This window comes from Haliotis cracherodii, unplaced genomic scaffold, assembly GCF_022045235.1.
Source record: "Haliotis cracherodii isolate W230 unplaced genomic scaffold, xgHalCrac1.p SCAF_2, whole genome shotgun sequence".
Lineage (NCBI taxonomy): Eukaryota > Metazoa > Mollusca > Gastropoda > Lepetellida > Haliotidae > Haliotis > Haliotis cracherodii.
Window position 1 is genome coordinate 55,378,385 of NW_027266275.1, and position 288,358 is coordinate 55,666,742.

General features: G+C 40.2%; 12 protein-coding genes and 1 pseudogene across 17 annotated transcripts; 6 read left to right on the top strand and 7 right to left on the bottom strand.

Moving 5' to 3' along the window:
• The first annotated feature begins 6,294 nt into the window (after positions 1-6,294).
• Positions 6,295-10,428, top strand: LOC139469293 (glutathione S-transferase D2-like). Its single transcript, XM_071251432.1, has 4 exons — positions 6,295-6,424; positions 8,355-8,577; positions 9,000-9,176; positions 9,547-10,428. The coding sequence occupies exons 1-4, from the start codon at positions 6,346-6,348 to the stop codon at positions 9,698-9,700; spliced, it is 633 nt and encodes a 210-aa protein (XP_071107533.1). The 5' UTR covers positions 6,295-6,345; the 3' UTR covers positions 9,701-10,428.
• A 15,661-nt stretch (positions 10,429-26,089) lies between these two features.
• LOC139469295 (glutathione S-transferase D7-like) lies at positions 26,090-32,900 on the top strand. The gene is made up of 4 exons (XM_071251433.1): positions 26,090-26,313; positions 28,210-28,438; positions 31,117-31,293; positions 32,650-32,900. Exons 1-4 carry the CDS (start codon positions 26,232-26,234, stop codon positions 32,804-32,806), a joined length of 645 nt encoding a protein of 214 aa, XP_071107534.1. The 5' UTR covers positions 26,090-26,231; the 3' UTR covers positions 32,807-32,900.
• A 3,367-nt stretch (positions 32,901-36,267) lies between these two features.
• LOC139467694 (glutathione S-transferase 1-1-like) lies at positions 36,268-45,210 on the top strand. The gene is made up of 4 exons (XM_071249211.1): positions 36,268-36,440; positions 40,484-40,712; positions 44,408-44,583; positions 44,954-45,210. Exons 2-4 carry the CDS (start codon positions 40,486-40,488, stop codon positions 45,208-45,210), a joined length of 660 nt encoding a protein of 219 aa, XP_071105312.1. The 5' UTR covers positions 36,268-36,440; positions 40,484-40,485.
• A 4,580-nt stretch (positions 45,211-49,790) lies between these two features.
• LOC139469296 (glutathione S-transferase 1-like) lies at positions 49,791-53,100 on the top strand. Its single transcript, XM_071251434.1, has 4 exons — positions 49,791-49,967; positions 51,325-51,547; positions 51,903-52,079; positions 52,834-53,100. Exons 1-4 carry the CDS (start codon positions 49,898-49,900, stop codon positions 53,012-53,014), a joined length of 651 nt encoding a protein of 216 aa, XP_071107535.1. The 5' UTR covers positions 49,791-49,897; the 3' UTR covers positions 53,015-53,100.
• A 15,085-nt stretch (positions 53,101-68,185) lies between these two features.
• Positions 68,186-91,475, bottom strand: LOC139468259 (ras-related C3 botulinum toxin substrate 1). The gene is made up of 5 exons (XM_071250105.1): positions 91,324-91,475; positions 86,966-87,037; positions 74,368-74,485; positions 73,903-73,965; positions 68,186-71,268 (listed from the first exon to the last, which is right to left on the bottom strand). The coding sequence occupies exons 1-5, from the start codon at positions 91,356-91,358 to the stop codon at positions 70,978-70,980; spliced, it is 579 nt and encodes a 192-aa protein (XP_071106206.1). The 5' UTR covers positions 91,359-91,475; the 3' UTR covers positions 68,186-70,977.
• Positions 91,476-91,737: 262 nt separating this feature from the next.
• Positions 91,738-111,577, top strand: LOC139468260 (WD repeat-containing protein 13-like). Of its 2 annotated transcripts, none has more exons than XM_071250107.1 (14): positions 91,738-91,825; positions 96,403-96,458; positions 97,103-97,191; positions 98,277-98,331; positions 99,727-99,843; positions 99,900-99,931; positions 101,099-101,181; positions 101,613-101,753; positions 104,318-104,484; positions 104,807-104,866; positions 105,194-105,336; positions 105,889-106,008; positions 107,004-107,122; positions 107,554-111,577. In XM_071250107.1, the coding sequence occupies exons 1-14, from the start codon at positions 91,747-91,749 to the stop codon at positions 107,748-107,750; spliced, it is 1,458 nt and encodes a 485-aa protein (XP_071106208.1). In that variant the 5' UTR covers positions 91,738-91,746; the 3' UTR covers positions 107,751-111,577. The 2 variants fall into 2 exon arrangements, with proteins under 2 accessions (XP_071106208.1, XP_071106207.1); XM_071250106.1 differs by lacking the exon at positions 99,900-99,931 and adding an exon at positions 100,516-100,547.
• A 950-nt stretch (positions 111,578-112,527) lies between these two features.
• LOC139467695 (uncharacterized) lies at positions 112,528-113,592 on the bottom strand. Its single transcript, XM_071249212.1, has one exon. It carries the CDS (start codon positions 113,590-113,592, stop codon positions 112,528-112,530), a length of 1,065 nt encoding a protein of 354 aa, XP_071105313.1.
• Positions 113,593-114,416: 824 nt separating this feature from the next.
• On the bottom strand, positions 114,417-149,454 carry LOC139468262 (uncharacterized). The gene is made up of 16 exons (XM_071250108.1): positions 149,350-149,454; positions 145,796-145,909; positions 143,877-144,081; positions 143,343-143,419; positions 142,860-142,987; positions 142,488-142,575; positions 141,137-141,270; positions 140,806-140,890; positions 140,237-140,355; positions 138,261-138,410; positions 135,031-137,392; positions 126,001-130,097; positions 122,815-125,304; positions 120,165-122,508; positions 119,238-119,966; positions 114,417-118,835 (listed from the first exon to the last, which is right to left on the bottom strand). Exons 2-16 carry the CDS (start codon positions 145,895-145,897, stop codon positions 118,128-118,130), a joined length of 13,818 nt encoding a protein of 4,605 aa, XP_071106209.1. The 5' UTR covers positions 145,898-145,909; positions 149,350-149,454; the 3' UTR covers positions 114,417-118,127.
• Positions 149,455-151,536: 2,082 nt separating this feature from the next.
• On the top strand, positions 151,537-223,972 carry LOC139468263 (cytohesin-1-like). 5 transcript variants are annotated; one of them, XM_071250109.1, is made up of 14 exons: positions 151,537-151,715; positions 155,893-155,966; positions 159,743-159,807; positions 176,751-176,817; positions 199,046-199,164; positions 204,141-204,221; positions 206,801-206,913; positions 207,917-208,065; positions 210,023-210,134; positions 213,687-213,701; positions 216,169-216,245; positions 216,427-216,583; positions 217,011-217,080; positions 217,862-223,972. In XM_071250109.1, the coding sequence occupies exons 1-14, from the start codon at positions 151,664-151,666 to the stop codon at positions 217,944-217,946; spliced, it is 1,236 nt and encodes a 411-aa protein (XP_071106210.1). In that variant the 5' UTR covers positions 151,537-151,663; the 3' UTR covers positions 217,947-223,972. The 5 variants fall into 5 exon arrangements, with proteins under 5 accessions (XP_071106210.1, XP_071106211.1, XP_071106213.1 ...); XM_071250110.1 differs by lacking the exon at positions 213,687-213,701; XM_071250112.1 differs by lacking the exons at positions 213,687-213,701; positions 217,862-223,972 and having other exon boundaries at positions 217,011-217,084.
• Positions 223,973-231,352: 7,380 nt separating this feature from the next.
• On the bottom strand, positions 231,353-235,307 carry LOC139468264 (protein toll-like). The gene has a single exon (XM_071250115.1). It carries the CDS (start codon positions 233,682-233,684, stop codon positions 231,423-231,425), a length of 2,262 nt encoding a protein of 753 aa, XP_071106216.1. The 5' UTR covers positions 233,685-235,307; the 3' UTR covers positions 231,353-231,422.
• A 2,773-nt stretch (positions 235,308-238,080) lies between these two features.
• On the bottom strand, positions 238,081-243,386 carry LOC139467696 (protein toll-like; annotated as a pseudogene).
• A 7,394-nt stretch (positions 243,387-250,780) lies between these two features.
• Positions 250,781-253,756, bottom strand: LOC139469298 (protein toll-like). The gene has a single exon (XM_071251437.1). It carries the CDS (start codon positions 253,273-253,275, stop codon positions 251,143-251,145), a length of 2,133 nt encoding a protein of 710 aa, XP_071107538.1. The 5' UTR covers positions 253,276-253,756; the 3' UTR covers positions 250,781-251,142.
• Positions 253,757-270,086: 16,330 nt separating this feature from the next.
• On the bottom strand, positions 270,087-274,794 carry LOC139469301 (protein toll-like). Its single transcript, XM_071251440.1, has one exon. The coding sequence runs from the start codon at positions 273,234-273,236 to the stop codon at positions 271,065-271,067; it is 2,172 nt and encodes a 723-aa protein (XP_071107541.1). The 5' UTR covers positions 273,237-274,794; the 3' UTR covers positions 270,087-271,064.
• Positions 274,795-288,358: the final 13,564 nt, after the last annotated feature.

The window sequence follows — 288,358 nt, forward strand, 5'->3', positions numbered from 1 at the left end:
CACTGCCTTAGGGCAAGCTCGTGATACTGCTGCAGGTGATGATAATATCTAGTATCAGTTACTTAAACATTTACCTGGACTCTGTTCAGAAACATTATAAAATATGTTTGATAATATCTGGACAACAAGTAATTTGTTTTTGTCATGGCGGAATGCTGTTATCATTCAAATTCCACAACCTGGTCGGGATCACACTTATCCTTCAAATTATAGGCCAATATCGCTTACTAGCTGTGTATGTAAGACCATGGAAAGAATGGTCAATAATAGATTAATATGGTACTTAGAAACAAATAATCTAATAACAAATATTGAATGTGGTTTAAGAAAAAATAGAAGTACTATTGACCATTTAGTTAGATTAGAATCATTTGTTAAAAATGCTATCATCAATAAACAACACAACGTATCTATATTTTTCGATTTAGAAAAAGCATACGATATGACCTAGAAACATGGAATTTGAAAGGATCTTCATGCGATGGGGTTGAGAAGCCGTTTGCCTTCTTTGATATCTCAGTTTTTAACAGATAGAAATTTCCAGGTACGTGTGGGATCCACTTTGTCTGATTTTTACGATCAAGATCAAGGCGTCCCCCAAGGTAACATCTTATCAGTAACGTTGTTTAGTATAAAGATTGATAGCTTAGCTAAGGTTTTGAATGACTCTGTTGATGTGTCGTTATTTGTTGACGATTTTAATATATAATGTCGAGGTAGAAATATGCACACGATTGAAAGACAATGCAACTTTGTCTAAATAAAATCAATGTTTGGGCAGAGCAGAACGGCTGTAAGTTTTCTAAATCTAAAACTAATTGTATCCATTTCTGTCGTAAATATAAACCACATGGGGATCCAGAATTACATCCAGCTGGAACTCCAATTAAAGTCGCAAAAGAAGCTAAATTTTTAGGAATACTTTTTTATTATCACCTTACTTTCTTACCACATATTAAATATTTGAAAGCTAAATGTCTGAAGGCACTAGATTTATTAAAGGTCGTTTCTAATTCCAAGTGGGTAGGAGATCAGACGACCCTCCTTTACTTATATAGATCACTTGTTCGTTCTATTCCCTTATTCCACCATTGAACTCGAAAATATATCTCCTTTCCGCCTGCTTTCTTCTCCTCCTTGGCAGCTGGTTAAGCCACAGGTGGATCTTACATTAACTAAACTAAAGAAATCTTACACTAATCAACTACAATATCAACAAGAATATAATCAGTTAAGGTGTGAATATAATACTTACAAATCAATATTTACAGATGGATCCAAGGATGGAGGTGCTGTTGCCAGCGCAACCATCATTGGATCCAGAAAAATATCAACTAGATTACCAGATGACTCTCCAATTTTTACAGCAGAATCAAAGGCCATATTAACTGCTCTAAACTTTATAAATAGCCAGTCTAAACATAAGGAATTTGTTATTTTTTCAGACTCTTTGTCCTGTCTTCAAGCAAGAAAAAATATGTCATATCAACATCCAATTTTACTCGAAATTATCGAATTACACAATAATCTTGCAACTGGCCAATACGACATCATCTTGTGTTGGTTACCCAGCCATGTTGGTATCGTTGGTAACACTTTGGCGGATGCTGCTGCTAAGGCAGCACTCAACAATTCTGCGACACCACTTCTTATACCCCACAGTGATTGATTATAAACCTGTCATTAGATGTTACATCAGAGATCTAATGCAGAAGAAGTGGGACACCCAAGTGGGTATAAATAATTTACATGCAATAAAAGCAAATATCAGATATACCTACTTGTATTGTCAGTCCAGATTTGAAGAGGTCGTATTAAGACGATGTATTGGCCTTTCTAGATACACTCGTGAATATTTACTAAAAGGTGAGGATCTTCCATTCTGCATCCCTTGTGATGAAAGAATCACGGTCAAGCATGTATTGCTTGGCTGTATTGATTTTTCCATCACAAGGGATCAATATTTCAAAGTTTCAGCCATCAAGGATCTTTTTAATCAGATAAGTTCTCATTTTTTTAAATGATATTGAATTGTTTCATAAATTCTGATTGCTGTATTTTGTAAATAGATAAATAAACTTTTACAATTGGTAGTATAAATCAGTAGCTGAGATTGTTAGTGACTATATCCTTGAAGGGGATTAAAGTGGTGTAAAATTATTGTCCCCCTGAGAGGGTATGTAAGACCACATCTTTCAAAGTATAATTATTTCTGCCACGTTTTTATTCGTAGTATATATGTTCATTTAACTTTGGCTAAATTTGTCAATAATCGCCAACAGCTGAAGGGAGGATCTAAATCCGGCTGGGATCCATACAGGTAGCAAAAGTAATGTAAGTCCCCATGGACCCTAGCAGGGTGATCTACCTTCAGATGTTGGCGAGCTATAGCCCTGTTTTACATTGTACTGTTTCATATAGCGATATCTTTTTATGGTTGTATGCTAGTTTTAAATATTTATCTGTGATATTCTAGTAATTTTACTGTCCATCGATGACAGGTTATTATTTAATTAAAATATATATCTAAATAATGTACAATTTCTCGTCACGATATGGCTGAAATATTGCCGATGTGACGAAAAGCACAAACTCACTCACTCACTCACTCACTCACTCACTCACTCACTCCATTATCTGACATAGGGGTTGTGGTATCTTGTGGCTACAGAGGTTGGCGTCAGAGTTGGTGGCTCACATGTGGCAGGTTCTTCGTCACTTGTGCCTTAAGCTATCCAGTCCTTCCTCCTTACATCCACCATAAAGACACAAGTTATTGTTCGTCAGTTTTGTATGTACAGAACTGCACCCGGATCTATCCAGTTTGCCATCTAGATGGGCAATAAAGTGCTGTTTGTTTTTTGCGTTGTTCAAGAATACTTCCTTCTTTGATCGAATGACCATTTCCCCGTGAAATAAACTGTCACACCAGCAAAGTACAAGATCTATCTACCTGCACTGTTCATGTATGAACCCACCAGCATTGTTTGAATTATCTTCAGGCCAGGAAGGCAACCCTTTCTAGTGCTATCTAGAACACCCTCCAAATGAAACAACAAGAACCTGGAAATGTCCAGTGCATTCTGGATGGTAGTGCTGTACTTCACTGTCTACCCTGACCAAGCGGTTCTACGTTATATCACGTATTTGAACTATATACCATCTATATGTTGCGCAGAAATATGCTGCAAGCTGACATTGTCTTTAATGGCCAAAATGATGATGCATCAACGAAAGATGCCACACACATGAAAAGAACAGGGGTCTGTTCTGGTGTGACAGATTATTTCACGGGGGAAATCGTCATTCAAATTGTAGAAGGAAGAATCCTTGAACAATGCAAAAAACAACAGTGCTTTATTGCCTATCTGGGGGCAAACTGCTGTCACATCTGCAAGAAAAACAAACCCTGTTGTGGTGTTAGATGACACGGATTTGCTTACCCTCCTTCCTCATCATGTTGAAAAGGAAGCACATGACTTGTTCCTGGCACCAGAACCCAAGCAAGCTTCAAAAAGGAACAGGATTTGGTGCATAAAGCAATCAATGCGGCTACTGGGCAGTGATGGATGTGAGCGTGTGCTCATTTTACATGGAATTCTTGGCTGTGACACCTCTTTCTACCTATTTGGTCAGGGAAAGGGTTTAGCATTGAAGAGGATCATGAATGATGCCAAACAGAAGAAGTGGGGGTGATAAAGTCATCAACGAAGCAGGTGAACATATGTCTTAATATGGTGAATGTAAGGTGGATGGACTGCATAGCTTATGATACAAGCGATTTTGAGGAGACAGTGACGAATAATTGATCACACGCAGAGCCATGAACATTGTCACCAACCTCTGTAGCCGCAGATACCACAGCCCCCATGTCAACTACCAGATAAGAGGTGGAAAGGGTTCAATTCAATCCATTAGAGTGGGGATGGCACATCACAGATACAGTCAGATCAGACTGCAGCACCTTCAGCACTCCTTGACATCATCTGCTGTAATTTCAAAAAAGTCTGTAACACACAAAGATGCACTTGCCGGAAATATGTTCTCACTTGCAGTGTTGTGTGCAGGGAATACCATGGTACAATCTGTACCAATAAATACTTACCAGACTTCTCAGGGGATGACAAACCTGTTGAGACCTGTACATGTATATAATGACCTTGCAACGACAAGCTACAGCATTCATTGTGACATTTGTTCCACTGTTCAACGAATAATGTTCACGAATGACACAATCATGTAACAGAATGAGCAGTGGATAAAAAGTGACAGATTTATGTCAAAATATTTGTATTCGGTGGTGATATTGAATTTCCGCAAATAACTACAAGGGAGATAACTCATCGACTCCTTGTGAAACAACTGGTTTGGGTTAGTTCTGAGAGGACCTCATATAGGTCATACTTGTTTCAAACAAGTATTCCAACAAGTTTTTAATTGCCGTAAAAGGCGAGTAGGCTTGTCGTAAGAGACGACTAACGGGATCGGGTGGTTAGGCTCGATTACTTGGTTTATGCATGTCATCATATCCCAGTTGCGTGGGTCGATGCTCAAGATATCAATCACTGGATTGTCTGGCCCAGACTCGATTATTTATAGACCGCCGTCATATAGCTGGCATATTGCTGAGTGAGGCGTTAAACAACAAACAAACAAACAAATCCAACAAGTATTTACATGAATGAAAAGGAAACTTGTTATAGCGTTTATTGTCATGTTGATAAGTAGATTCAGACAATAACAATCAACATTGATATCTAAACTTGCCGACACATGTCATTTGAGAGATAAATATTGCTGTTTGGTGGTCATATGGTATTTATGCAAATGATTGAGTATTCTATATGCAACCTTGGGTCTGTTTACCCCAATGTAGAAGTTCAAATCACTCAAATATGTCATCAGAGACCAACAGTGTATGGATATTCTACGTTTAGCCATCAATCTTTGAATTATGGGCCACCAGGGGGCTCTGGTGACGGAGTTCCTATCTAAAAGCGTTAACTATACTTCAGTGAGTTGGTGTGCCAAGTTATATGCATATAAGTCCAAGCACACTTAGAGTTAAAAGATTCAACAGTGTAAAGACACATTTAGGAAACTTGTCAGCCATCTTGAAATTGGCGGCCATCTTATTTTTTTGCAGATTAGTCGAAAACGTTCAGTAGTTGTGAATATCTTTTTAGAAACACAATATGGCTATTTCGCAACACAACACATGCTTTTTTCATCAAAACATTGAACCTCATCTGAAATATGGAACCTAAATTGATAATTGGTGGCCATATTGGACTATGCAAATTAGGCATATTTCCTAGTATGTTGTTTACGGGACCTTGTAGAAATGCATCGTGGTGAAATAAATTCTGTTGCAATTTGTTCCAAGTTGAGTGAAAAATGGCCTAGATTGCCTGGACTACAACTCGTGTTATTCCGGGACAAGCCGAATAGCGCCTCGTGCCCCTCTCATGGCAATTTTTGCGACATTGAGATTTTCGTAAGAAAATACAGTAAAAGTGCCTGACTTTTACGGACAAGATTTCATTCAATCCGATGTACTGTGACATTATAAAGTAGTATATAGGTATATATTATTGTATCTTATATAACATGACACGTCAGATTAACCCTGATATTCTCATTTACGCAACTGACATGATGGCCTCGAAAATAAAGTTTTTATTCTGTCTGACGTTTGGATAATATCTGAAATGATTCATAATTTACCATAGCGCTATTTTTGACGACAACAAAATGCGAATTTATACTCAGTTAAAATTAAAATATCGGAGATGTGATTGTTTAAATCAATTTGCACAAGTTTAACGATTTAAGCTGGTTCCTAATTTAAAATGCATCTCACCTTAAATAACGTAATTCAGGTACGTTCAAGAAAATTTACAAATTTATGTCTGTTTTTTCTTAACCTCTGTTGGTTTGAAAATGTCAGGATATTTTTATATGACAATGTGTAATTTTCTCTCAGGTATTAATATTTGTTCAAATGTCCCTTGTTTAATGAAGCACCGACCGTTTGAAATCACCCACCCTCTTTACAGTGCCTTATGCTTAAATTAATCCAGCAGCCCATAGTTCACGACCAAAAGGTAAAAACCGCACAACTGACGATACATGAATTTTCCTTTCACAATGCACTGGTGAGAGTCATTCATCAAACTCTCCCCTTTCCGTAACCTATTCGGCTTGTCCAGGAATACCACGAGTTGGTCACGAATCGATGAGAGTGAGGAGTTTCCTCCCCTGACTACCACCTTCTATTCAGTCAGACGCAAGGCGACCTTCTCCTCGGCGTGTACTCCTAACAGCTATTTTTCAACGACAAACATGGCGGGAGACTCGGGAAAGATGAAAATGTACTGGTATCCCACCTACCGGTCTGTGCGAACAATATGGCTTATCAAAGGTAAGTGCTTGTACGTTAAAGAACGATATCTCCAAATAATGACAAGGTACAACCTCCTTTCAAAACGGCACAAGTTTCCAAACTGTTATTATCAGCAACTTGCCAGGACGGGCTACACTGGAAAGCTGATAGCTTACTGATAGCATATGCAACTCTTTTTTCAAAATCCTTGATCCGCGCCTGTCAGGGGTGTATATGAAGATACGATGCTTCAATTAGTCTTCTGTATACTGCCGCATCCATGGTTTAGTGGATACATCGTCGTCCCAGACAGCGGAAGTACCTTGGTTCGATGCCCTGTCCTCCTAAAAAGAGCCTTACTTGAACGTCAAGGTCAAGTTTAGTGACAAAGAGGCAGAGACTTATGGACTTTCTTGTTTCATCTGTGTGAACACTTAGGAACGTGACAATGAATACCTGGGCACGTGCAGCTTGTATTGTAAGACACATGATTCACGGATTATATAACACCTGTGACAAACAATAAACCTTGTAAGTAAGTGTTGTTTCCCTGCCTGCTGCTCGGCTTAAGGGACCGTTCAGCGTGTCAGCAATCTTCAGTAATTTTCCCAACCCTGCGCGAGGTGGGTGGTTATCAACTGTACGATATTGATTTGGTGCGTCAAACACATCCAGCATACTAAGTGGGGATGTTCAAGTCACACTGCGGCATGGTATCTCAGTGGGCTAGCTAGCACTATAAAATCGTCTAGAACAAGCAAGCAAGCAAGCAAGCAAGCAAGCACGCACGCACGCACGCACGCACACACACACACACACACACACACACACACACACACACATAAACACATATATGCATGCACGTTGTTATATAATGTTGGACTTTACACCCATTAGATGTCACCACACTTTCAAAACTGATAACGGTTCGCGTTTCAAAACAAACCACCAATCGTGCTGAATCATGCTGTGCACGGAACAAGAGCAAATATGCGAGTCGTGTTTGTATTGGTTCGGCTTTGATTCATGCGGATTCCGTACTCGTGCGTGTTATTTCCACTGCACTTATTCCGCACACGGAGTAGTGCATAGTACAAATACACCTCAGCCGCCAGCTTAAAAAAATCACATGAAACTATCTGGCCTTTTAAATTGCGAAACACGGGTGTCGGATGTGAGATCTTGACTGGTATTGCACTATAGTCTATGCACTCTATCCATAGAGTAAATACCACCACGGTCAACGCCCTGACACGCAACGGGCACTCTCAACGGTATGCGTTGAATTAAACATATACTCTTAAAATGGCTTGGTCTGTGTACATTCATAAAGAAGAGGATCGACTTATTCCTTAGGCGCTTGACTTCAAGAGCAACCAGCAGGAAGGGAGCACATTGCACAATTTTGGCGGATTTCACCAGGCTTACAAATGCGACCTGTGGTTGCTTCATGCCCTGAACTTTACATGACTCGACCAATAACTACCATTTTACATCCTTTCAATATTTGTTCGGGAAACTTGTTCCGTGAGTACAAAAGTACGCGTTTTGGTATTACACAAAGTGTAATACAGCTGTATGTATATTAATATTAAACGGGTGATCTCTTCCCGGGCAAGTAATAAAATATATTTTCGGTACTGTTTGTTCATCTAGCCAAATAAGGAAAAAGTCGGTAAGATGTCGGTGATTCATTAAAGGTGTGGTCGTACTTTCATCATTTTACTCTTATTTATTTGAACGAGAAGATGGAAGAATTGCTTTAGCCAAATTAAGGCGACCTTGGCCATCACTCACATCCTCGATTGTCCAGTGTATCTTATTTCCATTCCATTGTGAGAAATAGCCTGGATCTATTTGTCAGGTAATTTAATACTCTGATATGCTGTATATTCGAGAATGTAACGACAGATGCCGAGACTACTATCGTGTTTGTCACATACAAAATATGAATCTTTATTAATTGTAGAATTGAACGCAGAGAAAGACTTTGATTTGGTCCGCTTCAGTCCCGGGGACGATGCGGCTGCTGATGTCGCCTACCGCAGGGACGTCCACCCCCACTGCACCATCCCTGCTCTAGTTGGTGCAGGAAATATGCCCATCCTGGAGTCTGGAGCCATCTGCTTGTACCTGGCCGACAGATACGGCAAACTCGTGCCTGACCCCAAGGACAGGGCAGATTACTACAGGTACTTGTCATACTGCATCAAGTGAGTGAGTGTCATCATATTGCTGGGAAATTGCTACATGAGGCGTAAATCTCAACAGACTCACTCACGCCGTTACACTGCCCCACAAGGATGCCCCATGGTCATAAAAATGTTTTAAACTCTCCGATACGATACCTCTGAGAGTGTAAATCTGTCGACACCTATACTTGAGGTCGCGTCAAGTGAACTTTCAGCTCAGTCAGTCATCGTCGAGGTTTCAAGATTATGAGCGAGTCTATCTGATAACTCTTTCACGAAAACGGACCAGTTCCAGATGTAAATAATTAAGGCCAAGCCATTATAATGTATGGAGGTGTCGTCAAATCTTCACACAGAGAGGTATCGAATCGGAGTAAAACATCTGATTTTAGTGACGCCCCTGTATGCCCGTTGTGTTTCAGCTTCATCCTCTACGTCACGTCCACCATCGACGGGATCCTGGACTTCTTCTACGAACTGTGGGACCTTAACATGACGTTCACCGAGGACAAGGTCAAGAAGATGAGAGATAGGTTCAACGCCTGCCTAGACTTTATCACCAGGAGGTTGGAGGGCAGGCAATTCATCTGTGGAGACAGGTAATACTAATAGTCCTTTTGTATGTAAGGTGAGGTGAGAGTTTCACGTCGCTTTCAAGGTCATTGTACTTATATAGCGACGTGCATGCACGTGTGTGTGTGTGTGTGTGTGTGTGTGTGTGTGTGTGTGTGTGTGTGTGTGTGTGTGTGTGTGTGTGTGTGTGTGTGTGTGTGTGTGTGTCGCAGTTTAACATAAATACCCCACTCAGACACAGTATACTGACTCCAGGCCGGTTAGTCCTTGTTTTAGCTCCTTAATGCTGAGCGCCGGGCAGGGTAACATCAAGTACCATCTTTTTAACGTCTTTTGGTATGACGCGGCGCATTCACTCACTTCACACTCGTATTTTAATTGGATTATTTATCCCAGGTTCACAGCAGCTGACTGCGTCCTTGGCTACGTCACCTATTACGCAACGGTATTGAAAGACGGAGAGTTGCTTGCCAACCATCCCACCATCCGGGAGTACCGCGACCGTCTCCAAGCGATGCCACACTACCAAGCCACTGTCAATATGAAGTAGTCCATCAAGCCACCCATGCCTTGTGACCAACCATTTTAGTTTTACAGTAAACTACGGTTATAACGAACTTAAAGGGACTACTAATTTTTGTTCGTTATAACCGTAGTTCGTTATAATTATAGTTTACTACATTAGACACAACAACAAAATTCAGTCACTTTGTCAAGTCATACAATATGTTTCTCTAAACACAGAAACCAAACAATGTTTAGAAGACACTTCTGTGCATACAATATCCACAATGTAAAGTCTAGGCCTTAATTATTTACATCCGGAACTGGTCCGTTTTCGTGATAGTGTATACATGTATTTTGATTCCCGTGATTAATATATGTGATATAGATTTAGTGGATAATGTAGACAAAAAACTTAACTCTTGTTTTGTGTTGTGTGTGACTGGAAAAATACGAGTTGGGGGATCTTTTTATTGTGACTGAACACAACGTTTCTCGGTGTGATTAACTTCTTCCCCAGTTCATTGACATAAAACATGAAGGGAGAATATAGACACATATACGAGTGGGAGAATGGTCTTTGACGTCCCACTGAGCAATGTCGACAGTACCAGCTATATCACAGCAGCCTGTAAGTAATCAAGTCTGGAACAGAGAAACCCGTGGCACATAATCAGTCAGGTCAGACATTGTAACCATCCGATCTCCGTCCGTTTTCGTGATAGTGTTACATACATTTTACTTATGAATTGATTCCCGTGATTTATATGATATTTTGACCTGATATTTTATTTTTATTGTAAAGTTTCGAAACTCTAGGTAAGAGAATTCGGCGTTGTTTCTTTCGCCTATCTTCCTTCTCTCGTGGGGGGGTGGGGGTGATGGGGGCTCGGATGGACCATTTGGCGCAAATGGCACCGCAATTCTCTGTGGAGAGTTGCGTCCCTTGGATGTGCCAGACAGTGTGCTTGAATCCCTGTTCACACTCATTATGTTTCTTGGTTCTCCAGCACCATACCAGTGCTCGTGGGTTTTACGAAAGTGGTGTGCGCGGACGACTTGCATTACCTCGGTTTTATCCCACGTCAAGCTGAAACGCCGTGATGTAACTGACATTTTGTCCAAGCGGTGTTAAACCCACTCATACTTTCCCTCGGAAAACCTAACTCCGGAGCATGCCATATTCTATTCACACACCCAACACAAAGTGACTATCTGATGTTTGTCGAACTTAAAGTCATGTATTTCAACCTACCGAGGGACATCAACAACAATAGTAAATATTTTGCCGAAAATTGTCCAACATTCTTGTCTCTACATCCTAGAATCTATTGTGACTGGTCCATCCACTACACCACGGTGGCGGTCATGGGGATGTAACCTTGAACACAACAGCACTGATTATCTATAAACGTTTTTGTTTGTTTGTTTGTTGTTTAACGCCACACTCAGCAATATTCCATCTGTATGTCGGCGGTCTGATAATAATCGAGCTTGGACCAGACAATCCAGTCATTGATATCATGAGCATCCATCTACGCAACTGGGATACGAGCCTATCCACCCGATCCAGTTAGTCGCCTAGCTCTTACGACAAGCATATATAATTATAGTCGCCTTTTAAGGCAAGCATGGCCAGGCTATATGGAAGTATAGCGTATTTGACAGTGCGATGTCACTGTGCAATGTCGAGCAACGATTCTTCTAGTTTCTGTTCTACTACATCGGAGAACCATGCAGCGTGAGTAGGTAGATAGCTCACTGACCACTGTCTATAGTGTTGACTGAGAGAGGCATATTAAATTTCCCTTGACTTTGTTCAGTTTCAGCAGATGATAATCCAGTGGTATTTTACTTGCATGTTGGTCTGGATTGCCAATGTGTTATCCCACCTCTAGTGCCTCAACTGAGCTATACTAAAGGCGACCCTGTGTGGGTACACTCTGCACAAACAGTGTTGTTATACGGAATACTTTTGTATTTACAATGCAATTGGTTTACGGCCACTTGAACTGTATACCTATGGTCAGCTACTCGGTTGCTGGTAGCGTTTCGTATTTAAGGAAATCACTGCAGTTTAATATACACGCGAAAAACTGATCGTGGCACTCGTCTTTTTCCGCTGCCTGCCGTTGATACAGGCAAGTGCATGTCGTTGAATTAATGCCTGAACAGGATTCTTGAGCCGAGCAACTTCCGATATCAAATGGATTGAGCCGAGCCGAGTGATGATCAGATGGATACAGGGAGGTAACTCCTGTCACTTTGTCGTATATTTAAAGACTATGCATGGTATGGGATTCTAGAGCCGAGCGAGTGGATGATGCTTTCTCGCCATCGTATTCGACAGTTGATATTGTATACAATGTGGTACATAATGATACGTGGGAAATGGCCCACTGTTTAGTTAGTATGCAGATAATATACATAAAACAGCGAGATTTGAATTGCGGATAGCTTCGGCAGTTTCCGCTGTCACAACCCGGTGATGAGCTGCAGTTGTTACCGCATGAAAAAAGATCCGACAACATTGTCCACGCGCGAACTTATTTCCTATTTCGCATTTATAATTGGTATAATCACTACTTTGCGAGATGCGATTTGAAATTTGTAACTTGCAAATTGTGACAAATAGTTTGATGATTTCATTTTGTGTATTGTACTGAGACTGCACATGCATCGTATACATGAATATATGCACAAAGAAAAAAGTTAAGCACATCCCTCTTTCTGAACCATGACACATGGCAAAAATCATGGCATGGGATTACTGGCCACGGGAGCTGGGTGATACCAATGGCATCGGATAGCACAAACATTTGATAACAAATTAAGAAGATTCTGGTGGCTTGTGATTGAAATATACTGACAAAAACATCATGGTAACACGGGTACTGTTTTAGACCTTAGACAATACCTAAATAAAGTATGGAGCTGCAGGATTAAGAAAACGAGTTACGTTTGATGTTTCATGTGAAAATATTCCTTGAAGTCTCTACTTGACATGACACGTGAAACAGATCAGTAGCGGGTATAACCGCCACGTGCCCGGGTGACGCATTCCACCCTGTCTCATGCCTCCAGTCAGACGTTGGGTTGACATTTACAAGACTATCCTGCGTTATACTTGCCGATTATTTGCCATCTTGTGGCGCTTGAAAATCGCCTTCGTGCCATGGTCACACAACGTCAAAGAATAACTGTTTAAAATCGAGCTTAAGAAAGTAATTTTAACGGTTGGATTTACTGCTTTTAGAGATACCCGAGGGTACCATGCTGCGCGCGCATACCATGCATGGCACGTGAGCTTTCGTCATGCATGACTGATTACATCGTCTCGAGAAAACATTATTCTTACAGTAATTATATATTTCATGACTGTTACAAATATTGGGACCAAACAATAACTAAATATATTAGGGTGTGCTTAACTTCTTTTTTTTGTGTATATATGATACTTGAGAAGAGACATGTTTTATCAAGATAACAAGACTGCACAGTTGGGGAGCCAAAACGACAGGGATCTTAACCCATATGTCCTCTGTGAAATACAATGTGTGTACATGTATACATGTATATACAATTTGCATTTTTGGACTTCAGTTTTATGAATATTATTTGGTTTTAGATAGACCATGTATATTGAATAGTATATCATATATTAAATGTTGTCAGATTCTGAAAACTTTAAAATTCGATCCCGTATAGAGATTAATAAAAATAAAAACCACTATAATATATTCACGTACATTAGCCACAGTGAAAGTACCTCGCCTCCCGCAGGGTGTAAACGGGCACGAACGCTATTGTGAGTTACCTGTACTCGATCAAAGGTTTTAGTCCCTGGGTCTCTCCCCACTGTGAATGGTATCCTCAGTAAGTATACACTCACATTACTACACTAGCATATGTGACAATTATGGGTTCATTCGAGCATACATACGTTTTATCAGCCAGACATTTCTGACGGCGGTTACGCACACATGTGCGTCTCTATTGAGTGTGGCCATGACTACCGCTGCCTGACTATCAGCTCCTTTAAAGGGGAACACGGCTCTTGCAAAATGGCTTTCATGACCTTTAAGCACCAATTTCTTTGCTGTTAGCTATAATTGTATGACGCATATTAATAAAACTATCAATCAGTACCCAAATAAATGAGATTTGTGTGTTGTTTTGTTGTCTAAGGCCACACTCAGCAATAGTTCAGCTATATGTAAATACTCGAGTCTGGACCAAACAATCCAGTGACATCACAAGTGCTATCGTGTCCCACGGAAATAAGTGAGCATGGCCGCCCGATCATGTTAGCATACAAGCATAGTCACCTCTTTCAGCAAGCATGTGTCGCTGAAGACCTATTATAACTCGGATGGTGTAGATACGAGTGAAAATATCTCCAATTACCCCGTCACGAGATGAGAGAAACATGATATTTCACGAGACATATGGAATATCCTATTTACTGTGAAATACTTTTTGAGTATGTGTCTACCGGAAAATTAAATTATTTCATTACAAATGTAAAACCTTGAAACGTAAATTCTCCCTACCTAACACACATCTTCACCACCCCTTGTATTTGCGACTTAAAAAGTAGTTTCGTGTTTGCAAAAACTTAAACAATATAAACAAAAGTTTCAAAAAATATTTAGATTCACGAAAATTCTTTATGGTATATTTAGATATGATTACATGCATATACAAAAGCAGCTTTAACAAAAAATATTCTTGAACTAGGAGACGGCTGTTGGAAGAATACACGCTGGTCAAGTAACAAAAATGGCGCTATGCGAAATGAATGGTCTCGTTTAAAGAGTTTAGTGAGAAATGTACAGTTTATAAAGTAACATTTCTAAGAGAATAACAAACGCCATGAAGCGATATTAGCTCCATGAATTAGTCTGTCTTGTCAATGTGGAACTAACGTTAAAAGGAAGTCACCAGTTTGTGAACGGGCCAGACACTTACGATAAAGGGAAACAATTTGAGGGGAGGTCACTCTTGTGTTTCAGTGAAATATCAAGTGTTATGTTAACTGCAATGATATCAAGTGTTGTGCTCACTGCAATGCAAAATATCACGTTTCTCAACTACAGACACTCAGTCTTGCACACTTAAGTATATAGTAAAAGGTTGTTTGAAGCCATTGTCGGATACATTCCAGATATAAAGTAACGACCTGTAAATGATCGAGCCAGGACCTGGATAGGTGGCGGAGTAACGATCTTCGCCAATGACACACAATCAGACAATAAATAGAACATTTACCACCCAATCCTCTAGAGATATTTAGTCAGTTCATGCAACAAGCGTGGGATACTATAGGGACCTATTCTTCCCCAGAATCTCCTTATGTAGACTGACGCACAGTCTCTGAAAATTAGATAGTTTTCATAGAAACAAACAACTCCATTTGTATTGAAAAGGAGATTCAGAACCTGGGGAAAATCTAGACTTGCTCCATTATTTAGCATGGCAGTAAGGACTGGGTGGAAAGAAAAATAATATGGTTCAGGGATCGTGAGACAGATTTAACCTTAAGGGTATGTATAAACCCATTGGTATGAAACATCTTCGGAGTGGCCTCCATGCCCATGATGTGGGTACCCCAGTCTCAGTGTTTGGAAATTGCCGATATGCTGACGATGCGGGCGTCACAGAGGTATTATATTAAAACCACAATGTTAATGTATACTGAACTAACATTCCCATTTATCTTCCTTTCATTTATGTAACGGGGTATAATTTATACAGACATTCAATACAAAGACACCAGCCTGGAAGGCGGATAAGAATACGGCGGTTTATATAGGCAAGTGAGTCCTTCACTGTCGGAGCGTGTGTCTGGTTGACACTTCTGAACATTGACCGTTTGGTATACGTTCTATAAGCGTGGGGCTCCCGATACCTGGCGCTCGGTGGAGTTCCGTTCAAAATTGGCCTCGCTGTAAAGCGCAGCGCCGTAGGGTTTACCGGTCCACTCTGGCTTCTGAATTTCTAAAATGGGAAGTTGGGGGTTTTCAACACTGATTTGTGACGCTCCAATACGGCACTGCAGGTGGCAGTCTGCCAGATGTTTGCCAAAATAGCTCTGTTATTTCATATTTTTTTTATTTCTACGTTTTAAACTTCTGTCGTTGAGTTGAAGCACCAAAAACTATTTCTACCATGGACAGCTTTCGAAGAATCATAAATTAGATTTTCCATTGTTGAACTTCTTGTATTCATTGAATATAACCGATCGGTGTGGGATGCAGTTTGCCCCATCATCTTTTATGGTGATTAATGCTTCCATTTGTTGGTCACGTAGCAAATCACTTGGACACATACTTCTTGTCGCATTGAATGGTACTTCAGTTACCGTATGATTCGGCGAGTAAGTGGGAGGAAAGCCTGAAGTGATGCAGGTCTTAGACGTTTACCACTTTGGTGAAACCCCAAAACACAGTCTGACAACTTGAGAATCACAGTCAAACAAGTGTATGTCATAAGCACGATTCACACTGTCATGGTAGCTAATTACACAACCAGTCATGTCACATTTTCTAACTATCCGACGCCCCTTTGTCATGTCTCACAACGATGTTCTCATATGTCTCAAGTTGGTCGACGCACCACACCCAGCAATATTCCAACTGTATGACGGCGGCATGGAAATAATCGAATATGGACCAGACAATCCAGTGATCAATAATGTGAGCAACGATCGACGCAATCGGCGTGCGTTGACAAGCAATCAACAAAAATCACCGAGCCTTTCCAACCTGTCCATTTGTCCGCCTCTTACGAACAGCTAAGGATGCTGGGGACCAATTCTAACCCTGACGGTATACCGTGTCTCATGCGATGGGATTTTACCTCACTGTGTTTATTTTGTGATAATACACGTGTATCTCTTTTTCAACGTGCATTTTGAAAAAGTTATCGTTATCAGTAGCCGATTTGCTCAAACCGAGTCTTTAATATAAATCACCCATGACTCGTGGCGGAGTATTTCCTGAAGGGACAGGCTGTTTTCTCGACTGTTTATTTGCGAGCTAGTTTAATAAAAGTGCTGCTGAAAATTCCATCATGACGTATTTATGTCCAGTGTTACTTCAGGTTTTCCAGCCATTTGGTATGACTTGATGAGTATCTTTAAGGGAATTATTAGCACACACCTCTTGGTTCATCTCTGGAATGTGTTGAGATAGCTCGTGTCATCCCTAGTAGTTTCTTGGAAAGCAGATGTTGACTTGAGACGGTCATAATATTCCCTGATTTTTGTGATGGTTTTGGAAAAGTCCCCCGCCTCTTAGTTGGGAGAAGACGTAGATGTCGTAACCCACTGCACTGTCGGTGGCGGTTGTTCTGAAACACGTGATTAAATGTGTGGGTGGATGGGTCAGCTGGAGAGTGAGTGAGTGAGTGAGTAGGTGGGTTAACTGATGAGTGAGTTGGTGGATGGGTGAGTGAGTGAATGAGTGGAATTGAAAAACCGTTATCAGGCGTACAACGAAATGGAGAATGTCGAAAGCGACGCCTTGAAACTAGATTACGATCTTTGGCATGGTGTCGACAGACAGTCGGCGAGAATTTGGGAATCACGCCGATGATTAACGGATCCATCTTGGGCTGTGTAGAGTGTAAAACGCGGTACATGTCTAATAAGACGCGTCTCTGGACTTTTGCCCCACGTTAAGATGTCACGCCGTGGTAGTACACTAGAGTTTTCTCCCTTGGGGATGATGCATGGTAGATGTGGATGGGGATGATAGTATAGTGTCATCTTCACTGCCATGTCAATCTCATTAAAATCATATCTTAGTTTTCGCTATCGCGAAACAAAGATCTGAGGACATCCCATTAAGGGTCACGTCAGAACGACCTTTCATCCAACCAATCAGAGTGTCGCTTACCAGATCATGAAAGTGACTGTCGGAATGTGTTTTCTAATCATGCAACCACGAAATATTTAACACGGGGTATTCCGAACGCCGGTTACGGATTTTATGATTATATCCATACAATTTAGGCCATCTATAAGCCATTCCAGAATGTTCTTCTTATCAGTTTTAAAATTTTTAATCGAGATTACGTCAAAATATGTTTCGAAGCGTAGTCGCCAGTTTGAAACTAGTGTCGTAAAGCTCGAGAAAGCTGTCTTCTGATCCGCCAGTGTCGATTTCTTGTCAGTCATTTCATTGGTCGGTAAAAATTCGCGAAAGGTCGTTCTGACATGACCCGTTATGGGATGTCCTCAGATCTTTGTTTAGCGGTAGCGAGAACTAAGATCTGATTTTAATGAGATTGCTGCCATGTTGAAGTGTGCACACAGGAACGTGTAATCGGAAAGGGTGCGTTTTCACGATTGAGGTAGACTTATATGTTATCTGGAAGTTTATGTTCTTTCGATTCGAGTAACGTATGGAATCCTAGATGGGACATTGCCGCATTGCCGGCATTACATAAAACAATCAAAATGTGTCAAAATTATCATGTAATTTTGGCCACGCGTTGTCGCATTGTCGCAGTTTGAATAATAGTTTTTATTTTACCAAAGGCCGACAATGGGACATTTTTCAAGGTAAAAAATACATGTATCTGGCATTGTCGCATTGTCACCCAATTAAACATGTGTAAAAAACCTACAATGCGTCAACGCGACGTATTGATAATGTCGCATTGTCGCATTGTCGCATTGCCGCGTTAAATTTGACACTTATTTCTTTCTTCATTTTTTTGTGAGGTCGACAATGCGACAGTCCGACAACGCGACAATGTCCCTTCTAGGATTCAATAGTAACGGCCTCTCATTTGAATAGTGAGGTACATTACAACGGCTGACATGAAGCAATACACGAGAAGGGAGCGTGACCTACATCTACACTATTTGATTAAAGGGACACGGTGGGGGAGGAGGGGTGGGGTTGCACTTTGGGGCTGCGTTAGTTCTGATGGGTAAATTATAAAAGACACTAATAACTAATTCAAACAAACTTATATTCTCAACTACAGCTCTGCATATTTGGACAGACCTTAGATTTGATTGTTTGCTGTATACTCAACAGCAAAAGTTCCTGACACCAATATTTTAGTGTATCTTTCAAACAAGTAAAGTTTGGTTTTCAATATTGTAGTACATGTATGGAACCAAGTCACAAAAACGCAAGTACTACATAAAAGCATGCATTCCATGCATAAGTTGACTTTTATGCAAGCCCCATGCATTTCACTACCCAAGAATGGGTATAAAAACATGTGCGTTAACGGGATTCCATATGCATTGTTTAGCATCGTTCTGACAACAACCACTAAGATTACGCAATTATTCAATATTACGAAATGCCATGTCTGTCCGAAAATGAGCGTCTGCGAGCCATTGGTATGCTTCAAGAAGGATCGAGTCAACGTTATGTTGCAAAACAATTGAACGTCCACAGAAACACCATTTGGTGTTTAAAGCAACGTTGGCAACAGACGAATGCAGTCAGAGACCATCCTCGGAGTGAGAGGCCACGCGTAACCAATAATCGACAAGACAACTGGATTCGAACAACACACCTACGAAATCAATTCCAGCCAGCAACAGTGACTGCACTAAGCACCCCTAGCCTTCGACGAATATCTTCACAAACCGTACGTCGTCGCCTCAGATGTGCAGGGATTGTCGCCAGAAGACCCGACAAACGTCCCATTTTGACAGGAAACCACCGCCAAGCACGTCTACAGTGGTGCCGACAGCGTCTACGCTGGACGGCCATGCAGTGGGGACAAGTTCTATTCACTGACGAGTTTCGTTTTCACCTCAGCCATAGCGATGGACGGATTCGAATGTACCGACGTAAAGGTGAACGTTACGTCAATCATTGTAGTCATGGAAGAAGATCGGTTCGGGGGCGGCAGCGTTATGGTATGGGGTGGGATTACAGCAAGACAGAGGACCCGTTTGATAGTGGTAGAGGGAAATCTCAAAGGACAGCGCTACCGCGACGAGATCATCGGCCCTGTTGTTCTACCGTTTTTGCGTCGTCATGGCCAAGGCATTACCTTTCAACATGGCAACGCCCGGCCTCATATTGCTCGACTTGTTCAGGATTCTCTTCAACAAAACAACGTGAATGTCATCCCCTGGCCGGCTCGCCCCCCTGATCTCTCACTAATCGAGCACATGTGGGATGAGATAGATCGGCGCCTTCGACGTCAACCACATGTTCCATAGATACTCCAGGAACTTCGAAACACGAAACAGCAGATATGGACAGATATCCTACAGGACTTTGTGCGACGCCTGGTCCATTCCATGAGACGAAGATGTGTTGCTTGCATCGCAACCAGAGGTGGACACACACGCTATTGATTTGTAAATTGACATTTTGGCATGTTCATGGGTTTTTTTATGAAATCACGCATTTTCTGAAGTCAGTGTGGCAAATTAAACCATTTGAACACTTACAGGAGTCTTTTATCTGTTGCAAACCGAAATTGTTTCAGATTTGGTTAAAAACATAACTTTGCATTAAATCTTTTTCAATATCACAGGAACTTTTGTTGTTCAGTATTTAACACAACAATATTCCAGCTATATGACGGCGGTCTGTAAATAGTCGAGTCTGGTCCAGATAATCAAGTGATTGATATCGTGAGCATCGATCCACGATGACATGCATCAACCAAGTCAGCGAGCCTGACCATCCGATCCCGTTTGTCGCCTCTTACGACAAGCATAGTCGCCTTTTATGGCAAGAATGGGTTGCTGGAGACCTATTCTCTACCCGGATCTTCACGGGTCGACAGACCCAAGATCTGAGAAGGGGAAGAGCACGTGATTCAATAATCAGTCAGTGATTTGTCTTAAGTTTATTTAATAGTACGTGGGTATTGTTTTGTTTGTTGCTTTAATTTACATCGCAGTTAACAATATTTCAACTTTTAGATGGCATCCTGTAAATATACTATTCTAGGCCAGACAAACCAGTGGTTGGCCTTTTGAAAAACGTTCCTAACGTCGGGGTACAATGAAACGCAATCAACCAAGCATGGCTACCCGGCCCATAAGCCACCTCTTGCGACAAGCATAGGTTGCTGGGGACCAATCCCAACCAGAAATGTCCTCATGTCACAAAACAACGTAGTGACCCGTTACAGCATCAGACGATTGCAACACACTGTTGTCTTCTTCGAGTTAAAAGAAGTTCGGTACATTCTGATGTTTTCAACAGATGACTGTGAACATACAACGCTCTGTCTTTATGGCACTAACGAGTTCAGTACATATTACATGAACAGTAAGAAAAAACAAACAGTCTCGAGAGAAACATTAAAATTTTAATAATGTTTCGTCCAATTTTATTCATACACAACACGTTATAACTCTTGGTCCTTCACAACTACCTGGATCTAACAAAGCGAGCGTTTAAGCCATGGTGATTGCTGCTTGAAAGGCCGGTCTTTTCTCAAGCCGAGCGTAATATCCCTCTCTGATCTTGGGGTGGTTCTTGAGTAATTCCCTATCATTTCTTTGAAAATATGTTCATTTCAAAGACCAGATGTTATTCCACTGACTTGGTTGATTGCGTTTCATCGTACTGCGACTGCGTGGATCTTCGCTCACAATATTATTCACTAGTTTGTCTGGTCCAAATTCGGTTATTTTCAGACCGCCGTTAAATAGCTGGAATAATGCGGAGTGTGGCGTTAAACAGCACGCAGAGAAGGGGAGTTGGAATCTTCGAGATTTGGGGACGTGAACGGATCCACAGTCAACACGCGTGCATTATAATATAATTGGGAGTCACGTCAGGCTTGCCTCAATCCACATGATCTACAGTCAAGTACTGTTTGTTTGTTGTTTAACGCCAACGTCAGCAACACTCTAGCTATAAGACGGAAGCCTATAAATGGTCGAGTCTGGACTCCAACGATCCACGCTGTCAGGGTACGATGCCACGCCATCAAATGTGACCACTCGATCCAATCATAGTAGTTGCCTCTTGTGGTTGTTGGGGACCAATTCTAACTCGGAATCCCCATGGTGTGTCAAGTATTCAGTACACAATTGTCTCATCATCCCTCGTCGAGACTGAAACCAGTCTGCACTGAGTCGTTGACAGTTAACGTGGGGAGATTGTCCGACCTTATAATCTTTACACATTGTAATGTAATTTGCAAACAATTTTACTGTATTTATGCCGATATTTTAACCTTCAGCCGAGTGACACTGCCCACTTAAGTAGCATTGTGTGTGAGTCTGGCCCATGCGGATGTCGGAGACGAATAGGTCCCCAGCATCCCATGCTTGTCCTGACAGGCGTCTGATGGGGTTCAGCCTTGGTGGCCGAATTTTTTGTTTGTCATTGAACCTCCATGTCTCTCCTCACTGCTTTGCCTGTTCCAGACTCGGCTATTTGTAGTCGGCCGATATATGGATTGAATAATAACATTCCAACAGCCCGATGCTGGTCCAAGATGTTTATAACTTCGGTGAAACCGACGAGCACGGATATGGTGCTGACGAACCGGGATGCGAACCCAAGATCATAGGATCCTTGCGTGTCTTACGGCTTGACTACCCGTCTGTTGTACTGAATGTGAGGCGAGAATACATCATGAGTAGGCATGGGCAATGTATACATATACATTATTGTAATCGTACCCGTGAAGATCCGGGTTAGAATAGGTCTTCAGCAACCCATGCTTGCAGTAAAAGGCGACTAACGGGATCGGGTGGTCAGGCTCGCTGACTTGGTTGATGCATGTCATCGATCCCAATTGCGTGGATCGATGCTCATGATATTAATCACTGGATTGTCTGGTCCAGACTCGATTATTTACAGATCGACGTCATGTAGCTGGAATATTGCTGAATACGGCGTTAAACAACAAACCAACCAACCAACATTATTGTAATCGCGAAATGTCACAACAAATAACCCATTCCAGGAGTGCTGGCATCTTCTTATATTCCATCAACTTGGAAATACGAAATCAGCGAACTGCCATTTATAACCCGGGTTTACGTCCCCTCTGTTTTAACAGATTCACTATCGCTCTTGTTCGCTTCCTCTCTGCATTCCGTTCACTACAGCATCATTTCAAAGTTTCCCGCTGACAATATGTTTAAAAGGCTGCATACTCAAGGTATTTAAAGTGTTTAGTACTTAGATCAGCCGTCAGAATGGCTGTTGTGGGACAGCAGTTTGGGTGTTCATGACATCGTCCGCCATTTGCAATCGTTTTGAATTAAAAATGTGAGTCTATCAAAATTCTTTTCTGGCGCTGAAATGACGGCCGTTAATGTATAAATATGATGTGTGATTTTGTTAAATCATTCAAAACGTACGTCCTAGAATGGAGCTTGTACAAGATGAAGTTTACGACAACGTTGCTGACTTTAATTTCTCTAACACCTTCTGGTGGTCTTTTCGTCTTATCCATCCAGTGAGTATCGTCCCTCCGTCATCCATCCTTCGAAAAGTTAAGGAATTAATAAGAGCTGTATAACTTTCCATACAGATATGATACGTATAAAATACACCAAATATTTGTAGGCTATAGGCTCCATGTTGTTTTCTTGATGCATTAGGTGAAATCGTGTTAACTCGAACACTTTAACTTGATAAATCGCATTATAGTAGGTAACTTTGCAGTCCCAGAGGAGGTCTAATATCCGGAAGATATGATCCCGTATCATGTCGAAGTTATGGCTGTCACTGGTTGAGGAATCCGACTATGGATGTGTATTTTATCTAAATTCTCCTTCAGCTTCGGGGAAATAGCTTGCTTCTTTCGCTCATGTGTCAATGCCAATCTTTCACATACTACAAACAATTAACGTTATTTCTTCTCTGCTATTGTGTACTGAAAATCAGCCCAATGATAGTACACCAGCTCTTCAATCTCTTTAAAATCATATCTAAGTTCTCGGTGCCGCTAGACAAAGATCTGAGGACATCCCATTACGGGTCACGTCAGAACGACCTTTTGCGTTCTTTGACCGACCACTGAAATGACTAACAAGAAGTCGACATCGGCCGATTCGAAAACAGCTTTCTCGAGTTTACGTCACTTGTTTTAACCTGGCGACTTCCATTTGAGACTACGCCTGAAAATAAGTTGACACAGTTCTCGATTAAAATTTTGAAAACTGAACAAACGAACATTCTGGAATGTCTAATATATTGTTGAGATTGTATGGCAGTGCTTCCCGAGTATTGTGCACGCCTGCTCCGTTCAAATGTTTAGCGAGAGATAGACGATACTTTTGACGGAATCAGTCGTACGGGCCGTAACTGTCGTTCGGAATAACCCGTGTAAACGTTTTCGAGGTTGCATGATTAGAAAACACACTCCGACTGTCACTTTCATGATCTGGAAAGCGACACTTTGATTGGTCGGATGAAAGGTCGTTCTGGCGTGACCAATACTGGGATGCCCTCAGATCTTTGTTTAGCGATAGCGAGAACTACGATATGATTTTAATGAGATTGACTAGCCCTTACCCATTTACACATTAACATTGCTTTCTAACTATCGACCAGCATTTTGTCGTGCTGTTCCTTCTCGTGTAACATGTAACATCTAACCTATGTTTATAACTCTGACTTTATTGTGCACACTTTAGGTGAAAGCATGACAAAAACCGCGTCCACTGACCCTCCTTTCCCCATCCCTCCCTGCCCATCACCGATGTAGTGTCCCCAGGTTGTGTCCCAAACCTCCTCTCCCGACCCTCAGTATGTGTTCACCCCCTTCTAGGCCCGCCCTGACCACGGTGAGACGCTCCCCACCCAAGTGACCATCACCCTCGTCGACCAGTACTCTGCACTATAGCGACGACGACAGTGACTACTGGGTCTACGAGGACGTGGAGGACCGAGATATTCATCCTCTGAGGAAGGCGCTGATGAGAGGGGCTGCCTTATGTATACAATTCTATATACGTCTTTGTGGGGGCGAATCTTCTCATAGATTTTTCATCCATTGTGTACATGGGTACGTAAAGACTTATGTTTTGTATCAGGATGGAGTGGTATTTGCCCAAACCCACCATCACAAGTACACTTACAATTTTGGCATGGCTGTTGTCAACGGCATCAGCGACATCTTCAAAACGTGGTAGAGAGAAGAATATAGCATTGGTAACGGCATTGAGGCGTCTTTAATCTACGGCAAAGGGGTAACAGCAATTACGCTCTTTAACAATGACAACGGGAGACTGTCTTTCGGAAGAACTTGGCTGAATGATTTTGGCTTCTACCATTTCTTGCACCTGTCTGGAATATTCGTTCCTTGTGGCTGCATTTGCTTATAAATAGGGAGTCTGATGGGTCTGGCGTCACCTGTTTCGATTTTGTGATGATGTTAGCGAGTATGTGAGTGAACAGTACATCGTTCCTTTAATACTAGTATCGTTGTAAGTTGACACGCTGCAAGCGCAGCAATAGTCTCACTTCAAACTCAAGTTCCACTGATCTGGGAACCGTAGCGCGTGCATTACTAATGTTGTTTTGGATTCTCAACCTTTTTGTAACGTTGGTAACGTTTCCTTTGTTTGTCAGTTGACATCAAAAGGCATGCTATTTATGTCCATCATCCACAATCTTAGTTATTGAAGAGACATTCCTCCAGTAGCTATGAGTATAAACATGTCAAGTTGACACGTTTTCTGTCAATTTGAAGAAAACATCAAACAGGAATTTTTATCATATCAAAATGCTCTATAATTTGTTTGATAGGCATTACTTAGAATTATAGAATATATCCTCCATATACAGAATATATCCTCCACCTACAATATATATTCTGCACTATGTCCCTCATTTAGTCTTGCTTGAGAACGGTATAAGGATCTATAACGAAACGTCGCTTTTTACAGTTTTAAAGAAGTTGTTATCCAGAAAAATGTTCTATAATACTGCTATTTTCATTGCTCTGTCTTAAAATCACCTACATCTTTACAGTTATGATGTATTACAGAACATTGGTTGAATTTGAAATGTGACCTTAAAAAATCTTTCAAGAAGAAAAAAATGTTTGAATGTCAGATGCTCTCTCTCTCTCTCTCTCTCTCTCTCTCTCTCTCTCTCTCTCTCTCTCTCTCTCTCTCTCTCTCTCTCTCTCACCCCCACCCCTACCCACCCCGGTGACTAGACACAAAACAGGGGTGACCTGCCTTTGTGATACAACGAACCCACATCCGACAATTGAGAGTCCACTATCTCTGTTAGATCCTAGCATCTGTACAAAAAAACATCGCTTTGAAAGAATAAAGAAGTGAAATCTTGTAGCATTAGGTACACTCTTTGATCATTGAGACAAAAGGGTAAAGATATTGCTCGGTTGATGGTACGCCTTTACCGGTCAATATTCCCCAAACAGACCTGACACCCCTTAGACGGAAAAATAGGGTAATCCCAAGCAGTTTGAAATAGGGCACCTGTGCGTCATTCGCTGTATATTGACCTACATCCGTCGAGTCAGCATATTATCCCTCTCTCAGAACCCAGTTTTGTCGGTTATTCTGTGGCAAGGGACGCGACTCTTGACAACTGGTACCCGGACACTGACTCGACTGTCCTGCAACCCATCTTACAATGGCAGATACAGGGGCCCCGAAAATGAAGCTGTACTGGTTTCCTCAATACCGCTCCGTACGAAATATATGGCTTATCAAAGGTGAGGTGAATATTTTATCGTAAAGATCTGCTTGTAGCGTTCATTGTGACAGCTGATCATCACATTATTTATCTGTGATGTTTCAAATGACATCAAACAGTGAGAACTACAGCCATCACATGTATGTTTGCTGCGCTGATTTAACCCAGAAAGCAATGCAGAATTGGAAAACTATTGATTGAATCGCTGGCGTTGTCCTTCAGCGCAGAAATGTGAGGCGGTTATCGCTCCGTCCGAAAGGCATGGGAGAAGGTTGTCGGAGATCGGAGATTTTGCGTTCGTTCTAAGTGTTTACAATGGGGCATTACTAAGGGAGATTGGAAAAATTGTCTGTTTACATAGGGGCATGGCAAAGGGAGATTGGAAAAACTGTCTGTTTACAAAGGTGCATACCAAAGGGAGATTGGAAAACTGTCTGTTTACAAAGGGGCATAATTATATAGTAAACTCATTACAGTTCTCAGGGTTTACACGTTGTTGAACTGAATACTGTTGGTGGACCTACACCTTGTGGACACGATTAGAATAGAGTAAGTGGGTGTGGTTTAACGCCGCTTTTAACAATATTTAACAGTATTATCACTGCGGGCGACGCCAGTAATGGGCTTCACACATTGTACCCACGTGGGGAATCGAACCTGGGCCTTCGGCGTGACGAGAGAACGCTTTAACCGCTAGGCTACCCCATCGACCAGTTAGAATAGATATATTGCTGGCTGTTACTTTAAACATCCCCCACTATAACTGGAGTTATGCTGACTGTACAGCTATACTCACTCACTCACTCACTCACTTACACTTCCACCCACTCACTCACTCACTCACTCACTCGTTATTAAGCACCCATTTACCACTCCATCCCAAGCCTCTTGCTGTATGTAAGGTGCATTATCCACCCATTCACTCCACCCTAAACAGTATTTTAGTCATTACACCAACGGCGTTTCAGTTTGATGTGGAAGTAAATCCCGAGGTGATGCAGGTTTAGTCATTTACATGGTACAGACCAAGAGTCAACGTAGAGATAAATCTGGGATTAGAATCCACGGTCAGCAGGTCCTGACATGGACAAGGGACACCACTCTGCATTGTGGTCCAAATTTAAACCATCTGTATTCTATGGAGCCTGTTCGAGCAATCTACAAGTTGACCCACCATTAGGTGTTCATGTGTTGGTGGTGGGACCTCTGACAAAATTCTGGGGTGTATATCTTAGTTGAACCCCTGGAGTTGAACTCCGAGTTAAAACAGGTTCCCTGTAATCTACGTTTCTTGTACGAGGTAACCTAATGGATAGGCGGGTTAGAATAGGTCTTTCAGCAACCTATGCTTGCTGTAAAAGGCGACCATGCTTGTCTTAAGAGGCAACTTAGAGGATCGGGTGGTCAGGCTCGCTGACTTGGTTGATGCATGTCATTGAATCCCAGTTATGTAGATCAATGCTCATGATGTCAACTACCGGATTGCCTGGTCAATAATCGAAGATTTACAGACCGCTGTCATATAAATGGAATATTGCTGAGTGCGGCGTTAAACAACAAACACACAAACAAACAAACAAACTACTGGGTCTGGTGCGCAGGTTCGGGAACATGGTTGGTTGCATGTGATCGTACCCCTAGACCGATTGGCGCTGCACATTATATTAATCACTGGTTTGTCTCATACAAACTTTATTATGAAAAGGTCACTGTCATATAGCTGGGATATTTGTGAGTGCAGCGGTAAATACAACCTCACAGTTTGCGGTATGTTTAATACTGGATAATGAGACGTTAAGTTTTGTTGGTACAGGACACAGAACAACGATAACAAGATGGAGCGTCTGTCCAACCTTTCCCAAAAGAAAGTATTGAGACTCTTTTTATGAGTTAAATATACTTTTTCTTTGACCAGAAATGGGTGTCGAGAAAGACTTTGAGTTTATCCGCTACAAGCCTAATGACGAAAACGAACCCGACGCCGTCGCCGCCTACCGCAGGGACGTCCACCCCCACGGAACTATCCCCGCCCTGGTCATACCCGGGGAGGGGACCATATTAGAGTCAGGGGCCATCAATATGTACCTGGCAGACAGATACGGGAAACTCGTGCCGGACCCCAAGGACAGGAAGGACTATTACGAGTAAGTGAAATGCGCCAGGTTATATAACTTCATTGTAATATGAAGGTAGTACGTGACCCGCGATTGGTAACGTAACGTCACAGTAATGTGTGGCGGATACGTGACATGCGTCTAGCCATGTAACGTAACAGTTATGTTAATGGTTGTGTGACGTCATGCACGGCGTTTGTTCGCCAACAATGTGATTTTCTACCCACACGATTTAGATTTGAGTAGAAAAACCTCTGTGTGTGTTAGGATGAAGGCCCTTAAGACCCACAAGAAATGTCAACTTTCCAAATAAGTATGAGTATGGCTAAAAGTGAAAAGGCTGGGATGTTTAAGCTTGAGCAAGCCAGTGACCTAAAAAAAAAAAAAAGTACTCACGGAAATGAAAAAAACCTGTTTTTCTCAATTTAAAAATCGACACAAAGTGTTACATAGCTGTAAATACGAAATACCAAAACAACTCGAAAAGTGCTAGTCTGGATTTGCTAGTTTGATCTCAGTGAACAATACAAAATGTACTTTACAGGAGATAATTTGTCGGCACTTTCAACATTCAAAAAAAAAAAGTCCAAATTGACATTGCAGAAACAGACTATAGGCAATATGCATCTGTTCTCACCTGTCGTCAAGGTGTCATAGGTCACCTTGATCTATTTACACCTGGTTATGCCCTGTTTCACAATAGTCTGTTTTAGTCACATTTATACACACTTTTACGTGTGAAAAGGCATAAAAACATTTGATACGCTGTATTTGTGCCACGGCCCAATTAGTACTAATTAAGTTGTTTGAATATTTACATATTTTGTATATTAACTGCATTTATTTAAGATCTGAGGTCGAAAAAACACGTTTTTTTCATTTCCGTGAGTACTTTAGTAACCTTGGGTCAAAGATTTGCTCATATTCAAATGTTGAAGACATGCTAACCAAACACCTTTAAATCACCCGTTGGGACATATTATAGCACTACTTCGTCATCCACAGGGACGTGTTGTAATCTTCCCAAATCTAGGCAATTTACATAAATTGCCGTTACATATGAACCTTTGGCTAGTTAGATGTGACCATGCAATGGTATCTGGCCCTACAAAACCACTTACGAAAGTCTTAGGAGGAAACCGAGAACTTACCTATTATTTGTGTTTGTCTTATCACCATTATTTAGATAATCGTCTCTGTCATCTAGGGGCACGGGGGCCCAGTCGTCTAAGGCGCCGCGATTCGCTGTGCAGAGTTGCGTCCCTTGGGCACGCCAGAAACCTATGATTGTGGGTTCGAATACCGGTTTGCCCCGATTATGTTTCTAAGTTTGTCAGCACCATGCCCGTGCTCGTGGGTTTCACCGAAGTGGTAAACGTCTGAGACCTGCATCACTTCGGGCTTTCCCCTTACACTAAGCTGGAATACTGTTAAAAGCGACGTTAAACCCAACTCACTCACCCACCCTCTGCCATCGTGTTAAGAAAACCATGTCCTCTTTTTTTAATCCCCTCCCCATGGGACTTATTGCATTCCCACAACTCATTTCACCTTCAGACCTGGTTTCACTATTAGGAGAGGTTGCCCTGTGAGGACTTATTTCACTATCAGGACTTATTTACCTAGCGGGATATTGTACTATCAGAACGTATTTCACTATCAGGACTTATTTACCTAGCGGGATATTGTACTGTCAGAACGTATTTCACTATCAGGACTTATTTACCTAGCGGTATATTGTACTGTCAGAAGGTATTTCACTATCAGGACTTATTTACCTAGCGGGATATTGTACTGTCAGAACGTATTTCACTATCAGGACTTATTTACCTAGCGGGATATTGTACTGTCAGAACGTATTTCACTATCAGGACTTATTTACCTAGCGGGATATTGTACTGTCAGAACGTATTTCACTATCAGGACTTATTTACCTAGCGGGATATTGTACAGTCAGAACGTATTTCACTATCAGGACTTATTTACCTAGCGGGATATTGTACTGTCAGAACGTATTTCACTATCAGGACTAATACACTCTCACAACGTAGAACAGTCCAGAACAGTCTATTGAGTGATAACAGCTTATTGTGCAATCAGGATTTAACACAATTCACTATCAGGACTTATTTAATTGTCGGAGCCTTTGCACGATCACAGTTGAGTGCACTGGCATAGCTTATTGCACTATCAAGACGGATTGCACGAGCGTGGCCCATTACACTACGACTACACGACTTGTTGTTAGAGCATGGCTTATTGCACGATTACAGCATGTAGTGCCACATTGTATTGCACGATCACTGGCTATTGTATTACCATGTTTATTGCACTATCATGGCTTACTGGACTATCAAGGCTTATTGCACGAGCGTGGACTATTACACTATCATGACTTATTATTTTATCATGGCTTATTGCACGATTACAGCATATAGTACCCCACGTGGTAGTGCACGGTCACTTGCTATTGCATAAGTTTATTGCTATATCATTGCTTATTGGACTATGAAGGCTTATTACACGAGCGTGGCTTATTGCGCGATTACAGCGTATTGTTCCCCTCAGAGTAATACACGATCACTGGCTTTTGTATTACCATGGTTTATGGCACTATCATAGCTTATTGGACTATCAGTTCTTATTGTTCGACCATGGTTTATTGCACTACAAGGACTTATTGCACTATGTTGACTTTTGTGTTTCAGCTTCATCATGTATGGCAACGCCACTCTGGATGAGCTCATAGAGTTCTTCTACGAGCTGTGGTTCGAGAAGGCGCCCTTCAGTGAAGAGAAAGTGAAGAAGATGAGAGACAAGTTTGACGCGTGTATGGACTACCTAGCCAAGAGGCTGGAGAACAGGGCATTTCTCTGCGGGGACAAGTACGTCAAACATTACCTCATTAAATAACATCACATTTATTATCATTTGCAATTATCATTACCACTTTTATTGCTGAATAGTGATTCCATTATGCATATGCATGCATTACCCATGATGTATTTTCCTCTCGCATTCAGTACGATATTACAGGTCTGGTAGACAAGCTGTAAGACACGAGAAAAAGCTATGACAGTGGGTTTGAATACCAGATTCGCTCTGGTTATGTTTCGAGGTTCGTCATCACCATACCCGTGCTCGTGGGTTTCACCGAAGTGATACACATCTGAGACCAGTATCACATCGGGCTGCCATCCCGCATCAAGCTGACACGCTGCGATACAGACAATTGTGCAGTTTTATGGGGTGGTTCACGCCTGGCTGTTTGCAGGGATTGAGTGAATGTTATTATTCAATCCATATAACGGCCGACTACAAATAGTCGAGTCTGTACTCGCAAAGCAGTGAGGAGAGACATGGAGGTTCGATGACAAACAAACATTTCGGCCACCAGGGCTGAACCCCTCAGACGTATGTCAGGACAAACATGGAATGCTGGGGACCTATTCGTCTCCGACATCCGCATGAGCCAGACTCACACACAATGCTACTTAAGTGGGCAGTGTCACTCGGCTAAAGGTTAAAATATCGGCATAAATACACTAAAATTATTTGCAAATTACATTACAATGTGTAAAAATTAAAAGGTCGGACAATCTCCCCACGTTAACTGTCAACGACTCAGTGCAGACTGGTTTCAGTCTCGACGAGGGATGATGAGACAATTGTGTACTGAATACTTGACACACCATGGGGATTCCGAGTTAGAATTGGTCCCCAACACCCTATGCTGGTCACAGGAGGGGACTTGTTCCAGTGGTCACACTCAGTGACTTGGTTGATTGCGTGGCCACAATGTCGCGGTACGATGGCACATAATCAACCAAGTCACTACACAAACGTCTTGTTTCTGAAAGGAACATTTCTACAGTTGTTAAATTATCTAACTAAAATATGATATAAAGGAGACTAGAGAATTGTTGAAATTGCAGTAATCTAGACTTGCTCAGTATAATATACATGCGTGAGCTGTATTGGATATACTTCTCTCAGGGTCTGTATGACAGACTATCAAGTCACGCCCAATCCATTTAGTCCCGTCTTATGACCAGCAAAGGATGCTGAGAACCTATTCTAACCAATAATATTCACGCGGTAAACATTGACTAAAGAGTTGTATGACGAAGAGATGTGTACCCCAACTGGAGTTACTATTAAACTATAAACAATCATCCTATACTGACCTGAATTACTACCAATGCATTGTTAAATTCAACCCACTCTCCATCCTCCTCCAGGTTTACTGCGGCTGACACAGTGCTGGGCTATGACCTGTTCTCCGCAATGTTGTTCAATGATGGTGAACTACTCAAGAACCACCCCAAGATCAGAGAGGGATATTACGCTCGACTTGAGAAAAGACCGGCCTTTCAAGCAGCAATCACCATGGCTTAAACGGTCGCTTTGTTTCAGCCAGATAGTTATGAAGGACCAAGAGTTATTACTTGTTGTGTATGACGTGCCCTTGAATAAAATTGGACGAATCATTACTTAAGTATTCTCTCAAGAATGTTTGTTTTTTCTTACTGTTCATGTAATATGTACTGAACTCGTTAGTGCGAAAAAGACAGAGCGTTGTATGTTCACAGTAATCTGTTGAAAACATCAGGATGTACCGAACTTCCTTTAACTCGAAGAAGACAACAGTGTGTTGCAATCGTCTGATGCTGTTATAGTGTGAGTGAGTGAGTGAGTTTGGTTTTACGCCGCTTTTAGCAATATTCCAGCAATATCACGGCGGGGGACACAAGAAATGGGCTTCACACATTGTACCCATGTCGGGAATCGAACCCGGGTCTTCGGCGTGACGAGCGAACGCTTTAACCACTAGGCTACCCGACCGTCCCTCTGATGCTGTAACGAGTCACTGTGTTGTTAATTTGTGACATGTGGTCATTCCTGGTTGGACTTGGTCCGTCCGCTTGACGCAAGTCATGCGTTGAGTGACTTGGTTGATTAACAAATAAACTTGGAAACTTTAGACTGATGTAAAGAAAAGTTTCGAATTATTGTTAGCCCTTCAGAACTGGTTGTATTTTGTCTGGTGTTTAATGTTAAAATTTAAAAGAAATTAGGTCCCCCCCTAGTTCTTCAGATATTGACCCCTTGTAATGAAGTCGACAGAATGTTGATAAATGTAATTATCAAGTCACAACTAGTTGTGACGCAAGGTTTAGCTATGACGTCACGATGATTTTTGGCATGTTGCCACCATTTGGGGAAATCGAGTTCATCACTGACGCGGATCTGATCATCATTACTTATTATGTCAACTTCCTCCGTTGCTGTGGTGTAACACCAGGTTAATACTAGCTTTACTGTAATGAGAGATGTATTGCAACCTGAATAACTAGACAACTGTATTTAGAAGAAAAACTGATAAACTGAAGTACAATTAAGAATGGACTTGCTGTTTGTGTGAGTTCATTGGAGTATGAGCCTTCACAGAGCGGGGGCCAAACTGTATGAAAGTCGGAGATTGCGAAACATTAACAAAACGGGTGTAAATATAATATACAGCCTCAATGTACTCAATGTGGTGACCAACATCGCCTACCACAGGGACGTCCACCCCCAAGGAACTATCCCCGCCCTGGTCATCCCCGGGGAGGGGACCATATTAGTGTCAGGGGCCATCAACATGTACCTGGCAGACAGATACGGGAAACTCGTGCCGGACCCCAAGGACAGGAAGGACTATTACGAGTAGGTCACTGATATGTGAAGCGAGTACGTGACATGTCAAATTATGTACCGTCAGTTATGTGTAGAGGGTACGTGACGTGCTTCTGGTTACGTAACACCACAGTGATGGGTAGATGGTACGTGACGTGCATATCCAACATAGTGTTTTTATCAATGCAAAGTTCTATTTTATCCAGAGGGAGGCAAAGGGGATGGAAACGGGGGATATAGTGTGTCGTGTGTACTGACGTAACCTCGTAAAAAACAATGGTTATTTCCTAGGGGATACCGTGCATGTTCTACCGGTGTTTCTCGATCTTACTCGGTTTTATTCTGGGTTACTCGGTGTAATTCGGTTTTACATAGTGCTGATACTTTTCACTCTGTAACTCGGTATTACTCGGTATGACCTGGTGTTTTTCAGCGCATCTCAATGTGACTCGATGTAACTCGGTACATTACTTTATATCATTCTATATAATTCGTTTTTACTCGGTGTCACTCTGTGTACCTCGGTGTTACTCGGTGTCACTCCGTGTACCTCGGTGTTACTCGGTGTTACTCGGTGTCACTCTATGTTACTCGGTGTGACTCCATATGTTACTCGATGTTACTTGGTGTGACTCAATGTTTCTCGGTGTGACTCAGTGTGATTCATGTTTTGATGTTTTCCGTTCGGATCACTCACTCTCGGCTGCATGCGTGTGGTGGAAGGATCGAGAGTAATCTCCCTTTGTTCCCTGCGCATCCCTTTTCATCGATTCTTACGGTAGATATATTCGAAAGGTATAGGTAACTGGTTGGGAAAAATATATATATATATATATCCCCAGGACGGCCGGGGATTACAACAAACACCTTTTGGGATTAGATATTTTTCACCTACAGCTTCATAACCAGATATAATTATTATTTAAAAATATGACCCTGATTGTATTTAAAAGAAAGATACCTTGCAACAATGAAATTTTCGTGGCAGGTGCCTGCATTCAACAGTCTGAAGCATAATCAAGTTTTTTTCAAGAATTTTCGGGAACAATTCTTTTTTCGATAAAATCAAATGGTCGATCACTTTGGGGCTTTCGCCATTGGTTTTGAAGTATAAGGGGTCACCGATAGTTAAATATCACCGATTCATTACTTTGTGGTTTTGATATAGCTCAGTGATACTGTCGAATGCACATTTCCAAGGGCTTCCCATATATCTGGTATGGTTTCCAAAATTTGTCACGTGACCAGCCCCAATGTTTTATGGTCCGACATTACATTTGAACCCGGTTAGGGCATGCAGGGGATGTATTATACCTACAACACGTGACCCTGATAAATACACTTACTGAAAATGCCTGTATGACCGGGGCTACCCCTTCATATCTTTGTCGTGAGGGGGCACGGGTTGCCCAGTCGTCTAAGGCGCCGCGATTCGCTGTGCAGAGTTGCGTCCCTTGCGCACGCCAGAAACCTATGATTGTAGGTTCGAACCCCGGTTCTCCCAAATTATGTTTCTAGGTTTGTCAGCACCATACCCGTGCTCGTGGGTTTCATCGTAGTGGTAAACGTCTGAGACCTGCATCACTTGGGGCTTTCCTTACACATTAAGCTGACACAACGCGATATAAGTGGAATAGTGTTAAAAGCGGCGTTAAACCCAACTCACTCACTCTTTGTCGTGAAGATGATGTCTGCGGTGCCTGGGGTTATTGCCACCGTTATTAACCTCCGATCAAGTATATATAAAGTTTAAGGTTACTAGAGAATTCTACCAGAGAGTTCGCGTTCTATTTTGTCATGGTAATATGGAGATAAGCATACTGTATTTTCAATGTAGAGGTATGTGTTACCTTACGTAGATTTAACCGATTTAACAATAATAATAGTATTAAGTACAATCTGTGTACACGCAACTGCGGAAAAATATTGCACTGTGTTTTCAATGTAGAGATAATATATGTTACCTGTACGTAGATTCAACCGCGCTAGATTTAACAATTAAAATAGTATTAAGTATACTCTGTGTACACGCAACTGCGGAGAGATATTGCACAATCGAGTCACTACTTGAGGGTACGTCTTCACTGGCCAATATTCCCCAAACTCACCTGACACCCCTAATACGGAGAAATAGGATAATCCCGTGCTGCTAAAAAATAGAGCAGGTGCATCATTTGCTGTATATTGACCCACATCCCACACCCGTCGAGTCTAGCGCATTATCCCTCTCTCAGAACCCAGTCCTACGACCCAGCTTCAGCTTACAATGGCAGATACAGGGGCCCCGAAAATGAAGCTGTACTGGTTTCCTCAATAACGCTCCGTCCGAAATATCTGGCTTATCAAAGGTGAGGTGAATATTTTAAACTGTTATACCTCTATCAAGAACCTTGCAAATCCATTGGTTAATTCATACAACGTGACGAAGCAATACATTTCGATGTAGACCCCCAATTCAAGTGACTGACACTGACCTCAAATATTTGCTCGTCACGTGATCATTATTTACCTGTCACGTGATATGTTGACTCTCGTCTGCTAGAATACGAAATGGCGTCCCGTTACATTTCACGGTTCAGGTGTAGGCGTGTCTCATCTCTCTGTTTTGCTCTAGTGAGGATTCCATGTCAGCTGGTGTGTACAACCTGTCAATGCGGGCCACCATGCAACATCTGGCTCCACAAATAGTTCGTTCTACAGTTCAAATTCACCATAACTTAACAAAGACAACCTAGTTAGTGTATTACTCACGTTGGCTGACCAGCAGTGTATTGCTGTAATGAAACAGAGGAGACTCCATAAACCTTAAACAGAGAGCTATTATATGGTCTCTGCCGTGAAATTCGGTATAACAAAAGAATGATTACTGTTGGAGAGGTCAACATGGGAAGAGTATTTATTTGTATGATGCAGATCTGCTTGTAGCGTTCATCGCGACAGTTGATTATCACAATAGTGATCAGTCGTTGATGCATATTACATCAAACAGCAAGAACAACATCCATTACATGTATATTTGCTGCGCTGATTTAAAATAGCAAGCTATGGAGAATTGGAGACTGTTTACATAACTGGCGCTGTCCTTGAAAGCAGAAACGTGAGGCGTTTATCACTCCGTCCGAAATGTCTGCGAGGTGGTCATCGGGGATCTTGCGTTCGTTCTGTTGCACCTCGTCTTATATCATCAGTCAATAATGACAACAAGGTTGACTGTTGTTCCAAAACTTGGTATCTTTACTAAATCCTAAGCCTAACTGGCATCACCATGACAACATTAAACACATGACATTCCAATCAAGAAGACCATATATACATACCGTAACTAAGGATACGTGATAATACATACTACACTGTGTGAGATTGGAAAAACTGTCTGTTTACAAAGGGGAATACCAAAGGGAGATTGGAAAACTGTCTGTTTACAAAGGGGCATACCAAAGGGAGATTGGAAAACTGTCTGTTTACAAAGGGGCATAACAAAGGGAGATTGGAAAACTGTCTGTTTACAAAGGGGCATACCAAAGGGAGATTGGAAAACTGTCTGTTTACAAAGGGGCATAACAAAGGGAGATTGGAAAACTGTCTGTTTACAAAGGGGAATACCAAAGGGAGATTGGAAAACTGTCTGTTTACAAAGGGGAATACCAAAGGGAGATTGGAAAACTGTCTGTTTACAAAGGGGCATAATAATATAGTAAACTCATTACAGTTCTAAGGGTTTACACATTGTTGAGCTGAATACTGTTGGTGGACCTACACCTTGTGGACACGATTAGAATAGAATGACTGCATGTGATTTTACCCCGCTTTTAACAATATTCCGGCAATATCACGGCGGGGGAACACCAGACATGAGCTCCCACGTGGGGAATCGAACCCGGGCCTTCGGTGTGACGAGAGAACGCTTTATCCACTAGGCTACCCCGCGCCCAATTAGAACAGATATATTGCTGGCTAAATTGTTTGATAGGCATTACATAGAAGTTGACGGATGACTAGGTAGACACAATTTTATGGATAACAACTTCTTTAATACGGTAAAGAGCGACCTAGTACAGAATATATATAGTAGGTGGGGGAACTTAGTACAGAATATATATAGTAGGTGGAGGAACTTAGTACAGAATATATATAGTAGGTGGGGGAACTTAGTACAGAATATATATAGTAGGTGGAGGAACTTAGTACAGAATATATATAGTAGGTGGAGGAACTTAGTACAGAATGTATATAGTAGGTGGAGGAACTTAGTACAGAATATATATAATAGGTGGAGGAACTTAGTACATGATATATATAGTAGGTGGAGGAACTCACTCACTCACTCACTCACTCACTCACTCATCCACTCACTCACCCACACACTCGTTCACTTCCTCGCTCACTCACTTCCTCATTCACTCACTCACTTCCTCACTCACTCACTTCCTCATTCACTCACTCACTTCCTCATTCACTCACTCACTTCCTCACTCACTCACTTCCTCATTCACTCACTTCCTCATTCACTCACTCACTTCCTCATTCACTCACTTCCTCACTCACTCACTCACTTCCTCATTCACTCACTTCCTCATTCACTCACTCACTTCCTCATTCACTCACTTCCTCACTCACTCACTCACTTCCTCATTCACTCACTCACTTCCTCATTCACTCACTCACTTCCTCATTCACTAACTCACTTCCTCACTCACTCACTTCCTCATTCACTCACTCACTCACTCACTCAGTACCGATGTCGTGCTGCCGTGATATAGCTCGAATAATATTAACAACCTCTTAACACTGCTCATTTATTCTTTGCTTGGAGTGACAGCTAGACTATTTAGTACCCGACTGCAGTGTTAAGCTATATACACTCACACTTTGCTGGTCGTTAGAGGCTACTAAATAGTATCGAGTTGTCAGGCATGTGACTTAACTGATACCTAGTCATCCTTACTCAAAGGCTTTGGTCGTTGCTCATACTTTCAGTCACTGGTTTGTCTGGGCTGGTTACTTGCCGTCGTTATATAGCTGAAGGATATCTTGCTGTGGCTTTAAACAACAGTCACTCACTCACTCACTCACTCACTCACTCGTTATGAAGCTAGCTATTACACTCATTTACCACTCCCTCCCAAGCCTCTTGCTGTATGTAAGGTGCATTATCCTCCCATTCACGCCACCCTGAACAGTATTTTTGTCATTTCACCAAGGGCGTTTCAGTTTCATGTGGAAGTAAATCCCGAGGTGATGCAGGTTTAGTCATTTACATGGTACAGACCAAGAGTCAACGTAGAGATAAATCTGGGATTAGAATCCACGGTCAGCAGGTCCTGACATGGACAAGGGACACAACTCGGAATTGTGGTCCTAAATTTAAACCATCTGTGTTCTATGGAGCCTGTTGGAGCAATCTACAAGTTGACCCACCATTAGATATTCTTGGGTTGGTGGGGCGGTCGGGTAGTCTAGTGGTTAAAGCGTTCGATCGTCACGCCTAAGACCCGGGTTCGATTCCCGACATGGGTACAATGAGTGAAGCCCATTTCTGGTGTCTGCCCCCGTGATATTGCTGGAATAATGCTAAAAGCGGCGTAAAACCATACTCACTCTTGTGTTGATGGGTTGGAATCACACACACCTCAACACCAGGGGGCACTAGTGGCCCAGTCGTCTAACGCGCCGCAACTCGCTGTGCAGTGTTGCGTCCCTTGGGCACGCCAGAAACCTATGATTGTGGGTTCAAATCCCGGTTCGCCCCGATTATGTTTCTAGGTTTGTCAGCACCATACCCGTGCTTGTGGGTATCACCGAAGTGGTAAACGTCTGAGACCTGCATCACTTTGGGCTTTCCTCCCACATTTAGCTGACACACCGCGATATAAGTGGAATACTGTTAAAAGCGTGTTAAACACAACTCACTCACTCACTCACTCACTCACCTCAACACCAAAGAATAAAGGCGTTTGGACCCTAACAGGACTAGGTTGGACGGAGTTTATTTCAGTAGAATCCCAGGAGTCCAACTCAGAGTTAAAAGAGGTTCCCTGTAATCTATGCTTGTTGTACGAGGCGACCTAATGGATCGGGTGGTCAGGTTCGGGGTCATGGTTGATGACATGTCGTTGTATCCCAAGAGCGGTGGGCGATGCTCATTATACGTATTGATCACTAGTTTGTCTCATACATTCTTTTATATGTAAAGGTCGCTGTCATATCGCTAAAATACTTGTGAATGCAGCGTTAAACACAAACCGCACAGTTTGTGGTATGTTTATTACTGAATGATGAGACGTTAGGTTTTGTCGTTACAGGACACAGATCAATGATGGAGCGTCTGTCCGACCTTTTTTCAAAAGAAAGTATCGAAACTTTTCTATAAGTTGAATATTCCCTTTCTTTGACCAGAAATGGATGTTGAGCAAGACTTTGAGTTTATCCGCTACGAGCCTAATGACGAAAACGAACCCGACGTCGTTGCCGCCTACCGAAAGGACGTCAACCCTCACGGAACTATCCCCGCCCTGGTCATCCCCGGGGAGGGGACCATATTAGAGTCAGGGGCCATCAACATGTACCTGGCAGACAGATACGGGAAACTCGTGCCGGACCCCAAGGACAGGAAGGACTATTACGAGTAGGTCACTGTTATGTGAAGCGAGTACGTGACATGTCAAATTATGTACCGTCGGTTATGTGTAGAGGGTACGTGACGTGCTTCTGGTTACGTAACACCACAGTGATGGGTAGATGGTACGTGACGTGCGTCTAGCCATGTAACGTCAGTTTATATGTGTAGCGGGTACGTGACGTGCGTCTGGGTACGCAACGTCACAGTTATATGTAGGAGTAGGTGACATGTGTCAGGTTACGTAACATCAGTAATGTGTAGCGGGTTGGATGGTTGGTTGATTTGTTGTTTAACGCCGAACTCAGCAGTGTTCCAGCTATATGACGGCGGTCTGTAAATAATCGAGTCTTGATCAAACAACCCCTTGATTAATATCGTGAGCATCGATCCACGCAATTGGGATCGATTATATGCATCAACCAAGTCAGCGAGCCTGATCACCCGATCCCGTTAGTCGCCTCCTACGACAAGCATAGTCGCCTATTACGGCAAGTATGGGTTACTGAAGATCTATTCTACCCCGGATGTTCACGGGTCGTGCAGCGGGTACACGACATGGGTCGGGTGATGTAACGTCATACACGGCGTTCGTTTCCCATCAATATGTTGTTGTTTTTTAGCACGATTTAGATTTGAGTAGACGAACCTCTGTGGGAATAGCTTGTTCCAAACTACGAGGTAGGACAAAAGCCCTTTTGTTCCACTAGAGATGTCAAATTTCCAGATTACGGATATTTTTTAAAAATCGGTATGAAGTTTATTAAAAAATGTTATGATGTTGTAACATACGATTTGGGGGGGAAAGAAATTGGTTTCTAATGCCAATTTGCCGTAATTTAATATGAAGGTCGTGATTGGTCAAATTCAAGAACATGACCTAAGGCAGCCAATCAAATTATAACAATGGATACCATCCTCCTGAATGATATATTTCAGATTTACTAAAATCCTTCGTTAAATCGTGTTATTTTGACCGTTTGACCAGGGAATCACGACATATGTTTAAAATAGGGAACTTCGTTTACATATCGTGCAAGGCTACGACCTGTGACAAATATCATGCAAACGTTTTGGCATTAAACATCGTGTCCGAGCCTAAAATTGATTCGACAAATGCCGAGATGTCATTTGACTTACATTACACGATCGCAAGAAAAGATAGTTATAGTAACTTAGATGTAAGTTTGCCAATTTTTAGAAAAATATGTTTGTTGATTTTCTTTATTACTTTATTTAAATTATTTTGCTTGAAATGTCTTTATATTGCTCTTTGACATGTTCGATATGGACCCGTTGTCCAAGCAGGTGTCCCAGTTTCTTTTTTCAATAACATTGTGGGAAAAAGTTAATAATTTTAAATCTATTAAAAAAATGTCATAAATTGAAATTAAATACGCATTTTCATGCATTGTGAAAAGTAATAGATTTAATAAATTACAATATGACAGGTAGGTTCACGAAACCATATATTATTTTGACGTGGCTAGGATGTGGCCGGTAAACCGGCCAGCGGTGTTGAAAGAGTGAACTAGTGGAGTACCCTGAAGCTGGACGCTGTTTAAAAAAATGTTTCATTTACCATGTTCAGCTTAAAATAAACTGCTGGCCGTAAGGGCCTGCTGAAATTTAAAACTATCAGACCGAGAACAAATCTGTCGGCTTCGGCCCTACTGGCCTATGTCTATTTCGAACACTGACCGTTGGCTAGTTATTGATGTGGCCATGCAGTGGTGTCTGTCCCTACAAAACCACTTTCGAAAGTCTCTGGAGGAAATCGAGAACTTACCTGTTATTTGTGTTTGATTAATCACCATTATTTAAATTCTTTTCTGTCATCTTGAGATGCGCATTTCCTCTTTTTTCTTATCCCCTTTCTATGGGGACGTATTGCATTCCTACGACTCTTTTCACCGCCAGAACTTGTTTCACCATTAGGAGTTGTTGCCCTGTGACATCTGTCCGAGGCACTGGAGTTAACTGACTATATATGTCCAGTTTCCACCCTTGCCGAACTGGGCTGGAATTATGGAGTTATATTTTGGATGGACTAACGAGTCTATGCATAGTCCAATCAAAATCGCGTAACGAAATCCACATTCGGTTCGTAAACTGCCGTGCAGATTTCAATCGATTGTAGGATTTCAAAGCATGTGTACTGCCAACTCGGCGTCAACAGATACTTTCCAAATCTTTTCACGTTTTTAATCGAGGTGCTCACGTGATTTCATCAAGTCATTTACTTCGCGAAGTAAGATCCGTTTTATCACAATATAGATTTTGCTTATCGATCAGATCGTCTTGACTGGGCGCCGCTGTTTTGTTTGAAGCAAATGCAAGTGATATGAGAGATGGAATATGATTGGTCAATAGGAGGGACACTTAACTCGTAATAGCCACTGGTGGCGCTACGATCGTGCACAGAAGTTCCGGCTGATTCCAGGGTGGAAACTGGACTTCCTCGGGAAGATGCCCTATGAGGACTTATTGTACTCTCAGGACTTATTTACCTCGCGGGATATTGTACTGTCAGAACGTATTTCACTATCGGGACTTATTTACCTAGCGGGATATTGTACTGTCAGAACGTATTTCACTATCAGGACTTATTTACCTAGCGGGATATTGTACTGTCACAACGTATTTCACTATCGGGACTTATTTACCTAGCGGGATATTGTACTGTCAGAACGTATTTCACTATCAGGACTTATTTACCTAGCGGGATACTGTACTGTCAGAACGTATTTCACTATCAGGACTTATTTACCGATCGTGATATTGTACAGTTAGAACGTATTTCACTATCAGGACTTATTTACCTAGCGGGATATTGTACTGTCAGAACGTATTTCACTATCAGGACTTAGTTACCGATCGGGATATTGTACTGTCAGAACGTATTTCACTATCAGGACTTATTTACCTAGCGGGATATTGTACTGTCAGAACGTATTTCACTATCGGGACTTATTTACCCAGCGGTATATTGTACTGTCAGAACGTATTTTACTATCAGGACTAATATACTCTCACAACGTAGAACAGTCCAGAACAGTCTATTGCGTGATAACAGCTTATTGCACAATCAGGATTTAACACAATTTACTATCAGAACTTATTTAATTATCGGAGCTTTTGCACGATCACAGTTTATTGGACTATCATAGCTTACTTGACTATCATGGCTTATTGGACTATGAAGGCTTTTTGCACGCGTGTGGCCTATTACACTACGACTATACGACTTCTTATGTTATCATGGCTTCTTGCACGAATATAGCATATAATACCCCACACCATATTGGACGATCACTGACTATTGTATTACCATGTTTATTGCAGTATCATGGCTTATTGGACTATCAAGACTTATTGCACGAGCGTAGCTTATATACGACTATCAAGGCCTATTGCACGAGCGTGGCTTATTGGACTATCAAGGCTTATTACACGAACGTGGCTTATTGCGCTATCACGGCTTTTTGCACGATTACGGCATATTATTTTATCTTGGCTTATTACACGAGCGTGGCTTATTGCGCGTTTACAGCTTATTTTTCCCACGTAATACACAATCACTGGTTTTTGTATTTCCATGGTTTATGGCACTATACAGCTTATTGCACAATCAAGGCTTATTGTTCGATCATGGTTTATTGTTCAGAAGGACTTATTGCACTATGTCGACTTGTGTGCTACAGCTCAATCATGTACGGCAACGCCAGCCTGGATGGGCTCATAGACTTCTTCTACGAGCTGTGGTACAAGAAGGCGCCCTTCAGTGCCGAGAAGGTGAAGAAGATGAGAGACAAGTTTGACGCGTGTATGGACTACCTAGCCAAGAGGCTGGAGAACAGGGCATTTCTCTGCGGGTCAAGTACGTCAAACATTACTTCATGAAATACCACTTTAATAACATCACATTTATTATCATTTGCATGATCAAACCTCCATATCAGAATGATGAGATCTGATTGCTTCATGCGTGATCTTTGTAGATACGATGTATCCCGTTTTCGAGGGAAATAAATTTGTCTCAGTGGGAGAATAAATCGCTAACATGGTGATCAAGTGATTCTGATTAAGTATATGTTTGTTGTTTCAATACAGATTTACTGAAGAGTTGTATGATGAAGAGATGTGTACCTCAACTGTAGTAACTATCAAACAATTACAACAATTACATAATGTAATAATAATATGCTCAATGCAGCATTAAACTCAACCCTTTCTCCCTCGTCCTCCAGGTTTACTGCGGCTGACACAGTGCTGGGCTATGACCTGTTCGTCTTCACGCTGTTCAATGATGGTGAACTACTCAAGAACCACCCCAAGATCAGAGAGGGATATTACGCTCGGCTTGACAAAAGACCGGCCTTTCAAGCAGCAATCACCATGGCTTAAACGGTCGCTTTGTTTGAGCCAGATAGTTATGAAGGACCAAGAGTTATCACTTGTTGTGTATGACGTGTCCTTGAATAAAATTGGACGAAGCATTCTTTAAGGTTTCTCTTAAAACTGTTTGATATTTCTTACTTATCATGTAATATGTACTGAACTCGTTAGTGCGAAAAAGACAGAGCGTTGTATGTCATCTGTTGAAAACATCAGGATGTACCGAACTTCCTTTAACTCGAAGAAGACAACAGTGTGTTGCAATCGTCTGATGCTGTAACGGGTCACTACGTTGTTAATTTGTGACATGTTGGCATTCCTGGTTTGGATTGGTCCCCAGCAGCATATAGCACTTGTCGCAAGAGGTGGCTTATGGGTCGGGTAGTCATACTTGGTTGATTGCGTTTCATTGTACCCCGACGTTAGGAACGTTTTTCAAAAGGCCAACCACTGGTTTGCCTAGCCCAGACATATTTACAGGAGGCCGCATAATGTTGGAATATTGTCAACTACGATGTAAAGCGACAAACAAAACAATATCCACGTACTGTTAAACAAACGCAATACAAATCACTGACTGTCTATTGTATCCTCGGGTCTCCATAATCCATGCAGACGACAATCACGTGCTCTTCCCCTTTTCAGCTCTTGGGTCTGTCCACACATGCAGAGCTAAGTTGAAAATATGGGTTTGTTTATATTAGTCGATCTTGTTCCTGTCCAGTATAATGTACCCATTAGGACTAACGCAACCCCCAAAGTAACACACACACACCCCACACATCCCACACCCCACACCCCAGCCGGGATCTCAATGCTCCCCTCTCTCAAGACACCTTGTGCAGACAGAGACCACAATGTAGTCTATGTCTATTAATGTCTATTATATACACTCAGGTGCAGATCACACGTGTGGCTGTTACCTTTAATAAAAGTGTAGGTCCATGCTCTTAACAATGAAACTTGGAAACTTTAGACTGATGTAAAGATAAGCTTTAGAATCAGTGTTAGCCCTTCAGAACTGGTAGTATTTTGTCTGTTTTTTTATGCTAAAGTTTAAAAAGAATTTAGGTCCCCTTATTTTATCAAATATTGTCCACGTGTAATGATGACAACAGACGGTTGGTAAGAGTCAGTATCAAGTTGTGGCGCAATGTTTAGCGTTTGTCGTCACGATGATTCCTTCATGTAGACGCCATTTGGGCAAATCGAATAAATCAATGACACGGATCTGATCATCATTAGTTATTGTATCAACCTCCTCCGTTGCGGTGGTGTAACACCAGGTTAATAATAGCTTTACTGTAATGAGAGATGTATTGTAACCCGAAATACTGGACAACTGCATTTAGATAAAAAAAAACTGATAAACTGAAGTACAAATGAATGTTCTTCTCGGGAAGCATCTGGGGAGACAACTCCGACGTCGACCAAAAGAGCCTGCCAATGTCCAGCAGCTGAATCAGGCTCTACAGGACGAGCGGAGACGACCCTCACTGATGTCATGACATCATGATGTCAATTTATCACTGGATTGTCTGGTCCAGACTCGATAACTTACAGACCGCCGTCATATAGCTGGAATATTGCTTAGTGCGGCGTTAAACAACAAACAAACAAAAATCACCATTTAGGAGATTTTCCTATTTTATTTAAATATTGGTGAGCTTACAAAATTACTCTATTGTTGTTTTGCACAACTGTTTTTATTGTGTATTTGAAGTTTTAAAGTGCTCACACCAGTTCTCTCCATCGTTACCCCTAACTACCAGGGCCCCCTGTCACAAAGCGATTGAAATGTTACTCCGACTTGGAGACCTTAGGAGCCCCAGGAGCTAGCGGGGAGACCTTAACAGTTTCAGGAGCCCGACACTCACACACACACACACACACACACACACACCCCACCAAGTCATAGTGGCCTTTAAACAGTAATAAGTAACTGTTCCCACAAATGTTGTCATCTAAATCAATGCAATATGTCTTCAGCAACCCATGCTTGCCGTAAAAGGTGACTATGCTTGTCGTAAAAGGCGACTAACGGGATCGGGTGGTCAGGCTCGCTGACTTGGTTGATGCATGTCATCGATCCCAATTGCTCATTAATCACTTGATTGTCTGGTCCAGACTGGACATGAGGATAAAAGTCCCTTTAAAGAGTTATGTTTATTTAACCTCATACATAACTTTATAGACTATATATAAGTCTACCAAAACGGTCAACGTTAATCCAGCACTATGACTGTGGAATATGTGTATTTTATTAAAACAAACCGATCTAGATTATATGAAAGCAAGTCTATCCAATTCCACATTCGAAATCACTAGGAAAACAAGTTTGGAGGAGAGATTTCATAGACTATATCTTTGTCTAAGTAAACGTGTCACCTGACACGACCACTGATCGGAAGCAGGCCAAGGCTGCCGGTACAATCATTCACCCCTCGAATAACAAACTCCTTGTGCACAAGATAAATGAATGAACTGTCGGGTCAGCTCAACAAGGTCTTGCTTCGTGATGGTGGAGATCAATATTCCGTGGTATCCACGGTATCGTTCCGTTCGAAATATCTGGCTTAATAAGGGTTGAGTGGGCGTAGATCACCTGATCACATAGTGTTGAATCACTTGTGCAGCTGACCGAGGTAACAGTGATGTAGACATAGAAAACACGGCATTTCAGTAGCCTTGCTCCACGGCTCAACTTAAAGACAAGTCCATAGATATGTGGACGGTCTCTTATCGGGTCAACATGTTCCAATTTTTTACATATGTGTGCGTGCGTGCGTGTGTGAATAAGGCACATGCAAATAAAAATGTAGGACGTGTTAATAGGTGATTGTTTGCTCAGAATATTTTCACGGATGACCCATTAGATTCAAGCGCCTGTACTTGCTTTGCAGAGTTGCTTCCCTTAACGTCCAACATCCGATCCTGGGTTCGAAAAACTATTATGGTTCTTGGTACACGCAGCACGTGTTTTACAAATCGTCATGAATTATGCATGCACTGTTCTGACAATTATGAAGGCAGATCTAATAATTCAATGCATTTTTTTTTAACACTGATAGTTCTTCCCTTAAAACATCGGTATTCCTAGAGCTAACGGCCTGGTTCTCAAGAAGCGTCTACAGTTGTGGCCGGGTCCTTAGCGCCTGAGTATTGACCCAGTTAAAACAAGCCCGGCGACACGGGTTGATGTTTGCACTGTCTAACATTTGTTCGCCTGTACCAGATTCGAATACTGGTATCAAACTGGCAGAATGGTATGCGAATGCGAAGTCCTAAGGAGAAACCCCATGTAACCCGTGTTTTAGTGTGGGGCAGGACCGAAGCCCTTGTTTTTACTTTATATTTTGTAGATACATATTTTCAAATACGATGACTGTATTTCTGGGACTACATTTTAAACAACAGTAAAGTACGGTTATAACGAACTCAAAGGGACTACTAATTTTAGTTCGTTATAACCGTAGTTCGTTATAAGCATATAAACAGCATAACTACAGCAAATAGTCGGGACCAAAAAGTAAGTTCGTTATATCCGTCAGTTCGTTATAAGCGTGTTCGTTATAACCGTAGTTTACTGTAGTCTCGTACGACAAGCATGGGGTAATGGGGACCTATTCCGACCTGAAATCTCCACGGGGATTATCTTAGTACGCGTATTCCAAAAACAAAATGTCAATTCGGGGTGCATCTGAGTTGTCAGGAACCGATCGATGTCTACATGTTGATTAGAATCCAAATTCACGAGTAATGGTTTGGCAGCCCATTATGTCAACGCCTAACAGCTGGTGGCCGCAGAAACTTACCTGACTACGGTGGCCCATAAGGGACATGGAGTCTGTTTTTCAATATTTTGATATTTCACTTACTTTTATCGTAACCTTTTGCAATTTAACACAGATATCACCGCGGTGGGAATATGATCAGAGCGGTGGAATTAGTTTTCTGTATTTTCATATTAGTTTTTGACATTTTCGCTTTTGTTTTTGACATTTTCGTTTTTGTTTTTGACATTTTCATTTTAGTTTTTGAAAGTTTCGTTTTTGTTTTAGACATTTTCATTTTAGTTTTTGAAAGTTTCGCTTCACTTTTCAGCGATTCAATATCTTCTTTATACATGATTTATCACATATTTGTATGACAAATTGTGTTAATTTGCAAAAGGTTACGATAACAGTAAGTGAAATATCAAAATATTGAAAAACAGACTCCATATGTCCCTTATGAGCCACCGTACCTGACACATGAACTGAACGTTGAGCGCAAACCCGGTCCCTTTTATACACTGGTGTCGCAATGTAGGTCGCGCTACCCTCCGTGTATTGATTCATCGCAGCCTTTGTAGACTTGCACAAGTCTCTAAGGCAATTATTGTTAATTAAACAAATTGTCCCCAAAGAGACTGGAGTAATGTCCGCTTATCCAGACTTTCCTATTAGGAGGATAGAATTTCTACCCTTCCACGACTTATCTTTCAGTACAGCCTTGGAGTAAGCTGCAGCCGTTGTATCAAGCCTCGCTATGCAAATGTGCGGCCATCACTGCAGCCGTTGTAACAGGCCTCGCTATGCAAATGTGCGGCCATCACTGCAGCCGTTGTAACACGCCTTGCTATGCAAATGTGCGGTCGTCACTGCAGCCGCTGTAACAAGCCTCGCTATGCAAATGTGCGGCCATCACTGCATCCGAAAGGTCACCAGCTTCCAGGCAACAAGTGGGTCGAGATCAGCTCCGAAACTTTAGTCTTCCTCCAGCGCGAAAACATATTCCTCTCGACACACTTCAACATGGCAGAGAAGATGACACTATATTATCATCCCCTGTACCGATCTGTGAGGAATATCTGGCTCATTAAAGGTAAATAGTCACATGTCAGTCCTGGTGGTCACTCGGGTAAGTATAGAGATACAACACGCTTTTAAACATCCTATGTGTGTGTGTTACCCCGTGAGGGGGTTTTCAAATGGTTGAATTCCCCTATAGAGCGCAATAGTTTAAATGTAGTCCCTTGTAGTCTGGTTTATAATGATTGTAAAACCTTCTGTGGGGGCTTACATGGTTTGTTTGTAAACACTCCTTCTAATACTTCTATACTTATAAATTTGTACTTGGTGTTTCAAACGTCCAATGTTCTAAAATCGAAGACAAGGATAGTCTTATGGATGACGGGAATCGAACCTCCAACCTCACATATCATGTTTAGATTTTTAACTCACTCTTTTCCCATGAGTCCAGTTAGTCCATTCTGCATGTGATCGAATTCCTTTTATACCAGATACTGTATTGTATCACTATAAGGTATCTTGATGTTTTCTTACTGTCTATGTGATGCGTTTTTTTACAACTTGGACAAACCACTTCTCCTCGGGATTACTTTAGATTGTAAGCCCTGACATTTGGGAATATACCGAGGGGCCGTAGTTTCTCCTTTACATAACGTCAAAAAAAAAACAGTATTACATTATTTACGTTTTGTGTAAAAAAAATATGGATATATTAATCATTAACATTAACTCCCCATGACTGCCTTCACGTTGACACCTGACTCCATGAGATATGTGATTCCACGTGACACCTGACTCCATATCACATCTGACTCCATGAGATATGTGATTCCACGTGACACCTGACTCCATATCACACCTGACTCCATGAGATATGTGATTCCACGTGACACCTGACTCTATGTGACAACTGCCTCCACGCGACACCTGACTCCATATCACACCTGACTCCATGAGATATGTGATTCCACGTGACATCTGACTCCATATCACATCTGACTCCATGAGATATGTGATTCCACGTGACACCTGACTCTATGTGACAACTGCCTCCACGTGACATCTGACTCCATATCACACCTGACGCCATGAGATATGATTCCACGTGACACCTGACTCTATGTGACAACTGCCTCCACGTGACATCTGACCCCATATCACACCTGACGCCATGAGATATATGACTCAACGTGACATCTGACTCCAAGTAAGTAAGTCTGACTCCATGTGCTGCCTGACTCCATATCACATCTGACTCCACATCCAATTAATGCGGTCTTTGGTAACTTCTCTATGTGTTGTAGCAACACATTGATAAGGTCCTTTTAACATGGCAATATAATATAATTATAACCTTGTGACATTTTGACAAATATTTGATTTCAAGCCACGTCACGTATAAACCAATTATACACTCTCAATATACACAGAAATGGGTGTTGAAGAGGACTTCAAACTAATCCACTACAAGCCAAACATGGATGAGGCGGCCAGCATCGCCTACCGCAGGGACGTCCACCCCCACGGAACTATCCCCGCCCTGGTCATCCCCGGGGAGGGGACCATGCTAGAGTCAGGGGCCATCAACATGTACCTGGCAGACAGATACGGGAAACTCGTGCCGGACCCCAAGGACAGGAAGGACTATTACGAGTACGTTGACCCTAAATATCCGACTAGTGATTATATCCTAGGTGGTTCTATCGCTGTTTCTCGGTGTTACTCAGTTTTATTCCGTGTCACTCGGCTTTACTTCGGTTTTACTCAGTGGTACTAGGTTTTACTCTGTAACTTGGTGTCAGTGTACCTCAATGTGACTATATAACTCGGGGTTACTCGGTGTTACCCGGTGTTACTTGTTGATTCTCGTCGTTACTCGGTGTGAATCGGCGATACTCGTTGTTACTCGGTGTGACTCGGTGTTACACGGTGTTACTCCATGTGACTCAGTGAGACTCGGTGTTACTCGGTGTTGATCGGTTTTACTTGGTGTGACTCGGTGTTTCAGCTTCATCATGTACGCCAACTCCACCCTGGACGAACTATTGGAGTTCTTCTGCGACATGTGGTTGTTGAAGGTTGCGGAGACAGAGGAGAGACAGGCGAGGATGAGAGACAAGCTGAACACCTGCCTGGACCATCTCTCCAACAGACTGGAGGGGAGAGACTTCCTCTGTGGAGACAAGTGCGTCTGTCATAAACTATAGTTTACTTAAGTTATATTTCAAAGCATTAATATTCAGTACTTTTATTCACGCGAGTCGTATGACAGATGTGACGAGAGGGATACTATACGATTTGTTTCAACAGTATATATTCTGTTATGTCTTGAGTGAAGAGGTGAGTGAGTGAGTGAGTTTTAATTCTGCTTTGAACAGTATCCTCTCCGGCAGACATAACACAATATTTTAAATTTAATTCCGCAACAGTAACTCGACTATAATAGTAATTGTTGGGACGTATTGAACATATAACTTGAGGTTTTACCAAGCAAAGACACAAGGCGACATCTACCATGGATCATCCCCAGGGGAGATAACTCCAGTCTACCATCACGTCGTGACATCTTAACGTGGGGCAAAAGTCCAGAGACGCGTCTTTATTAGACATGTACCGCGTTTTACACTCTACTGGGGTGGAGGGGCACGGAAGTCCAGTGGTCTACGCCACAGCCCAAAATGAATCCGTTAATCATCGGCGTGATATCAATTCCCAAATTCGCGCCGACTGTCTGTCGACACAATACCCATGATCGTGATATACGTTCAAGACGTCGCTTTCGACATTTCTCAAACCGTAAGAGACATTTCGTTGTACGCCCGATATGTTCATATCGTTTTTAAATTCCACTCACTCGCTCATATACTCTGTCGCCAGTTTGCCCCTCTACTCACTCACTCACTGGCCAGCTCACCCATCCCGTCAATCACGTGTTTCAGAATCACCGCTGCCGACTGTGTACTGGGGTACGACATCTACGTCTGCTCCCTACTAAAAGACGGGGAACTTTTCCAAAACCATCCAAAGATCAGGGAATATTTAGACCGTCTCAAGTCAAGATCTGCTTTCCAAGAAACTACCAAGGATGACCAAAGCTATCTCCAGTCATTACACAAATAAACCAAGAGGGCTGTGCTAAGAAGTCCCTTAAAGATAATCATCGAGTCATACTAAAAGGCTGGAAGTCCTGAAGTAACACGTGACAAAGATACGTCGCAATGGAATCTTCAGCAGCACTTGATTTAACGTAACTCGCAAATAAACTGTAGAGTAAACATCGTATTGTGTCAGTCCGTTTGTTAAATGGCCTCCACCTTCAGGAAATGTGCCGCCACTTAATATGGGTGATAAATATCTGAAACTCGGCTTGAGTAAATCGGCTACTGATAAGGATAACTTTTACAAATATGTCAAAATGCACGTCGAAAAACAGATCTTATCACAAAATAAAAACAGTGAGATTATATCCCATTGCATGAGACACGGTACACCGTCGGGTTTGGAATTGGTCCCCACCAACTATAGCTGTTCGTAAGAGGCGGGCAAATGGATAGGGTGGTCAGGCTCGGCGATTCAGTTGATTGCGTGTCATCGTACCCCGATTGTGCCGATCGTTGCTCACAATATATTGATCATTGGATTGTCTGGTCCAAGATTCGATTATTTCCATGCCGCCATCATACAGCTGGAATATTGCGGAGTGTGGCGTTAAACAACAAACAAACAAACAAAAACACTTCGGGCCTTCCTTTCACGCCAAGCTTCCTCGCCCTGACATACGGTAACTGAAATACCGTTCAAAGGGAAGAGAAGCATGTGTCCAAGTGATATGCTATGTGACCAATAAATGGAAGCATTACTCACCATGAAATGTGATGTGGATAAACGCATCCAACACTGAGTGGGTTTTTTCACCATCTTTTGTAATATATTTATATTTAATGAAAACAAGAAGTTCACTACATTATTATATAAAACGTTGAAATAATAGGCCTAATTTGGCCAAAAAAATCTGGCAGACTGCCACTTGCAGTGCCGTATTGGAGCGTCACAAATCAGTGTTGAGAACCCCCAACTTCCCATTTTAGAAATTCAGAAGCCAGAGTGGACCGGTAAACCCTACGGCGCTGCGCTTTACAGCGAGGCCAATTTTGAACGGAACTCCACCGAGCGCCAGGCATCGGGAGCCCCACGCTTATAGAACGTGTACCAAACGGGACAGCTTGACTGGACAGATCAGCCGGAATTTATCAGCGATCAATGTTCAGAAGTGTCAACCAGACACACGCTCCGATAGTGGTGGTCTCACTCGCCTATATAAACCGCCGGATTCTTATCCGCCTTCCAGACTGGTATCTTTGAATTGAATGTCAGTATAAATTAAACCCCGTTACATAAATGAAAGGAAGATAAATGAGAATGTTGGTTCAATATACATTAACGTTGTGGTTTTAAATATAATACCTCTGTGACGCCAGCATCGTCAGCAATCGGCAATTTCCAAACACTGAGACTGGGGTATCCACATCATCATCTTCCCGAGGCAAGTGAGTTAACTGACTATAAAAGTCCAGTTTCCACCCTTGCTGAACTAGGCTGGAACATTCCTGGGCTCGATCGTAGCGCCACCAGTGGCTACTACGAGTTATGTCCTTTCTATGCCTCTCCTATTGACCAATCAGATTCAACCTCTCGTATAACTTGCATTTGCTTCAAACAAAACGGTGGCGCCCAGTCAAGACGGTCTGATCGATAATGAAGATCTATATAGTGATGAAACGAGTCTTACAACGCGAAGTGCATCAAATCACGTGAGCACCTTGATTAAAAACATGAAAAGATTTAGAAAATATCTGTTGACAACATGCTTTGAAAATCCTGCAGTCGACCGAAATCTGCATGACACTTTACGAACCGGATTTCGATTTCGGTGCGCGATTTCGATTGGGCTATGAAATAGACTCGTTAGTCCAGCCAAAATGTAACTCCATAATACCAGCCTAGTTCGGCAAGGGTGGAAACTGGACTTTTATACACACCCTTAGGGGTTAGTCTTGTCTCACAGTAACTGAACCATATTATGTTCCTTTCCGCCCAGCCCTTACTGTCATGCTATATAATGATCAAGTCTAGATTTCCCACAGGTTCACTGGGGCTCCTATCAAGACTATATAATTTCAGAGACTGTGCGTCAGTCCACATAAGGGGATTCTATATACACTTCATACTAAAACACGTACACAAACAATAAAATATAACATCCGACCAGGTATGGCCTACGAGACACTTAGACATAAAAGCAAATTATAACGTCATGATATGGATAAGGTAAAATAAGACATATACTAACACAATGTTTAAAGTTAAGATTGGGTTATGAGCACGCACGCACGCACGCACACGCCAAAATACTTATAATCACGCACGCAATCATACAAACACGTAGATATCCGAACACCCACCCCAACCCCACCACACACCATACCACACAAATACACGCACACACACAAATACACGCACACACACACACATACGTACATTATAACCACACACACACACACACACACACATACATACATTATAACCACACACACACATACGCAAGCACACACGTACACATACACCATACGTACATTATACGCCACACACACACACATACGAACGCATGCGCGCACACACACCATACGTACATTATACGCCCCCCCCCCCCCCACCCCCACCCCCCACCCCCACCCACACAAACACCCAACACAGAGTTGCATTTATCCCCACCGACACTAAACATTACAAGTATAACATTGATCACAAGTAGAAATACTACTATTCGCAAGCATAATGACATACATTCAGAAAAGCGCACACAGAATCAAATGAGTGACAAGCGTCTTTGGAACATTTGATCAATTAACTTACAAAGAGTATAACACACGTGTTCACATCTGAGTAATGTTATAAATTTCTCGGTTGAAGATAAGTTTATGAAATCTGGCATACACTCACACATAGCGTTCATTACATTATAACGTAAATCATCATACATGTTACAATTTAATTAAGAAGTGGACCCTCAGTCTCTACTGAGTTAAAACAAAACTGAGTTATATCACGGCGTGTCAGCTTAATGTGGGAGGAAAGCCCGAAGTGATGCAGGTCTCAGACGTTTACCACTTCGGTGAAACCCACGAGCACAAGGGTATGGTGCTGACAAACCTATTTCACAAATTTTATTTCACTGAGGACATGTGGGTAAAGATCCTTATTTCATTTTGGCTCTCCAATTGTCCAGTCAAGTTTTCTTGATAAAACCTGTCTCCTTCTCAAGTATAATAGTTTTAAGTATACGATGCATGTGCAGTCTCAAAGTACAATACACAAAATGAAATCATCGAACTATTTATCACAATTTGCAAGTTAAAAATCTCAAATCGCTACTCGCAAAATGGTAATTCCCCCAATTATAAAGGCGGAGTTAGGAAATAGTTTGTCGGATCTTTTTTCATGCGGTAACAGCTGCAGCTCATCACCGGTATATGAGAGCGGAAATGGCCGAAGATATCTAAAATTCAGATCTCGCTGTTTTATGTATATTCTGCATTATAATTAAACAATAGGATATTTACCGCGTATTATTAATTTACCACATTGTATATACAATATCAACTGTCTCATATCATTGTTGATAAAATATATTAACCTTAAACTGATTTTATAGCGAAATGCGTAATCAAGACACAAGTTTCGAAATTGTGAGGGAAAGGGACGGTTTATATAGGCGAGTGAGACCACCACTATCGGAGCGTGTGTCTGGTTGACACTTCTGAACATTGATCGCTGATAAATTCCGGCTGATCTGTCCAGTCAAGCTGTCCCGTTTGGTACACGTTCTATAAGCGTGGGGCTCCCGATGCCTGGCGCTCGGTGGAGTTCCGTTCAAAATTGGCCTCGCTGTAAAGCGCAGCGCCGTAGGGTTTACCGGTCCACTCTGGCTTCTGAATTTCTAAAATGGGAAGTTGGGGGTTCTCAACACTGATTTGTGACGCTCCAATACGGCACTGCAAGTGGCAGTCTGCCAGATTTTTGCCTAGCTCTGTTATTTCATATTTTTATTTCTACGTTTTAAACTTCTGTCGTTGAATTGAAGCACCAGAAACTATTTCTACCATGGACAGCTTTCGAAGAATCTTAAATTATATTTTCCATTGTTGAACATAGTTGTGATAACCTTGTTTCAAAACTTTTCAAAGATTAAGTGTGAGAACACTCTGATTTGCCCCAGCGTGATGCACGTGACCTATGTTCCCCCAGCCAAGCGCGCGTGCATATCGCTCTATGAAACGCCTGCTTGGGGGGCAAGTATACAATTAATATCGGGCCATCTGGAGAATATTTATGAATTCCCTCTATATTACTTGCTCATGTTGATGGACCCTCTATGAGAAAACATAAACCCTTATCACGAAAAGCTCTTCAATGTTTAACGTAACAGCTCATGACATACTGAAAAAGTATGAATTATCATCGTTCATAAGTATAAACAACACGTCTTGATGTTTGGAAATAATCATTCTCATTTCCACAGAATTTTCATTTCGCCGTGGCAGAAGATTACATTCCTTGGTCTTCGGTGTGGTATTCGCGTGCTATAATCACGCAGGCGACACACGTTTCGGCAAATTATTCTATCATCAAATACATGAAAGTAAGTTCCATTATAGCCAAGTGGTGTTTTACTTACAATTTCTGTTAGTTAATGCCAGGCCGCGGACAATGTTGTCGTGGTTTAATACGTTCTATATCCCAACCTGCGCGTGATGAGCTGGAGGTCTACAAGATGATGCATGTACTACACTACTAAATTGGCTTCTGGTGTTTCCGAGAGTGATGTTTGTGATTGCCAACGTTGCTGTTTATCAACGCAGCCTATCCACCCTGTAAATAGTCTATCGTATAAAATGAGAATAATCCCAATATAATCACTGGGCAAAAATCACTTCTTAGATTTTCATCTTGCAACTATAAGCACAATTTGCACTTTTCAAGTTTGGAAAAAAAGTCACTGGATGCTATATATAAACTAATTATAAGTATCATAAATGAGTTATTTTTTTGGCCGAAAAAATAGTTGTTAAATAATGACGATAAAATATAACAAGAGGGAGCCAAGAAACTTTCTTCATTTTCAGACTGTAGTAATCTAGACTTGCCAACTATTAATGACTTGCATGGGCTGTATTGGATATATTTCTTTCAGGATCTGTATGGCGGACTAATATGACGTTATCAAGATCAATGCCAACACGCTTACTACCGAGTCTAGTTAAATCTCGCATCGTAGTACAGACATGTGATTACTTTATGATGCAGTTCTGTTTGAATACAGGTAAACAGGGAAACGTGTTTGTTTTATAAAAACAAGAAACACAATCGTTTCATTTCAACTGGAATCATGATGAGTGACACTCACATAGAATGTCAACGTGCTCGGGCTGGGACGAGTCCAAATGTACTACCCGGATACCCACACCCCTATTACTCGACCCTACCCGGGTACCCGCTGTTGGTGTCAAGAGATAGGTACAAAATGTCCGATTGGGAATAGTTTGACAGTAGACCTGGCAGAATGTATTTAGATACACGTATAAAACGATTAGGGCATGCATACACTGAAGTTGACTGAAGTTTTTGCTTTGTTTAAACGTAAATAAGTCAGAAGGAACGTGTTCATAGTCATGAAGAAATGCGAACATTAGAGACTTAAAATTATCGTGTGACCATGTTGTTATATAGTGATTTTTTTTAATGAAACAATATATCACGTGACTAACCAGGGGTCCGGGTAGTCCTATGGGTACCCGGGTCCTACTCAGTACCCACCCGACCCGAGTACCCGAGTTGCCCGTCCCAACCCCACAACGTTCACACAATAGAAGGCATACAAATATTGTGGCCACGAACATTTTCTTTTACGACCGCTTCCTTTAGATATCGCACATAAACACCTCAAACCAGATTTTGTATTAATTTAAGCGAGTGAGTTGGGTTTAACGCCGCTTTTAACATTATTCCAGTTATATCGCGGCGTGTCAGCTTAACGTGGGGGGAAAGCCCGAAGTGATGCAGGGTCTTAGACGTTTAACACTTCGGTGAAACCCACGAGCACGGGTATGGTGCTGACAAACACAGAAACATAATCGAGGCGAACCGGGATTCGAACCCACAATCAGAGGTTTTTGGCGTGTCCAAGGGACGCAACTCTGCACAGCGAATCGCGGCGCCTTAGACGACTGGGCCACCCGTGCCCCCGTATTAATCAAAACAATCAGTCTAAATATTTATTTTTTTAACTTTCGACAATGTATTTTTTGTGCTTGGAAAAATTCTATTTATTTAAGTCTGAAGCATTGATGTATTTTTTTTAATTTTCTGCGACAATCTATTTTTTCCGCTTGGCATATTTCTAGATATTTATTAAAGTCTGAAGCAAAGTTGTATTTTTTTTAACTTTCTGCGACAATCATTTTTTTTCCGATAACATACGACTCTCGTTATAGTATGGGGTCTGTAGACTCTATACACCCCTCGTTATAGTAGGGCGTCTCTGGAATATATACACTCCTCGTTATATTAGGGAGTCTATGGACTCTATACACCCCTCGTTATAGCAGTGATTCTATTACATGAGCTACATACACTTCTCGTGGGTCACACTTTCTCGCGTCCATGATGATACCGCAGAGGAATGTTCTGGGGTCAACCGGAAAACCGGATATAAACTATCCTCCACCACAATGGCGTGAATCACTTTCTAAACACTGAGTCGTGTATGGTTTGGCGTGACTGGGGACAAATCGGAAGCACATGCATGACTTCTGTCATCTTGGAGAAGATCGATCGGTAGCGTTGCCGTAAACTAACCCGAACCAAACCATGTCACGCGCTACTCTAAGGGAGGTAACTCCGCACAGCCGTACAAGGAGTTTCAGGCTGTTGACTAATGGTGGCTTTAGAAGACTGGATGAAACTTTCCAGCTTTCAGTGGTCAAATCACAGGCACCTTACATTGTGCTATGGATTATGTGGGCACCCCTTACCAAAGAATATAGTTCGTTGTTTTTATCTATTTAGTTCTTTTTAAATAATTGAGCATCTGTTTATGTTCAATAAAATATTTCAGCTCCAAGACATCAAAATGAAATAGTTGACCTTGAACCAAATATTTCCCCAGCCTAACAGAAACTCGAAAGGTAATCCTTTAATATTTTGTTTGAATTTAAAAAAACGAAAAAGTCTCTCTTCAAAAGGCTGCATGGGCAGTCGGGTAGTCTGGTTGTTAAAGCGTTTGCTCGTCACGCCGAAGACCTGGGTTCGATTCCCGACATGGGTACAATGTGTGAAGCTTATTTCTGGTGTCCCCCGCGCGTTATATTGCTGGAATATTGCTAAATGCGGCGTAAAACCATATTCACTCACAAGGCTGCACCTTCGTTATCATTCAACAAATTAATGAATCTAGTTTGTTTGTTGTTTAACGCCGCACTCAGCAATATCCCAGCTATATGACGACGGTCTGTAAATAAGCGAGTCCCGACCAGACAATCCAGTGATTGACATCATGAGCATCAGTCAAAGCCTTTGGAATACTATGACATGTATCAACCAAGTCAGCGAGCCTGACCCCCCGATCCCGTTAGTCGCCTCTTACAACAAGCATAGTCACCTTTTATGGCGAGCATGGGTTGCTGAAGACCTATTCTACCCCGGATCTTCACGGGTCTTGTGTAATGCCTTATACTTGGTTTGGAAAGGTAGTACTCATTCCGGTTCAACTTGACCAGACAATCCAGTGATTGACATCATCAGCATCAGTCAAAGCCTTTGGGATACTATGACATGTATCAACCAAGTCAGCGAGCCTGACCCCCCGATCCCGTTAGTCGCCTCTTACAACAAGCATAGTCACCTTTTATGGCAAGCATAAGTCGCAAAAAAACTATTCTACCCCTGATCTTCACGGGTACTAATTTCTAGTGTATATTGAAAGACGACTAAACAAATATATCTTCATCTCATTCATTTCAGAGATGTTGAGGCATGTTAATCTCAAGTTCACCAATCACTTAATAGCTGACCGACAAACTTTGTTGTGAAGAGAGCCCCTTTTATTATCAAAAGTTCACTGTTCGGGGTCATGCCCGTGTGTATGAATGGATTTAACTAGAGGTCCATGCGATTTTGCCCATCGTAACAAAGCTCTCTTTAATGAACAGTGCATGTATGCCGAAGAGAGAGCCTCTTTAAGAGTCCTGGATTTTCTGATCAGGGCCACGTGTGTATGAATGACTAAGAGACCCATGCGTGTTTAACCATCGTAACACACACCAGGCAAAGCTACAGAGAGTGCAGGTTGACCTCGCTACCACGACTTGTCGTAGATTACCCGTGTTTAATATACTATGTAAACACGAGGCGGTATCTGCGAGTGAACACCCTGCACGCTGACTTGGAGCATGTCAGACACTGTTTACATGTTGTTGTAATGGTTTTGGATGCAGATCTGCTGAAGACATTAAAGGCACTAGTAGAAGTTGCAGTAATCGGTCTGGAGTTGAACATTGGTTTTATGCATCGGATGTCGGATGTTGTTATTATGGGAGTACCAGTGATGTTGGCATTGATATTATCCACACCAGGAGATGCAGTGTATGAACACAATGCGGGGTATACCGTATGCAGAGTAGCAGTAACAGTAGCAGCAACAGCAGCAACAGCAGCAGCAACAGCAGCAGCAGTAGCAGAAGCAGTGGCTGTGAGGTCTTGGAAGTAGGCGTAATGAATATTATAGTAGTTTTCTGTCTCACAGTCTCTGAGCCATATTATTTTCTGTTCCGCCCACCCCTTGCTTTATAGCGCTATATGAAGGTCATTAGTTTTGTTGTGTGTTTGTTTGTTGTTTAACGCCGCACTCAGCAATATTCCAGCTATATGGCGGCGGTCTGTAAGTAATCGACTCTGGACCAGACAATCCAGTGATTGACATCATGCGCATGTTGCTGAAGACCTATTCTACCCCGGATTTTCAAGCAAGGGTCAAATGAAGTATCAGCATTAATATTATTAGCAGTAGTAATCATGTAGTTTAGTTTGTTTGTTTGCTTGTTTGCTTGTTTGTTTGTTTGTTTAACGCCACACTCAGCCATATTCCAGTTATATGACGGCGATCTGTAAATAAGCGAGTCCTGACCAGACAATCCAGTGATTGACATTATGAGTATCGATCAACGGCATTGGGATACGATGGCATGCATCAAACCAAGTCAGGGAGCCTTGCTACCCGATCTCGTTAGTCGCCTTTTACGACAAGTATGGGTTGCAGTGGTAGTGGTAGTAGTGGTGGTGGTAGTAGTAGTAGTGCTGGTGGTAGGATTAGTAGTAGTATCAATATCAGTATAGTAGTAGATGCCGCAGCAAAGGTAGTCAATGACAGCGGCGGTATATCGGCACCAGTAATAAGATCAGATCGCAAAAGTAGCAACAGTAATAGCAGTAGGAGCATCAGCAGTAACATTACTAGTTGTAGTAGTAGATGTAGCCCCAGCTGCCTTCCAACAGTGATAAGCCTCTTCATTGAATTACTCCGGAAATCTAACACTCGACGTGATTACGCTTTAAAACACACACAAAAAATAGATCGTTCGCAAGCAATGACTTTGAAAACAAAGTGGCGCGGGCTCACAGCCTACGACTAAACAATGTTCAGTGTTTGTTAACTGGACACCCAACTCCCTGCTTATTTAAACCATGACTGACACGCCGACCGGCATGTGCCTTGTGGGTAAAACAGTTCAGATTTTCAGAGACACTATCAAATAACCACCATGCATCACTTGTCTGTCACACTCACAGTACTGTACAACGTATAAGAAGTGAGATTGTATCGTGAATCACAAACATCAATGTTGGCAGGGTACACGCTTTCCGGGACTTCAAGGTAATACCTCGCAGGCAATGAGTCGTTAAAGCAAACAGCTACACGATGTTATATATACCTTCCTCAAACTAGTAAAAGTAAAACGTTACAAACAGCCTTTCATGGCTCGCACAATATATGAATTTTGTGAACATTTTATCAGTTTATGTCCATACGTTCTTTAAGCCCTTGATTTATATCTGAAACATGATAACAGGTGGAGAGTGGGTGCATGGGTGGTTGGAGTGAAGGCTGTTGAACAACGCAGTAATGAAGGTTTGAATCAGGAGTGAATGAGTGAGTATGGTTTTACGCCGCTTTTAACAATATTCCAGCAATATCACAGCGGGGGACACCAGAAATGGGCTTCACACATTGTACCCATGTCGGGAATCGAACCCGGCTCTTCGGCGTGACGAGCGAACACCTTACCCACTAAGCTATCCAACTGAGTAGAACTGGTCAGTCCCGGTGGAGACACCCAGAAAGAGTTTCACACATTTACCCATGTGAAGAATTAAACCCGGTCTCCTTCATCACGCGAGTCAACGCTTTACCCACTAAGCTACCACGCCACTCTGAATCCATCTAACAATATATTTATTTTTCCGTTCTAGTGTATAATTCTGATCGCATTACTTGTAGTTACATTATTTTCATCCCATCGCATGTCTAACAGACATAACCATCTTATTCCGTTTGGTTGATAGTTTGGATAATTATTGACAGTAAACTGTATAATGGCAAAAACGGTTTTGTCAGAACTCGTTTGAAGATACCGAGTCTAACGCGGTAGTAATCAACGCGCAGTGTAACTTTCATGGAAAGGGCACCGCCGTGTTTGCGGAGCATCGTTTCGTAGCATCCCCGTTCAGGTGGTGAGAACATGTTTCCAACACAGAATAATATTCAACCATCCATCGCAACGTGACCAACAACAGCAGCTTAAATCTTACAACACATTCCACACCTACGTGTTACACTTCCTCAAAAAAACACGCGTGTTGTGAATGTGAGCTATTTCACTGCACTTCCACGAATGCACTGCTTTTGTTGTTTTTGTGGCATTGACATTTTCTCTTAACACAATGTCTCGGCTATATTGTATTTAATATCACGACTGCGTGTATCACCGAGTGATATTCTTATTGAATATTTGAAACGCAATCAGGAAAAGTGCTCAGCTTACAGTTTGAATATGAGATGTATTGACAAAGTAATATATTGTCGATAGGGATATCAGTAGCTCTAGCGCAGATTGATTTTGTCAAACACGTAGATTTATGTCTACAATCTATTTCCTATATGCATCTCCTATAGAGGTGGGTTTAAATAGCGCTTCATTCGCCTTGGTACACACGAGTCACGTCAATGAAGGAAGATCCTTAATACTGAATAAGTGACTTGTGTTTAACGGCGACTGTTTGGCTGTATTTCCTTACTACCACAACATGTCAGTTGAAAGTTGAAAACCAACAGTGACACAGTCGATGACGTTTTGAACCCACGACCAACTAATCCTGCTAATGCCAAGGGACGCAACTCTGGCTGCTTAGAACAGTGCTTGTTCCATTCCTGCCATTAAAGCCTCGGCATAGTTAAGGTCGATCAAAGGACAAAGACAGTTCATGGATAGACACCAGAATTCGTATTATTATTTTAAAATGATTGTAAATAAAAACGACAAAACCCTTTCCAGTGTACGATTCCGACTATATCATGACTATGTGCTTATGAATCACTATCAAATAGGCGTGATGACACCAGGTGTTCGCGAAATTTATTTCCTTTCCCTTTCACAAACCTTATCTTTGAATAATGCTAAAACACAATCACCTGAATACCACCCGGGCACCTGGATCGCCACTGAACAATGACCGAAGGTAACTACGTTCCTGTATACCAAATACATCTGCAAAACATAGCTAAACCAACGTAATATACTGATCTAGTCTGAAGACAATTTTCCACGGCAGTTAGATATCAGAAGGTATACAATGCTCAAGCCCTGTTTTGTTATAGCCAAATGGATAACATACGATGAAGACGTAGCAGACAAGTTGGTATGCCCAGGGGCCGCATGTGTTCCCGATCTGCTACTAAAGTCTATAGCTTAACGGATCCATCGTGGCAGTGGTTGCCTTTGAACGACATATGATAGGTGGCGACACTACTCCAGGCCGGATTTGGATAGTATTTCCGATATATGACGATATGTATGGTGCTGACAAACCTAGAAACATAATCGGGGCGAACCGGGATTCGAACCCACAATCATAGGTTTCTGCCGTGACTAGGGGACGCAACTCTGCACAGCGAATCGTGGCGCCTTAGAAGACTCAGACACAGAATACTGACTCTGCGTCGACCAGTCTTTGCGCCAAAGTACCATCTTTAAACGTATTTTGGTATCATGCGGCCGGGGATCGAACCTCGGACCTTCCGCTCTGCCACTAGGCCACGAGGCGGTCCGATATATATAATGGCATTCGTAATGGGCGCAAATCAGCACAGAGAATTGCCGGGCCTTAGACCAGTCACTACCAGTGTGTGTAGCCCATGTGTAATTACTAATTAGGGTAATCGCTAGATGAGAGGCAGTAAAACAGCGAGGTGATGGTTCGATGACTTGACTGGAATTTGCAAATAACCCAGTTTTTCTCTTTCCTTCAAGATTCACAGACAAATTGATAATGGCAGTCAAGAAAATAAAACTCAAAGGGAGACAACTTTGCAGAAATTGGTTCAATATTGACCCAAATGATGGACTATCCTTTGTCCAAGCACAAACCACACCATCACATAACCGCCTCATGTGATAATTTTCAAACATAGTATTCAGACTACCTGTGTATTCCTTTCTGGTTTATGCCACAGTTGACCCTGTAAAACTTATCAAAGAATATTAGCATTTTTAATAACTCTAAAAATGAATTTGCTACAGCAACACACTAATTAGCCCAAAATCGTATAGCTCATGTGAGAGCTAAAAAAATTAACTACAAGAGACTGAACTGTCCAGTAACAATTACAATAGGGATAAAATCCAAGTGATTATTGCCTTCAACACCCATGGTGTACTAAATATATTGTAAGACCATGCATGTACCTTCAACTTCATTGTCAATGTGGTTTCATAGATTTAGAAAATGTACAAGTTCCACAGCATAACCTCATGGCATGATAAACACATGAATCATAGGTTCAGGCAAGTTAAGTACCAATCTTTAACATTAAAATAGTCTTACAATTGAACACTTCCCAATATACTGTACTTTGTTCATCTCTAAATGAGAAGATTGTATGTCAACGTTTGCTTCAGTCGGACTGCAGGCAATGTTTCCAAGAAGACATAATGTGAAAGCAAGAAAAATAAAAATAATGCAATTTGTGTCCCTTTAGATGACTGAATGAAGAATTGGATCACCATGAGCTATCCCATCAAAGACAATTCCAATTTGCTGTGCAGAGTTATGTCCCTTAGGTGTGCCAGACATGTTGGTTTGAATCCTAGTTTGCCCTGATTGTGTGACTAGGTTTGTCATCACTATGCCCATGCTCTTGGATTTAACCAAAGTGGCAAATGTCTAAGACAAGCATCACTTCAGGCCTTGCTCCCGCACCAAGCTATCGTTCATATACTGATGGTAAAGAATAAGGGAACAATGAAAAATTATTGGGAAATATTAAAGCTGTACTGTCAGAACATTTGAAATAGCGTGCATACCAATTCAACACGTCAGAATCAAATGTTGAGATGTGTTTGTGTGCATCGTTTCCAACGTGCATTTGATAGACACGGCTGGGAACCCAAGATAGCATATCATTTTACTGTGTCCAAAACTACGTGTTCACTTATTTATTTCAAACAGTATATAACTGAAAGCTGCATAAAGCCAAACTCACTCCACACTGTTTGCCATAAGCAGCAACTACACTAGGGGCTAGGTGGTCTGTGATTTCTGAGGACTCAGAGGGGAAAGAAGAGACCACTCAGTAGTCCCACAGTTTAGTTAATTTTTTATTAATTTTTTACGCGGAAGATGATTTTTCTTCCGAGGACTACTGTTTTAAAAAACGCGATTTTCCGCAGAGATTTCACATCCCTGCAGTTAGTCTTATTGTAGTAAGCCACTATCCTACACTGGCTTGAATACATAAACTGTGATTATTGCTTTCAGCAGCCTGCAGTGAACTGGCCCCTTGAGGATACTAGGTTAGCATAGTGCCTCATCAACCTCTGCTGGTCGTTAGAGGTTAACAAATGGATTGGGCGATCATCCGAACGGATTGGTTGATTGCGTGTCTTCGTACCATGACAGCATGGATCGTTGCTCACAATATCGATCACCTATTGTCTGGTTCAGACACGGTTATATACAGGCCGATGTGAAATAGTTGAGACTGGCATCAAAGATCAAAATCAAATTGAATCAAAACATAGTGATTAGGCTTGAAGGTGGTCGACTGCAATGTAGAGTCCAGTCAATAACTGAATGTAAAGCAATTAAAGGACCCAACTGCCTTAGCCCCGTTACACTGCAGAGTGGCTCCATGCTGACACTGCCAGCCCCTGCTTGTCTGATCCAGGCCTGAACAGACCGAACAAGCCTGCATACTGCAGTGATATAACTGAAAGCTGCTGCTAATGTGGACAACACTTTTTTCTTTTACTTACATAGAGGGGGAAGAGGTGGTCAGTGGTGCCAGAGTTTACTGTGCAGAATTGCTTCCCTTAGTTGTGTCAGGATATGATCATGTGTTTTAATCATAATCTTTGATTATGTAAGCACCATATCCATGGTTTGATTTCAACAAAGCTGTGAAAGTCTTTGACCAGCGTCACTTCAGACTTGAGTCCCACATGAAGCTGGTATGGTGTGATATAACTGAAATCCCTGGTAGAAAGCTAACACATAGGTGTAATTTGTGCAAAGACTGGAAGGATGTCTGACCACCTCAACTACACAACCCCATTTCTTCACTCCATTCTTGTCATGTCCCTATTACACTTGTTGAACCTACATTGCAACATGACACAAACTCACTTTGTAAATTATGTGATAATGCAACTCTCAGTGAATCAGCACTATCACATTGATAAAATTTCAGACAATTATACACAAAATTTAGTGAGTAGAGTTTTCACCTCATTATTTCATTAATATCACCAGGAAGGGCACAAAGAATGGCATTCTCACACTGTATCTATTTGGGAATTGAACTCGGGTCTTCAACATCACAAGCAAACGGTTTAACCCCTGGGCCATCCTACAACCTAACTGACTAAATGACATGAAAAACATAATAAATTCAATAACAAGTAAAGATGAAAGATTTTTAATCAAGTTAGCATAATAGTTCCCATACAAAGACATTGAGAAGGTGTTTATACAATTTACTATGCAATTTCTTAGCAAAAATATACCATTTTGGTGACACACGTCTCCTAGCTGAATGTACAATCGTGACAATTTACACAATAAAATGATGCGTCATTGTCTACACCACTGTTAAGCTGGTAGACCTGTGTTCTACACACGGAATTGCTCATTAAGAAAAGCCACACTTCACAATCAGTAACAAAAAGTCAGCGAGGACACCAACTTGACCAAGTTAAAATCTCTGGACAAATTCAACAGATCATATATACCTAAGAACTACTAAAATCAAATCCAACAGTATTGTAGCATGTGGAAACTATTCTCCTTATCAGAGTAACTAAGATTTATATTAGTAACCTGTTACTAACTTGAGAAGAAACTGAGTCATAGAAAATCCATCTTTTTTATATTTTGTATAAAAAAATGAGAGTATGTATACATATGATCTCAGTAACATATCTTGACCTTTTCAAAATAAAAAAGAAAGATGAAGAAAAAACCATGAGATTTTAATAAGTTCAAACTTTTCTTTTCACCATATTCCATTAGTGTTTATTATTGTATTATCACGTTCACCTTCAACTGGTTCCAATAATTTTGATTATAGTCAATCAATTTGGTCATGATAACGGTCAATATATGCGATTCTGACCTAACATATCTTCAACAGCATTATTTATATATGCTTGGATGAAAAGCTTAGGTCTGAGAGAATAATGTTTGGCACAACAGCAAACAATTTAGCAAACTTAATAGTACAGTCAAATAGTTCCACGCAATGCCTTTCTCTAGTGTCTGCGTGAAATCTATCTTGTAGTGCGGACATGACATCAATACAAATAGTGACCGAGTACTATAATTCATAGATAGTACAAAGGTAAGCCTTACACTTCACAGTTCATAAAAAAGTGGCTGCAAAATACAACACACCTTTTCACCAATGTTTTAAACAGCTGCAGCAAACATCACACTTAGACAAATATTACCAAAGGAAGACTTCTACATAAATATGAGCTTACTCTGTGTTCTTTAGAAATCAGTACAACATGTACAGACCATTTCCTTCTAACACAAAATCAGTCTAAGTATAAACGCCAAACATTCTTTTACTTGAGACATCCTCAAATAAACCTTTAATCTGCTAAAATTATCACATTCATGGTTTAAACAGCTGCTTACACATAAAATTAACAATCACTTCCATAAATAGAAAATATACAATAATTAAACAGAAAATTGTGCTTCAAAAGTCTTTGTAAAACAAGTGGCATTGTACTTAATCCTAACTACATGTCTCTTTGTACTTCAGGAATAGTGGAATAAACATTCTTACAAACATTTGATCATACAATATTGTCCTTTTACTTCCAAACATAGAAAATTGTTCCTTCTGCACCAAACTGCAAACATTTGGTCCCTACTCCTGAAAGATGAATATTTTCAACAAAAAAAAAAGGTAACAGAATTTCTGTAATGACCACAGCATCAAGATTGAGTAATTTTCCGATAATGGTTCACAATTTCAATATAAATATATACAGCAAAAGAACAATGTCTCTCTACTCCATTGTTCATAACATCACTCAACTGGTAATAATTCAATTGATATTTTGTACTTTTAACAGGGTATCTACAATAAGCACAGTCTAAAAGCTAGAGTGATGTAGCAATATATATATACTTGCAAGACAAAATTGACACCCAAAATAGCAAAGGAGTTTGAAGTTATCAAACACTAAGTCCTGCCAAGGCAGAATGTACACAGGAGAGTATAGAAGATAAAGTGTCTCAGAAGTTTCAGTTGACTGGTTTAATAGATGTTGATTATTCAACGAATGGCAAGATCTTATCAGCACAATGTAATGCCTGAACATTGGCTCTAGTCTGGATCAAAGCAATGTTTTTTCATGGCGGTGGTACAAAAAACAATTTTAGAACTCTTCGTCTGATAACTGAAAATTAATTGCTAGATATATCTGTTTAGGTGTATCAACATTTTTGCAGTTGTTGAAGATAAAGCCGCAGACTAAATGGCCTCTTAAGCTAAAAAAAGGCTTAACACAATTGATAAATAAAACTTCTCAAAAGTGGAAATGGTGAGAGAAGTCGAGATATTCACTATCTGCAAGCCTAAGATATTTCAGAAATCGGTTCTGGACATTTCAATTAAAAAAAGAAGTCAATCCCAGATAATATTCTAGTGATTAATTATTAGCTATTTGCTTGAAAATTACGGTTTGTTATTCCTGTAAACTGGGCAGCACAAAGCTTTCAGCCCTGATCATCTTATAAGGCACATCTCAGCTGATCCTCAATTTCACTTTCAAAATTCCATACAAGGAACCTGAAGCCAAGACTTGACAAATCATGTCCTCTAACACCGGATAACAACCTTCAGTACAGTGGCAGATAGACCCCGACTCAGTCAATAAAAAAAGAATAATTTACAAAAGGGTTGCTTTCCAAAAGGTACTACTCTATACAGCATTGGTGGACATTACACTCAGGCCCTGTACATATACATCCGTTAACACCTTTAAAACAACACTATATATAAATTTGTACACATATTCTACTATGATGGAGACGGTTACTTAAAGATCAATGTATATTGTATATTACAGGGCGATGAGAGGGGGATGTTAAGACTCAATGACAAAACCCATGCAGTGCATGATATAAAATGTATATAGCTTTACATGAAAGAATTCCTTCCACAATACAAGCCCAGCTCACAAGATCCTGCACTTTCCCTTCTTCTTAGCCTTAGGTTTGGGGCACAGTACGGCTCGAATTGCCTCATCAAATACACTCTTTAGACCTTTTTGTGTAAGAGCAGAGCATTCCAAGTATTTAACAGCCCCAATCTCCTTTGCCATTGCTAGTCCCTGTGGGTAGGTGATTGGGCATAGCTTCTTCTCCCGCAGTTTCTCCACTGTCTCCTTGTCTTCTCTGAGATCCAGCTTAGTGCCCACAAGGATGATCGGAGTGTTGGGGCAGTGGTGGCTCACCTCAGGGTACCACTGGAAAAACAAATCAAATTGGAGTGAAGAAAACATTTGCCGCAACCTCAGCAAGTGAGATGTCACTTGTTTGACTTCTGTTTAACGCCACACTTGGCCATATTCCAGCTATATGAAGGTGGTCTATAAATAATCAAGTGTGGACCAGACAAACCGGCTACTGATGATATGAGCAATAATCAGGTTATGAGGATACACAGTCCACAATGTCACAGAGTCTGACCACCCGATCTATTAAGTCACCTCATACACCAAGCATAGGATACTGAAGACTTATTCCAACCCAGAATCTCCGGGGTGAGGTGACATGTTGAGTACTCTCGGCACAGCAATATTCAGGCTTACCAAAGAAATGTAGCATTTGGATCCAATCCAACATGTCAACAAAACTGAACATCATTTGCACGCATATGCTTTGCACACATATTTGTAATCTTACTATCAGCGGCACAAAATTGGTTGCAATGCTTAGGTAGACAAGATGATGATCATCAATATCTTGCTTTAAAGGACACGCCGACCTGTTTCTCTAAATTTGTGACAATTTAACATAATGCATGTAACAAGAAGAAAGAAGTGAGCAAAGCTCACATACCCCCGTTATCCCCGCTGGTCAACAACAAATAGTAAATAGTTTGTTAATTAATGAAATATTACATATTTCTAACTGATTTTAACTTCAATGTTTTAAAAACTAAGATTGAGTTCCAGTGACAATTGCCCTCCCCCCCCCCCCCCCCCCTTCCCCCCCCCCCCACCCCCAATCTCCCATGTTACCAGTGTTAACTACGAGGAAGTAGATCACCATGAACACCTTTGAATAAAAATTTGATTGAGGAGTTATAAGAAGAATTATCAAAAGGAACAAAAATTGTTGATATAAAAACACATAAAAAATGGAACAATATCATATAAGAAAATCAATAAATCTTCAAACTAGCAAAAGGCACAAGTACTCATTGTGGTAAATGTGTGTAGAAAGTTTGGTGAAGCCAGGGTGCATGGTTAAAAAGATATAGGCCATACAAAACACCCACCCTAAAAGTTTAAGTTTCTAATGTTTCCATGGAGACGGCAAAAATTAAAAATTCAGAATCTTCAAACTAGCAAAAGGCACAATGCTATAAACCCCCGATTTACTTTGTACAAGTTACAACTGCACTTTTATCAGTTAAGATAGTAAATATCAGCTAGATAATGACTTTCTTCCATATTATTACCAAAATTTTAAAATTTTAAAATGGGCATCCCACATTAATATACATCAGAATTAAAGATTTGCTAACATACATTTCTCCTTATCAGTGATGTGAGTTGTTACTGAAGTTAATATTTCTGTCCTAAACAAAACAATTATCAAAATATAATTTACTTTTGGGACATGGGGAACCTCCCTCAACCACTCAGTGGCCTTATCCCTCCATAATGATCTACATAATTATCATTAATGATGAAAATGAGCCAATTAAAACTGAGGGCATGGATGATGGCAGATTAGGGTTGGTGTGCTGGGGAATTGTGTACAGTTAACACTGTCTAATTGGCACCTCTACACATTATCCATCACTCTCCACACCCTGCAAACCAGTGCTAAAATTCCAAACATATGAAATCTCTTTTTTCATCAAACTGTGTCACTGCTGAGATAGCAAGCTGAATATTTACGACTAGAAGGATGGAAAGCGTACAAATGTAATATCATACAATCCAAACTGGTTCCACAGCACAGAAATAAACAAGGCTATCAGTCAAACACATTCACTCACCCTGATCCTGCTGAGAACTATAGCCGAACTACTTGTTTGTTGTTTGATGCCTCATTTAGCAATATTCCAGCAATATGATGAAGAATCAAAGAAACCAGGCATTAGGACAGCTGCATGCTGACCAGAGTGCACGAATGGTTGCCAATGATTTTAATGTCCACGTGAGAACCATCTTCAGATTACAGCAACGATACCATGTCACCAACAGCATGCAGTCGTCCTAAAGCCTGGTTTCTCTGATTTATCAAAACAAGAATGCTGGATCCACATATTGGGGTGCCGTTTATCAGAAAAAGGCACAAGGAAACACAAGTTCACTTTGATTTTCATGGAAAGCATTTAGGACTGTACCTTAGTCGTTTATTAAAATGCTTTTTGGAGTAATGTAAATATGAGATTCCTCCAAAAATGCATTGATATTTTTTAAAGGGAAACATTCATGAAGTAATGTTTCTTTGGAGGTTCAGTATATAATTGTTGGTCTCTGGTGGACCTTCTATATTCAAATAGCCTTCAGCAACGTTACTAGCCACCAGCATGCAGGCTAGTGTACATTTCTAACGCAGGTGGGTTCAGATTCTTATATACTGTCAAAGCGTTTTAGAAAATATTTCACAAAATCACTACCTCTGCTGTTCAATTTTCCAGTGAAGCCACTTAAAACAACTGAACTAGTTTATAAAACATGTACAAAACCACAGTACTATTTATTCTTATTTCAAACATTCTTTCAGCAGACCCATCTACAGGGGTACTTTGGGGGGGGGGGGGGGGGGGGGGGGCGGGAGGAGGAAGACACAAACATCTAGGAACTGCCTGATGATACACCATGGATAAAGTGCTGGCATTTCTGTATTAGCTGCCTTACCTTTGCTCGCACATTCTCGAAACTGGCAGGACTGATAAGAGAAAAACAGATGAGGAAGACATCCTGAAAAACAACAACAGCTGATCAGTCAGCGCTGGAATCACATAGAACAGTGATCTCACAAACCAATCGGAGATTAGACATTAGCTTTAATGCCATCCATGTGGGATTCATTTTAAAGGTAGAAATATTTCTTCATGCTATGGCTCTATATGATTAGTGAATGATAATATAAATAACAAAACTAGATTTTCAAAATGGCAACTAAATTACATAATAGTCCTTGACATTTATCAGTTGACCCAGGCTTGTTGATAAGTGGCCCTTGTCTAAACCCTCATATAAAAATGATATTACAAACAGCCTGATGAGTGTTAGTGGCTGTGTGGAGGATGGTAACAGTGCAATAGTCCCACTATATTATCACAGTCCGTAGAAAATGGAGTTCGTAAGGAAGGTACATACAGTCTGGGGGTATGACAAGGGTCGCAATCTGTCATAATCCTCCTGTCCAGCAGTATCCCATAATCCTAAGTTGATGGGTTTCCCATCTACCATAACATTGGCAGAGTAGTTGTCAAACCTGCAATAAACAACAGTGCAGTTAGATATTGTTCATATCTCAACAATAGTACTGCCAAACGTCAAACCTGCAATAAACAACAGTGCAGTCAGATATTGTTCATATCTCAACAATAGTACTGCCAAACGTCAAACCTGCAATAAACAACAGTGCAGTCAGATATTGTTCATATCTCAACAACAGTACTGCCAAACGTCAAACCTGCAATAAACAAAAGTGCAGTCCGATATTGTTCATATCTCAACAATAGTACTGCCAAACGTCAAACCTGCAATAAACAACAGTGCAGTCAGATATTGTTCATATCTCAACAATAGTACTGCCAAACGTCAAACCTGCAATAAACAACAGTGCAGTCAGATATTGTTCATCTCAACAATTGTACTCCCAAAACAAAACACTTGTATAGTTTGTTTTGTCCAGTAATATTAGTACCTAATGTGTTAAGCTAATGTTGCCATTGTTTACAATCACTCTCATTCACACGTGTTCATTGAAAAATCACTAAAATGTTGAAGTTAATAACTTAATATACTTTTTGGTATTGACATTGAAGAGTTGAAGTCTCAACATCATAGTCCCATTTCACAAAACAATCTTAACACCAGGCAATAAACACTTTGTGTCCCAAGGAAGGTGACACGTGATTCACCACAAGTATCCTCTCCATGTTACTCCATGTAGAAGAGTGACATGGAACACTTCCTACTCTTGGACCACAAGTTTCCTATCCAAGTTACTCAATGTAGAAGAGTGACATGGAACACTTCCTACTCTTGGACCACAAGTTTCCTATCCAAGTTACTCCATGTAGAAGAGTGACATGGAACACTTCCAACTCTTGGACCACAAGTATCCTATCCAAGTTACTCAATGTAGAAGAGTGACATGGAACACTTCCTACTCTTGGACCACAAGTATCCTCTCCATGTTACTCCATGTAGAAGAGTGACATGGAACACTTCCTACTCTTGGACCACAAGTTTCCTATCCAAGTTACTCAATGTAGAAGAGTGACATGGAACACTTCCAACTCTTGGACCACAAGTATCCTATCCAAGTTACTCAATGTAGAAGAGTGACATGGAACACTTCCTACTCTTGGAGACTTGTGAAGATTCCGGGGTAGAATCGGTCTTCAGCAACCCATACTTGCCGTAAAAGGTGACTATGCTTGTCGTAAAAGGCGACTAACGGGATCGGGTGGTCAGGCTCGCTGACTTGGTTGATACATATCATCGATACATATCATCGATCCCAATTGCGTGGATCGATGCTCATGATATCAATCACTGGATTGTCTGATCCAGACTCGATTATTTTACAGACCGCCGCCATATAGCTGGAATATTGCTGAGTGTGGCGTTAAACAACAAACAAACAAACAAACAAACAAACAAACAAACAATCCTACTCTTGGATGTCTCCAACAAACTCCAACTGGAGTAATCTTCATGTTACTCAAATCTCTTCACAATTCAGCGGGTGAAACATTTTCAATTGATTGAAACCAAAGCATGTTCCCAAAGATGGACACAAACATAACTTGGGGAATTAACTTTCTGTCTTGTCACATATCACATCTACAAAATGAGCTTAGTTCACCTCACCATCATCTCTTTGAAAACAATCCTTGAGTAATTCAGTCACGTAACTGCTCATGTCAATAACTATGGATTCATTTATATTTCTACATGACACACTTCTTGTCCAGAAACTATCCAAACTCATTTTAGCCATCATGTGACCTTTGACCTATATACTGACCACTAGTGAACTTTCAAGGCCATCAGTCCATAAACCAAATTTGTCATCATCCATCAAAAACTGAGAGTTATTAGAAATTCAAATATGTCACCAGCACATAGTCCAGACAGTCAACACTCGGTCTTTAACTTTGTCCTTTTCTCCGAGATAACAATTTCTGACATGAAGAAAATAAAACCATATATATATAAGGCATCTTACTGTCTATTGATTTCTGTAAAAAATGGCCCAAATTTCAATGTCGGTCATCCATATTTTTTTTATGTGGCATTCAAATTCAGGACATTAAGTTCAGTGTTGGAAATCAATGGTATGACACTTATATCACAATATGCTTGAGTTTCAGAAACCACTGTGGTTTAATCTTCCAAACAGCCATAAATGATAACACTTACACATTCATGGGTCAATATCTATTTGCAAAAGCAGAGTTGATCACATTTTTCACCAAAGTAAATTGATTTTTTATTCTAATTTTTATGTCCGTCAGTTTTGTAAACTAGGAAAATAAAATAAAAGGTCTAAGTAAATGGTGACAAGTGCCTGCTACCATGGTTACTCATACTTCTTCCTACAATGAATAGTCTTGGCTCTATCATCATCAGTCATGCATTGTCATTGCTTCCTGGGGTCAAGTTGGTCACAGCAATAACCAGTATTACATGATATTTAAGCAGGACAAATGTCGGGGGCTAAAACTGATGTATCACATCAAGGCATCACTTTTACATTTCAAATACATCATTGATAACTTGTGACATTGCGTAAGACATTTAATCATTTCTGCAGATTATGTGAGGACCATGAGAGTTGATTAACGCTTGACATGTCTGAAACATCCATGTTTATCATTGTTATGTCCACATAATGAACCATGTACTTTGATGTGGGATCAAGGTTTTCACATCTTTATATTTCAAACATGTCTATTTTTTATCCAGCTTCCAACTGAGAGCAATAAAATAAAATTACTGACATTTCATAGTATCCTCTTTAACTGACCTGACCAAATTTTACCAATATGCTTGTAAAACCCTTGTTTAAGACTGTAGACATCAGTATTACCTTTCATGGTTAAAATTTATAACAGTAACAGATTACGGTCTTGTGCCACTTTTAGCAGTATTCCAGCAAACAAACAACAGGGGACAGACACCAAAAGGGGGCTTCACACATTGCACCCATGAGGGGATTGGAACCTGGGCCTTCAGAATGACACAAGTCTACCCCCACCGCCTCACCTATAAAATTTAGTGAGTGAGTATGGTTTTACGCCGCTTTTAGCAACATTATAGCCATATCATGGCTGGGGTACACCAGAAATGGACTTCACACATTGTACCCATGTCAGGAATCGAACCCAGGTCTTTGGCGTGAGGAGCGAACACTTTAACCACTAGGCTACCTGACCGACCCTCACCCGTAAAAGAAAATCCAGGGATCTCTGCCTCATGTATTTGGATTCTTAGAGACAAGTGCTGATAGTAGCTCCCAGAATCTGTTTTAAATATTCTAAAGAGGAAATGAAGCACCTATGTTATCGATAGTCTCTTCCTGACAAGATGATGGGAAAAACTGAGATAACATTATCGCAATATTGCAGCAAGTGTTTTCGGATATCAAACTGGGTGAAGTGTTAAACACCTGTAAGGTATCTATAATGGAGTTGGCTGGTGGTGGTGAGACCTGAAATTCAGGTGTATGGACAGTAGCACCTGGTCCAACAACATATTGGTATAGCTGGGGGCAATGTGGCTACTCAGGTGTGACGGGGAGGGAAGCATAAAGTGGAAGATTGCTTTAGGGGAAGGAAAAATAAAGGGATTAGCAACTTAGCTCAAACAACACCACAAGTCATTAACTAGTTCGCATGGACCCAATTTAGGGATCTGGATCCTAATAATTTTAAGTGAATAGAAATCTGTAAAAAGATTTCAATCAATGGATCGACTAGGTATTAGCCTATAGGAAAGCAGTGAAAGGTAATACTCTTAAAGTATACATGCAGGAAGAAGGAAAACCTGTTTCTTTCCCTTTCTCTTGTATAACAAGACTACATAAATAACAATGTGTATGCAGTGTTCAAATTAGGAAGCAAAGGGTCATCGTCACATATCATATACAACCCTAATGTTTGCGATAATGATATATAATTACCGAAATGTAACTGAACATAACAGCAGAAACCCTCAAGGACTCCAGACTCTAGTCTGTCTCACAGTCACCAAACCTTATTATTTTCCCTTCCGACCATCCCTAATTGTAATGATATAGCCCTAAATGAAGCAAGTCTAGATTTTCCACAGGTTCACATCTCACTAGGCCTTCTCTTAAACTTATATGGAATTGGTTTTTTTCTCTATTCAACTTACCGGTACATATTTTCAGAGACTAAGCTTCTATTCAGATCCCTATAATTTCTAATTCCTATTAGTAATCGAATAAATATATCGGGTTTTTTAGCAAGGTATCTAACAAGACAGGTAAGCAAGATAGTGTGGTAAATACTGGTTAAAAAAACTGAACTGAAATAAGAACTATCTACAGCTAAAACAAGCAGAGTTTATCATGATTATCAAGACCAAAACTCCAACGCTACTGATATCAGGTGAAAACATGCAGCACTATTTTTCTAAGGACAAACGTCATCCAGACATTTTTATGACGTTAGCAAATTTTGACTGGACATTATTAAATACTATCACCCATCATCATGTCATCTTCAGAACATCTTCAGAGTTCCAGAAAACGAACCAACCAACCAACCAACCAACCTAAAGCCCTGTGCAGAATCAAAGCTCTCTTCTACACAACAGGATCACTTCAATGTGTGTAATCCCATTACTGTCAAAACAGTCTACAGTAGGTGTATTGTTAATCATATGCTGAAGGACATTCATATCATGAGGTAATAAATCTAGTACAACTTCTCTTCCTGATCAGGGTTTTATATCCTCAACTGATAGACCCTTTCAGCATGTGTCGAAAATAATATGACACGTGGCCCAAACTCTCTCAACAAAACAACCCACTTTAAATGGTACATCAATTATTTTTTGACCGGTGAGTTCTACAGGGCAGACACTCCTAAACCTAGCCCTCAGCCCATTATGTCTGGCAGATGCCAGGTGGCCAACCGGGCGTGAACTGCCATAAACACTCACACATAAAACATTATCTTTCTACTGACAATACAAAATGTACAGAAACAAATATTTACTTTGCAAAAACTCTTAGCATGCTTAAGGCCTAAATAGAAAAATGAGTGGTGAAATATCACTTTAAGCCTTATCATGCTTATTACAGCTATCTAGTTTGATCATATATTTTTATCATGGTCTTTCTATTTCATTTGCTACAATAATGTATTTCTCATGTATATATTATGTTAAAAAAAGTATTGTATTCGACGTAATAAGCGCCCACAGCGAGATTTGCTAATATATTGGCTAGTGAACAATCCCAATTATCACCCCTTCCCGCATATAATATGCACCGCTTCCTTCTAATATACTCGTATAATACGCACTCATCAGTGGTAGAAACTAACAGTTTCAGTCAACTAGTCCTTATAATGATAGCATATAGCAAAACCTTTAAAAATGTCAAAATTCTACTAGTCCTTAGGATACCTTTACTATTGGGCAGTTTGGCAAGGACTATAGGACTAGTGCCAATTTCTAACCCTGCTCATGTGATATATGCACCCTTTATTATTGGCAATTAAATTCTGGAAACATATATGAGTCGTACATTAACATTTCAGGCTGTCAGCATAAACCACAAAATTTATCTTTCAACTCTGTTTTTTTCCACCAAAATAATATTCTAATAAGAGCCCGCTCTTTCTAATTTTGAGAGCGCCCTGGGTGCTTATTACGTCAAATACAGTACAATCAATTCAACAACATCAGCTAGTCAGGGAAATAGAAAATAAAGCACCATTTTCATGCCTTTCATGTATGTAAAGGTGGCCTTGCACTGTCCGTGTGAGGGATTTCATGATTCATCAGGGTTTGAGAGGCTTCACATTCACTATAGACACGTGTCTGCAGGTCACAGGCAGGTCAATACTTCCTCCCTAGCATGTCACAGATTAGCTGGAGCAATCAACGTGGTAATTATGATGTATTTCAGAGGAGTAGGTCACTTCACCCAGTCATGCCAGTAATGGTTTCAAAGATCCAGCTTCTGTGGCAATTTACATATACCCTTGATAACAGTAGGACTTGATCTTGCTGGGTGAGATAACATTTTGTGGAGTAGGGATATTTATTATGTTTATCTTTGACAGTTGGTTATAGGGAAGGGATACATTACAAATTTTATGAGTTTTCAAAATAGGTCCATACCAAGAGTACACTAAGCTAGGCTTGTCATATAAACATGATACACTTTCATCTTCTACTCGCTATGGCAGTGACTGTTCGCAGTAAATCATTTTCAGAATACTCAATTTAAACCAGAGAATAATGTTAGATACTGGTTCATACTGCAATCGATGGGTACACAGTATTACCGTATTTTCTTGAGTATAGTGCGCACCCATGTATAATGCGCACCCCCCTCTAGCGGGTTCAATATTTTGGAAAAAAAGAAATTTGAATATTATGCGCAGAAAAAATTTACACCGTACCCTTTCAGCGAAGTCCGGCAAACCAACGGGTGCTGAGAAACTTTGTCAGTACAAATTCGAAATTTGAGATAAAAAATCACCAGACATGTTTAATTACCGTTTAAATAGTATTTATTGTTCTGCTAGGCATTATTTTATGTCTAGGGATTAAGATTACCTTGTGTATTTTCTCGTAAACTAAGCCGGAAACAGCAATCAGCTGTACACACGTTTTCTTGGAATCGACCGGTGATTCGGTTAAGACACACCCAATGATATAACTTTATAGGAATTTTAATGCAAGGATCGGCAACAATTGTATCTGAAACTATTTTATTTATCAGGAATAATATATTCCATTATTTTCTTAATTATATGCAGCCTTTACTAAACATATTTAAAATAATAATAACCCTAAGCAAAGCAGCTGATCACTATTCCCGGGTATTATATTTTACATGGAACATGTCTGACCAGTCATCGTAAAGGCTCACGCGCACGTGATCACGTGAGCGCGAGAATTTCATGTTGACATAGAATCGTCAAACAAAAACAAATATGACTTTTAACGAGTCAAAGTATGTCATTTATGATATATGTATCCATTCTCTGTCAACTAAAGTTCGTTACAAGGCGTCAATAGCGGTATTCTGACCGTGGTTGCTGTTAATAACGGTGAGTTGTGCGATCTTCCGATCGCCGAAAATAATAAAAACAATATTATAAGGAATTTTGAATAAAATCAGTGAAGTAAGTTACAAACATAAGTCCAGAGATACAAAGAACACTTTTTATAGACAGACAGTGTAATTACATAATTCTTTTGCGTACTTCAGTATGGATTTGTTGACATGGTATTTCCGGTGTTTCGTGCTCACGGTAATGTCTTTCAATGGGGGAAAAAAACATCCAAACACATAATTCGTGTATAATGCGCACCCCCTTCTACACTGCTGTGTTTTTTCGAAAAAAAGTGTGCACTATACTCAAGAAAATACAGTAGCAGATAACAGACTGAATATTATACAAAGGAGTGGTGATACCATACTATATTGTCCGAGTTACGTTTATGGGAGTGACTGATGTTTGATACTGGTTCATACTGCAATCGATTGGGTACACAGTATTACCAGATAACAGACTGAATATTATACAAAGGAGTGGAGATACCATTCTATATTGTCCGAGTTACGGTTATGGCAGTGACTGATGTTAGATACTGGTTCATACTGCAATCGATGGGTACACAGAATTACCAGATAACAGACTGAATATTATACAAAGGAGTGGAGATACCATTCTATATTGTCCGAGTTACGGTTATGGCAGTGACTGATGTTAGATACTGGTTCATACTGCAATCGATGGGTACACAGAATTACCAGATAACAGACTGAATATTATACAAAGGAGTGGAGATACCATACTATATTGTCTGAGTTACTGTTATGACAGTGACTGTTTGCAGTAAATCATTTTCAGAATATTCCATTAAAACCAGGGAGTCATGTTAGATACCAGTTCATACTGTGGTACACAGTATTACCAGGTAACCATGGTAACAGACTGAATATACAACAGGAGTGCAGATACCATACTCCATTGTAATTAGCTGTTCAAGTTCATGACATGTCTGCAGCTAGTTTTTCCTTTTGAACCTGTTCTAAAATATTTCTTATCAATAAGTTTCCATGCAATTTGACATAAATATGGATATTGCTATATGTATTGTAACATGACCTTGTATCGTGATACATATCGTATCATGACCTTGCTGTATCGTTTCACCCCTAACCCTGGGCCAACAAAGGTTAATCATTGTTAAAAAGCCAAACCCATTATAAACTTAGCTCCTGACAAATAGACTGACATTTTTTTAAGTCCAAACACTTATAGATATATCATGAGAGACAGGACATAGTGATTATGCAAGGAGTTAACAACAGAAAGAAATGAGGCAAACATTCAGTCATTATTTAGGTCATGTCTCAAGTATATTTAGTTTTCATTAAGGAATCACATTCCCGGATGTCTCTCAACAAGTATGTTTATTCATTAAATTTGTGCTACATTATTCATATGAACTTATTTTTCAATGTTCATACAGTATGAAATTAATATAAAATCAGCAGATTACCAATAAGTGAAGAGATCCTTCAAACATTTAAACACCAAGTTAAATACTAAAGTACATCTTGTACATGGCGACATCAACATAAACAGATGGATCTGTATCCTCTTATGTTCCGTATACAAGGAAGCAAAATATGCACATGCATAGATGTCAGTTTAAGCACCCATTAACATTGTAATACTGAACATCCTTTTCCTGTATTTAATGTCAAAGACAATGCCTCCAAAATGAGGGGCTGTGGGTCAACTTGTACTGGCAATGCTTAGTATCTTGTTATAAGATCAAAGGCTTTTGTCAGATAAGGGGAAATTGCCTACTGGCATTTCTCCTTTGAAAACAATGACATTGTATGTGCATTGAGATATTTCTAACACATTTCTGCCCAACAATTATGAAGCCTCATAGCCTGAGGGTGGCATAACTTGTTGCTCAATCAGTAGACCTGGTAAGGCAGTAACACATTGTTCAAGTGGTAGCTATGGTAATAGTACATGATGGTGGAAGAGGTAATTAACATGAGGTGGGTGAGGTGAAATGGGGTTTAATATGGAGTTCAAAATTATTGCAGTTGTATAGTGACGTGCATGCATGTGTGTGTGTGCATGTGCTTTCACATGTCCGGATGAATACCGAATGCTAGGCTTCTGAGGTACCATGCCGCAGTTAACATGAATATCCCACGCAGACAGTACACTGACCCCAAGCCAACCAGTCCTTCTGTTAGCCCCTTAGTGCCGAGTCCCAGGCAGAGTAACAAGTACCATGATTTAACGTCTTATGGTATGATGCAGGTGAGGATCGAACCCATGACCTTTCCGCACTCCAAGCACACACCTTATTCATAAGACCATGGAAATCATGAAATGAGCAACATATTTTCTGAACCTTGAGAGAAACATACAACAAAAGCTATAGAATAAACCAAAACAATTTCAAAATGACAAGTATAGCATCAATCTTAAACTTGAGGTTGTAACTAGGCAGATTTTCATCTATTAATTGAAATCTTAAAACCATGCAAGAAAACATGACTTATGTAGTTGATAATGCATAGCCCATTACATAACAGAGCTATTACTTAACATAAGAAAATCTTCACCAACTGACAAGTTCATCCTCATGATCATGTTTCTATACTTATATCACTTGTTGATGCTAACAAACACTACTCTAATACCTGTACCACAACTTGATTCGTCGCAAAGAGATTGGTATGAATTGTAAGACCAATTGTGTCCCTATCTTTCGGTGAGACCTTTATGTTTATCATTACATACACGACAATGTTGACACAAATAAAATTTGCAACAAAACAAACACTACAAGTACAAAGTTTTTATTCCATTCTATAAACTTTGCCGACTAAAGCGACAGTTTACTCCTCTGAAAAAAGCATCAGTCATACAACCATGTTGATCCTGATAGATTTACAAACAGTACACTCTCAATACTTCCTTACAACTGATTACAGTTGTTCAATTTATGTGAAAGGCACTCATTTTCCTTCCAGCATGTTCTAAATCTTATATAGTTCCTAAGTTCAAGCAAAGAAGCAGGGGCAACGTAAAGTGGCAACATACTATCCTGATTATTTTGATAAATTAAGTTCATCATGTGCACAGATGCAGTTGGCTTCCTGCCAAATACAGCAATATGCAAATCTGACATGAGTCAAATTATATATATATATAAGCTTTCAAGATACAAAGTCCACTTTGAACTGTGAACTGCCATGACTACATTCCTGGAGATCTCAAATAGTCAATCTTTCCACAGTCTTCTCACAACTTATCTCATGAGTATTCGAACATTCCATATACAGTAAACTACGTTACAATGAACTCAAAGGGACCACTCATTTTAGTTTGTTATAGCCGTAGTTCTTGATTAGCATATACAAGTTCGGCACTAAAATCCATTATTATTATCATTATCATTATTATTATCATTCAAAACACATACTGCCTGTAATAAACATACAAGGAAACTATCTTGGGACTGAAACATATAATTCAACACGCCATATTCTTTATAACATGTGTTGATTCTTTTCCTTATCAAAAGCAAACCAAGAATGACAAGTTTACAAATTAGTATTTAAGAGTTAGTGAGTGAGTATTTTGTTTACGTTGCTTATGGCAATATCACGGGGGGAGGGGACACCAGGAATGGGCTTCACACATTGAACTCATGTAGGGATTCAGTGTTACGAGCGAACACTTTACCCATGGCTACCCCACCACCAGAAACATACAGAAGTAACCGACAATCATAATAAAGCATTCAAACAACATAAGACTATTACAAGTGCAATGATACAGCATGATACACGTTACTATGATATTAGGTGGAGTTAGATATGGTATGCATCATAAATATGCACAATAAATTTTGTCAATATGGCAATCACATATAAATTGTGCGGTAAAATTACCAAACTTCTGCGGTAAATCCATTACCATTTTCTCCTCAAACACCATCTTAGAATATCATCCTTAGAGAGATTACTACAAGGTCCAACTACAACACTACATTTCATGGCGTACGTAAACTTCAATGCCCCAGTTGGCAGTGGAGAGGGCGGCAACTGAGGCGCATCATCAATCTTGCTCTACCAATCTGGATTGACACTCTTGTTATATATCTCACATAATAAATTCAATAACATAATCTTAATCCGTTTTAACCATTTCTCAATTTTTATGTGTCATCGGCAATCATGTGAGAACACATAAGTAATATGCTGCCGGTGTGTATAGGGTAAACAGCTTGCACCATTGATGAAAAGTGAGCTTGTTAATTAGGCTTGATTGGATATTGGCATGTTGTATCCTGCCTTTGATGTAACTGTGGCAGTTATTGTCAAATCAGAAAATTGTGTGCGAAGTAAGTTTTGGCAAATGTGGGTGTATTGACATTATTTTATATTTTAAACTGTCCGAATCATCAGGGGGATTTTATGCTTAATTTGGATACTTGGGGCTTTCAAGTTATTACGAGAACACATCCAGTTCGACAGATCCAAGTCATAATTAGATGATTTGATCAATGACCATGCTGGCACTAGTGAGTGAGTGAGTTGGTTGGTTTTAATGCCGCTTTTAACAGTATTCCAGTTATATCCCGGCTTGTCAGCTTAATGTGGGAAGAAAGCCCAAAGTGATGCAGGTCTCAGACATTTACCACTCCCATGAAACCCACGAGCATGGGTTTGGTGCTGACAAACCTAGAAACATAATTGGCGCGAACCGGCATTCGAACCACGATCATAGGTTTCTGGCATGCCCAAAGGACACAACTCTGCACAGCGAATCACGGCGCCTTAGATGAGTGTGCCACCCACTGACACTAGTGACAGCCATGGATTGCATTATGATACTGATTGATTGATTGGTTGGTTGGTTGTTTTATGCCGCACTCAGCAATATTCCAGCTATATGACAGCGGTCTGTAAATAATCAAGTCTGGACCAGACAATCCAGTGATTGACATCATGAGCATCGATCCACGCAATTGGGATCAATGACATGCTTTAACCAAGTCAACAAGCTCGACCACCCGATCCTGTTAGTCGTTTCTTATGATAAGCATAGTCGCCTCTTACTTCAAGTATAGTCACCTTTTACGGCAAGCATGGGTGGCTGAAGATCTATTCCACTCCAGGTCTTCATGGGAAGCATTATGTTACGGAATTGCTTTAAGCCTTGTAACATCAGTTTAATTCTGATGAATTGCAAAGTGACACAAAATCTATGGATTATATAGGGGAATTCAAATTAATGATAAAATGAACATTTGTTTTTTTCGGTATCTGCTACAAGTTGCATTTAAAATACCCTCAGGAAACCAAAGAGTTACTTAAGTCTTGGCTTGATAAAAACTTGAAATACAAAAAAAATGAAAGAAGAGTGATAACAGAATAATTAACATATGAAGATAGGCTTTATGTAGTCTGCATACTTACACTGTTGGGATGTACTCTCCTGGGAAAGCATTTGTTGTGTAGCTGATAAGGAGACATGTTTTACCAACAGCTCTGAAAAAAAGAAGGCAGAGAATTAGAATATAAATATCCATCAATGATCACCTGATGTGCTAACAATATTGAAGTCAAATACAAATACAACAAAACTGTCATCATGTAATCAGGGTTAATATTAATTCATTTTTTCACTAGTTAGTTAAAATGATCTGCTAAAGAGTTGCCATCTACCTTATGGTAAAAATGGTAGTCCACGACAAAATGACACTACCCCTTAAATTATACTACACTCATACATGCTCATACAAGTAAACTGATTTTAAATCCTGAATACTATCTCTTAGGGCTGCAACGAATACACTATGAGGCGAATATGATTCGATTCATGAATATAGGGTTACAAATACGAATATTAATTCACAAATACAAGCCAGCAGCTGATGTATTATTTGTTATATTCAGTGAAGCAATAACACCAAATTATTTGACATGGTTTGTTAATTATTAATATATTATACATTTATATACTGCACTTATCCAGGTACTAGTATCTGCTCAGATGCAACAATGACCAGTGACCACAATACTGTTAAATTTAATAGTAGAAGAGTGATGTCTTTTGAAGAAATCTATACATATAATAAGTTCTTATGGGTATTTGTATGTAAATGCACATGCTTGCATATTCATAAATATTCTATTCTTGTGGCCACGAATAACGAATTCAATTCTTGAAAGGATATGGTTCAATTAAGCGAATATGCGAGTGAATCGTAGCACTAGCAGCCCTAATCATGCTAATATCTCTACTCTCTATTTGAGGATTGAGTGAGTGCATGTTGTTCAACAAAGTAGTCAACAATTTCAGCTATATCATGTATAACATGAAACCTTGTAATTTAAGAAGTTGGGATAAGGGCAATCATGGTCTGAAAACATGTACAAAGATTCCAGCCAAAAGGGTATGATTGCACGCAATTAGATGCGTCACACTGCCTGACCACTTGGTCCCTATTTAAGTAGGCCCTTATGATAAACGTGAGGTTCTGGGGACCTATTCAGACCTGGAATCATTACAGGGGTTGTCCCAATGTACTGATGATGAAGGGAACAGCGCCTGGGTTTCAGGAAAGTGAGCATGGTTCGTGAAAGGTATAATAAGGCTACCTTTCATGCCTTACCGACCATGTTGATCATTGTTGATTGAGTGGATCAATACTGTTTCATGTCAACAGTACACCTGCAACCCCCCTGAACACATCCCCACCAACCTCTTATCATGAATGACTAGCAAATTAGAAGGTGATGTGACATTAGGTGATAATGCTAAAGTTACCAAAAGTGCGACAAACATAGATAAGGGGGAACTATTCTGTCTTCAAGCCCCCACAGGGTGTTACAAATACACTGTGTTACAAATTCCACATTTGAATGAATCTATGTGATTGGGATTTATCGTAAGTATCAATCTCTACAAGTTTGGGGTTAGAGGAACTGAATAATTAGATTCATACTTTTTCAGCCTTGACTGTGCTCTTGACATACCAGAATAAAGTTAATTCTTTATTATACTTGAAAATTAAATGACAGGATGAACCTAATGCAAGTTACTAAAGTCCAAAATACTGGCTACTTGAACTCTTGTCATGGTTGCTGTGACATAAACACACACCATATGGTGTTCAGGCAGTGAATGCTGCATATATTTCTCTGCTTTGTCAAACATACTGTGACAGGTCAAACAATCTTTATCACTTCCTCATTTGTGATACTTATCATATGTCAATCATTCAGCGTTACAATTTCGCATTATCACCATGGCCGCTGAGTAACTATACAAAGAGGAAGTAAACAAATCAGCTCTTCATACATACTTTCTATAACCTAAACTGTATTGAAATTGTATTGTATATCTGGGGTCAGTGCAATACACTATCCCCATATATGTAATAACAATGAACATGAATGCTTGGAATATCATGAATACATCAAGTTAAGAAATAAATTCAACATTTTCAAAAAAAAATGTTTGCGAAAATGTATTCCTTTCCCCCCAAAACCATGTGATCTGCTGGTTTGTATGACACATTATGGTGATAACCATCATGTTTGATCATATTTTAACATCTGAACAATATACATTATTTTCTTTAGTGTAGACACATGCTTGAACAGGGATGTGAAATGTTTTAAAATAATTCATATGTATGTGCTTTAAAGTTGTAGACTGGGACCATTATGTTCAACATTTAATTTTTAAAACTTTTTATGCCATGTTATGCTAAACAAGCGGTAGAAACTAACAGGTTTGATACACTATTCCTTATAATGACACCATATAGAAAAGGGACAATTTCTACTAGTCCTTATGATACCTTAACTATTGGGCAGTTTGGAAAGGACTACAGGACTAGTGCCAAACATTAAACTGTAAACATTATGTTTATGTACTACAATCTTTTGGTGTCTGTGTGAATATTTCCTATTATTATTTATGATGCTAGTTACCGTTACATGTACAAAACATATTCAGGTACACATACACAGACATCAACATCCTGTAATCAATTATACACAGTCGTGTTTGGAAATAGGGGTGAAATGATACAACACATATCACAGATACATAGGTCAAGGTATGATACGTATCGAGATGCTAAACCTTTTTATCATAAATATTTCACAGTTGTTTCAAAAGGAAAAAGCTAGCAGCAGAAATGTTTGTAGTAGTTGCTATTTTAGTAGTGAATTTTAAAAAAATTACAATACAGTTTGCAATGTAACTGTCAAAAACGTTGGGTGGGTGTGGGGGTCAGTAAACGAGTACCGGTAGTAAGAAACATACTTCAGCAAGTGTTTTATCTTTATTGATACAGAATAAAACATATCGTGTATCAGGTAGTCGCATGAAACCTCACCATGCTCCAGCATGTGTCCAGTGTATCGTTTTGGTTTGATGCTAATTTTCTGCTGTATTTTCTCTATATATCATCACAATATATATATGATGTATTTTCAAAAGGCAACTTCACACAGGCAACATCAGTTTGCATACACAACCCCAATATGTTTGCAAACTTGTGTTTTCATAATACAAATATATGTTGTTGTTGTTAACGTGGAAACTGCTAGAAGGTTTAGTGTATGATTCTAACACATGAACATCACTTGGTCATTGACATCAACATTGACAAAAGGATCCACTATTGTGAAATTTTTCTTATTAGAATGTTAGTTGTTACTCTGTGTTTGTTGTTTAATACAGCACTCAGCAATATTCCAGCAGCCTGTAAACATTCAAGTCTGGACCAGACAATCAATTGTGCGAAGCAATCAACGTCATAAGGATATGAAGACACAAATTCAACCAAGTCACAGAACCTGTGTTGACAAGCCGATCCATTTGGCACTTATCAAACTAAATGGGTTGCTGAGGACCAATTCTAACCCAAAATACCAATAGGGTAGTTGTTCCTAACTTGTATCTGTATGGAATCACTGACAAAATCCCAATCAGTTGTTATTTCACACCAAGAGACTAATGACACTGACAAGACCCTGTTACTTAGAATAAGTCAAATATTAATCTGAGAAAAACTCTTTATCAGTTGATCCATGGGAGGTATACTGATAAGACAATTCGTAGACAGATCAAATTAGTAACAAAATCTTCTTAAAAACAATAGAAAATATTAGTGTCTATTTAATTAATTCTTAATAAGGGGATGATGCCTTATCAGTTATGTAGTTACATTACATATTCATGTAAGTATACCGAGCACGAAACATGTTTTTAGGTGCTTCCTACATATCTGTGTTTCATGTTACTTGACTGTCTATGATCAACTTGTTGCTACCACACTATCAAACCTCTTCACAGTTCAAACAGTTAATTATCTGACATCTTCATCATTCACACATCTGACACATATAATCAACATATATTACGCATAATAATTTGCACATATTATCTTGTATCATCTTCTTAATTCAAATAACAACACGCAGAATTCTACTAAATTAAGGAAGTGCCCACAACTGCAACTTCCTGTAAGCCGGCCCACAAGTAGGGCAACGCAAAATGTTGATGAAATCGTGTTGCTCCCAAAGCTCATGGCTGGACAAATTTGTTCAATTTCAAGCGAATTATCTTGCAATATCATCTGTCAGTAAATCTTTCCTGCATTTGTTAACTAATATTGAAGAATAAACGATCGACGCGCGATCGTGTACACCCATATTCAAGTTAGTCATGGAATGCCCGTTCAAAGCCATGATAAGATGGAGGAAAGTTTTGACCTGACTAGAAAATGTCGATCTCTGTTCGAAGTTGGACTTACCCGTCTCCTACGACCACACATTTGATGGCCTGCATATCTGAGAAAGTCTTTGACTTGAGTGTGTTGTTTGTTAATCGGACGGGTGTCACTAGGATCCGTGTTTAGATAGATAATTGTAACGAGAAAATGGCTGTCGCAAAGTTTTATACCCAGAGCAGAACGAGTTATAAATAGTAACGCCGAAAATAGACGCGATATGGCGGAGATCAGCGAAAATGTTCGTCGCTTACATTAAACACAAACGTAAAATGTGGTCTATTTTTATACCTCCGCACTGATAGGCCAGATCTTTATATTGTATTGCAACTGAACATAACTATACATATACACTGGGATGACTGGGGGAATTTGTCGTCCAGCTATTAGCAAGATATAAAAATATTTACATTTATTAACGTTTCAAGCGACGGTAATGAATGCATCATGGCGGCACTTTGGCAACAGGTGCTCGCTCTTGATGCGAAATACAACGCTTATCGTGCACCAAACCACCCACAATTTAGTAAGTTGTGCTTTGCTGCTAAACCATATTCCCTGTATTTATCCATCTTATGTAAATACTTCATTGAAGAATTAGATGACATAAAACTGGTAACCACCCAAAACACACCCATCTGACGTCCCACTTAGCTGCTGATTGGGGGTAGACCAAATGTTTACAATTACATCACTTTTAGGTGACATTTTAGGTGAAGTGTGTTTAATGACTAAAGTAAAAAAAATAATAGTTTCACATTTGAAAAAAGTCGTTTCATGGGTTCACAATAATCTGGTGTTTAATAAGAGGCCATACAGACTACCTGTATGAATTGCTATTAATATCACAAGCTAACCGTCCCTTGTCGTTTTACTCATATGTTAAAAAAAAAAGAATTGACTGTAGTGTATTTCATGGTTTGTTTAGTCTGAATAGACCAACAAAGAGGTCAGAGGTAATCACAGATCTTTGAATAATATCCCATTCAAAGTATTATATCTCATTTGTGAGAGCGTGTGAGTGAAATTGAACACTACCTTAGTGTGTCAGCTTAATGTGGGAGGAAAATCCAAAGTGATACTGGCCACAGATGTTTACATACCTCAATTGGAGAATAACTGTCACATCCCTGCGTATCAGAACTAATTTGTAATTTGCTGTGAAACAATCCATATTTTAGCAATTTTTTATACAGTTGATTGTTTTATGATCTTTTACTCTCTCATTCTTTCACTTTGAATCAACAACTTTTTCAAGATAATGTTTACTTAAAAAGAAGTTATGTACATGTACACATGTGTGTGCAACATAACCAATTATTATAGAAACATATTCCACATCTTGGAAGTGATTGGGACTAAACATATTACAATTTTCATGATATTATTTGCCATTCAGGGTATATACAATTCTTCAGTAGGGGTTTTATGCCTTGAATGACATATTATTCAACGATCTCTGGTTATTTATCATGTTCATCCCAGATTATATGTAGATAATATGTCAACAAATTAATCTTTATAAATATAATTTGACTCTTGCACACATAGAAGTTTTGACATTGTAGCTAAATTCTGCTCAACTTACTATGTGACAGCTACTGGTCACTATTGAGTGAGTGAGTGAGTGAGTGAGTGAGTGAGTATGGTTTTACGCCGCTTTTAGCAATATTCCAGCAATATCACGGCGAGGGTCACCAGAAATGGGCTTCACACATTGTACCCATGTCGGGAATCGAACCCGGGTCTTCAGCGTGACGAGCGAACGCTTTAACCACTAGGCTACCTGACCGCCCCTGGTCACTATTGCATAGCTATAGGCCCCTCCTACAATAACATTCTGATAATATAGAATCTGATTCTAACTTTTCATGAGCCTTCAGTTCACATGCTCTGTTAGGTTGCATATTTACATTATTATGAAAGTGAAAGCATTGTGTAAGTTTTGTATCCACTAGTTTGAAAAACATTTAGCTCTTAAGCACACCAAGTATATTTGATTCAAAGTGTATGTTGACTTAAAAAGAAAATATGAACAAGTAGTGTTGCCTTTGGTTACCAATTTCGAACTACAACAGAGAGAAAACTCGACGCCTTCCTATTTTTAGTGACCAGTAGATGTATAGCAGTATAAGCACAAGGACGTTGCTCTTATCAAACACTGGTTTGTCTGTCCCCTGTTGATTAATCACAGGCTGCTCTGATATTGCTTGAATAACGCTGACTGTAATGTAAATCAACAAACAAACAAACATATGAACCTCAGGCCCAAAGGCCTACAGAAATAGCAAGAAGGCCAACTGTTATTTAGTCAGTAGTCAATTAGGTCAGTTGGGATGCTATGCTCACAGATGTTTGTATGTAGTAGCTATTGATTGCTTGTATCACCAGGCTTATATGCTATATAATAGTCCTATTTAATTTGGAATTCCACAAATAAACAAACAACACCAGGAAGAATTTTGGAGTTGGATGGATTTGAATGGCTAGTGGATGGGTTTGGAAGGTCATTTCTTTTCAACTGCATCTGGTCTTGCTCCCAAGCAGAATATTTGTGTCGGACCCTGACTGGGAGTTTGTTTTTTCTTGCTTCAAACTGGTCTTGATCCCCAGCAGAATGTTTGTGTCAGACCGTGACATGGAGTTTGTCTTTTCTTCCTTCCAACTGGTCCTGCTCTCCAGCAGAATATGTGTGTTAGATCCAGACTTGGAGTTTGTCTGTCCTTGATTCCAACTGGTCCTTGTCCCCAGCAGAATATTTGTGTTAGATCCAGACTTGGAGTTTGTCTTCTCTTCCTTCTTACACTTTTTTTTAAAACTGTAAAGAGTGAATCTATGATCTTTTTCAAATCCCCAACATACTCATGAGAATACATTCTATTCAGTTTTGGAAATTGTTCAGTCATCGACTTTCACCACTTTTCTGAACACTGCATATTGTATGTCTCTTAAGATGCCTTTCAGTTTAGTGACTTTACTTTGTAAGAAGTAAATTTACTCAACATGCCGAAGAAACCGTGGAAAGACAAATTTAGACAGTTAGAAGGAAAAGGAGAACAATATATTCGTTACTTTAAAACTAATGCAATAACTATTCATATATTTATTGGTCTATTTGTGAAATAATGTTTGTTAAATTATAATTGTATTATTTGTAATTGTGTTCATGTTTTTCAGAGTTATCATTTAAAACATCTTCTATATTCCTATTTGTTTCCTCATTACGATTATGGGTGTAATGATATATCCAACTATCGATGTATTGTATTTGCTTGCCTTATGATTATACTATATGATATAAGATAGGTATTTTAGATGGTAATAGCATTCATAACAATTGATAGTTTCAGTAGTCGCAGTTAGTTAAACAAGACATAAATATTGGATCACAAAACTCAGTGTATAAGGTCAAATTAGCAAGGGTTACAATAACTTCAGATTAAAGTTACATTCCTTTTGTTTTAGTAGTGACAGGGAGGAAAATGTACAACTTTGACATTGTTTGCAATACTTTATTCACTCCTAGACATTAACTAAGATAACTGTCAGAACTTAAAGTTGGTTTTATCCTATCAAAATATTATTAGAATAGCTGACAACTTAGTGGGAGGTACTATTGTATATACTATTGCAATAGTAAAAATAGCCCGAATATTCACCCCTATGTATTACCTAAGTATCTATATGTATTTTTGTTTGCGACAGAATATGTTTTTAGTCAGCAATGGTGCACATCAAATTTGTATTAAAAATCTGCAGCATGGTTCCACTGTTGTTAGCTCTCCCGATGGTGCTCAGCTTTGAGCTGCCTTTCAGTGCTGGAAATCCTTGGTAAAAGTAACCAGAAATCCTTGGTAAAAGTAGCCGGAAATCCTTGGTAGAAGTAACCAGAAATACTTGGTAAAAGTAACCAGAAATCCTTGGTAAAAGTAGCCAGAAATCCTTGGTAACAGTAGCCAGAAATCCTTGGTAAAAGTAACCAGAAATCCTTGGTAAAAGTAACCAGAAATCCTTGGTAGAAGTAACCAGAAATCCTTGGAAGAAGTAGCCAGAAATCCTTGGTAAAAGTAGCCAGAAATCCTTGGTAACAGTAGCCAGAAATCCTTGGTAAAAGTAACCAGAAATCCTTGGAAGAAGTAACCAGAAATCCTTGGAAGAAGTAGCCAGAAATCCTTGGTAAAAGTAACCAGAAATCCTTGGTAAAAGTAGCCAGAAATCCTTGGTAGAAGTAGCCAGAAATCCTTGGTAGAAGTAACCAGAAATCCTTGGTAAAAGTAGCCAGGAATCCTTGGTAGAAGTAACCAGACTACAGCGCTGGGAATTCTAAAAACTTGCCAGCATGTGCATTCAACCAAAGACTTATCAGATCCGTTTCCCAAAGCTTGCGAATGAACTATACTGCTCCACTTTCCTTTATCTTTCTGTGATAAACAAAACTGATTTTCATGATGTCAAGTGTATGTTTAAATAGAAAGACATATGATTATCCCTATCCAAAGGTGGGTAGTATATTTCGACATCTCTTAAAGTTGCAATGATACAGGTTGGTATAATATGGTTTCCCCTGCTCCTGAGGGCTGAATGTCATCATATGTTCTAGAAATGAAGCTGCTTTTATAGTGCTAGCCCACTGAGATACCATGCCACAGAGGGGGCACGGGTGGCCCAGACGTCTAAAGCACCGCAATTCGCTGTGCAGAATGGCATCCCTTGGGCATGCCAGAAACCTATGATTATGGATTCAAATCCCGGTTCGCCCCGATTATGTTTCTAGGTTTGTCAGCACCAAACCCCTGCTCGTGGGTATCACCGAAGTGGTAAACGTCTGAGACCTGCATCACTCCGGGCTTTCCTCCCACATTAAGCTGACACGCCTTGATATAACTGGAATACTGTTAAAAGCGGTGTTAAACCCAACTCACTCACTCACCCACCATGCCACAGTTTAACATGGATGCTCCACTCAGACTCAGTATACTAACACTGAACCGACCAGTCCTTGTTTTAAGTGTCGCACGCCAGGCATGGTTATCTTATTTTTTAAATACCAAACAGTATTTAGCATAAATGATTTGATATTGACTCGCCTCATGTTTCTTTTAGGAACTCTATATATAAGAAGAAGAAGTCAGCTGTTAAGAGAGAATGCCAAGAGCGAGGTATTTATGTTTGATCAAATAAGCTATATTTTGATATGTATAATGATGTCCTTTCATTCCCTCTACAGAGACATGGTTTGCCCAGTCCTCTAAGGCTCTGCAATGCGCTGTGCCGGAAACCTATTATCATGGGTTTGAATCCTGGTTCGCCCTGATTATGTTTCTTGGTTTGTCAGCACCATACCCATGCTGGAAATAAACATTTAGCAATTCATGTTGTTTTAGTTATAACTACTGTTTTGGCTTTGCAGATTTGTTTTTTACTGCTAACAAGACATATAAAGAGGATGAAAGAGGCTTTATTGCTAATCATTTTATACTATTGCCTTGAACGAAATGCATTTAACAAAAATCCAAATTTTGATAAAAGAATGATTGCCAAGGACACATAGTTTCGAATCCTAGATATATCCCTGACATCAAATTGGGCTTTTGTACCACAGTATTCTGACATACCGTGATATGACTTAAATATTGTTCAAGACTTCATTTTAAGCACCACTGACTTATTTTTAAATATATAACAATTGTATGTTATGCAAATGTTGCATTAAATAGGATTTCAAACCCAAGCATTATTTATCAATCGGAATTTACTTTGAAATGACACTGACCCAAAATGCTCCATGTTTGTCCATCTGTAGCGTGACCAAACAGCAAGACGTGACTACCTTCACATGCGAGCCCAGCTCCTCACATCACGATACGGAAGTCCAGCTTTCTCGGATGGAGGGTGAGTATATGTGCTAGTATTTAGAGCTTGATGCAGCCATTTCTTGGAAGCAAGGAATGTATTGCTTGCTCCATCTGTCCACATAACTCTATCATAGCATTCTACCAAGTCACGACTGATCTTCCCGAATCCCCATTGCACGGTTTTACACAACGCGGAAATGTGCAGCCAGTATCCACAAACGTATACAAGGTATAGAGTGTGGTGTTAAACAACAAACAAACAAACAAACATGATATAGAATGAACAATGTTAGAAAAAATATGTGCCCCAAGGGACGCCTAAGTACCAGATTCTTGACAAGAAATATAGAGCAGAGATTATCCTGGAAATTTTTACCTATGAGAGAAAATCTCCCCTGGTCCAAAAGCAATGAGATTTTTTGGCGTGTGATGAGATTTTGCTAATTTTCAGAGATATTTCATTAGAGGTTCTCTAATTAAGAGAATTTACAAATCTTACAGTACAGCAAACCAGACCAATTCATTACTTAACAGGACCTTCATATTTCCTGTAAGAACCCTTGAAATTAATTATCAGGAGTCCCTTGCACCCCCTGTTTTGTAAGTCAAGATAAACACCATGCCATTGGGATTCGGATGAAGTGTAGGTTACCAGGGCCCACTTGCACAAAGCTATCTTAGCCCTAAGATGATCGGAACTCCCATACTTTAACATAGGCTTACAATAGTTGCAGCGCTAAGATCGCTTTGTGCAAGTGGGCCCAGTACTCCATGTTTGTCATAAGAGGCGACTGATGAGGATTGGATGGTTACAACATGTACGTGTGATTCAACTGTATTGGTGAAAAGTTCCGAATGCAGTATTAAAATCCTAAAAATAGGTGTTAAAGTATAAGTAGGGGCAGTTTCCCAGGGGCAATTTTCATATCCGGGCAGTAACAAGAGTACAAATTTTCCAGGGGTACAATTTTCCCGAAGCGTAGTATTTGGGAATAAGAAGCGATAAGGATAATTATAAATGACATTTTTAATCATAAAAAGATTGCTGTATAACCCTGTTGGAAAGAGATGATGATTTCTCTTTTCATCACTGCCACTGACTTCCATGTTTTACTGTTGTAGGAGCATCAGGAGTCGATCTTTCAGCATCCGCAGCAATTGCAAAACAACAGGGGAGGTAAGTACACCGCTACACACTGTTAGACACACACTAGTCTGCTTGGTCCAGACAGCGAAAAGTCGCAACAAGTTTTTGACAGAAAAGGTAGTTACATTCACAACTACTTTGAAATAATTGTTGATTAGTTTGATGATGCTTTATCCGGGTGTATTCCTCCATGACAAAGTCAACAGAATAACAGTTGACTGACAGTAAGGACACATGCTTTGTGGGCAATATATTGTACATGTGGCTTCCCTGTGAATGAAAATAAATAGCAGGAATTTGTATAGCTCCATGTAGGGATGTAACAATATGTCTATGCACTTCTTAACTGCAATGCAGTTTGTCCAATATGATATGTAACAATACAATCTTACTGAAGTGTTTTTTATTGCATTTTCACAGTCAAGCCTGTACTGTAATATAAAGCATTCGACATGCTAACAGCCATTCAACTACTAAGGTCTGACCCATGAAGATCTGATTATTTACAGACCACCGTCATATAGCTGGAATATTGCTGATAGCGGCATTAAACGGCAAACAAACAAACAAAACTTGTACATGGAGCTTAGGGTTTCATGATGTGACAGGTGATATGGGATAAGTGAAGACATGATATGGGTGGTTGCCAATACCACAAGCTGCAGATCCGATCCATAAGTCTCTGCAAACACAGGTCCATGCATTGCCAGACATTTCTATTGTGTCACATGTGGCTCAATATATATTCTGTTGTGCTCAGGATGTTATACTCTACATCCATTAGTTCCGATCCTGGGGGGGGGCGGTCGGGTAGCCTAGTGGTTAAAGCGTTCGCTCGTCACGCCGAAGACCCGGGTTCGATTCCCGACATGGGTACAATGTGTGAAGCCCATTTCTGGTGTCCCCCGCCGTGATATAGCTGGAATATTGCTAAAAGCGGCGTAAAACCATACTCACTCACTCCGATCCTCGTGGCTTCACGTATCAGAAGCCACACAAGTATTAGTGAAGAGGGCGCCCCACTGAGGATAGCCTCCAAACATCTGGATGGTCACCAATACTACAATCTGCAGACCCCGCTGGTATCTATGGGATAAGCGTGTGTTGTGTCAGGATAAGAAATATTCTACATGAATTTGGATATTCATGACATTAGTATACTTATCCTGACACATGTCCCGACGGCCCATCCCCCGTATGACAATCAAGCGAAGCGCTGTTGAGAAGACAGTGAATGGATCAGGGACAGATAACTCCTGTTGGTAACCAAGTGCAGGGGGCGCCCCAGGGGATGAAGAGGAGATGTTTTGGGTTCTGTGTTATAGGATCGAAATCAAGAAGGAAATGGCAACTTGTTGTGTCCGGATACGAATACTAATATCATGAATATCCAAGTTCATGCAGTTTGGTCCTGATTATTTTCAGAGTTTTGATTCCATCACCCTTAGTGATGGACGGAAGTACCATAGGCGTCACATGAGCAGTGGCTCCCTCAAGCACCTTTATGAAGGGCCTATGAAGAGAGTGTTTGACAGCATTGAGGTTGTGCCTACCTCTGCAGCGGAAGCAAGCAGGTGAGAGTGTTTGACAGCATTGAGGTTGTGCCTACCTCTGCAGCGGAGGCAAGCAGGTGAGAGTGTTTGACAGCATTGAGGTTGTGCCTACCTCTGCAGCAGAGGCAAGCAGGTGAGAGTGTTTGACAGCATTGAGGTTGTGCCTACCTCTACAGTGGAGGCAAGCAGGTAAGTGTGTTTGACAGCATTGAGGTTGTGCCTACCTCTGCAGCAGAGGCAAGCAGGTGAGAGTGTTTGACAGCATTGAGGTTGTGCCTACCTCTGCAGCAGAGGCAAGCAGGTGAGAGTGTTTGACAGCATTGAGGTTGTGCCTACCTCTGCAGCAGAGGCAAGCAGGTGAGAGTGTTTGACAGCATTGAGGTTGTGCCTACCTCTGCAGTGGAGGCAAGCAGGTAAGTGTGTTTGACAGCATTGAGGTTGTGCCTACCTCTGCAGCGGAGGCAAGCAGGTGAGAGTGTTTGACAGCATTGAGGTTGTGCCTACCTCTGCAGCAGAGGCAAGCAGGTGAGAGTGTTTGACAGCATTGAGGTTGTGCCTACCTCTGCAGTGGAGGCAAGCAGGTAAGTGTGTTTGACAGCATTGAGGTTGTGCCTACCTCTGCAGCGGAGGCAAGCAGGTGAGAGTGTTTGACAGCATTGAGGTTGTGCCTACCTCTGCAGCGGAGGCAAGCAGGTGAGAGTGTTTGACAGCATTGAGGTTGTGCCTACCTCTGCAGCGGAGGCAAGCAGGTGAGAGTGTTTGACAGCATTGAGGTTGTGCCTACCTCTGCAGCGGAGGCAAGCAGGTGAGAGTGTTTGACAGCATTGAGGTTGTGCCTACGTCTGCAGTGGAGGCAAGCAGGTGAGAGTGTTTGACAGCATTGAGGTTGTGCCTACCTCTGCAGCAGAGGCAAGCAGGTGAAAGTGTTTGACAGCATTGAGGTTGTGCCTTCCTCTGTAGTGGAGGCAAGCAGGTGAGAGTGTTTGACAGCACTGAGGTTGTGCCTACCTCTGCAGTGGAGGCAAGCAGGTGAGGCTGAGTTGTTGCAAACCTTAATATTACTTTTTAAAAACCAATACAATAAAAACCTGAACTGACACATGGGTACACAGCATGAGGAAATTGTCAATGTGTCAATACATCGGGGAATTGTGAAATCCCTGCCACACACTGATGTAGTGTTTTCTCAATGAACTATATCTCTATCAACACCACAGTACATAGTCATCGTCATACATTTACAGAGCTATGGTTGGAGGGAAGAGTCTGTCAGAGAACTATGCCTTTACTGGTATGCATCACATCTTCGACCAGCACTCTGCATCAGGTGAGCTATAGTGCATCCATTTTGTTTGTTCCTACACATCTATCCAGCTCCAAGTAACATGTACAGGAAATGTGTACATGGCCTTTTCTTACTCCAGATTTTATGAATGCTTCCAGCAGAACTAGTTTTGCACATACAATCAAGTGTTTAACCTGTGTGGGAGTCAAGTTATTAACTCGTGTGTGTCACACATGCTATGGCCAAGTTCACTCAGAATGTAGGGGTGGTTGAAATATCCTTGGAGATAATAAGTGTCTCTCACTGATACACAAAAATCATGACTAAATATCATAATATTTCAACTGAACACTGAACAGCCTTCAATGCCTTCCATGTTGGTTGTTGTGATACGAGTCAACACGTTACACATAGATTTAGCATACCCAGTGGGGTTCCTTTACTGTGTTCATGAGCTGTACCCTATCTTGCAGTTTCAAGTGTCAAGTTTGCCCATGATGACAAGTCCAGGGTGGCATGTTCGTCAGTGGATGGCACTCTGTCAATCTGTCAACTGGTACCACCTCCTGCCACTGTGATCTGCATGCTAAGAGGACACAAGGCTGGAGTGACGGGTAGGTAGCCCTGTGATTGGTAGCCCTGTGGAGGGGAGGTGTAGTGCTCAGTGTGTGGGTTGCCCTGTAGAGGGGAGGTGTGGTGCTCAGTGTGTGGGTTGCCCTGTAGAGGGGAGGTGTGGTGCTCAGTGTGTGGGTTGCCCTGTGATTTGTTGCCCTGTAGAGGGGAGGTGTGGTTCCCAGTGTGTGGGTTGCCCTGTAGAGGGGAGGTGTGGTGCTCAGTGTGTGGGTTGCCCTGTAGAGGGGAGGTGTGGTGCTCAGTGTGTGGGTTGCCCTGTAGAGGGGAGGTGTGGTGCTCAGTGTGTGGGTTGCCCTGTAGAGGGGTGGTGTGGTGCTCAGTGTGTGGGTTGCCCTGTAGAGGAGAGGTGTGGTTCCCAGTGTGTGGGTTGCCCTGTAGAGGGGAGGTGTAGTGCTCAGTGTGTGGGTTGCCCTGTAGAGGGGAGGTGTGGTGCTCAGTGTGTGGGTTGCCCTGTAGAGGGGAGGTGTGGTGCTCAGTGTGTGGGTTGCCCTGTAGAGGGGTGGTGTGGTTCTCAGTGTGTTGGTTGCCCTGTAGAGGGGTGGTGTGGTTCTCAGTGTGTGGGTTGCCCTGTAGAGGGGAGGTGTGGTGCTCAGTGCGTGGGTTGCCCTGTAGAGGGGAGGTGTGGTGCTCAGTGCGTAGGTTGCCCTGTAGAGGGGAGATGTAGTGCTCAGTGTGTGGGTAGCCCTGTAGAGGGGAGGTGTGGTGCTCAGTGTGTGGGTAGCCCTGTAGAGGGGAGGTGTGGTGCTCAGTGTGTGGGTACCCCTGTAATTGGTTGCCCTGTAGAGGGGAGGTGTAGTGCTCAGTGTGTGGGTTGCCCTGTAGAGGGGAGGTGTGGTGCTCAGTGCGTGGGTTGCCCTGTAATTGGTTGCCCTGTAGAGGGAAGGTGTAGTGCTCAGTGTGTGGGTTGCCCTGTAGAGGGGAGGTGTGGTGCTCAGTGTGTGGGTTGCCCTGTAGAGGGGAGGTGTGGTGCTCAGTGTGTGGGTTGCCCTGTGGAGGGGAGGTGTGGTGCTCAGTGTGTAGGTAGCCCTGTAATTGGTTGCCCTGTAGAGGGGAGGTGTGGTGCTCAGTGTGTGGGTTGCCCCTTGATTGGAAAGCTATGGTTACCATATCCCCTCATCCACTCATCTATTGGTATCAGTGTTACTATACATACTAGGAGCTATGGATCAACTGCATGTGTGTGCCTTACAGTTTACAATGCATCTACAAACCCCTGAAGATCTGGGTAGAGAATAGGTCTTCAGCAATCGATGCTTGTCATAAGAGGTGACTAACAGGGTCGGGTGGTCAGGCTCGCCGACTTAGTTGATCCATGTCATCGTATCCGAATTGTGAAGATCAATAATCATGATATCAATCAGTGGATTGTCTGGTCCAGACTTAATTATTTACAGACCGCCGTCATATAGCTGGAATTCCTGAGTGCGGCATTAAACAACAAAGAAACAAACATACAATGTATCTACATCTCTGATTAGCAACAAATCATAAAATATGTTAGAACCTAAATACCAATCTCTTCCTTGATCACTTACCTCCGAATGTGCATGCTTTATTTCTTTGAAAGTGAACTTTGAATAACTTAGAGTGATTAATCTGTCTGTGTGTCCCAGGATGGCCCTTTGTCAGCACTCCGCTAACTCCCACAAATGTCAGTGTTTAAAATACCTGCCTGCCCCTACCGGCAGATGGTTGCACACCCGATGGTTACTAAGTTGACAATCCACCAGTTTAATGTTATTTTCTGAGAACTAACATTAAATAGTACTATTCTTATGTTTACCCTTTTGTCACTTTATTTGTTAGTCTTTAAGATTCTTGACTGGCAACATTTATCTGGCCAGGTAACTTTGCAAAGTTACCACTCCAGTTACAGTCGTGCCTCGTTTATACGGACACTTGCGTCATTTCACAATTCGTCCGTATAAACGAATTTCCATATAACTGAAACCAGCTTCTTACTGGAAGAGTTAATTCCCTTCAATTATGCAACTCATGACATGGAAGTTTGAACTTTACCACATTTTGAGGTTTGAATTTTAAACAATAATGTGTCACTTGGTTAATTGACTTCTCACGAATCAAAGGATTACCACCAGCGGAAGGATTACCACCAGCGGAAGTGTATTGTCCGGATAAGTGAGACAATTTTGTGTGCATTTCAGTGTTTTGTGTATGAAAATGACCGTCCGGTTCCGGAAACTGAATTTCCGTATATACGGGTAAATTTATATAGTAATTATTTCGTTTTGAATGAAAATCGTCCGGGAACCGAGGTTTCCGGATATCTGAAGTCCGTATAAGCGGGGCATGACTGTATCTGACTAAAATTTTGGGGAATTTTATACACTGCATGTGTTGGGGTCTCTCAGCATACTTGAAGAAGGGTAGCATATCAATTGCTGTCATGATTATAACATTGTGAGTCTATTTGCCCATTTGTTTATCTAAATAGTCTGTCATACAGGATACAAACTAAACATGAATGCTCCTTGTGGTTTAACAGTGGGAAGATTGAAAGTTATGCCTTACTTCCTTCTGCCAGATTTTGTGTGGTCCCTGTCCAATGACGTGATACTGTCCGTGTCGATGGATGGCACAGCCAGACTGTGGAACGTGTCTGCAGGGTCGTGTATGAGAATCATGGAGGACGGGACGGGGGCGGAGCTACACTGCTGCCTCTTCCAACCAATCAACAACAACATGTTTGTGGTATCCTTGGTAACAGCAACAAGCAGGGGGTGTTGGGGTAGCCTTGTTGTAAAAGCGTTGGATCTTCACCGAAGACGAGTGTTTGATTCCCCAATAAGGTTTCCCTGCCATGATTTGGTTAAAACCAGCATGAAGTCACTTAATTCTTGTATTTTTCCTTGAAATGGTAACTAGTATGATTTGATTATATATTTATTATATATTAAAAAAATTGTAAGGTTCTTTGCACAAATACACTGATGATATTTTGTATCAGTTTAAGCCGTTGATACAATTGGAAATGCAATTGCAACTTTGGTATTTTGTCTTGACCACCTCTCAGACTGGCAGTAGCAGAGGTCATGTACAGGTCATGAACATGTCCACAGGTAAAGGATACAAGGTAAGCTGGAACTCCACACACGATGATGAACATGCACTCGGGTCCACTTGGCTAATGCTGCTACACCATACATGGGTCAGCCATGGAGTAGCGATGTTACCTGAGTTCACTGTAAATCTTCTAACGCCAGATCCTGCTGCATTTTGGTCAAACAACATGACAGATATTTTTTAAGACAGTTTGTTTTGTTCTTTGTAGTTTGGATATATGATTTTTTTCTACCTTCAATAAAATAACATTTAAAAACATAAAATTAACTGTAAGTTCAATGGTCTAGTTTTTGAACTATTAGAATGTGTTTGATGTTGCAATGTTGTGTGTTTCAAGGGAGGTAGTAGCAAGGTCACAGGCAGAGTGCACTGTCTGGCGTTTGACTCGAGTGGCCGCATCTTGTGGGCAGGAGATGAGAGGGGGTCCATCTTCTCTTTTACATTGGATGTAGCAACTGGTAAACTCACAAAGACACGCAGGTAACACTGTCACTTTGGTGTTTATAATCTCTAACAGCAGTTACAACAGGGGAGGTAACTGATGGGTCATAATTATCTCCCTTTAGTTAAAAGGCAGCTATGATGTAAAACTGTAAACCTATGTTTTTAATGTAGCAATTGCTTGTTCAAAATCCACAAAAATAATTGTTATATTTTGAATAATGTGACATGTGTACCATTGCGTAGTGAGTATGGTTTTACGCCATTTTGTAGCAACATTCCAGAAATAATATTGAGGGGATCGCCAGAAATGGGCTTCACACATTGTACCCATGTGGGGAATCAAACCCACACCCTCGGCGTGATGAGCGAAAGCTTTAGCCACTAGGCTATCCCACTGAACCTACTGTTGTAGTGATTAGAGGTCATATGATGTTATTGTGTTTACCTTTATTTTTGAGGTTGTAGGCAAAGCTTCCCCCTTTATCAAGGTGTTGCCTGATAGGTTGTAGCCATGTACTTTGACAACCAGTATATGACATGACATGTAACAGCATTTCAGCATGAACATTGTTGGGTGATGTATTTCAGGATCACTGTGTGTGAGGGTCAGCCAATCACAAGTATATCGGCACGAGCATGGATCAACCGCGAAGCCCGAGATCCCTCCCTCCTTGTCAACTGTTGTCTCAACTCACTGTGCCTCTTCAGGTAACTAACGATCAGCTGTACAGCTGTGTAATATTGCAAGCATGTTAGTCGGAACAGCATGTTTGCAGAGATATTTCCGAAAAAGTGGGTTTCAGATCCAGCAACCAAAGATAATCCATTCACAATGAATACATGCAATTGAATACTGACATTGGACAACACGACATTCCAAAATCACATAGCCCATCTTACTGCTGCAATCTTAACAAATTAAGTGTCAGGATTAGTATCACCTTGTGTTTATTTGCCCCCAAACAGGAAATATCGGCAGGGAACATATACCCAGTAAATATTGTATCAACTGATCAGTTTCCTCGCCAAACGTCAACAGTTCCAGTAAACATGATGTTCCTCGACAATGTAGCTCTGAAAACCAGAAGCTAAAAAAAAATAAAATAATTGCTTCACAGGCAATGACTTTTGAAAATATAATGCAGGCAGGCAGTGTTTTTGGTTGTTCAAACTAGTATGTAACCAAATAACAGATGTATTACCAAATAAACAGTGGTGGGAAAGAGCCTCCCTACATAAATGTCGTCCTTGATGAAGAAAATACTGGAATACAGTTTTTGACTACAGTTGTACTTGTGGCAAACTTTATGATGATGCGGGCGGTGCTTGAGAAACAAGACTATTCTTTTTTTTAGCCCAATGTACAGTTGAACATACAGTGTTTTCAATGTAGCGCTGGTTTACCCGTAGACTTTACAGTGCCAAATTGAATTTGGAACTGAATGTCTGGTATATGTATTATTACATAGTATGTTTATTGCAATTTGACCATGGCAAAATATAATGCAAACTCTATAGTCTTAGAGAAGATATTTATGTGGCATTGGTCAAGTCGAATGTTTTGAGTGGGTTTTCGATCTGAATTAAGGGAACCCTGATGACAGGCATTGACAGTAATATTACTGAAATGATGTTAAAAACTCATGCAAAAAAAACCCTGTTCTTTAAGTGCTGAAATTTCATTTATCATGCACTGCTTTCAGAATCATATCTAACGACGGGGCACTACAGCTGAAGAAGTCCTTCCCCATCAAACAGAGAACCCATCACATCAAGAGTACCTTCTGTCCTCTGATGTCCTTCAGACAGGGAGCATGTGTTGGTGTGTAATTCTGTAACCGTGGCAAATACAACTAATGGCACTGTGCATATTAATTGTATCAAATAACATGTCGATTGATTAATTTATTCCATTGAATGAGTTCCATTATTCCTGGAAACAAATAGTATACATTATTAATTGTCTTTGTGATACTGCTTTCTTCAGATCTATTCTTAATTTAATCAATTTTCAGTTGTTTAAGGCACAACATTTTGCTATGCAGAGTTGCATCCCTTATGAGTGCCAGAATCCTATGATTTTGGTTTGGAATCCCAGATTCGCCCTGATAATTAATCTTGTTCATATAGCTGTAATATTGCTGAGTGCAGCGTTAAACAACAAACTAACAAACAAAACCTGCTTCACTTCTTTCCTCCCACATCAAGCTGACTCGTTGTGATGTTACTGAAATGGGTTATTTTCCTCTTCAGTGTCAGGCAGTGAGGACATGTGTGTTTATTTCTTCGACATCACAAAAGAGTCCAAGTCGTGTGTGAACAAACTGCTCGGTCACTCGGCGCCAGTTCTGGATGTGTGCTTCAACTGTGATGAGAGTCTACTAGCCTCGTGTGACGCACAGGGACTTGTTATTATATGGAAGAGGGAGGGGAAACAGGGCATTTTGTGAATCGGACCAAAGATGTGTCAGTGACTCGGCTTTTGTAAGCTGTTTCCAGTGTTCCAAAATAAGCCTGAAAGTCAAGAGGTCCTTGTCAGATTCCACTGTTCAAGGAAACAGATTTAGAGGTCCCTAGATTCAAACACCCTAGCAGCAACCTTAGGGACAGACCCCTTTATATTATGTGATCACTGTGTTTCTATATCATGTAATAGTAATAGTTAATGATATAGATGTGATCTGTCTTGCACTGAATATTAAAGAACTACTTCCACAGGCTGTGTGCTGAAAGAAAAGGGGTCTTCAGTCAAATACAGGTCCAACATACTCAAAAAGGGACAATCAAAAACAGTGCTATTTTAGATATTTGATATTCACAATGAGAATAGCATCAATTATAACAGCTTGATGATTTTGACTTGTCCCGTCTCTTGTTATCCAGAATATAATGAGAAGGGTACAACCCTTTGGCCCTACACAGTCTTATGCATCCCTGTCATAAGGAAAACAATTATCTGTTGCAAATAAAGAGAGAGAGGGATGGGACTGAAGGAAGGAGTTACCAGGAATGTGCTTATGGGTTTCACCAAAGTGTTAAACATCTTCAGACCTGCTTCAGGGGGCACGGATGGCCCAGTCGTCTAAGGCGCCTCGATTCGCTGTGCAGAGTTGCGTCCCTTGGGCACGCCAGAAACCTATGATTGTGGGTTTGAATTCCGGTTCGCCCCAATTATGTTACTAGGTTTGTCAGCACCATACCCGTGCTCGTGGGTTTCACCGAAGTGGTAAACGTCTGAGACCTGCATCACTTCGGGCTTTCCTCCCACATTAAGCTGACACGCCGCGATATAAACTGGAATACTGTTAAAAGCGGCGTTAAACCCAACTCACTCACTCACTCAGACCTGCTTCCCTCTCGAGAGCTGCTTCCCGCTAACATGAACTGACACACCATAATATAACCGAACTACGGCTCAAAGCAACAGTATACCCAACTCACTCATTGATTAATAAGGAAGAATTTTGTCATTCATTTTTAACATACCAAATTGTAAACACAACTGGTCATAAACTGGACAAGAACATTACCAAATGTCTAAATCAAGTTAGTTTGTGTCAGAGGTCACATGACTAGGACTGAACGACCTCTGGGTTTGTTTTAGAACCTGAACATGTATTGATTTGAACTGGGTTCAAATTGTGTTATCTTCAAGTGTTCAGTATTTGTAAGTGAGAAATGAATTGAAATTTCAAAATGTCAAAATTCAATTTTCAGCAGCTTATAACCCTTAATGAGCACAATTCTTTTACCTTTTGTGATACAGGTTACAGTTGAATTTAATTATTGGTTTATCAAGCATGTCAAGTGGCAATAATAATTAGATGTTACTATGTTTCTGTTACAATTTGTGGTTATTCTTTTTAATTTGATCAAGTATCATGTTTATCATGGCTGTGAATGCTGCAGATGTTAATTGTCTGAATGTTTAAAAATGTGAAAACTGTAATTTATAAACTGTATGTGTAAATAGTGGATGACTCCAACTGTATTTTGTAGATAACACTATATGTCACCTTGAGGTGTTTACCCGTCTTTAAACATATAGGAACTCAGTTCCCAATATTTTGTATTAAAACAATGTACATCATGTGCCCTTTCACCTAAATACAAGTCTCCCATGAAAATGTGCACATCTGTGACTAAAGATCTTTCTTGTCGAAGACATGATTCTGGTGAAGTTTAACTGAACTGAGAGGGTGATACCAAACCTCTGTGAAATGATTGTAGGACCCTATCGTAAATAATGTCTTGGGGTTATGTGAAATCAGATTTAGAAGAGTTTTATGAAACGGCCTAGAAGTATAATTTAGTTTATGAACGTGGACAAGCAGTCTTATGTGCCCACCCGATGTAAAAGAAGCATTTGGGTAGCCTAGTGGTTAAAGGGTTCTCTCGTCACTCCTAACACCTGGGTTCGATTCCAGACATTGGTACAATGTGTGAAGCCCATTTCTGGGGTCCCCCACCGTGATATTGCTGGAATATTGCTAAAAAGTGCATAAAACCTTCCTTACTCACTCCCTCAGAAATCAGGAACAGTGTGGTTCCAATAGTTGTCCTTGTAACACTGACAGGTTAACAGATACAGGATATTTGTAATTTCTTGTCAAATATCACATATATTTCATAGACAGTGGGTATTTTCATGAGTGGCACAAAGACAAATATTTTAGAAATTTTGTATTTTTCTTTCTGATCATGACATCTTACTCTGAAAACCATAGTGTCATTGAGGCAGACTAAAAGTAGCTCTTGCATTAAGTGTTATTTCACGCGAGCTTTTATGAATGTATCAGATTAATACAGTATTTAATCTCTCGATACATCATGATACATTCTGAGAACACCTCATGCTGGCAATAGTAATGATCGGAATTTAGGAAACACTTCTCCACATTATCACCTTGATGCTTTTTTAATTGTATAAATTATCCTTTGTTAATTATATATGTATGTATTATTACTAGTATTTTCACATGTCTGCAATATGTCAGTGATCCTCTCTGAGAAATCAACCTGATGGGTCAATAACACCTTGACAGCAACATGAAATTATTGGGAAATATTTTGTTTCCTTTTTCCCACCAACTGTCATTGATTATCGATTGTATAACATGTCTATTCTATTATGAAAATGCCTTGCACCCATTCACCACCATGGCTTTGTTTGAGAAGTGGTGTCACCATCTCTATCTCCAACTTTCACACAATCTCTCTGGCTCATTGATTCAGTTTGATTGGATAGCTATATACAGTCAAACACCCTTGTGTCAAACTTATGTTTGTCTTGAGGTTAAAGTTTGGTCCCTGCTTATTCCTTCTGTATTCATCATTTTTAGTTGTGTTGAACCCTGGATAACTCGAAGTATTCGACATAATAAGCGCCCCGCTCTAATAAGCACCCACTGCGATATTTGCTAATATATTTCCTAGTGAACAATCCCAATTGGCACCCCTTCCGATTGATTACTGTACTGGACTTATTTTTTCGCGTATAATATGCACTCATGTGTTATATGTACCCTTAATTATGGGCAATCAAATTCTGGAAAAATATGTCTGTCGTACATAAACATTTCAGGCTGTCAGCATAAACCACGAAATTTATCTTTCAACTCTGTTTTTTTCACCAAAATAATATTCTAATAAGAGCCCCCTGTTCCTAATTTTGAGAACGCCCTGGGCGCTTATTACGTTGAATACGGTATTTACATCAGTTCCTTCAACGGTATTTGACTGTATTCGTGTTATTTGGCCTGGATGTTAAAGCTATGGTGGAGATACCCAGGTTATGATCGAGGTTGGCCACCCATGGAAAGAGTGCCATGTTGTCGTGTTGATCGACTGAAGGTAGAGAAATTGAAAGGACTTGGCCATTATGTAGCATTGTAGCAGATACTACCTTTACATGGAACAGGGAATTGGTGGCCTGTGGGTCCAAGGTACTGCAATAAGGTGTGTTCAAATCCCAGGTTCTCCCCGATTTTGTTTTTTAGGTTTGTCGGCACCATTACCATGCTCTTCGGTTTCAGTGGTAAATGTCTGAGGCCTGCATCACATTGGACTTTCTTTCCACATCAAGCGGACATGTCACATGACTGAAATATTGTTCAAAGTGGCGGTTCACCAACTCACTTATATACAACATGGCTAGCTGTTGTTCAGTGACAGTGTGTCTCCTTGAGTGATGGGCATCGTTTTCCTTCATAACTTTACAAATCATTCCAGATTATTGATATGTCCATTCCATTTATTAATCTGTTATCATGTATTAAACAATTAACTGTTTGTTTGTGTTTCGTTTTCCTGGCCAAGTTATACCAAATATTTAATAGTCTCCAGTTTCACCGACAAATTTCTGGGCAGCTCCTCTTCATTTGCTGCTCAAAATAAATTTCTGGTTCACTCTTTACTGACCCTGCACTTGAGGCCAAATAGAAACTTTCCATTTGACAAAAACAAGAGTGGTTAAAGCATTCGCTCATCACGCCGATGGCCCCGGTTCAATTCCAGACAAGGGTACAATGTGTGAAGCCCATTTCTATTGTCCCCTGCCATGATATTGCCATCTTCCCGAGGCAAGAGAGTTGACCGACTATAAAAGTCCAGTTTCCACCCTTGCCGAACTAAGCTGGGATTATGGAGTTACATTTTGGCTGGACTAACGAGTCTATGCATAGTCCAATCAAAATCGCACCCAAATCGAAATCCGGTTCGTAAACTGTCATGCAGAGTTCAGTCGATTGCAGGATTTGCAAAGCATGTGCATCACCAACTCGATATTTTCCAAATCTTTTCACGTTTTTAATCAAGGTGCTCACATGATTTGATGTACTTCGCGAAATAAGAACTGCTTTATCACAAAATAGTTCTGGATGGTCGATTAGATCGTCTTGACTGGGCGCCACCATTTTGTTTGAAGCAAAGGCATGTGATACGAGAGAGGAAATCTGATTGGTCCATATGGTAGAGGCATAGAATGGACATAACTTGTTATAGCCACTGGTGGCGTTACAATCGAGCCCAGGAATTCCAGCCTAGTTCAGCAAGGGTGGAAACTGGACTTGTAAAGTCAGTTAACACTCTCGCCTCGGGAAGATGTGATATTGCTGAAATATTGCTAAAAGCGGCGTAAAACCATCTTTACTTACGAACAAACAACAAGGTAGCAACAAGGTTAAGGGCAAGCTTATCTTCACAAGTGATGTCAAATGACTACCACTGTCAAGCCAGCATCTCAAATGAAGATTTTGTGTTCATTTCTGATGCTGCTCTTAAATTGACATAAGTTGACTCAGTTGTTGAAAGATAATTGTTGGCACTGGGGTAGCGGAGTGACATAGGGGGCACTGGAGTAGCGGAGTGACATTGGGGGCACTGGGTTAGGGGAGTGACATAGGGGAGACTGGGGTAGCGGAGTGACATAGGGGGCACTGGGTTAGGGGAGTGACATAGGGGACACTGGGGTAGCGGAGTGACATAGGGGGCACTGGGGTAGCGGAGTGACATAGGGGGCACTGGGGTAGTGGAGTGACATAGGGGGCACTGGGGTAGCGGAGTGACATAGGGGACACTGGGGTAGCGGAGTGACATAGGGGGCACTGGGGTAGCAGAGTGACAGGGGGCACTGGGGTAGCAGAGTGACAGGGGGCACTGGGGTAGCAGAGTGACACACGGAGCACTGGGGTTGCGGAGTGACATAGGGGGCACTGGGGTAGCAGCGTGACACAGGGAGGACTGGGGTAGCGGAGTGACATAGGGGACACTGGAGTAGCGGAGTGACATAGGGGACACTGGGGTAGTGGAGTGACATAGGGGACACTCGGGTAGCGGAGTGACATAGGGGACACTGGGGTGGCAGAGTGACATAGGGGACACTGGGGTAGTGGAGTGACATAGGGGACACTCGGGTAGCGGAGTGACATAGGGGACACTCGGGTAGCGGAGTGACATAGGGGGCACTGGGGTAGTGGAGTGACATAGGGGACACTGGGGTAGTGGAGTGACATAGGGGACACTGGAGTAGCGGAGTGACATAGGGGGCACTGGGGTAGCGGAGTGACATAGGGGACACTCGGGTAGTGGAGTGACATAGGGGACACTGGGGTAGTGAAGTGACATAGGGTACCACTGGGGTAGCGGAGTGACATAGTGGCACTGGGGTAGCGGAGTGACATAGGGGACACTCGGGTGGCGGAGTGACATAGGGGACACAGGGGTGGCGGAGTGACATAGGGGACACTCGGGTAGCGGAGTGACATAGGGGACACTGGGGTAGTGGAGTGACATAGGGGACACTCTGTGAATGCTGTGTGAAAAAATAGTTTCACAAAACTACATGGGTAAGTTTGTTAAAACTGATACTTTAGGTCTGGATGCCTTTGATAATGATCAATGATGACCTTTAATAGTACTCACTATCGGAGGAGCCCTCAAGGTCAAAAGTAGGTCTTCAGCAACCCATTCTTGCTGTAAAAGGCGACTATGCTTGCGGTAAGAGGCGACAGGATCGGGTGGTCAGGCTCGCTGACTTGGTTGAAGCATTTCATCGATCCCAGTTGCCTGGATCGATGCTCATGATATCAATCATGGATTGTCTGGTCCAGACTCGATTATTTACAGACCGCTTTCACATAGCTGGAATATTGCGGAGTGTGGTGTTAAAAAACTAACAAAAGTAGGTCCAAAGAACCACAGCTTGTTGGGAGAGCCAACTGGCAAGAGGATCACGTTGTTGCAGAGTACGCCCATGTTGATTGTATGGCATACTCAGGCAGTACTGATTGGTGCTCATGCTATTAGCCACTGGTGTGCCTTGATGTAGACCAGATAGCTTACAGGCTGGCATAATGTTGCTTGCTCACAATCCCCGTCAAGATCCGGGATAGAATAGGTCTTTATGAACCCATGCTTGTCGTAAAAGGTGTCTAAAGGATCGATGCTCATGATATCAATCAATGGATTGTCTGGTCCTGACTCGATTATAAACAGACCATATATATGATATAGCAGGAATATTGTTGAGTGCGGCGTTGAACAACCAGCAAACAAACACTCGCTCACAATCTATGATACGATTAACATCTCACAAAGAAAACTACAACAAATGACCGTGACAATCAGTGGGTTTATTGGCACTTGATTTATAGTGAGTCAAGGACACAGACTGTAAATAAATATAAATCAGTACTATCGACATCAGTGATTTATACATAAATCAACATTTAAAATGATATGTATGAGGAAATCCAACTCTTAAATTTCATCCATTTCATAAAAGAAAGGGCACACAAATAATCACTGACAGCATTTTGATGTAAATAAAGTAAATGTAAATATTGTTATCCAATTAAATGATATTGTAAAATGAATATATGCAAATTGAAGAAAAAATAACATCCCGGGGAAGTATGGTATCACAAAATAAATGAAGTATTTTGGGTTTCTTTAAAAAAAGTAATTTAAGATGCTTCTTGACAAAACTTGATTACACAATACAGATTCCCTAAAACCTAATTAATATACAAATCTACATTTAGAAGTCGTAACTTGATAAGATGCAGTTTGAGCACTCTTTGTCACTGAACATCTACAGGGAGGTGGAACTAGCATACAGGGGAGATGAACAGTCAACATTTAGTGTCCAGGTTCAAAGTTCACTTATATATACTACTCAAAAGAAGTTAGAACACCTGACTTTTTCATATTATGCCATGAGTATAACGATAGTAATATGAAAGAATCTGGTGTTCTGTAACTTTTGAGTAGTATACTAGTATTTTATACACACTTTTTCCTTTAGGGATTTTTTCATTTTGGATTTAACCTGGAATCAGATGGGCGACTAAGCTTGTAAAATTTACTCATTAAGTAATCACATACTATGGTTGGGCACATGAGCAAAGCATTTCCACAACCCTGTAATAACAGTTGACCGGTATTTCACATTACACACACACTTGTTTTAAATACTAGCAGTCTCAATACAATCTCACAACCTACTTCAAAATAATTCATAACTAATAATTGTTACACCACAATATTAGTCAAACTGAACAGTCCTTATACTGAAGTTATCATCTGTGAATGTGATGTGATATATACATCAAGGCATAATGGGTACATTGTAGCAATACTGTATATACAGGACAAGGTGGAAGAGGATAATAGTTTATATTCAACACAGTAAATATAGACCCAAACACACCCAAGTTTATAGTTTTTAATTATTTGGTTTACGAATCCGCCTGCCCAAGTATTCACAAGTGTGAAAAAAAGAAATTAAACTGTAACAAGTTTTAATTGCTTCCCTGGATTATTTGTGGATCAATATAGGAAGAAGAGCAAACCTGACATTTTTATTCCTCCATAATACCTTCTTTTTGTCATTTCAATCAACTAACAATTTCTTTAGAAATCATGTAAAAAAAATGTTTTGGATATTTTATTTTATCTCAATCGCTGTCTTTAGTTTATGAAACACACTTGGTAAACCAAGTGAATAGAAAATACCATGGCTACAAATTATACAGATTTAAACTTTGACAGTAAATACTTTGCAAAGTAGTCATCTAGGACATCTATATAATTTGACGATTAAGGTAACTAACTGAATTTATTTAAATCTTATTTTTCTTGTAATTTATTAGAATATTTGAATTAATAATATATTATGATCGCTATGTAATTGTAATCTAATACCATAATTTCAGTTATTGTTCAACATAATACATAGTTTTGCTGTAAAGAATATCAATGCTACACCATCATAATACATTTAAAGACCTATATAAGACTATACATGAACTGATTATTTAGCTTGTGTTCACACAGGTCTTTCCTGTGAAACTACTACATGAGAATATCCTGTGCTGCAAAAGGAAACTGAAGAGACAACACTGCCTTGCACTATTTGTTCTAAAACCAGTCCTGACATCCAATGAATAACATTTAAAACCTTAGCACCTCTTTCTACTTGACTAGAACAAGTGCCATTCAAGCAACACGGGCACTAAAAATAACCAATTAAGAATTCATCACTAAGATGAAAATGGTGGAGCTGTAATGAAACTTATTTTATTGAACTTTTACTTCAGTCATGTTTTATTTTATATTCCAGGAAATTAAATCTGATGACAATGAACAAGTAAATCTTGTTTCCTTTTTTCAAACATACCATAAAACAAAATGGACAATGAGTGTTGTATGTTGGAATATATTGCACATGCTTTGTGTAGACGAACCTATCAACAAGCGTCAAGCAAAATACATTATTAACACTGGTAAAGTAATAACATGGGAAGCTAATTAACAAACCCAATCAAAATCAGCACAACACCTTGTATATTATGCATTCATAATCAGTTAGTAATCATTTAATAAGCACAATCAATCATGGCACCCTTGGGACGACTCAAGACCTGTTACTGAATATTAGTATACAGGGAAATAGTAGGTCAGCAAAAATAGTACAAGGACAACTAATATTAACTTAAAACACAACCGTAGAACATGCATGAGCAATCACTAACATGGAGTCACAACTAATGTTCAAATGTACTGTGAGTTCGAAGTGACACGGTTAACGAAGTATCATGTCACAATTTAATGAACTGTCTTATCAAAGTCTGCCATATGAAAGTATAACATACATAATAAATTTAACTTGAACTAACACAAACAACTTCATTTTGTCAGATACTCTCTGCTTTTGAGCACATCACATGACAGTATCTACCTGTGCAGTAGTCAAAGAAAAAACATGCAGATTACAAGATCTTAAAGGCTTCCAAGATTTGTTATGGGACAAAAGATTTTCTTATGGATGATATTGTACCAGTTAATAAGAGTAACTTACCCCAAGTCCCCCCAAAACATACACAACTCAACATTTTCTAAGAACCAAAATAGTCATCTTTAATCAAAGAAGGTGGTTCTAAGCAAATGATGTTTAGTACATCTTGGTCAATAAGGTTTTTCAGGTAGAGGAAGTAATATGTTCTTTGCGAGATAATCTGAGGAAGCAGAGTTACCTACCCTTGGTCGTAGTCATAAAGAAACACATTTTTTTAAAAAGTTACAGTGAGTGAAAGAAATAATTTGATTAAGTATATGAAAAGACTGACAATAGTATACCTATCTATCTATATCTCCATACTCCCATTTAACACTTGTTCTATTAACACATACCAAGTATCAAGAGGTGAATCAGGACTAAAGATATGCCTTCATGTCAAACTGAACTATGTTTCAGACTTCCACCAGCTTAAACAATATGAGGAAATAGGAACAAAACAGATAGGATTTCGTAGCTATACACCTTTGGTAAAACTGTGCTGTGCCTTATCACATAACAAGCATATCTATTTCAGATACAAGTTGTATATATTTTACTGCTTTGTATAGAAAACTTTGGGATAAAGGAAACAGATAACATCAACATGGTATTGTGTAGTGTTCTACAGAGGACAGTCTTCTGACCAGCCGCTTCCGTCTAACCAGTGGGAGCATCTCAAGCACCATCAGTTTTACAGTGACAACAGGAGGCAAGGTCAACAAAACCCAATTGTGAAAACAAAATTATACAAATATGGAACAGCTGCGAATATAAGCAGTTATTTTCAGTTTGGGTACTTTTTCTAATAAGGTGCCCAAGTTCTGCATCATGTACATATAATGTTATTCACAGTAATATTATTTTTTCAACAATTCCTCTTGTAAGGATGAATATGTTAAGTAAATTGCCATATTTGAAAATCAAAATGTCTCAAATGCATTTGTTAAGTCTCATGGACTGATTTCTACGTGTTTGAACAAATGACATTTCAAAAAAGATCAACAAGTGAAGAGGTGTCACTCTTTTGTGGCTCAACTTCTGTGGAAGGAGGTGGTTTTTCAAACATATCTAACAATGCTGATTGGTCAGATTCTTTGGTGTCAGCAGCTGATTGGCTCAAGTCTTGAGAAGATGAAAAATCTAGTGAAGATCCGAACATGTCAGCCGAGGTGCCACTGTTTGCCCGAGATGGTGCCTCAGAACCAGCCTGCACAAAGTCTAACAACATCCCAGAAACTGTCATGGGGCTTTGTTCGGCAGCGCCACTACCTAATTTACTACCAGAGTTAAAATCAAACATGTCACCAGTCTCAAGTTGACTTGGATCAACCTGCAATGTCAGGCCAAAGGGATCACTGTCTGCTGTCTGACCGGTCTCTACTGAAGGGAACGTATTTGATGTGCTGAGATTTGGAACAGTATCATTCTGAGAAAGGGCTGTCATGCCAAATGGATCACTGTCTGCAATTTGACTGGCCTCTACTGAGGGGTTTGGTTCAACACTACAAGGAACAGTCTTGTCCTGGGAAGATGAAAGGCCAAATGGATTAATATTTACTTTGTTTCCTATTACTGAAGGGAATGAACGTGCTGCACCCAGATTTGGAACAGTGTTCTCACCAATAGCAGACTTCAGACCAAATGGATCACTGTCTTCTGTTTGTCCAGTCTCCACTGAGGGGAATGCATCTGATGCCTCTAGATTTGAAACAGTGTTCTCACCAGTGGCAGATGTCATGCCAAATGGATCACTGTCTCCTGTTTGTACAGTCTCCACTGTTGGGAATGCATCTGATGCCTCTAGATTTGGAACAATGTTCTCACCAATGGCAGATGTCAGGCCAAATGGATCACTGTCTGCTGTTTGTTCAGTCTCCACTGAGGGGAATGCATCTGATGCCTCTAGATTTGGAACAATGTTCTCACCAGTGCCAGGTGTCAGGCCAAACGGATCACTGTCTTCTGTTTGTACAGTCTCCACTGAGGGGAATGCATCTGGTGCCTCTAGATTTGGAGCAGTGTTCTCACCAGATGTCAGGCCAAATGGATCACTGTCTGCTGTTTGTACAGTCTCCACTGAGGTGAATGCATCTGATGCTTCTAGATTTGGAACAGTGTTCTCACCAGTAGCAGATGTCAGGCCAAATGGATCACTGTCTGCTGTTTGTACAGTCTCCACTGAGGGGAATGCATCTGGTGCCTCTAGATTTGGAGCAGTGTTCTCACCAGTAGCAGATGTCAGACCAAATGGATCACTGTCTTGTGTCTGTCCAGTCTCTACTGAGGGGAATGCATCTGGTGCCTCTAGATTTGGAGCAGTGTTCTCACCAGTAGCAGATGTCAGGCCAAATGGATCACTGTCTGCTGTTTGTACAGTCTCTACTGAGGGGAATGCATCTGGTGCCTCTAGATTTGGAGCAGTGTTCTCTCCAGATGTCAGGCCAAATGGATCACTGTCTGCTGTTTGTACAGTCTCCACCGAGGTGAATGCATCTGATGCTTCAAGATTTGGAGCAGTTTTCTCACCAGTAGCAGGTGTCAGGCCAAATGGATCACTGTCTGCTGTTTTTCCAGTCTCCACCAAGGTGAATGCATCTGATGCTTCAAGATTTGGAACAGTGTCCTCACCAGTAGCAGATGACAGGCCAAATGGATCACTGTCTGCTGTTTGTACAGTCTCCGCCAAGGTGAATGCATCTGATGCTTCAAGATTTGGAGCAGTTTTCTCACCAGCATCAGATGTCAGGCCAAATGGATCACTGTCTGCTGTTTTTCCAGTCTCCACCAAGGTGAATGCATCTGATGCTTCAAGATTTGGAACAGTGTCCTCACCAGTAGCAGGTGTCAGGCCAAATGGATCACTGTCTGCTGTTTGTACAGTCTCAGCCAAGGTGAATGCATCTGATGCTTCAAGATTTGGAGCAGTTTTCTCACCAGCATCAGATGTCAGGCCAAATGGATCACTGTCTTCTGTTTGTCCAGTCTCCACTGAGGGGAATACATCTGATGCCTCTAGATTTGGAACAGTGTTCTCACCAGTAGCAGATGACAGGCCAAATGGATCACTGTCTGCTGTTTGTACAGTCTCCACCAAGGTGAATGCATCTGATGCTTCAAGATTTTGAGCAGTGTTCTCACCAGTACCAGATGTCAGGCCAAATGGATCACTGTCTTCTGTTTGTTCAGTCTCCACTGAGGGGAATGCATCTGATGCCTCTAGATTTGGAGCAGTGTTCTCACCAGTAGCAGATGTCAGGCCAAATGGATCACTGTCTGCTGTTTGTACAGTCTCCACTGAGGGGAATGCATCTGGTGCCTCTAGATTTGGAGCAGTGTTCTCACCAGTAGCAGATGTCAGACCAAATGGATCACTGTCTTGTGTCTGTCCAGTCTCTACTGAGGGGAATGCATCTGGTGCCTCTAGATTTGGAGCAGTGTTCTCACCAGTAGCAGATGTCAGACCAAATGGATCACTGTCTGCTGTTTGTACAGTCTCTACTGAGGGGAATGCATCTGGTGCCTCTAGATTTGGAGCAGTGTTCTCACCAGATGTCAGGCCAAATGGATCACTGTCTGCTGTTTGTACAGTCTCCACCGAGGTGAATGCATCTGATGCTTCAAGATTTGGAGCAGTTTTCTCACCAGTAGCAGGTGTCAGGCCAAATGGATCACTGTCTGCTGTTTTTCCAGTCTCCACCAAGGTGAATGCATCTGATTCTTCAAGATTTGGAGCAGTTTTCTCACCAGCATCAGATGTCAGGCCAAATGGATCACTGTCTTCTGTTTGTCCAGTCTCCACTGAGGGGAAAGCATCTGATGCCTCTAGATTTGGAACAGTGTTCTCACCAGTAGCAGATGTCAGGCCAAATGGATCACTGTCTGCTGTTTGTACAGTCTCCACTGAGGGGAATGCATCTGGTGCCTCTAGATTTGGAGCAGTGTTCTCACCAGTAGCAGATGTCAGACCAAATGGATCACTGTCTTGTGTCTGTCCAGTCTCTACTGAGGGGAATGCATCTGGTGCCTCTAGATTTGGAGCAGTGTTCTCACCAGTAGCAGATGTCAGGCCAAATGGATCACTGTCTGCTGTTTGTACAGTCTCTACTGAGGGGAATGCATCTGGTGCCTCTAGATTTGGAGCAGTGTTCTCACCAGATGTCAGGCCAAATGGATCACTGTCTGCTGTTTGTACAGTCTCCACCGAGGTGAATGCATCTGATGCTTCAAGATTTGGAGCAGTTTTCTCACCAGTAGCAGGTGTCAGGCCAAATGGATCACTGTCTGCTGTTTTTCCAGTCTCCACCAAGGTGAATGCATCTGATGCTTCAAGATTTGGAACAGTGTCCTCACCAGTAGCAGATGACAGGCCAAATGGATCACTGTCTGCTGTTTGTACAGTCTCCGCCAAGGTGAATGCATCTGATGCTTCAAGATTTGGAGCAGTTTTCTCACCAGCATCAGATGTCAGGCCAAATGGATCACTGTCTGCTGTTTTTCCAGTCTCCACCAAGGTGAATGCATCTGATGCTTCAAGATTTGGAACAGTGTCCTCACCAGTAGCAGGTGTCAGGCCAAATGGATCACTGTCTGCTGTTTGTACAGTCTCCGCCAAGGTGAATGCATCTGATGCTTCAAGATTTGGAGCAGTTTTCTCACCAGCATCAGATGTCAGGCCAAATGGATCACTGTCTGCTGTTTGTACAGTCTCCACTGAGGGGAAAGCATCTGATGCCTCTAGATTTGGAACAGTGTTCTCACCAGTAGCAGATGTCAGGCCAAATGGATCACTGTCTGCTGTTTGTACAGTCTCCACCAAGGTGAATGCATCTGATGCTTCAAGATTTTGAGCAGTGTTCTCACCAGTACCAGATGTCAGGCCAAATGGATCACTGTCTTCTGTTTGTTCAGTCTCCACTGAGGGGAATGCATCTGATGCCTCTAGATTTGGAGCAGTGTTCTCACCAGTAGCAGATGTCAGGCCAAATGGATCACTGTCTGCTGTTTGTACAGTCTCCACTGAGGGGAATGCATCTGGTGCCTCTAGATTTGGAGCAGTGTTCTCACCAGTAGCAGATGTCAGACCAAATGGATCACTGTCTTGTGTCTGTCCAGTCTCTACTGAGGGGAATGCATCTGGTGCCTCTAGATTTGGAGCAGTGTTCTCACCAGTAGCAGATGTCAGGCCAAATGGATCACTGTCTGCTGTTTGTACAGTCTCTACTGAGGGGAATGCATCTGGTGCCTCTAGATTTGGAGCAGTGTTCTCACCAGATGTCAGGCCAAATGGATCACTGTCTGCTGTTTGTACAGTCTCCACCGAGGTGAATGCATCTGATGCTTCAAGATTTGGAGCAGTTTTCTCACCAGTAGCAGGTGTCAGGCCAAATGGATCACTGTCTGCTGTTTTTCCAGTCTCCACCAAGGTGAATGCATCTGATGCTTCAAGATTTGGAGCAGTTTTCTCACCAGCATCAGATGTCAGGCCAAATGGATCACTGTCTTCTGTTTGTCCAGTCTCCACTGAGGGGAAAGCATCTGATGCCTCTAGATTTGGAACAGTGTTCTCACCAGTAGCAGATGACAGGCCAAATGGATCACCGTCTGCTGTTTGTACAGTCTCCACCAAGGTGAATGCATCTGATGCTTCAAGATTTTGAGCAGTGTTCTCACAAGTACCAGATGTCAGGCCAAATGGATCACTGTCTTCTGTTTGTCCAGTCTCCACTGAGGGGAAAGCATCTGATGCCTCTAGATTTGGAACAATGTTCTCATCAGTACCAGATGTCTGGCCAAATGGATCACTGTCTGCTGTTTGTTCAGTCTCCACTGAGGGGAAAGCATCTGATGCCTCTAGATTTGGAACAGTGTTCTCACCAGATGTCAGGCCAAATGGATCACTATCTGCTGTTTGTACAGTCTCCACTGAGGGGAATGCATCTGATGCCTCTAGATTTGGAGCAGTGTTCTCACCAGTAGCAGATGTCAGACCAAATGGATCACTGTCTTGTGTCTGTCCAGTCTCCACTGAGGGGAATGCATCTGGTGCCTCTAGATTTGGAAAAGCGTTCACATTAGTGGCAGATGTCAGGCCAAATGGATCATTGTCTTCTGTCTGTCCAGTCTCCACTGAGGGGAATGCATCTGATGCCTCAAGATGTTGAGCAGTGTTCTCACCAGTAGCAGATGTCAAACCAAATGGATCACTGTCTGCTGTTTGTACAGTCTCCACTGAGGGGAATACATCTGATGCCTCTAGATTTGGAACAGTGTTCTCACCAGATGTCAGGCCAAATGGATCACTGTCTCCTGTTTGTTCAGTCTCCACCAAGGTGAATGCATCTGATGCTTCAAGATTTGGAACAGTGTTCTCACCAGTGGCAGATGTCAGGCTAAATGGATCACTGTCTTCTGTTTGTCCAGTCTCCACTGAGGGGAATGCATCTGATGCTTCTAGATTTGGAACAATGTTCTCACCAGTAGCAGACTTCAGACCAAATGGATCACTGTCTTCTGTTTGTACAGTCTCCACTGAAGGGAATGCATCCGATGCCTCTAGATTTGGAGCAGTGTTCTCTCCAGATGTCAGGCAAAATGGATCACTGTCTCCTGTTTGTTCAGTCTCCACTGAGGGGAATGCATCTGATGCCTCTACATTTGAAACAGTGTTCCCACCAGTGGCAGATGTCATGCCAAATGGATCACTGTCTGCTGTTTGTACAGTTTCCACTGAGGGGAATGCATCTGATGCCTCTAGATTTGGAACAGTGTTCTCACCAGATGTCAAGCCAAATGGATCACTGTCTGCTGTTTGTACAGTCGCCACTGAGGGGAATGTATCTGATGCCTCTAGATTTGGAGCAGTGTTCTCACCAGTAGCAGATGTCAGACCAAATGGATCACTGTCTTGTGTCTGTCCAGTCTCCACTGAGGGGAATGCATCTGGTGCCTCTAGATTTGGAACAGCGTTCACATTAGTGGCAGATGTCAGGTCAAATGGATCATGGTCTTCTGTCTGTCCAGTCTCCACTGAGGGGAATGCATCTGATGCCTCAAGATTTTGAGCAGTGTTCTCACCAGTACCAGATGTCAGACCAAATGGATCACTGTCTGCTGTTTGTACAGTCTCCACCGAGGGGAATGCATCTGATGTCTCAAGATTTGGAACAGTGTTCTCACCAGATGTCAAGCCAAATGGATCACTGTCTCCTGTTTGTTCAGTCTCCACTGAGGGGAAAGCATCTGATGCCTCTAGATTTGGAACAGTGTTCTCAGCAGATGTCAAGCCAAATGGATCACTGTCTGCTGTTTGTTCAGTCTCCACTGAGGGGAATGCATCTGATGCCTCTAGATTTGGAACAGTGTTCTCACCAGATGTCAAGCCAAATGGATCACTGTCTGCTGTTTGTACAGTCTCCACTGAGGGGAATGCATCTGATGCCTCTAGATTTTGAGCAGTGTTCTCTCCAGATGTCAGGCCAAATGGATCACTGTCTCCTGTTTGTTCAGTCTCCACTGAGGGGAATGCATCTGATGCCTCTACATTTGAAACAGTGTTCTCACCAGTGGCAGATGTCAGGCCAAATTGATCACTGTCTGCTGTTTGTACAGTCTCCACCAAGGGGAATGCATCTGATGCCTCTAGATTTGGAACAGTGTTCTCACCAGATGTCAGGCCAAATGGATCACTGTCTGCTGTTTGTACAGTCGCCACTGAGGTGAATGCATCTGATGCCTCTAGATTTGGAACACCGTTCTCACCAGCGTCAGATGTCAGGCCAAATGGATCACTGTCTGCTGTTTGTACAGTCTCCACTGAGGGGAATGCATCTGATGCTTCAAGATTTGGAACAGTGTCCTCACCAGTAGCAGATGTCAGGCCAAATGGATCACTGTCTGCTGTTTGTTCAGTCTCCACTGAGGGGAATGCATCTGATGCCTCTAGATTTTGAGCAGTGTTCTCTCCAGATGTCAGGCCAAATGGATGACTGTCTCCTGTTTGTTCAGTCTCCACTGAGGGGAATGCATCTGATGCCTCTAGATTTGAAACAGTGTTCTCACCAGTGGCAGATGTCAGGCCAAATGGATCACTGTCTGCTGTTTGTACAGTCTCCACCGAGGGGAATGCATCTGATGCCTCTAGATTTGGAACAGTGTTCTCACCAGATGTCAAGCCAAATGGATCACTGTCTCCTGTTTGTACAGTCGCCACTGAGGGGAATGCATCTGATGCCTCTAGATTTGGAACAGTGTTCTCACCAGCGTCAGATGTCAAGCCAAATGGATCACTGTCTGCTGTTTGTTCAGTCTCCACTGAGGGGAATGTATCTGATGTCTCAAGATTTGGAACAGTGTCCTCACCAGATGTCAAGCCAAATGGTTCACTGTCTACTGTTTGTACAGTCTCCACTGAGAGGAATGCATCTGATGCCTCTAGATTTGGAGCATTTTTCTCACCAGTGGCAGGTGTCAGGCTAAATGGATCACGGTCTCCCGTTTGTACAGTCTCCACTGAGGGGAATGCATCTGATGCCTCTAGATTTGGAACACCGTTCTCACCAGCGTCAGATGCCAGGCCAAATGATTCACTGTCTACTGTTTGTACAGTCTCCACTGAGAGGAATGCATCTGATGCCTCTAGATTTGGAGCAGTGTTCTCACCAGTGGCAGGTGTCAGGCTAAATGGATCACTGTCTCCTGTTTGTACAGTCTCCACTGAGGGGAATACATCTGATGCTTCAAGATTTGGAACAGTGTCCTCACCAGATGCCAGGCCAAATGGTTCACTGTCTACTGTTTGTACAGTCTCCACTGAGGGGAATACATCTGATGCTTCAAGATTTGGAACAGTGTCCTCACCAGATGCCAGGCCAAATGGTTCACTGTCTACTGTTTGTACAGTCTCCACTGACGGGAATGCATCATGGACAGGGTCTGCTTCAGATGTTAAGTCATCAATACCTGTGGCTTGATTGTTAATATGTGTAATGGTATTAGATGGCTGACTTGTTTTAATGTCCTCAGTAGGTGATATGCTGACAATGCCCTCTGATATGATCACTTGTGCAGCATCAGATACAGTAGAATCTGCCATCATATCCTGACTTGATGGATGCATATCTTTTAGGTCTGAAGAAACATTTTGATTAGGTTTCAAAGTGTCTTCTTCTGTTTGACTTGTAGCTATTGGTGGTGACATACATAACACATCAGTGTCTATGTTAATTTCTGCAATGGTGACTGGAGAAGCTGTGTTTAATTCCCCTTTAGTCTCAGACATACCAAATTCATCATTGTCTATTTCTAGACCCTCCTGAGAGCTTGATTGAGACTGAATGTCTGGTGCAAACTTAAAAGTGCCCGCATCTTGAGGACTTTTGTGATTTTCATCCGAAGGTAAATCAAGGAATGCTGCAGATTCTTGTGAGTCAGTTAATGAAGAATCTGGAAAATCAATAATGCTCTGACCTAAATTACTTTCGTTTGAGCCATCACTGTAAAACTTTGTTTGTTTCTCTTCCTCTGATGCACCAAGGACTAGAAATTCATCTCCTCTTTCTTCAACAGTTTCACCATCATTAGCTACTTCAGTGTTTTCTGTGAACTGTGAATCTGACTGAGTTTCACTGGTTTCACTGATGTCACCGAGAAATCCTTGTTCTCCTACGGAATTGGAGATTTCAACAAAGTCATCCAATAAGGAATCAGTGGACACAGCACTACCATCACCTTGTTGACTCACTACCACTTGTTCTGATGTTGTCATACCAAGGTCCTCAAAATCATTGAGAGAGTTATCACTTCCTGCTTCAGAAACATCAGAAGCCCACGACACCTCTTCTGGGGCATCATTTTGTTCTGAAGTTCTTTGTTTCAAGGTGTCCTTTCCAAGGATGATTGCTTGGCCAAAGTCATCAACATTGCTAGGTTCAAAAAAATTTGATGTCATGCCTGATGAACCAGAAACTTCTGCGGTGCTCTCTTTTGCATCTATGCTTATGTCAGGATGAGATGTGTGATCAGCAAGGCAAGTTAACTGCTCAGAATCGGGGACTGAGGGTAAATCATTGGGTACTGGGATTTGCTCAAAACCTTGAAGGCCAGTGAAGTCACTGTTCTCGCTAGATGGAACCTGCTGTGCAATATTAACACCAAGGAGTTGATCTTGAGGCTTTGAAGACTCATCAAGAATCTTGTCTTTATCAATTAACTGCTCAGATACCGAGGGTAAATCATCTGGCACAGAGATTTGTTCCAAATCTTCAAGGCCAGTGAAGTCACTGTCCTTGCTAGGTGGTAGCTGATGCTGTTCTGGAGACATGTCTGGAAGAAGGGCATCAGGCCTGAAGGCATGGATTTCCTTTTCTGTGTCTGTTTCATCAATAGCATCTTCAGTCAAAATGCTTGAAATTGAGGTGGCTGGAATTTCATCATTATCAAAGGCTTGCACTGGTGATAAGTTGTCATAAAAAATATCTGCTTGGAAATTGGAAGGTTTCACAGATACATCATTGTCTTGTGTGATCAGACTGCCTGGTGCATCACTACCTTTTTCAATCACTGCAGATTGATCTGTCACCAAACCCTCAAACACATCAGTTTGATTTACAGTTTGTTGACTGACCATTGTCTGAACATCCTCCTCCATCTCACTACTAGAAGAACTTAGTTCCTGACCTAAGACATCATGATCATCAACCTTGGTCTGTTCAATGGCCATCGGGCTCTGAGAGTAAAGGCCAATCTCAGAAACAATGCCCTCTGAGTCACCCTCAGTAACAGCATCATTGTAATGTATTGGTCCTGGACCTGATATCACATCAGCTGCTTTGTCTGTTCCACCTATGGATGCGTTGGTCTCTGCACCAATTTGTGAGATGTGGTCTACAGATTTATCCTCAGTGTTTATTCCCTTTTGCAACAGAATGTGGTGTCCTACGTCTGTTTTCCCATCTAATAAATCTTGCTTTTCAGCATTTGCTGCAGTATTTGAGGTGTTTGGATAATCTTTAGCAGTTATTTCTAATTCATTCTTATCACTTATGGTATCAAGTACAAGATCTGTGTCTGAATGTCTAAAAACTGTCTCAAAGTCTTCCTTTGGGCTATTTGATTCTGTGCTCAATGTTTGTTTCTCCAAAGCAGAAAATGTGTCATTGTCCTTTTCTGTGTCAACTAAAACTAGACTTCCACCTGAAATACCTGCATCATCATGAGATTCAACATCACCTGTCAAACCCTCATCTCCAATGCCATAAGCATCTGTGGGTGACATATCTAGGGTGGCAGTGGTTCCACCATGTGGCATGGATTCCCGTACAGCATCTGTTGCTGGATTTCCAATCTCAACAGATGCTGAAATGCTTGGAGACGAGTTAGATAGCACACTATCCAGTGGCTTACACTCAACGGTAATTTCTGATTCATTCAACTCATCCATTGAATATGCTGGTGATTCAGTGATGTTGTCAACATCTGATGCAGTCTCAACCATGTCAAATGAAGTATTATCTGATTCATAAGTTTCCTTCCCTTGTGGTGACTCTTGTGGTTCAATGGTAAAAGAAAAACTCTCTTCATTTGTAATGTCACTGCCTTCTTGTTCAACAGATGCTTCTGAGTCTGCATGAACATCTGCAAAAGCAGAGTCACCTATTGTGTTTTGATTGGACAAAGCAGTACTGACACAGGAAGGTTCTGTAACATCAGGTTTGTCTGCAGGATGCGTCTCAACATCTGGAGAAGTCTGTGACACAGAATCCTCATCTGACAAGTCAGAGAGAGGAGGCTCAGCAACTTCTGAACCACCAACAGGTGTGGGTGTTGTTTCAGCATCTTCAAGGGAAACATGTATCTCATCATGAATGCCACTAGACCCGCATGTTTGACTCACTTCTACATCTTGGCAATCAGGTGGGGCCTCATAGCTACCTTTTAACAAGTCAGGTGCCTCAGTGTGAATACTTGGGACATCAATATTAACAAAACTATCACCCAACTGTGTCAAACTGTCTGTCATTATGTTATCCTCTGTGGTTTGTAATGCAGCAGAAGCTGTGTTACTCATGGACGGAATCTGGGTGGCATCAACACTTTGTCCGTCTCCAGGATAGCTGAGCACTTGGAAAGAATCTGCAGCATCTAGATCACTGAAGCTCACTGTGCTAGACTCAGGATCAGTAAACAGCTGGGTTTTTTCATGCTCATCAGAACCTGACCTATCTGTTAAGGCTGGCTCTGTGAGGGTATCCGATCGGCCAGGATCAGAATCTGATTCCTCATCCTCATTTGGAACACTCTCACTCTTGATAAACTCATTCTTTTCATTTTCATGAGAATCTAATTCTGACTTATCAGTATGAATAACACAGGAACTATCAACTTCTGAACTAACAAGGTCACTGCTTGATGCAGTCGGACTGACAACAGTTTCCTTACTAAAAGAGTCATCGCCAACAGCCCTCACAAGAGCTGCATTTGTTGTTGTAGGGGCAACAGGTAGTGTTGGAATGTCTATGCCAGTGAAAAAGGCCGCAACGGAAGGCACCTCGGGTTTATGAGACGTATCAATAGTATCAGGACTTACAAAATCATCAAAAAGATTAACATCACTACTTTTGCCCAAAGACTCAAAACTGAACTCATTGTACTGATTATCAGATATGTTTGAAACTTCACCTGAGCCAAATAAATCAATACCATGCTGACTTGCCAACTCTTCAAATGCAGATTCCAGATCTTCTGGAACAGGTTTTTTCTTTGGTTGACCTTGCCTGCTTACATTACCCTTCCCTTTATCAATCCCCCCTAACCCTTCCCAATTATCAGAGGGATCAGGTGACACTTCAGTCTGTTGCTCCCCAGGCAGTTTCTGATTGGTCACGTCTGCTTCTAAAACTGATGCAGATGACACATATGTTTCCACTGAGAGGGTTGGATCAGTTGTGCCCAAAGATGGTTGCTGAAAAGGAATAAAGCGGTAATGTGAGAAAATGAATTGGACAAAATGAAGGAATGCACTATGGTAAATACTTTAAATCATCAGAGTTCAGAAGACACTAACGCACCCACCATTTAATATTTTGTATTACTTTACTGGAACAAATGATATTTTTTTTTTTTTTAAAAAAGGCCCTTCACAGTTCATCAAACAGTCAGTCCCTTGATGATTAATTGAGATTTGCATTTGTGATTTTAACATTAACTCTTTGGAAACCTCTGTTCATTGAAAACTAGATCCAAATCTGACAAACCTGATAAGCAATCTTAATGATTAAAATAAACAATGTATATACTGCATTACTTCCATAAACCATTATGATAAATTCAATGCTTGACACGGGGTTAATGTTGTCCACTTTAGACATAATACCCAAGCCAAATTATGGTTCAGAAATCAGGCAGAAAGATAAAAAGAACTTCTCATGCAATCAAAACAAGTTATATCAATAAAGAATTAAAACGAACTGATAAACTTTCTTCATCTCAACATGAGTAAAGTGATGCTTGTACAACTGAGCAATTCTATTTCTTCTTTTTTTCAATTTAGGTAATTATTTCATTTCATTTGTATCAGCTAAAAATGTCATTTAAAAGTAAAATTACTCAATGACCTTTCTTTTGAAATAGTCTGACATGATATCCTGAATATAGGATTGTGATTCAACTTGCATAGGTAGGAGTACATTGCAACACAACTAAGCTAAGGCTACTTTACTACTTGCATCTGTGAAAGGGAGTTGAGTTTAACATTGCTTTCAACAGTATTTCAGTCATATCTTGTCGTGTCTCCCTGGAGTGGGAATAAAGACCCAGATAACACAGGTGAAAGACCTTGGATAGATTGCAGTTTCCAGATACCTTCTGCCATTTTGGTAAGGGGTGTGACCTTAGATAGATTGCAGTTTCCAGATACCTTCTGCCATTTTGGTAAGGGGTGTGACCTTAGATAGATTGCAGTTTCCAGATACCTTCTGCCATTTTGGTAAGGGGTGTGACCTTAGATAGATTGCGTTTCCAGATACCTTCTGCCATTTTGGCTGCCATTTTGGTAAGGGGTGTGACCTTAGATAGATTGCAGTTTCCAGATACCTTCTGCCATTTTGGTAAGGGGTGTGACCTTAGATAGATTGCAGTTTCCAGATACCTTCTGCCATTTTGGTAAGGGGTGTGACCTTGGGTTAGATTGCAGTTTCCAGATACCTTCTGCTAAATTGGTAATGGGGGGTGACCTTAGATAGATTGCAGTTTCCAGATACCTTCTGCCATTTTGGTAATGGGGGGTGACCTTGGATAGATTGCAGTTTCCAGATACCTTCTGCCATTTTGGTAAGGGGGGGGGGGGGGGGTGACCTTGGATAGATTGCAGTTTCCAGATACCTTCTGCCATTTTGGTAAGGGGGGGGGGTGACCTTGGATAGATTGCAGTTTCCAGATACCTTCTGCCCTTTTGGTAAGGGGGGGTGACCTTGGATAGATTGCAGTTTCCAGATACCTTCTGCCATTTGGGTAAGGGGGGGTGACCTTGGATAGATTGCTGTTTCCAGATACCTTCTGCCATTTTGGTAAGGGGGTGTGCACAAGCTCCTTCCCAAATAATGCTTTCATAGTTTTTCAGCTGCCATTTATAGCAGTCTCGTGGAATTAATAGGGCGTTTGTGGGGCTGGCCCCTGACAAAAATCCTTGTGATAAAAGCTTTCATAAGCAGTTGTCATTATTAGCTGCCAAAGGAAATTAAATATACGTCTGTTGAAATGAGGCCGCAGTGCATGTAACTGCTCCTGCTGCATGCCATTGTAAAACTTCCATTTTCGAGCAATGCTGATGTCCAATTTCCAATGTTTCTAAATGGCTTTGATATCCAATTTCAACGTTTAATCATATTAAACAATGCAAAGTCAAACTGTCACTTTTCTGCTTATGTTTAGCTTTATCCCCTACTTTTCAAATAGCCATGCCATGGCGTGCCTCTGTATTAGAAACATTTAACAAGTATGGCCACAGGAATCCAGTACAATGCAAATGGTCCAAGGCCCTAACCACCTGTATTGGTGCTCACAGACCAAGGATCAAAGTTAGACTCAAACCCAGAGCTAGTGGAACTAGTCCAGCCAAAGGGGATAACATGAAGTGAGACAGGTTTTAAACCATTACCACTTTAGTGAAACCAACAAGCACGGGTATGGTGCTGAGAAAAACTTCAAACATAATCAGGGCAAAACTGGGTTTCCAATCCAAGATCAAAGGTATCTGGCATGCTTAACTCTGTATTGCCAAATGTGGCACCTTACTGGGCCCCTTTAGCGATTGCAGCCCTCTGAGCCACCTTACGCCACCCTTGCACCACCCTTGCACCTTTATTATTAGAATGACTACTGGTATTAATATTAGACATTGGAATAGAATCATAATATTAGACAGGTGATAATCCTTGATAAGAGAGAAACAGTAAGCATGCCAACCCCTAAATAGAAGAGCCAATCAACAAAGTGACCCATGAAAGAGTATGTAGATTCCAGTGTTATTTAAGAAAAAGAACTCCAACAAAACAGAACTTGAAATAATTCATAGATGTGGCACAAGGATTAAACTACATTCCAAAGTCAATACAAGAAACAGTGTTAGGTTGGTTAAAGGCTCACAAGATGAACTGAAGGAACTAAAGCTGACTAGAAAGCATTCATACATTAGGCAGACAAGCCAGAGGACCCTAGCATACCATGTACCTGAAGTAGCCAACAAAGCTTGTTTAAGCTTTACTAGAACTGGGAACCTGAAAAGAACAGGATTGGTTGCATATTTACTATCACTAACAAATTCCTATCACAGGCGCTAACGAGAACGCTAATGTGCTTTAGTGTGTGTGGCCGATTTTAGGCTGTCAAAATGCAGTCATAGCTGAACTATTGCTGAGCGTGGAATTAAACAACAAACAACAAAACTGCAGCAGTCTTTCAGCCATATTATAGAGAGAGCACTTTGTATGTGTACGTATGTTTGGACTCGAACTCTTTGTCTTAAGCTGCAGAGCAAACACAAATACAATCATACACTTAAATTCACGGCCAGGACAGTTAATGTAATAGTTTTGAACTCTAAAACAGATGAAAAACGTTACTCATATTTCAGTCTTAGTTCAAAGTAGAAAAGTTCATTTACAAATCTTAACGTAATCATACTTTATGTAAACAATGAAATCATAGACTACGTACTTCATTTTGTGAAAAAATATCCATTAGCATTGAGTTGTTGTTTTACCTGTTATTACTAGTAATTACGATGCATTGTGTCTCTCAACAAAACAACCAACATGGCATGCCTATGTCTATGTAAGCATCTAACTAAATCAAATGACACATGATTAAACCCTTATTATGACACAGGAGAAACTAGATCTTCAGATATTTCTCATCAAAGTACATCTCTTCAATGCATGAAATACCCCACAGGTATTTCTGACTCACCTACAAGCAATATTCTGAAAACACTAGTTGAAAAGATATATGCATATCTAATTTCCTTTAAGTAAATTACAAAAGGGAGATAACTCTAATGATCACCAAACATCATTTGTAATGATACAAAAAGGCTCAGTAATTAATTCATAATAAACAGTAACAAAAACAACATGTTCACATTCTTAGATATCAACAATAAAATATTTCTGTACCAATTGAGGTATTATTATAACCAAGAGGGGATATGCATGCATAGTTCTGACTCTTTTATCATGCAAAATATTTCCCTGAATCAGTTCAGAATAATTGTATTCTAAATGGTAAATATTATGTTAAAAAAGTGTGCCATGAAAATAGAAAAATCTCACCCATGCCTTATGTTTATCAGTATAAAAGATGAATTCTTAGGAAAACAACATAGATTAGTATTAGAATCCAAGCCACGGTTAATGAATAGACGAAGCATGCATACAACTATTTTTGTTCTAACCCATTCTATAATCATGCTGTTTCGTTTGCTGATGATCAAGATTTTTCATTTAACGAAACCTGACTAACTAGGGATCTTCATCTGACAAGGAAGTCACTTAAAACAGAACATCACCATGGTTACAAATAATTTAACACAACAAAAAATCTTCATCATTATCATCACTATCAAAATATGTTAACATGATGTTTATTTAGCTATTTTAGTATGTGTATGGATATGTATCTTTGACATATTCATTAACTGCATAACCCGATCGTCTAAAACGTAATAATAATCATAGTTTCAGTCATGGTTAACTTGTCACAAAGGCCATTAAATAGAACTGCAGAAATATATCGCCAGTGTAGGGCTAGAAGAGATCTTACAAAATCTCTGAAAAAAGAAGTACATCCATCCACAAAATATACATAATTGTCTTTATTTCATCTTCTATTACCACAGGTCAATGCCCATTATCGTCATGATGAGGAGGATGTAGATGACAATGATGACGATGATGATGATGAAAATGAAATGCTGTTAATAACACATTGCACAGTTGTGGAACCTAACAATGTTGAACACAAAACAATATTGATTTACTTTTTCCATTTCATTGATAAATAAATACTTTGTTTTCAATTAATGCTTTTAATTGATGAAAATACGAAGGGATTTTGAAAACCTACATTTAGCAGTGCACATCATTGTTATTTAGGATTATTAAGTATTCGAAACAGATAAACAATACACAATTAGTAGTTGTGGGAGAAAACTAAACACCAAAATTGTGCCATTAGTATCCCACTGTGCAATGTGCCACACCGAACCCATTGTTACCACAGACTGGTTACCATGGTTACAACATTGTGACGAGGAGACCCATTGATCTACAACAGCAAGCAGCAAATGAAACCAAAAAGGACGCAGCATGCTAGTGTTACGATTTGACCGAGAAGCATACCTGAATAAACAAAGAGTCGTCAGTCCGAGAGCCGGACGCTAAATCTTCCACTTTGTCATGCAATCCTGCTGGGGCTGTTTCAGTTAGGCGAGATTCAGGCTGGTTAGATTCTGGGCTCAGATTAGTATCTGAGTCGGAGTCCATGTCTACGTTATCAAATAATGAGTAAAAAGGTGTCCGGGTATTTTTTGTGTTAGTAAAGGAGTCGTGTATACTACGATTAGTGATGAGATCAGATACATATGAACGAGACGTCCGGCCTCGTTGTCGCTTTACCTCCGAAGTTGAGGCAGTCGAGAGACGTATGGAGGGATCACTAGTTCCGAGAATATCCGGGCTGACACTTTCAAGCGGAGACTGGATGCTGCCGCTGCTCCTGTAGCTGAGGGAGTCCCCATCCATCAACCAATCAGACATGTCAAAACTAGCCTTAGGAGTGTTACTAGTCCTATCACGGCCCACAATAGACTCGCCCATAAAATCGTCCCACTCAAAATTATCTTGAGAGGCGAACACATCGTCAAAGTGGGCATCAAATTTAAGATCTATGGAACTTGTATCGGAGGGTGAGGGCATCACGTCCTCTGGAATGGTTTCTAATGGCGGCCGTTCAAACACTCTTGGAGAACTGACACCTTTAGAGAGGTAGAGTTCACTAGCAAGTCTAAGGTCAAGATCCTCATCTGAATCTGTCACTTCATCACTTATGTTATCCTGGCGTTCATCCAAATTATCGGAATCATCGTCGTCTGCATCAAGATCTGTCACCTGAATGTGCCGTCTTCTCTCCTCACATACATAAGAACTGCCACTGTTTGAAGAGTCAGACGAACTATCGGATTCAGAGGAACTACTTTTACTTTCATCATCACTCACATATTCTACACATGTACCTACCTTCTCACCGGAGGGCGCTGCTCCATCAAAGGAACTGGGCGCATCTGCCAGCTCTGGGGAACTCACACACACAGCACTGTCTGACGAAGATTCAGCCCCACTTGTGTTTTCCTCATTAGAGTCTGATTTGACAGACTGATCTGCAGGAGTTTCATATCCGGATGTGCCATTGTCCAGAGCAAGGTCTGACGGCTTCACATTCTCACCTTTTGAAACAGGTTCATCCGCTAATCTCTCATTGGATTGGAATGTACTCGGAATTATACTCTCAGCCTGAAAGTTACGAGACGACACTAAATCTATATCATTAGAAAGAAAATTCTGTGGTTCTACATCAGTGTCACGTTTGGTGTCAGATGAAGCCGTCTGCTTACCTGCAGGATCAGCTTTGCTGTCCGGCTCATCAAATCCTGAGACAGGTGACTCTGCATCACCTTTAGATGAAGATTCACTGAGTAGTGATTGGTTTCCTTTGCCAGGCAACAGCTCAGCACTAGCATCTGGCTGAGATGACACAGGTTTTATCTGGTCTGCAATATCACCTTGCCCGAACAAATCTGCAAAAGGATCTTTATTGTTTGCAGGTGCTTGTTCTGGCTTATTCCCCTCTAGTGCTATGTCTGATGCAGGTGTGTTATGCTGATTTTGTACATCTTGGTGAGGTTCCCCAACAGCTTCAAGAATATCCAGACTGGATGCTGGCTTGGTTGGGGAAACTACAGGTTTTCCTCCCAACAAATCAAACTGATCAGATGACACAGGCAAATCCTCCTCCTTGTCTAATGCTCCCAGAAGATCTGCAGCTGTATCTTCCTGTGGCACATCAATCAAAACATCAGGTGTCTTCTCCTCTGATGGCACTGGTGAAGCTAAGGAACTGGAATTGCTTTTGGTTGAAGCTGCTAATGCTACACTGAATTCATCTTCAATTTTTCTACTGGTTCTCGACCCCGATCCTGATTTTTGTTGTTTCTGACTGACATCAGGTTCAGCTGGGGTTGGTGCCAGGTCCATGATGGGAGTGCTGGTCATGTGAGCAGGCAGTGTATGGCGAGAGGGTGTGGGTAACTGGGCCAGTTTGCCAGCCAAACTCGGCTGCATGTTGACAGTAATATGGTCACCATTGGTCACTGAGGTTGACATATTGTCCTCAATTTTCACTGAAAAGAGTTCCTCTGCTTTGGCAGGTTGATCGGAGACTGGTTGTTGGGGTTCAGGTTTCGGGTCCGGAACAAAGTTGCTGTCAAAGCTAGCTGATGCCGGTCGTGTCTGCTGCTTGTGCTGTGGTTTGGCCGCCACAATACGTGCCTCGTGGGGTATCATCTGGTTCCATTTCTTTTCAAAGTTCTCTGCCTTAGCTTGATCACCGGCCACAATTTCATACAATCTCTGTAGCAGACCATGGGCATCCTCTATGCTGGGTCTCTGACCTGGGTTTAGCCAACAGAACAGCATCACCTCCACTCTGAAAGTAAAGGAAACAATTGCAAACCACATACTCTGTGATAAACCTTCAGAAGAAAATGCTTGAATTGTGGCTCTGACAAGTATAAAAGTCTCAAGCACACAGACTTGTGTACCCAATTTCAAAGTTTTTTTCTCACACAATCTTCATCTTTTTATCTTACATTATCGAAGTCAAAATGCATCCAGACACTGTACTGCTTCACATCCATATCACAACACACGTGTTAGAGAAGTTAAGATGTGAGTTATCTCCCCTGGCCAGGTACCCGAGTCCTTAATTAAGTTTTGTAACCCACTGTTTTCCCACTGAGCCAGGTGATGAAAGCGTAATCAATCTTACATGTCATGACTTCAGTTGTGAGTATACTGCACATGGTCTTTCTCTCCCACGTTTTGATCAAATTCGTTTTATCCCGATGTTTTCTTATTATTTCTGATATTTCTTGCACTTAGACGGTTCGTAAGTTGGACAAAACACCCCTCCTCAGTTTTGGTTGAAAATGTAAAACCTTTTCCCTTGCTCCCAGTTTTACGTTTGCAACCAAAACCTCTGATACCTTTTTTATCTTAAAAAACACATTTACAGCCACCAATAAAGCATTTGTGATGAGTTGAGCACACAAAATAGACTTTCAACATCAAATCAAGTTGTGGTTATGTTGACAATAGGGCCAAATAAGTCCCCCAAGAAGTCAAAAGAGCTTTCTTTAAGGGGAATCTCATTTTTAAAAAGTACTTGGATTTGGATCATCATACCCAAATGGATTGGTTGATCACACTATCAACCACAGGTTAGCATGGACTAAACTTGATTGTGATACTGGCAGTCATTGTCCTCAATACACTATACACATATACATGCTCACATTCTGTCCTTGAACGGTATGTTGACGTCAGGCTCTGGGAGTTTGACCATGCGGTCTGCAATGACCGTCTGCAGCACCTGGTCGTCGGCCATGTTGCCATACGGCTGCTTGCCAAACATCAGCATCTCCCACAGCAGCACCCCGAACGACCTGAAGAAGACAGTCCTCATCATCACTGCCTTTCATCTGGGCGACTCAACATCATCTGAAGATGCCACTCATTTCAGACTAGCAGTTTATGTAAATTAACTTGGAGGAAAAAGTCATACATTTTCACTTGTCTTGCTTGCAGGACTTTAATTCACTAATTATGTGGGACAAAAATTTTGTCAGAAGCTAATGAAAATAAGTAAAGTTAGTTACATGGTTGCCCTGCGCCATGACTGGAATTTATATATACATTTTTTGTTACTGAAAGCCCAGGCAAGTCTAGATCAAACTAAACCAAGTCTAATTTCCTCAATTCCACATATGAAAACAGCTGAAGTGGAAAGGTTCTTTTTAAGAACAAAAATATATAATTATTTTTAAAAAATGTCTCCATTGACTAAGTGTTAGTCTATGAAACCAGCAGAAGAAGAACGGTTCTTTCGAAGAAAAAAAAACATTATTATTGAAAAGGAATCTTTTGATGACTAAGTGATAGTCTATTAACATGGCTGAGCAATCTAGCAAAGGATAGGGTTTGGCTGTGGGAGTAACTAGTTCAGACTAACAGTCAAAACTATCGAGGTCAAGTACATATTATTTGAACATTTGTTACAATATGCTCATCAACGTTGAAATAGTATAAAAACCAAAGATGACTTGATTATGAAAACAAGCACTCAAATCAAGCAAGTCACCGAGCCTGATCCATTAGTTGCATCATGCGAACAGTTGCTGGGGACCTATTCTACCCTGGAATCACCATCGGCTTACTTCTAGTACACCAAAAGGTAAGTAACGGAAGATAACACACACATTAACACTAAACTCTGCTGGAAATAATGCCAAATACTTGATTGGACAAGTGATATCAAAAGCTTGTGGCAGAAACTGTTACATAACTTGACATACAGCTTTAACATGAACCATGAGACTAGGTTAAACATTGGGTTAAAACAATAGATTTCCCCATTTACACCAAGAAATGAGATACTATGTGTAAATATTTCATTAGTTTGTTGCACAATCCATTGTCCTTGACAACTCGATTGTCCTTGTTTTTTCCATTGTCATGCAGCTGATGAGGACAAAGTTCACTAATCAGCACCGGTGGGGAGGCAGCAATTTATCTGTTTTTACAGTACATGAAATTTGGGCAGTGGTTCTAAACTGACAAGCATTTAAGTATTAATCTCAGCCACCATGACTTTAGTCATTAGTCCACAAATGCACAAATCAAGGCTACACTCAGGTGCTAATGCTAATATAGGTACAACTAGTCACAGTATTCATTCAAAAAATATTTGGCGAAGTGCAAATAAGGGTTAGTAACACTAATATAGGTAAAACTAGTTATCACTGTATTTCATTCAACAAATATTTGGCTGTGTGCTATTATAGGTACAACTAGTTATCACTGTATTTCAATCAACAAATATTTGGCTGAGTGCTAAAGGGGTACAACTAGTTATCACTGTATTTCTATATGCCTGTGTGCTGACATAGGTACACAGTGCTTGGATAGCATTGCCTGAAAAGAGGTGAGTACTGCAGAACTAAATGTTGCAAGATGTCCATAGGGAGGACCGTTACAGTAATGCTTACATTATTTGCACAATAGTATCTTATCATCTTTACCTTGAATAAAGGTAAGCATTATTTTGAAAATTATGGTTTAAATATATGAAAGCAAACATACCGAAATATCTTACTGTCCTGATCCCTGAATTGATCTCTTTACCTTATAAACAATTTGAGACTCACCCAATGACACATCACTGACCAGAGACTTGAAGACACTGTAGGTCCATCATGCACATCTCACTCACCAGATATTTGCCTCCCTGGTGATGACAGCTGTTTGCCAGTTGCCTGACTGCTGACTGAGGGACTCTGGAGCCATCCACCTGATGGGGAGACTCTCCTTCCCACTGATGAAGTAGTCATCCTGTCAACATCAACATCATTGCTGTAGGTCTTTGTTACATGTACATCAGAAAGTGTCATCTAACCCCCATGGCGTGGGACTGTTGTCCAAAATATTGAACACTGGTTTGTCCGGTACAGACTTGGCTGTTATACAGCTGGAATATTGCTGAGTGTGCTGTAACAGACAACTAACGGGTGGTCAGGCTCTCTGACTTGGATGCATGTCATCGTATCCCCATTGCGTGGATCGATGCACGTGATATCAATCACTGGACTGTCTGGTCCAGACTGGATTATTTCCAGACTGCCATCATATAGCTGGAATATTGCTGAGTGCGGCGTTAAACAACAAACAAACACTCTCTGCAACCAATGTTGCTTAGCTTTGTCTGATTTGTGACCTGTGTGCTGTGCACAGGATCCATACTACTATGTTACATGATTATGAGAACACGCTGTTTAAACATACCTTGAACACATCCTCGGATATCCCATAATCCCCTATTTTGACCGTGTAATCTGACATCACCACACAGTTTCGGGCTGCAAAATCCCTGCAACAAAAATGTTTTGTTATAACATTGAAAGTGTTACAGAAAGTAAAAATATATCATAAGCTTCCTTGTAAATTTGTTCAATTCTATCAGGTATGTTGTTTTACCATTTCACTGCTGATTGAATGAGAATGAAACTGTGATGGAAACATACAAAAAGTGACATAAAAAATACATGTTGGTGTACATGTGCACCATGAAGTTACATTAACAGCAAAATATGGATTCAAACTCAGGAACACTTACTGGTGTATGTAACCATGGCGATGTAAACAAGCCAATCCACTCGAAGCATCAATGGCAAACTTAACCACCTGGTAGTTCTGCATCATAACTTCAGCTCGATCCTTCAGTTTCTTCACACACGTCTTGAGGTCACCCTACAGCACACACACACAATGACAAAGTGACATACTCAACCACTGAAACAGCGATGCAGCCAGCTAACCAAAGTCAGTCAAAGGTATCAGGAGGGCTTTGCAGAAGTAATGACCTAATTCAATATTATGAACTGGTTTAAGTTATTACTGCAGAATTCAAAAAGCGGCTTCTAGCGCCACCTTTGTTTGGTTGATCCTATTGAATATTTTAACTTCAGCATGCCTCGCTGAAGATTTTGTAAATGTAGAGCTGAGGTGCCATGCGTCCAAGATTATTGCACTTACATGCATGTGTGGGTTGGTGTGGGTGTGTGTGTGGGTGGGTGGGGGTGGAGAGAGAGAAAGAGAAGGGTGTGTGTGGCTGTACTAGTCCTGACTGATTTAAAGTGCTAGCTCACTGAGATACCATGCCGCATTTTTAACATGAATACCACACTCTGACACGGTAATATACTGACTCCGAGCCGACCAGTCCACATTTTAGCCCCTTAATGGCGAGCGCCAGACAGGGTAGCAACAAGTACCCCGGACTATTCGGTCTTGTAAATGTAGATGCTAATGATGCACCATGAGGTAGACAGAAAAGAACATTAGGTTGAGATGGGGCTAAAAGTGTGGCCGATGCAGACAAAATGAAGGATGTAGAAGGGTGCAACTTTAATATCAAATATCATTTAGAGCAAGTGACAGAGACTTTGCCTTGAACAGTATTTCAGCCACATCATGGCATGTCAGCTTCATGAAGAACAACGTTCCAGACGATGAGGTCTTAGATATTTACTACTGATAAACAAAGAGTAGCAGATTCAGCCAAATCTTGGTCAATGCTTAATGGTTTCTTACCTGACTTAGGACATCTTCCTGGGTCAAGGGCGTTCACTGACCATAAAAGTCCAGTTTCCACCCTTGCCCATGTAGGCTAGAATTATTGAGTTACATTTAAGCTTGACTTACGAGTCTATGCATAGTTCAATTAAAATAGCTTAACGAATTTGACATCCGGTTCCTAAACAGCTGCGCAGATTATGGTTGATTGAAGGATTTGCAAAGCATGTGTACCGACAACATAGCGTCAACAGATATTTCCAAATGGACACCAAGTTTTAAAATAGAACCATGGTCATCAGCGTGATAAGCTAACGCTTCATCCAGTGGGCTAAGCCACTACTCATTTATACCTCTACCCAGCTGTAACAACTCTTATCTATGATACATACCATCTGAGCATACTCCAGAATCATGAGATAGGGGGCGCTTTCAGTACATTGCCCCAGCAGACGCAGCACATTGGAGTGTTCCAGTTCCCTGTACAGATGCCATCATCTCAGTCATAATGTACAAACCATACTAATCACAATGAGGCTCAAACAGTAAAAGTTTTGTTTTCATGGTCCACATAATGAAGAAAACAAACATTTTGATTATCTAGTAGAACACCTTTTGACAAAACACCAAGGAGATTGTCAAAAGTTAGTTCATTCTGCTCCAAAAACAAATCAACATTTACATCTGAGTCTTTCAAGAAACAAAACATTAAATACTCATAAGATTCCAATTCTGATTAAAATGAGTTGTTAGGAAATCACTACCTGTAAGGTACTACATCCTCAAGGAAGAGTTTCTTCTCCGAGTTAGATGCATCATCTCTCAAGACTTTGGCCACGACGCGACTCAGAGGAATCCCTGTTGTAATGTGCTCTGCATCGGACTCCAGTACCTACACAACAAGTGCAGGTGAACGAGAATACAAAAGTGAGAAAATTCAAAAATAAAATTAAAAAAGATCTAATATCAAATTGTATGTCTATTCTTTGCTTCTGTGTGAACAATATGGGCAGCAGCCATTCCACATTCAATGGGAGAATCCATTTTCATTGATCAGAGGACTGTGGTGGAGTTGCTCTTTGTGTTTTCATCATCGGCCAGGTCAACTGGCTCACGAGCAAACCTACCGCCCCTGCTGTTGTTATTGACTGTACGGATTATGTTGATCCTCCGGTTCAATTATAAGGTTGTGATATTTCTTGTTTGTTTAACAGGTGTTACTACTGTTACCTGCTGTTTAAACATACCTGTCCAAACCATCCAGTTCCAATTTCTTTCAAGTAGGTCAGCTGTCGCCTTGGGAAAGGGTGAGGGTTATTTATTACTGAAAGGTACAGAAAATATTCGTCAAGTTTGGGGATGGAGTGTGTGTGTCAAGGGTCAAGTCAACACATCACTTTATATAGTGTTCAAATCAATTTTAAAGTGCCTTTCAAACATAATTTTATTAACATCCAAATCTTTCAGACATTTTGGAGACAAATCTGGCGATGTACTACAATATGAAGTATCCTGACATTGCGAAACATAAACAATCAACCAGTTATAACCAGCTACATTTTATAATTAATAATTTTGGGCAATGCTGAGAGAATGTTGTTTTACTCCAGTCAATATACCAGAAATATTCACTTCCTTGGAATCCTGATGAATGATGAAAGGGGAACTATTCTGGCATCCCCACTGGGGCACAAGTTGGCAACTATCCTGCCCCAGAACCACACTAGGTGCCACGACCTGCCTAAACCCTCCCTGGGAGAAACACCCTTGACCTGTCTTACCCACAAGCTTGAAGGCTGCCTCTTGCTTCGTCTTCTCCACACATGCTATCTTTGGCTTCCTGGGTGTGGACTCGGCCAGCAGCTCCGGTAGGGGTTCGATCTGAATGGTTGTTGACATTGTCTGATCTCTGGTGTCCACATCTTGACCCATGGCGAAGCCAGGGTTGATTCTCGCTTCCATACGAGAATCCTCATTTTCAAAAGTCTGAAGTACATCCATATCACCATATTAAGATCGAGCAAAAACTCATCACTAATAATTTCAATTGTATCAAATACTAAAATGCAAACTGGTACCATTACAGTGAGTGAGTTTAATGCCACTTTGAACAGTATTTCAGTAATATGGTGTGTAATCCTGATGTGGAAAGAAAGCCTAAGTTAAGTGATGCAGGCCTTGGACATTCACTACTTGGTAACACCCACGAGCATGCATCTTCCCAAGGCAAGAGAGTTAACTGACTATAAAAAGTCCAGTTTCCACCCTTGCCAAACTAGGCTGGAATTTTAAGTTTTATTATGGCTGTACTAATGAGTCTATGCATATATAGTCCAATCAAAATGGCATAACGAAATCAACCAACAGTCGATTGCTGGATTTGTAAAGCATGTGATTTGTAAAGCATTTGATGCACTTCACGAAGTAAGACATTTATAACAATCTAAATCATTATGGAATCTGAAAGGTCAAAAGGAGGGACATGGAAGGGACATAACCTGTAATTGCCACTGGTGGCGCTACGATCGAGCCCAGAATTCCAGGACAGTTCGGTAAGGGTGGAATCTCTTACTTTACCTTGATTCGGGAAGATGATGAGCATGATAAGAATCAAGGCAAAATTGGAATTCAAGCTTGAGACAGGTTCCTGGCATGCTGAAGGGAGACAACTCTGCACAGCAAACTGCAGCACCTAAACAGCTAAACTTGTGGGCGAGCGGTCTGTAACTATTCACTGTCAAGCAGTTCACAGTCTTAACCTGCTTACATTAAGACTGAATGCATAGTGTTACACCCCTCTTGAGTGAGGGAGTTGGGTTTACACTGCCATTAGCACTATTCCAGCAATATCACGGCAGGGACACCAGAAATGGGCTTCACACATTGTACCCATATTGGGAATCGAACCCGTGTGTTCGGCGTAATGAACAAACACTTTAACCACTGGGCTACCTCATCACTCCCAGACCCTCTTGAGCCAGCTCGTCAACAGTGAGTGAGTGAGTTTGGTTTTACGCCACTTTTAGCAATATTCCAGCAATATCAAAGCTGGGGACCCAGAAATAGGCTTCACACATTGTATCCATGTCAGGAATCGAACCCAGGTCTACAGCGTGACAAGCGAACACTTTAACCACAACGCTACCCGACTGCCCCTACAGGTAGAGAGGGTGTATGCATGTTATGCTTATGTAGGTCATGACAATGAAACTGACTATGCTCCCTTGGACACACGTTTCCCATGAGACTATTAAGAGGTCGGTGGGACATGAAGATACCAGAATTCTGAGCAGAGACACGCACATATCCATCAGAACTACTTGTCACGGACCACCCGCTACCCCTTTCTTCATAATGGTATGCACCAGTGGGTGCCCCTCATACATAGTCATGCAGGGTTAACTGTCAGGTATCTCAACTTACCCTGGCTTCCCAGTAAGTATGGAGTTACTTTCTTGTGATTTCCTTGTTGGTTTTACCAGAATACATTTCAGAAAAGCTATTTTTCGGTGTGACACTATTGTAATTCCTTTTTGTATTCAGATTCCATATTCTTGATAAAACATGTATTCATATTTTTCACACTAAGGTTCAGCAAGTACATGTTGCTATATATCATACTGGACAAAATGTATCGGAATTAACCACATCAGTAGATTTTAGTCTCCTAAACTAAAGCAAGGTTGGATCAACTTGTTACCTTGAAACCCTCTTTTTTCCTCAGGCAACCCAAACACTTGATGAGCACCACCACCAGCAGCAGCAGTGGCGCCACCACGGACACGGCGACCACCACTACCATGTCTCACTTCATCTGGAATAACAAGAAACGATATCAAACACTGTCAGGACAATATTCAACACAGTGAGAGCAGTGGCGCCACCACGGACACGGCGACCACCACTACCATGTCTCACTTCATCTGGAATAACAAGAAACGATATCAGACACTGTCAGGACAATATTCAACACAGTTAGAGCAGTGGCGCCACCACGGACACGGCGACCACCACTACCATGTCTCACTTCATCTGGAATAACAAGAAACGATATCAAACACTGTCAGGACAATATTCAACACAGTTAGAGCAGTGGCGCCACCACGGACACGGCGACCACCACTACCATGTCTCACTTCATCTGGAATAACAAGAAACGATATCAGACACTGTCAGGACAATATTCAACACAGTGAGAGCAGTGGCGCCACCACGGACACGGCGACCACCACTACCATGTCTCACTTCATCTGGAATAACAAGAAACGATATCAGACACTGTCAGGACAATATTCAACACAGTTAGAGCAGTGGCACCACCACGGACACGGCGACCACCACTACCATGTCTCACTTCATCTGGAATAACAAGAAACGATATCAGACACTGTCAGGACAATATTCAACACAGTGAGAGCAGTGGCGCCACCACGGACACGGCGACCACCACTTCCATGTCTCACTTCATCTGGAATAACAAGAAACGATATCAGACACTGTCAGGACAATATTCAACACAGTTAGAGCAGTGGCGCCACCACGGACACGGCGACCACCACTACCATGTCTCACTTCATCTGGAAAAACAAGAAACGATATCAAACACTGTCAGGACAATATATAACACAGTTAGAGCAGTGGCGCCACCACGGACAAGGCGACCACCACTACCATGTCTCACTTCATCTGGAATAACAAGAAACGATATCAAACACTGTCAGGACAAAATACAACACAGTTAGAGCAGTGGCGCCACCACGGACACGGCGACCACCACTACCATGTCTCACTTCATCTGGAATAACAAGAAACGATATCAAACACTGTCAGGACAATATATAACACAGTTAGAGCAGTGGCACCACCACGGACAAGGCGACCACCACTACCATGTCTCACTTCATCTGGAATAACAAGAAACGATATCAAACACTGTCAGGACAAAATACAACACAGTTAGAGCAGTGGCGCCACCACGGACACGGCGACCACCACTACCATGTCTCACTTCATCTGGAATAACAGGAAACGATATCAAACACTGTCAGGACAATATATAACACAGTTAGAGCAGTGGCGCCACCACGGACAAGGCGACCACCACTACCATGTCTCACTTCATCTGGAATAACAGGACACGATATCAAACACTGTCAGGACAATATATAACACAGTTAGAGCAGTGGCGCCACCACGGACACGGCGACCACAACTACCATGTCTCACTTCATCTGGAATAACAAGAAACGATATCAAACACTGTCAGGACAATATACAACACAGTTAGAGCAGTGGCGCCACCACGGACACGGCGACCACCACTACCATGTCTCACTTCATCGAGAATAACAGGAAACGATATCAAACACTGTCAGGACAATATATAACACAGTTAGAGCAGTGGCGCCACCACGGACAAGGCGACCACCACTACCATGTCTCACTTCATCTGGAATAACAGGAAACAATATCAAACACTGGACAATATACAACACAGTTAGAGCAGTGGCGCCACCACGGACACGGCGACCACAACTACCATGTCTCACTTCATCTGGAATAACAGGAAACAATATCAAACACTGGACAATATACAACACAGTTAGAGCAGTGAAGTAGGCAGAATAAAAACGAGGGTCTGGATTAAAGCATGGAGTAAACAGAATGAACACAAGGGTCTGGATGAAAGCATGAAGTAAACTGAATAAACACGAGGGTCTGGCTCAAAGCATGGAGTAGACTGAGCGAACAAGGGGGTCTGGCTTAACATGGGCTTAAAGCATGGAGTAGGCAGAACAAACAAGGGGGTCTGGTTTAAAGCATGGAGTAAACAGAATAAACACAAGGGTCTGGCTTAAAGCATGGAGTAGACAGAACGAACAAGGGGGTCTGGCTTAAAGCATGGAGTAGGGTGAAAGAACAAGGGGGTCTGGCTTGAAGCATGGAGTAAACAGAATAAACAAGAGGGTCTGGCTTAAAGCATGGAGTAGACAGAACGAACAAGGGGGTCTGGCTTAAAGCATGGAGTAGACTGAACGAACAAGGGGGTCGGGCTTAAAGCATGGAGTAATCAGAATAAACACAAGGGTCTGGCTTGAAGCATGGAGTAGACAGAACGAACAATGGGGTCTGGCTTAAAGCATGGAGTAGAAAGAATGAACAAGAGTCTGGCTAAAAGCATGGAGTAGACAGAACGAACATGAGGGTCTGGCTTGAAGCATGGAGTAAACAGAATGAACATGAGGGTCTGGCTTGAAGCATGGAGTAAACAGAATGAACATGAGGGTCTGGCTTGAAGCATGGAGTAGTGAGGATAAACACAAGGATCTGGAGTTGTGGGGAGAAGTACACCAGTGTAATAATATAAAACACTTAGAATGAGAGGGACTGACACAGGTTGACATATGCAAGGTGTCTGAAAAAAGAAGGGGTGCGCACCCGTCTGAATCCATCAGTGACCTTGTGAGAAAAGTCAATTAAAATGGGGATCAGGTAGTTACACTGACATCATGTGATTTGGCTGAATTGTCATTGTAGCAGCATATATTATTGCTGACTGCGTCGCAAAACATTCATTCACTCGATCATGACAGCCTGTGAAATAATCCAAACTGAAACACACAAGTGTGAACCATGCTCCTGGTCACCTGTCCATCTGCTATCTGCACCCAACATCCATTGTGTTTTGTACCATTGATGTTGGCCCTCAGAAGAAACATGGGCCCTTGAAATCAACTGCACTAGCATTTGCACACATCAAAGCTAACAATAAAACTTAAATAATTAAGTTGAATCAAGAGTTCTTATTTCGGAGACAGTTGATGATAAACATTGCGAAACAATAAACCTTACTTGGATCACATTTGCAAATCTGTCAGACCCACCCACTGCAATCAATAGCGGATATATGTAAATTAGGTCACGTTGAAAAGGTATAAAACTCAAACCCGGAACTAACGAAAGTATTTTGGATCTTTCACCTACATTCTTGCACAATAGCAACAGATCATGACAGAGTTCATTCGAAGCACAACGGTTGACCTACACCAAACATATGTATCTACGCAATATCATATATTTTGCACGGATTAAACAACAACTATTGCGCCAACATCAAGTCCAAAGCGAGAGTACACCTTGACACAATGGGGGGATAAGATTCAAGTGTGCTAAAAAAGAAGTGATCAGATAAGGACTTTGGTGCGGTGGGGTGTGTATCCAAAACGTTGTTTACAAACTATCATCATGACTTACGTCATAAAGAATAATGTTTTCGTCGTGTACTGCACGTGTGCATTGTCCATGCGGGAGGCGTGTCCCTATCGGGTAGATCACACACGCGCACCTGTCACCGTCAAATGTCACGAGGGCTTTATTTTGGGTAGGACCCAACATCGACACTTCCTAAAAACTGATTACACTTACAAATGTCGGAACCGACCTTCTGTTGATAATCGTATTTAGTTTCTTTGCGACACAATCATCAATATTGATACCGGGGATTTGATTTTAGAAATTGTGTTGTTTCTGTACAATCAAGAAAACATCTTGATAATTTAAAAGAAGATAGGTGGTTATTTTTAAATTAAATTAATTTTGCATTCACAGCAGCATTATTGAATAGGTTACAACACGTGTACGTTGTCGTAACTTGAACACAAAATTTAAAATAGTTTCATTGTTACTTGATGTAAATCAAAATAAGTTTTACTCCATACAGAACTGTAAAAAATATATGTTAACAACTCTATATTAGCCAAAACATTTACTTTTTGTATAACAACATCCATGTAAAACTATGCACGCATTTTGGGGGTTTGCCAAGAAATCAGAAATATTTCTTGTGGCCAACTGCTTATTTACACTGAACTATTTGGATGTTGTTCGGATACAGAATGCAATTCCATCATGTTCATCCCTATTGTATGTCTAAATATACATTAAATTTACAAATAAATCATCGGTGTTGGGCGACGTGACCAGATGTAGGTCGTACATTCCTAGAATAATCCATGCCTATTCATGTTGATTATAACCATCAAAAAAAAGAAAACGTATCAAGATTTATCAAATGATCGTGAATAATACACTAGGACATGGTTTCAGGTGAGTGACTTTTCTAAACACTGGGTGATTGGTATCCAAAACGTCTTGAATATTTGTATTTAATATTAGTGATGGTATACCACAATGTCCTATCAACATTTCCTAAAATGATAAAAATGATCTTATGACATTTTTCTCCAGCAAAATCACTGTATGGATTTTTTAATTTGAAAGTGGAATATATACCACTCAGAGTTTGTTAAGGAACATCCAATTCATTCGTATTACCACAGTTAATCTGTCATTTCACGACAGTTTATCTTTAGTAGTATGCAGAATTTGGTGGTCTTTAACTTTTTGAGGATTATATATCCATATTTCTTGGTCTCTGTAGATTTTTCTTTTACTATTGCTGCACGTGCTTCCTCGTGGTGTGTGGCCATGAACTACCGTTAATATACAAAGGGAACTTGTTATCTGGAACAAAGCAAACACCGTCCCCTGTTACATTCTACAGAGCACAGCATCTTCCATCAGATTGTTACATTGGGACAATTTCCACGACGGTCCGAATACCCGTGCAGTTTCAATATATGTCCAGTCGTTGTTATTAGTGATTAATTGTCTTGTGGCTGTATATTCAGGGAAACCACTGTTAGATTGACAGACTGTTATATATCCTAACAGTTGAGTTAACATACAAACACAGTGATGTTTGGATCGAACTTGCCAGAAGCGTCAGTTTGCACGGGGAGCCTTGCCATCCCTCTGTTTTGTGTCAGCGTGTTGCTTATATAATCTATGTGTACATTTTGGATGCAATCTTATCACAATCAGATCATTTACTCCGATAATATACTTATCGTTTCGGAGGTAAAAGATGTCATTGAAATGTGATTTTGTTGTTGTTGGATGTTGTCTATTGGAGTTAAGAAATAGGAAAAAAAATGTTCTTTCAATACTGACTTTGGAAATAAGATTAGGCCTAATTCTGATTATGATAATGTTATCTGGTTATAGCCATGACAGTCCTACACAAAGCATTTATAGACAAACAGCACACAGTGAGAGTTAGTACGTCTTTACTTTTCACACTGAATTGTTTTACGCGTGGGCCTATATATGTATGTTTAAACAGTTGCAAATACCATATCTTTACGCGTTGTGAAGACCGATTATTAATTGTGAAAACCCCGAACGACGTCTATGTAGAATTAGTCGTGAAGATAATATTACTTTACGAAGTCGAAATTCATGTTCGTTATTTCGTAAACAATTTGAAATGGCTTGATCATGTTATTGGAGAAGACCTTTTTATTGGAAATATGAAATGTTTTTATCGTGCAGATTAAAACAAAACGCGTTTAGGTTATCTCGTTACATAGAAAAAATGCGAGATCTGTGTCATCAATGGCGGCGGTGATTCAAGAAGGAAGTAGGCAGTGACTGATCGACTGAAAAAGAGGCTTACAGGCGATCTTCAAGCTGTGCCCAACTTCTACACATGTTAGATTGAAAGAGGATGACTTCAGCCATGGTTGAGCACAAACACGGAGAAGGATTTAGTCTAGAAGGTAATATGTCCATCATGTTTATGTGGGGGAGGTTACTTTATAATTTGACATTTGGTGATAGTCAGTACGTGCTTTATGGATCTATGAGTCTGCAAGAATGATTCACCACTCGTAACCACTAACCAGTCTATGTATTTGTATCCATACAGGTACTTTTTGTAAACAAACAACACTATCTCAAGATAGAGTATTGTAAATTGTTTCTGCTGTCAAAATTTGAAGGTGTCAAATAGAGTGTTTACCTCCATCAGTGGACTTCATGTGAGATCACAGGTCAACGTGACAAATAATAACAAATATATTCACAATTATGTGTAATAGATTACCATCCTCTTTATATACACCACATAATATTTGACAATGTGAAAAATACACTCAGATGGAATGGTGGATGATAATTTATGTTCATTGGTTTCTACATCTGATTTTGACATGTATCAGATGACTAATCAAGCATGTCATGGAAAGAAATTTTACGTTTGTTGACAATAACAACAAGTAACAATCACTTGAGTGACTTAGAATGCTCAGTTTTGTTATTTTGAATATGTTAAATTAACACACATATGTTATAAAAGAAGATAGGAAAAACAAATTGTAGAGTGTCACCACCATGGTCAGTGGAAGTTTTATATGTATTTTCCTCTAAAAAATACACAATTTTTCTTGTCTTCTGTGGTGTTAGTGAAACAGCAATGTCCCTTTGCTGAATAAAAAAATATATCACAAACTTGATTTGTCAGCATTTATGGAGAGAAAAACATACATAACGATTAACTGAGTAACCCTTGTAGGGATTCTGAATGGTCACCAAAATGTGGTTATCAATAGTCATGTGACCTATTGTCAATACTCATCAAGTTACAATTTGTATTTATGTAATGTCTCGGTAACCAGTGTTAACTCCTGAGAGGACACATTTAGGAATAAGCGGTTTTCTTATGAACATGTATGAATTTTGTTTTTATCTCAATTTCTGAGTCTTATTTTATAGAAGGTAATGATATAAGACCTACTTATCAGGAATGTATCTACGATACTAAACTAAATGCCCTCAACAAACAAATGGAAAATTATTGATTATATTTAAAAGTTCTTATTCAGAGGCATTATATTTTGACATTGTATTCCAACATTGCATTCAGTGCAATAATGTCAAATTTTGTGTTCACGGCTATTCCTCTTTATCATGTTTATAGATCATGTTATCAGTAACATACAAGTCACCAATGAACTTGGAAATCTTAACTTCCACTGACATTTGCTGCAGATTAATGGCCAAATATTTCACTCTGAGCAGATTCAGATTAATCCCTGCATATGGCGTGTCTGATGCAAATATGCATATGACAATCTCAATGTATTCAATACCATAATGTCAAGTTCACCTTACATTGGGATATTTGTTGATTAATAAAATTAATGTTGGTTTAGAAATTATGAAATGACCATGATTAGTAAGGATGAAATGATACATAGGTCAGTGTAGGTCACTGCTCGATATATATCGCGATACACATATTTACGTCTAATCCTGTCAAGACTTCTTGATTATAAATAAAGTTCAAAAGGAAAAGCTAGCTGAAGACACATGTTCATAGCAGCTATTTCTAGTAGTGAACTGGGAAGGCTAGTTACAGCACCTTTTGTGATATTTGATGGATAAAATTGCTAGGGGTGTCATAAAATGAGTAGGAAGTAATATATTTTAGCAAGTGTATCGTTTTGTATCAATACAGATAAAAGATTTTTTATGTATCATATTGCCACATGGAAACTTATGGTGCACCGATGTATTGTTTTACCCCTAACCTTCAGACAACTGGTCAATCTCTGCTGGTCGATCTAATGGTCCCTAATGTCAGCCATTTTAACTTACATATTGCTGCCACAAAAATATAATTATCACATAACATTAAGTGTTAAGAAGGGGGAAATTGCCTTTGGGTGTTCTTTTATCCCAGTATGTATTAAGCATATTGAAAAGAGGTGTACAATGTCAGAAAATCAACAAATCTTTTTAAACTTAATGATGAAGTCATTGTCATCACAAATTACAAGGGGTTACTTTATGGTTAAATCGTTCTCTTGTCAGGCCAGGGTTGATTTTCAATGTGAGTAAAATGTTTGACACCCATTTTTTGTGTTCTCCACTGGGTTTACCTTGGTTATATATATTTTGTGGGTCCAGGGAACTCAAAGCCTTTAATTGTAGGGTCGCAGGTTAGTAAATAGGAGTCCCAGTAACCCTAATAGGGCCCCAGAGTAGACGTAGAACGATACCATTGGGTTGTGATACATTACGTATCCTGATACAACATGTACAATGGGTGCCTTACAATTCGTATCTCATTACAGTTCTTATATTTCATAAGTACATATTCTTCCAGAGAAATGTCAAAAATTGATTACAGTACTCAAATGTTGCTAGGAGATAGGGATACTTTCAACTGTGTATTTTATTTTATTAAATAATTATGGACAGAAATAGATTTTAAGTCGTACCAAATTATCAAATAGAAGCAATTATTCCAAAACATGCGTACAAAAATTTCTGCATTTCAGGGACTACACTCTGTATTTGTTTTCCATCCCTTTTTTAAATTTTTACACATGTTAAGGCACATGTATATCCGTCCCCATAGTGATGAATGCTGGAATATTGCTAAAAGTAGCATGAATCCATTTTCACTCACTCATAACTGAAAAACAACTAAGTGAGTGCTAAATCTTTATGACACAGTTGATTGTGATTATTTATTTACTTATTTCAAAATGCCCGTTCATATCTTGGTTCTTAATGATAGTATGGTATGTATTGTTTCACAAACATGACCAGCTGTTCAGCCGGCAGCCCCTAGGACTTAAATTCGGAATATGTATTTATAATGTCAGTATTCTCTTCACAATGGACACATGAAGGATGGTGAAATCAGTGGAGACGTAATCCGACTGCTGTAAGACCCAATTATATCAATGCATGATCAATAACCATGTGTTGGTCTTTTCAATTTGATTACAACAAACATTGGACGAATAGTGTTTGTGTGATTTGAAGATATTGATTTCTTAGCAAGTCTACCAGCTGTCTGATACATGTACTAATATTTAAATATCCCAACATTGTGGAATAAAAAATAGATTTCCATATTATTGCTACATCATCAGGTATATTGATTTTGATATACAGTAGTGTATTCTGTTTTAGCATGGTGAGCGTGACTAAAAACTGACATTTTGGTAACATGTTGAAATGGTTTAAAATGTATATTTTTCGCTTTAGCAGTGACAAAGCATTACACTGAACATTTTAGACAGCTCGTGTACTTTAATCGAAGAGATTACCATATTGTGAAAGACCCTAAGTCATTAGCATATTAACTGTTAAGGAAGTGGAGCATCTGGTTGCAGAATTGTTTGTGTAAAGAAAGAGCAATCTGAGCACGTTTTTAACAATTTCTGTTTTGTCCAGTAATGACAAAGCTTCAAGTTGCAGTACAGTAATTACAGAAGATCGGTATAATGGAATTCAACAGTAAATACCTTCTTTTTCTGATTGAAGTTTTTCATGATGTTATTGATGTGTTACTTTTGAGTTTACATGATTTATTCAGATCCTGGCTACCCATCTGCGAGTGAAATTGAATTTGAGATTTCTGAACTGTTCAATGGATCATATTACCGAATAACAAATATTGTGTATATATTAACATGATCTCTTCTTGTTGCAAACAATATCCTCCTAACTCCTTACTGTAGCATTTCCCCTGTACAGAGAAACTTTGGTAACTTCATCAACTTTATATATGTTATGATGATTTTAAGACCATGCAACAGAAAGAATCGTAAGTGACAGTGTGACACTATGGTCCAATTGTGCTAACATAGGATCTTTGCTTCCCGCCAAAGATATGCATCTGTTATTAAAGACATAAGAAGGTTTTGCTTTGAAAAGGGGATGTGTCTGGGATTCCAAACTAGATCAGATGCCCTTGGAGGACAAGTTTAGAAATGTGAACAGATTAAGAAGTTATTCTCATTAACAAATCATGGGTATGTTTAAAAGTTGCAAAGAGTATTTATCTGGATAACCCAGTTTCAGGACTGACCTGGTTTCCAGACTAACACAGTTTCATTGAGTACACATTCTGAGTAACACGATGTGTTTTTGTTTCAGACCTGACCCCCGAGGAGCAACAGCTTCTCAGTTCCATCAGGGAGAAGAAAAGACAACTCTTGGAGGAAATACAGGTATACACAAACAAACATTCCCATTTCATGTGTTGATACGTGTGAGTGGGTGAGCTGAGTTTAAAGCCGCTTTGATCAGTATTTTCAACGATAGAAATTGGCACTAGTCTTATTTTCCTTGTCAAACTGCCCAATTGTTTAGGTAACAGGACTAGTAGAAATTTGCCATTTTTAAGTTATCGTTATAAAGACTAGTGGACTATAAATGTTAGTTTCTATTGCTGATTTTGGTTATATCATTGCATGTCTGCTTGATGTAAAGGTAAAAAACCCTCCTCCTGTGTCTTGACTGAGAGTGTAAGCTAAGGGCAGAGGGATAATGGGGAGGCCCCAGGCTTCCATTCTCAGTCAAGACCAAGGATGTATTCATCCAATTTATAAAGCATCTAACTTCATGAAATACCAGAAAAAATAAGAAAACATTGGGAAACTCTATTGTGACACAATACAGTGTGTAGCAGTATGAAAGGAATTCAAGGAATTCAATGAGAAAGACCATGTGCAGTATGCACAGAACTGAAGTCTTTACATGTAAATTTGAACATCCTTTCATCACCTGGCTCAGTCAGAAAACAGAGGGTTTCAAAACTAAGCATGACGTGAGGTTGCAGATTCAATTCACATCATGGAATTTTATTGTGAAAAAACTTCAACCAATAAAAAATCAACAAAATTCACATCAAAAGGCCAGTTTATATAATTCAACTTTAAAACCTTGGTCTGACAATTCAATTAAAGTTGGGGCATATCCTTCACAATTCCTGGGGCATTCTGGCGGAATGTTAGGGGTTTTCTGGTAATGAATACATTCACAGTTTATCAACATGTTAAAGAACCTACTCACACAGTAGTGTTGCATCACAAAAGGTTTATAAGTGGGAGGTTAGTTCAAAGTGAGGCTCGTGTTAGACGTCAAACATAGAAATATAAATCTGGGATTCAAACCCACGATCATTGTTTCGTAGGATGCCCAAGTGTCGCAACTCTGAATACCGGGTACAGGGTGCTGTTGTACAGAGCGATCTTAGCGCTAAGGTGATCATAACTCCCTTTCCTTAACATAGACTTACGAGAGTCGTAGCGCTACTGTTGTTTTGTACAACGGCACCCAGGTACAGGGATGGTGCTTACAAACACAGCTATGGTACTGACAAACCTAAAAACATAATCAGGGCAAATCTGGGAATCGAACCCATGATCATTGATTTCTAGCCCGCCTAAGTAATGGTTGCTACTCTGCACAGCGAAGTGAAACCCACATGCATCGGTTTGGTACTGACAAACCTAGAAACAGAATCAGGGCAAATCTGGGAATCGAACCCATGATCATTGATTTCTAGCCCGCCTAAGTAACGGTTGCTACTCTGCACAGCGAAGTGAAACCCACATGCATCGGTTTGGTACTGACAAACCTAAAAACATAATCAGGGCAAATCTGGGAATCGAACCCATGATCATTGATTTCTAGCCCGCCTAAGTAACGGTTGCTACTCTGCACAGCGAAGTGAAACCCACATGCATCGGTTTGGTACTGACAAACCTAGAAACAGAATCAGGGCAAATCTGGGAATCGAACCCATGATCATTGATTTCTACCCCGCCTAAGTAACGGTTGCTACTCTGCACAGCGAAGTGAAACCCACATGCATCGGTTTGGTACTGACAAACCTAGAAACAGAATCAGGGCAAATCTGTGAATCGAACCCATGATCATTGATTTCAACCCCGCCCAAGTAACGGTTGCTACTCTGCACAGCGAAGTGAAACCCACATGCATGGGTTTGGTGCTGACAAACCTAGAAACAGAATCAGGGCAAATCTGCACAGCTGTGGCCACTGGTGCTCCAGTGTATAAGCCAAGACCTTTGGTACCCATGCAAGCTTAAAGATGCACCAGTTATGCATATGTTTGGTGCCTACTTCTTTCAATGTCTTTGTGGATCTTATCAAGAAAGATAAAGCAGATAGCCGAGTGCCTGTCTCTCTTGAGCACTGGTCTACAATTACATTAGGAAGACATGTTAAGCAGGTGTAGACAACAAGGATCTTGTGTATATAGACAGTACCAATGGTAGCAGCTGTTGCCATGGTTGCCAGGGTTGGATACTATTACTATTACCAATAATGAAATATGTTGAATATGTTTGTTTGAAGATATACACTAAGCAGAGAATATTCTATGTTATTATCATGTGGTTATTGATATCATACATTGAACTTTATTATATGCAGCAATGTGATCTGTACTAGTAAAACGCTTAATCCAAACTGTTGCTTGCTCTTACAATTTGTTTTGATGTTTAGCTAACCCCTGAACCAATTCTTACATAACTGGTCCATTTCACTTACCTCTTTAATCTGACGAATCTGTATGATCCGGGGTGGAACAGGTCTTCAGCAACCCATGCTTGCCGTAAATGGTGACTATGCTTGTCGTAAAAGGCGACTAACGGGATCGGGTGGTCAGGCTCACGGACTTGGTTGATGCAGGTCATCGTATCCCAATTGCGTAGATCGATGCTCATGATGTCAATCACTGGATTGTCTGGTCCAGACGCGATTATTTACAGACCATCATCATATAGCTGGAATATTGTTCAGTGAGGAGTTAAACAACAAACAAACAAAACTTGTATCCTTATGATTTCTACTATGATAAAATCTATGTAGTTTGAACATTGGGTAATGTGAAGGAACTCTTGACTTTCATGCTTTAGTTTGAACACTATATCGGGTTTATAAAGCATGATACTGACAGCAGTCTTTAACTTTAGCCCTTGGCCCTAAGCCCATGACTAATTTTATTCTTTTTGTTTGTGGTCAAGTAAGCTTTGTCCATAAGTTGACACTAAAATCTACTGGGAATGATGTCAAGTGACAAGTTTGGGCCAGTGGATTGAAATGTTTTGTCACTGACTGCTGTCAGTGCTGTAATTATAATAAAGCTCTCGGAATTTTGATCTGGTTTTGAAATGTCACTTGCTGTTGTGCAGCCATATCTGATTATAAGAATATGTTACAGTAATTAGATATCCAACAAGGATGTGTGATCTCAGGAAGTGCAGTATCTCAAGTTATGGCAGGTTGTCTGTCATCAAGTGTTGCCTAAATTTACATCTCTGAAACTGCGTGTGTTGAAAACTGCACCTCCCAATGATGATATCTGCGGTAGTGTCATAAAAACCTGACCAAAATGAAATAAGATGATAAACATGGCAATATTGATATCCATATTTTAGATAATATTTCTTTAGTTTAAACATGAATGACATGTTTGAATATTTGACCCAATTGTTGTGTCACTGAAGCTATCAGTCTACTGTTAACATAGTTAGATACGTGCGTATTTGTTGCTTCTCCCAGATTACACTCGAGTTCAGGTGGGCTACAGTGCCATGGCACAATTTGTGACCCTGTGTTCATGGTGTTTCAGTCTGATTTTCTAACGTAAAGAATTTGTCCTTGACATCTTCCAGAAGAGAATAAGTACAAAATCCATATAATTTGAACTATAAAATGGTTTATGCAGTACAAAAGCACCCGCTTTCTGAAAAAAAACAATCAGTAGAGAATAACTATAAAATCTATATAATTTGAAGTATAACATTTTTTGTGCCACACAAATGCATCAAAGTGTCAGGTGATATTGTGCATTCAGCAATTTACCATGATTTATAATGATTTCAAAAGTTGTTAAAACACATGCTGTCATTAGGGAGTTATAAATAATTCTTCTAGTGGGCCAGCTCTAACAACATTATGTTGATCGATTTCAGGAGTTGAAGAAGGAGATCGACGATGTTACCACCGAGCTGGAAGGAATCGACATGGTGGAAGAGTTGTAAGTTTTCTGTTTGTTTGGTAACTAGATCACATGAACACAAGGACTGGATTAGGTCTATGGTCTATTGTGATGTAATAATCTATTAGGATAAATGACAATGATGGATTGTTTGAAAAAATGGAGAGAAAAACAACAAATGTTTTTAGATCTCCACCACCATATGTTCGTCCCTCGGTGGAATTCATGGGCCAGGAGTACCTTGTGTTTGTTGTGGAGAGACCCGGTTAGGTTAGGATAATCATACACGAAGTACACAAGTAGATGTTCATGCTATCAACCTCTAATTTGCCTCATCAGGGTTGAATTGTTCACAGGTGGTTGTTATGTGGCTGGAATATTGTTAACTACAGCTTCAAATAACATTACGTCACTCATAGGTCTAAGATTGTTTTGTGTTTTTGTGCAATCAGTTTAGCAATGCTTGAGACCCGTGAAGATCCGGGGTAGAATAGGTCTTCAGCAACCCATGCTTGCCGTAAAAGGCCACTATGCTTGTCGTAAGAGGCTACTAACGGGATTGGGTGGTCAGGCTCGCTGACTTGGTTGATGCATGTCATTGTATCCCAATTGCATGGATCGATGCTCATGATATCAATCACTGGATTGTCTGGTCCAGACTCGATTATTTTACAGACCGCCATCATATAGCTGGAATGTTATTGCTGAGTGTGGCGTTAAACAACAAACCAACCAACCAAGTAAGGCTTAAATTTGCATGTCATATGATTTATTGGTATTATATTTCTGTAAGACAGTCATGGTATAAAGACATGAACACATGTTATGGTTGTAAACACGGTGACTGTGTGCAATGTGACTCTTCATACAGAGTATTGATTGCCAAGCTCTGACTGCACATGCTTACTGAAGTGTGGAGACATCTGTCCTGGGTAGTTCTCCTATACAATAACACTTTGGGAAATGTAACACATGGTACATTTATGACACAATGAATGACTAAAAGATAACACATGCATGACAACACGTTATTCAGGAAAAGATTGTGCATGATAACACGTTATGTAGTGTTACGTTATACATTAATCTCATGACCTGAGGGGCAGAATTTGAGAAATTCTACCCTGTGGTCTTATTAAATTTTTAATGTCTGATATAAAGGGTTTGTTTAAAATCCTCATTATGATTAGTTACCCCAAAGCACAGTGTTAGAAATTGGCACTAGTCCTATAGTCCTTGCCAAACTACCCAATGGTTAAGGTATCATAAGGACTAGTAGAAATTTGCCATTTTTACTGGTTTTTCTTCATGTCATCATTATAAGGACTAGTGGAGTAACACTGTTAGTTTCTACCGCTGAAGCATCGTCCAGATTTGATCATTTTCAGGTGGTCGTCATATAGTAGGACTCTTGCTGAGTGCGGAGTTCTCAACATCAAACAAGCACACAAACAAAAAAACAAAAAAACAAATAGTAGAACACAGTCAGCAGTGTTCCAATATAATGGGGTCAACATGACATTGTAAGGTATTAAATCACGGTAACAAACCCAACATTTAAACAGGACCAAACCATGTGAACAACAGCATGACAATATAAGGTGTCAAATCAATGTAACAAACCCTGTACGTTAATTGGACAAAACCATGACAAGAAGTACAACTGCATGACATTGTAAGGTATTAAATCAGAGTAACAAACCCAACATTTAAATGTGAACAACAGCATGACAATTTAAGGTATCAAATCAATGTAACAAACCCTGTACGTTAATTGGACAAAACCATGACAAGAAGTACAACTGCATGACATTGTAAGGTATTAAATCAGAGTAACAAACCCAACATTTAAATGTGAACAACAGCATGACAATATAAGGTGTCAAATCAATGTAACAAACCCTGTACGTTAATTGGACAAAACCATGACAAGAAGTACAACTGCATGACATTGTAAGGTATTAAATCAGAGTAACAAACCCAACATTTAAATGTGAACAACAGCATGACAATTTAAGGTATCAAATCAATGTAACAAACCCTGTACGTTAATTGGACAAAACCATGACAAGAAGTACAACTGCATGACATTGTAAGGTATTAAATCAGAGTAACAAACCCAACATTTAAATGTGAACAACAGCATGACAATATAAGGTATCAAATCAGAGTAACAAACCCTGTACGTTAATTGGACAAAACCATGACAAGAAGTACAACTGCATGACAATGTAAGGAATTAAATCAGAGTAACAAACCCAATATGTAAACAGGACCAAACCACGTGAACAACCGCATAATAATGAAAGGTATCAAATCAGAGTAACAAACCCTGTATGTTAAAAGGACAAAACCATGACAGCAAGTTCCAGAACATGACAATGTAAGTAATCAAATCAATTTTTATCTTGAAAGTGACCCATGGTTTGATAAATCTGTCTCTAATGCTCATTCTCTGAAGCCTCAACACCATTTGCAATATGGTAATTCTCAGAAAAAGTTTGATGCTGGGTGTTATGATTTCTGTTAGAATCATCACCGGATTAAGTTGTTAGGTAACGGATGTGTAGCCAGATTTGAGACCACCGCAGTGTTGGATGGTTGTAGCAGTGGTCTGACATTGGCTATATATAGGGGGTGGTATTAGGACATAGGTATGTTTACATCCGTGAGTGGCCAGGGTTATTTATGCCGCTAGATTCTCGCCTCAGTTACTCACCACACAGATGAAGTGGCTGCCATTTTCTGGCACTCTGTCAAAAGCAGTGAAGTCATCACTTACAGTAATTTCAGTGGTCTACCTTCAACCAATTGAATACATCTGTGAATCATGCCGTGGTTGCTGGCTAAAAGACGTTTTTGTTCACTGGTTGTGTCTAAAAAAGTAATGAAGTGAATGTAAAAAAAGCATCAGTTAATGTGTATTGTCTGTGTTAAAGAGAGTGGTGTTGAAAAAGTAGCTTTCTCCATTTAGATGAATCTGTCCTGTATTAAGATAATGTGATGTGTTTGCTTTTAAGAACTAATGGGGGACCCAGTTGTCTAAGTGTGTGAGTGAGTGAGTCGGCTTCAATGCTGCTTCGAACAGTATTCCAGTTATATTAGACCATGTCAGTTTAATGTGGGAAGAAAGTCTGAGGTGATGTAGGTCTCAGATGTTTACCAGTTTAGAAAAATCTACGAGAAATGGGTACTGGGCTGACAAGCCAAGAAACATAACCAGCGTGAACCGGGATTCGAATCCACAATCATAGGTGTCTGGTGTGCCCAAGAGATGCAACTCTGCATAGCAATTGCGGTGCCTTTGATGACTGGGCCATCATGGGTTCGAATCCTGATTTGCCTTCAGTATTGTTGCATGGATTGTTAGCGCCATACCCGTGCTTGTTGGTTTCTCAAAAGTGGTAAACTTTCAAGACCTTTCCTCTCACATCAAGCTGAAACACCATGATATAACTTTATTATTGTTTAACATGTTTAAAGTGGTGTGAAACCAAACTCACTCAGTTTTTCAGAAATAGGGAGGAAAACAATGACTTCTAAACATGCTAAAGTATAAATTTGATCTTGCACCGGAATTCTAATGCTGACCGGATCATATTTCATTTAAGTCAAATACAACATGATGGCACTTGGCATTTGAGTGCATGACATTTGGTGGGACAGATAAAAATTATCAGATTAAATACTACACTGCATAATTAACTCTCTTTAGCCCCAAATTATCAGTTTTATGTTTCTAAGAATAGACTGTTTTCCCATTGTATTCAAATTTTCATAAGATACAGATTTAGTTTTTGCTTTAACCAATAATTAAGATTTCATTTTGGTTTTAGATATTTTTATTATATATCAACCATAAGAGTAGAGAAATAGATGAAGACTTAGTAATTAATGCCATCTTCCAAGTCTCATTCTGCCTAGCAAAGCTCTTATGTCAGTGACGACACGACCTCATAACTTTCTCCCATCCCCAATTGGAGCTAAATAATATCTGAATTTAGCCATAGTGAAGTGTGTTTCCAAGACAACAACAGCTGTGAGGATGTGCACAAGAGGGAAGCCATTCCCATCCCAGCTTGGTTTATTCTAGTCTTGCTTTAAGTTTTCTTAAATTATATCAGTGAGCCACATGTGTGCATATCAGGAGACTTTGTCGAAACATATTCCGGGGATATTTGGGGAGTCTTTCTTACAGACCCTTGAGCATATTTTCTATTAAACAATAATCCCCTTTCCTCTTCTTATCCCATCCCAGCTCTAGCAGTCGTACTTGAATTTGCTCCAGGAAATAAAGTGACTTGAGAGTTTCAAAATACTTTTAGCTTCCTTCATTGAATTATTTTTATTTGAACTTATACCTAAGTCTATTTTGGAGACTATACGCTTGTCTAGTGGTCAGGTTACATTTGCCCAAATCACTTCAGTGAAACATCCATGCCACATAGTAAGTAAAACGATTTTATTGAGAATTTTATTGATGGCCAAAGCTAAGTTGATCTGAAAGCTTGTCCCAAAATGTAAAGAATCCACAATCACTCCGGTGTTGTTAATCTACTTTCAACTTCTTAGCATTAAGTTAATCTTCTTTTTTCCTTTGAAAAGATCCTTTATATATTTAAAATCCTGAAATACTTTGTTGTGTATGATGTAACACTATATATTATCATAAGCAGCTTATTCCCCATAAGTTTGATTTAACAAACTGTTGCCCTTGACAAAAAATTATCTTGTGAGTAAATAATCATTATAATCCCATCAAATGAACAGTGTCAAAATTTTAAAATATTAATAAGTAGCTGAAAAAGACGCCTCTAAAATTAGATTGACATGTTTAACAATGTAAAAAGTGAACTTTACATTTCCAATTGAAATAGATGAATACATAAAATTGAGAAGTTTGGTGACTGGTGTCTCTGTGTGTGCCGCAAACTGTTGCCAGCTGTGGTGGAGCATAACCTGCAATCTTCAGCATCTTGGCCCCTCTCTTCCATCAGCATCTTAGGCTGCGGTGCATGACGTTCCACCCTGCACAGTAGGGAGAGGAAGAAAATTCTTAATAATGAGCTTTGCAGGGATAATGTTTGAAGTGGGGGCCTGATATTAGAAACATAGGTGAAATTGTGTTATTGGATGGAGTTTCTTTCTGTAATGGAGAAAACACTATGGGTGAAATAGGATACACTTGTAAGGTTCCAGCAAACTTTAAAATAGTGCAGTCAGTTGACTTGCACAGGTCTCCAAAGTAAAGATTATTAGTTTAATTAATAATTTCTAGGTTATATAGATAATAAGAACAATTTCCCGTTAGTACTGTACTGTCCGCCTATCCAGACTTGCCTATTATAAGGATAGAGTTACTAAACATCCATGGACTTATCATTCAGTACAGACTTGGAGCAAGGCAGTGCAGTCAGCTGAGTTGATATATGAAGTGGGAGGGTGAGGGTCTTGATTGTTATCAGGAATGATGATTAAGCATGCACCAATGCGTGATGTCAAATTCATTATTATTCATAGAGTGGTCATGACAGGGATCTGAAAATGATGATAATCTATGAGAATTGAACAGTAATTAATCGATAATCTTTATCATGGTTATCATTTAGAATAAAAACATTTCGTTGGTTGCAGTGATACAGTCGTGCCCCGCTTATACGGACTTCAGATATCCGGAAACCTCGGTTCCCGGACGATTTTCATTCAAAACGAAATAATTACTATATAAATTTACCCGTATATCCGGAAATTCAGTTTCCGGAACCGGACGGTCATTTTCATACACAAAACACTGAAATGCACTCAAAATTGTCTCACTTATCCGGACAGTACACTTCCGCTGGTGGTAATATCTTTGATTCGTGAGATGTCAATTAACCAAGTGACACTGAGTTACGTTTGAGACGAGCTTGATTATTGTACATGTAATCCCCTTCGATAAATATGGCGTCTGTGGAGGTCAGAGGTCAAAGTTGAACTTCATTACGTATTACGAGAACATTACGAGGCACTGTTTTATATCTAGGGATTAAGATTACCTTGTGTATTTTCTCGTAAACTAAGCCGGAAACAGCAATCAGCTGTACACACGTTTTCTTGGAATCGACCGGTGATTAGGTAAAGACACACCCAATGATATAACTTTATAGGATTTTAAATGCAAGGATCGACAACAATTGTATCTGAAACTATTTTTTTTTATCAGGAATAATATATTCCATTATTTTCTTAATTATATGCAGCCTGAAGTAACTCTTCCAGTAAGAAGCTGGTTTCAGTTATACGGAAATTCGTTTATACGGACGAATTGTGAAATGACGCAAGTGTCCGTATAAACGAGGCACGACTGTATATCAAATTATGTTTTAAGAGCCAATGTTAATGAATTTATTATTTTGATTTAGAAAAAGGTATTATTCAGTGCTCCCGTTTACCGGTAATTGCCAGTTTTGTGACGGTAAAATTAGGCTTGGACTGGTAATTCATGAGACAGCAAGTCCCTGTGGATCAGCAAATAAAGTACAGCTTGTTAGTTACCATCAGGGTTTCCCGTTGTCTATTTCCAGTGCAAGGAAACAACATTTTGCGTTGCTTTGAGGTTAAATATGTATTTGTAGTGACATATTCTCGAAATATTCAAAGAAAAAGGAGAAGATTGTGACTGACCTTTGTGGGAATGACGTGTAGATCTAACTAAGTTACTTCAGAGATGATGTCCATGCAATCGAACATGATGTTAAAAGAATTTAAACCAGGTCATATTCATGAGGGTTCTTTATTTGTTGAAAGTTGGGACTGACAAAAATTAGGGAGGACTGGTAATTTTTAGAGTTGCCAGTCCACCAGGACTGCCAGTATCAAAAACCAGCGGGAACATGATTATGATACAGTATCTGCAATATCCTTCCTAACAGCTAAGTGTAAATTTGAAGTTCTAAAGGGGATATGTCAACATGTGTCAAGTGCAAGAGAAAAGCATTTCTGTCTTAACCGTTTGTCATAATAACCTAGGGTTTATTACAGCATAGGGATATGATGTGATCACATCTGTCGAGACAGGCACTACATAATACATAAAAAGTAAACAACAACAGAAGCTTTTTATTCCTAGAAATACTTTCAGTTTCCTTTTATTTTAAGTCAGAGAAAGAGGTCTTTTGCCTGTATACTCTCATACCATTTTATACAGTGATCATAAGGGGAGGTAATCTATTGGTGTTAACATGGGCAGGACATCATTGAGTTGACTGACCTTTTAGGACAATATGTATTATATGTAGTCAACGACTAAATCCACAATCTCTTTGCTCCAATGACCATAATAAAAATTCATATTATTACACTAATATGTAAAAAGAATATGATACTTTGGGCCAAGTTTGTGTGAGTAGACTCAAAAAGTTTCGTGAACAGGTGATTTTTTGTTAAAATATATGTGCTGTAAAACATACCTACTGAGCATGAGGTGTGTTTTTTTCTGAAAGTTTTTTACACAAGGGAAGACAACTAAACATATTTCAGTGGCATGGTTACATATTATGCTCTCACACTTACAAGGACTAAGAAAAGTCTTATCAGCAATGTTACTCTTTCAGAAATGAAAAACAAACCATTTTACGGATACCCAAGTTATGACTTTTCTGTATAGATTCATGTAAACATTCTTGAACAATGACCGATTGTAATTAATGCATGGCTATAGGAGGTTACATAATGTCATCTATCACTGAACAGGGAATGCTCATTGACAGTCATGACACAATCTGCTACATTAATTACAAGAGATAAGGCCAGTCATGACAGCATGGTCAGCCATTGACAGGTCTGTTCAGGATGCTGAGTTTGCTGACCCGTCCACAGTCAGGACAGTTGTTTGTGTATACTGGGACAGTTATGATGGGATTCTGTATACAGGTGTGAGTATGTTGTACTGTTCGTAGGTACACGAATTATGCAGTTCATACTCATAGTTATGTGGGTTAACTAGCCTTTGACATTCATGCAAATCTACTGGCCCAAGACTACTGTGCTTGGGACAATGAAAAATCCATTGATGGTATTCCTCAATGATAAGTAACTTTTGATATTTTTTATTATTTGTAGATGCATTTTTTATGTCAAATCTGCCTGCTAGGCAATCTGCAAACTCTGAGGACAGATGAAATATGTTTTGTACAAGTGCATAGTTTTAAGGATGTTGACAATTGTTATTTCAGTGACACTTGCAGTGGTATATATACTTGTCCTTCTCTGTAAGCTGGTTCAGATATCTCTAAACGAAAGCCGTATTTTGTAAATTTTAAATCATGGATGTCATGAAAAATGGTTTTGTAAATGAAAAAAATAAAAATGTGTTCGTCTCACTGTTTCAGTGATAAAGATTGTATTGTCTTGTCACTTTAATTAGTGCTTGAAAAAATATTCTTTCGACTCCCCACCCCTGATTATAAAATAGTTGGTCCCTAAGCATGATAAGTATGTATAATTAGATATCACCTAGTGAATGCCACATATTCAAAGAATTCGGAATTTAAAGTCATGCTGATAACACCAGAATTTACCAATGTCCCAAACTGACCAATCAGCCTGTGTGGTTATCACATTACTGTCTCCCACACTGAGTGCCCTTGCCAGTGCTAATGTCCCATTACGTGAAGGAGTATTTTAGCCATGATCGTTGATAACCTGTGTCCCCTGGGTCATACAGCATGAAAACTCCCCTGCCTTTCCCTCCAGAAACATACTGCACATGTGTTGCCTCAGCTTACTTCTGTGAGGTGGACCAGGCCATTGTCTGGAAGGGGTGTTGGGATGCTCTCTCATTGTAGGCGGTAATATATCACAGAGAATAGCAGGCTTTCATTCACTGTTCCCCTTTCAGGGCTGAAGTTGAGCACAGAGGAGGACTACATATACTTATATCATGGTACAGTCCATCTGCTGACAGGGACCATCTCAAAATTATTTTTAATTTTAAACTAAATCACTGTTTCCAGATGGAATCATTTCTGTTAAGTTCAAAGGAAATATGAGATTGCAAATTAAGAAAGTCAATGGTCCATTTTAGAAAACAATTTGTTTGAAAATCCATTTAAAACTTCTTTTTTTAATGTGCTATCAATCAATCTCAAAATTAGATGACTTTCAACTGGAAAAGTGCTGGCCCAGTGGTATGAGGCAAAAATTCCAGGAACTTGTTGTAGGTTTGAATCCCAGACCTTCTCATAATTATGATCTTTGGCTTGTCTGTGCCATGCCCATGCCTGCTTGAGGGCTTCACCAAATTCAGATGTCTACTACCTGCCTCAATTATGTATTTTCCCTGACATTGAAGTCTCACCATCGTAATGTGATTAAAATACTGGTTCAACTGCGAAAGCAATCACTTTCTGACGTCCTTGTCAGTTAGACATACTTTAAAGTTTTGAAACCCAGCGTGAATGTGAGTTTATGTGAGGATGTATCATGAAACATTTCCTCAACGTTTGCATCCTGTGCCCAGTATACAAGGTACACTCATCGATTGGTGACTTGGCTGACCGTAACCCCTCTTTGAAGATGATCAGTACAGGAGCTCTTGCATTCTGGTCATTTGTCAGTCCTGTGTGCATTTAGATCCGTATTCAAGGAAAACATGCTGTCACAATGAGTCAGTTTGTTGGTGAATAAAGTTAAATTTCTACAATTTGTCGCAAAGGAAAAGTTTATTTCCATGCAGGAAATCCTTGTCTGGTTTGCCACATGATGTTGTGCCTTCTGATGCTACGTAAACAAAGGATGAAAAATGACACTGTTTCTGCTGCTATGAGGTGAAAAACCAACATTGTAATTCAACAATTATTAAAGACACAGGCATTATTTTAAATTTGTTGTGAAAATGCTGTTTTCCTGTGAAATTTGGGAATCTTTGATGCTTTTGAATTAATTTTGGCAGATAGAAACAATGTTTGAAAATGTGTTCAGAAAGACAGAACTATGAATGAATAAAACATAATCCTTTTTTAACATGTGCTAAGTGCTTTCAATTTGTACATGTCTAGTCAGTATTTCACTGTTATGGTTGGGGGCGGTCGGTTAGCCTAGTGGTTAAAGCGTCTGCTCTTTGTGCCGAAGACACGGGTTCGATTTCCGACATGGGTACAATGTGTGAATCCCATTTCTGGTGTCCCCTGCCATGATATTGCTGGAATATTGCTAAAAGCGGCGTTAAACCATACTCACTCTCTGTTTTGGTTGAGAATATTCAGTTATGATTTTCTCATACAGTTAATAATAGATATCCTCTCGTAGATAAGTGGCTATAGTTTTTAGATATTGATACTCCTGAACTTGTTTTCCTTTTGTTTAGGCATTTTGAGATAAACAAGTATATGGTTATGAGGCACATGTGAAATATTAATATTTCACACCTGTTTCCAATTTGCATTTATGTTAATTATCGTCTCTTTGGATGTTTATGCAGCACAAATCACATAAATTATTGACAAACTCAACCACATTAACAGTAATTACACATACCCAGCATGAATTATTTGATATCCAGTTGACTTAATGAGTTTAACCTATACACAACTGCAGCATTTACCGGGCGTGACACAATTAGTCCATGCTACATGTGTAAGCTCATGCGGAATCGTGTAGAGATCAGCCTTTACTTGCTTCTGATTGGCCCTTCATTGACCTCTGCTGTTCCGATATACATTGTATCATGATAAAGGATAGTGTTTTTTACTCATGTTAGCTGGTGGTTATAATATTTCCACGTTACTTATGAGATTGCCTCCAGAAGACAGACAGGTTCCATAGTGATGGTTAAATGACTTTCACACTTTTGTTGACAAGCATGACAATTTGACGTCATAATTTACCAAAATACTCATGGGACGGTCCAACTTGATAGGGCATGATCAACCTTGACAGGATTGTGATTATTCCTGTTTCTTATACACAGAGGTAGCCTGCTGACAAGTTCAAACAGTTATGCCTCACAACCAAGCTTTTTAGGAGTCATAAATTGACTATTTTACTTGTGAGCCAACCCCTACAGGAGAGGGCAGGGAGCATCTCCTGCAGGCTTCTGAAGTTGCCAGTCTCAGGGACTGGTGTTAGTACCCTCACATTACAATATGGCAGAAAGCACAAGGATGACACCATGGCTTACTAGACACACAGTTTTTCTGTGAAATACACATCAGTGGATACATACTTAGCCAGAGGACACTCGGATATGATTGGGTGACATGGATATGTTTCATGATGCGCTGGCCAGGACGCTAGCATGTTGGGAAATATCTGCATGTTCTGTGATTGTGGAGTTGTTATTACAGTAAATATTGTGGCCAGGTGGACATACAATGAGTGAAAACAATGAGGTAGGAGGGACCAGATACTCAGTTATTTCTATATTAATTAATGTATTAATATGATAAATTATAATTTCTTATCATCATAAATTTTGATGTTTGGAAAGGTGCTCTATCGTCACAAAGAAACCATGTCTGTTTGTCCTGTCAGTCTGAGAAGCAGACATGATATGTTTCTTTTTATGTTTATTATATATTAATATGATACTGTATTATTCTTAGGTTATGGTGTGCTCATGTAAATTTAACTGATTGTATTTTGAAGAAAGCCCATCGACATGTTCAGTCAATCTAGGATACCCTTGATATGGATTTGTGTTAGTTTCTGTGAAAATCAGTGCTGGTGTTTTGATTCTTTTCATGTATAATATTGTTCAAGCACAAAGGTTTCATTGAGTTCTATGAAATAGTTCATTACTGATGAGGCACAGTTGACTTACAGTTGATCCCCAATAATTGTTTTCACACTCTAAACAGTAATAGTCAATTTAGCATTTGCAGAGTAGTAAATTCTTTAGTATTTGAGTACATGCTTGAGGATGTATTCATGTGGTCTCCCCATCATCAGCTGATGTAATTACATCATCATCAAACTGCCATTTTGCTCTTCCAAGTTTAAAAACTGAGATGCAATAAAATCATTGAAAAAATCCAGTTCCGTACCAAAATTTCCCAAGAAAATCCATCATCAAGTGTTTGGAAAATCAATGAATTGTGAACCTTACTTGTCAAAACTCCAGTAAGGAATTACAAAACAAATTTCATGAAGTAGAAGAAGACTCCAGTGGCATGTCCTCTAGTACTTCATAGTAAGATGGAAACCTGATTCCGCTGTACACAGAGTACGTGCATGCTGTTGTGCAGCGCGGAGATTCTCTGCACAGTGTTGCACCAGCACTCGGGGCATCTGTGTCTCAGTAAGAAAAGCGATGACTGATTCCCTCATTCCCAGGAAGGTGAAAAACTCTTGGCACAGTTCCATTTAAATTTCCCAGCATTGTGTGGAACATCTGTAGGATGTTGGAAAGTGGAAAAAGTATGCCATAGTTCGTTCTGATTATGTCATGGCAATGTAAGCTTTGAGTCGCCTAACAACAGAAGGGGAAGTACTCATTTTGCCCTGGATTCTGCCCTCACAGGCCCTCATTCCAGCATTTTAATCAGCAGTTATTTGTAATTGTTATATTATTATGCTCTAACTGTAACATGAAGAAAATGAATTTGATCACAGAAATAAATCTTTTGAGTACTTTAAATATTCATATAAAGCGAAAGCTTAAATTTGTTTTATATGCTCTCATGTTCTCTGAGGGGTGGTGGGATAGCCTAGTTGTTAAAGCATTGGTTCATCATGTCGAAGACTCGGGTTTGATTCCGTACATGGGTATAATGTGTGAAGCCCATTTTCTGGTGATCCCTGCCGTGATATTGCTGGAATATTGCTAAAAGCACCGTAAAACCATACTCACACTCACTCACTCACCCACTGAGTTAGAGACCATGCATCATTTCAAGCTTTCCTCCAAATACTGTTCAAAGAGACATTAAGACCCAACTCACTCACTCACACAAGTATAGAAGACTAATGTTAACTTTGCTCTGTCAAAGTGTAAAATAGAAATCTATAAGCCACTGCATTTGTTTACAAAGAGTGTTTACACATCGTATTTGCTGAATACACATTCAAAAATACTCAATCTCAAGATAAGTTTTGTTTTTCTAAACCAGTTTTGACAAGTCTTGCAGGTCAAATAAGTTTTTATTGTCTGCCCGAGGTGGTTGTATGTTTTTGATGTATATGTCATGTGTAGCTGAATAAGAGGGGTGTTTGACAAGTCTGTTATCTAGGGAGTACTGATCCATGGCTACTTGACTGATTAAACTTGCTTTGATTTGGTTGGATTGCTACATCCAAGTCTTACTCGGTCAGGAATACAAAGGAAATAGGCTGACATTTGCATTGTGGGTTGATGGCAAATTAGGGCTGACATTCAGCCACTCAAAAGCCATGATGGTACTTTGGAGATCATTATAGTTGCATGTCAAGAGGTCAGAGGTCACCAATTGACAGAATTATTGTCAGGTTTAGGTTTTGATATGTTTGGACTAAGTGTACATGGTTTTGTTTGGGGAGTGTTCAGTTGAGTTTTGGACTGGATGAAGTATTTTGTATAGACTTTCCAGTTTCCGACCTGTTAAGTGAAGTAAAAAAATAAAAAGTTTTCTTTTTTAATAAGCTTGGCATTTGGTTTTCATGTGCTCTAAATAATTATGTTCCAGGCAGTTGTGTTATCATGAAATCACGAATAAAAGCTTTTCTATTTAATCTGTGCTACACCTGGAACACTGTAATATGATTCTGTTCTGAAAGTGAAACTAATTGCTCAACATATGTCCAGATGTGTTTTTCATCAGGGCAACATTTTCTGTGTAAGAAATTGGGTCAGACTTGAAGACCAAAAGAAAAGGAAATGTGGACAAGTCGATCATTACATCTCCTCTCTCCCTCCACCCATCCCTTACCACCTTAATAGTGTGGTTGGATAAGGGTAGAGTAGGCGGGAATAACAGAAACTTTCAAAATTTGTTTGTCACTAATATCACTCGTGAGAAATGTGAAAAAGACTGTACAAAAAGTACCCATAATTCGCTGTCTAGATACTTCCCTAAGTCGCTATAGAAGTGCAATAATCTTGGACGCGAGGTTAAACCCATTTTCAACTCAAGTTATTTCCCTTAGGAGAGCCAGGATCTGCTGGTTGTGGGTTCAGATCCCAGGTTTAGTATAAGTTGCACCTGGGAGTATGTTGTATGGGAGTATACTGTATGTTGTACAGGCAACAGACCTTTTTCTCGGGAACAGTTATACCACTTGTTAAAAAACCTATCTGAGGAAAAGTTTCAAATTTATCAGTTTCCATAACAATCCCATAGGGAGCCAAGGTAACTGATCTGCATAGATATCCCATGGTATTTCATAGTTCTGTTTAGATATGATTGTATGTCAAGTGACTGTAATACAATAGTGACACTGTGTTGAAATACACACACACACATATATATATATATATATATACACACACATATATATATAGAACGAGACAGATCTGGACCACATCCTACCTCCAGTGTGGCAAATGGTGCAGGGAAGTAAAACTGATGTTGGCTATGGATGAGATAGTTTCCTTTGGCACACAGACAGAATGGAGGCTACTGATCAACAAAATGGGTAATATATTGTCATGAGTGCTTTGATGTTTCAAGGCTCTAATTGTGTTAAGTATAACCTACAGCAATCTGATCAAGCCGTCTTTGTAGATATTGGTTTCGTCACTGCCTTTATGCTTTTAGTTGCATGTTTCTGAATCTCCTCATCAAGTTATTGTAACTAATACCAGTAATATGGTTATAAAATTTTACTATTGTTTAGCTGCTTTGTAAGTATTAGTTATGGAGAGTGTTCTTCATTTTGCAATGTTTCTAGTTTTGAATTGGTCTGTAACAGTCTATGGTTTCAAACACTGTTGATTCTGATATCTTGTCTTTTGAAATCATTCTAAGTAGATTTCTGGGTTATTGGTGGAACTGGGATTTAGACCTGTGACCAGGGTTTCAGATGGGTTGATGATCACGAAAGGATCGAGCTTATTTTGTGTGATGTAGTGCAAACACCATGTATTGCGTGTTCACTTGACACTGATGCTTTGCATTACAGTGATGTGACTCGGAAGTCAAAACAGTTGAAGCATTAATGTCACACATCAGCTCAGTGGTGAATATTTTGAATGCTGCTGGTGCTACTCAACATGTCAGGTTCATATTCATCGTCAGGACTGTGTCAGAGCTAGAGTTAGATAAGGTTGTTATTTCATGGGTTTCACTTTCATCAAAGTGGTCTTTGACCTTCGTCACTTTCGTGTTGGTAATTAGGACCAAAAGTCAAGGGGCTCTTGTCCTAGTCTTCGGATAGATTTAGGAGATCCTCTGATTCAAGTGCTTTTGCCTCAACAGGGATGCAACTTGGCTTTAGCCCACTAGCCCGAGTCAGTTCTTCTAATGTTAAAGGTGGCACGGGTGGCCCAGTCATCTAAGCACAGCGATTCGCTGTGCAGAGTTGCGTCACTTGGGCATGCCAGAAACCTATGATTGTGGGTTCGAATCCCTGTTCGCCCCGATTATGTTTCTAGGATTGTCAGCACCATACCCGTGCTCGTGGGTTTCACCGAAGTGGTAAACGTCTGAGACCTGCATCACTTTGGGCTTTCCTCCCACATTAAGCTGACACGCCGTGATATAACTGGAATAGTGTTAAAAGCGGCGTTAAACCCAACTCACTCACTCACTCTAATGTTGGTGTCCTAGCACCAGTAGCGATTTAGGTCTTTTATGGGTATCTTTATATGTTGCATTGGTCGGGATAGAAAATGTTTACTGTTCAGTTGAACCTGAAGCTTCCCTTTATTTCTTACTGATTTGGGCTGTCGACACATTATTTCCTATTTGATTGTTGTTTAACACCACGCTTAGCAATATTCCAGTTATATGGCAACAGCCTGTAAATAATCGAAGCTGGACCGTAAGAACCAGTGGTTGATATTATGAGCAACTTCATACTCCCCTGGTTGTGATGGCATGGTATCAAACAGTTAACAAACTTACTCACCGACTTCTAGAATGAATCAGTTATCAGTAAGTTACAGACTATTAGTTTCCCTCTTAAGACCAGTATTGGTTGCTTGGGGTGAATTCTTACAACATGCTCACTCAATTATTCCGACAGATAGGGTTAAATTTAGTGCGTATCCGATCCATTAAAGTTTAATTTGGAGAAGAAAACACACATTGATAATTTGCTATATTGCTTTGAATAAAAATAGCTATTGTGTGAGATGTTGCCAGTGGCTTGCTTAGAGGTAGACTTTATTGGATGAAGATTGCTTCCATGGCGATTGTGTTTAATTTTGCCATCGGTTTCAGAAAATAGTTCATCCAAAATATCCTACAGTCACTAATTATAAGGGTCACTCTTGTTTGTATTTAGCTTATGAGTTTTGAGATGTTATTGTTAGAGGTTTTATACAAACATAGATACATCTACAACATAGTATCACATTGCTGCATCCCCATAGCAACATCATTATGTCTCTTGGGGTGATGGTCAGATGCTCAGCAGACAATAGTTACATTTATTGTACCGGTAACCAATGACTGAGTGTTTGATACAAGACACTATAGGGCGTGGTGTTGGAATTTTGGTGAATGAGGAGGGATATTTCTGTCAGTTCTCTCTGGATAAATACATTGAGAAGCTGCTTATCAATCCAGATTTAGAATCTTTGATGTAACTAAAGTAGTATGTGACTGTTTTAACAAATGAGTTCAGAAAAAAGGCTTATTATCTGTTTCAATTTGTGGTAATCTGTGCCAATTAGTACCCTTATCGCTCTTTTGGGTGGGATCTTTTTCAGCTTTAACAAGTAGCAATGGTGTATGATATTACACCCCAGACAAGTGTCACTTGTTATGCAGTTTATCAAACCACGTAATTGAATGTCACATTTGTTTACTTTGATTTTTGTTGCTGTAAGTTAACTCATAATTTCTTTCTGCTTCTTTCAGCAAACCAGATCCCAAGACCAAACAGATCTCAATTGGGAAGAAGAAATTCAATATGGACCCCAAGAAGGTAGGCATGAGCTGGGTCACGCATCATATAGCCTGTCAGATTTGCTGGTAAATTTGAGTATATCTTTCAAGAAATCAGATTTCCTGTACAGCATCCAGAGTCCATCTATTACCAGCGACATTTTGGCTGTTTCTATGGGAGACTGTGAAGGCCATTGTTTCTGCGACTACTTGTCTGGGTATTGTTTGTACTTTGCTGTGAGGGTATTGCTTGACTAAACAATGACATGACGTCACAGGATGTCAGCAGGATCCATCAGGAGAGGTTCCTGTGGCCACATGGGGCTGTGGCAACCTAAGGAGTCCGACCTTGAACTGGTCCACCCACGATCATATTCCTCACTCTAGACTTAGCCTCTTGTCTATGGGTTATGACTTTATCACAGAGATAGGAACCAACTCATTTTAGTCACCAGACCGTATAATGATCCAGAAAATGAGGATACCTTACCATTTCCCATGTTTTTTCAGCCTCAAAGACTTGTCCCAGTTTCTAAGCCTTTACAGTGTTCAAAATTAACCATGAAAGTCAGGGGGTCCTCTCCGTGACCCCAAAGTTAAAATTTGTAAATTTTAGGTTAACCTGTGTTCCAATACAACAATAGCAAATCTCAAGCACACACATCTCTTCTCCTCCCCCCCCCCCCCCCCCCCCCCCCCCCACCAATTTCTGGTGTCCCCCGCTGTGATATTGCTTGCAGGAATATTTCTAAAAGCGGTGTAATACCAGACTCACTTACCCCCTTTCATTCCAAACACTGTTTAATCATTAGTCATTTAAGAATATGTGTCACCATATTAACATGATTATTGCTCTGCTCATTTCCTTATTGCTTGAGGCACACATGTAACTGTCATTTCTTTAGATTTATCTGTATCTTTATCAAAATGTATCTCCACATTCTACAGTTTCACAATTGCCAAAGGGGAAAGATCAGTTTGGTGTCGGCTTAATTATCAGTTTGAAATGGCTGATGAATATTTATTTGTTGTGTCATTCCTGCAAATGAACAAAATAATCCCCTAAATAATAGTTCTGTGTCGCTCCAAAGAGATGAAAAAGGGTGGTTGGGTAGCCTAGTGGTTAAAGCATCAGCTCACCGTACTGAAACCAAGGCTTGATTCCTCAGAGGGCAAGCTACGTGATGCCATACTTGATGTACCATGCCATTTCTAATCAGAACCAAACGGCTCCAAAGTTCAGTTATCTTGAGGTCTAGTATACAGTTCCTATTTGATAAGGAGTTCAATGTCATGATGTTATCATTACCAGGATTAGTGTTTCTAACCACTGAGTGGCCTGGGCTTCCAAAGGGTCGTATTTGGCAGTGTTAATTTGAAGTGTTGGCAAAACTTCGACAAATGCACAATTTGTGAGATTTTCCAAATATCTTTTTACATGCCATTAACCTTCACATACTCAATATCAATGTATGGAATCAATACCCAAAATTTACCATGTTCAGTTCAGTAAATACTTCTGAATTGATGTTTTAGGGTAACATAGAATTTCCCAATTTAGAGCAAAGAAATCCATATATTTTCAAATCGTCCTGCAGAGGTATCAAGTCAAAATTCCTGGCTAAATCACAGCAAACAGTTCATTTAAACCACTTCTGAAATGAAAGGAATTCTTTTCTCTAGCCGAAAACCATTGTTAGTGTTTACCAGCCTCATAACACTTATAGCACCAGGATGACACTACAATAGCTGTCAAATACCGGCGCGGCAGTACATGCTTCCCCAGGCATATACAAGAAACCTCTAATGATGTCACAAGTATGTTGACTCAAGGACAGACAACTCTCCTTAATGAAATAACAGGCCATGATATTACCTAGTGATAACAACCACTGTAATGACTTGCTACTGTGTCAACACTTCCACTTTGTTGCCCTTCCTTGTCTTCCAAGGCAAAGGCTTGTTCAACAGAGAACCTGAGCCTGGTTAAAAGTGACAAGAAGTAAGGTGTGGAATGCTGATACGGAATGTCATTGTTCAAGGGACAAGTGTTAAAGAGGTCATTATCTTGTAGGGGATGACAATGTCAACATACTCTCAGTGTAAAGACCAAAAGAACTAGAAGAGATGGCAACTATTACGGAATCATTGACCAAACACCTTCAACATATATAAGTGAAATTGTTTTTTGTCAGAATGATTACAAATAATTTTGACAGGTTATTGACATCATCACATGATCATAATAAATTAGTTTGTTTTGCCATATTCACTAAATAAAGCTTTCTTCAGCAAAATATTATAAGGGTAACGCTATTTTTCAGGGCATTATCATTTGCAGAAGCATGAGGTCTTCCATTAACTGCCCGACTAAGGAGGGCAGTTGAAAAGTCTGAGGGTTTCTGTAAATCATAATGCCCTGAAAAATAGCATTACCATTATTCTAGCTAAAAATGGATGGAATTTGTTATCAAATAAAAAGAAACACCATTATTGGTTTGAAACATTTATTGCAATCAACACAAATGTCACTGACCCACTTTTACAAATATGGATGGAACAAACCATATGACGTCACTATCGAACATGACGTCACCTATCCCTATCCTATGACGTCACCTATCCCTATCCTATGACATCACCTAACAAACAGGCCTGATAAGGGCCTGTCGTCATGCAATATGAGGGCATTATCAAGTTACTTTGGCCCGCTCATTTCTGATAACATGCGGGTTGTTTAATGATAATTCTATCCTTGTTTGCTATAAAAGCTGATATTCACTAAATAAAGCACTCTTCATCAAATTATTGCCTCCTTCACCTTAGAAACTTGGCACATTGTGGAGATTAGAAAATGTTGATTTTAGAAGCCTTTTTCGGTTGACAGTGGTTTTCCAGTGTGATTAGTAGTTGTACAACACACAGTACATACATGATCTAATATTGATTACTAACTCTTTTTAAAGTTTCTTATGCTTTACCCCAAATATCTTTGATATTCATCATTCTCCGCAATATTGCTTATAAGAAGAATATTGCATATTTGGCTTGTCTCTCAAAGCAATCTACCCATTGTTATTGATGTCTTTTGGGTGAGTGAAAATGATTTATACTTGGTAATCTTTTTTGATATGTTGTCATTATTCGATGGTGAGAAAACATTTCCAAGATTTATCTTTTCAATGTTTCAAAATGTTTAGCACAAACATAATGCTTAGTGGAATGAGTAGTGTGCCATACAGACCCTGAAACAAAAAATATCCGAAAAGTCCCAAGCAAGTGTACCTTACTTTGGCAAGTCTACATTTATTCTTTTCTTTTCTTTTCTAATCAATTGATTCTCTGGGCTTCCTTCTATTATATATTAGAAGACAATAAATTATTTAACAAAAAAATCTTTAATGTTTGCATTTCAGAGTTCAGAGACTAAATGTTGTCTGTAGTAACAGTAATGTCCTTACCAAATTAGGGTTAATTATCAGACTCTTGTGATTTGTGCTTAACATTTCAAACATGTCAAAACAGCAGCAAATGTATAAGTACAAGAAGGCTGCTCTTGTGGGTTGCTTATTAGGTTGAATATGGTACATTTAGTAACAGTTATGTTCTAGCCAAATTGGGACCAGTTATACAATAATATCAGACTCTTGTGATTTGTGCTTAACATTTCAAACATGTCAAAACAGCAGCAAATATATGAGAACAAGAAGGCTGCTCTTGTGGGTTGCTTAATAGGTTGAATATGGTACATACTATCTGATCCAGGAAGACTTCAAGTGTTTAAACTTGTGCCGCGTGACAGAGTATCTGTCAGTTGTCATTGTTATATAATTGTACAGGAGATAGACAAATATGATTCATAAGGAAGGAAATATGGTCACAAACTTAACAAGCTTAGTGAGAGAATGGGAAACCTAAACAATAGGTCGTTTATAATATTGTGGAAATGTCACACTGTTTAGTGTATGAGGTTGTTTTTTATATGTTTTGCGAATTTATGCTATAATGAAATGATCAAAAGTGTAATTAAGCGTATTATAAATGGTATTTGAAGCCAAGAAATTGCTAAAACTATTCAATATTTTGCTTCAAACTTCCCTGTGTGGATTACTTGTCCCCAGCAACTCAAACTTGGTGTAAGATCTAACCCCAATAAGCATCATTTGGTCACAGTGTGTGACCTGGCTGTTTGTGTGAATCGGAATGATGATGATGATGATGATGATGATGATGATGATGATGATGATGATCAGTGTGTGACCTGGCTGTTTGTGTAAATCGGAATGATGATGATGATGATGATGATGATTGTACTGCGTGTATTGCACATGTGACATCTGACTAAGTGTTTGGGACGATGGTCTGATGGAAGAATGTCAGTAGGTGCCATTACCACATAAACAAGATGGCCAATGTGTGCTATTATATTATTTTCTTCTTAAGATGTGACAAGGGATTTTTAACCATCAACAACCACCATAACTCCCACAAAATGTCAGATGTGCTGAAAAGATCAACAGCAAGTTTTAGTGTCAGAATGTTCTTATTCCAAAAAAGCTTGAGTGATGAAATGCTAAATGTTCTACCACAGACAGGAAGGTGGAGACTTAGCCAAGATCCCTGCGAAACTGGAATGTCATCCGTAAACAAATGCTCAGTCAAGTTTGACGCTTGTTGATTACAATGAGATATCTGTGTACACCACATCCATTTGCATTGTGAGTTTGACATGGACACCAACCCCTCACCCAATGCCGTCATGCCATGCTGTTGATGGGAGCCTGGATGCACTGGGCATGTCTTTTTCCAGGCTACGCTAATCAGTCGGATTAGCCTTTTCTCTTTGTTGCCAACATTTCTGCTTGCTGCATCAGTGATGTCAGGGTGATGAATTGACAGAAAGATAGATGCTTTTGTACATGTTGCTTTGTGGAACCTGACTTCCCATTGTTGTACAGTTTCTCTACTGTTAGAAAAGTATCATTTAAAGCAAGAACTTGTAGAAATTATTGAAGTTATCAAATATTTTTAATCAGTATGCATCAGTTTTGACAATGTACAAATATAAACATTACCATATTTGCCATAATAAACACCTCAGGTGCTTAGATAATTTACAAAGGGGGTGTCCATTAAATCCATACCCAAGTTCAATTTGTTTTCTGGGATTGAGCAGCACTCAACAAACTTAGTTTAAAAGGCGATGAAGCTAAATTATCTTTATTTATAGTTACCAGGCAATGATATATATACCTTCTACGCTGCTGTTTTCTGTAAAAGCTGTATGATGTACCAAAGAAAATACAGAATGTCAGTGTAAATTATCAGTCTTAGTAGGCGGTTCTTGCACTGATTACATACAGATTCGTCCTGAAGTTGGTAAGGGGGCACGTACGGGAGCATGACGCTTAATACGGCGAATACAGTATTAGAAATTAGCTTGTTGCTACCAAAATGTTCAAAGGTCTTGACTAGATTTTTAAAAGGCAACTATACTGTTTCTTATTCCATCCGACATGAAACAAATGTTGGTGGGGGGAGTATTCACAATACTTGAGGTGTTTAGTATTTGGTGAGCACTTGTCACAGGCAAAATCAGTTATAAGCAAGAAATGATTGTCATAACTCGTGTTCAACAGGGTTGGGAGATGTTGCTGATTGTTATTCACCGTGTATAGCTGCAAGATTGCTGATGCATTGATGTAGCCAGTACCCAATCAATCAATTAATAAATCGTCCATCTTATTCGAACTTAAAAAAGGGGGCACGGGTGGCCCAGTCGTCTAAGGCGCCACGATTCGCTGTGCAGAGCTGCGTCCCTTAGGTACGCCAGAAACCTATGATTGTGGGTTTGAATCCCGGTTCGCCCTGATTATGTTTCTAGGTTTTGTCAGCACCATACCCGTGCTCGTGGGTTTCACCGAAGTGGTAAACGTCTGAGACCTGCATCACTTTGGGCTTTCCTCCCACATTAAGCTGACACGCCGTGATATAACAGGAATAATGTTACAAGGGGTGTTAAACCCAACTCACTCACTCACTCAAACTTAAAAAATGTCTCCAATACATATCAGGACAACAAATTAAACATCTGAAGAAATACAAGATATAGATAATAATTCACAAAATGCCGACCAATTTGTTTAGTTCCTTCTGTGCTAGTCAGTTGACCCGGAAAAGGTTAATATTGATGTGTGGAATATTAGAATGTATGGCTATAGTCCTCTGAAACATACTTGAGACCAGAAGCCAGATAGCCCATCAATTTGTTCCCATCTTCACAGATGGGGTAGACTATCTAATCAGCCTCATTTCCCACATTCCGCAGGTATCTCAACGTAGATAATTACATATTGTCTCATTCCTCAGTCTAATCTTAATGCCCTGCCTTCTACCCTGGTTAAATCCAGCCTTTTCATTACCTTCAAGCACCTGTCCCCAAACTTCTTGTTAAACAGAGAGTGCAAACTAAAGGGATCATTATGATCATTAATGGTATGTGGGTAGCTTTCTTGCCCAGGGTTATGGGTGAACCAATTGTCCGAAAGTGGTGAAATTTGAGGTGCACAGTTGCATCCCTTTGGTGTGCAAGAAACCTTTTTTCATGGGTTCGAATCCCAGTAAGCCCTGATTATGTTTTTAGGTTTCTCAGCACCATAACTGTCAGTACAGATTTATTGACATGTTCTTTTTGGTGTTACATATGAGCGATAATCTTTGCTTTGGGAAAAATATCATGTCTGCTGATAATTCTCGTCCTCCCCTGCATAGCTGTATTGTTGGGTAAAAATGTGCTGTTTTCAATCAGATTTTTTTTGCTGCCAGTCTCCCCTTCACGTTAGTAGTGGCAACAACATGCTGCTTAAAAGGCCTCCACTTTAAGTTTAATTAGTACACTCATTGCTGTTTTGAAAATGACAAATAATCTTCTTTAGGTTCTGCAGTATCCGCAGGTTGAGTGCTCATGTCAGCCTTATGCTGTGTACTTGATATTCTACTATGACTTTTGAAATTAGTCCTTCCTGATTGGTCATTTTGAGGTTTCAAATCACGGTAAAATGTCTCTCATGATAACGGCAGCTTTGGCAAAAGCCTGACTGTTTATATTCATCTGCACTTGTGTTTGAATGAACTACTGCAATGATGGGTATGAGGCACTGTTGAACTGAAGCACCCAAATAGGTAAATTAATAGGTCATTAATAGTAAGCTTAACTGTCTACCTCCTAATTTGAATTTATAAAGACACCAATTCGTGACTAATTCATGATTAATATTATGACTAGTTGCTTTAAGATTTTCCTGAATATACATGTATTGCACTGCAGTTTGTACATATGACCTCAACCAGGCCTAAAACCATCCTGTTTCATGTGATTATCAACCATTTGTTTCCATAGCTGCCCTAAATATATTGTCAGTCATGATCTGAGCATTGTAAACTTTTCTATGAAGAAGAGCCCAAGTCTTGTCCATAAGATTAAGAAGTCTCTGACAATATCCCTCCAATTGGAATAGCTGAAGTAGCACAAATTGTCATTAACAGCTGGACAGGACTGATTGGCCAAGGTAATATTTCTAAGTTTCCAACATCACTACCCTCATCATAAAGTGTAAATGACCAGAGTTGTCTACTGAGGAAGGGAAGGAGCAACATGAAAGTAGGCACCATGTGAGGTTTGACAGCTGCCAGATCCCCTTACACATAAACCTGTATAATTAGGTGCTGCCTGCCTCCCACTGTCTTCATGATGATGGAAACTCCACACACCATCTAGCAATTATTTTGTACTGACCAGTCTGGGAGCTCCACACACTGTCTGGCACCTATATTGTACTGACCAGTCTGGGAACTCCACATACTGTCTGGCAGCATCTATATTGTTCTGACCAGTCTGGGAACTCCACACACTGTCTGGCACCGATATTGTACTGACCAGTCTGGAAGCTCCACATACTGTCTGGCAGCATCTATATTGTACTGACCAGTCAGGGAACTCCACATACTGTCTGGCACCTATATTGTACTGACCAGTCTGGGAACTCCACACACTGTCTGGCACCGATATTGTACTGACCAGTCTGGGAGCTCCACACACTGTCTGGCACCGATATTGTACTGACCAGTCTGGGAACTCCACACACTGTCTGGCACCTATATTGTACTGACCAGTCTGGGAGCTCCGCACATTGTTCGGCTGGTTCCTTCATCTTGTCAGGGAAATCAATTTATGGCTCCAAGTTTCTTTAAACATCCTTGAACAATAAAACATTTTTCTCAGTCTTTTTTTTTATTCAGGTTGATTTTTTTGTTTCATGTGGTAGAACTGGCGGAAATAATATTTTGATTATTAAATGTTGAAGTTGGGTCATAATACTCTGAGTCTGGAATGAGAACTGAATGTCAGTGTTTCAGTATTATTGGATGTAATAATATTATGTTGTACGAACATATTTAGACAAAGAAGCAAAACGTGTAGGGCTTTAAAATGGAATTTATGTTGCAAACTGTCATAATAGGGCAGTCAGTGTCAAATGTCTGCAGTGACAGGAACACAAGTCCTACATTTTGACAGGAAAGTAATTCATTTAGGATTTGTTTTGTCTTCATGTCTGGAACCATTTCCGAATGCCGTTCAAAGACTTGATACAACATGAACATGGACTCTTCTGAATACCTTTCAAAGACTTCATGTCTGTAGTTTTTCGGGGCATGGGTGGCCCAGTCATCTAAGGCGCCGCGATTCGCTGTGCAGAGCTGCGTCCCTTGGGTACGCCAGAAACCTATGATTGTGGGTTCGAATCTCGGTTCGGCCCAATTAATTTTCTAGGTTTGTCAGCACCATACCCATACTCTTGGGTTTCACTGAAGTGGTAAACGTCTGAGACCTGCATCACTTGGGGCTTTCCTCCCACATTAAGCTGACACGCCATGATATAACTGGAATAGCAACGTTAAACCAAACTCACTCACTCACTCACTCACTCACTCACTCTCTAGTTTTTCACTGATCCTGACCCTGTAATGTTATTATCATGGTATTGCAGTTAGGACAGTACTTCAGAGAGTTTTGGTTTGAGCTTTTTGTTGTCAGAAGAGGACTTTAAGTCAGAAACCCTTTGAATTGCCATCAAAAGATGTCATACCGTATTAGACGTAAAAAGCGCCCAGGGCGCTCTCAAAATTAGAAATAGGGGGCTCTTATTAGAATAATATTTTAGAGTGGGGGGCTTATTACGACGAATACGGTAATTATATGTCCAACAATTGTTGACATAGAGACACAGAGAGCATAGTTTAGTGTCAGGAATCTTGATAGTTGGTTGTGAAGACTTGTCAAATTTATTGGTGGAGAAAGGTGGGTGTCAGAAAAGAGCAGAGTTGAGTGTCAGAACAGGGCATAGCTGGGTGTCACAAGAGCATCTCCCTGAGAGTAAGAAGCAGGTCCAGTTACAAGTGTACATGACCTGATGCCAGCAGCACCAGCAGTTTAGGGTGGTAGAGGATGGAGATTGGGATGGTTCTGTGGTTGTTGTGATGGTGTGCATGTCAGCGGGATGATAGATGAACACTTCAAAGGGAAGATGGCCGTGATGTGGCAGGAAATGAGGTATGTGACCGGGGTCAGCCCAGGTCTACCTGCAGAGAATCCTGTTTTGTGTTTGTGCAAGCTTTGGGATACTGTGAATGAATGGAAGATATTTTCCTAAGAAATGGGTTCATGTGTGCCTGTATTCTTTTAAATAAGTATACAAATTGACCTTTTTAGTTGTCAGTGTTATCTTTTGTGATACATTCTTGGAAGTTGTTGTGTGCTTTGATTGTGTTAACACTAAGAAGTATTTAAGGTTCTAATGCCCAGATGTTAAAGGCCCATATCTGTGCCCCAATCATGATATAGTGGGAATATTCAAAAAGTGGTGTAAGACCCTACTTGGTTTTAATTACAGTTATTTTGAGCATCACCGTTCTTTTCTTTGTATAAAGATATGGTGTACTAGATTGTTAGATTGTGTATTATATCTTCCATTTTTATAGTAACTTCCAAATTCTGAACACAACAAAAGGCTAAAGCACTGTAGAGGTTAAGGTGTCTGTTTAAGGGTTCAGAGAATGTGACCAGATGGAGAGTTTCATGAATGTTTGACATGTGCTTGACTCTTCACAACCCACCACCTAGGTCAGACTATCTGATTCACAGTGGTGGTGGGTTGTGATTAAAGCGACGTCTGCCACTTGATTCCCATCCACCCACCACCCGGAAGTCAGGCCGTCAGATTCACAGTGGTGGGGGGTTGTGATTAAAGTGACGTCTGCCCCTTGATTCCCATCCACCCACCACCCGGAAGTCAAGCCATCAGATTCACAGTGGTGGTGGGCTGTGATTAAAGTGACGTCTGCCCCTTGATTCCCATCCATCCACCACCCGGAAGTCAGGCCATCAGATTCACAGTGGTAGGGGGTTGTGATTAAAGTGACGTCTGCACCTTGATTCCCATCCACCCACCACCCGGAAGTCAGGCCATCAGATTCACAGTGGTGGGGGGCTGTGATTAAAGTGATGTCTGCCCCTTGATTCCCATCCACCCACCACCCGGAAGTCAGGCCGTCAGATTCACAGTGGTAGGGGGTTGTGATTAAAGTGACGTCTGCACCTTGATTCCCATCCACCCACCATCAGGAAGTCAGGCCATCAGATTCACAGTGGTGGGGGGTTCTGATGAAAGTGACATCTGCCCCTCAACAGACAACCAGCAATTCATGCTATCAGATTCACAGTGGTGTATCATGTTCTTGGCATTGTCGGCGTAAACAAGATAGATACTTCTAATATGAAGGACTTATGCTGTTTGCTAGAAATACATGTGCCAGGTGTAGGTGTATAAGACATGATGCAGGAAGTATTGGAGATGAAAGTTTTGATCATATGTCTTGGCTTGTCTTTTCTGGGAATCAATAGAATCAAAAGAATGCTGATGTGAAGACAGCCGGTGAGGTTTGGTACAAATGTCCTGGTACTTTTGCAGATCAAAGATGCTAAGTAACATGACTTGGCAGGTTATACTTAAGGGAGGAAATTATAAAATCTAAGATTAGAAAGTAGAATGATTAAAAATGGTTGCAGTTGATATTTGCTTGTCAACTGATGAAGAGATAATATGATCTAAGAGGGTTATTAATATTATATGGACAGTGAATTATCTGTATTTGATTGTGCAGGAGTGAGACAGTTTTATGCCAGTGTCAGCAATATTCTAGCTAAGTCACCTGCAAATTATAGAGCCTGGGTCCAGAAAACCAGTGGTTGATAGCATGAGCAATGATGCAAACTGTCTGGTGATGGTGGGCACACAGCAATCAGGTCAAACACTAACCACCCAATCCCCATTAGGTGGCACGTATGAACTGGATATAATTGTTATTTTGTGATGGCTTGGGGAATAATTCCTTGTATGTTTGTGGTCACTGCAGATACTTTTTAAACATGAGAATGATGGATGTAAATTCAGCAGTGAATTATGAGAGGGTATGATTGAAGTAAACCGATGTACGAGTCTTGAGTTATGAGAATATTAAGGATTCACCCACAACTCTGAAGGGTTCAGAGACTTTATGTCCTGTAATGGGGCTCCAAAGTGCCATTTGGTTTGTTTGTTTTCAAACAGAGAAAATAACCGTACCGAGAGTAGCAGCATTTGATATGCAGTGGAACATCCATCATGTGGAGAGGAAGTGTTTGCTATTCGCTGCATGATGTGTGGGCAGGTTGGTCATTATATTGCCCTTTCATGCTATTTACTGCAGGGTTATTACATTTTCATGTTATTGGTGGTTTCCTTTTGTGCACGAACATGCAATTTTCATTTCTTTTTATGATTCAACAGTTATAATTTATTCAGGTCCCGGTGAGGGAAACAACACTTGTCTTGAATAATATTCTCCAAACAAATACAATTTTGTTAACTAATTCACACCTATATATTGTAAGTATTTAGTCAGTTTATGTCTTTTCATTTCTGTTGAGGCTAACAAAATGTTACTGCTCATTCAAACCAAATGTTAATTTTGGCTGGTTTGAATGTGTGGTAACTTTGTGGTTGAAACGTTTGCTTGTCTTTGGTACAATGCATGAAGCTCATTTTGGGTTTCCTCTGTCTCTTTGTTGCACAAACATTGCTGAAAGCAGTGTAAAGGCAAACTTATAGTTTTTCAGGGATAGGCATGGTTACTAATCCGCTAGTCTGAGACTAGTGAAAATCTAGAGGGACTAGTTGTTTTCTTAAAGAAATCTGGTTATTTTGCATAAGCCACTTGTCTGAAATGACCTGAATACTAGATGGAGATGAGCAAAGGTGTTTGTATGTTTTCCTTTCATGAACATGATGAATAGTATTCTTTTTCATCCAAAACTGGCTCCCACAGGAGATATGCTTGGGTGAGATCAAGCGATATCTTCAAGCATCAAAATGCTTTGCAGACCATTGTGACGTCATCGGTTACCATGATGCCACAATTAAATGACATCACTAATGGATCTGCTATTGAAACTGTTAGCAGTACTTTTTACACTTAGACACTGCTTATTACTGTCTACAATCTGAAAAAGTTGGAAGAATGATGTTGGATAATAAATAAAATCTCACCCTCGTGTCTTTTGATATCAAATATATCAACACTCATTGATAAAAGTGGAAAAACTCCTGGCCAGCCTCAGAAATTTTCCACTTTTATCAACTTGTGTTGATATATTTGATATCAGAAGACACTCGAGTGAGATTCTCTATTTCTCATGAAAATATTGAAAAGAGTATGTGAAGTGATAAGCTGTTTACATACAGCTCATCAAACAGAAAGATGGCCTCGGGAAGTCCACACACTGCCATGCTATCTCTAAAGCTGCTGACTTTCTTCCTAATGTTAAAGGTATCCGTAGGGCAAGGAGGAATTCCAACATTTTGGGTGTTTTCCAATATGCTATCAATATTCCAACAAGTGGATATTCAGTATTAGGTACATTCCTGCCACACCCTGGCTTATGTTTCATAAGTGATATATTGTCTGATCCTCTAAGTCTGTCAGGTCATTATTAATGTAACGCAAGTAGTGATCTATAATCCTTCACATGTTAGACAAAGGAGGATCCAAATTCGCTCTTGGTCAGTACTTTGAGGAAACTGAATACAGTAAAGTATGACCCCCAGATGGTGAGTAGGTGACTCAGTCATCTCCAGTGTACTAATCTCTTGCAGAACGTAGTAGGTAATACGAGATGTTAACACCATGGTATACTACCCACCGTTCTTACATCCATTACTAGCCTGCTCAGCTGTCCGTAACCTCAACCCAAATACAGCGTCATAACTATGTCAGACAGACTTTAGAAATATAGATAGAAACTGATTGTATCAGTTTTGTTGGTGTTGCTTTAAATATCTTCTGTGCTGGTTGCTAGGTCGAAAATCTATTTCAATGGGAACAACTGCCAAAGTGTTCTGAAATTGGACTGGATTGGCCTGACGTCTATATTGGGTTAATGGTAGTGACAGATAAGAGAGCTCACTGTACCAAGCTGCTGATAAAAAACTGCTATTCTGAGCTGTTTGATTTAATTAAGGGATATAAGCTCTAGTTGCTGTGAATGTAGGACTGATTTTACTGTGCCCCAAACTTGGAGGGTGCCAAGTGGTGTCCTGAAGTCAGGATGTCTGTAAGGGGTGGGAGGTAAAGACAGAGTTTGAGGATGCCAAGTGGTGTCCTGGAGTCAGGATGTCTGTAGGGGGTGAGAGGTAAAGACAGAGTTTGAGGATGCCAAGTGGTGTCCTGGAGTCAGGATGTCTGTAGGGGGTGAGAGGTAAAGACAGAGTTTGAGGGTGCCAAGTGGTGTCCTGGAGTCAGGATGTCTGTAAGGGGTGTGAGGTAAAGACAGAGTTTGAGGGTGCCAAGTGGTGTCCTGGAGTCAGGATGTCTGTAAGGGGTGTGAGGTAAAGACAGATTTTGAGGATGCCAAGTGGTGTCCTGGAGACAGGATGTCTGTAAGGGGTGAGAGGTAAAGACAGAGTTTGAGGGTGCCAAGTGGTGTCCTGGAGTCAGGATGTCTGTAAGGGGTGTGAGGTAAAGACAGAGTTTGAGGGTGCCAAGTGGTGTCCTGGAGTCAGGATGTCTGTAAGGGGTGTGAGGTAAAGACAGAGTTTGAGGGTGCCAAGTGGTGTCCTGGAGTCAGGATGTCTGTAGGGGGTGGGAGGTAAAGACAGAGTTTGAGGATGCCAAGTGGTGTCCTGGAGTCAGGATGTCTGTAAGGGGTGTGAGGTAAAGACAGAGTTTGAGGGTGCCAAGTGGTGTCCTGGAGTCAGGATGTCTGTAAGGGGTGTGAGGTAAAGACAGATTTTGAGGATGCCAAGTGGTGTCCTGGAGACAGGATGTCTGTAAGGGGTGAGAGGTAAAGACAGAGTTTGAGGGTGCCAAGTGGTGTCCTGGAGTCAGGATGTCTGTAAGGGGTGTGAGGTAAAGACAGAGTTTGAGGGTGCCAAGTGGTGTCCTGGAGTCAGGATGTCTGTAAGGGGTGTGAGGTAAAGACAGAGTTTGAGGGTGCCAAGTGGTGTCCTGGAGTCAGGATGTCTGTAGGGGGTGGGAGGTAAAGACAGAGTTTGAGGGTGCGAAGTGGGGTCCTGGAGTCAGGATGTCTGTAAGGGGTGGGAGGTAAAGACAGAGTTTGAGGGTGCCAAGTGGTGTCCTGGAGACAGGATGTCTGTAAGAGGTGGGAGGTAAAGACAGAGTTTGAGGATGCCAAGTGGTGTCCTGGAGACAGGATGTCTGTAAGAGGTGGGAGGTAAAGACAGAGTTTGAGGATGCCAAGTGGTGTCCTGGAGACAGGATGTCTGTAAGGGGTGGGAGGTAAAGACAGAGTTTGAGGGTGCCAAGTGGTGTCCTGGAGTCAGGATGTCTGTAAGAGGTGGGAGGTGAAGAAAGAGTTTGAGGGTGCAAAGGGTCATCTCTGAGACACGATGACTATAAAATTAATGAAATTGTATGCCTGTCTACTGGTATGTTTATAACGTCATCGCATCTTGGAAAGACAAGATAGAACTTGTAGGAGTATTGCGCAAAACATCATGCAATGAAGACCTACAGTTGACATATGGTGTGTTTTCCTTGACTTGAATGAAACTTGCTAGGATGCTAAGTATATATATGTAGGTATTTCTTTATTATATGTTTCATTATATTGAATAATATAAGATTAATTTATCTTTCATGGTTTTTCACAAGTCATACCTTTATAAAAGTAAGAAATCCACAAAAGGAGTCTCAGATTCTTGGCAAGAGCCAGCTATTGTCCTTCTGGTGTGTGTATCCTTGTAATTAGAACCTCAACCAAAATGCCACTATTGATAAACATGTACCCTTTGCTACCCTTGCATCCAGATTACCATAGATTCCATGATACAGGTTCCCTGTCCAAATAAACAGCATTTTTTGTAGAGTGAATTGCTAAATACCCTGGCTCTGAAATGTTGCCAATTCAGTATGCCAGCCAACTCCGTTTTGACCTTCTAGCATAGACAACCATTATATAAGCCATAAGTCTGACTTTGTGAATACATATATTCACTGTCTGGGGGTTACAGGAGATATTTTCATAGAGTTGTGGCAATGGACATAATTCTGGTTTGACATCAAATTACCCAATCTAGAAATGTGTTTTCAACTTTCTGGTACTATATGTGTTTATCATGATTAATGATACACTGTATTGGGAATGTTTGAGTTATAATACTTCAGCGAAATGGAAGAAGCACAAAGATAACTGTTTTATCAAAAATCCTTTAGTTACAACTCAGAAGTGTTTAAATTGGTACAGGCTGTTGCTCCTGTTGAATTCAGATTAACAGGCTCGGACAATATATATGTATGTATTTCAAACCAACAATGTGACAGAAGGACATGTAGAATAATAACAAAATAGACAAAATAAATATTCAATGACTCGACAGACAGAAGAACATGAATATTGTTATTCGGTTCTGCAGAGCAAACTACAGAAGAGACTACAAAGGCAATAGCGGTAGTTTCTTTTTTTCTTATGGTTGATCACCTGACTCCATTTCACATGCAAGACTGATTTTTTTTATTATATGTAAGGGACTGAGTGTCTTAATTTTCTGGATGGGGGATTGTTGTTAAGCACACAGAATATTTCACTGCTTCAAAACATCATTTTTTTCTCTGAAAGAGGAACTGAAAACCTTCTTTTTTTTCAGGCCAATTCTCTTTTATTTTTGGTAAAACTTAAGGCAAAGGTAATTTTTTCCAGTGTTTTCTGAACAAATTATTTAAGATACACCACCCCAAATATCAGTGGTCCCTCCCAAATTAATCAAGGAAAATCCATATCACCTTACTGAAAAACAATTCGAATATGTTTCTACTTTCCTCCTGACCTGGGGGCATGGGTGGCCCAGTTGTCTAAGGCGCCGCGATTCGCTGTGCAGAGTTGCATCCCTTGGGCACGCCAGAAACCTATGATTGTGGGTTCGAATCACAGTTAGCCCTGATTATGTTTCTAGGTTTGTCAGCACCATACCCGTGCTCTCGGGTTTCACCAAAGTGGTAAACGTCTGAGACCTGCATCATTTCGGGCTTTCCTCCCACATTAAGCTGACACGCCGTGATATAACTGGAATAATGTTAAAAGTGGCGTTATGAACCCAATTCACTCACACACTCACTCACTCCTCCTGACCTGCCTCTGTTGTGGCCAGGTTACCTGAAACACTACCACGGTGTATTATATGTTTGGCCTAACCCAATATACTGAGTCTTGGATATCACAGATGGCTGAGCATGGTGATCCTAGGCACATAGACCCTGATGAACCTGTAGGGTAGCATGGAGCATATGTGTTTATTCAGAGAATGTAGCGCCACCAGTGGCTTGTGTCAGATGTTAACTTCCTCCTCCTATATGTTTATCAGGTCATTAACCTACTCCTTGATTGCCCAGCAGATTTAGAGAAAAAATAAATGCATATCATCTTCTGTCGTTATTGTAAATTAGGTTTGTTTTCATTCCTTGAACGATTTTGCTGCCAATATTTACTAGATGTTTCCCGCACATGTTGACTACTTAAATAAGGTTAAGCATAAAATTAGAGCTTAATGTTTCAACTAATTGTGTTTGTGAGTGTCTATTGCTTTCTGAAATTACGTTGCTGGAATACAAAACTATTTTAAGAATCAAACTAGGGGTGTTTCTCTGATTATGACTTTCTATAGTTTTATTAAATACATTTATAAAATTGATGAGTATTTGGAAGATAACAATATACAGTTTTAGTCCACTATTCCTCATAATCATAAAATATAGCACATTTCTACAAGTCCTTATGACAACTTGCCTACTGGGCAGTTTGGCAAAGACCATAGGACAAGTGCCAGTTTCTGTCGCTGTTGGTTGCATGACTTGTCAGTATTTGATTGTTTAAAGTTTTTAATTCAAGGAACATGCCCAATCTGTACTGTTATTTTCTAGTTCATTTTGTAATGATAAAATGAAAGAATATTCTTTTACTATCTGAGTCCAAAACATGCTCCTTATGCTGGAGAATCCTTTGTCTTTCTTACAGACCCCCGGGCATATTTATAATAAACTATTCACTACCATTTAATTCTCATCCCTTCTCAGCTCTTCTAGCCTACACTCAGCTCTAGGCCTGAAATTTAAAGACTTTGGGGTTCCCTTCTAGAATGATTTTACAAGGATTTTATACAGAACTATATTTCAGGTACTATATGCTATAGAGAATCCTAAATCTTGCTATTGATAGATCATCTGGCCTTTGGAATTATTACTAATATGTGATCAGTGAGTAGATATTCTGCCCTGTTCAGGAAACTAGTGCCATATTTGACCTGCGTATCTGGGATGCCCATCCAACTGTAATATCAGATTTAGGCGTTCACTTTTTTGGCAAACTAACCTGGCAAGTCCTAGGATTTTTTTCTCCTGTCTATACTTGATAGGGCATTTCATACCAACCCTTCCTGTACCCCCTACTACACCTGCGTCATTGATGCGTTATTTCTGGTGCAGGAGTGTGACGTGGCGTACATCACGGCTCTTTGTTCCGCCTCGGTTCAGCAGGAAGGATATTCTAGACACATCTCACATCGCCCAGTACAGGATCTGTGTCAAGACATTCGCTAATTGTTGTTGTCGTTTACTGCGTTGAAGTCATGCATTCCTAAATGAAAGTAGTATTATCTTTTTAACCTAAGGTTCTAAGCTGTCATGTCTGGTTTACCTTGTAGGTTTCACCTTTAGCCCTCATAAGATAAATTATTTGGTTCATTAGTATGTCTTGTTCATTCATTAGTATGTCTTGTTCATTCATTAGTTGTCTTTTGTCTCTCTTATTCATCAGTATATCCATCTAATCATCCAGTTTTCTTCCCTTCTTTGATCTATCTAACCAGCCTGTCATTTATCCAGCCATTTATCAATACATCCATCTATCCAGCCATCTATCCAGCTAACCACACTATCCAACTATCTAGCCATCTTTTTATCAATCCATGTCAGCCAACCTTTTATCCAGTGATCTATCCAGTCCTCTATCCATCATCTATCCAACCAGCTATTTATTTTTTCATCTATCATTCCTCTATCTAGTCAACTATTTATCCATTCTTCTATCCATCAAACATTTATCCATTCCTCTATCTAGTCAACCATTTATCCATTCCTTTATCTAGTCAACCATTTATCCATTCCTCTATCCATCAACCATTTATCCATTCCTCTATCTAGTCAACCATTTATCCATTCCTCTATCCATCAAACATTTATCCATTCCTCTATGTAGTCAACCATTTATCCATTCCTCTATCTAGTCAACCATTTATCCATTCCTCTGCCTATCCAACCATTTATCCATTCCTCTACCTATCCAACCATTTATCCATTCCTCCATCTATCCAACCATTTATCCGTTCCTCCATCTATCCAACCATTTATCCATTCCTCTGTCTAGTCAACCATTTACCTGCCATCTATCCATTGTCTTTTATTAGAGTGTTTGAAGTTTAGACTGCAACTCAGTTATGAAAATTTAGAATGAATTGTCAAATGAAGAAAACAAAATATGTTAGACATAACAAACCAGTTACTTATCTCTTGGTCTTTGTTCAATGTTATGAGAAAGCCTCCAGATAATGAATGTATGTTGTGTGTGCTTGGTTTCCTGAGTCTGGGCTGAACTAAAGTGTGTCACAGACCTTCTACTATTGCATGTATGTGTGAAGCTGTAACTACAAGTGAAGACAGGAGTGACCTTTCATCTTGTGATGAACAGGGCCCTGTGACAGCCTGATGTTGACCTGTACTGGGAGTCCAGATATGAACAGGGCCCTGTGACAGCCTGGTGATTTCCCTCTACTTGAGAGTCCAGATATGAACAGGGCCCTGTGACAGCCTGATGATTTTCATCTACTGGGAGTCCAGATATGAACAGGGCCCTGTGACAGCCTGGTGATTTCCCTCTACTTGAGAGTCCAGATATGAACAGGGCCCTGTGACAGCCTGGTGATTTCCCTCTACTTGAGAGTCCAGATATGAACAGGGCCCTGTGACAGCCTGGTGATTTCCCTCTACTTGAGAGTCCAGATATGAACAGGGCCCTGTGACAGCCTGGTGATTTCCCTCTACTTGAGAGTCCAGATATGAACAGGGCCCTGTGACAGCCTGGTGATTTCCCTCTACTTGAGAGTCCAGATATGAACAGGGCCCTGTGACAGCCTGGTGATTTCCCTCTACTTGAGAGTCCAGATATGAACAGGGCCCTGTGACAGCCTGATGATTTTCCTCTACTGGGAGTCCAGATATGAACAGAGCCCTGTGACAGCCTGGTGTTGACTAGACTTGATTATTTACAGACTGTCGTCATATAGATGGAATATTTCTGAGAGCTGCGTTAAACAACAAACCAACCAACAACCAACATGTTCATATGAATGTTGGTGGTTGTTTTTAGGAATATTTGTAAACAAATATTATAGGAATGACCATATGAAATATTATTTGATGGAACCTGAATATTTAGGAAAACCAATATTATGAAGGATGTTGCCTTGTGAAGTGTGAGTGATTGAGTTAAAAATGTATGTAGCATCAGGAATGTTTCAGCAAATAGCCACTACTTATATTGTGAAGAACAAGGAATAGTTTGATTGTAGTGTTTCTGTCAGCTAAGTGCAGCATAGGCGAGATGTTGTATTTTACCTTATACTGCTAAACACCAAACATACTAGAAAACATAAAGGTCTAATACCCCGTTTTCAACAGTATGAATACTGAATAGCAACTTCCGCCATGACTGTGTGCTGCTGCACAGAGAATGTATGTTTGTTCAAATGGAAGACATGGTGTGTGTAGACTGTAATAATAAACCCCTGTTGCACTCAGCTCATGAAGAGTGCATCGGTCAACATGGTGCACTCGTTGATGTGGTTTTGTCAGCCTACATACAGGATTGATTAAATAATGTTGCACAAAATGCCAGCAGTGACAATTGCCACTTGTTCACAGTGAACTTGAACCAAACCTTTTCACACTCAATAGCTGGAATATTGTTGAGTGCGGCGTTAAACAACAAACAAACCCTTGAAATGTTTGAGAAATGTTTTCAGATTTTCCCCTTGAACAAATTACTTCCTGTTCCATACATAATGTCATTCTGTGCCCAAAATATTTGTGTCTTCTAGCCCAAACATTTCTTTAGGCTTAAGTGTTATTATGTGGACTAGTGTTAGTTAAGCTTACTGGACCAAACGGAATTGTTCTAGACCCAGGCATCAGACGAGAGACTAAAGTCACAAACGGTAATATATTTTTTGCTGATAATTACTGCTTTCCTTCAACAAATAGAACCCAGGCCTAATCTGAATCTGTTACGCTGTGATGCTGTATGGGAATATATTGGAAGCAGGATACATTGCTATGATAAATCATCTACTTGAAATCTAGGACAGCACTTAATACAGAACTGTTAGTGTAGCACTGGTGTGACCGCTCAGTGCACCATGGCTTGTGGGTGGAGTCATGCTTCGTACATTAATGGTGGAACAGTGCAACCTTTGGTGTGTGATCGTGAGTGGGTGAATGTTGTTTAAGGATCTTGCAATAATATTCCAGATATAGCCGTCAGTGTCTAAATAATCTAGCCTGAAAAATCAGTGGTTGACTGAATGAGGAATAATCGATGCTATTCAGGCAGATCCGGGTTAGAATAGGTTGTCACCCATGCTTGTCGTAAAAGGCAACTATCGAGATCGGGTGCTAAGGCTTGCTGACTTGGTTGATGCATGTCATCGATCCCAATTGCGTGGATCCATGCTCATGACATCAATCACTGGATTGTCTGGTCCAGACTATTATTTACAGACCGCCATTATATTGCTGGAATATTGCTGGCGTTAAACAACAAACAAACAAAACAAACAAACACAATCACCCTGCTCACACAATATAACCACCACATCTTCATTGGTCAGCACAGGAACCTATTTTGACCTGTGTGGATCGATGCTCATGAGGTCAATCACTGGATTGTCTGGTCCAGACTCGATTATTTACAGACCACCATCATGAAGCTGTAATATTGCTTAGTGCGGCATTTAACAACTAACAAACAGACAAACAAACAATATTTTTACCTGAAAAAGGCAGTATGGTGGCATAATGGTTAAGATATTTGCTACCCAGGTCTGGTTTCAATCGATATATGAATACAATGTGTGAAGCCTATCTTGTTGTCTTGGTGTTGTATATATTGTTTGTTGTTTAATGCTGCACCTGGCAATAAGTATTCCAGCTACATAATGGCTGCCTTTACCCAATAGAGACTGGACCTGGCAATCCAGTGATTGATTTTATGAGACATTCAATCAACCCAGTTTCAGAATCTGACCACCGGATCCATTGGGACATTCTTAGCTGGTGAACTAACAAGTTATTGTCCAGAAACTCTGCTGAAGGCCATTCCTATAGACAAGTTTGCACTGAGACCGAAGTATTTATATTTACGGACTTGTTTCACCATCATCTTAACACGACTGTTTTTGTTTTCAGGGTATCGAGTACCTGATTGTGAAATATATTTGATCACAGACTAGTTTCACCATCCTATAGACAAGTTTGCACTGGCAGACCGAAGTATTTTTATTTACGGACTTGTTTCCCCATCATCTTAACACGACTGTTTTTGTTTTCAGGGTATCGAGTACCTGATTGAGCACAGCCTTCTACAAGACACAGCCGATGATGTGGCCCGCTTCTTGTTCCAAGGGGAAGGCCTCAACAAGACAGCCATCGGAGACTACCTGGGAGAGAGGTAACACTAGCCACACACCCACAATTAGTTGGCCACCATCTAGGAATGTTCAAATCAGTCTGGGCAGTAGGGTAGCAATGTTAAAGTGCTCGCTTTTCATGCTAATGACCCAGGTTTCTGGGTCCCTAACCGTGATATTGCAGTTAGTCTTCATCTAGTCCTTTGAACAGTCTTGCAGTGTCATTCTTTGTTTGGGAATAGTCTACAGGTTTGGAATTTGGAATTGAATCTTTTAAAGAAACACAGATTTGGCCATTTTCAGCAACCATTACTCTTTGCCAGCTTCATCTCAGTGCTTCCTAATAAAAAAAATAATATGACAATGCGCTTTCAGCAGTTCTGGCACCTTGGTGCCCCTCATACCTGGTCAAGCAGTTTCTTTGTAATGGGTTACCTCACACAAATTTTTTTTTTCCAAAATACTGAATCTGCAAGAGGGGGGTGCACATTATGCTTAAGATAATACGGTATTTAAATCAATCTGATTATTTGAATCAGTGAAACAACAATATTCGGCCCAAGAAGACAAAACATGGTAGATGGGGATCATGAATAATTTTGGAGAGTGTAGTGAATACAGAGCATACAATTTAATAAAAATTCCCCCAAAATGTTCATGATCCCTAACTTTGTTTGCTCAGAAAATAACAGATGTAGAATTAGTTGCATTGCATTGAAAAATGTAAAAGAATAACATGATCATTTCAAACAGTACTGGCTTCCTGTTGTTATTAATGATATCTGCACAAAAAACATCTCCCTCTGTTTTGTCAAGCAGTGATGCATATCCCACGTAATCTCCCAGTGGATCATTGTGTGACATTTAAGCTTTGTTAGATTATATCATCTTCCAAGGTATACATGGTATTCTGGTTGAGAAAGGCTTCATGTGTTCAAATCTTAACATAAACATGAAAATTCCTCAACAAACTTTTAAACAACTTTTTCTGCCCTGTGATGCTGTGATTTGTTTATTCAGAGCGCAGGCTGCAGAGCTGACTCTTAAAAGCGTAACTATTTTGGAAACTTAATATGCTTTATCGGATGGAGTTTATCCAAAACATATATGTGTCATTAGGGATCATTAAGTCTTTATGAAGGAGCTGTTGTATCCCAACCTAGAGAGGATAATGCTTCCTTGTGAGAGATCCCTACTTATATAAGTTCTGTTGAACTTTGTGTATCCATAGGATCTGTTCGGATAGCGCAAATATTTCCACAATCTTAGTGGTTACCATTTCTTTACAATAATGGTTTGTGAACAGAAGCAAAACCTATTCAGCTGGAAGGCCTTCTAGATATTTATTCTAATAACAGGTTTCTGGTTAATAAGTGATATTTTCTATCTTTTCCATTTGCCATATGCCTGAGGTGAAACTTGTCAGATTTATTTTTATTGAAAAATGGTCATTGGAAGGATTAGTTTTAGAGCTTGTGAATCAGAACAGAGGAATAGGTTTGGGAAATCTGTACTGATGGGTACAATCACTACAGAGTTGCGGAAAATCATACTCCAGCATATGGAGTTGAAATCAATTTAAGATTATTTTGTGCAAGTGTGCTGGTAGCATCTTCCCGAGGCAAGAGAGTTAACTGACCGTAAAAGTCCTGTTTCCACCTTTGCCAAACTAGGCTGGAATTTCTTGGCTCGATTGTTGCGCCACCAGTGCCTGTTACGTGTTATGTCCCTTCTATGTTCCCACTACTGACCAATCATATTCCACCTCCCACATCTCTTGCACTTGCTTTAAACAAAATAGTGGCACCCAGCCTAGACTATTTCATCAATAATAACGATCTTTATAAAAACACTCCAGCACTTTGGTTAAAAACATGAAAAGATTAGAGAAATATCTGTTGACGCCCAGTTGACAGTACACATGCTCTGCAAATCCTTTAATCGAACAAATTCGGCACAGTGGTTGCAATGTTGTTTATGTACTGGATGTCGATTTCAATACAGGATTTTGATTGGACGTTGCATGAACTCAGTCCAGTCAAAATATAACTCCATAATTGCAGCCTGGTTCGGCAAGGGTGGAAACTGGAATTTTAAGGTCAGTTAGCTCCCTCGCCTCGGGAAGATGCATAATCATAAATGATAAAGCTATCAAATTGCAGTTTTGTGTATGTCTTTTTGTGTGTGGTTTGGGGGTTGTGGTCACTGTTTATGGGAACATGAGGCAACCAAGTCTTTAAAGGTTCCACTCTGGGTTCAATTCTCCCCATTGGTACAACAGTGTTCAAAGTTCAGTAGGGTCCTAGGTAGGGCTGGGACGAGTCAAAATTTATTACCCGGGTACCCACCCCCTATTACCCGACCATACCCGGGTCCTACTCAGTACCCACCCGACCCGAGTACCCGAGTTATTCGTCTCATCCCTAGTCCTAGGGTCCTTGAGGTTTGCTGTTATAGTTTGAATCTAGAGATACCGTAAATCTTTTAAAGAACCAATCACTTCAGTCCTCAATTGCAAACAATATACAATGTTTGAAGCCATTATTGGTTTCCACTGGATATTGCTTATCCATACTTGCTCACAGATCATGGACATGTCGGGGTAGCCTAGTGGTTAAAGCTTTTGCTCATCACGCCGAGGACCCGAGTTCGATTCCGAACATGGGTACAATGTGTGAAGCCCATTTCTGGTGTCCCCCCGCCGTGATATTACTGGAATATTGCTAAAAGTGGCGTAAAATCAAACTCACTCACTCACTGAAACGCTTTTAGCCTGAACAGTGATGACATACAATGATATAACAACACCTCTAAACAAGTCTGAAAATCTTCTGGTCCTTAGGATACTTTCAGCATTAGATAAACTGGCTCAGCTAGCAGGCCAAAGCCAGGTCGTGTCCCCGCTGAATGCACTGGTATGACAGTAGTATGCATTATGGGAGGAATAGGTAAATATTTACCCCCACTTGATGGGCTGGGCCTGACCTGGGGTTCGCAGCTTTGATGCATCGTTTGGAGCCAAGTCAAAAAATATCATAAGAACCAAAGATTTATTTCATCTCAGATAAAGAAAATGAATTACGATGCAAGATTGTGTGAAGAGTTCAGAGTTACTTCAGCATTATATGTGCTGGAAGTTTTAAGGTTATCAGTCAAAACATCAAGATCAACTAGGTCTGTCAACGTTTCGCCTAAATATTTACTCCAGTTTTGTTTTACTTATGTGTTATGTCATCTGTAGAAAGGGGGCATCTCAAAAGTCCTGTAGGGAATATGTCTGAGAGTCTATGAAACCCGAGGGATTGACTGTGAAGAGGTTGTGTGTAGTGGCTCCCCCTGTAGATATATCAGAGGGATCTCTTCACACCTGCATTATATCTCGTACACCTTTCAATCCTGTTTACCAAATTGACAACTTTTTCTTTAAAGTTCCTACTTACAGTTAGCACTCTGCCCCATGACTTTGAAAGGTGTTGCGTTTCCTGTTTCAGCCCATCCAAAAATAGGTTAGGTAGGTCGTTTGATGGGGAGGGCTTTTTTCAACTTCAGTTTTATTTGAAAATTAGACTGGCCTCATCACATGTGTTCATTTCTGAAAACTTTTGATTTTATTGTATCAACCCCCTGAAATACCAACCATACTTATGCTAGATTAATATTTCTAAAAATAATAATATTTTGAGAATTTAGGGGGATTTTCCGATTGATCAATGTACACAAGACTTATTTATTCGTGTATAATACGCACTCGTGTGTTATATGTACCCTTAATTATGGGCATTTAAGTCCTAGAAAAATATATTTGTCGTATATAAACATTTCAGGCTGTCAGCATAAACCACGAAATCTACGATCTTTTAACACCAAAATAATATTCTGAAAAAAGCCCCCTATTTCTAATTTTGAGAGCGCCCTGGGCGCTTATTACGTCGAATACGGTAATTTATCTTTTAATTTATGATAGAAAGGAGCAGAAAAAGATGTCTTCATTTTCACCTGACACTAAAGAAATCGAAACTAGCCAAACTATTGTAGACATGCTTTTGAGTTTTCCGATATTTTTGCAGAGTCTATATATATAATATACTTATGGCTATGTGAAATGTGACTGACTAGGGTCAGGTTTGAAGTAACAGAGAGGGAATGGTCCCGCTGAGTCCATATCACCACCTGAGACTGCAGTCGCCATGTGAAGGGACATGTGAGACGTTACATGTCAGGCAGGATGTTTTAGGTTACAGTTTATACACTGTTGTATGGATACATGATTGCTGTGTTCTACGTATAGGGAGAGAGTCAAGGGCTTATACAATTTTCATAATGTTGAGAAATATAAACCTGGGTTCCTAGATCGCCGGTTAAATAATATAGCCAGAAAACTTAGTCAATGATCAGAAACTGTGTCCGTTCTCTGTTATTGGCCTGTCATTTTTTATTTGCTAGAGCTTGAGTGAAAATATAATCAGTATTTCTCAACAATGCTTTGAGCTTAGCATGAAAATATGTCATCTTTGTATTACCTTGGTCTACTATATATATTGACAAGTGGACAAATGTTTTACTTTCGTTCCTATTACTGGGGAACCTGGGCTAGAATTAGTTCCCTCTAATCTGAAAAAACATGGACTAATGAGGATTGGGTGGCCACATGATGTCACCTTGCTCATGCTGTCAACCTCCAGTTTGCCACCAAGCCATGAGTATTTACAGGTCGCTCTAATGTTTGACAGTGACTGTATAGTGGACATTCTAGACATTAGTGAGTAAATAGAGAAAGTACAACTTGATAGATAGCAAGTTCTGGTTTATTGCATTTTGTGATGTTTAGATGTAAGAATCTTCATCGAAATGTCGCAAAATGAGGTAAACCAAAATTTATCCATAAAGTTGTATGTTTTCTTATGGTGACAGGGACATAAAACAACATGCACTCATTTACTTGTTGATGTAGACAGTGGAGGAATTCAGTGTGTTGCCCCTGCTTCGTGTGATGTGTAGTGTATGCCTTGTGTTGCAGGAATGAGTTCAATGTGGATGTCCTCAAGGCGTTTGTCAACCTACACGAATTCTCAGACATGATTCTGGTACAGGCTCTCAGGTAAGAAACTGTCAGAGAATTTTATGGAACACAAATTATTAATTAAATTTATCAAAATTGTATGCATGTTATGTTTCTATTGTGGTGAGGATTACACTGAAGTTTTTGGGTGTCAGTGGTTGATTTTCTTCAAACTAACATTGAAATCTCCATCTGAAGAGCTTCTCTGTATGTGCAACTATAAAATATCAATAAAATTCTTGGACATCAAGTGAAGTGTGACTCAGATCGACTGCCTGGGTCCCCCAAGAGATAGACCCAAGTTAATCCTTGTAACACATTTGTTGTACGAAAAACAGTAAAAGGAGGACATTGCAGGTATATTTTTCAGTTTTCAGAAGCATCCTCCATAGAAACGATAAAACAATTGTTCAAAGTGATCTTAGTGATTGTATTTCCCATACTTTAACATTGGTTTATGATTGTTGTAGCATTAAGTTTGCTTTGTGGAATGCAAGATCAAAGTATGTATGACTCATCATATAATGATGTCAATTTATCATTGTGGTTGTTCATATTTCACTTTAGTATTTTGTTAATAAGGAATACAACTATGACTAATGAACTGTTGTTATTTTGGTCCAGAAGTTGAGACTGGATTTGAAGGAAAAAAAGCATAACATGAAAAAGAGGAATTTAGAGGTGCACTTAAGTCTTATCATCTAGTGCAAATTATCTAAAGATAGTATTATGAAGACAAAGCACATAAATGGCATCTCTTCATTGTTTTACGAGCGAGTGTCAGTGGCAAAGGCAAAATGAGTTTCTGGAGTATTTTTTTTGGTTATAAAACAGAAAAGATTTCAGGCGTAGCCAAGAACAGATCTTTTAAACGTTATCATTCCAAACGGTGATAAACGGTGTGATTTTACCAATGCATGTGTTAATTATGAGTCTCGCTTGGAGCAGAGTCAACCGAGTTTATCAGTTTGTTCCAAACACATTGCCAGCAGTTACCTCCCCTAGCATGTTCAAACTGAGAGTTAGAACACTGGGAATGAGGCATTATCTTGAGGACGTTGAACACTGTGGCTCTGGAGCTGATTGTTCTCTTAATGTGTCGTCAACAAGAGATAGCTCTATCTGTGTTGAGGATGATGTATAACATTTATTCTTCCCCTCGGATGTAGAGACAGATATATCACTTGCACATGGCGTGTATTTGGGGAATATATTTATCAACTAAACATGCTTAGATTAACCTATATGCTCCTCTTATCAAATCAACCTATGAAGATCTGGGGTAGAATAGGTCTTTAGCAACTCATGCTTGCTGTAAAAGGCGAGTATGCTTGTCATCGTAAGAGGCGACTAACGGGATCGGGTGGTCAGGCTCGCTGACCTGGTTGATGCATGTCATTGTATCCTAATTGCATGGATCAATGCTCATGATGTCAATCACTGGATTGTCTGGTCCAAACTCTATTACTTACAGACTGTCGTCATATGGCTTGAATAATGCACCTACTTTACTATCTACATATGGCCAACAATATTAATGTCAAGACTTGATACAGCCAACACCTACTTTACTATCTACATATGGCCAACAATATTAATATCAAGACTTGATACAGCCAACACCTACTTTACTATCTACATATGGCCAACAACATTAATGTCAAGACTTGATACTCCCAACACCTACTTTACTATCTACATATGGCCAACAATATTAATGTCAAGACTTGATACTCCCAACACCTACTTTACTATCTACATATGGCCAACAATATTAATGTCAAGACTTGATACAGCCAACACCTACTTCACTATCTACATATGGCCAACAATATTAATGTCAAGACTTGATACAGCCAACACCTACTTTACTATCTACATATGGCCAACAATATTAATGTCAAGACTTGATACTCCCAACACCTACTTCACTATCTACATATGGCCAACAGTATTAATGTCAAGACTTGATACTCCCAACACCTACTTCACTATCTACATATGGCCAACAATATTAATGTCAAGACTTGATACAGCCAACGCCTACTTTACTATCTACATATGGCCAACACTATTAATGTCAAGACTTGATACAGCCAACGCCTACTTTACTAGAACTACATATGGCCAACATTATTAATGTCAAGACTTGATACAGCCAACACCTACTTTACTATCTACATATGGCCAACAATATTAATGTCAAGACTTGATACTCCCAACAGCTATTCTACTATCTACATATGGCCAACAATATTAATGTCAAGACTTGATACAGCCAACACCTACTTTACTATCTACATATGGCCAACAATATTAATGTCAAGACTTGATACAGCCAACACCTACTTCACTATCTACATATGGCCAACAATATTAATGTCAAGACTTGATACAGCCAACACCTACTTTACTATCTACATATGGCCAACATTATTAATGTCAAGACTTGATACAGCCAACACCTACTTTACTATCTACATATGGCCAACAATATTAATGTCAAGACTTGATACAGCCAACACCTACTTCACTATCTACATATGGCCAAAAATGTTAATGTCAAGACTTGATACCCCCAACAGCTATTCTACTATCTACTGTATTGTTGTGTACAGACAGTTCCTGTGGAGTTTCCGCCTTCCAGGCGAAGCCCAGAAGATTGATCGGATGATGGAATGTTTTGCCGAGCGATACTGCGAGATGAATCAAGGCGTCTTCACCAGCACTGGTACATACTGGCTTGTTTTACATGTTTTACTTTAGTGTTGACTATACTATGTACATATGAAAAATAACTTCTTAAAAAAGTACTGGATCATTTGATTTGAAATGTTATTCAAGATATTATTCCATAATTTTTAGATGAAGAATTTTTAATGATGGTTGATTTTTCTCTTGAATGCTAAACATTTCATCTGGTCTCATTTATATGATAACACAAGTGGGTTTACTGCAAACACTACACTGAAATATGTAATTGTTTCAATCTTGAAAGAGTTATTTGATTAGACCGTTAGTTTTAGCTTCAGGTCATTTGAACCTGACTGAAAACAAAGGACCAGAGCTCTGTTCCACAAAATGATCGTAGCACTAAGAGAATCATAAGAAAGTCGTAGTAAGAGGATTGTAACTCCCATTCTTTAACATAGATTTTCGAAAGCCGTAGCACTAAGAAGATCGTAACTCTCATTCTTTAACAGAGTCTTACAAGAGTGGTAGCACTAAGACAATCGTAACTCCCATTCTTTAACATAGACAGGTTGTATTACTAAGAGGATGGTAGCTCCAATTCTTTAACATATACTTACGAAAGTCGTAGCGCTAGGAGAATCGTAAGAAAGTAGTTGTAGTGAGAGGATCGTAACTCCTGTTCTTTAACATAGACTTACGAAAGTCGTAGCACTAGGAGGATCGTAATTACCAATCTTTAACATAGACTTATGATGGTTGTAGCTCTGCCCTCACTTTGTGGAACGGGTCCATGGTATTTATGATAATAAAATAGAGATATGATACACTGGTTAACTGAGGGTGCCCCAGAGGTAAGACCCTGCTCATGGTTCCTACATTCAATCAAGTAACACTGATACAGCCAAGTTTACTACAGACATGAGAAGTTCCGGCAGGTTGGGCCAGTGTTTACACAGACTGTACACACAATCACTGCCACAGGTAAACTATGTCTGTGTTGATGTCCTCAGCCTGTGACTGACCATGCTGTTGTATTTCAGACACATGCTATGTGCTGTCCTTCGCTATCATCATGCTGAACACCAGCTTACACAACCCCAGTGTCAAGGACAAACCCACAGCCGAGAGATTCATTCAGATGAATCGTGGCATCAACGATGGCGGGGACCTGCCAGAAGACTTACTTGTTGTACGTAACCTTCATGAGATTGTGTACCCTGTGGATTGCATGGCAGAATAGTCTGCCATTATTCCATGCTAGTCATAGGACTAATGAGGATTGGGTGGTTAGATGGGACCTGGCTGATTGTGTGTCATGAATTGTTGCTCATGCTGTCAGTCTGTGGACTGTCTGGCTCAGACTTTATAATTTATGGGCAATTGTGATTTGGTTAAGATATTGCTGTGATGGAAAACGATATTCACCCTGCGTTTAGGATGTGGTGTAGTGTACTGGTTATAGTGTTTGCTTGCTACAGTGATGACAAGGGTTTTAATCTCCATATAGGTAAAACAGGAAGCCCATTTCTGTGTCCCGTGACATTGATATGGCTGGAATGTTGCTGAACGTGCTGGAATGTTGCTGAACATGGTGTAAAATTATATTCCGTCACTGAGTGAAGAATGTGGAAGTCTCTCAGCACTTGCGTGAATATTGGTAACCTGAAGGCAAACTCCTGGACATTAGAACTGTATTCTAGCCTGAAGGATACTTTAATTACTCAGGGAAGAATACTTCCGACCATGGAGAAGTGTGTCCTATTTTACCAAGGTGAAGGGTCTAGGTTATTAGACCAGAGGACACATTTTCCGATCTGTGTCTGAGATTATAAACATTAATAGTAGCTGCTTCCCCGAGGCTGTTCTTCCCTGATAGTTAGTGATAACCCATGTCATTTGTACATAGACAATTTCACATAAAAATGCATTTCAACATTGTTGGGTGTAACAGTTCTTTGCAAACTTGTTTATAACTATCTACCTCCCCAACAAAGTTGGTGGGGGATATAGAAACCGACTCCATCTGTCTGTCCGTCTGTCACATTTCGTTGCTGGAGCAGAACTCGGAAACCATGAGAGATAATTTTACAAAACTTGGAACACACATTCACCATATGGTGTAGATGTGCTTTTTGCTATTTAGGTTTCCCCTGCTTTTTAAATATATTTTATATGATTTTTAAAAATTTGGACAAAGTTTCATATTCGGAGCAGAACTCGAAAACATGTTTATAAAACTTTATACACACATTTACCATGGTGTAGATGTGCTTTTTGCTACTGATGATTCCTCAAATTTTTTCTTTTATGTTATATAAATTTTTATTAATGAGGACTTTCTGTATCATATTCCTTACTCTGATAACTATCCATAAAGGGCTGTAACAATACCTATTGGTTTAACAATGCTCTACAATACAATTCATCTAAATGAGTGAATTGTGAAGTGCTCAGGGATACAAAATATTCTTAGCCTTCACATACTGGAAGATGATTATATTATAACCTTTGTTTATCAGTCTTACTATTTGTACAAAGTTTAATGGAGATGTTATACTGTAGCTCATGTATTCTACCTCTTCCACAAGCAGGTGGACACACTGATAATTGACAAGGTCACATTTGATTGCACATATGATTGACTTTAAGATTGGACAGTGGGTGGGGGATGCAGATGACTTCATCTTCTTCTTTTCTGTATTTAGATTTAAGATGGATGTAAGACTGAGAAAATATGAGTTTTTTAAAGCAGTGGAATTAATTTCATTTAAATTTATGAAGACAAACCACATTTATGTCGACCCGTGAAGATCCGGGGTAGAATAGGTCTTCAGCAACCCTTATTTGCCCTTAAAGACGACTATGCTTGTGGTAAGAGGCGAGTAACAGGGTTGGGTGGTCAGGCTCGCTGACTTGGTTGATGCATGTCATCGATCTCAATTGCCTGGATCTATGCTCATGATGTCAATCACTGGATTGTCTGGTCCAGACTCGATTATTTACAGACCGCCGTCATGTAACTGGAATATTGCTGAGTGCGGCGTTAAACAAATATACAAACAAACCACATGTATGTCATTAGCTCAAGGCTGTAGTATGCTATGGTACACATGACACCTGTCATGGAACTTCAAATATTGTTCCAGAGTTTGTACGACAACATCAAGAAGGAGCCGTTCAAGATCCCAGAAGATGATGGGAATGATTTGATGCACACGTTCTTCAACCCAGTCAAGGAGGGCTGGCTGTGGAAGCAAGGTCAGGGTCATGTTCTAGTAGCTTCGTCAGCTTACGTGTATCGTTTTGTTCCTTTAAATACGAGCGCAATATTATAGGGCTGAAACAATACACCCCAGTCCCAATATGATACATATTACCACACCTTGTACTTGTCATGACAACATAGTCCCCACCACTTGAAATAGAATCGCGAAACTTTTTGATCATTAATTAACGTAGATAGCTACATAGGTGCTGAAACTTATTTAGTAAAAACAAGCCATTCCGCCAATAGGAATATTCCTCACAGCAATGAAAAAAATTGCAAAGTGTGCTTGCATAATTGAGTTTACATCATTGAGTTTTGATCACGTGGTTTCAATCCAGGTAATAATAGACAGTCAGGTGACTGCAAGAGGTCAATTTAGCAATGACCTTGGTCAATTGTGCTTTAAATACCGGTACTACATCTGCTCGTGTCTTTCTTTCAGTTTTGTGCTTGTAATTTACATGCACTTACATGCTGGTAAATATAGTTGCTCGCAGTCGTCTGACTGCTGATCCTCGTTCAGATTTTAACCAAGTGACCCAAACTCCATGATGATGTTTAATGCTAAGAAATTTGACATTTCTTGAAATGTACACATTGCAATTTTTGTCATTCTTGTAAGTAATATTCCTTATCGGTGGAATGGCTTGTTTTCACTTTGAGTATTAGTTAGCGCACATGATCTATCTTTGTTGATTATTATTTTCGATATTTCGTGAGTCTATTTCTAGTGGCAAGGACTGTAGCATTGGTCCCCAGCAACCAATGCAGGACAAATGGATCGGGGGGTCAGGTTGGCTTGGTTTTCTAGCGTGTCATCATACCCCGATGGCGTGGATTGTTCCAAATATCAATCACCAGATTCTCTGGTCCAGACTCGATTATTTACAGGCTGACATCATATAGTGGTAATATTGCTGATTGCAGCATTAAACAACAAACTTTAAGTTTTGTAAGTTGTGGATAAGAAAAGGTATTTTTAAATAGTATATTAGTAAATCCCAAGGACCCAGGAACCCCCATATTTAGTCGAAAATTAATTAATTAATTGAAATAAATGACAACTAAATATGGCCCATCATATTTTATTTTGGCAAGTATGATATTGGCAAAGTGACCGTGGATTTGTTTCAGTCCTATGCTATTGTCCTTTCAAGAATGGTTCACATTAAGTCGAATTCTATTAATTATGTTGTGCTTGATAATGACTTTCAAAATATATCCAGTGTGATTAACAATGATCAGAGAATGGTGTTGTTTGTATGGATGTTAGTGTGAGCCTGCATGTTCCCTGGATGGATGTTTCCTGTAACGGAGCCAGTGAGGCGTTTCCCTGACAACACTCTATACACCCTTCAGTAGTCTACTACACCTTTCTTCATATCTCAGACCACCGCCGCATACTGAACTGACTGCATGAATTGAGCCAGGACTGCAGCACTGTAGAACTGTAACACTGTAACACTATACTGTAACACTGCATCACTGTAACACCCTTCTGTAATACTGTGAACTAACACTGTAAACTTGTCTCCTGGTGGAAATAATTGCGCTTTTGTGAGGAGGACCCATATCTTCTATTAACATCACAAATACATTAGAAATGTATTGAAACCCTTTGCAGGTTACATTTCCTGAAGAAATTTACAGCTTGAGGAAAGGAAGTTCAGAGTGATAGTTAGTATCGCTATTGGATTATTCAGTTGCCTCATCAGGACAGAGGAAGTTGTCTGTTGTATTGGTTTTTGTAGCCACAAGTTTTGGGACTTCTTTAGCCTCTCATGGTTAGTGCATCTAATACATAGCCATTAAAAAGTCTTAAATAGGATAAACATTTTTTATCAAAGGTCAGGTTTCTCTAAAGGCCTTAGCCCAAAGAAGGATGTTAAGAGTTATTGAGTTGGTTTTAACACCGCTTTTAACAGTTTTCCAGTTATATCGCGGTGTGTCAGCTTAATGTGAGCGGAAAGACCGAAGTGATGCAGGTCTCAGACGTTTACCACTTCAGTGAAACCCATGAGCACAGGTATGGTGCTGACAAACCTACAAACATAATTGGGGCGAACCAGGATCTAAGGATGTTAAGAAAGCTCATGATGAAGAACATGTTGCTGTTAGGGCAGAGACTGAAGCCCGATCAGATTTCTTACTTGTAGGGTCAAGGTCACCTTATATCTTTTGTGCGTTTTTTGAAATCATGGATGGGCATGGACATTGTCGGCATAGGTTACCTGATGTAACTTTTTTCTTCTTATGTTTGACACCCATGAAGGTCTTCAGCAACCCATGCTTGTCGCAAAAGGCGACTAACAGGATCGGGTGGTCAGGCTCGCTGACTCGGTTGATGCATGCCATCGCATCCCAATTGCGTGTATGGATGCTCATGATGTCAATCACTGGATTGTCTGGTCAGATCATCGTCACATAGCTGGAATATTGCTGGGTGCAGCTTTAAACAAACAAACAAAGAAACATACAAATCTTATGTCTTTCTGCGTGCTGGCCTCCTCTTGAAACGAGTATTAGGTCACTGTAACCTATTTTCCATGGGTAAAAGAAGCAATATCTTGACTGTTACATCCTAGTGTTAACCTCTTGTAAGCGATTACAAAGTTTAGATATGAGCCATGCTTCCATCAGAGTTTTGAAGGATCGTTTACCCGGTGCAACTTACATCATCTACAACTCGTGTAACTTCAAACTCTCATCATGCACCTGAGAAACATGACTCCTTTCTTCTTTGGGATATGGCTCTAAAATTGGAAGTGATGTGGCAAAGGTCAAGGTGAGGGTCATAGTGCACATGGTGAAGGTCTTTCTGAGAGAACTGATCAGATAGAAGTATAACTTCATGTTGGGGATGGCTAACCTTCTGTACCTGTCTAAATGTCTGATATACTTACCAGTACCAGCTATTGGTGTGCTGTTCTCTCCGAGTATTCACCAGTCAACATGTCCATTGTGTTATTGGACCTTGCGGGCAGTAAATCCTTCATATGAAAAGTTGGTCACATTGACCTACTTTTGAAGAATGGTTCAGTTTTATAGATTTTATTGTAGATCTTTCTGTTGTAGCATTTGACCATGATCTGCTTTTCTGCCTTTTGATTTCTTTAGGTTCGCTCAGGCTTCAAAGGACTTGAATTTGGCAACCGTTGTAAAAGCTTTAAAACAAATGATGAATACTGTTTCATATTCACATCGTTTTTTTTTTATATATACCACCACACTAACAATAGCCCCATATCTATGTTCATATGCATTGACTTGTGTATGCTTAAATTACCCTTGAATGTCATGGCATATGATATATTTTATATATATAAGCGTATACCGTATATAATCTTTGTGTGTGATAAACATTTCCAAACATGCATCACAAACTCCCAGCCCACTGCCACACTGACCTAACACGAGTTCAAAAATAGCTCATACACCTGTCACTTTGAGCTGGACGTATGTTTGAATCTGCTTCTCGAGTTTGTTTTGGACATTGTTTGAACTATCTTTTTATTTGCTGTGTTTTTATGTTGGGGCTACAGGTACGGCTAAGCTGAGTAAGTGTCCATTCACAAAGCCTGATTGACAATGCATCAGTCTTCTGCTACAGTTCTTACTGTGTCCATCGGTTTCTCCATCTTCTGTCCACTTTTCTACTTCTTCCATCACATCCATTACTTCTCTCTGTCCGTCATTCTCCTTCTTGCAACCATCACAGACATTCCTACTTCGTCTCCATGTGTTCATGTTATTAAGTCTTTTTATATGCATTGATTCTGTGGATGTGTTTTTGTTTCGGAAGAAGAAATAAGAACAGTTGGTTTTCAGCCAAGGACATATGGATTGTTGAAAGGTTGGTGGCCTGCTTTTTGGGGCAACCAAGTGGCCAACCTTACTCTTTTGTAAAGATATTGAATAGAGCACCATCATATGTATTCTTACTGATCATACTCAAGTATGTCTGAAAACTGAGAAAATATTTTTTTCTTTTCTTTTATAATATTTATGATTTTATTTGGGTTTGAATTCCATCTGAATACTCGAGATTTTATTATTTTATACCTGTTATTTTATTTAGAGTGGCTTTTTTGACAGCTGAACAGATGTGTTTCCCTTCAGTGTAACAGTTCCTGGCTTATGAGCCCCAACACAAGAACTTCCTGTGTGGAAATATGCACACATCAACTCATGTTGGCATTCATAGCAGAGCTCTCAGCAGTCATGTAGTTGTAGTATGAACATGCTGTCCTTTGTTCAGAGTTAGACGTTAGAATTGGTCTTCAGCAACCCATGCTTGCTGTAACAGGCGACTAACGGGATCGGGTGGTCAGGCTTGCTGACTTGGTTGATGCATGTCATCGTATCCCAATTGAGTAGATCAATGCTTATTATTTCAGTCACTGCATTGTCTGGTCCAGACTCAATTATTTACAGTCCGCTGTCATATAGCTGTAATATTGGAAGGTGCAGCCCCAATGTTGACCCGGGTCTTCGGCGTGATGAGCGAATGCTTTAACCACTAGGCTAACCGACCGCCCCGACTACTTTGGAAGACCAACCATCACTGATTAGTGTATTGTCATACTCGTAAAGTGTCTTGCTGCAAGACGGAGTTGGTTAGCCAGAACAAAGTCTGAAGAGTGTGTCATTGAACTTGGAAGTGACGATGCTCATTACCTTGGTTACCCTGTGCCAGAGCATTGTAAGCGTACCAGGATACCTCAACCTCATTAAAATCAGATCTTAGTTCTCGCTATCGCTAAACAAAGATCTGAGGACATCCCATTACGGGTCACGTCAGAATGACCTTTCATATAACCAATCAAAGCGTCGCTTACCTGATCATGAAAGTGACAGTCGGAATGTGTTTTCTAATCATACAAACTCGAAAACGTTAACACGGTGTATTCCGAACGACAGTTACGGCCTATACCGCTGATTCCATCAAAATTATTGCCAATCTTTCGCTTCCGTGGGATAAACATTTGAACGGAAGAGGTGTTGCACAGTATGTGGAAGGCACTGCCATACAATTTCAACCATATATTGAATGTTCGTTTGTTCAGTTTTCAAAATTTTATTCGAGAACTGCGTCAACATATTTTTCAAGCATAATCTGAAATGGAAGTCGCCAGGTTGAATTGAGTGCCGTTAAGCTCGAGAACGCTGCTTTCTAATTGGCTGATGTCGACTTCTTGTTAGTCATTTCAGTGGTCAGTCAAAGTTCGCGAAAGGTCGTTCTGATGTGACCCATAATGGGATGTCCTCAGATCTTTGTTTAGCAGCAGCGAGAACTTAGATCTGATTTTAATGAGATTGCAGGATACCTTGACATACCTCTGGCATTGGTGAATGTGACGTTAACCCCATTCCCTCACTCACAAGTATTATTTCTGTATGTGCAGACCAGCGTTAGCCTGAGTCACGGATCTCATGGGCAGCTATCTTCCTCTGTTTATGCCAGTTTCTGATTGATTAGAGAATATTCAGACAGGATTAGTCGCATGTCGCCACAGCAGAATTAGCTACAAGTCAATGCTTCTCAAGAAGTAATTCAGCATGATTGCTGCTTGTAGTTGCCTTTATAATCATGGCTTCTTCAACCCAACCCAGAGTTTCTGCTTTGACCCGGACATCAGGATTGACCCTGATTAAGACCAGAATATATGCATGAAGCAATTAGCAACCTCTTTCCTCATGTTTCTGTTTGCAAGTATCATCATTATCAACATGGTTGAAGCAGTAGGACAACGGTCAAATAAATAATGTACGATGGCATAAAGTAGATCTTGCTTACGTAAATTTTAATTAATGTGTTTAGTAAATGCAAGTAGACGGTCATGGAATTAAACTTACTCATATCAGATTTTATCGATTATGTTTCAGCATTGCATCAACCAGACTGTCAAAGGGAGACAATTTACATATCAAAGGGAGATAATTCATTGATAACATCTGCATTCAAACTTGTCATTTTTCGAGAAATGTTCTCTTCTTTTCACCTGATCCTTTGTTCTGTTGCAGGTGGTCGCTACAAGAATTGGAAGAGGCGTTGGTTTATCCTGAATGACAATTGCCTGTACTACTTCCAGTATACTACGGTAGGTCACTTCTGGAATAGTTTTTAATCTGTTTTGGTAAACAAAATCAAGTTATCATAATAAGAAGAAAAATGGAGATTCTGAGAACCCTGATGATAATTATGCATTACTAAGAGAGGAATACTAGGAATTTGGACTAACAGTGCTTGAGTAATGAGTGAGATAAACATTGATTTGCCAGGACAAGGAACCAAAAGGTATCATCCCCTTGGAGAACATCCAGGTACGAGAGGTACCCCAGGATAAAGCCAACAAGCCCAACTGCTTCGAACTCTACTCAGGGGGCAACGACATTATCAAGGCTTGTAAAGTTGATGGTGATGGTAAAGTGGTGGAAGGTACGAGCTTTGCCATGTTTTGAATTATTTTTGTTTGCCTTCAGCACCTTGAAAAAAAACTGCGAACTTGTGAATATGAGAGTCGAAGAGTCTTATTTTAATAGATTTTAGTGTTGATAAGGATTATTATCGAATGTGGAGTTGAATGATTCATGATTTTCTTGCATTGATACTTGTGAATTTATTTCATCTGAGGAACTCCATATCTATTATTAAGTACCATTCTCTGAGCATGCATAACCTTATATAAATTTCTAGTGGAGTATTGTATTCAGGGTTAAACATTTCTTCTCTATCTCCATGTTGAAGCTTGGCACTTCAGTTTTTAACCTAGGAGCTCTACAATTAAAGGCTTTAAGTCCCTTGGACCAAGGTAAAGGTAAAGGGAGATGGTGATCTCATACTAATGTATAACTGTTGATTCCAGGTCGTCACACTGTATACCGCATGTCTGCCAGCAACACCGAGGAGAAGGAGGAATGGATCCGATGCATCAAGTGAGTGAGAGGAATACTTGTAGTGTGTGGGACTTTCCGGGACAAAATAACTCCCCAGTAATAACTCAGTCCTCCTTTGTCCACACTGTCACATCTCCATTCTATTGTGATGAATACCCTGGACCATTCTACACCATAGCTGCATATCGATAGTGAAATCACCATCTCCATGTCTCCTCATTTAAGATTTACAGTATTGAATAGATCACAATTCATTGTGTTCTAACTGATCGTACTGATGTGTGTCTGAGAATCGAGAAAATATTTGTTTATTGTATGCCCAAAATAATAATTATGATTTTATTCGGGTTTGAATTCATCTGAATACTCGAGATTTTATTATTTTTATAGCTGTTATATTATTTAGAAATGACTTTTTTGACAACTGAACTGATCTGTTTAATGGGATTAATTTTGACAAATGAATCTGGTTAAAATTGAAGTCATTGAGGTGAATGGGTACGGGCTGTTTATCATAATAGAATAAAGATATAATACACTGGGTAATCAAGACTGCTGTGGGTGAGGTGAAATTGCACTTATATAGCAATGTGCATTCATGTGATATAACAAAGATTATTTAAATGTCACTCACTCACTCACTCACTCACTCACTCACTCACTCACTCACTCACTCACTCACTATTGGTGTGTGTGGCAAACATCTTTGTCACGACTGAATTTTTTCCATCTGTATTTGACTAAATTTGGTCATCTATTTATTTAGTGATTTATTCAAGTGATGTAAATATGGCCTAAAATGTAAATTGTTTCTTTTCAGGATGAGTATTAACGACAATCCCTTCTACGATATGTTGGCCGCCCGACGTAAGAATGCCACTGGGACAATTTCAACCAGAAAGTAGTCTGGCAAGTCTGACGTGCCAGCACATCGCAGGAAGACAAGACTTGTAACCCTGGAGTCAAGGATGTTTGGTTTTAAACTTCATTCCTTACAACTACTCCAGTTCAGGAGAAAATATTGATCATATTCTTATGGCTTGCTATTGAAATGGTGTTATTATGTGCACTCAAATTGTGTAGAAGTAATGTGTAGTTAACACCTCAGTCTTCCCAAAATGATTTTACTTGAGATATATTCCAGACGTCGGTATGCAAGAAGATTTAGCTGACTTTATCTGGTTAAATGTTTATCACAAGAACTTTGAATCAAAAAAGCTGGAATGAAATGATTGGAAAGACTTTTTACAAATTCCTGTGTATATCGGTGTGAAAGTTTCTCAGCGGAATATGAACATCTGACTGGATATGCACTGTGTGGAGCTAGCAGTGTAAACTTGATTATATCAGTCAAGCTGATGCCTTGAATGTATGAAGGAACATGGGAGAACGTAAGGAGAGGTGCAAGTTCTGGAGATGTTGCACTGGCATTGATGTAGATTTGTTATCATCCTTGATTGTCCAGTGTACTATGTCTCCAGTCCATTATGATGAACACCAAAGGTAACTGAGGCTGATCTGTAGTATAATGAACTGATATGACATTGTCATATTGAAGATGTAATTGTGAGGGATGAGGATGCCAGTTATATGTTGCAGTGTAATCCGAGATAGGGTTACTGCAGCTCTTTGGGTCATCGCAGCAGTCTATGCTATGTGACTGGGTACAAAAAACAATAATAATAATAATAGATATATGGACTAATCCACCAGCTAATGCATGCTGGTAGGTACCGATAGTGCACCCTGTGTTGACAAGAAGGCTGTGCCGCACTTAACGACAAACAGATTAACAGACAGAATGCAGCAGCTCTGCTAGAAAAACATATTTAATGTGAAGAACCTGGAACATACATATACACGGATACAGGAATTTCCTTATTTATAGTCTAGGAGTACAGTCAGGTTTAGTCATATGATTTCTGGCAGAGATATGTGATGAATATGTGTCTATTTGTTATTAGTCAATTGAGTTTGATTTTGTATAAAATCGACATCTGGTAGAGTTTTTTTGGTTAAACCCGTACCATAAAGTATTTGCTGTGTCTGATAACGATTGCATGTTTTTCTTATCAGGACTTATTGCGTAGTAAGTTTGTGAAATTAAGTCAGTGTACCAGTGCAAATTTCAATGTGCAATTTTCCAAGCTGTCAGTCGAGCTGAATGTTTTATATTTCTGCTGTAACTGTATTGGCAGATTGTTGTCAGAAATGTGACACTGATACTCTAAGGAAGGACAGATAGAGTTTCTCACTTGGAATAGCGTGGAAGTCCTTTGTGTATCACTGATGAATTGCCACACACGTATGATCTTTCATAACACAGGAACGGTTATTCACAAACTGCAAAATGATAAAATTGTTTATCACTTGTTGTTGTCAAAGCATACAACCGGACTCTATGACTGACAGCTGTCCCTGTGGGGGGTCCATATTAGAATAAGGTTTCCAGCAATCTATGCTTGTTCTATGAGTAATTTGGCTGATTGTGTGTCATCATACCCAATGATGTAGATTGTTGCTCATAATATCAATCACCAGATTGTTGGGTCCGGACTTGATTACATACATGCTGATATTGTATCGCTGGAATATTGCCAAGCGCGGCATTACACACACAAACAAATATCTAGTCGCTGTGTGCACCATGTCTGAAAGATAACAATCTCGCAGCTGTTGAATAGGCATTGTTCGTCGCCAGCATGCATGAATAAGCTCATTCAGTGCGCTGTTAGGTAATATTGATCTAAGAGAGGTGACCTAGCCATCTAACACAATGTCATGCTCTTACAACATTAATCTTCAACAGGAATACAAGTTTTTTACAGACTTGTTTGCTTCTTCTCATCACATAAACACTTCCCTGTTTGCGGAAGAAATGTCCATTTACTTTTCTCAAAGAAGGATATATTATATATATTACCTTGAACTGTATATAAGAACTACTTCTGAATGGATGAAATCATATTTCAGTTGTTATTGGAATACTTACTAGTAAGCCTATTGGCATACATAAGATCTAGCTTTCGTTTAATCATGTAAATCCACCAGTCCCAAATGTACTTATGTACATTGTGAATAAAGTCATTGTGGTTTGGCCATGTGCAATCTGAAAAAAAATTTAATTGATTTTGTGAAAATGCTAAAAATAATTTCATTTTTTTCAAGAACAATCCTCTATCAGTTGACATCTCAGTTGTTATTATACTATATAATTATTGATTCTATCATTCAACTGTTCTTCAGCACTGTGTCAAACTTTACCTAGTGCAATGCATTCACTTGTGACACAACTTGCTATTTATAACATTCAGCATCCATTGTTTGCACTCCTCATCACTTCACTAGCTGTGTATAGCGACATTTGTCTCCAGATCATTCACATCACTCCTGGCTCCATGTCGAAGAATTATTTCATAAATATGATACCATCACATATGCATTCTCTGCCTCAGTGGTGTATATTTATGAGCAATGCTACAATGTATTGTTTATACATGGTTGGCTAAGATTTGTGCTTGGCATGCAGGAACAAGCAATAATAAACTATCAATGAAAGAGTGATGGAGGTGTATCATTCCTGTCACTCTGTTCTTCGATGGTTTTAGTGTAGAACCCTTTGTTGCTGACCTGCTTATAAATGGCAGGACTATTTTGCTAATGAAACCATACTCACTCACTCACTCACTCACTCATGGTCTAAGGGTCTTGTCAAACATTTACTGAAGATGGCAAATTCTAATTTGCCCTTATTTCACTCACACAAAAACACACACAAAAAACACACACACACACACACACACACACACACACACACACACACACACACACACACACACACACACACACCATGTGTTACCATGGATGTCTCACACTTCATGAAGGATTAAGCACACTGTTCAGTCATGTGCTTACTTCCTTGTTGTTTCCTATCTGGAAGACATTTGACACCAGAGATTACCTGCAAAACACAATACTCACTATGTATGCTTTTGCCAATTATTGTGTTGTTAATTTATTGCCTCGTTTGTACCATATAGTTAAGGTTAAATAAATGGTCTTCTAGGTTAAGTTTTAGAAAACAATCAAGCTCAATTTAATGTTCTTACACAGGTAGAAAGGTAGGAATCTTAGTGAATAAATCAATCTTTTTCTGGGTTATTAAGAACTGACCTAAATTCTTTATATTTTGTAGTCAGTTCTTATTAGTATAAGTCAACAATAATAACTTCACAAACTGCTTATTTAATCATTAAAGAAAAACACCATCACTTGTATAATGAACATACGTTGTTTAGTCACTAGATATGAAATTTGGACTTATTTTTAACACTGGGTTAAACCTAATTTTAGCTTGATATTTTTAGATTGTTCTGATAATGTCATCATGTATTGTTGGGTCTGACCATCACAGTGTTTTGTACAGATATGATGAAGCTTTCAATAATCATACCATATTATCCAAAGTACTTACATATACTCAACCACAGAATATCCTAACAGCCCTTACATTCTTACATCTCACCAAGCAACATTGAAAAGACCTTGGAAGAATTCTATGTCACTGTAACTGTTGGGTAGGATGTGGCATGAAAGAGGATCCTGTCAGTCCCATGATTTCTGTGAGATGCTCGAGTTCCCCGTGGGCTTCATCTTGTCTGTTCTGTCTTCTCTGCCCCTGTCCCTATGTCTTCACTTGGACATTGTTATATTTATAGGTGCTGATCTAGTCTGTTGGTTGTGGTGTGACAGTGACGAGGCTGAATGTGGGTGACAGATTATTGTGTTTTGTAAGTTCTGTAGGAACTTGTGCTTAGGCTTATTCCTAGAAAGGAAATTGGAAATTCTTTATTTTGAAATTGATTTATTTATGCAGGATTGAGATTTAATGTTAAGATGTTTCTGAAAAGAGTAATCAAGAATAGAACAACACTTGTTGGCTGTCATATCTATATTGTTCTGGTCAACTACGTCTGAGACAAGCTGTCAGATTGATGGGGAGGTTAGCCTAGTTGTATAAATATTGACTGGGGACACTGAAGAGTCCGGTTTTGATTCCCCCACATGAGTACTATGAGTGAAGCCCATTCTGGTGTTACTGTGATACCTCCGGACTATTGCTCTTAACGTATAACAATAATATACAGAGGAATAATGTACAGAAAAACCCAAGACAGTCACAGTCTTCAATAATTTATAATAATTATTTCTCACCACATTTCTGAAATGGTGATATTTTTGATATGGGACAAGGGTAGCTCGGTGATCTAAGGTGCTGCAATTTGCTCTGCAGAGTTGCTTCCCTTAGGTGTGCCAGACTCCTAGGATCATGGGCACAAATCTCTGTCTCCCTGATTATGTTTCTGGGTTGTCAAGACCGTACCCATACTTGTTGGTGTCACTACTGTGATAACGTCTACACCAACATCACTTCAGGTTTTCCTCCTATATCAAGCTGACATACCATTATATAACTGAAATACAGTTCAAAGCAGTGCTAATCCCAACACACTCCAATGCTATTATATTAAATGGCTTGCTCTAACAGATTTGATTTGGAAGTTTGTGTGTCTGACTTCAATCTTAGATTATGTGTGTGAATGGACGTTTGTCAATTGGTTGTTTGCCTGCGTGTGTTATTTGCGATTGTTAGGTTTTCATTTTCAATGTCTTTCATAATCAGCATGTACCTGAAAAGCTTTGGTGCTCGTTTGTCTGATCCAAAGCTGTGGGTGAGAACCCACCAATGTGGCGTGACTGTGTTAAATGCTTGACACATGAACACTGCTGCTTCCTTGTTGTTCTATGTAGAATAATTTCAATGTTTTCACCCTTTTCTTTCACTTCACTGTTCATCTGTAAATACTCACTTCATGGTTGATGGGGATAAACATGGATGGACTTGAGTTTGCAAATAGTTCAAAAGTAATCTCAATATGAATATTGGTTTGTTTTAACTCGTTTAGTCGTTTCACATCAAGTCAGTGTCAGATTTTAAGTGAAAGTGGATTTACTAAGGAATTCTCAGCAATCACATTATAATTGGTTTTGTGAAAAATTTTCTCTTTTATAAGTATCTGTTTGCATCATTGAAATGTTATTATTTTTTTGGCATCAGTTTATAAAAAAAGAATTAATCAGTTGTAAAGTAGCTTTTACAATGTAGGATTTGTGAATGTTAATTGTAAGAACAATAGAATTTGCTTACCCTGTCAGCCTAAGATTTCTATCTTCACTGTCCTTATCCCTTGAGTCAGGTATGACCTTATCGCCAAACACTCATTGTACTTACATCCCATACACTGTACAGACTATATAAGTTAATGGCCTGTTGTATTAAAATCAGCTTGTAAACAGAGAGAAGATTAATTTGTCACACAGGCAAATTAGCCAGGTTACATATGAAGAATGTAATGTGCACCTATTGTAGTCCCAGCTATAGAAATTTTGTGCAGGCAATTGTAATCCAAGGATAGAGAATCTTCTGCAATTGTAGACCCAGAATCTGAAATCTTCTAAAACCAAACATAATTCATGCAACAATACGCCATCTGAGCACCTATGCCACAATTAGTTAATTGTTCTGCGAGGAAGTTCAAAGGGTATTGCTAAGTTATTATGTCATTATTGTTTTCATAAATTCATACCATAGTGCCAAGATCATTTAATGTCATTATACAAGAAGAATATTTCACCACAAGTCATTATCGTTCATTGTTGTGTACTGGGACCTAGTTAATTTGCCTGTGTGTTTGTGTTAAGTAATGTGTTGACTAGAATGCAGTTTGCAGTCAGCATGTGCCTGTAACCTCTAGAGTATAATCATGTACATACATAGATATAGTCATCAAAATTACTACAAGACATATTGTCATACCTCATGAAATCAGTTAGATGATGTATTTAACCTGCAGGAGATGAAAATTCTGTAATTTTGTACTCAATAAATTTGAAAAAAAATTGTTCATGTGTTTTTAATATGTCTGGATATATGGAGGTTAAAAGAATCATTGTGGTTGTGACAAAGGAGTTGCATGTAGGCGGCCTGTGCCGTGAAATGGTGTGCTATCTGTGTATCAACTGTCTTTGGTTTAAAAACAGATCAGTTGCAATTATGAAGTAGGTTTTCTCATGAGGTATGGCCTCAGAAATGCTGTTCTTTTTGCCTGTAGATATGTTAGTTTGTTTGTGACATGTCAAGTGCCCAAGGCTTACATACAATACATTCTTTGATGTATAGATTTGTGTATTTCACTACTAGTAAGGTGAGGCGTTTTTAGGTTTTCGGATTCCAACAAGCAGAGCCTGAAGCTAAAGGTGAAAAATAGTGGCGCCTTTGCCTGACTGCCTTAAGCTTGATGGTGAGATATGAAACACTGTGGTGGAGTTTTTCAGAAGGTCGTGAACAAAATGGGAGTCCTTTTACTTTTATGACAGACCACCTTGGTGGACCAGTAGATAGAGCGTTCTGCTTGGAGAGCAACAGTGGTAAGACCAATAGACCTTAAAAGATTGTACTTCTTGTTTCCCTGCCTGACGCTGGACATTAATGGGATGACACAAGGACCAGGCTATATACTGTGTCTTTGTAGGATAGCCATGTTAAAGTGTGGCATGGCATCTCGGAAGGCTTGCGCTATAGAACTGTCTGCATTGGTTGAAAAGTCCTGAGCCTAACTATGAAGGATGTATAGTACACCCTTAGCAGTGCATGTATTTATTTAGTACAAAACTATCTATGCAAAGTAGGATGTCTGAAGGCATCAAGTGACAGGGTATTATCTGCTGATGAAAATGGACAAAATTAGCTACCACACTGTCATGAAGTATCTCCACCTGAAAGGGTTTACTCCATCAGCCATCCATGATGACATGGTCACAACTTTAGGGGTGATACTCTTTTCTTTGCCACTGTTAAGAGGTGGGCAGTGGAGTTCAAGACTAGAAGAGAGAGCCTTGAAGATGAACCAAGATCAGGAAGACCTACAAGTGCCATCACAAAAGAAAATGTTGATATAACTACATGCTATGGTTATGAATAATCAACGACTGACCTTGGTCATGCAGCCAATACAGAAGGCATTGCTCACGAGAGTTGAATGAATTGTGTATGACAAAGGTTTCAGCACGCTGGGTTCTAAGGCTTCTGACTCCTGATCAGGAACGCTCCAGGTTCATCATCTCTCATGAGAATTTACGTCCTTCTGAAGCAACCCCATCTGATTTTGTTGAGCAATTTGTAACTAAGGGTGAGTCTTGGCTTCACCACTCTTAGGTAGAGACTAAACAACTGCCAAAGCAGTGGAAACGTCTCCTCCAAAGAAGAAGGCAAAGTCTGTTCCATCAGTTAGCAAGGTGGTGGCTTCGGGGGTTTTAAAAGTGAATCTGACTGGTGGACTACCTCCTGAAATGTCGGCCAATTAATGGCCAATAATATGCTGTTGTTCTTTGGGAATTGTGTGAGAATATCGAGGGTAAACAGTCATGGTAAACTCACTAAAGGTGATATTAAACCAGGAGGAATCCTTCTGCACCAATGGGATCCAGGCACTTCAGCATCCTTGGCAGAAGTGTGTGAACACCGAAGGGGATGATGTTAAAAAGAATTAGCCTCCAACTCCATCAACTCAGTATATCATAGTTAGACTGAGAACCGCTCAATCTCTCTTAATCACACACACACGCATGCAAAGACATGCATACTTAATATTTTAGCATATACTTATGTATCTGCAAGTTTGGAGTTTGTGATTTGGGTTTAAAGCCATTTTGAACAATATTTCAATTACATCACATTGTGTCACCTGTCAAATGTTGTAAGAAAGACTAAAGTCATGCATGTTTTAATACTTCAGGGAAACCCACGAATAGGGGTATGGTGCTGACACCAAGGATCATAAGCAGGGCTGGGATTCAAACCAATGATCAGCGCATCCTGGCTCTACTAAGTGACACAACTCGAGGAGGAGAGGGGAGATCTACACATTCCAAGCAATACCTATCTGTTTCCTGACACATATTATTTACAAGAAGCAAGATTGAAGTGAAGAAGACGCATTCATAATGTTTCACAACTCTGCACACCACTATTTCCCTTGAAATAATTACCCCAAATCCCTTTGTTACACATCCCTAACTGTTGTCAAATGAGTTACACGTCGCTGAATGTTGTCAATACAGTGTCATTAAATTGTCATAGCTACAATAGATGGTGTTCATCAAATATTGAAGCATTCCTATTCCATGATAAGTAGTAAACTTTAGAGCCTTGTAGGAAGCTACAAAGAACCTGATTGCTTGATATGTCACCATGCATCTGCACAAGCTTCCACTGGAGTTGGAGTAACCCATGTAACCATTGAGTTGATCAGGGAAATGACAGATATATCATGGCCAACAAAAATATAACCTAATTGTAAATATGCAAATGAAAAGAAATAAGGGTACTGATTCACTGGCAGATCCAGATGGGGTCCATAGTACAAGCAGCCACACACATACGTGCATGCAAGTCGCTATATAAGTGCAATAATCCTGGATGCGACGTTAAATCCTTTTTCACCACCCACTTTACATATGTACATTTACTCAGACATGGCTGGAGGGTGTATACAACCGGGGTCTTGCGCCTGAAGTCGATTATGTTGACAGGTTGTGAAAAACGAACCTTCGCTCAGTCATTTAGAAATTATTACTGAACTTCCTTTATCTTACCTTTATATGTGTAATATAAATATTAACGTACATATTCTACTCAACATTAGCTAAGGATCACGTTTTGATATAAAAAAACGATCAAACAAATAAAGATTGAAATATCCCGGTACACAATGATTGGGTCACCTCTATAGGACTTCAATTTCATGGGGGGCGGTCGGGTAGCCTAGTGGTTAAAGCGTTAGCTCGTCACGCCGAAGACCCGGGTTCGATTCCCGACATGGATACAATGTCTGAAGCCCATTTCCGGTAACCCCCGCCGTGATATTGCTGGAATATTGCTAAAAGCGGCGTAAAGCCATACTCACTCACTCAATTTCATGATGAACAGACAGAGGCATGCAGTCATGGGCACGATGTTCACGAGGTGCTTGAAGACCTGTATTTGAATGTATCGTGACAGATATCTTTGCGCATCATTGTCAGAGAGCACAACACAATTTGCTACTGAGGATTGCTAACAACTGAATGCATCTCGGCCCCCTCAGCGTCAAAGACGTCGTTTGATGACCGAAGAATCGGACAGATGCAGAGGAACGCTTGAAACAGGGTAAAAACAAACGTCAGGTGATCTGACTGATTATTGGTCACGTGTTGTTTGTTGGCGCTGTGTGGCACATGACAACGGATGTTTGTCCATTAAACATGGTTACACAATATTGTCTTTGGCTATTTCAACAGATGCACACAATTTGACGTGTTACCTTTGAATGTGGTGATCCTTAGCAAACTTGAGTGAGTTGTAATTTGCTGAAGTTATATGCATCACATTCGAGATTTTGTGATGGCGGTTTTATGCATACAGTCAGCATGATAAATGCAGGAGAGGTTTATTGTATTGGAGATGCGGGATGCACAACGAAACATTGAAAAGGAACTGTGAGAACTGTCAGTGACCTACCAACGCAAGAGGGAGCCACCATGCATGTCAATATTTTAATAATAATAATAATAACATATATTCTGTGTAATATTTATTCTTCACAAAGTTTAGTATATCTTCACTGTAATTAACAACATAAAAACAACGAAAATGAAATAAAACTTGGAAAATATATGCTCTGCTGTTCTACTTTTGATACGACCCTACCCAAGAATGAATAGAACTGGACATATATTGTAACCCTAGTCAATCTCTCTCTCTCTCTCTCTCTCTCTCTCTCTCTCTCTCTCTCTCTCTCTCTCTCTCTCTCTATATATATATATATATATCCATGCATGCTCGGCAAAGATGTTTTGTATCTATTCTATATTTATATGTATATGTATTATGTTGGTGGAACAATTTTGTACCTCTGTTTAAATAAAAGTTCAGTTACACCAGGTTGGTGATGAGGGGCGCCTTCGTGCGAATAAACCATCCAGCCATCCAGCTATTATTTGTTTTTGCTACTTGTTTTGATTATTCTGCACACTGTGGGCAGCAGTAAACGCTTTCCTGTGATATTGAGTAGTGTTCCGATATTTCATTGCATCAGTATATATATCCATCTCGAACGCTTGAACTATGAGGATACCCTACCATCTTGTTGCCATGGCCGCATCCCCTCATCCCCTCATCCCCTCATCTCATATTCATGGGTCAGCTGGTGGCTGAAGGGTGAACCGTTAGAAATGTCTGCCAGTGTTTTCAGTAACAATTCTCCATCTCGAAGTGGAAATCAATCACAAAAATTGTTTGGGAACCTTTTAACAAATTACCAACAAAATTGTATATTTTATTTCATCGCAACTGAACGAAAACCGATAGTTGTTTTAAAAGACGGTCAACGTTTTCGATCTGGAATCTTTATTTATTTGCTTCACTTTCGACGAAAGGGTATATGTATTTGGATGTTAGTGATTAAATTAGAGCTTGGTAGATATGTCTTTATATTTCATTATTTGTGGCCAGTCGGTGTAGATACTAGTATATAGAGCAACCCACATAAATAATGAAGAGGGATCTGTAGGGTAGCCTTGTAGTTAAAGCGTTATAACACTGAGGTCTATCATTCCTTTGAATACCACACCTCTGTTAGCCATAAATTCCTGTTCTGGCTGTAATCACAAGATAACATCTTTCGATTTTTCAACATTTGTTCTCACTGCAAACATATCTAATAGTTGTGAGGCAAACCCTATCCTCCGCACTAATGCAACTGCGCATGCGCGAGGCGGAAAACCGTCACTTCTTTCCTGTGCGCCCAGATGAAACAATCCATTTTTTGTCAGATCTGAACACGTTTGTTTTGTTATTTCCCACTGTAGCCCCCTGAGAACGCCTTAAAACAAGTACATACAAGATAAGAGCAGAATCTAGAGGTCGGGAGAGAAAGAAGTAAGATCGTTCTTGTTAGTAGTTAGTTTAGAAACGTATTGTGGGAGATGGACCCTCGCTCTCCATCGCCATCCGGGTTGTGCTCAGGTTGCGGCATTGATCAAGTGATCGGAGATCCCCAAACTAGAAGTCAGTCATGCAGTACGTGTTCTCCAAGCTCAAGGTGACATCTGCAAACAACTATCTCTGGAGAAGTTTGATAAACTTTCCAATGCCTGGGGTGCTAAACAGAAAACATCAAGGAAGACAAGATCGTCTACAAAAATGTCTACCATACTAACTACGGCTAAGAATTGGATGAAGTCGGGTGAAGTGTGCCGTCCTCCACTGAGAGAGACTTTGGTGACAAGTGAATGAGGCAAATGTAGCGAGGGGATATCTCGTTGCCGTCCCACCCGCACTTGGATAGAAAGGAGCAGACATACCTTTCTGGTCTGTCAGATATGGTGGGCACTCTAGGTTTGAAAGAGGACCCAGAGACCACGGTTTAACTTGAACTTAATCTATGTCAGTGCAACTCGACGCCCCCCTTATGGGGCAGACCATTATTTAGATACCAGTCTTTATAAGCCTGGAACAGTCGGGTTTCACCCACATCTCTTTAGATCATATCCTCAAGATACAGGAACATAAATCTCCAGTCATCTCTTGTATGGGTGTCTGGCCAGTTCCTACTCCGCAACGTAACCATCTCATACAGCAGACACATCAGAACATTCTGGAGTGAGTGAGTTGGGTTTAACACCGCCTTTAACAGTATTCCAGGTATATCGCGGCGTGTCAGCTTAGTGTGGGAGGAAATCCCGAAGGGATGCAGTTCTCAGACGTTTACCACTTCGGTGAAACCCACGAGCACGGGTATGGTGCTGGCAAATCTACAGACATAATCGGTGCGAACCGGGGCTCGAACCCATAATCATAGGTTTCTGGCGTGTCCAAGGGACGCAGCTCTGCACAGGGAATCGCGGCGCCTTAGACGACTGGGCCACCCGTGCCCCCAGAACATTCTGGAGCTGCTGAAGAGAAGCAGGCTGCCTCAGTGGATCACAGCTTCACAGTTCTTCAAAAGAAGACTACACTTCATTGCTGAAGAGTTCGTCCGTTCTACAAACCAGAAGTTCCAGAATTCCGCCATCAGTTTGACACCCGTTACATTACTGAGAGCAACGAAGACGGGAATCATGCCCCAGCTTTGAAACATAGATCGCCACATACTAAGCGTAACTACAGCGCGAGCAGTCCTTCCCACAGCGTAGTAGGTCCTCGTCGTACATGACTCGTTACAAGTCCCTCATGTTTCTCCAAATCATGTTGACTTTGCCTGTCTTTCAACATCGATTGCAGACTACAAAAATTCAGCATAACGCCAAATTCGGTCATATGCTAAGAAATTCCCTCAGACTAGGAGATTTGATAATAAATCTGGAAGCCTATCTTGACGTCCCCATTCACCCAAGTTGTCGAATGTATCTATTATTTGCAGTCAACAGGCAGACGTTCGAGTTCGGTGTTCTACCGTCCGGCATATTGATCGCTTCATGGTTATTCACCCGGATACACACCCGTGTTTTGTTTTGTTTGTTGTTTAACGCCGCACTCAGGAATATTCCAGCTATATGACGGCGGTCTGTAAATAATCGAATCTGGACCAGACAATCCAGTGATTGACATCATGAGCATCGATCCACACAATGGGGATACGATGACATACATCAACCAGGTCAACGAGCCTGACCACCCGATCCTGTTAGTCGCCTCTTATCGCACTAATAAAACGGCACATGACGGGAAAACGTCACTTCTTTCATCCAATATATATAATGAAGTTATATATATGGATGAAGTAACAATATATAGATATTGGATGAAAGAAGTGACGTTTTCCCGTCTCGCTCATGTGCCGTTTTATTAGTGCGATGGATAGTATTTATCTCACAACTGTTTTGATATATTTGCATTAAAGACTTCTGTTGAAAAATCTAAAGATTTTCAAGCGTGACTACAGCCATGTTAATGATTGTTTGATTGCAAGTGTTCCCCGCCGTGCTATTGTCACATTAGTGTTTAAAGCGGTGTAAAACTACATTAACTCACTGATGAACAAATGCGGGGATACTGTAACCGCAGTTAGGCCAACACCCCGATACTTTTGTCAGACTAAATCAGGGATTAGTGGACTTTCTCGATGAAACTAAAGAACATCTCATGCATCTTACTCTCCAATACGATGACAATAACCACTAAGAGAGTGTAAAATATCACATTTATTCCACGCCATTCTCATCACACACAGATTAGTATGCAATAGTACTACAAAGCTGCATTCAAGTCAAGTTCACTACAGCTACACCACACCGATCGTCACAAAATCAGGATTGTCCATCTGATTCACGGATACTCCGCTACTCTCGGACAGAGAGGCATGAATACTACTGATACCACTCGTGAGGCTCTCCCTAGACGCGGATATCGGGTTGGTTCGAGGTCTTTGAGGCAGTTCGTACCTTAGTTTCCTCCACAACCACCGGTCAGAGACATTCAAACATTGACGTCCACTCAAGTAGGTCTTCAATGGCTCCTGTGTCACAGCAGAGAGGTCAAATTCACCATGCAGCAAAACAAGCAGACGACCTGATTTAGTTTCTTCCATAAGACGATGTGCGAAGTCGAATTCTTCTATGGACCAGCCGTTTTTAAGATAGGAGCTATTTACAATGGCAAGAACTCTTCTACTTTTGTTGATGTTCTCCACCATCTGATCTGCTATGCTGTCCCCAAAGTCGTCCTGACGACAGGGGTAATACACTTTGTATGCTGGACGAGACTTTGACTTTTTTTCGAGTCGTTTCAAAAGTTTATCTTTCACCCAAAGCCTGATGTCTTCGTTTTCTCTATCCATGGATATATAGACATCATGTGTTTTAGTTGCATCGTCTGCCTTGTCACATGATGCGTGGTCAAAAGGATGGAAACGGAAGTAATCATACATCAATACTTTACACTCGTATTTCCGTTTGCAGCAGACGACAGTACAAACGATGAGAATTATAAGTAACACTCCAAGCACCACACTGACACTAATGGCGATATCTCGATAACAGACGAGAGAGTTCCAGGTCACATCGACAAGACGTAAATAACGTCCAGTGTGATAGCACAAGTGACGGGACAGGAAGTCAGAAGACATGTTCTCAGAATTACGTCTTACCCAATCATTTAGCCAAATGGTGTCACATGAGCAGACGAGTGGGTTTCCACTGAACCTGACGGATGACATGCGAAAGTTTTGAATTCTTGACGGCAAGGTCTTTAAACTGTTGTTTCTAATGTCAAGATATTCCAAACTTGTTACTTTCTCAAGAAAGGAATCTTCCAAATGTAAAATGTTATTTGAAGACACATCAAGTTGTGTGATATTTTGTAGGTAATCTCTGTGAGACAATGAAGTTATTTTGTTATGAGGCAGTTGAAGAAACAACGGCCCCGGAGGCACAGTCTGTGGTAAGTCAGCGTATTCTCCTGCACTGGCGCAGTCCACAAGTGTGTAGCCATCATGAGGTCGGTCTTGACACTTGCAGTCAGCGGGACATCTTTCTGTGATATTACAAATCAGTTGGTCTGGATTATCGAAAAAATAAGAAAGATATTTTCCTTTGAATTCACTTGGACCATCACATTGAAAATAATTAAGAGCTGCCTCAAGAAAAAAGGTGACTTTGGCTATTTTGACAGCGTAATGAAGACCACAATCACAGAACCATGGATTGTCATGGAAATTTAGATACATCGTCCCAATATCAAAAGCTGTGGGCTCCTTTCCATCCAGGTATTGACTGAACTGTTCCTTTCTAAAGTACCGGAAACTGTTGTATCTGAGATCCACAGTGCCTGAAAATTCTCTGGTTTTTGTCCATCTGAGGTTGTTGGTTAACCGAGATATGTCATTATGCTGAAGGTTAAACCGCAATTGCCTTGACAACGGGATAGCTGGTATATATGGCCATGGCTCAAACGTCTTGAGGAGATTATATGACAAGTTCACTTCTTTCAGAGACACCAATCCCTGGTGGAATACCTCCCCACCGATGGTAACGATTCTGTTCCTTGAAGCATCAAACACACTGAGGTGGGATACCACAGATCCAGTATCCAGTATTCCGGATGGCAGTTCTGTCAGGTAATTCTCTCTCAGAATAAGTACCTTCACATTTCCCAGACCATGAAATACATCACTTGCTACCATCTGTAAGTTATTAGCACCTAAATTCAAAATTCTCAAACATTTGAAGTTGTTGAACAACCCTTTTGATATCTCTGTCAGATTATTACTCGACAGATCCAATGACGTGACTCTTTGAAAAATGGCATCAGCAAATGTCTGAGACGTCAGTTCTGTTATTGAATTTTCAGACAAATTCAAATCAATACCCTTAGACTTCGAGTTTGTCTCGTTTGACAAAATATTGAGAAGGTGGTCTAAACTTGGAAAATCCGGAGACCCAAGTTTCCCATTAAGTTTCTTGGTCGTAGATACAGATGGACAGGCGCTCCCAGACACACCCATGGCCAGCCAGGCCACAAGCAGCACTGAGTACATTGAAAACATGGCGATACGCCTTCCAATTGCCGCACGACATTAGAAGAAAAACTCAATCACTTTACACTGGAACAAGCCTCTGGAATAAACAGCCACTGAAATAATTGTTCAAAGTCACCAAACTTTATCATGGATGGAAGGGCGGCGGCTCCAGTCCCGCTGATTCAAAATAGTTAATATTCACAAACAGTGTCTCAGTATGATAGGTCTCAGTTGCCCTTATTACCAGTCCTCCTTTGAACTTGATCTCTGATCTCGGAATAATCGCTTGTGACACGCCACAAACACAAGTACCATACAGCATAAGTGAACATAATTTATGTAGACCACGCGATCGGATTTTGTTATATGTACACGAGCCCACAGGCTTGCAACCTGTTCATTCCATGTGATAATGACCTCTTGATGTCAGCACGACATGGATTGAAGTATTGTTGCAGCACTTCGAAAACACAACGCTCACATGCATCAATTATGTTCAAATGTCACTGCAACAAGCAGGAAGTCTCTAGTGGTTGGTCATACAGATCGTGGGTTAATTTCATGATGGATTGAGGAAGTTCCTTCATAGCACTTATCCTACCACAATTGTGTCACGCCCTGTTCCTTGTCCCTTGATGGACGGACGAATATGCTTCGCCGTAGATGCTCACTCTGGTTACACCATGTACATTCCCACTGTATTCGTATACACTACAACTGGACATCAGAAGTTTTAGGATAGTTTTCAAAGGTAGTTCCACTGTTACATGCGTGTACTCCTGGCTGCACAGACTGTTCCAATATCCTCCCAACTGAGCGAAACTCAGGGTGATATTTATAGCAAATGTTGCAACAAGTCAAGTATTAATTCTTGACTAAACAGGTCCTAATTCAACATTCATGGATGATCTTTGAAGTCAAAAGTCAGGTTCATTAAATCCACCTCTCTCTCCGCAGCCACTCCTAACGGTAAACACAGATAAGCCCGGCGTGCATGGCTGGGGAATACATGCACCCTCCCGTCATCTCTAATGTCAGGGGTAACACCACAACTGGGGCACCGTGCCCTTTGGAGTACTGCTTGAAAACTAATTCAGTCAAAAACACGATCGCCTAGTTCCACCGATTTCTGTGCTGTTGTGTGTCTATGTTTAAACCATACCGGTATATCAGAGAATACCACAAAATCTTCCTGGCGCATGTTCGCTCGTTATTGTATCGTTGCCATTTCCCGGCGGGTAATCCTGAGGCAATCGGGTTGTTTTCCAAGTTACATTGTGTACAATGGCTTCACCAGGCTTCTGTTCCACAAGCCATGCACACTTGATCACAGTCCCATACCCATTTACATTACACCCTGGCCAAGTGCAATACATCTGATGACATTTCCGAACAAATTCGTCCCATCTGTTTACAAAAATAATACATACACGTAGCTAAAACACCCCGTGCCTATCCACACATCTATTGATATTAGAATAGATATATTATCAGCAACTTCGCTTGAATAAGTTGGTATAGCTTCACTGTTCCCGCATCAATTATTCCAGGTCGGCATCATCTTCGATAAGAGGCTTGTGGAGGTTGAGTGATGCGCGTCTAACACACACGTGAAACACGCCCTCTCGCAGCCTGGCGAGGAGTGCGACGTGGAACAGATGTCAAATCGTGGTAAAAAAAAAAGTAGGGCAGGGCAATAGCAGCGTTATTAATGCGTATGTTACATGTCCCGCATTGTAAATTCATGTCCTGTGGCTAATCCAGTTTTGTTACAGTCATGTGCTTACTGAAGTGGGGAATTACACAGGCATCCTTCTGTGTTGGCAACCTCTCCCCACCATCAGCGTACAGCAGTGCTCAACGTGTTGACATTGAAACCAGCCAGCACGTGTTTCTCATCGCATTCAAATTAGCTGGGGGGAGTTTAGGAATCGTCATTCACTTCCAACGAGGGCGTTATGGTAATCTCGTGTCATTTGGGTTTTTTTCATTCGACTTTGTGCGTCCAAGCGTGAAGGAGTCAACAATAGTCTTTTCACAAACTCTTTCACTGATTGCAGGTCCGAATTCTGCTGAGTTGAAAATAAATTTGAAGGTATTGCGAAACGTTATTTGTATACGAACGCTATGTGTACTTTTTCTCTCTTGTGTGTGTGTGTGTGTGGGGGGGGGGGGGGGGGGGGGGGGGGGGGGGGGGTGTTAGGTTTTTTTAAACTTGTTTCAAGCTTGGTCTGAGACCTGCATCACTTCGGGCTTTCCTCACACATATTAAGCTGACACGCCGCGGTATAATTGTAATACTGTTAAAAACGGCGTTAAACCCAGCTCACTCACTCAAACTTGGTAAGGGTGTAAGAATCTACATTGATACGTCGCTTTGTGCAATAAACCAGAAGAGTTTATCCATACATTTGTCTGTTTTCTTCTTCCTGAATGCCAGTAAATGAATTAATTGACTTTACATCCTTTTAAAAGTTTAATCGGAATGCATTTCAGAATGGGTTTCACAACCAGTACTTCGGGGATCGAACACGGGCCATCGGTGTGACGAACGAACGCTTCAACCAGAATACTACCCCCTCGCTGTTTTATACGACAGAAGCTTCAAATTAAAACAAAACGGCCATGACATTTATTTGTTTCAAATGGTATTTCTCATTCACGCAGAACACTATAAAACATATATCAGATTCAAAATATTTCTTTAAAAAAGACGCAATAATACAGTCTAAAGAGAGGACACTTTAACTCTCTTCCATATAGTACCCTTTTCACATATTTTTTTGGTTTTCGAATACGGCGTATATAAATACTACTAGAATATCTGATACAAAATTACCAAACAGAGTTTTTATACAAATATAATTCCTCCGATTCCTGAAGAATATTGTTCTAAAAAAAGACTCGTTCTTTGTAGCGCTAAATCCATGTGTGTGTGTCGACAGTGCGTCCTGTGTTAACTACAACAGTTCATATACAGTGATGCTTTTCACGTCGTGTGTATCGAATTCCAGAATATTGCGATTTTTGGATGGCCCAGTTGACGTTAAACCCAACTCGATCAGTCGGAATAATACAGTCTAAAGAGTTAGAAAACACTTAAACTCGCCTCCCTATAGTATCTTCTGACATAATCGTACATTTATAGTCAGTGTTTAATTGGGACTGAGCGTGGATTTTGTATGGAGTTTACATATTAACTGTGATTAAAACGGTCTTTCCGCTATGGCCAATAGTGAGTGAGTTGTGTTTAACGCCGCTTTTAACAGTGTTCTAGTTATATCAAGGCGTGTCAGCTCAATGTGAGAGAAAAGCCCGAAGTGATGGGTCTTAGGTCTTTACCACTTCGGTGAAACCCACGAGCACGGGTATGGTGCTGACAAGCCTAGAAACAAACGGGGCAAACTGGGATTCGAACCCACAATCATAGGTTTCTGGCGTGCCCAAAGGGACGCAACTCTGCGAGGTGATTTGTGGCACCTTTAACGACTTGGTCACCCGTGCCACCGTATGGTCAATGGGTAAGGGTTTATGTTACTATACAGGTAATCTGTCTGTGGTTGTTAGTTTCTTATTTCAGTATTTTTAGTTTAAACATAGTCTATTCCGATGAAAGGTTTTGGCAATTGTATTCACAACTTAGATCGCAATATCCCAATGCACGATAACACGAGCAGTGTTCTCGGTACAAAAGGATACACGCGGCGACCACCCAATACTCATTGAGTCGGCTCTTTCAAAGGATTCATCTACCTCGGAATCGCTTCGAGGGTCTGAACAGAATAAGTGTAAAAATAGGCCTCCCAGAAGCAGTTAATGAAGCTTCGGATCGTGTACTAAGACAATAATATAATAAACGTAATCTTGTATTCTATAAATAATATTGTTGTGTACCTTATCTTTTAAATTATGTGTCACAACTGACATTCTTCTCTTAAATCAGTTGTTTTCATTTACAGCAAAACATAAACGACGATGGCAATATTCATTCGCAAGATTCACATTTTCACTGAATGCACGACACGGACGGATCATTTTTCACGTGGGAGCAATTGCGGCTCATCACCGGTATCTGCAACGGAAACTGCCGAATATACCCGAGCTTTGGATGTTGTCGTTTTATTTACAATCTACATACCAATCAAATTATGCATACATTTGTTATCATAAATGTAACACATTTAAGATACAGATAGTACATATCTTATACGGTGACTAAATGTGTATGTCGTCCCAAGACTGATTTTAAAACGCACTTATTAATCAAGACAGCATGTTAGAATATATGACGTGAAGGGAAGGTTTATATAGGCGAGTGCGACAACTACTGTCGGAGCGTGTGTCTGGTTGACACTTCTGAACATTGATCGCTGATAAATTCCGGCTGATCTGTCCAGTCAAGCTGTCCCGTTTGGTACACGTTCTATAAGCGTGGGGCTCCCGATGCCTGGCGCTCGGTGGAGTTCCGTTCAAAATTGGCCTCGCTGTAAAGCGCAGCGCCGTAGGGTTTACCGGTCCACTCTGGCTTCTGAATTTCTAAAATGGGAAGTTGGGGGTTCTCAACACTGATTTGTGACGCTCCAATACGGCACTGCAAGTGGCAGTCTGCCAGATTTTTGCAAAAAAAAGTAATATCATTATAGTTTTACTTACTATTTATTTGCCTATAAAGTACACATATTTTCTACAACAGGCAGACATATATACTACTAAAATATTTATATGCATGTCGTCGTATCCCAACTGTGTGGATCGAAGGTCATGATGTCAATTACTGGTTTGTCTGGTCCAGACTCAATTATTTACAGACCGTCTTCATATAGTTGGAATAGTGCGACGTTAAACAACAAACAAACTAGAATATTTGAATATAAAAACTACCACATAGAGTTTTTATACAAATAGAATTCCTCCGATTCCTGAAGAATATTGCTCTAAAATATAGACTCATTCATTGTGGCGATAAATCCATGTTTGTGTCGATAGTGCACCCTGTGTTAACTACAACAGTTCATAGAAAGTGATGCTTTCCACCTCGCGTGTTCCTAATTTCAAAATATTGCGATTTGTATGAATATGGTTAATGAGAATCAAACATTTCTAACGCGAGAAAACAATAAGTTGTGTAAGTATTGTTCAGGGTATATGTGATTTTTATGCGACCCGCCACGTTAGGTTTGATACAAGACCGGAGGCAAGTGGTTTAAAATAAAATAAAAATCTTACATGTTCAGGCTTAGCTGAGGCGTTATAAGAGCCGACGTAATAGTATACCAGGAAGTGATAATACAATGGTTCACAACACGCAGCACACACTGGGACCAGGTAAAAATTTAGTAATGTTTGAGGGACAACATAAGCATAGCCTTCATAACAGTGTCATTCATGTGTACACCATTGCTTGCAGTCAGAGAAGAGACAAAGCTACAGAAATATTAAATTGGTGATTACTCACCGAAGCCTGTAATTCAGTATGCCTGAAAACGCACAGGACAGTGTAGCTCACCTGATTACACGATGTTATACATTCACATCTACTGTTTAAAATGTCAACCAAAACCAGTTTTGCAATATTTGCCAGATACCGTATTTGTATTTAATATAGTTTGTATGAGTTGTGTATGTTGTTATGTGAAATGGTCAGCATATCCACACGGTTCTACAATTACACAACTACAGTAAACTACGGTTATAACGAACTCAAAGGGACTACTTTTTTAGTTCGTTATAACCGTAGTTCGTTATAAGCATATATACAGCATAACTACAGCAAATAGCCGGGACTAAAAAGTTAGTTCGTTATATCCGTCAGTTCGTTATAAGCGTGTTCGTTATAACCGTAGTTTACTGTAATTCTTAAGCCTAACTAACTTAAGCTCCTCTTTATCAAATCAATAACGAAATTTCAAGAAATCCGAATCCCACTGTGATATTGTCATAGTCATACAGTTGTACACATCTTGTAAACATGCATACAGTTGTATGACAAACGCGTGACCCTAAATCCTATTACAACTCTACCCTTGTATGACGCTGGAGCGCCATCTTTACTACACAGTTCAGCTTCCATGTTGATTTGTTTAGATTTAACTTTATACCTCTTTCTGCATAGAACTTACATAAATCATTGTGCACAGTTTGTAAACATTTATACATAAAAGTAACTGTGTGAAAGTTTTAACAATTTATGCCACGTACAATACTGATTTCCAAAAACAATATTTTGACTGCTTAACCAAAATGTTTTTTTAGCTGCTTTTGCCAATATTCCAGCAATGTCACGGCGGGGGACAACAGTAATGGGCTTCACACATTGTACCCATGTCGGGAATCGAACCAGGGTCTTCGGCGTGACGAGCGAACACTTTAACCACTAGGCTACCCGACCGCCCACATGAAATGAAAACGATCGATTCAAATTTAAACATACTTGAATCAGCAGTTTCTGAAAACAAGTAATAAAATATAGATTGACATCATCTACAACAGCCCAGGTGAGCTTCAACACCGATCAGTATACCTTTACCAAGGTATACATGAAACAGTATACTTGAGAGTATTGGGACATCTCTTTCTTCCCATTATTCGTGCAGGGATTGGAACATAAAGTAACAAACTAATCATATTCCTTGGAACATACATTGGAGTCGAGACACTGACAGCGCATCTGTCTAAGATGCGCCCATTACATGTAATTATTTAAGGATCTGCTAATTTATACTGATTAATGGCATAATCTAAAGCGATAAACGTGCACGACCTGCGTCAGTTTGGGCTTACACCCACAATACGTGGACAGACCTTCATATTCATACAAATACTGCCAAAGACGACTTAAACACAACTCACACACTCGTTAACTTGGTGTCATCACATTTGAGCTGAATCTGCTCAGCAGTTTCTCTTAAGGAGATGTCAAGTGAAGTTCACTACACCTATACCACATCGGTCGACACCAAATCAGGATTGTCCATCTGGTTCCCAGATATTCCACTACTCTCGGACAGAGAAGCGTGAATAGTACTGATACCACTCGTGAGGCTCTCCCTGGACGCAGCTATCGGGTTGGTTCAAGGTTTTTGAGGCAGTTCGTATCTTAGTTTCCTCCACAACCACCGGTCAGAGACATTCAAACAATGACGTCCACTCAAGTAGGTCTTCAATGGCTCCTGTGTCACAGTAGAGAGGTCAAGATCACCGTGCTGTAAAACAATCAGACGACCTGATTTAGTTTTTTCCATAAGATCATGTCCTTGGTCGAATTCTTCTAATGACCAGCCGTTTTGAAGATAGGAGCTATTTACAATGGCAAGAACTCTTCTACTTTTGTTGATGTTCTCCACCATCTGATCTGCTATGCTGTCCCCAAAGTTGTCCTGACGACAGGGGTAATACACCTTGTATACTGGACGAGACTTTGACGTTTTCTCGAGTCGCTTCAAAAGTTCATCTTTCACCCAAAGTCGGATGTCTTCGTTTTCCCTATCCATAGACAGGTACACATCATATATTTTCGTAGTATCTTCTGTCTTTTCACATGATTCTTTGTCAAAAAGATGAACATGGAAGTAATCATACAACAATACTTTACACTCGTATTTCCGTTTGCAGCAGACGACAGTAAAAATGATCAGAATGATAAGTAACACTCCAAGCACCACACTGACACTAATGGCAATATCTCGATAACAGACGAGAGAGTTCCAATTCAAATCGACAAGACGTAAATAACGTCCATTGTGATAGCACAAATGACGAGACAGGAAGTCAGAAGACATGTTCTCAGAATCACGTCTTACCCAATCATTTAGCCAAATGGTGTCACATGAGCAGACGAGTGGGTTTCCACTGAACCTGACGGATGACATGCGAAAGTTTCTAAGTTTATGTGGCAGAGTCTTTAAACCGTTGTGTCTAATGTCAATATATTCCAAACTTGTTACTTTCTCAAGAAAGGAATCTTCCAAATGTAAAATGTTATTTGAAGACACATCAAGTTTTGTAATATTTTGAAGGTAATCTCTGTAAGACAATGAAGTGATCTTGTTATGAGACAGTTGAAGAAGCAATGGCCCCGGAGGCACAGTCTGTGGTAAGTCGGCGTATTCTCCTGCACTGGAGCAGTCCACAAGTATGTAGCCATCATGAGGTCGGTCTTGGCACTTGCAGTCAGAAGGACATCTTTCTGTGATATTACAAATCAGTTGGTCTGGATGATTGAAGAAATAAGAAAGATTGTATCCCTTGAATTCACTGGGACCATCACAGGTCATGAAGCTTTGGGCAATATCAGTACCATAATAGAACGTTTCATTGATTTGCTTCAATAAATAATGAAATCCACAATCACAGAACCATGGGTTGTCTCGGACAATGAGCCTCATTTCATCTATCTGAACTATTGTAGGCATCTCACCGGCCACATATTGACTGAAATTCTCTTTCCTGAAGTACCTGAGTCTGTTGTGTGCAAGATTAACAATCACATTGGGCTCTCTGGTCTGTGTCCACCCCAGAGTGTTTGAGAAACGTGAGATGTTATTATACTGAAGATTGAAGAACAGCTTATTTGAATAGATTGTTATCCTTGGAATGTATGGCCAGGGCTCAAATGCCTCCAGATAGTTATAAGAAAGATCAACTTCCTTCAGAAAGACCAGACCCTCATGGAAGACATTGTCACCAATGAATCTTATCCTGTTCCGAGATGCATCAAATCTCCTCAGGTTTGAGTTCTCTTCACCAGTACCAAGGATTCCTGAGGGAAGATTTGTCAGAACATTATTCTTGAGTATCAGCTCCACAAGATCACTGTGTTCATTAAATGCATCATTTGAAATCTTCTCAAGTTCATTATCAGCTAAATTCAAGATTTTCAAACACTTGAACTGGTTAAATAACCCTTCTGATATATTTGTTAGGTTATTGTTTGACAAATTCAAGGAAGTAACTCGTTGAAAGATTGTGTGGTTGAATACTTGAAACGGCAAATCTGTAATAGCATTTTCTGATATATCCAGATGTACATCCTCCCCCAGGTTTGTCATGTTTGATAAAATATTTTCCAAGAAAAATAGATTTGGAAACTCCTGAGACCCAAGTTTTCCATTCAGTGACACCTTCCTTGTTGTTCCAGATGGACACGGACTCCCAGACACACAGATGGACAGACAGGATGCCAACAACACGACACCCAGCCTCGCCATGACTTAGTAGCTGTCCAGTTCAGAAGATGAGATGAACCACTACGTCTTTATTCTTGAATTGGTCCCAGATATCAATTGAAACACTTCAAATTGTTAATCCATGTTGCTGAAAGCCTTATGTCAATGGAACAGAGCACATGTGGACGTCCAAAGGGTATGTGTTCTGAGCCTGCCCTTGCACACTATTTTATGATCATTCCATTGGGCGAGGTCTGAACGTGATATACCCCCATATGTTGTACTGCAGACATTGCCAGGTCTGTTGCCTTGACCCAAATAAGTCTCCTTTGTGTATCACATCATCAGCAACCGCCACACACAGTCATGATACACAGAACAATATCATCCAGCACGAAATAGTCACATGCAGTCGTGATAAAAGCTCGTCAACGGGTGTCGCCTACAGTATATCACACACACATCCACAAACTCGGAGCACCCAGGTGTGGACGAAACATCCCCAAATGATGATGATGTATCACACACACATACAGGCTGCAACACCGGTTACGGTTTGAAGGTGACACTCACTGGCCGGGTAAGGCACAATAAATCATTATTTGAGTGCACCCTGCCGTTCTGCAATGGTTGAATGCACACTAACAACAATATAGATTACGTCGTCTCTAGCTTGAATCTGTCCATGTATGTTCTCATTGTTCGTGTTTTGTTAGCGCTATCATTGTAAAGGAGAGCGAGAAAGAGAGAGAGAGAGAGAGAGGGGGGCGGTGGTGGGGGGTGGGTGGGTGTGTGGGGAGGTGTAAGGAGGCTGGGAAGGATAGAGAAACTGAGACAGAGACACTGAGACAGAGAGAGAGAGAGTGAGAGTGAGAGAGGAAAGGAGACAGGGAGGGATGTAGACTAACATTTAGTCTCTGAAATCTTATATTACACAATATCCTTCGTGACTCTAAAAATAAAAAAATTCCCTATAGAGCTAGCTTGAGCTGGCTAGACTTGCTTTTGTATGCATTTCTAGATTATTATTTTTTCATAAAATAAATATATTCCACGGTCATGGTGCAGGACTAGGAGGGATGGAGAAACTGAGACAGAGAAACTGAGACACACAGAGACAGCGAGAGACAGTGAGAGAGAGAGGGGGGAAGGAGGCAGGGAGGGAAAGGGAAACTGAGACAGAGAGAGAGACAGTGAGAGAGAGAGAGAGGGGGGAAGGAGGCAGGGAGGGAAAGAGAAAATGAGACAGACAGAGAGAGAGAGAGAGAGAGAGAGAGGAGGCAGGGAGGGAAACAAATTGACAGAGAGAGAGAGAGAGAGAGATGTATAACGAATCTGTAATTAATAATCACATTTAGACGCAGTACTACAGTTGATAAGCTACGGTTCGAGTAGAAAGGTGCATTTGTTGTCACTATTATCACATTGGTTTGACATAGCTCTGAACTAAATGCAGATAATACTTGCTTGAATACGTTACCTAATCATGTGCAAAGGGTATTGGGATATATTTTTTGAAGCTGCAGTAAAATCTTCTATCTCAGCTAACATTGTGCTGGTATTCCATTATTTGTGCACATAAAATTTTCTTACTGCCATATAATTTATATATACTGAACAACAAAAGTTCCTGTGACATTGAATAAGATTTAATGCAAAGTGATGTTTTTTACCAAATCTGAAACAATTTCGGTTTGCAACAGATAAAAGATTCCTGTAAGTGTTCAAATGGTTTAATTTACCATACTGACTTCAGAAAATGCGTGATTTCATAAAAAAAAAAACCACAACATGAACACGCCAAAATGTCAATTTACAAATCAATAGCGTGTGTGTCCACCCCAAGTCCTGTGGGATATCTCTCCATATCTGCTGGAGCATGTTTCGAAGTTCCTGGAGTGTCTGTGGAACACGTGGTTGAAGCGAAGGCGAAGGCGCCGATCCATCTCATCCCACATGTGCTAGATTGGTGAGAGATCAGGGGAGCGAGCCGGCCAGGGGATGACATTCACGTTGTTTTGTTGAAGAGAATCCTCAACAAGTCGGGCAATATGAGGCCGGGCGTGGTCATGTTGAAAGGTAATGCCTGGGCCAGGACGACGCAAAAACAGTAGAACAACAGGGCCGATGATCTCGTCGCGTTAGTGCTGTCCATTGAGATTTCCCTCTACCATTATCAAACGTGTCCTCTGTCTTGCTGTAATCCCACCCCATACCATAACGCTGCCGCCACCGAACCGATCTTCTTCCATGACACAATGATTGACGTAAAGTTCACCTCGACGTCGGTACACTCGAATCCGTCCATCGCTGTGGCTGAGGTGAAAACGAGAGCCGTCAGTGAATAGAACTTGTCCCCACTGCATGGCCGTCCAGCGTAGACGCTGTCTGCACAACTGTAGACGTGCTTGACGTTCTTTACGGTAGTTTCCTGTCAATACGTCTGGGATGTCTGGCGGGTCTTCTGGCGACAATCCCTGCACATCTGAGGCGACGACGTACGCTTTGTGAAAATATTCGTCGAAGGCCAGGGATGCTTCTTGCAGTCACTGTTACTAGCTGAAATCGATTTCGAAGGTGTGTTGTTCGAATCCAGTTGTCTTGTCGATTATTGGTCACGCGTGGCCTGCCACTCCGAGGATGTTCTCTGACTGCATTCGTCTGTTGCCAACGTTGCCATAAACACCAAATGGTGTTTCTGTGGACGTTAAATTGTCTTGCAACATCACGTTGACTCGATCCTGCTTCAAGCGTACCAATGGCTCGCAGACGCTCATTTTCGGAAAGGCATGGCATTTCGTAATGTTATATAATTGCGTAATTTTGTTGTTTTTCTGAGTGGTTGTTGTCAGCACGATGCTAAACAATGCATATGGAATCCCGTTAACGCACATGTTATTTATACCCATTCTTGGGTAGTGAAATGCATGGGGCTTACATAAAAGTCAACTTTTGCATGAAATGCATGCTTTTCTGTAGCAGTTGCGTTATTGTGACTTGATTCCATACATGTACTACAATATTGAAAACCAATCTTTACTTGTTTGAAAAATACACTAAAATATTGGTGTCAAAGGATTTTTTGTTGTTAAGTATATTATACTTCGGAGGCGTGTCAATAATTTGATCCGTCACTCGCAGGTTAAAACTGAAGTCCCAAGTAAACCTGGCGATTTCTACAATACTGTGACATACAGCTAACGAAGTGGTTTGCAATTTGTGTTTTGAGCAAAAGCCGTTCCGAGTATGCAAATGCTGCAGCGTGGAAACATATTTATTTAGTGAGTGTGTGATTTGGTTTAAGGCCGCTTTGAACAGTATTCAAGTTATAACACGCCGCGTCGGCTTGATGCGAGAGGAAAGTCCAAGTGATGCAGGCCTCAGACGTGTACGACTTTAGTTAAACCCACGAGCACGGGTATGGACTCGAACCCACAAGCATAGAATTCTGCTGTGCCTAAGGGACGCAACTCTGCATAGTGAATTGCGGCGCCTCGGACGATGGCCTCCCCTCAGTGGTTGATAGATTAAGTATCTGTGACCGTTACCTATTGGTATCGGAAACTGCCGAATATGCCCGAGCTTTAGATGTTGTCGTTATATTTACAATCTACATACATATCAATCAAATTCTGCATACCAGGGTTATCATACATGTATCGTATTTAAGATACAGATATTGCATGTCTTACACGGTGACTAAATATGTGTTTCGTGCTGATTTGAAAACGCTCGTATTAATGAAGACAGCATTTTAGAAAATATGAGGCGAAGGGACGGTTAATATAGGCGAGTGGGACCACCACTGTCGGAGCGTGTTTCTGGTTGACACTTCTGAAGATTGATCGCTGATACATACAAGGTTGTCAAGCGTTCTCCTGACAGCCTCTGACTGATGTGGATATCAGTTTTGCTGATACTCATGGTCCTGGGTAGTCATGAGATCATTAGAAGTGTCGACGGTAACCATTTCGCAATGACGTTGTTTGGCGTTCCCAGTATTATATAGTATCTCATTGATTACTTGTTAACTGATCTCTGCAAGTGTCTTACTTATTTCATACATGAATTTCGTGAACTGGGAATAATCACACGTTAGTTTTCATAGTCAGTAGGGGTGGCTTATTGGTAGTCTGTCTTACAGACCCTGATACAAATATATCAAAAAGAGCCCATGCAAGTCTATAATGTTTATCATTCTCTGGGCTCCTTTTCATTATATTTTTATGAAGATAATTGAACAACTGTTTGTTTCTGTACGATATGTTCATTTCAGAGACTAGATGTTAGTCTAGCCTATTGGTTTAAGCGTTATTTCGTGACGCGTAGGACCCGGCTTTCCTTCCTCACATGGGTACAATGTGTGAAGCCCATTTCCTGTGTCCCCCGCCGTTATATCGCTGGAATAATGCATTGAAAAAGCAGCGTAAAACCATACTCACTCACTCACACACTGTTGTACACATCAAAATGCACGATAGTATTTTGTGTAGGCAACAAGTGTTTTTTCACATCACATTAACATCGTCTTGACTGGACACACAGCTATAACAACGCACGCATGCATTCTGTTTCGCGTATTAGCGACAGATGGGCTGAACATACCAAAGAGGTTAACGTCCACGACCTGCGTGTCTTTCTTCTCACATTAAGCTGACATGCCGTGATATGACTGTAATTCTATTTAAAGGGCGTATACATTGAATGATAGACCCACTGGGTCAAAATAACCCTCAACAAACACACATAGAAATAAGTCAACCAAACCAGATAAACCGCTAATGATGTATATATGGTCTTGTTATGAATGTTTACTTATGTATATGGGCCAAATGGGGGCTGTGAAACATGTTAAAGTTAAAATGAGGCAAAAAATGTCAACGGACACTTTAAACTCTACAGCAGTATTTCCGGAGCTCCGATGGGTTTCCCTCATTACTCGGCGCTTGCGGTGTGATTGGTTGACATGCTCCGTTGTGGTTTTATAAAGGGCGACGTCAGAGTATACCAGGAAGTGAACTTTAATTTAATGATCTACAGCACATATGGTTAAATAGTGTAAACCTGTTTGAGGGACAACATGGCTTCCATAATACTGTCACTCAGTTAGAAATCAGGGAAGAGTGAAAGCGCCAGAAATATTAAATTTGTGATTATTCATAGAATTCACGCAAGACGGTGTAACTCACCTCATTGTGTGATGTTATACATTCGCCTCTAGTGTTAAAATATCAACAAAACCAGTTGCTGAATATTTGACAAATATGATATTCAAAATACAAACATGTTTATTTTTTTGCACTTTATATACATGTCACTAAATATTTTTTTCAAATCTAAAATATCTACAAAAGCTCCTGTTTAATCAATAACGAAATGTCAAGAAATCCGAATTCCCGCGGTGATATTGTCATACAGTTGTACACATCTTGACAAACGTGTGTCCTATGACATCACTTCCCTCGTATGACACTGGAGCGCCATCTGTACTGCATCATTCGGCTGCCATCTTGTATTCTCAGACATACACTCTGCCCTGGCACTGCAATGAACTCTCTTCTGGCACAAAAGAAGAGGACACCTATGATAATGTGATAACCCCAAAATGGGACAAGAGACTCGTTGACCAGTGTGTAGCCCAAATTCAAACATATGATATTGAGAAGCTCTGTGATGCAATCACAAACTTGCCCATTGTCTGGTCCACACTGAATTATTCACACACCGCGGTCATATAGCTGGAATATTGCTGAGTCCGGCGTTAAACAACAAACAAACAAACAAAACAAACTTGCCCATAGATAATGGTATAGAAAATAAACTGAATGATGTTGTCAGTACTATAAATGCTATGTTTAGCTCAGCTGCTAATGTTGCTCTTTGGGAATATACACAGAGATCTATTAACAAACCTTAAAAGAAAAGAAAACCATGGTGTGGGCGTGAATGCAAGCTTGACCGTGGGAAATATTCCAAAACAGGACATTATTTAACAAGAGGAAAGCTATTAACAATAAAAAGCCTTTACAGCATGCAAGTCGTTCATATAAAGACCGTGATTAAATATAGTAATACATATCGCGATAAACTACAACAAAGGTTAAATGAATTACACATAAATTACAGTTGATCATTCCAGAAAATAGTGAAGGAAGGTACAGAAGATGATCGAATACTTTAAGACCCATTTAGAGATATAAAGGTGATTTAAATGACCCAAAGAAATATAGACCCACAGCACTCCTATCGTGTCTGAGCAAGTTATTTACATCTGTCTTAACAACAGACTAACTTCTTTTCTTGATGGGCGGTCGGTTAGTCCAGTGGTTAAGGCGTTCGCTCGTCACGCCGAAGACCCGGGTTCGATTCCCGTGATGGGGACAATGTGTGAAGCCCATTTGGTTGTCCCCAACCGTGATATTGATGGAATATTGCTAAAGGCGGCGTAAAACCATACTCACTCACCAACTCACTCACTCACTCTTTTCTTGATACCACTGAAACCCTCTCTGAAATTCAAGCTGAATTCCGGAATGGATTTTCTACGAGTGACCATATCTTCAATCTGTACAGTCATTTTTGGAAAACACAAAACAAAAAGTTATTCATTGCTTTGAAAAAAACATTCGGATTATGGAAAAAAAATGGTAATCCCCATCCTAACTCTTGGTTCAGAAATCTGGGTTTTGCAAACTGCACTCTAATGGAAAAGATTCACCTTGATTTGTTAAAAATCTTGTTACAAAATTGTTACCTATTGAAAAGAGTACTCAACTTTTGTATGTTGTATGCAGAAATGGGACGCAAACCACCTTACATCACTGTAATGAGTAACTTGATTGTTTTCTGGACAAAACTAATCACCTGAAAATCGTCCAAAATACCCTTTATTAATGCAATAATAATTATTCTAAGAAAAGGGTCTTAAAGGCAATTAAACATATTCTTTTCATATCAGGATACAATGAGTTTCGGATAAATCAATCTCCATGCATACCAATATTTTTTTAATGTATGGTGAAGACACGTCTTAAAGATCAGTTCTTCCAACAATGGGACTCTGATATTGAGCCGCCTCAAAATCTAGATTCTATAAACTTATCAAATATGAAATTAAAAAAGAATACTACCTACATCATTTACCAAAGATATACCACATGCCACTTTTACATTTTAGATTGTCTTGTCACAGGCTACCAATTGATTAAGGTCGCTGGTCAAATATACCACCAGTGGAAAGAACATGTCTGTTCTGAACATGCTGATGAGTATCAGTGTATCTTAGTTTGTGAAATGTTTATTACCTCTCGCTCTTAATATGATTATTATTATTATTATACAAATCCTTTAATGTTTAGACTGGTGAAATTATTTGAACTTGAAGATAAACGTACCAAAAAGATCTTATCAATTTTCTATAAATGTAGTGTAAATGTTTTTAAGTGACTAGTGTACATAATACTGTATGTGTATATATTGTTCTCTGTTAACCGTCATTGTGCTATGTCTTGTAGCCTTGAGTGAAATAAAGTCTAGTTCAGTTTACAGTTAACTGTATACATGTTTATGCACATAACTTATATAAATCATGCACAGTTTGTAAACATATATACACATACGTAGCTGTGTGACGGTATTAACAATTTATGCCACGTACAATGCTGATTTCCAAAAAATAAATGTTTCGACTGCTCAACCAAAATGCATAAAATGAACACGATCTATGAAAACTTCAACATACGTGTATCAGTAGTTTCTGCAAACACATAATAAAATATAAATTGACATAATCTACAACGGCCCAAAAGAGCTTGTACACCGACCAATATTTTTATCTTCAACCAACTATACATAGAGCAGTTTCTAATATTGGAAGAATATTGGAAGATCTCATTCATCCCATTTATTCATTCATGGATTGAAACAAAAAGTAACAAATGAATCATAATCCTTGGAACATACATTGGAGACGAGACACCAAAGGCACAACCGTCTAAGATGCCCCCATTATATGTAAACGTGCACCTGTGTCAGTTTGAGCTTACACCCACAATACGTGGACAGACCTTCATATACATACAAATACTGTCAAAGACGACTCACACACTCGTTACTTTGGTGTCATCACATTTGAACGGAATCTGCCCAGTAGTTTCACACAAGATGGTCAAGTGAAGTTTACTACAATAAACCACATCGGTCGACACCAAATCAGGATCGTCCATCTGGTTCACGAATACTCCCCTACTCTCGGACTGAAATCCATGAGTATTACTGATATCACTCATGAGGCTCCATCTGGACGCAGATATCGGGTTGGTTCAAAGATTTTGAGGCAATTCGTATCTTAGTTTCTGCCACAACCACCGGTCAGAGACATTCAAACATTGACGTCCACTCAAGTAGGATTTCAATGGCTCCTGTGTAACAGCAGAGAGGTCAAGATCACCGTGCTGTAAAACAATCAGACGACCTGATTTATTTTCTTCCATAAGACGATGTGCGAGGTCGAATTCTTCTATGGACCAGCCGTTTTTAAGATAGGAGCTATTTACAATGGCAAGAACTCTTCTACTTTTGTTGATGTTCTCCACCATCTGATCTGCTATACTGTCCCCAAAGTCGTCCTGACGACAGGGGTAATACACTTTGTATGCTGGACGAGACTTTGACTTTTTTTCGAGTCGTTTCAAAAGTTCATCTTTCACCCAAAGTCGGATGTCTTCATTTTCCCTATCAATAGACAGGTACACATCATATATTTTCAAAGTGTCGTCTGCTTTTTCACATGGTTCTTGGTCAAAAAGATGAAAACGGAAAATGTCATACAACAAAACCTTGCACTCGTATTTCCGTTTGCAGCAGACGACAGTACAAATGATCAGAATGATAAGTAACACTCCAAGCACCACACTGACACTAATGGCGATATCTCGATAACAGACGAGAGAGTTCCAAGTCACATCGACAAGACGTAAATAATGTCCATTGTGGTAGCACAAGTGACGGGACAGGGAGTCAGAAGACATGTTCTCAGAATTACGTCTTACCCAATCATTTATCCAAATGGTGTCACATGAGCAGACGAGTGGGTTTCCACTGAACCTGACGGATGACATGCGAAAGTTTTGAATTCTTGACGGTAAGGTCTTTAAACCGTTGTTTCTAATGTCAATATATTCCAAGCTTGTTATTTTCTCAAGAAAGGAATCTTCCAAACGTAAAATGTTATTTGAAGACACATCAAGTTTTGTGATATTTTTAAGGTAATCTCTGTGAGACAATGAAGTTATTTTGTTATGAGACAGTTGAAGAAATAATGGCCCCAGAGGCACAGTCTGTGGTAAGTCGGCGTATTCTCCTGCACTGGAGCAATCCACAAGTATGTAGCCATCATGAGGTCGGTCTTGACACTTGCAGTCAGCGGGACATCTTTCTGTGATATTACAAATCAGTTGGTCTGGATGATTGAAGAAATAAGAAAGATTATATCCCTTGAATTCACTTGGACCATCACAGGTCATGAAGCTTTGGGCCATACTATAATAGAACGTGTCAATGAATTGCATCAATAAATAATGCAATCCACAATCACAGAACCATGGGTTGTCCCGGACAATGACCCCCATTTCACCTATGTGAGCTATTGTAGGTATCTGTCCGGCCAAATATTGACTGAAATTCTCTTTCCTGAAGTACCTGAGTCTGTTGTGTGTAAGATTAACAATCACATTAGGCTCTCTGAGCATTGTCCACCCCAGAGTGTTTGAGAAACGTGAGATGTGATTATACTGAAGATTGAAGGACATTCGCTTATTTGTATATTTTGATATCCTTGGAATGTATGGCCAGGGCTCAAATGCCTCTAGGTAGTTATACGAAAGATCAACTTCCTTCAGAAAGACCAGACCCTCATGGAAGACATTGTCACCAATGAATCTGATCCTGTTCCGAGATGCATCAAATCTCCTCAGGTTTGAGTTCTCTTCACCAGTACCAAGGATTCCTGAGGGAAGATTTGTCAGGGCATTAGTCTTGAGTATGAGCTCCACAAGTTCACTGAGTACATTAAATGCATCATTTGAAATCTTCTCAAGTTCATTATCAGCTAAATTTAAGATTTTCAAACACTTGAACTGGTTAAATAACCCTTCTGATATCTTTGTAAGGTTATTGTTTGACAAATTCAAGGAAGTAACTCGTTGAAAGATTGTGTGGTTGAATACTTCAAACGGCAAATCTGTAATAGCATTTTCTGTTATATCCAGATGTACATCCTCTAATAGGTTTGTCATGTTTGATAAAATATTTTCCATGAAAAATAGATTTGGAAACTCCTCAGACCCAAGTTTTCCATTCAGTGACACCTTCCTTGTTGTTCCAGATGGACACGGACTCCCAGACACACAGATGGACAGACATGATGCCAACAACACAACACCCAGCCTCGCCATGACTTCCTAGCTGCCCAGTTCAGAAGATGAGAAGAACCACTACGTCTTTATTCTTGAATTGGTCCCAGCCATCAAGTACAATACTTCAAATTGTTAATCCATGTTGCTGAAAGCCTTATGTCTGATGGAGAGGGATCTTCTTACTGTGGTGTGTAAGGTGTCCGAGTTGAATAGATAAACTGCTGAAGGAATATGATATATAACTTAGGCCTATTCAATTCAAATCACAACATTCGCCAAATCTTATTCCTGATGGAGGAATATTCTCCATTGGTATTGATGGTGTTAATATGGAAAGTAGATCCCAACTGATATAAGAAAGGCAATTCATGAGATGAGGCGGATGAAACCTTGTCAATTGTGAAACAAGTCATTTGAAGAAATAAACACTGCTTTAAAAGTCACATCATCTTCTGCAGAATGACTTGCTGAGTGTTTATTCCTCTGTCAGAATACCGCGTGTCACAATGGTGGTCAGGCTTACTTGAGAAGGTCAAGTATGTCATGGTGCACTGTTATGTTACACTGTATGCTGACAGAGAAGCACCATTAAGTCACACTACTGTGGTAACGTCTTGACTTAGGATGTTTCGTCTTTTCTAATGGCGTTTACTTGTAATTGCTCGATATATTCATCTTGACGTCAAACGTCATTTATGATGTATACGGTGATATATATACTCCGACTCACTATTTGACTGAATGAAGTATGTATGCCGTAATTCACGTTACCTACGAACTGAATCAAGACTTGGATTCCTTATCCTTGTGTGTACGTTTCCAATAAATTTCTTTAAAAGTACATATTGGTTCAGCAGGATTTTAACAGCCCCCTCAGTTGACACTGTAACATTCGTGGCGTTTTTGCCCCAACAGATCAGAATAATGTCTTTCGGTCCTACCGTTGCGCAATATTTCATGATCATTCCTTTGAGCGAGGTCTGAACACATATGCCCGATATGTTTTTCTGCATGCATTGGCTGGTCCGTTGCCTTGACCTAAATACAGCATCCTTCGTGTATCAGAGCATCAGCAACCGCCACACACAATCATGGTATACATAGCATTAGCATCCAGTCGTGGTCACACACAGTCTTGATAAACAGAACACTATCATCCAGCAATGGTCACAAATAAGGTCGTGATAAATAAGTCGTTACATCTGTATGTGATATAAGATACTTATCCCAACACTCAGCGACTTCATAACAGTCCACACACATCCACGAAATTGGAGCACCCAGACGTGGACGGGGAAACCAAAATAATGATGTATGACACACACACACACATGCAGGATTCAGTACAGGTCCCTGTTTAAATGTGACACTCCCTGGCTGGAAATGGCAGGCTATATTATTCACTATCCACTGCATCACAGCCGGAACACACTCACGCTATCACACACTTCTCTTTCGTTAGATTTTAACAAGAGGCGTCGCCCTGTCTTGGTGTATCCTCTCGACGACGACATCATATCGGTTCCCTCAAACAAGCTCTCTATAAGTTCCGCGTGCCGCCTCATTGAGTCAGACTGAAACTTTTCACCTTATATATCCTGCCTCCACTACCCTTGACTTTCCCTTCCCCCAGAGAGAGAGGGAGAGAGAGAGCGAGGGAGAGAGAGAGGGGGGAAGAGAGAGAGAGAGAGAGAGTAATATGTATAATGAATAAGTGATCTTCACTTGTCACTGAAAGTAATATATTGTGTATTTAATAATCAAATTTAGGCACAGTACTACAGTTCATAAGCATTGCAGCTGTTAAGTAGAAGGGTGTTGCTACTGAGAGAGAGAGAGAGAGAGAGAGAGAGAGAGAGAAAGAGAAAGAGAGAATGAGGGGAGAGAGGGGAAAGAGAGAGAGAGGGAGTGAGAAAGAGGAAAGAGAGAGAAATATGTATAATGAATAAGTGATCTTAACTTGTCACTGAAAGTAATATATTGTGTATTTAATAATCAAATTTAGACACAGTACTACAGTTGATAAGCTTTGCAGCTGTTAAGTAGAAGGGAGTATTTGTTCCCACTGAGAGAGAGAGAGGGGGGGAGAGAAAGAGAGAGCGAGGGAGAGAGAGAAATATGTATATCTTCACTTGTCACTGAAAGTAATATATTATGTATTTAATAGTCACATTTAGACACAGTACTACAGTTGATAACCTTTAAAGTGATTAACTGGAAGGGTGTATTTGTTGTCACTGTTATAGTTTCTGTTTAACTATGTTCTGAACTAAACATAGATCTCATTTGCTTAAATACGTTGCCTGATCTTGTATAGAATGCAGAGAGACGATAAAAACCTCCATTTAAATTGCAAAGGAGTCCCAGTGAGATGGGAGATTCGGAACATGGGGAAAATCGAGACTTACTTCATTGAGTGCTTTTCCATCACAGAAACGGCTGGATGGAAAGGAAAATATGTGGTTCAGGGACTGTGAGACTGGCTAGATCTTGCACAAAGGTATTGTTAGAAGCGGTAGTAGAATCTTCTATTTCGACCGACATTGTGTCGGTGTTCCAATGTTCTGGCACATTTCGTCTTTCCTTCCTAAGAAACCGTTTTCCATTCCTAGGAGGCGTGTCAATACTTTGTAAACCTCGAGGATGCTACAATGCTGGATATATAGCTAACAATGGGGTTTGAAATTTGTGTTTTATGCAAAGACCGTTTTGTCTATGCGTGATCACGAGTACGGCGCTGTATAGTCATAAGTCAAACCGTTTATTGTTCCTCGGAGGCTTGTCAATAATTTGATTCGTTACTTCCAGGTTAAAACTGAAGTCCCAAGTAATCCTTTTGCAAACTTACAGTACTGCAACATCTACTAGTAGCTAACGAAGAGGTTTGCAATTTGTGTTTTATGCAAAGGCCACTCTCAATATCCTGTAGTGACAAAAACATGTTAATTTGGTGAGTGAGTAAGTTCGGTTTAACGCGGCTTTAAACAGTATTCCAGTTGTATCAGGGCGTGTGGGCTTAATGTAAAAGGAAAGCCCGTAGAGATGCAGGTTTCAGACGTTTACCACGAGCACGGGTATGGTGCTGACAAACCGGAACTCGAACCCTCGATCATAGATTTTCTGGCGTGTGATCAAGGGACGCAACTCGTGGCCCCTAATTATTCAGACAACGTATCATACTGTATCCGTCACGAAAAAAACCTATTTGATATACTTCGCGCCATAAAATGTATAAAAGCAAGGTAGAATACAGTCGTTTCAGTTTACGAGGCAAGGAACCAGCAAATTATCAATCACCATATCATTTAATAGATCCAGCATTTGACATATAGATGGGCGTGTGGCCTCCTCAGTACAAAGGGGCGGTCGGGTAGCCTAGTGGTTAAAGCGTTCGCGTGTCACGCCGAAGACCCGGGTTCGATTCCCGACATGGGTACAATGTGTAAAGCCCTTTAATGGTGTCCCCTGCAGTGATATTGCTGGAATATGGCTCAATGCGGCGTAAAACCATACTCACTCACTCCTCCGTACAGAAATGAAAGATTGAGTGAGTGATAGATCGCTCGATACACTGGTTAGTTGGTTGGTTGGTTGTCTTTCATCAGATGAAAGTCATCAATGAAGATTTTTTTTTAGCACAAACCGTTTGCAGTATAAAAACATAATCTTCAATAATAAAGGCCAAAGTGACTGACATTATTAATCACCATGTTTATTAATGAAGATTAGTTTATAAAATACTGATAAAAATAATACGAATCAAAATAAAATCTTTTGGCTAATCATGTCTATGCACTTTCGTACTGATTTTCTTTAATGTTGACAAAGATCTTTCAGTTCCCTTCTATTTCAAGTGTTATGTGGCGAAAAGACAACCTTCAAATATACCTAAAATATTATCGATCTCTAAAAAGTTATCAAGTTACTGTTTAGTTTATGAAATTATTTGGTTGATAGATTTTTTTATCTAACCCATATGGTTAATAATTGAATATAAAATATGATATTTTATTTGAAAACCTTTTTCACTTGGTAGCATTATTTTAGCAAATAACGAAATAAACCAACTATACACTCATCTCCTCGCGAACACCTGATATCATTACTATTTGATAGTGATTCATAAATGTATGCTCATGATATAGTCGGAATCGCACAGTGGACTAAGCAGATATTTCTATTGGATATGGAAATGGTTTGGCTGGTTTTATTAAGTGCATGACAAGTGACAAGGCTATTCCCTCGTATTTATTTGAATTTTCCTCATACGTAAGTTATGTGATGCATAAATCAATTACATACAAATAATGACGTCAGCATCAAATGAATTTCAGTGCATGAGAATTGACGATCCAAGTACTCTATATACTGATTTAACGCCGCTTTCAACAATATTCCAGCAATATCATTGCTTGGGGACCCGTGAAGATCCGGGTGAGAGTAGGACTTCAGCAACCAATGCTTTCTGTAAAAGGCGACTATGCTTGCTGTAAGAGGTGACTAACGGGTGGTCAGGCTCGCTGACTTGGTTGATGCATGTCATCGATCCCAATTGCGTAGATCGATGCTCATGATGTCAATCACTGGATCGTCTGTTCCAGACTCGATTATTTACATACCGCCGTCATATAGCTGGAAAATTGCCGCATTAAACAACAAACAAAGAAGGAATTGATGGATCGTTGGGTGACCAACACACGTTTCAACCACTGCATTTCTAGTGGACATTAACGACAGTAACACAGCTAGCATGTGTCAACACACAACATTAAGAGAATTAAGCCTGTTTATTATTCACGTCAACTAAATACCCCAAAATGTACACTCTGTCATATAGTGAAAGTGTGTTTGGGGCCCCAGGCGGTTTGGCATATAAAAATCATACTTTTTCAACAACAAAAAGCAAAGGGAGTTTGTATTCATAATATTGACGACAATATGGAAAAATATGGAACCAATTGTACTTGGCATATGTCAGCACGTTTTCATGTTAGTGTCGGTGATGTTATCCACGATAAGTATTGCACTGTAACATTAATGAATTTGTAGTTGTTGCAGTTGTTGTTGTTTATGTTGTTTATGTTGTTGTTGTATAATAAGACTGCACCATTTATCGCCGTTAGCAACAATATATATAGGTCAAAACACAGTACTTCCCGCGGGCTACTCAAAGTATCTCTTGTTCAAATGTTTATACCATTGAAGCGAGAGATAGACGATGATTTTGAAGTCGTTCGGAATACCCCGTGTTAACCTTTCCGAGATTACAGGATTACAAAACATATTCCAACTGCCACTTTTGTGATTTGCGACGCTATGATTGGTCGGATGAAAGTTCGTTTTTTCGTGACCCGTTAGGGTGTTCTTACTTATTTTTGTGTTATCATCTCCCGCCGCCTGCAATTTTTTTAATTTTATTGATCCATAATAATGACGTAGCTTGCGTTCGGGCCGTTTTGCCTTGTGTGGGCGTGGTCCCGTTTGCTACGTCACAATAGCCAAGATAGTGGGGGAATTAACTTGGTAGAGCTGATTACTCGGCTATCACCTTTAAAACAGAGAGAAGGCTGCTGAGTCCCTTTACGTCTTTATTCGTGGCAGAGTCTAATTTCATATATAGAGAGATATTTAAACAATATTACATTACAAGAGAGATGCAGTCAATGACTTGTTACATTAAATATATAATTGACAACCATACATGAATTGGTAGCGACTCGTTTTAAACTTTCTTAACAGGACTGTTCTAATAAATAAGGTACAAAACGAATTGTGAATAATAAGTGACTGGGAGGTATTTCATGTTATTCTAGCTACAACATTTCATACAGGAACTGTTAACATTTACATTTACGGTATTCTAGCGTTACTCGTGTATTAACATACAAATGTATTTAACATACTGTATAATTTCAATGCCGTAAATGCTTAACCAAATGATAGACGTAGCATGGCCAATATTCGCATGAGACGGTATTTACGTGAGATTACCCGAGGGTATTTACCACAATGTACTCTTTCTCCTGCTATGTAATGTACGGCTTTATCTATCACTTGGCATATCAACAGTTAATGTACACGTGAATTAATCTACTAACATCTATATAAATACACACATACAATTAACATTCAAGTTACTTTGCAGTATAATGAATGACATATAACTTATTCTTAAATATTACAAACCATGGTAAATATATAGTTGCTTGCACAGGATATCATATAAGTTAAAGGCAAGGAGAATTTAACAAGAAAATAATGATATCTTACCTTTAAAACAGAGAGAAGGCTGCTGAGTCCCTTTACGTCTTTATTCGTGGCAGAGTGAAGTATCTGCCACTGGACTCCGTATATATAGGGACTCAGGCCTTCTGTAGAATGCGTTAGTTACCTAATATTGAAACTATGATCTAAATCTGCTACATGCGTGGCGTATTAATTACAATTATTCGACAATTACGGAGCACACCGACCGCGTAATATCCTTTATATTCCACCTATCTGATACTTAAATGACCATGCGTCCGGCCATACACAGCATGTTATAGCCTGGGGCATAACCCTAGCCTGGCCACCTGGCTGAGTTAGATAATCCGGAGTCACTGGTTTGTGACGGTCAGTTACGTGCATGGTAACTGACTAACATTATCGACAGAAATATATTTAGGTTTAGCTAGTTGTAAGATAAAATATTGAGTAAAATACAAAACATATTATTGAAATATGACCACTATAATTATGGGTTAATTATAGTGATTTTAGGACTATGACAATATCCCTCCGCTGTGGGAAGCTTTTGACCGCAAAAGCACAAAATATATGTTACCTGGAATTAGTGCTACTGAAAGATACAATATCCATTTGTCATGGTAACAAACATAAAGTAGGTATTGAAAAAAGAATACAATATGTGCACAATAGTCTACCAAACAGAACATGTTATGACAGAGTATTGTTCTGTTATGAGAACCCAAAAAGGTACAACATAATGAAGCATAATACAACAGTTTTAACAACATCTGGCTTAATAGAACATGTAGAGTATTGTTCTCAGCAGGAATTCAGCAATTTGAAAACTTTACTTGATGAAAGAGGTCATATACATGTATATGTATCGGTTTAGTTCATGGATGAGTAACAGTTCATACATCGTTAACTGGTTTGTTTTTTTCTATTAAGCTTAAAGTTTTTAAATAGTTGTGGGAATGAAGGTGGACATATGGTGTCATATTTGGACATAACGTTTGTCTCAATTTTGAAATATACACCATTATAACAGCATAATCTTTAATAATAGATAAGTGAATCTGACAACTCTGAGAGAAGATCAAGTGGGTAGATCATTGTTGACAACGGGTTTGAAGAGATGACATTTGCAACTATCATCCTTCTAGCACTTAATAACACAGGAGGCCCTGCAGGTTTGTCGACAACATCTTAACTACTCACAATGAAACTAACTGCCAGGTACTATCAAAGTCAAGGATAACTATATTATTAGAGATTAGACAAAATATTTGTGTGAACGTTTGTGCTTACGACTGCGTCCAGCCTGTGTTTTATGCACGTGGAAGTCTCTGATAAGTCCTTGTCCTATATTATGGTGTGGCTCCCATGTTGGTGTAGGATGCGCAACCCATTTGACAAGAAAATGGCGTATGCCATTGATGTCTTTGTACTTCAAGAGTTTTTCAACATCATAGAATTGATCTTGATTGCGATCTTTTGTTTGCTTGTGATTGTGCTCTGATGGCACAGTTTCATCTGCTTTTGCAGTTGGCTTTTCACTAGAGACTGGTGATTCTAGTGGAGGACTGCCTTGCAAAGTTTGTGCAGGAGGATCTGGTAATGGTTCCTGTGCTCTGCTTGAAACCAATGTAGGTGCAGAAGAACCTGATGCGTCAACATGCCGTGCAACATTACCTCTGAGGACATAGGGTTTCAGGCGATTGGCATGGACCAAAGATTTATGTTCTTTGTCATCTGAACATCTGTGAATTTTGAAGGTGTGGTTTGGACCAATGTCTGTGATATAATAAGGACCTGTCCATGATTGGGACAACTTCGGGGAAAGTCCTTGTCTGACTACAGGGCTGTGTAGAAGCACCTGTTGACCTAACATGAATGAAGGTTCTGATGCTTTTAGCTCTTGATGCTCCTTGTCTATCTGTTGACTTACAGACATGTTGTCGCGAGCAATAGATTTGACAACCTTCAGATTGTCGATGAGCTGCTGGAGATGTGTCTCTGCATTTTTACCAAGTGTCGGCTTTGGTGTGAGTGTAGTATCAAATGGAAGACACATCTCTCTGCCAAAGAGCATATGGTGTGGTGAGTAACCAGTTGATTGGCACGGTGTGTTTCGCATTGACATGAGAACACATGGAAGAATATCAGCCCAGTTGGATTGGTCAGGCTTACAGTAAGATTTTAAGGCTTGTGCAATTGTACTGTTACGTCGTTCAACCATTCCATTTGTCTGAGGATGGTATGACGATGTGAAGTGGTGCTTAACCTCAAAGATTTCGCAAATAGCATTGACCAGCTTTGATGTGAACTGGCGACCTCTATCAGTGACTAGAGTTCGAGGTGCACCGTACCTTGTGAAGACCTCATTAAAGAGTTTTGTTGCTACTTCCACAGCATCTTGAGTGTGCAATGGAAATGCTTCAATCCACCTTGAGAATGAATCCACAGCTACAAGAACATACTTATGCCCATCCTTTGTTTGAGGAAGAGGCCCAAGGATGTCAACATGTAACCTGGAAAAGTTGTCTTCAATAGGCATTGGTACCATTGGAGCTGGTTTTGAATGGGCCCAACGTTTGCTTTTTTGACATTCTTCACAAGATTTGATGTATGTTTCAACATCTTGGTACAAGCCTGGCCAATGGTATTTGGTCAAAATGGACTGACGGGTAGCATCACGACCAAAGTGGCACCCACCTGCTTTTGAATCATGGTAAGCATAAAGCAGGGCTTTCCTGTCAGAAATAGGAACTGCCAGTTGTGTAACCATTGGGTGACGTCCGTTTTTGTGTCCTCTATGCTTTGGCAGATAGAAATGATACAAGATGCCATCACATAGATCATACTCCTGTGAGAGACCTTGGAGACCTTTGACTTGAGAATCAGTGTAATGAGAGGGAATCTCACCATTCTCTAGAAAGTCAATGATAGGCTTGAAATCTGGTGAACTTTGCTGTCTTTCTGCAAGATTGTTTTCCGGGATATCAGTTCCAATTGTTTGAACTGTTGGTCCTGATGGAATTTCATCTTGATAACAGAATTCAACATACAGATCTATCGACGATGCTAAAGAAGTTGCTATAGCCTTCTGACCAGATAAATGAGGATTTTCTGAAGTTGAACATTCAGGGGATATCCCATAGTCATTATCTGCTGCAGTGAGCTGACTAGCAATCTGGTGATGGGTTGTTGATGATGGATTTGCGGGTGGTGCTGAAACCACTTCAGCATATGAATGCTGGATTGGATGATGATTTGACTGGATGGTGGCTGAGGTGTAGTTGATAGAGGGGACTGGTGGTACAGGGAAATCATCAGTGACAGGTTCTATGATCTGTGCAGGATATGGAATGCGAGAGAGAGCATCAGCATTTGTATTGGCTTTACCTGCTCTATGTTCGATCTCATAATCATATTCCTGCAGCATGAGAGACCATCTAGCAAGACGACCTGTTTCCTGTTTGATGTCCTTAAGCCATTTCAGAGCATGATGATCTGTGAAGACTTTAAACTTCTGAGATGTGAGATACACCCTGAAAGTTCTAATGCCTTCTAATACAGCCAAACATTCTAGTTGAGTGATGCCCCATTTCTTCTCAGCAGCATGAAGGGCACGGCCACCATAGCAGATGACATGTTCTTGGCCAGAAGCATCTCGTTGACCTAAGATATACCCTATGGCTGAGGTAGAAGCATCTGTTGTAAGAATGAATGGTTTATTGGGATCTGGATATGTTAAGACAGGGGCTGAAGTTAGGCATGCTTTCAATTTGTTAAGTGCCTGCTCACACTCGTCTGACCAATTAAAGGTGGCATCCTTTTGAAGCAAGTTATATAATGGTGATGCTATGCGGGAAAAATTTGGGACAAATTTGCGGTAGTAACTTGCAAGACCCAAGAAATGTCTGATGTCATGGACATTTTTGGGAGAAGGGATGCTTTTAACAACTTCTACCTTTGATTTGTCAACTTCTACTCCATCTTTGCTGAAGACGTGGCCTAAATACGTTACTCTCTTAGCTGCAAATCTACATTTGCTTGGTTTTAAGGTAAGACCAGCTTCTTTAAGTTTGCCAAAAACACATTTCAGATGATGTAAGTGTTCTTCAAATGTTCTGCTGTAGATTATGATATCATCAACATATATTAAAATGTGTTTCCAATTCATAGCTTGAAGAGCAGAACAAATGGTTTGCTGAAATGCTGCTGGTGCATTTTTGAGACCGAAAGGAAGACGATTGAATTCAAAAATGCCATCTTGCGTGATGAAGGCGGATTTATGTTTTGTTTCTGGGTGAAGTGGTATCTGCCAAAATCCACTTGCACAATCAAGAACAGAGAACATCTGAGCATGTTTTTCACCAATAGCATCTATGACATCTTCCAAGCGTGGAAGAGGGAAAAATATTGGTTTCGTAACCGCATTAAGCTTGCGATAATCTACCGCAAATCGATAACTGTTGTCAGATTTCTTGACCATGACTACTGGCGAATGCCATTCAGAATGACTTGGTTCTATTATGCCTGCGTCTAACATTTCTTTAATTTGCTTAGCACATTCTTTTCTAACTAAAGCTGACTGGCGGTAGAAGGGGAGTCTTACAGGACGGGTATGCTCTGTTTCAATCTTATGTTGATGCAGATGTGTTTTGCCTAGCTCTGACCATTCTCGTGCGAAAACAGATCTTTGAGACAACAGGAAGCACTCAAGCTGTTGCTTCTGGGTCTCTGTGAGATCTGAGTCACTCAGGTCAAAATTCAGGTTAGCACTTAGTTTTGAAGGGCTAGAAGGGACTGCAGTGTTGACTGATGGATGATCTAAGATTGGCTTAGATTCCAATGTATGGACAGATGATGGGTCAATGATGGATGCTGTGGCTACTATTCGTTGACAACGAAGTGTGACAGGTTTATCAGTTGGGTTGAGAAACCTCATACATGGTCTACCCTTGGCACTTTGAATGAGACATTTGGCTCCTTGGAGTGGGAGTGCCTCTAGGCCAGGAAATGGTTCCAGTAGCAATACTCTGTTGCTCTCACAACGGGAGATTTTAACAGGAATATCAGCCTGGGAGTTGGGAGGGATCTGAACTGTTTTGCGAGGTCTAGCAAACCCTGCATTGGCATCCACCAAGCTTACGGATATTAAACCATCATGCAGGTGAACAGTGCGGTTTGATAGATCAATTTTGACATGGTTTGACTGGAGAAAGTCTAAACCAAGAATGATGGTATGATGTAATGATTCGAAGACATGAAAATTTTGTGAATAAGAAGCATGGCCTATGTTAAGTTGTAGAGTGACTAAACCTAACACAGGATGGCGTTCTCCTCCTACACCAATAATCTCTGTTAGATGAGATTTCTGAAGGTGAGACTCAGTGAGTCCTATTTTCTTCAGAAATTTCATATGAACACAGCTGATTGTTGCTCCAGTGTCTATCAATGCTGTTGTTTTGACTTGTCTGACCTTAACTTGAATGGTGTTTTTAGATAATGGGGCTACAAGAGATACATGATGTTGTTTAGCGTTAGTAAAGGATGGGGAAGTAGGGGTAGTATGCCTAGTGGGTGGGTCAGATTGTTTGGGTTGTTTGAATGGGTGCCTGATTCTAGGTGGATCCTTGGAATCAGGCACGCGTCCCTATTTATTATCTATCTTAGACAGAAGAACCTGGTAACATACAGATGTATGGTGACCTTTCTTTCTACAAACATTGCAAATGGTATGCCGATGGGGACAGTAATTACGCTGAGAACAATACCCACCACATCCTGAGCATCTTTCTCTGTTGTTTCTGCTGGATGGTCGGAGTTGCTCTCGTCTGAAGTCACGTGGCCTGTGCTGCGACTGTGGACTGGCATAAGATGACTGATGACCTTGTCTTGAGCTGTAGTCATCAAGTCGAGGTGGTGACTGGAACCTGACTCTTCGCTGACAGTCATCATGAAGCGTCCCCTGCTGTGTTGACATTGCTGCTGCCAAAGGCTTCTGTTGGCTCTCCATTAGTGACATCACTAGTGTTGATAGCTTAGTCACCTGGTCTGTGAGACTAGCTTGATCTGGCTGTTGGATGCTGAGGTATGACTTGGCCGCTAGTTCACCATGTTGACGCACTTCTTCCAATGTTTTGGGTTCTTTGTTATAGACCCATTGTCTGACGGAAGGGCACAGACCATTCACAGCTATGGCAACTAAGATGTCGACTGGTATGGATTTACTAGAGGTGGACTGCTGTAGCCTACTGATGTAATCTGATACTGATTCAGCAGGTTGCTGATTGATTGCCAATACTGACAGATCAAATTGTCCTGATGGTTGAAATCTAGTAATGAAAGCTTGTTTCAAGCTATTCCAGTCTGACTTGATATCGTCACTCAAGGCATGATGCCAATGTTTGGCCGGTCCTTCTAAGAGGAAGTTCAACATTAAACACGCTCTGTCTTGGTCAGTACCTTGGAGTTTAACCCAAGTTTCTAGATCTGACCACCAGTTATTTGCATCCTGCTTACCGGAATATTTAGGAAGCTGAATATGTGACATGGCCATGCTTGTGTTTGAAGCTGTGGAGGAAATACTTCGAGTAGCTGCTGTTGAGGATGTTGTTGATAACGTTGATACGGTTGTTGATACTGACGTAGATGTTGATGTTGATGTTGACGTTGACGTTGGTACCGTTGATGTTGACGTTGTGTATATTGCTGGTGATGTTGGTATTGTAGAGGTTGGCGTCTGTGATGTGGAGCTGTTGTTGATGATGACTCTGCCTGGTAACTCAGGGTTACAACGAGTCAAGACTAAAAGACTGCAGCCTCATCCTGTTCTCTGTGTTCTGCCTTTCATCAGCACCGGAAACTTTGATCTCCATCAACTGACGTAGCTTGCGTTCGGGCCGTTTTGCCTTGTGTGGGCGTGGTCCCGTTTGCTACGTCACAATAGCCAAGATAGTGGGGGAATTAACTTGGTAGAGCTGATTACTCGGCTATCACCTTTAAAACAGAGAGAAGGCTGCTGAGTCCCTTTACGTCTTTATTCGTGGCAGAGTCTAATTTCATATATAGAGAGATATTTAAACAATATTACATTACAAGAGAGATGCAGTCAATGACTTGTTACATTAAATATATAATTGACAACCATACATGAATTGGTAGCGACTCGTTTTAAACTTTCTTAACAGGACTGTTCTAATAAATAAGGTACAAAACGAATTGTGAATAATAAGTGACTGGGAGGTATTTCATGTTATTCTAGCTACAACATTTCATACAGGAACTGTTAACATTTACATTTACGGTATTCTAGCGTTACTCGTGTATTAACATACAAATGTATTTAACATACTGTATAATTTCAATGCCGTAAATGCTTAACCAAATGATAGACGTAGCATGGCCAATATTCGCATGAGACGGTATTTACGTGAGATTACCCGAGGGTATTTACCACAATGTACTCTTTCTCCTGCTATGTAATGTACGGCTTTATCTATCACTTGGCATATCAACAGTTAATGTACACGTGAATTAATCTACTAACATCTATATAAATACACACATACAATTAACATTCAAGTTACTTTGCAGTATAATGAATGACATATAACTTATTCTTAAATATTACAAACCATGGTAAATATATAGTTGCTTGCACAGGATATCATATAAGTTAAAGGCAAGGAGAATTTAACAAGAAAATAATGATATCTTACCTTTAAAACAGAGAGAAGGCTGCTGAGTCCCTTTACGTCTTTATTCGTGGCAGAGTGAAGTATCTGCCACTGGACTCCGTATATATAGGGACTCAGGCCTTCTGTAGAATGCGTTAGTTACCTAATATTGAAACTATGATCTAAATCTGCTACATGCGTGGCGTATTAATTACAATTATTCGACAATTACGGAGCACACCGACCGCGTAATATCCTTTATATTCCACCTATCTGATACTTAAATGACCATGCGTCCGGCCATACACAGCATGTTATAGCCTGGGGCATAACCCTAGCCTGGCCACCTGGCTGAGTTAGATAATCCGGAGTCACTGGTTTGTGACGGTCAGTTACGTGCATGGTAACTGACTAACATTATCGACAGAAATATATTTAGGTTTAGCTAGTTGTAAGATAAAATATTGAGTAAAATACAAAACATATTATTGAAATATGACCACTATAATTATGGGTTAATTATAGTGATTTTAGGACTATGACAATAATATTATCCGCGGTCATTTGTATGGCGCTTCTTGAAAAACAAACAATGGTTTGTAAACCACGGTCGTATATAAAAATGACAGTATGCATTTTTAAGTGTCTTGAAATGAAAGCAACTCTTTGCTACTATTATTCCTGTGTTGCGATATAGGATTCGCCTCCACTGTAGGTCATATAAAAAGCGGGGGCTGGTGTTGATGTTTGAGAAAGTACATGGCAAGACAGTCGCAGTGACACAGGCGGTATTTGTGAAGTTCAGAGTTGGTGCAACTTTGGTCGTTAAAGTAGGCATAAGTTACATCAATTTTGAAAACCTGACTACAACCTTCAATGATTCTCTCAGCGATAAGAGTGAATCTGTACCTTAAAAAGCTTGACCCCAACCAACACAGCCTGTTCAAGCTTCCCTTCATCCAACTATATGCACGATTCACTTGTAATGAGCCAGTAACAGTGATCCAATCTATTCGTACATATGTTTTGTCATTTCATACTTCATAAAATATATACGAAACCGAAAGGTTAGCCAAACCTTACCGAGCAGTTACGACTATTGAAAATAGACACCAGTGCGTGCCTCGATCTACTGTCCCATTTCAAAGATATTCAAGACATTCTGATGTCTATTTTTGGGTTGCAGAAACCTCAGGTTTTTTCAATGCTAATAATATGAAATAGTTGTGGAATTTGCGTGACATCTGTGAGACTAATGACTGCAATTGTCCTATTTGCGTTCAAACATTTGATATTACATCCAAGTACATATTGTAGGAACCCGTGAAGATCCGGGGTTGAATAGGTCTTCAGCAACCCATGCTTGCCGTAAAAGGCGACTGTGCTTGTCGTAAGAGGCGACTAACGGGATCGGGTGCTCAGGCTGTCTGACTTGCGTGGATCGATGCTCATGATATTAATCACTGGATTATCTGGTCCAGACTCGATTATTTACAAACTCCGTCATAGAGCTGGAATATTGATGAGTGCGGCTTAGCACAACAAACCAACCAACAAAATATTGTAGGAATTTATTGAACGAATGATTTTAAATATGAACTCTGCTTCAATATGGAAAAGATATTTTGCCTTTTTTCTGTAAAGTTTAAACCTTACTAAAGTAATCACAGAAATGGAAAAAAACTGTTTTTCTCAATCTAAAAATCGACACAAAGTGTTACGTAACTGTAAATACGAAATAACAAAACAACTCGAAAAGTACTAGTCTGGATTTGCTACTTTGATCTCAGTGAACAATACAAAATGTACTTTACAGGAGGTAATTTGTCGGCACTTTCAACATTCAAAAATAAAACTAAGTCCAAATTGACATAGCAGAAACAGACTATAGGCATTACGCACCTGTTCTCACCTGTCGTCAAGGTGTCATAGGTCACCTTGATCTACTTACACCTGGTTATGCCCTGTTTCACAATAGTCTGTTTTAGTCACATTTATACACACTTTTACGTGTAAAAAGGCATACAAACATTTGATACGCTTTAATTGTGCCACGGCCCAATTAGTACTAATTTAGTTGTTTGAATATTTACATATTTTGTATATTAACTGCAATAATTTAAGATCTGAGGTCGAAAAAACAGGGTTTTTATTTCCGTGAGTACTTTAGATCTGTCCATCTGACATTCTAATAAATAAAAACAAAACATATATAAGAAACCATCTGGAGATAAACCTGCATAGAACGTGTTTCCCTTGTTCGTAAATATACACTAGAGTATCCGGTTCCACTTTGCTCGAGACTGTATGTCAGAAGAGTGAGTGAGTATGGTTTTACGCCGCTTTTAGCAATATTCCAGCAATATCACGGCTGGGGGCACCAGAAATGGGCTTCGCACATTGTACCCATGTCGGGAATCGAACCCGGGTCTTCGGCGTGACGAACGAACGATTTAACCAGTAGGCTACCCTAACGCTCCGCATGTCAGAAGACACATATTTGTTTTAAAATAAAGTGAATTTAGGACTGATTCGGACCTGTTTTATGTCAATGTTATAATTAAAAATTGTAAGGATCACAATAAATGTCAATTCATCCTAGAACAAAAGTACAGTTCACATTTAAATCCATCTTCATTCTCATCTCATCATCAATTATCAATAAATAACCTCTTTTGAATTGGAAGATTGTCTGCATAGGAATAGTAAACAATCATAAGTTTGCAGTTCAATATGTAAACAAAACAATAACAATGTATGACAATTACTAAAACAAAAAAAGTTGACAAAAGACATTAAATTGTGACAAATAATTGCAAGAGCATTTGCACAGAAAGAATGTGTACATTAGTGATTGAAAACTGAACACATTATCATTACTTCAGAAAAGTTACAAATACAACAATTTGGGAAATAAAATTGCTACAGAAATATATTGACAATGGAAAAGAAATACAAATGCATGACAACATACCATTTTGGTAGACCCATATTCTTCTCTAACCTTTACTTTTTTCTTTTTTGTCACTGACCACATGGGTCCTCGTTCTCTCCTTTGAGAAACTAAAGAGCATGCATGGCATGCAGCCTAAACAGAGTAACCTTCCTTGGCTAAACTCCCGAAGCATGCATAAAATAATAATCTTGTACATGCTAAATTTGGAATGAAAATTTAAGAACAATTTTAAACTTTAATAATTTGGAAAAATAAATTGGAATTATTTTAGAGATGTTATTTTGACCGTAACAAGAATGTTTTATAATTACATTATGACTTGATGGTGATGGTTTCTTTCTAATCTACCTGGGCTTTCATCTCAGATCCTTTTCCACAATGTGTTTAAATTTCGGTTTTCGGGTTCACCCTGTTCTCATAAGTCGACCAGACGCATGTTAAAATTGTCAAATACTTGGTTTTGAAAAAGACGTTAAAAGGTGGTACTTGTTGTTACCCTGCCTGGCGCTCGACATTAAGGGGTTTAAACAAGGACTGGTCGGCTCGGAGTCAGTATACTGTGTCTGAGTGGGGTATTCATGTAAAACTACGGCATGGTATCTCAGTGAGCTAGCACTATAAATCGGCATCAGTCCGGACTAGTCCAAGCAGCCACAGAAACATACACGTACTTTGCACGTCGCTATATAAATGCAATAACTTGGGACGCGACGTTAAACCCCATTTCACTTCATCTTAAGCCTTGAATAGGTAATCTGCAAAAAAGAAGCTTTTTCACCTTTTGTTTTTTTCCCCGCCCGCTTTGGGAACAAACCTTTGAGATGAGAAACACAAAAATAAGTACGGATGTCCTTGTCTAGCGGTAGCAAGAACTAAGATCTGATTTTAATGAGATCTGCCAAAATCTGGCATATCCAGAAATCACAAGAGTGGTCAGAAAATAACATTTTCCCTTAAACCGCCTCATTCACGTTAAAGAAGATGTAATCTTTATGATATCTGTGAGGCAGTTCGTACCTTAGTTTCTGCCACAACCACCGGTCAGAGACATTCAAACATTGACGTCCACTTAAGTAGGTCTTCAATGGCTCCTGTGTCACAGCAGAGAGGTCAAGGTCACCGTGCTGTAAAACAATCAGACGACCTGATTTAGTTTTTTCCATAAGATCATGTCCGTGATCGAATTCTTCAATGGACCAGCCGTTTTTAAGATAGGAGCTATTTACAATGGCAAGAACTCTTCTACTTTTGTTGATGTTCTCCACCATCTGATCTGCTATGCTGTCCCCAAAGTCGTCCTGACGACAGGGGTAATACACCTTGTATACTGGACGAGACTTTGACTTTTTTTCGAGTCGTTTCAAAAGTTCATCTTTCACCCAAAGTCGGATGTCTTCATTTTCCCTATCCATAGACAGGTACACATCATATATTTTCGTAGCATCGTCTGCATTGTCACATGATTCTTTGTCAAATGGATGAAAACGGAAAATGTCATACATCAAAACCTTGCACTCGTATTTCCGCTTGCAGCAGACGACAGTACAAATGATCAGAATGATAAGTAACACTCCAAGCACCACACTGACACTAATGGCGATATCTCGATAACAGACGAGAGAGTTCCAAGTCACATCGACAAGACGTAAATAATGTCCATTGTGATAGCACAAGTGACGGGACAGGGAGTCAGAAGACATGTCCTCGGAATTACGTCTTACCCAATCATTTAGCCAAATGGTGTCACATGAGCAGACGAGTGGGTTTCCACTGAACCTGACGGATGACATGCGAAATTTTTGAATTCTTGACGGCAAGGCCTTTAAACCGTTGTTTCTAATGTTAAGATATTTCAAGCTTGTTACTTTCTCAAGAAAGGAATCTTCCAAACGTAAAATGTTATTTGAAGACACATCAAGTTTTGTAATATTTTGTAGGTAATCTCTGTAAGACAATGAAGTTATTTTGTTATGAGACAGTTGAAGAAACAATGGCCCCGGAGGCACAGTCTGTGGTAAGTCGGCGTATTCTCCTGCACTGGAGCAGTCCACAAGTATGTAGCCATCATGAGGTCGGTCTTGACACTTGCAGTCAGAAGGACATCTTTCTGTGATATTACAAATCAGTTGGTCTGGATGATTGAAGAAATAAGAGAAATTGTATCCCTTGAATTCACTGGGACTATCACAGGTCATGAAGCTGTGGAACATTCTATAGAAGAAAGTGTCAATCAATTGCATCAATAAATAATGAAATCCACAATCACAGAACCATGGATTGTCCCGGACATTTAAGTCCATTACATCCATATCAAATACTGTAGGTATCTGTCCGGCCAAATATTGACTGAAATTCTCTTTCCTGAAGTACCTGAGTCTGTTGTGTGTAAGATCTACTATCACATTGGGCTCTCTGGTCTTTGTCCAACCCAGAGTGTTTGAGAAACGTGAGATGTGATTATACTGAAGATTGAAGAACATTCGCTTATTTGAATAGATTGGTATCATTGGAATGTATGGCCAGGGCTCAAATGCCTCCAGGTAGTTATAAGAAAGATCAACTTCCTTCAGAAAGACCAGACCCTCATGGAAGACATTGTCATCAATGAATCTGATCCTGTTCCGAGATGCATCAAATCTTCTCAGGGTTGAGTTCTCTTCACCAGTACCAAGGATTCCTGAGGGAAGATTTGTCAGGGCATTATTCTTGAGTATCAGCTCCACAAGTTCACTGAGATCATTAAACGTATCATTTGAAATCTTCTCAAGTTCATTATTATCTAAATTCAATATTTTCAAACATCTGAACTGGTTAAATAACCCTCCTGATATCTTTGTAAGGTTATTGTTTGACAAATTCAAGGACGTAACTCGTTGAAAGATTCCACTGTCGAACGCTTGAAACGGCAAATCTGTAATAGCATTTTCTGATATATCCAGATATACATCCTCATATGGGTTTGATATGTTTGATAAAATATTTTCCATGAAAAACATATTTGGAAACTCCTGAGACCCAAGTTTTCCATTCAGTGACACCTTCCTTGTTGTTCCAGATGGACACGGACTCCCAGACACACAGATGGACAGACATGATGCCAACAACACAACACCCAGCCTCGCCATGACTTAGTAGCTGCCCAGTCAGCAGAGCAGTGAAAAAAATTAATAATTAACTTTATAGTCCAAAGTCACAAAACTTCAAATTGTTGCTGAGCCACCAATCTTTCTTTCTGATCGGGAGAGATCTACAGCTGCAACTGCAAAACATTTAAACCACAAGTTACCCTGAATACCTTCGTCATACTCGCTGCATTTCAAATTCACAAACTAGTATCGGTGTACAATGGGGAAAGACACACATAAATCAAAACAATTACTTGATTAGTTTGGTTATGAGTTAAATAAAATTCACTGTTTTCGTGACTTTATTGTCACTCACTGGATTGCAGGAAGATGATGTCATACGGCACTTGTTTCGAACTATCAAATCTCGGATCAGAGAATGACAGAACAAGTGAACGACAAGAGAACAACATCAATTTAACGGTTGAATGATCCTCTGAAACGTATTCTCATATATCCTTCACCTTGATATACTATCAATATTATCACATCCACTGTGTGCAATAGGATGTCATATCACACGAACCACTGAAAATATTACTGTCACCTACGAAAGATGATTTGAACAAAAAAATCACAAGATTTAGCCTTCATCTAGCATCTGTCACCAACGATGAATAATTTAACCATGTATATCGCATTATATCCATCTATGGACACACAGTGCAGATGAGGCCGGAAATATCACAACATATAGCAGGCGTGACCTTCGATGTATGATATAATCAAGTATATCGCTATATATCCAGCTGCCCAATATACTTCTCAGGAAATATCACAACATATAACAGGCGTCACTTTCGGTGTATGGTATAATCAAGTATATCGCAATATATCCAGGTATTGCCACACAGTGTAGAGTTGTTCGAAAATATCACAACATATAGCAGGCGTGACCTTCGATGTATGATATAATCAAGTATATCGCAATATATCCAGCTGCCCAATATACGTCTCAGGAAATATCACAACATATAACAGGCGTCACTTTCGGTGTATGGTATAATCAAGTATATCGCAATATATCCAGGTATTGCCACACAGTGTAGAGTTGTTCGAAAATATCACAACATCTAGCAGGCTTCACCGATGTAGGCTATAATAAGTATTTCTCAATATATCCAGGTATTGCCACACAGTGTAGAGTTGTTCGAAAATATCACAACATCTAGCAGGCTTCACCGATGTAGGATATAATAAGTATTTCTCAATATATCCAGGTATTGCCACACAGTGTAGAGTTGTTTCGAAAATATCACAACATATAACAGGCTTCATCGATGTAGAATATAATCAAGTATATCTCAGTATATCCAGATATGGCCACACAGTGTAGATTTGTTCGAAAATATCGCAACATCTAGCAGGCTTCTCCGATGTAGGATATAATCAAGTATATCGCAATGTATCCAGGTATGGCCACACAGTGTAGAGTTGTTCGAAAATATCACAACATATAGCAGGCGTCACTTTCGGTATAGGATATAATCAAGTATATCGCAATATATCCAGGTATTGCCACACAGTGTAGAGTTGTTCGAAAATATCACAACATCTAGCAGGCTTCACCGATGTAGGATATAATCAAGTATATTGCAATATATCCAGGTATTGCCACACAAGCAGCGTTGATCCCTCACAGTTGCGTTCACAATGCGCTGTTTGTCGTACGGCCGTACCGTCATACAAAGGAGGGCATTTCTCCGGGGCCACTGTAACATGGTGACACTTCTTTACACTAGAGACCTACATGTATATCTTAAAACATGACAATGTCACCACACATTGTTGAAACGTTCTTCAAAGAATAGTCGTATAATGGATGTCGTTCTTTGTTATACAAACATAGCCATATGGTCGTCTGGTAGAGCAAAACGTGTTGAGATATCCACAGTTATACTTGTCCTTGTGTTATGCGCGTGTTGACGTCAGTGGTTGATCATTCAATATTGGTGCAAGTGGTTTCTAAAGACGATATTTTTGTTTGTTTGTTGCTTAGCGCCGCCAAATGACAGCAGCTTGTAAATAATTGACTCTGGACAATCCAGTGATTGACATTGTGTCAACGTCCAAAGCCGTCGAGGCGTCACGCTACGACGACATGCCATGAACAAGGTTACCGAGTCTGACCACCTGAGACCGCCTCCGTAGTCTTGTGGTAGAGCGTCCGCCCGGAGAGCGGAAGGTCCAGGGTTCGATCCCGGGCCGCGTCATACAAAAAGACGTTAAAAGATTGTACTTGTTGTTACCCTGTCTGGCGCTCGGCATTAAGGGGCTAAAACAAGGGCTGGTCGGCTCGGAGTCAGTATACTGTGTCTGAGTGGGGTATTCATGTTAAACTGCGGCATGGTATCTCAGTGAGCTAGCACTATAAATTGGCATCAGTCCGGACAAGCACAAGCAGCCACACACACACATACACGTGCATGCACATCGCTATATAAGTGCAATAATCTTGGACGCGACGTTAAACCCAATTTCACCTCACCTGACCTGACCTGATCCATTCGCCGCCTCATACACAGACGATGTTATTAAAGTACTCACGGAAATGAAAATAAAACTGTTTTTTCTACCTCAGATCTTAAATTATTGCAGTTAATATACAAAATATGTAAATATTCAAACAACTAAATTAGTACTAATTGGGCCGTGGCACAAATACAGCGTATCAAATGTTTTTATGCCTTTTTACACGTAAAAGTGTGTAAAAATGTGAATAAAACAGACTATTGTGAAACAGGGCATAACCAGGTGTAAGTAGATCAAGGTGACCTATGACACCTTGACGACAGGTGAGAACAGGTGCGTAATGCCTATAGTCTGTTTCTGCTATGTCAATTTGGACTTAGTTTTATTTTTGAATGTTGAAAGTGCCGACAAATTACCTCCTGTAAAGTACATTTTGTATTGTTCACTGAGATCAAACTAGCAAATCCAGACTAGTACTTTTCGAGTTGTTTTGTTATTTCGTATTTACAGTTACGTAACACTTTGTGTCGATTTTTAGATTGAGAAAAACAGTTTTTTTCCATTTCTGTGATTACTTTTTTTAGTGATGTTAATTGTGACGTGCGTTAAACTGAAACATTGTCTCTTTAAGGCCAGGTTCACACAGTGCCGAGTATGGCTCCCTTTTGAAATCAGACAGCGCTACGGCACGAAAAGGGAAAAAGTCGGATTACTATCATCAATCATCTGGAATGCCCTATCATTATCTGAACGCAGTCGTATACGTTCGTAACAGTGATCTACGGATCGGGAAAGGTCCAGAGAGGTCGGCCAAGCACTCCCGACAGTATGGTGTGTCCGTAACATTCTACGGATTACAATCGTGACTCTGTCGTGACAGATTCTGCTGTATCGGATCAAAAACGTAACAACGTCCTGTGTTGTCTGGACGGTGTCCTGTGGATCGACAACGCTGTCGTGATGAACGGGCATGAATTGTTCAATGCCGTTTCTTGTCGATTGAGTTCAGATTGTGTCCAGGTCTTGCCGAATGCGAACCGTCTTTGTCGGTTCACTGTCCGGTCACTGTCTAATCTCTGTCGGATCGTATTCGGGAGAATCAGGACGCTGGCGGGGCAGATTCGGTCGTTTTTTTACCATCCGGAAGATACAAATCGGATTGGGAACGGGCGAATCGGGACGTTTCCTGAACAATATCTGATTGTTTGTGAATTTCCCGCCACGAATCACAGGATCTTGATCAGACTTTTAACAAATTTTAATCGGGAATGGTCCTATCAAGGACGGCAGTAAAATCATGAATGTGTGACTGAGACCTAAAATACGGTAGCCGCTAGGAGGCGAAAGGCAGGGTGCCAGTCTAGCTCTTTCCGACCTACTCCCCATACAGCATTTCGATGAGGTGAAACGTTGACCCATTTCCGTGTAGCGGGTCTGCCTGTTGAGAGGGCTGACATTGTGGGTTTCAATTTGTACAATATCTGCATGTCTCCACTGATCTACTTCATTATAAAATAATATTACATCAATGAAGCTATTACTTTGAAGAGAATTACTAATGAAAACATATTAATAATTTCACCACTGTAGATATATCAATGTCAACAGTATCATGTGTACCACTACGATTGTGTCAACTTAATACTCCTTGTTCCTTGAAAACATATTACTGGTTTTGTTTTCATAATATGTTTTCTACTTTCATATTCACATTCCTGATTCCGAAGGTACCACATGCAAATTACAATTCGTTTTATCCTCTGGGTTACACATGTGCTCTTTATGACAGTGTAGGTACTTGCTTCAATAGGTAAGTATGCTGCAAACTTTCTTTGCGCCGTGTAAATCCTCTGGATCGAAGTTATCTTGTACTTAGAATGATTTACTTCGGAACGTTCGAGTTGACAAAAAGTTTAGAAATAATGTAGTTTTCAATGTTACTTGCAAAACCTGCCAACTCAACAGAGACTAGTTCCCATTGAATATGCTTATTACATGTGTGAAAGGGGAATGGGTGGCCCAGTCGTCTAAGGCGCCGCGATTCGCTGTGCAGAGTTGCGTCCCTTGGGCACGTCAGAAACTTATGAGTGTGGGTTCGAATCCCGGTTCGCCCCGATTATCTTCGTAGGTGTCAGCACCATAACAGTGCTCGTGGGTTTCACCGAAGTGGTAAACGTCTGAGACCTGCATCATTTCGAGCTTTCCACCCACATTAAGCTGGCACGCCGTGATATAACTGGAATACTGTTAAAAGCAGCGTTAAACCCAACTCACTCACTCACATGTATGATGCGTGTGCATTGCATGTCTGTCCCTTTTGTCGAATATATAATGTTTTATTAGATTAACATTTAGTCCCAGAAATAAATCTTATTTAAAAACATATATCAAGAAAAATATAAAGTACAATCCAAATGGAGCCAAGGACAATGCCTATTTTCTGAGGCAATGTATACTTGACAAGTCATTCTAGACTTGAGTTAGAATCAGTTTTATTTTATTCTCTAAGGTCTGGGAGACAGACTAGTGTTTTAAGTGCGCGTATGTATGTGTACCTTGTCGGTTCAATTATATCTGCCTTGTTCAGTGTTGAAACGGTGAAAGCTCGTCATGCGAAGTCACGGAGGCCATGTTTGCAGATACAAGGGAAATAACTCGCATTTAAGTTTGTTTTTTTTCAGCTGGGAAACCTTCAGCTGATTATGTATGTAATATCTATTTCGCACCATGTGTTTTCCACATTGAAGATGTTGTTTACATTCATTGATTACAAGTTCTATATAGTTACTAATAGTTAAAATAACATATATATATTAATGATTTCTTATGACACTGCTTTGGAAAGTTTAAATAAATACGGCGGTTTATATAGGCGAGTGAGACCACCACTGTCGGAGCGTGTGTCTGGTTGACACTTCTGAACATTGATCGCTGATAAATTCCGGCTGATCTGTCCAGTCAAGCTGTCCCGTTTGGTACACGTTCTGTAAGCGTGAGGCTCCCGATGCCTGGCGCTCGGTGGAGTTCCGTTCAAAATTGGCCTCGCTGTGAAGCGCAGCGCCGTAGGGTTTACCGGTCCACTCTGGCTTCTGAATTTCTATAATGGGAAGTTGGGGGTTCTCAACACTGATTTGTGACGCTCCAATACGGCACTGCAAGTGGCAGTCTGCCAGATTTTTTTGTTGAAATGAAAATATTGTAATTAAATATTTGCAGGAGGTGGCACTGAAATGACTGAAAAAAGGTGAGAAAGTTAGCACACGTGATCTCAGATTATGAATAACCCTTACCAGAATACAAAGCGTTATTCATTATCTAATATAACGTGTGCGAACTTTCTCACCTTTTTCAGTCATTTATTAAATGATGACTATACATTGCCTGCAAATATCATCTTCCCGAGGCAAGGGAGTTAACTGACTAGTGGAAACTGGACTTTATAGTCAGTTAACTCCCTTGCCTCGGGAAGATGACAAATATTTCATTATAACACTTACCAGAATACTGACCCATGAAGATCCGGGGTAGAATAGGTCTTCGGCAACCCATGTTTGCCGTAAAAGGCGACTACGCTTCTCCTAAGAAGTGGTCAGGCTCGTTGACTTGGTTGATGCATGTCATCGTATTCCAATTGCGTGGATCGATGATCATGATGTCAATCACTGGATTGTCTGGTCCAGACTCTACGGTTTGAACTGTTAACTGTTGTAGTGTGTCCCAGAAGCCTGCCAAAGACACTGAGCAGGCAGTTTTGTCAAAGGAGAAATCATAGAACTGTGCAGGCATTTTCTTAAGTATCCCAAGTGTTCGGGAAACAGAGGGATACCAACTGTACTGGCAATGTGACGTGTGCTGAGTCGCCGATCATTCATAACCTGTTTGCTGTCTTAGAATTCTGAACTTGGAGTGTCTTGACTTAACTGTTGTAGTGTTTAAGTGTTTACCTCTGTTAGGAATGCATGTGTGTATATGGTTTATGTAGTTTTGTGTCAAATGTTCTTATAAACAATGTATTCACTGTTGATTGATCATCCACAGACATATCAGCCCATGATATGCAAACTGTTAAGGGTGTACTATATATCATTCGTACTTAGGCTCAGAACATTTTAGCCATCTCTTGTTTGTTTGTTTGTTTGAGAATGGGTCTTCAGCAACCCATGTTTGCCGTAAGAGGCGACTATGCTTTTCGTAAGTGGCGGGGGGCACGGGGGGCCCAGTCGTCTAAGGCGCCGCGATTCGCTGTGCAGAGTTGCGTTTCTTGGGCACGCTAGAAACCTATGAGTGTGGGTTCGAATCCCGGTTCGCCCCGATTATGTTTCTAGGTTTGTCAGCACCATACCCGTGCTCGTGGGTTTCACCGAAGTGGTAAACGTCTGAGACCTGCATCACTTCGAGCTTTCCTCCCACATTAAGCTGACACGCCGCGATATAACTGGAATACTGTTAAAAGCGGCATTTAACCCAACTCACTCACTCACTCACCCGTAAGTGGCGACTAACGGGATCGGGTGGTCAGGATCGCTGACTTGGTTGATGCATGTCATCGTATTCCAACTGCTTAGATCGATGCACTGGATTGTCTGGCCCACACTCGATTATTTACAGACCTCGGTCATATAGTTGGAATATTGCTGAGTGCGGCGTTAAACAAAAATCTTCATTCAATCATCCTCGATTATACAGTGTATCATAGAATAGAATGGGAATGTCAAAACAAGATAATAGAGGATGCTTTATGATGGCGAGAGACTTATTTCAGACCAGAGCCTTTTGGGGCTACGCCTGTCTTGTTAATGGTCACCAACAAGATCAAGTCGATACCCTGAATCTAAAATTTCACTTAAACTCTGGGTGAGGTTAATCTGTTAATGTGGGAGGAAATGTGGTTTAGTTACGGTGCTGACAAGTATCATAATCAGTGAATAGGGGATTCAAGCACACTACAGTGTTGTAAGCACCTCATACCACTTGACCACCAGTGCCCCTGTGGCAAACAGTAAATGTACTTTCTCTACAGTTACCATGATACAACAATCATAGGTACAGTGAACTACGGTTATAACGAACACGCTTATAACGAACTTACGGATATAACGAACTTGCTTTTTTGAATCAAACATAGTAATCTATCTGACAATGCTCTAAAGGACATTTTTATTCTTAATATACGTATTCGCCAAATATCTGTCGAATTGTGTCCATGCAACAATACCTGTTATTAAATGTGCTAATGGCAATGACGGATCGAATATTCCTATTGACTAAAAATGAGATGGTGATCAGGCTTTGTGGGCCAAGTTCTACAAACCTATCGCAGTGTTACGAAAGTCACAGGCCTATGTTAAAGTATGGGAGGGACGGTGGGGTAGTCTAGTGGTTAAAGCGTTAGATTGCCGAAGACCCGGGTTCGATTCCATTCGTTAGTACTATGTGTGAGACCCATTTCTGGGGTCCCCGTCGTGATATTGCTGGAATGTTGCTAAATGCGGCGTAAACCCATACTCATTCATTCACTCACTCACTTAAGTATGGCAATTACGAGCGTCTCAGCACTGAAGTCTCTTTGTGGAGCAGGGCCCTGACCGACTGCGTGTCACAGTACCTTGATGGCTTAGGTCTTGATCATGATGTCAGTCACTGGTTTGCCATGTCCGCATCCGATTATTTACAAACCACTGAGGGGCGGTGGTTAAAGCGTTCGCTCGTGACGCCGAAGACCCGGGTTCGATTCCCGACATGTGTATTGCTGGAATATTGCTAAAAGCTAACTCACTAAATACAAACCACTGTGATGTGTAGCATATTATTTTCCTGGCTGTGGCGTTTAGCGACAGTCACTCACCCCTGACTGCAAGTAATACTTGAGGTAATGACAAATTTTAAAAAAAAAGTAAAAACGGAATAAGAATATTATGCTTCCATTCATTATATTTTTACCACATTTCATGATCGATATTTGCCCCTATATCAGACTGTAAAGGTTTCCTCAATATGTCTTTTCAGTGGGTTCCAAATTGTATGTTGATACCTTAAGCGACTTCTGGCTTGCACGTGCGCCATACGGGAATCGAAATTATGTCTGAATGGTTTTCCTGCAGATGCAAAAGCAAACTTCATCAGATGGTTTTGTGCAGAGTTGCACGTTTCCGAATGCTGAATATTTTGGGAAATGGCTGGAACTTTCGCCAAATATTTCTCAGTCAGACCTTGCGAAATGAAACGGAACCGAGCAAGTCAATGGACGTAGAACTGTGCGGAGCAAGGCTTTCACCGAGTTTCAGCATTCGACAACAGTGGGCGTTCCAAAAGCTTGAATTCAGGTAATATTCAGTAGTTTACGTTTAAAAACCCCCAGATGTGCTGTTGTTCATCTTAACATTTATTAATGTGTCGCGTATGTGGTTTTGTTTGGCACGGGCACACGTTCTCATTTAAGAGATGGCATTTGAAGCGCTAATAAAATCTATAGTTACTCCACTAAAAAAAACCCACACACGTCATGACCATTTTTATATGAACTTTTGATAGAGAACTTTTTGTGAATGACAAAGGGCTGCTTCCCTTCCAAGTTTTGCGAAGACGTGTTGTTCATGACTGCACTTATATAATGGATTTGACTTGATTCTTCTCCAAGATTTTGTTTTATACCATAATTGTGAAATTTCCGGAAAGCAGGTGTGTTGGAAGTAATAAAAATAACAATAAGTTAATTACACTGTTCAAACCAACTTTTGCATGTAGCAACTTTCATGCAAAAAGAATTCCCTTAAATATGTACTTCAGTGCCTCTGCCTTTGTCAGCAAACAACTATAAATTACACGTCAGAGGAAGAGAATTGCTGCTTGTTGCTGTTTCTTTACTTGATGAATTTTTATATAGTCCATTCAAATATTCAAACTTCCTTTTTCATGTTGTAATAATGATCAGATTTATTTATCAATCAGTCAGCTCTTTTATTAGTGAGAATACAGTAATGACTGCTGCACCTTCCCAGTCACAACCAGCAAATGTTTGTGCTTAATGACGACCACACAAATTAATTCAACAATAATGTTTATGGATAATTTTTATTTTTTACACTAGCAATTGCAAGAAGAACAATGTTAAGGTAGTAATAATTGCAGTAAAACCTATTGAAATTACAGTCAGTACTTTACTCAAGTGCCACAGACCTTTTTGAAATAGCTATGAAAAATTATTATTATTGCCTTTTTGAGTTTCTTCAAATAATAGAATACATCGTCCAATCTACAATGAAATGCTCCGTGCTGTCAGTTTTTGTGTGTCATCAGAAACTTTAAAGGTAATGAAGTTTTTTAAATTTTTGTGAAAACTTTGATGTTTATAATAGAGATATGAGACTCCGTCCTGTGACAGTAAGTTCACCTGATGTGGCTCTGTGTCTACTGTCTATCTCTGTCTCTGTGTCAGTCAAACAATGTCTACTGTCTATCTCTGTCTCTCTGTCAGCCAAGCAGTGTCTACTGTCTATCTCTGTGTCTGTGTCAGTCAAGCAGTGTCTACTGTCTATCTCTGTCAGTCAAACAGTGTCTACTGTCTATCTCTGTCTCTCTGTCAGTCAAACAGTGTCTACTGTCTATCTGTGTCAGTCAAGCAGTGTCTACTGTCTATCTGTGTCAGTCAAGCAGTGTCTACTGTCTATCTCTGTCTCTATGTCAGTCAAACAGTGTCTACTGTCCATCTCTGTCTCTCTGTCAGTCAAGCAGTGTCTACTGTCTATCTCTGTCAGTCAAGCAGTGTCTACTGTCTATCTCTGTGTCAGTCAAGCAGTGTCTACTGTCTATCTCTGTCTCTGTGTAAGTCAAGCAGTGTCTACTGTCTATCTCTGTCTCTGTGTCGGTCAAGCAGTGTCTACTGTCTATCTCTGTCTCTGTGTCAGTCAAGCAGTGTCTACTGTCTATCCTTGTCTCTGTGTCGGTCAAGCAGTGTCTACTGTCTATCTCTGTGTCAGTCAAGCAGTGTCTACTGTCTATCTCTGTCTCTGTGTCAGTCAAGCAGTGTCTACTGTCTATCTCTGTCTCTGTGTCAGTCAAGCAGTGTCTACTGTCTATCTCTGTGTCAGTCAAGCAGTGTCTACTGTCTATCTCTGTCTCTGTGTCAGTCAAGCAGTGTCTACTGTCTATCCTTGTCTCTGTGTCGGTCAAGCAGTGTCTACTGTCTATCTGTGTCAGTCAAATAGTGTCTACAGTCTATCTCTGTCTCTCTGTCAATCAAGCAGAGTCTACTGTCTATCATTTGATAAACCATCACCTTTTATGCTTGTCCTTGCCCACCAGCTGACAGTTTTTCAAACTTCAGTGGATAATCCTGTTTTAATTGAGGAATGTGAACTGAAATAAAAGTGGTTTGAATTCTTTGAAACATCGAGATAAGAAGAGGCAAGATTTGGGGTTATTCAACCTGGGATCAGTCGTAGTTGTTGGGAGGAAATAGCATCTTAACCATGTGTAAATGTTTTAGCATTTCAAAGTGAGACAACCAGAAACTTGTGAAAAACTCCAAAGATAGCAAAGAGAATGAGTGCGTCAGGTTTAGTGGCACTTCAGACTTTAGTCTAGTTACATCATGGCGTGTCAGCTCAGTGTGGTTGGAAAGCCTTAGACAGTAAAGAGGTCTAAGGTACATCCATGATTATCAAATATATGACATCTCCATTCTATTGTAATAAAATATACTGTAAACAGGGAATTTTTTGCGACCGTTTTATTATTGCGAGTTTTGCGAACGAGACTCAATCGCAAAAATTAAAAACGCAAAAATAAGTATAAATAATACATACATACTTTATTCTTTGCAACACGTCATCAAATGTTGAAATCATCAACCAGAACTACAAGTTACTCAATAAGTTAAAAACACAAATGATTGCAGAATGGTCACACAATACATCACAAATGACAGTGTAAACAGACCAGTTAGTGACACTGTTACCTCACAGTAATTCTGCCTTCTTCCAACCTCGCTTGATTGCATCAGTGTCCTTTGCAATTTTGTCCACACATGACATGACACTGAGTTGAGTCAAATATCGTATTTGATAATTGGTCGCAATCTCTTCCGGTCAACTTTCCGGCCAACTCAGAAAAACTAGCTTCGGAGAGAAGCTGTCTATTGTTTGGTACACGAGGGGTCATCTCAACACGACAACTCGCAAAAATATCTCGTCTCAGTATTGTCTTTGGCGTGGTATTCGCAATATTTTAACGGCGCAGAAATAAAGCTGTTTACAGTATATCAAATATATCAACACAAGTCGATAAAAGTTAATAAGTCTGAGTCTTGCCAAGGAAGTTTTAACTATTATTGACAAATGTTGATATATTTGATGTAAAAAACATCAGGGTGAGATTCTATTTTCTTCTTTACTAGGCATTTAGAAGTTGGAGTACTAAGTAAGGATAAGAATTTATCAATGAACAACTTTGTAATAAAGAAGTTGTTCATCCAGAGATTCTATTTATCATCTAAAATCATTCTTCCAGCTGTTTTCAGTGTATAAACGGTAATAACCTGTGTCTTGAGTGTGAAAGGTACAATTAACCAAGTTCAAGTGCAGAGAGAATAGTGATGTCATTTTATTGTGACATCATTGTAACCGATGAGTCTGAATGCTGGTTCCCCACTGATTATGTTCCTAGGTTTGTCAGCACCACACCCGTGCCTGTGGGTTTCACCAGTGGTAAACATCTGAAACCTGCATCACTTTGTGCTTTCCTCCCACGTTAAGCTGACATGCAGTAATGTAACTGGAATACTGTTCAAAGCGGCATTATATCCCAATTCACTCACTCACTGCAAGCCATATCTCCAGGATGATGGACATTTTGGTATTATCACTTCGTATTGAGTATCGTTTGAATGACATAGTGTTGCAAATAGTTGTCCAATGTATTGACGCTTCTTTCATGACTGGAATAAGTTGTTTTTTTGCTGTTTATCGCCCCACTCAGCAATATTCCAGCTATATGACAGCAGTCTGTAAATAATCAGAGTCTGGTCTAGACAATCCAGTGATTGACATCATGAGCATCGATCTATGAAATTGGCCTGTTAGTTTCCTCTTACGGCAACCATGGTTGCCGGTTATGGCAAGCATGGGTTGCTGAAGACCTATTCTAACCCGGATATTCACAGGGCGACTGGAACAAGTAGTGATATATCACAGTATGTTTGTCTCAAATGCAACTCAGAACATCTTACAGCATGCTGACTTCACTCTCCCTGTCTAAATGCTCATGGAAATGTCTTTTCCAGGTGAAAGTTAATTAAAGTCTTTTGAATAAGTATCTCACAGGCTCACTCAGAGGCATGAGTTTCAATGTTAATGTATGCGGAACTCATATACAGAAGACGTGTTTTGATTGGTTGTTGATTTCAAACTCTTGAGCGAGAAAAGTTCTTTGCAAAGTTGGTGATGATGAAAAAGGAGATAGTGATGTCGCTTCTGAGCTCAAATAGTGTAGGCAAACAAGATCAGTGATTAAGTCAATAAGTAAGATGACAGGCAGGTACACTCCACAGACTGTACACTTGTATGATTGCCCTGTGCTAGTTGTACATAGAGTTATGATTGATCTGTGATAGTTGTAGAGCTCTGATTGACCTATGATAGTTGTAGCGCTGTGATTGATCTGTGGTAGTTGTACATAGAGCTATGATTGATCTGTGAAAGCTGTAGAGCTATGATTGATCTGTGGTAGTTATACATAGAGCTCTGATTGATCTGTGAAAGTTGTAGAGTTATGATTGATCTGTGATAGTTGTAGGGCTATGATTGATCTGTGATAGTTATACTTAGAGCTCTGATTGATCTGTGAAAGTTGTAGGGCTATGATTGACCTGTGATAGTTGTAGCGCTGTGATTGATCTGTGGTAGTTATACATATAGCTCTGATTGATCTGTGAAAGTTGTAGAGCTATGATTGCCCTGAGCTAGTTGTACATAGAGCTCTGATTGATCTGTGATAGTTGTAGTTCTATGATTGATCTGTGATAGTTGTCGATCCATGATTGATCTGTGATAGTTGTAGATCCATGATTGATCTGTTATAGTTGTCGATCTATGATTGATCTGTGATAGTTGTAGAGCTATGATTGATCTGTTATAGTTGTCTATCTATGATTGATCTGTGATAGTTGTAGATCCATGATGATCTGTTATAGTTGTCGATCTATGATTGATCTGTGATAGTTGTAGAGCTCTGATTGATCTGTGAAAGTTGTAGTTCTATGATTGATCTGTGATAGTTGTAGATCCATGATTGATCTGTGATAGTTGTAGAGCTATGATTGACCTGTGATAGTTGTGGAGCTATGATTGACCTGTGATAGTTGTAGATCTATGATTGATCTGTGATAATGGTGGAGTTATGATTGACCTGTGATAGTTGTGGATCTATGATTGACCTGTGATAGTTGTAGATCTATGATTGACCTGTGATAATGGTGGAGCTATGATTGACCTGTGATAGTTGTAGAGCTATGATTGACCTGTGATAATGGTGGAGCTATGATTGATCTGTGAGAGTTGTAGATCCATGATTGATCTGTGATAGTTGTAGAGCTATGATTGACCTGTGATAGTTGTAGAGCTATGATTGACCTGTGATAGTTGTAGAGCTATGTTTGACCTATGATAATTGTGGAGCTATGATTGACCTGTGATAATGGTGGAGCTATGATTGATCTGTGATAGTTGTCGATCTATGATTTATCTGTGATAGTTGTAGAGGTATGTTTGACCTGTGATAGTTGTAGAGGTATGTTTGACCTATGATAGTTGTAGAGCTATGATTGACCTGTGATAGTTGTAGAGCTATGTTTGACCTATGATAATTGTGGAGCTATGATTGACCTGTGATAATGGTGGAGCTATGATTGATATGTGATAGTCGTATGGCAATGATTGACAAGTGATAGTTATAGCGCAATGATCGACTGGGGCCTTGCAACATTATTTGGGAGAGGATTTATTTGAGACAGAAAAAGGGGAGGTTAATTCATCTGAAAGTGAAAATCACATTTCATCACAACTATTGATTTCAGATAAATTGAGTTCAGACCTTCTCCAGTTGATCACGACAGGGTTTTTCTTGGTGAAGCAACCCCCAGCCCTACAAATGACTCCTGTAACCGAACCCACTTCATCTCATCTGAAGCAACACTGGGAATATAGAATGTGTGGGAGTGCTCGACTTCTTTGCACTTGATTTGGTATTTGTTACCAGTTTATGACCAGAAACTCTGGCCATGTCATGCAAGTGAGAAACATAACTGTTTCTATCATCATGTCTGTCTACGTTGTCCTATAACTCTCCAACTGATTGCTATGCAGTCACCATGACCCCAAGATTCTTAAAGCTACGGAAACCCTAGACCCAGACAGACATTTAGCCAATGAAATCTTTCATTACACAATGAATTTCTCTCTGATAGTATTGGTGTATTCTAATGATGATTTCATATGTAGAATTGGGCAAGCCAGACATGCTTTTTAAAATCTAGATTGTTGGTTTCATAAAATATGTATACTCCAGGCATGGTGCAGTACTACTATGGACTGAGAACATTAAGAAGCTCTTCCTTTCTCTGTAGTTATGGAGTTCCCCACAAGGGAGGATCTCTG

Excerpts from the sequence above, each read along its gene's own strand:
- LOC139467694 (XM_071249211.1), top strand. The coding sequence starts at position 40,486 with ATGGATGTTGAGCAAGACTTTGAGTTTATCCGCTACGAGCCTAATGAC. Across the intron at positions 40,713-44,407 it reads GACAGGAAGGACTATTACGA|CTCAATCATGTACGGCAACG; the intron begins GTAGGTCACTGT and ends TGTGTGCTACAG. Across the intron at positions 44,584-44,953 it reads GGCATTTCTCTGCGGGTCAA|GTTTACTGCGGCTGACACAG; the intron begins GTACGTCAAACA and ends CTCGTCCTCCAG.
- LOC139468263 (XM_071250109.1), top strand. The coding sequence starts at position 151,664 with ATGACTTCAGCCATGGTTGAGCACAAACACGGAGAAGGATTTAGTCTA. Across the intron at positions 159,808-176,750 it reads ATCGACATGGTGGAAGAGTT|CAAACCAGATCCCAAGACCA; the intron begins GTAAGTTTTCTG and ends TGCTTCTTTCAG. Across the intron at positions 176,818-199,045 it reads TCAATATGGACCCCAAGAAG|GGTATCGAGTACCTGATTGA; the intron begins GTAGGCATGAGC and ends TTTTGTTTTCAG.
- LOC139469298 (XM_071251437.1), bottom strand. The coding sequence starts at position 253,275 with ATGGCGAGGCTGGGTGTTGTGTTGTTGGCATCATGTCTGTCCATCTGT.
- LOC139469293 (XM_071251432.1), top strand. The coding sequence starts at position 6,346 with ATGGCGGGAGACTCGGGAAAGATGAAAATGTACTGGTATCCCACCTAC. Across the intron at positions 6,425-8,354 it reads AACAATATGGCTTATCAAAG|AATTGAACGCAGAGAAAGAC; the intron begins GTAAGTGCTTGT and ends TATTAATTGTAG. Across the intron at positions 9,177-9,546 it reads CAATTCATCTGTGGAGACAG|GTTCACAGCAGCTGACTGCG; the intron begins GTAATACTAATA and ends TATTTATCCCAG.
- LOC139467695 (XM_071249212.1), bottom strand. The coding sequence starts at position 113,592 with ATGTCACTCCACTACCCCAGTGTCCCCTATGTCACTCCGCTACCCGAG.
- LOC139469301 (XM_071251440.1), bottom strand. The coding sequence starts at position 273,236 with ATGGCGAGGCTGGGTGTTGTGTTGTTGGCATCATGTCTGTCCATCTGT.
- LOC139469296 (XM_071251434.1), top strand. The coding sequence starts at position 49,898 with ATGGCAGAGAAGATGACACTATATTATCATCCCCTGTACCGATCTGTG. Across the intron at positions 51,548-51,902 it reads GACAGGAAGGACTATTACGA|CTTCATCATGTACGCCAACT; the intron begins GTACGTTGACCC and ends TCGGTGTTTCAG. Across the intron at positions 52,080-52,833 it reads GACTTCCTCTGTGGAGACAA|AATCACCGCTGCCGACTGTG; the intron begins GTGCGTCTGTCA and ends CACGTGTTTCAG.
- LOC139468264 (XM_071250115.1), bottom strand. The coding sequence starts at position 233,684 with ATGTTTTCAATGTACTCAGTGCTGCTTGTGGCCTGGCTGGCCATGGGT.
- LOC139468259 (XM_071250105.1), bottom strand. The coding sequence starts at position 91,358 with ATGCAGGCCATCAAATGTGTGGTCGTAGGAGACGG. Across the intron at positions 73,966-74,367 it reads CCTTGTCATACCCCCAGACT|GATGTCTTCCTCATCTGTTT; the intron begins GTATGTACCTTC and ends GTTGTTTTTCAG. Across the intron at positions 71,269-73,902 it reads TCGAGAATGTGCGAGCAAAG|TGGTACCCTGAGGTGAGCCA; the intron begins GTAAGGCAGCTA and ends TTGTTTTTCCAG.
- LOC139469295 (XM_071251433.1), top strand. The coding sequence starts at position 26,232 with ATGGCAGATACAGGGGCCCCGAAAATGAAGCTGTACTGGTTTCCTCAA. Across the intron at positions 28,439-31,116 it reads GACAGGAAGGACTATTACGA|CTTCATCATGTATGGCAACG; the intron begins GTAAGTGAAATG and ends TTTGTGTTTCAG. Across the intron at positions 31,294-32,649 it reads GCATTTCTCTGCGGGGACAA|GTTTACTGCGGCTGACACAG; the intron begins GTACGTCAAACA and ends ATCCTCCTCCAG.
- LOC139468262 (XM_071250108.1), bottom strand. The coding sequence starts at position 145,897 with ATGGTAGTGGTGGTCGCCGTGTCCGTGGTGGCGCCACTGCTGCTGCTG. Across the intron at positions 130,098-135,030 it reads ACGACTCTTTGTTTATTCAG|CAACCATCTTTGGGCACAAC; the intron begins GTATGCTTCTCG and ends ATTCCTTTTCAG. Across the intron at positions 122,509-122,814 it reads CCATTTGGCCTGACATCTGG|TACTGGTGAGAAAACTGCTC; the intron begins TACTTGTGAGAA and ends CCTGACACCTGC.
- LOC139468260 (XM_071250107.1), top strand. The coding sequence starts at position 91,747 with ATGGCGGCACTTTGGCAACAGGTGCTCGCTCTTGATGCGAAATACAAC. Across the intron at positions 104,867-105,193 it reads CCACAGGTAAAGGATACAAG|GGAGGTAGTAGCAAGGTCAC; the intron begins GTAAGCTGGAAC and ends GTGTGTTTCAAG. Across the intron at positions 106,009-107,003 it reads AACTCACTGTGCCTCTTCAG|AATCATATCTAACGACGGGG; the intron begins GTAACTAACGAT and ends CACTGCTTTCAG.